We start from the raw sequence: 283,906 nt of genomic DNA, 5'->3' as shown, positions 1-283,906 counted from the left end.
AAATGCTTTACCACAACAGCCACAGCTTCAGACATGGAGATGAGCTGGAATTGATTTTAATGGACGGACCGCATGAGCTTTCCATCTAACTCAGTTGGTCCTATTGCGGTCACAGAGCTAATGACTTAAATTGACCAGCTGCAACTGTGTACGCAAGGAGGTGAGGAGGAAGGACACATTGAAGGACAGACTAATGTCAAAACAAGGAGTTAGCGCAGACACGGCTTTGATAACTGTCAGCGGGCACTCTGTCTTCTGAGAGGGAGAGCCAGTGTGAGATGGAGCCAAGGAGTTGCTGTCACCAGACATGCCAGCCGCCCGGCCTGAGGAAGATGGAGGAGGAGGGAGGAGAGAAAGACAGAGAGGGAAGGGGAGCGAGCAGAGGAGATAAGAATGAAACACTACAACAGCTGTCTCTCTGACTGTCTCCCTGACTGATGAGATTAGGGCAGCCATGTAATTGCCTCCAAAAGGTGACAATTATAAATGGAGTCACTCTATGGACGGAGCCAAAAAGACACTAAAACCTCATCATCAAAAATAATGGATTAAAACATATATCATCACTAATTCATGACATATTGGGAGGTATTACCCAAATGAACAATTATTGTCCTGGGATTCTATTTAATGTAACAAAACTGTTGCCTGCAGCGGTTCACTTAGGCTTTTCGATGAGCTGTCACAGTTGCATTATGTTTTATAAAGCATATACATAGCTATTGTTTCAAAATGCCCATTTTAAAACAAATACCAACATTGATCAATTAGTTAATCAATAGTAATTAAATAAATTGTTTTGCTTTAATGTTATACTGTGAGTACAAGATTCCTCAGAAGAAACTTAATATTTTCTGAAAGATGGGGTTATAAAATCTGAATAAAGCAGCTAAAAACACCAAGAAAAGTTGAGTCTGTTGTTACATTATTTCACTTTTCTGTTTAAATTAAGACTTTTCCATTGGAATGATGATTACAATTGCCATTCGTAGTTAAACACAGCTATGGTGTCAGACTTGGCATCTGTTCAGCGGCAGCCAGATGCAGAAGAGACAAAAGTTACTAATGTAACTTGGTTTCTATGAAGTTACCATTTTAAAATGCACGACTGAAACAGAGCATTGGATGTTTCTAAGAGCTTCTGATGCTTCAGATCAAGAGGCGTGTTCACAGGAAGGGTACACTGAAAGTGATAGACAGTGATGGCAAATCATATGCATGCCTAAACAGTATTTGTGTAAGTACAGGAGAGGTCCAAAAGGTTCCGCACCGTAGCTTTAAATACATACTGCTTTATATATAGTAAAGCAGATTTTCTCTATACGTAATAGACTCCGGCACAAAACTGATGCTTCTTTAATATTCTCATTGTATTCAATGAGGATTTGAATACTTCTGTGACATTTCAGGGAACATCCCTATCAAATTTAACCCTAACAATCGCTATCACATCACGTAGCTGATCACAGGCACAGGTGTCACTGCCAGGTGATACTTTGGCCAGACTCATTAAAACATGGACGACTCCTGCAGCCGTTGCCTGGTTACTCTGTGTTTTAGACGGAGAAACTGCAGGAGGACCGGCATGTTTAGACAGTCCAGGGGGATTTAATAGTAGTGAAATAACTCAAATTCTATGCAAAATGTTTTCAGTGGCTCTAAACTAAAGACAGGCATTTAGATCTACTGTACATGCTGGATCGTTCATCGCAAAAGAATTTCGACTGGTTTTCTTTGTTCTCTCTGTTTTCTTTGGTTCCAGAATCTTAAGATTCCTCTTCCCCACAAAAACTATTTTCAAAAGACTAGCTCCCCTTTCTTGACATCCTGCATAATGGTTAGTGACTGCCTGGCTCACCACACTCACTAGTCATTGTGTATACACACACCACTGTGTACCATGTATCTGAAGTGCCTGTCTCAATACAAATGTTTTAAGCACAAGAAAAGAAAAAAAAAAAACATGCTTTTTCACATTGTGGAAAAGGTTTTGAAAGAAGCAAGTCAGATAATATAAGTTATATTAGGTTATTAATGAAGACCATATTACATATTGTAGATGGGTTTTAAAGGAATCACTCAGTCTTGGTAGAGTTTGATAACTGTTGTAGATGGTAAATTAACAGCAGCCTTCCACAGGCTGGATCAAAAACATGTTTAAATGGTGTCACAGAGTGGCAGTGTTAGCGCTGAGGTGTTTGGGAATGCTAGGGATGAGTTCCATCTGTCTTTTTGTGGGTTTAATCTGAATGAAACTGACACTATGCATTCGCCAGCGAAATTTGAATAAATAGCCCCGACCAAACAAAACAGCTTCAAATAAAGCACTGGCGGACTCAGTTGACTGGATCTGTTTTAATGTTAAATGTTGATAATTCCCCTTGTGTACATTGTCCTCTGCAAGTACATCAATGGAAGCTGCGCTCCCAGATAAATACTGTAAATAACACTTTTGCAGTGACACTTTATTTAATTACTTATATATATATATATATATATATACAAATATATAATATTGCAAGGATATTATTAACCATTTCCAATGTTAATTAAGATCAATTACTCCTCCTGAATCATTTATACAAGTACGTAATATTTTTTATTGCAATTCAATATGGCACATTTAAGTTGAGAGACTTTTGACAGACCATAATCAGTAAGTTTCTTTCTCCGAAGACCTACGGCTACTGACCCGAGTACAATTAGATAGCATATTTTATACTGCAGATACTGTGTTAGTGACACCGGCACGAGCACTGTTCATGTTAAGAAGAAAAGTTTAAACTTTAAAACTAACGTCTAGCAGGATATTCACTTTCTGGGAGCATTACACATCAGGTAATCTATTGTTAATTTGATTTTATCTGCATTTATCCGTATTAATACTGAGCATTTAACTTTTACACTAATGAGTGTGTTAACAAATACTGTTGAGTATTTACTGTTGTATTAAAGTATTTATTACAGTATCTTTACTCAGTATGACACCAGTATGATACAGTAAACTTGAGTCATAATGGACAAGCTGGCTTAATCATCCCCGGACCAAACCTTTTTATACCCAGTTCATGCAAGTTTTGAGGTTTCAGGTGTTATTCAGTTAGTTATACAGATGGATGGATAATAAGAATTATATACTACATAATAAACCAAACCAATTATTCATACAGCGTTAAAATAGCTTACAGTGTTAAAATAGCTAAAATAGCTTATAGATCAATTTAAACCATTAAACATATATCAGTTATTACTATATATTACATATTGTCATCAGCTGTTTAGACACTAGAAAGTTGTAGGAGGAGTTTTAACAAGTAAAACAAAACAAACAAAAAAACCCAGTAATAATCTAAACTACCTACTTACTCTAAGCTACATTAACAGTGAGTTACAATAGATTAACTGTTAGGGTGTTCTAATGAGGGGTTCCCTTGTGTTTTATTAGGAGTTTCAGCCAGAGTTACTGCTCAGCGTGTTAATGTTCTGCAAATATGTACACATATTCTCTAATGTTTTATTGACTAAAGCTTACATGCTTAATGTATTTTCAAATTTGCCACACAGAAGATAATGCACTATGAACCAAGTGCCTGCACTGTTGAGAGACTTCTTTAGCTTTCTTAAGATTTCTGCAGTAACCTGATTTCTTAACCATGAAAACGAGAAACCCAGTTTGCTTAATTGGGGTTAGACTGGTGTCCCATTAGTGAGCTCTGTGTTTACTAGGGGTTGCACGACTTCAGATCTTTTAAAGTTGGCTATTAAGTGAAAGTGAAAGTCAAGGCGACGCCAACTAGTCGCTGATGACGCGACTGATAAAAACACAGTAGAAAATAACACTTTGCAACAGTGAAATCTATACTCTTAACCTGAATACATATGCTGAGAACGGACAGCTCATGCGCTACATACTGTGCACTGCAGATATGTATAGCCTGTATAAAAATAGGCTGCATCTCAGCACCATCAACAGCATTTAATAGTATTCCTCTGCACTTTGCTGCAACGAACCACTTAGCTCCTCACCTGTCTTCTCGGAAGCATCTATGCTGTTACTGTCACATGAAAAGTGGCTAGTCAACCTGATGCTAAAAGCGTCAGGGCGCAGCAGGGAAGTCAACAAACCGACTAGTCGACTGGTCTAGGGGTTGTATAGAAAGCTAGTCCGTTTGTTGACTTCACTACTGTGCCTTGTGTTTACATTCAGAGACAGACTAAAATAAGTCAAAATAAGATGTCTTACATAAGACACAAGTTATTTGTATAAAAGAGACAAGAAGAAAACCAGTCTTACAATCCTTATTTGCGATGTACACTATTTGATCATCAGAAGCTAGCAGGATTATACTGCAGGTGTGGTTCAAATACTGGGGCTTTGAAATAACAAGGAATACATAGGGCAACAAAGGTTTGCTTAAGCACAGAATCTCTTGTGTTTCTAACAGCAGTGTTGCACTGGTCGCTATAATTAGAGAAACAAATTTGTTTAATATTTCTGTTTACATAATAACTCTCTTTCCCCGACGGCTGATTATCACAGCAAGTGCATTTTCTTTCAATCTCACACACATACAATCACACACACATTCTCCTTCTTCAAAAACTCGATGATTGAATGGAAAATGTTGCAACAGCATATTACAGAATTATATATTCTATACAAATAAATGTCATTATCCACCCGGCACAGATTAGAACTTAATCTTAACTTAATCGGAATCAGTGATTTACATTTCAAGGTGAAATGTAAAATGTTTCTCTGTATGAAAGAAGAATGTCGGGAGCAGCTGAAATGAGAAAATGATCCATGTCACACAGTTCTAACAGCAGGGTAGAGTAGTACTGTGTGTTTGAAGGAACAAACCTTTTCAGTGAACAAACTGAACTGAATTACATCCCAAAACCATCCATTCATTTTCCAATGAGCTCCCAGTGAGTTGTGTGCAAACATGCAGAGATACTCTCGGTCACTTTCTGCAGTCCACCACTCGCATGGAGCAAACAGCTAGTGTAGCCGAACGTGGCCTAATTGGCCGGAATCGGCGTACAGTCACACTTATAAAACCACTGGAACACAAACACACATCTTGATGTTCCCAGTTGCTTTATTCATTCATTCATTCATTCATTTATTTCAAGAAGAATGAAGGGAATCAGATCTTTTCACTCCCAGAGAAAGCATGTTCCGAAATTTCTCCATTGAACATAACACACAGTGAACGTGAGCTGCGAGTGACAGTCAGGCCCTGCAAATTCAAGCTAATAACACTTAATACTAATAAAAAAAAAAACCAATATGCACGGAGGGAACTTTTAAATCAAGGTTTATAAATAGTTTGGCATGTAAGTTACAGTCCTTCCAGTACAAGATGCCCAAACTTAACGATTCAGTGAGCAAATCTTTTGAACAAATTGCTTTAGTAAACTCATTCCAGTGATTAAGTACACTGAAAATAATTGCTTAATGGTGGACAATTCTTAGTCTAAAAACCCTTCTTTCCAAGTATCTCCTGTGCGTCAGTTTATGAGCTGGGTTTCTTCCTGTTAAAAGGGTTTTTCCTTGCACCCGTGGCCTCGCTCGTGCTTGCTCTGGGGGTTTCGGGATGGGTTTTGTAAAGTGTCTTGAGACAATTTGTGTCGTTATTGACGCTATTTAAATAAAATTGAATTAAACCGAGTTGAGCCTCTGGCATACAGTTTACAGTGATAATAACAGATGGTTAACGCGCAATAGTAAGCTTTTTAAGATGGTACAACTCTATTCAGCGGACTGAAATGACAACTGTAACGTGTAGATTTTATCAGCCCTGGTTAGTTAATGAACTGATTGAGTGAGTTTAAAAGGCTGTCTAATGCGGACGTGTTATAAAGCACAGACCATGAAGACCGACCGTCTGATAGCCTCAGCTAAAAGATGCCATCCTGAGACAAGGAAATTAAAGATAAAAACATACTGCACAGTAGAGATATTAAGCACTAGTACTGGAATGAAAAATGTTAAAATCTGGCTTTCATTTGATTCAGAAACAATCCCTGTTGCTTGGCATGTTATATTTGGAAATACTAGGATAAATGTTATTGTGCTTGGTACTGTACTGTATCTTTTGTACTGTACTGTTTCATATAAAAAAGACTGTCTGGTGTTGTTAGACTGAAAACACAAATGCAATAAAGAGCAGGACAGAGCTACTAACATTAGCCTAAATTCTGATATAGTAGCATCCAGGTTGACAATTGACAAATGCAGTTCAGATGAGGGGTTTAGAAAACAAATTTGTAAGACAAAGCCTGTAATCTCACAGAAAAATATCAATCTTTTGCACATTGATAAGCTGCAATTAAATATAGCAGCCTGTGTGCAAATTTCCGCATAAGCCGGTTCCTTTCTGTGCATGCAAACACTGTGAATCCCTCTGCAGACAAGCTCAGCTCACAGGACAGCGCTGAAAGGTAGAGCCGTCCTTACAGGAAAGCTCTGTATCGAAACTGACATAAACCCAATGGAACCGAGCTCAAGTGGGTACCTCCCACCGACTGCCGAGCCTGGTTAGTCATGCATGCTATGGGAGTGGGGCAGAATGCAATCACCTTCTCTCTCTTTTTTTTTTTTTTTAATGAAGCTGTCAAGCCAATCACAAGTCAATGCCGGCCACAGCAGCTGAGTCTGTGTGAAGAGGCACTAAGGCGGCCCTCAAGCCCTGGAGGCCTGATCATCACGCTTATAAATTTAGAATGCATGATATTATGTATGTGGGGAGGACCAGTTCCGAGGAGGACAACGTATGTGTGTGAACATGGATGAATCTGAACACTTGTGAGTGGTTGGGGGAACTGACTGACTGACTGTTTCACGAGTGCCGTCTTTGTCCTTATGTATACATGCATACATGTATGCACACATGCCCATAATACTTACAGAAAGTCATTGATGACAGTGTAGTGATTGACAGGCTAAGGGGGATTCTAATGAAATCCTAGGAACTAGAGTAGAGTTGGTTAGACAGTGGAAATTAGACTGGAAACAAGAGAGGAAGGGCATGATATAAGTGAGATGCGCTGACATTACTGAACTGTATGCAGGAGCACAGCCATCCGTGATGGCGGATAGCTCTTAGCTCAATATAGCGTGGATCAGATTATGCTGCTATACATGAGATGCTATATGAGATCATGTCCAGAGGATGTATACGAGGATTAGATTAAGGGCTCTTGATAAGGTTTGGGTTCATCTGGTCGACACTATTACACTCGGCAAAAGAAAGACAGCTGCATTTAAAGCAACAGGAAAAATGAGGCAGCCTACATACATAATACAGACATTCAAAAGAGTTATGTTAAGTAGAAAGACAGAGGAAGAAAAAGACACAGGGTGGGTGCATGAATCATATTCCAAAGGTTAATTATCAATAAGTGAAACCACTGGTGTTTTATATGGTGATTAGATACAGCACAAAACCCATTTAACTTTAAGGTTACAATATTCTTGCTTCTGCGGAAAAGTTAATTTTGTGCCCTGATTAAATCTCAGTATGGGATAGGAGGTAACATAATTAAAGGTTGAGTCTAGAATGTTTTATCTGCAATATTCTATTGACTGCTTCTCGGGAGTGTTGGAAAGAAACCTGTGGGTTTTTCTGAATGAACCAGAACTGATATGAAACAAAGACAAGAGGTGGCTCATTATTTCCTGAGATGTTGCCAAAAAGACGGTTGGCTGGTTTCCACATTGGACATTGCAACAAATTGACTAATTGGTTTTAAAGGCAAGAACAGATTGTGAATTCCACTGCTTCTGCGTTATGAATCAAGTTTTTATTTCATGCCGTTTCCACGTGTCTCATTAGAATGATAGATATAGCCGTGTAGTCATTACGTCAGGTTGGAGATGTTAGTGTATGAGATCCTTGTATGCTTTTAGCCAACAAAAAGTCAACACGCATTTCCACAGGCGTACTTCTGTGGATAACAATACCAAGGCCATTTCCAACAGATCGCTGGCTGATCTGAATATCAAAGCATAGTGCTTTTCAAATGTATTCAGCACGTGTTGTTTCTCACTGTAGCTCTGGCCCTGCTGTACGAGCCTTCTGTCAGGACTCACACAGCCCCGTCGCAAAATTCAAGCAGATGCCGCCCATGGGGACCGGTATCAAAGACTTCAGTTTCTATTACCAGATTGCATGTTTGTGCCGTGCTTCCTGCCCTCTGAGCTGAGGATCAGCGTTTGACTGAGGAAAACACCGTTCTGTCGCAACGCGCTCTAATTGCAGAACCTAAAACAATAACAAATATTGTATAAATGCAAAACTTGTTTTTGATATGCGGTTTGATGTCAGTATCCCCCTCGAAGGGAACTGAGCAACCAGCTGAGGATTGGACACAATTACCCTGCAATATACAATGTAATTGTTTGCAAAAGAACAATTTCACAATAATGAGCATAGCGTTTTGTGAATATGTGTGTGAAATGCATTTGTTTGGACTGTTTGCCCTGTGGACTACTGTGTATGATATCAACATATGCCAAAAGTTGCTTGAATGCCCACTTCTGCAAAGTTGCATTTGTATAATATTTCAAAAAGACACTCTTCCAGCTGTATATAGCAAATTCAGTTCACTTGTCACAAAGAATGCTACTTAGCCTGTTAAAAATAACTGTTTAATAATAACCGTGGCTTAGACAAGCCTAGTCAAGTCCGAAAGTCTTTCAACTTGGGCAGGTAGTTGTCACTTTTTCATGTACTTTATTCTAAAATTCCAGATATTTCAGTATACATATAAATTTTGACCATTTTTTATCTGGGTCTTGTAATTTTTGTCTGTAGGGATGTATAGAACCTTGTGATGTCCCCAGTAGGCTTCTTGAGGCGCATCCTTGAAGCTCAGTGTGGTGGCTCTGCTTGTCGCCATCTTGGCAGCATGGCTTCTGACTCTGCCTTACTCCCACCAATAACTTTAAGCCTTAAGGGGAACTACTGTTTTTTACAACCTGGACCTTATTTCTGGCATAAAATAATATATTATAATATATTAATATATAATAATTTTGTGTAATTTGTAGTCAGTCGGGAGATATTTAGATCTGCGTATGTCCATATAGTGGGAGTGACTGGGGCACCGAAATGCAGCTTCTAAATAACGCATTATCTGTCTATTATCTATGATAACAGGTAACTATGGATACAATGGGGAATAGCACTAGTGTACGATAACAAAATATTGGTGTAATGAACAAGTTTCGCGGCAGATAATGCGTTATTTAGAGGCTGCGTTTCGGTGCCCCAGTCACTCCCACTATATGGATATACGCAGATCTAAATATCTCCCGACTGACTACAAATTACACAAAATTATGGGTGATATATGGGTGAGTAAACAATCGTATTTTATGCCAGAAATAGGGTCCAGGTTGTAAAAAACAGTAGTTCCCCTTTAATACTATTAAAAAAAAAAAAAGAACTATAAAAAACACTGCTGCCTGTTGACAGGGAGAAGTTACCTATATAAACCACAACTTTGTTTCTTTTTTTGTAGTTAACTAAATTGCATTTGGAGCTAGCTATCCATGCCTGCAGTGCATGACTACAGTTTTTGGCACTTGTTTCTTTGGCGGAGTTTGAGAATGCAATTCTAAACTGTGGAGCTACACCCCTTTAACAGACTATAAGGTCTGAGCAGCATTTTGCTACAATATAACATTAATCACCAAAGTATTAAATTTTGCTATTACCACACCGAAGCAGATTGCCTTGCAGTGAAACGCACTGCTTTTATCATTCATTATACACTTCATATGGTGGGTGCTGCACCACAATTCGAAGGAATGATCAGTCTTTACCCCCATAGAATTGTACAACATTATGATGCATGCCTGCTCGTCTCTTTCTCATCCAAAACTTTTTGGCCTTACTCAGCATAAAGTGTTCACTAGCTGCCAAAATGACTTCTACAGAACCTGCTCCCATGACTACCCTCCCTCTGTGGCTTTTCCCTCTTATTCACCTGATAACCGTTTGCAGCACTTGGAACTCTGCTGGCACACACACTTACACTACAGCTACACACTTTTTTTTCCTTTTTTTTTTTTAAGGGAACCTATTACACTCATTCCCAGCTCTGTATTTTTATTCTGGGACTCCACTAGAATAACTTTGCATGATTCACGGGTTCAAAAATATTCGTATTTATCTAATACCTGTTATGCAGCCCCTCAATTCACCCTGTGGGTAAGAATGGGCAACATTAGCTCTGGGTTCTTCAATGCCCCTCCTTCCTAAGCCCACAATCTTTTGATCTGAAGACACTGGGGGAGCCTCTGCAGTGCAACTTCCTCCTCAATGAGCAAACCGTAACCTATTAAATAATGATTTTGTGTTTTTCTCAGATTCCTACGTACAACATTACAGCAGGGCGTCTTTGTTTGGTAAATATTACACTGCTTTGCTGCTTAGTGTTTGACGTAACAGTGGTTAATTCAATGCTGGTATACATTACAAGTCCTGTGATACTACACAAGTAGACTGTTCTGCAAGAACATGTGCATGCATTTACCAAGAAGACCGAAATTTGATGTTGCAGGTGTGCTTTGCCAGGAGCAGATAAGCTGCCAAAGTACATAAAAAAATGTTAGAAGTGAAGCCTCAGATTTGGTCTTTACCCACATTCAGTCATCATGTGTAGCACTGACCACGTTTAAGATCAACATTAGACACAATCTCTATTAACACAATAAGGACGAGGGCCACATTTTTCTTGACGGTATTTTTCTGCAAAAAATTCTGTCAAATAATCAAATATATAATCAGATAATCACAGGTAAGAATGCACATCTCACAGCATCTTTTCATTATATGTAAGTTCTTTTCTTAAGCTATCTTTAATCAACAAAAGCGCCTCATTATCTCTAACTGACACCACCTGCTTTCTGTGCCGATCCCATGTGTTTTCCTCATTATATTTACATTTATAATATCTGACGATTTAGCAGCTTCTCCCAAGCACCCGCCACCGGAGCCCCTGCTCTGTGACGCCGGTAACGCAGGCACATTATTTGACAGTCACAAACCAGTGAGTCTCCCCCCGTTTCATTCCAGTGTGTGTATTCAATTTGGTTCACCCTGGGAGATGCATAAAAACACACGCTATCCGTCATCTCAGTGACTGAAACGCAAGCTGGAACCATAGCAAGGGATGTATTTGAGAACGGCTGTTGCAACTTACAATGTGTACAGCAACGTATACTTTTAGACCTACAGATACTCACGGTGCACCTGATCGGGTAAATGTAGATGAGATGGAGCTAAAGGGTATTTGGCACGAACGCTAACAAGCCAATTTGAATTCTGGAGCTAACCTTTTTACAGAGATAAAGGTGGCTTTCCTTCTTTAAAGTCGTACTAATATCTCACATGTGAGGACGGCCGCTGTATTAGATGTCACTGAAAGATGACTAATACCCTTGCTGATCTACCGTCACATGCCACAGAGAAGCATGTAGCTTTAATCAACTGCTGCATTTGTAGCTCTGACTATAAGTTCAGACATAACTGCTCTGCTGTTTTGCTGACAGTATTAGCTCAGCGCCTTTAAAATGTTATTACTATCTCATGGCGAACAGCAAAAATGAATTCCTACTTTGGAATTTTGACAGTGGCTCGTTTTCTTCATTAACCACTCCACAAGCTACGTTGCTGCATGTCAGCACTGTGATTACCAGGCTTCTCACGCACGTCATTCACCCTTCATATCTTACTCGGAATTACCGTGCTGATGGGACTAATGAAAGGAGGGCTGCGGCAGAGGCAGGTGAAAAAGAAAAAAAAAACAACAGACATGTTTTTATTTCTTGATGCCATTAACAATGACCTCCACCCATTTGGAGGTGACCGGGAGAGAACACGTACAGGAAGAGCTAGACTGAAGCCTCCTTCACATATTAAAAACCTATATTTCATCTGGTAGATTGATGTTGATGACCTTCAGTCGAGCAAAAAGCACAAACCAAACCCCAACCAGCTGGCTGACTTCTTTCTTTTTTCATTCATTCATTAATTCATTCATCTTCTGTAACCGCTTGTCCTGTGAAGGGTTGCGGGGGAGCTGGAGCCTATCCCAGCTGGCATCGGGGTACACCCTGGACAGGTTGCCAGTCTATCGCAGGGCTAACACAGAGAGATAGACAACCATTCACGCTCACATGCACACCTACTCTCAGTTTAGAATCACCAATGAACCTAACCAGCTTGTCTTTGGACGGTGGGAGGAAGCCGGAGTACCCAGAGAGAACCCACGCAGACACAGAGAGAACATGCAAACTCCACACAGAAAGGCCCCCAGTCAGCCCATGGATTCAAACCCAGAACCTTCTTCCTGTGAGGCATCAGTGCTAACCACCACCCCACTGTGTCGCCCCTTTTTTCATTCAAATCAATAGAAAAGTAATTTAAAATATATTTTGGGCGCATGTTGTTGCAATCAATTCCCTGCTCTGTCATTACATCTCCTCCATCTCCCTGAAACCCTTAAAGTTTTCCTCTCACACACCAACATAAATAAACATTTCCAATATATCTACAAGACCAGTGTTGTTTAATTTCGTTGAAAACAATCCATCCACCCGTCTCAAATTTAAGCTGCACTTCAGCTTCCTGACAGCTGTGAGCTTGATTCGTACCGGCAGCCATGTCATTGATTCCTTGGCAGAGGCAGAACTACTGCATCAATCTGGCCTGCAATATCATCACCTGAAACAAGACGCCGCCGCCTTTACTGTCTTCTCATCCATGTTCGCATGCGAGGCACGGCACACGCACACAGACAGACTTCCGTTTGCCAGTCATTCAGAGCAGTTTTGCACCTGAATTATTGATGGAACAGTTCAGTTGGAATGTTTCAGCTGTAGGTTATGTTGGCCTATCCATGACAGAGGCCATAGTGTTCCAAGGATTAATTCATATATGGAGTAGGAGCTGCAGCAAAAATATATTTCACCTCCTTGCTTGGTGGCTTGCCTACCTTTAACAGTGATCCGCCTGTTATACATTGTGCATGTGTTAAAACTTAAAATAAAATTATCACTTGAGCAGAGGATGCTTGTATAATATGTATAATATGTGAAGTATCAGATAAATTTTAGTATTGTTGAAGAGTTAAGTACACCCTTAACCTATGTTTAGCTAACTGGATATCTATGTCTATCTATCTATATCTGATTTCTTCCCACACACCAAATACAGGATAGGTTAGGTGAACCAACACTAAGTTTGGGTATGTTACAAAATGCATTGGTACCACCGACTACCAGTTCGTGTCAAATCAGTTCAGTACACAACAGCACTTCTGGGTGAGATAGTGTACGTTATAGAAAAAGGGAGATACTTAAATCACCCCTGCAGCTATTTTAAGTCCAGCACAGTCAAGGAAATGCAAAGTCAAAAAAGGTCGAAAGTAGTGTGGATACACTTTTCAATACTTGACACAGACAAACACAAAATATTTAAAAAGTGGAATAGAAGTGACTTAGTAGCGTAAAAGCCAAGTTCCCCACAACTGCCAAAGAAGAAACTGTGTGGCAATATCAGTAGCTGCAGCGATCAGGCACAACATTACGCCTACCTAATATTGTGTAGGTCTCCCTTCTGACTCCAGAACAATTCTGACTCATCCGAATATTGTTAGTGGGGGCCTTTGGGTCCTATGGGTTGAAGGGAGGGGCTGTTCCTAAACCGTTTTTGTGCGTGTGTCTGTGTCAGGCTGCATCCTGCTGGGGACGGCTACTGCCATCAAGGAGTGTCATTACTATGGGGTCGGGGTGTCTGGTCCGGTCTCTAGGTGGGTGGTACATGTCTAAGTAGCATCCACATGAATTCCAGGTCCAAAGGTTTCTCAGCAGAACATTGTACTGTCACAATATGGTCAATAATAATAATAATACATTTTATTTAAAAGCGCTTTTCAAGATACTCAAAGACACTTTACATAAAAAGGACATCAAATTAGCAAAACAATGTGAAATATAACATCAAAAACACAATAAACTGAGCTAAACAATGTTATTTACTTCTCCTGTCAGTGGTTTTAATGCTACAGCTGATCGGCATAAGTTGTTGTTAAAAAACTTTGATAGGTGTAACATATATATTGTTGAATCTGAGAAGTTTGGACTTCATTGGGTACTGGAATTCCAGGCACTGGCTCAAATATGAATAGTATTGAACCCTAGTTGACGCCAGTGGAAACGTTTGCCTTTTTGTATCGTTGGCTTTGCGATAGACTAGTGACCTGTACAAGCTTCACCCCACCTCTCACCCACTGCATACTGGGATTTTTAGATGGTCAATTAACTTTTTATTTGACTCACAATTACATGTGACACTTTTCATGTGTACAACAAATTATAACCCTTAGAAATCCTTCCAGGAGAGACCCCTGAAGATTTGGAGTTTTCATACAGTTTCCTGCTTGCCTGTTTGGTAATCAAGCTTTAACCTGCACAAATTAGTACAGAAAATGGACAAACCTGTGGTTCGTAAGCTTAAACAGTGTATTATTTTCTTTTTAAATGTACAGGAGCAAAATTTTAATCTCACAGACTGGTAAGTAACAGAGAAAGGTTCTGGCTATGGTTTTGATTATATCTGTGCCTTATAAGAGATTGTATAAGAAACCATATTTCCTTAGCTGCTGGACATGTGGAAAATATTTTCATTCCCAGAGACCTCATCTTAAGGTCACTAAGTGTAATTAATGGTGAAAATTGATACAGGAGGAGCTGTACATGTGGAATTAAATGTCATCCCTCGAATGAGAAAATTGGGAGGATTTGTCCAAGTGGCGCTCATTCTTCGATGCATGCTAAAGCGGGCAGAGAGAGATGTCTGTGTCCATGGAAATGGGAAGCGATCAAGTGGCTGTGGAGTAGTTTTGAAAAGGGACGCAACGGCGAGCTAAGAGAGGGAAAAACACAAGATGAAATGGAGGGCTGAATTGTGTGTCGACACCGTCTCCCTTTGAAATGATTCATTACAATTCTCTTAATTAGCAGCTACACTTGTAAAATGACCTCTGAATCCCGCCTCTGTCTGAACCTCCCACTGCCTAGCGACACGGGTCTATATACAGAGAGGGGAGCTCAGCAGGGAAGAGAAAGGGAGGATTAAATGGGGGGGTTGAGGGCAATGAGAGAGGACAGGATAGATTGGTTTAAAAAGAGAAGAGTGAGAACGGGCGATAACAAAGTGCGAGAGACGGGGGAACGAAGGAACACAGTAAACCAAATAAGATCAGCTAAGGCAGTGAGTCTAACAGTCCAATTATGTGTGGCACTCGGTGACAGGATGCATGAGTGTGCTGTTGCTTTGTTCATCAGAGATAAGGTCAAGAGACAAGCGAATGATGCAGAACAATGAGACTTTTTGAACAAAGACAAAGAGAAAAGTTCAAGTTGTTTTTCTGTCATTGGTGCGCCGAAAAAAGAAAAAAAAAACAACAAAACAAAACAAAACAAGCGACATTTTACTTGATTTATTCAGAGAAAATCAACCTCTCAGAATCTACGGCACATAATGAATCCAAGAAAGCATAGTCTGGGCTTTTGAGAGGAAAGCTCCCGATTGCTGTAAGTTAGCATGCTGGCCTATACGTTCACAAAGTCTCCAGATAAAGGAAGATCAGTGAATGATAAATGGTAGATGATTATTTATTGATTAGGTATCAAAGGAAAAGGTTGAGGCAGGAGATATCTTAAAACTGACCTCAAAAAGTACATTGAATAAATTGCTCCCACAGCTAGTCAGTCAGACGTTACCTACAGTATGTAGGTATTCAAGCTTTGGGCACCTAATACCACAGAATAAAGCTCAGTAATGGTTAGTATTCTAAGTTCGATGGCTTGTTATTCGTCATTAGAGACCCTTAACTAGATGGATCCCCACTGAATAAACTCAAACATAATGTAAAAAGCTATACCTTGTCCTCCATTAGTGTGGCATCACAGAAGGCTCTGATTGAATTTGATCGTGCGAGTCCAACCAAATCTGACGCCCGAGAATTAAAATCCTTTCGGGATTTGCTGCATGACTAACTACAGCGGTGGCTTTAAAAAAAAATCTCACACTGGCGAACTACTGAAGCCCCATCAATTATGTCTCCCTAATAAATTGATTTGTGTGTTTGCAGAACTCACTCTCGTGTCTTCAGAACGCGCGGCAGATAATAACTTCTCCGGTTAGGAGGCCGTCTTTCTCTGCGTCCATAATGGCTGACCTCTTTCCATCATGATATACCGTCTTTTGTGCAGTTCACAGAAAAGCACACGACGAAGCGAGCGTGCGAAGCGAACTCTATTATCAAATTACTGTCCTCGGCATTAATGAAGGATGAAGATTTGCAACACCCCCCGATGTGAACATGGAGTTTCAACACCATCTGCTATTTGTTCTATTCCACGTTACCATGCCTGCACTCCTTTGAAGAGGTCCTTTAAAAGGCATTCAAATATGATGCTAAATAGCTGTCACTGCCGGCATTCAGACACAACCTGAATATAAATGCGCAGTGCAGAGGAAAGAGGGGGAAACTGCAGCACGGCTGAGTCCGTGCTGGGATCAAGGACCCGCTGGTTGAGAGGACACCCTGCTAACCTGTGACTCCACAACACCTGAACCAGACTCTACAAGGACCTTTATGGTCTGCACCAAAGCTCTGATATCAAATACGTTAAAGTTAAGGTACGCAATAGAACACAAAAGGCTATGACTACTATGTAGACATTCAGTAGTTGGATAGAGACTTTATTTAAAATTCGGTTTCCATCAGTTGCGTTGGCCAGGAAGCTACGCAAACGACCATACCACAACGCTATGGGTGGACACAGTGATGGGGTGGGAGGAGACATATGCTCACACCTACATTAAGGGGTAAGCATATACAGTAAGGTGCTACTTATGAATGCAAAAAGTGGGCTTTATGGTGTAAATGTGGCCATTATATACATTTTTTAAAACAAAAATGGCATTGTTAAAGATAATGTCCAGTCATGGAACTGAAAGTACTCACATTGTCTTTTGCCGTATTATTTTGGAAACAAATATGGAAAGCAAGTTACTTATAGTAGTAGCCACCTCTAGTATCACTGAGTTCATTATTGTAGTGTAGCTTATCATCGTGTAAAGGTACATAAAAAGAAGTGTGTGTACAGGTTGTACATTTTGATAAGGCCTATGGTATTAAATAAACAAGGTGATTTGTACACAATATGGTTTCCAGAGACAATGAAGCTTGATAGAGGACTAGGCCGAGCGTGGCATTTGTAATTGGGACTAGCTGTCATTGTCACTGTGATTTATGATCTAATTAATGAACAATTAGGTGACATATTAGGGTGGTCTTCTTTGTTTTGCTCAGTTTTAGTTTGAAAGTTTTCCTAGCTTACGTGACAGTGGACGCCACACTCGTGAAAGAATGTGTAACTCAAAATAATTCACAGACTCTTCACATTCTTTGTTAACAGCAGCAATATAAATGTATTAGTTGTTTAAAACTTGATTTTTCTTGTTACAGTTTTCTTAAACGAGCAGGGAATTTAGAAGCCTGAATACAATGCCACTGCTGCTTGTAATAGGGACAACGGCATCCTATGCTTTCCACTCCGAGCCATGACGGCATGTTCTGGCCAACAAAACATGCCGTCAACTGATGGAGCAAAAGGAGTGGACAAGAGTAAAGGAACAAATACACAGGAGGAGACTCGCAGCAATGTGGTGACAAGAGACAATGGAATCAACAAAATTCAGGTGAAAAAAAAAAAACCTTGGGCGATACGAAGAGGTGTGAAATAGGCAGGTACCAAGTTAAACTACTTTCAACACAATTTTGACAAAGAGTGATGTGAGTGCTAAACATTTACCAGAAGAAAGAAAAAGCATCCAGCATAGTATATCCAAAAAGACCTTAAACAACTGGACTTGTAGAGTTTCCAAGTCAGCAATTGGATGACTGGTGAAACATCTACAGGAAACTCTACTCTAAGTCCGGTTGCCCTTGTTTCAGCTTGTTTGGATATCTTTGGCTCCAACTACCAAATACTGACATGCATGGAGCATTGGGTGAAATGAAATGGTGGTGTCGGTGATGGTATTTTTGTTTCAAATAAAAAGCAGTGATGGCAAGATTTGGTACTGTGTTGGGCGATCCATATCATACAACTTTCATATATGTGGACTAAAGGAAACTACCCGAGCAACCACTGCTTAAGCATAAGCTCGCTCTGTCCTTACAGGATATTTTTATGTTCCTCTTGTTTAACTCGGAAAAGCATTTGGGCTGGAAAAATATATAAGAAGATTACCTAGACAAGGGACTCTAATGTCCACTAGCAACCAACTGTCAAAGCCATGGATGAGAAGCAAAAAGCTTAGTATTGGGCATAAACGTTGGACTAGCTTTATTGGAGAGAGCTTCACAAATTGAAAGGGCGGAAGATGGACATCAGGCTTGCTTTTCTGCTGTTGAATCAGTAAGTACGTTTAGCTGGCATGCTATGTGATGCATTCTTGCATAAGCTTGATCTTTAGCTGTGTTAGTAAAGTTGACTCAAGCCAACAAATGCATGCATGCAACTATCCATGTATTTATGACAGTGGTGTAAAAAGTGAAGGGAAACCCTTGCATAAGATGTATTTAAAAGTATCTTTGCATTAATTTTAGCATCCTTTTCATGCCATTCATTTCGACTAACTCTACTAAAAGATATGTGAAGTTTTTTAATCCTTCTGGAAATACTTTGTGTCCCTGACAATGGGTATGTGGGTTAAAGTTAATTAAAACAAAACGTAACCTATGCCCTTGAAGTTTATCCATCGTGACCCCTTCAAAGCAACATAAAACCTTTGGTTTCTTTGAATCTTGGTAGGAAGGGCTGGAGCTGCATACTTCCTCTACGGGGCTTTCTCAGGCTCGACAAAAACAGCAGGAGATAATCAATAAGCTCTCCCACCACCTCCATGAAGATGAAGTTGGAGTACACCTTAGATCCAGCAGCCTCAATTTTTCTCATGAGGCTGAGCAAGGGGACTCATTAGACTAACAGACCTTTGTTAATTACGGCTACTACGACTGCTATATATAAGACTGGCTTTAATAAAAAATAATGTTGTGCTCTTTGCTAATGGCCAGATCAACTCAGGTTTGTTTACCAATCTGTCACCAAAGGACCAAATCCAATGGATTCCCCTAAGCCATATGCATACCACGTGTTTTCGAGCAAAGTCAGTTTCCACAGAGAATTCTGTCAAACTTTCATTCAGGCTTTGTTTAAAACTGTCTTATCTCCAAATTTTGGCTAGTGAGAAACTAATTAGTTCTAATTAGTGCCTTTCCCACAACTGATATAGACAAAATGCAGATACAATATAATTGGAAGATCAGTTCTGCTTCTGTAAAACAGGCATTTTTGTTAATCCTTCTGGCAACAGTAATGAGCGAGGTTTGACTGCCTCGCTGAGTTTTAAAACAACTGAACAACAAGGAACATATGCAGCTTATGACTTAGGGAGAAAGATTTCTTTCTTTTACATGTGGCACAGAAGCACTTCACCTGCAGAGATGAACCCTGGGTGGAAACAATATTAGTGTTCTCCGCACCGATTCATGCTATAGCTCTGCCATATCCAGCTTGCTACACTTCTAGGTGATTGTCAGTGTGGTGGAGAGATTAATCGGCGGTCACCTGCTGTGGGTTGTCAATTGAACGCCTCGGGAAGAGCCATATCAGCATAACACGAAGCCATTTTCAGACATGTGTCATATTCTTTGAACATAACCTGCCCTTGTCTTCTCATCTGAAAGGGGATCTCTGCATCTTTGCTTGCTGGGTGTAAAGATTAGAGTTAGTGTCAGGGAAAACTATGAAGCACACTAGCAACTTAGCACTGCGGGCCACAGGGGGTGGATGAGGAGTGTTTGAAAGGGAAACTATCAATACAGAATGAGACGCAGCAGGAGACAACTGCTACCCGCCGGCTATCGGCTCATTACGGGGGAAATAAAAGAACTCTTCAGAATGCATTTCAGTCCCTCTCATCTCGAGGGACCACAAAGGCAGGCACACCTGGAAAACACAACACTATAGCCACCTTCATTCGCCTTAAGTGTTTAAGATTAGAAGCAGTCTTGAGTGCTGTTATAGTGAATGCATCATCTTCGAAATATATTTTACTGAGCTTGCATTCGCTCCAGAGGATGCCCGAGGAAGTGCCAGTGGCATATCATCTATGCTCACTCAGTTCAATAAGAGTAAGAAGAGCCCAGGTTAGCAGAGTTCCTACTGAGCTCTGATACTTATGCAGTCATTTTGCATGTTACATTCACTGTCTGTTACACTGAAGTATAGTGCCCCGCAGTCTTTCAGAGAAGCCTGCTGGTAAATTAAACTGGATGTGATAAAAGGTAGTTTTAAAGAACAGATAATGCTGTTGCATGCAGATTCTATTTAATTAGTATTTTCCTCTTTGATGATCAAATTTCAATATTAAAGAAGTGCACAGTTTCAATAAAGAACTAAATGTATGCAAAAGTAATCCTGTAATCTTTGAACAAACCTCACCAGTTTTGTTTATACAGTCATCCTCCAACCAAGTCAAACCAGGGGCTTCTTGGTACACATTCCCACAAAACGCTCTACTTGAATATCATTTTTTGGCATTTAATTAAATTCAGCGTATGGTTTTGTCACACCACGCGCCTCTAATGAGAGTAACACTTCTCTAATTTCTCTCTTATCTTCTCTGCCCTAATTTTGTTGTTGAAGGATGTTCATGCTGTCCACTTGCACCACATGGATCAGATTCATACTCTGATATGCACAGAGCGATTTGAGAAGTTGCCATTTTCAATCAAGATCAAGATAGTTAGTTAGTTTAACTTGCTTTCAGAACTTCCATGCATCTAATAGTTTCTGTGTTAACTGGTGACTGACAGCCAAAGGGAAAGGCTTCTGCACGGGCTTGCTAACAAAAGAAAGTGTTCTATTAAGAAAGGGAGCCTTTAGGGAAGCACGCACAGAAACAGAGACCATGTAACTCAGCAAGTTGTGGGAATGATAGGTGGAGAAACTTTTGGCGATACGAAGAGGCTGGGTATCTCAACTTGGAGCGACACCAATGAGCCGGAGATGGTACAGTGATAAAGTTGACTGACATGTGACTCATGCACAGATTTCCCCAAACATAATATAAAAGAGGACTGTTTTTAACTGAATCATACAAAGCTGTTCTAGTGGAATCCCTAAATGGAAATTTGGAGGTTGGAAATGAGCATACAAGTTCCCCTTCAAGCAATAAATCCATGGTAATTAACTGAGAGACCATGTAAAACTGAGTTAATTCACAGTTCAGTGACTTTAATGATGCAACTTGTGACAAAACTTTCATGTTCAGTTGTTTCTGTTTCATCTTTTTCATGTCAAATTATTCAAAGAAACACTACAAATACATTATTGTTCAGTAGCCTAGGTACAAAACGGGTTCAACAATTGGATGAACAGAAGAGAAGAAGAATAAAATTGACCATGATGATGTAATGTTTAATGTCTGCTTGGCTATTCAAAATACAACATTTCTTTTAGGCTTTTTTGTTCAAAGAATGTGGAATAAAAAGACTTGAAAGACCCACAGCTCACACATCGAGCCTCTGGCTTTAATACCCGCATTCTTCTTGAAATGCAGATTCTTATTTTTTTATTTTATTTTTTTGCTTTTATGTTTAAAAGGACAAAAAAACTGTCCCAGTGTTACATCTATTCCGGTTTTTGATAGGCCACAACTCAGTGTTTGTTAGTTTTACTGCTTTTTTCAACCAACTCAATTCATTCATGATTTCAATCTCATATATATTGTCTCTTGTAAATGAGTAGCTAGAGCCAGGAGCCAGTTAGCTTAGCATTAAGACTGGAAACAGAGACTGCTGGTTACTCATCCCAGTCAGTCAGTCAGTCAGTCAGTCAGTTGACTTGTGTATATGGATGCAAATGTTTTCGTGACACCGACAATGACTCGTATTTCTTTTATTTATTTGTTTATTTATTTGATAGGGACAATGCTCATTAATCAACAGACAAGTTACTTGCTGTAAACAAGCCAGAGTTAGCTACAAGTGCTAGTTTCCATCTGTTGTCCCTAGCCAGATCTTAACAGGCACCCATGAAGGTGTAGCACTGGATGGTGGAGAAACTGGTAAACGTCCATCTTAGGATGGTGGTGATCACACAGATAAGCGTTTCACCCCTGGAGTCTTGAGTTTGATTCCGGTGTAGGACTGTTACTTTTTCATTTTGTTGTTTCACTTGTTGTTAGGGTTTTTTCTTCTGTCGCTCTTCATTCTCAAGTTCTGTCACATCTTGGTTCGGTTTAAGCAACAAAAACACTTGGTTAGGCTTAGGGAAAGATCATAGTTTGGCTCAAAATACGCTATTTCAAATATGTGAAGCGAGCACAAACATACCGACTGAAACACATTATTTTCTAAGTGGTGTGCTGTGTCACACACAAAAAAAGAAAATTTACGCTAAGGATGCAGTTTGCTTTAATTAAATTTCATGACTATTTCACTAACTCCCAGGAGACCGGCCTAAAATGGCATGAAGTGCTCCATGGAAGTATTCTTTCACATGAGATACAGTAAGTTATGTTGCAGCGCCCAAGTGAGTTGCGGAAGCAGCGAGAGATAAAATGTGATATCACATCAAGGTGATGCATATTTAATCCAAAGCAATATTGTATTATTAGCCTTCGAATGTATTATTTCCCCTGTGTTACCCCTGCAGCTTATTTCAGACTCATACAAGGTATGATATCACACTTTATAGTCGGACTGAAAAGTTCAAGAGTTTGTGATTACCTCGTGGAAGTGTATCCCGAAAATGCTGATTTGATATCTGTTATTAGAGTTTGTCAGAGGAGTTCCGCGGTGCCTCCATTTCATTGTCGTCGTTTTTTTTTTTTTTCAGTTTACTGCTGTTGGAAATTAGATAGAGGCTGCATCTCACATCCCATCTCGCCGTCTAATACAGAACCTTAGTGGGACTGTTGAGTTTTTCCTGGATGATGTGATGAATGCCGACACTTGGTTCAAATCAGGGAGCTGGTGGAGAGAGTCCTTATTGCACAACAGAGAAAGATGAAGAGAGAAAAGAGGGTAAGGCGGCACAAAGGAAAGGAAGAATAGAGAATGTGAGCGGGGGGAAAAAGCTTTAGTGGATGAGCAAGAGAGTGGGATATACACCAAAATAAATAAAAGGAGAAGAATAAGAAAGAATATAAATATAAAATATTTGAAAGAAGAAAATAATTATGGTGATACGGCTTAAGGACAAGGGTGAAGAGTGCCCTCTAATGGGTGATCCGTCATAAATAAACATTGTAATTACAATATGAAGGAGACACTGACGAATATTAGATAAGAACAGTTACAGATTAGCTCAGGGTTCATGCTCTGACCACCTTAAGATAATTCAACAATAACACATACATTATGTTGTCCATAAAGTTGGAATGAAATATTTTTTGCCTCTTCACATGAAATGATTGTGACAATGTGATTTGCTTAAACAGAAATGAAAGGAGGAATGTGTCTGAAAACTAAATCATTCCAACCTTATGGGCAACAGTGTATGTGTTTGCTAGCAGGACCTTCGGGGTGTGGTCGAGGAAAAGGTGAATAGATGGCGAAATGGCCGTGTTTTGAGGTCTGAGTTGGTGTAACCTTGGTGAATTCCCTGAAGAAAATGATTTGACCAAGACTGAACCAGCGCAAATGGGAGGCAAAAAAAAGAGATTGTTTTATGATTGCATGAGTGTGTGTATATGAGGGCAGCACGGGGAGAATGAGAATGGAAAAGTCAAACACATCCAGCTTCTTCTTTCGCCGCCTGAGAAGCACACCGCCACACAGACCTTTCACGATGCCTGTCATTTTCTTGCTTTGTTTTCAATTTTTTCCTCAGGAATCCTTCCTCCTCCCTGTGACTCAGACTGAAGGCTATGTCTTTATCTGCCCTTTCCCCACTTCACATAGCTATACTGAACACCATATTTGATCAGTGCCTCCACAGGAGGCTCCTTTGCCCTCTCCCACAGCTCCATCTCTCGCCCTGCTGGCTAAGCACAGAGTCCACATCAAGGAGACCTCATCATAACTGTCATAGCTTTCGCTCCCTCACACTGGCTTCCAAGGACTTGCCCCTACCTCAATCACTACCTTTCCCCACACACAATAAGCCCTAACTGCCATAATCAGAGGGTATCTTTCTGCTTGGGCCTCGTCTATCTTTTTTTTCTTTTGCTTCCATGTTCAGCCAGAGTACCTGGTGAGGTAAAACAGCACGAAGTATGACCGGCGCCTCCACGCTGCGTTTACGACAAGGACACAGCCCCCTGATGGTCCTGAAAACTTGCCGGACAACAACTGTCCGAGGAACAGGAGATAACAGGGCCTGATCAGCAGAAAATGGGACAGCGGCGACGTTTCACGCCTTTGAGTGAAACGCACCGAAGAAGAGCTTTCAGTCCTGCGTCCCACATGATCAAAGACACGCTTCAGATAGCAGGCTTTCATCCCAGCTACGTGATCACTGTGAAGAGAAAAAGCAATGAATTCCGATACCTGTAGCTAAATGTGTTTGATTTCCTTGGCGTGTTTGATATACACTGCTGGTAGCCATACTGAGTAAAGGGGGGGCATTTGTCCTTTACTGTAAGGCCATTTCGAGGTTTTGTGCAGGTAAAATGTGCTGGAAGAAAGAAGGCACTGCTGGAAATTGCACGTTGGGTCTTATGCAATATGTATTTTGACAAGGTTACTGTTCAGACATGCAAAATATAGGAAAGGAAATGGAAATTTCTACAAATACCCGCTGCACCTGATTTTTCATTGCAGTATTTTACCCAATGCACACACACAGAGACTATAGCCATTAAATAAAAAGACTTGGTTATAAACATATTGTGGTTTGGATTAAAGGCCTATCATCTCAAACAGTGTCACCAAGCCACTCCAGTCACAGTCAGTCCTAACTGACTGTGTGCATCTGGGTAAACCTCCAGTATACATTAGATTGTCAAGGGAATCAATTACATTGTGAGCCGCGTCTCACGCTGCATTTCTTTTTTTTTCAGATTGGATCCATGCAACCATTGAGTCATTAAACCCCCCAGACAGTAGCTCTGTGTGCCGCTGCCCCTTTCAATACTCTCCTGACACTAAATGTTTTATAGTCCAAACTATATCTGCGATCTGTCAGGCCTGCGCTCCTCCATCAGGAAAAAAACATCACAGTGTAAAACAGTGCGTGTTAACCCGGAGGGGTTATAACTGCGTTTATCATATACGTAAACAAACACATACTGTATTTTTTATTTATTTATTTTTTTGGTCTGAATCCCCCTGGCTAGGTCATATTGTATTAAAAACAGCATGATGTCGGTTGGGGATCTCACTCTGGGCTGCCTCCTCCGGTGCCCATGTCATGTCTGCTACTGCCTGAGACCACAATCCAATCAGACAGATGGAGGGCTGTTTGAAGAGCAGGGAGCTGCTGCCCTCCCCTCCACCCCCTTGCCAGTAAATACTGGCAGCGCTTGGATTTAATTACATTCACAGTATGGTAAACGGAATGGTGCCACAGGGCCCAGCATACACCTCTGGTCTGCAGTGAGTGACTTCTTTACAGAGTGGAGAAGACAAATGAAGAGTTATGAGTGAGAGGAAAATAACACTACTCTAGAACAAGATAGGAAGTGGGAATGCTAGAGATTGTGCTCAAGATAAAAAAATTAAAATAATGTGGAGTTAAGTCTGAGCTGTCCTTTGCAGACTTTGACTTGCACCTGTAATGCTTTTAATTAAGGGTCAATGTGCGACCCTGGAAGAAAAAGTTCCTGTGTTCCTTCTAAATAAGCCAAAATTGGAGTTCAGCATGGGCTATTTTGCACCGTTACTTTACGCTCCACTGGCAGCACACGCTCATCATGTGCTGTTAGTATACACTCTGGCCTTACCCCTATGCGACCCTGACTCTCGCTCGGCGAGCTCAGACCCAGACAAATTACTGTGTCTCCGAGCTGCTCTCACCTCTGCGCCAAACATTTCCTCTCATTTCTACTCCATTCCCTGAAGAGGTGTCTCTCTACTAATACCAGCACGCCGGCAGCTTTCCACCTGCGGGGTCATTGGACGGGTTCCCGTGAAGGTCACAGCTGTCAGATCATTACATGAGAGGATTGAACCGAGGCTTACATTGCTGCCAAAACAACCACTTCATCACCACTGGGGAAGATGCGAAGGTGGCACTTGAGCATCTCCTGCATCTATCCTGTAGGATGTTTGCGCTCTGGAGACGTTGGAAAATCAAGCATTGCCTCTCGCTGGCTCTGTGGTGGGGAGACATGGCTGCACCTCGCTCTTCATTAGGGTGGCCTCCTTGTGTGTTTTTGGCAGAGGGGAATTAGGGCTGTATCTGATTAGGAAGGGGGAAAGCAAAGCAGAGCCCTTGAAAGCCTAATTGATTAGACTGTCTTTTTTTATCCCTCTGCTTTCCCCTACACACACATCCGCTAAAATAAAGTGAGATGAATACAAATACCGGCAATGCAGGACCACACACCTGTAACCTCTGAGCCGCCAATTTAAACCTTATGCTCTGTTGCTAACAAGCCTGATTGCTGGAAAAGCTTCAACACCGGCTTTCAAAACTTTTGCCTTTTTGTCATAAAGCATTTACTGGGGGATGGGGGAAGGGGTTTAAACTCTGCTGAAATAACTTGGTAAAGAGAAACAGAACAATATGTTTTGGCATGGGAGCGCACAACATTGATTCGGAGCAGACAGGAAAGTTTAGAGCATCCTTCTTTCTACGGTACAGCTAGCTAAATTAGCTATGCTCACATGGCTGCACAAAACTGAGTGAGCCAGCGGCTTATCAGGACAAACAGACGACACATTTTTAATGAATAATTAAAGCCAGTGAAAACATTGGCGTGCATCTTCAGCAGTTCTGCTGATGTCATTGTACCCTCAGTGAAACTTGACACTTACACAACAACAGGTCCACTGATTGTATGTTTACTCCACAATCACTGTCCCTGGCCGGGTTACAATGCCAGAGCTGTGGCAACATGACCTAGGAGAATACTTATTGATGATTTTAACATATATTTACAGTCCATTAATAGAGTTGGCTTGAATGTTGCGTTCACGTCAGTTTCCCTTGCGGCTCAGTCTAACTTTCAACGCCAACAGCAATCTGTTGTCGTCTTGGAAATGAAAACAACACTATTGGGAAGTAAATACTAAACAAGTTCACAACTAATCAGACAAGGAGCAAATAAAGCTGTAAATTTCATCGTTATAGTTACTGTGCTATATAAAGTATTACCATAATAGGCCATAAGTTATTAATGGTTTATTTACAGCTGTCACAGATCTTGTGAAAAAAAGTGATTTAATTGCTATCAGTTTTAGAACATACAGTCAAAAGCATGCCTTAAAAAGGAATACACATTGTAAATGGGGCCTATAAATATGCCTGTTGTAAATGTAAATAAATGTAGCTATAGTAACCATTTCTGTAGTATATTGTGCCTTCAAAGGCCACAAAAAGACCAATGAAATATTGTTTATGTACTAAACGTAAATTAAAGACAGTTTCCAAACTTAATCTATATTTTTTATAGTTTTTACATATCTACAGTTATCAAGGACTTGAAGGCAATCCAATAGAAGAGATCTTTGATGAATTCTATTGCTATGAACTTATACATTTTCAGTTTTTGCTGACATTGTACTGCACTAACCTGACACACCAGATGGTTTGTTGCACAGAACCATCTGGGATGTCGTCCATGAAAAACGTTTGGAAAAGGGCATGCACTTTCAAAAAATACTTGGCAGATGACTGGATGAGCCATCTGTCCATCACGGGGCAGCACCGATCACCACGACAACACAACAATTCTCAGTCTGAGGTACTTTGAAAGCTAGCAGCCAGCCAGTGGAGCTAGCTATGTAGTTAGGGTGCTGGTTGATGGTTCTCACTATCATTGTAAGGAATATCTGAACATTAAGTAGCACTCTTAGGCGATGGTCATTGTCAACAATCACCAACGTCCAAGCTAAAAGATGAAGGCAATGCGGAAGTGCCAAAAACTGTTCCGCCGATGGCCACTAGATGCATATAGAGACGCTTTATTTATCCCGAGGGACATTCAGTGTCCAGTAGCTTCATCCCATAAAAAAACAGATATGTAATAATAATAATAATAATAATAATAAACTATATATATAATCACAGTCCAGTTGGTTCCTCACAGGGAGGCGTTGTATAGTCTGGCCTGAGGGTCAAACAAACTCCTCAACCTGTCTTTGGTGCAGGACACAGACAGCACTGAAGTAACAGTGACAGGCTGATATTGTTCATGATGGACTGGAGTTTGTTCAATGCCCTTGCCTCTGCAGTTTGTCTGGCCACAAGGTTCCCTTCTTCTCCCTTCACCTCCCTAGCAAACCACAGCCTAGACGAAGGCACTGGCAACGGAAGTCTGGCAGAACATGTCCAGCAGCTTCCAGCAGATATTAAATGATTTTAATCTCATAAGAAAATGGAATCTAAAGCTGAAACCTTTTAGCTGTGCTAAAAAAGATGTTAATTTTCCGATTTGTGACAACAGTGTAGGGGGAACTGTTATATTGAGGCTTAAAGTTATGAGTAACAGGTTGGTGCTACTGATAGAAAAATACTACTGATTGTGTCGTTGATTGTGTTCTATGCCAACCTTACCCTCATCTTTAGACTAGTTACACATAGATAGACTTGTATAACAATTACAACTAAATGTATAACCTATGCATATATAACCTTTATTTAACATCTTTATGTAACATCTTTCTCACCTGTTCGTCTGCCTTCACAAAGTCATTGCACTGACGGTGTTGTGAGCAGCAAGTAATGTTGGGACTGATAGTACTCACATTACCATGGAAACCAAATACCAAGATTATCTGTATAAAAACTGTATGTGTAGGGGAGAGAGCCAGAGGAGCTTCTCTCCAGAGAGAACCTGTAATTAGGCTCTCTATGAATTCCTGATTAAATAAACCTTTTTGACTTTTGACCAGAGTCTCTCCAAGTTCTTTTTCCATCAGCTACCTTGCTGCCTAGGCGTAACCTGCCCACCTCAGCTCCACTCACGGTCCACCTCGTTTTCCCATTACAGAATTCGCCAGGAGTTATGTGGAGTCAGACACTACCAAGATGGCAGTGTCTGGAGCCACCACACTGGTCTTCAAAGCGCTCTTCAAGAATTGTATTTGTGACGTCACAGAGGCTTCATTCATGTTTATATACAGTCAATAGCCATTTTACATGAAGCACATTTATACAGTATCTGCTGTGCAATGCTGTGCCTTCAATGATCAATGGAGAGTACAATTTTCACCTTTTTAACAATGTCACCATTAACACAAAATGTCTAAAATTCATAAAAGCAGAATTTGTAGTTCCTAATAAGTAGTAAAGTAGTAATAATGTAGTTCCCAGCGACCCTTCACATGACAAGCGGTTACAGAAGATGAATGAATGAATGAATATGAAAGTAAGCCTGTCTGTCCCTACCATGAATAAAAGCTAAATGCAGTAAACTGAGTAGGAAAATGTGAAAAGATTTTGTTTCCTATTTTTTTAAATTACATCTTTTATAAAAGCATTTTAAAAAGTAAATACCTGGCCCACTAAACGACAATAATTGGGGGCTACCAGCAGCAGACATAATACGGCATATCAATCATATGTTCCACTTTGTGATTATAGCATTTTCTTGTGTAATTACCGTCAACATTGTTTTTGTCTCTTGAATGGATGTCAAAAAACCTCCACAAAAGCTCACTAAAAACACATTATCAATAATTCACACTTACATTATTTTTTTTTTTATCCCCGTTGTTTGCACTCCAAGAAATCATTTCATTTCACCCTCTCTGGTTGGGTTTGTGTGCCCTCTCCCTGGCCTTTGGCTTCTCTCTGCTCTCTGAATGCCAATATTTCAGCATTGTTTTTCTAACGCAGAAAACATCCCACTGAGCAGAAGGTGACCATCCTTTGTGTCTTTGAATTGTGTGTGTATGTGTACGTGTTTTGCTCATGTTCTGGGGACATAAACCTGTAGGTTGCATTGTGGAGACCGGACTCCAATTTAGAGACAAAAAGGAAGCTCCAGTAATGTAAATCAGTAAATTTAAGGGTGAAGGCTTGGTTTAAGGTATGGTAAATGTTTTGTTATGGTTGGGGTTACGTTTGGTTTATACTTCTGCAATGGATCTGTGCAGCCATAGCCAATGCCATTGTAAGCATATCTACTTGTGTGCTGGTGTGTCGGTATCATACTGCTTTTAAGCCACTAAAGTGCGAGTCAGGTGTGTTAAGGTAGATGTTCAGTGTACTTCCTAGCTATAGTTGCTAATAAGTTGCTACACTGCTATAGCTAATGCTGTAGTTGGACAACAGTTTACTTTCACTGAAATTACTGCTACGCAGAAAAGACAGAAGACGTCTGAGTAGATGATGTGTGGACGTAGGAAAAATGTCTGTGCTTGCCTGGCCACCGAGAGAGAGAACAAGCACAGATATGGTTCTACTAGAGAAGGATCGTGTGCTATCTTTATTTCAGTCTGCGAAATGACTGGAGACACACAGATAAATAGCGATAAAGAAAAAATCTGCATAGCACTGAACGCAGGCTTAAAGCAGATTAACTGAAACGCCAGTGCCTTGTACTAGCATTTTCTTCTCCGCTGTCCTCCATATGCGACACTGCGTCAGTCTTACAATATAAATATCCATAAATGTAAAGCATTGTTGGAGCTTATACAATCAAGGACTCCCTTTCTGACTGCAGAAAGAGGCTTTGCCTGCATTTTTCCATTCAGAAGGAGGCAGCACTTCCGTTAAATTGTAAGAACAGTGATCCTCTTCCTCCTTGTCTCTAATTCTGCAGGATTCTCCAAAGAGGCCATGTCAGACCTGTTTGAAGGATAATCAATAACAGGTGAGGACCATGTATTATGATGCACAGCCTTCTGAATTTAAAAGATCAATTTTTCTGCAGCGCTGTGACAAGTACTAAAAAGACAGACTGTTCCATTTTCCAAAGGAGAACAGTTAAAAAAAAAAAAAAAAACATAAAGGAGAAAATCTTTAATGTTTAATAGAGATTGAAGATAAGTGACTGTGACTTATTTTATAATTCAAAAGATAACAGCTCACCGCCATTTATAATGCAGGTCACCACTCTGACATGCAAATCCTCATGTCAGTAGTCCGTCACACATACTTATTTTGTACTTTGAGTTTATGAATATTAAACTGAATCTCGGACTTACAAAAACAACCTCTTTCAACATTTAAAAAGTTTTCTGCTCATGGACTTTTTGTCTTTTACACGTGGGATGTGCTGCATAACATTTCAAAAAATTTAATCTCAATGCATCACTAATAAAACGTTTGATCGCGCAATAAATTGCATGTTTAGTTCCGGGGTCGCAAAGTGATCAAAATCCCTCGAAAGGTCGACTTCTGACGCTGTCTCCTTTTTAATTTGCAATATATATACAAAGCCCCCTGCAGCACATTTATCTGTGCATGGGCAGCTGATAGTGGGACAGTTTCATTACTCTTTACAGATGCCTCCCTTACTTCTCTTTAGCCAGTCAGCAAACACAGGGCTACAGCTAATCTTATCATCATTACATTATGTATTTGTGCAGCTGAGATTACCAACACATCCTCTATAGCTCCTAGAGGATATATCTCACTGAAGTAAACACTTCTTAAACACATACAGAATTCAGGGTGGCAAGAAAATGCCCATGCACAGACAAAACACAAGGCGATCAAAGCAGTTCAATGCAATATAAATGAGATATCTATTTACACAGAAAGGTTTGTGATACGGTATTTGGGGAATGTGGAGTTCAGACAGCTATCAGTCTAATACTTGTTTTGTAGGCATGCTGGGGCAAATGCTGCGCAAGAAAGACATTCGCATACTGCGCAGCATAGACCTGTAGCCATCAAATATTTCTGTGTGATAATGTACATCTGCCATTCAGGGAATGCACTGGAAAAAATCAATAAAACAATACAACAAAGCAAATCAAACCACTGCCCCTACCTTTACCTTGTATGTATGAATATCATGTCAGCGCCAAACATTTCATTTATGAATTCAATCTTTGTTGTTGCACTGATATCAAACGCTGATGTCTGCTCAGCAGCAAGCCCACCAAACTGAACTACAAAGTATGTGTCTGATTGCCTTCCAAACAACACTCAAGCCAAACGGCTAACTTGGAGGGTACTGCTCCAGACGTGAACGTTACAAAAACCATTCACAACTGTTCTAATTTACCAATGCTATGGCTGAGGTTTGATATTTGTAAGGCACAGAACAATTGGGTCCATATCCGTATGTTTGGATACTGACACAGTTTTTGTCATTTTAGCTGCTCACTAAAAACATATCCAAGCTACAGTTATATAATGAATGTGGACTTGAATATCAGTCAGTCTTAACTTGAGAGCTGCCATTGTAGCCATTTTAGGGGCTCATACGTAATTGGACAAATAAGCCTAATCATAAAAACAAGGTTCAGTTTTAATACTACGATTTTTTAAAGTACTTTGGAGGAAACCGATAGACATCACAAGAGAATGGGTTTCCTACCTTGTCATGCTTTGCCAGGCCTTTACTGCAGCTTTCCTTAGCTGTTGTTAGTTCTTGTATCTTTTAACCTCTATTTTTTTTTTTCTGTCTGTATCTAGCAGTGCCTTGAGCTAAATGGAAACTCTGCAAGTATTCTTTCACAAACAGAAGTATTGGACAAATCAGAATATTTTACCTGTTTATTGCCCTTGATGAAAAATAAGTGGATTATCAAAGTTATCATTATTCACCATGAGCAAGACACGAATTTGTACACCAAATGTCAAGGTGATCGTTTCAATAGCTTTGAGTATTCGAGACGTTTGACTTAAAACTGCAAATGTCAGTGGCATCCCGGCGCTGCCATTGTTATTTGGATAAAATGTATGGCAGTACTTAATATCTGCAAGACATAAAAAAAACAACCCATTCAGTAGCTTGAATGAGCCATAGTCGGTGTGCTGCATCCCCCTGACAATAGAAATGCCGCATTTAATTTAAAAACGATTGTGAACACGCTGTCATTGGCCCCAAATGATGAAAGGCCACTGAGAATGAAGTTATACTGTTGTGAAAGGTACCGACACTGAACCCACACTTAAGAACCACAGACAAAAAAAGGCTGACTGTGACTGCACCTCATCTTTGTCTGGGCCAAAAAGTTGAACTTGAACAGACCACAAAGAGTCTGAACTGAAGAAGTTACTTCAATGATTGGCAAAGCATCTCTAAGAAACCAGATAAAGACCAGATGCCTTTGCTTCAACTTTTTGGATACATCCCAAAGACTACAGCCAACAACCTGGTCTTTACTTTCTACACCTGTGTGAAAGGACAATAAACCAGAGCTGGCATTACTTGAGTCATGCTCATCTGTTGGTCTACTGTTTATTAAGCCTAGGCGATCATGTCCTTGTGAAAATATTTACAAATGTTCACATCAGATAAAAAAAAAAGTAAAGCAAAAAGAAGCCTTCTGTTAATTCAGCATGCTAAAAAGGTTAGAAAGCCACAGACAAAGGACCAACAAGTAGCCATGGTGCAGGACACACCAGAAAATACAGATGTCAAGACAAGCAAAGCAGGCTAGCATAGGCCTTTGGGTCCTATGGGTTGAGGGGAGGGTCCTCTTGTTCCAGTGCATCCCACAGATATTTGATCAGTTTGGGATGTAGTGAAGGCCAGGTCAACACCTTGTGCTGTTCTTCATTTTTTTTTAGTTGTTCCTAAACCTTTTTGGTGTGTGTGCCTGTGTCAGGCTGCATCCTGCTGGGGATGACTGCTGCATCAAGGAGTCTCATTGCTATGGGGTGGGGGTGCCTGGTCTGCTCTGGATGGGTGCTACATGTCTAAGTAAAGTCCACATGAATGCCATGTCCGAAAGTTTCTTAGCAGAACACTGAATTGTCAAATGAATGGCCAATGTTATTTACTTGTCCTGTCGGCGTTTTTAATGCTGTGGCTGATCAGTATATAAAAGCTGGAGCACACAGCTGCTATAGAAATGTATAAAATGAACATTCATACCTTTCACAGTTGAATGTGACCTGGAGTTCAGACGTGTATGGCAGTAAAGGTTGGCCTGGATGTATGGAAGTGGATTCTCTGCAAAGCCAATTTAATATCAAGATGTCTGCAACCAAAAGGACACCATATTGCTTGTATAGTCCAATGTGTTCCCTCAGCAGGATACATTTGCAAAGATGGCTCACTGTAACCTACTTTTACAGTGAAGGACAGATTTTCTCTGGCTCTGGGTGTTAATGTGATAATGCCTGAGTGTCTGTCAGTCATTCCCCTTGGACAGCAGCGGATGCTTTTTACAAGGCTGTATTATCCCCACCATAATGCATCTCCACAAAGGACTCACGCTGTCACTCTATAGGGGGAAAATTGCAGCCCCTCCACTCCTATGCAACAACTTTATTCAGCTGTCCATGCGGCGCCCTACCTGGTTTCTCAGACAATGGCTAGAGCAGATTCATTCCACTGAGCCAATTGAATGACACAGAGAGCACATTGTACTGCAGCAGGGTTGGTGCATAAATGATAGGAGCAATCTGCATAGCACGGATAATGCTCAGCTTATGTTTTTATCCAATAATACGAGGGTGGATACTGTACAAAAGTAGTAAAGTGCATTAAAGCCACGTCATCCTTGTTGGTTTGAACCATTGAAATAAGAAGGACTTGTCAACATAAGCTAGATCTGAAAATATTAACTAGAAAAAAATTAAATATGTTCTAACTTTATCTATTGCTTGAACTGAATATTTGCTTAATAAAATACATGATAATAGGTTTATAATAAGACGTTATTATGAGGCCTTTTACAAGCCCAGGATCGATGAAACTGCAAGTATGAGGTCCAGATCTTGAGTGGAGATAGATGTGGAGGACAGATGGGAGTATTCTAATGTAATTTCTGTATGTAATAGAGCAAAGGAACTGCTGTTTAAATTGCTGTATCACTTTCAAACATCACCTCAACTTAGGAGTAGGATGCACGTCGGCTTTGTGCATTAACTGTAGGAAAGAAGTTGGCAGTTTCATACATGCTATATGGACTTCTGTACATATCCAGGGTTTTGGGTGAAATTAATCTTGAAGGTGAACTGGGTTTTAAATTTAAAAAAATGGACCTAGATCCCCTCTGTTGTATATGCCCAACTCACAAATCAAAGGGACCCATAGCCAAAAGCTACTGCGTGCAATAACTTTTGCTGCATGTAAAACTGTATTACTAGAACGGATTTCAAATAAGGCACCAATAACCTCAGAATGGCATAAAGTAATATTTGACCTGCTAGCCATGAAATGCCTGACATACTGGGCCAGAAAAAACAAAAAAAAATGTATTTTTGATGAAATGGAACTGCATTCCAGATGGTGGGACCCAGAATATCCATCTTATTTTGGAAGACATTTCCTACACTACAGAAGGATGGCTCGGTGCTGAGGGGAGACCATGTTGTCATCCGGGGTCTGTTGATTGACCTACAGACCCCGGATGATGTCATCTCTGAGCGCCGCACGCACCCGCGACGGCCGGCTTGTTTACCTGTAATTTGCTACTGCTAGTTTTTTTGCAACATGGCTGAATATTTTTCCGACTCTGAGGTTGTGGACGAACCATAGCAGTTGCAAATTACAGGTAAATAAGCCGACCATCGCAGGTGACGACATCATCCAGGTCAGAAGACATCAGAAGCCTACAGACTCCGGATGATGATAACAGGTAACTCCGGACTCAACGGGGAAGAGCACTAGCGTACGAAAACAAACAAAACAAATGGGTGTTTCTGAACTTAAGGTGGATATGTTAATATCACTGAGCAAATGTGAAAGTGATAAAAAAATAAATAAAAAATGAACTTGGGATTTCATAAAATGACAGCAGATATGAGCAGGTATCAGCTTCCACCAATGCTATGATTCTATTCATAACCTGAAAAAAAATAAAATAATAATATTATCAAACAAAAAGCAGCTTACGTTGGTTTTCATTCCGTCACCGTTAGAAGCTAAAGACTGGCTTTGACAACCTTTTCATTTGCAACTTCAAAGACGCTGTACTGTATTTGCCAGAGTCGTTTATGGTTCCCGTGGATGTGAGCGTATAAGCCAAAGTATAAAAAGCTTTAAATTCAAGGCTCTTTTTTGTGTTTTTCAAAGTAATTATAGCTGGCATGAAAACGCGGGAGTTGCAAGCAAAGCTATTCTGCATGACAAATTTCACAGTGTATTCATATCCCATACTGTGCTTCATTATTGGCCTAGGGACACAAAGCAGGGAGCGGCGCAGTTATTATGACCGTAATTAGCCCGATACACACGCGGAGACAGAATCCGACTCCAATCAGGTCTCTTGCTCGTCCTGACTTAAAATTTTTCTGTCTTGTTTAAAGTTGTTCAAAGACAAACAATTCCAGGTGTCTTACAAGAAATAATGCATACATTGGGGTTATGAAAAAAAAAATAAAAAACTAGAGGAGGCAGGGCTGGGCATGGTGGGTAGGTTGGAGTGAGAGCACAGTAGCAGCACAGTTCGTCAAGGAGAGTGTGTTGCACTTAGGATCAACTAATATATGCAGACAGTAGCACCTTTTGGCAGAAAAGACTGGGGAATTTGCAGTTTAAGTCGGCTGTTTCGCTTAAAATATCCGCATGACTGACGTTTATCTTAATCTGCTCATACGTTCATGTAGCACATAATGCCTTAAGTTTCCTGTCCGACAGTGAATACTTGAGGAACCAGGAAGTACATGAACCTCTAAAGCCTTTAAGTATTCTTTATATATGGTTCGCTGGGAATCAATGTGCTTCAGTGTGTGTCGGTACTCGTTGGGTAAATGTAGCACAGTGACCGTGGTAGGTTTATATTAAGAACAGCTGACACACAGCATTATGACAGTGGACATTGACATGCTTCCTGTCTGTTACTGTACAGGTTGAGAACTGATCTGCTCTTAAAAAAAAGTTCTAATTATATGACAACCTGAAGTCTACAAAGCAAATAATATCAGCTGGTTCTGTTATTTCTGTCATGGTGAGTTCCTCTCTGTAGAAACTCTTATATACAGCTAATGTAAATCCTAGTATACTTCCTAGTTTACTTCCTATACTTCTACAGAGCCTTACCTATGGTTGTAATCTTTATGGGCGTCGTAATGCAATGCAACTTCCTGCTCATGCTGTAGTTAATTTCATTTGCCCACATTTCTCGTCATTTCACATTTCTTGTCGAAGCATGTTGCTAATAATAGTCTCACACGGTCCCCTACCAGAATGAGCCGGACAATTCTCCTTTGCAGCGGAGAAAGGTTTGGCTTGTTTTGATATATGAGGAGAAAAGAAAATCACTCTTGCTTGTTTGTACTTATTTAAACCAGTCACAATCATCCTGGGCAGCAGTATGCAGTGGATGCATCAGCAGTGACCTTGCAATACAATGTTGGGGGGGGAGGAATTTGTTTCGATGGAACATTAAAATTGACTTAAAAGACGTACAGCAGTAATTGGTGCCCTAAAGTTGAACCCTGTCTACTGTACATAGCCGGCACTGAGCTATCAGGACTCATTAAACCCACAGTGTTTTGCTAGCTGCACGGAGTTGCTGCAGTAGTTTACAAAACCTACATCGCAGAAGCTCAAGTAGAGTGGAACAGATCGGTGCATTGCTCGAGTCTGTCATTTAAAAATGCTGTAAACATATTCTCATGTCATTCCATACACTGATCAGGCATAACATTATGACCACATGCCTAAAATTGTGTAGGTCTCCAGTTGTGACTCATCAGAGAATGGACATGGGCCTTCTGAGGGTGTCCTGTGGTGTCCGGCAACATAATGTTGTTAGTGGGGGCCTTTGGGTCCTATAGGTTGAGGGGAGGGGCCTCTGTGGGTCAGGCTTGTTCCAGTGCATCCCACAGATACTTGATCAGTTTGGGATCTAGTGAATTTGGAGGCCAGGTCAACACCTTGTGCTGTTTTTCCAGTTTTGTGTTCCTAAACCATTTTTGTGTGTGTTTCTGTGTCATGGGGTGAGGATGTCTGGTCTGGTCTAGGTGGGTGGTACATGTTTAAGTAACATCCACATGAATGCCAGGTCCAAAAGTTTCCCAGCAGAACATTGAATTATAACAAGATGGTCAATGTTATTTACTTCTCCCGTCAGGGGTCATAATGTTATGCCTGATTGGTGTATATTAAAGCTGGTAACAGACAAGGTTGTTAGTGCTAACCATTACACCACCGTGTCACCCTAACCTTGACTCAGCAAAGTTGGTCATATTAAAACCTAGGTTTTGTTTTCCTTTCTCTCTTACATTTCCTACATATGGAACAGTGAAGGGGAGGAGACTGGAGCATGAGATACATTAATTACTGCTATGCTATTTCTGTCATAGTATTTATTTTCCTCTTTGGTTTTGTGACAGTGCCCACTCTCCATTAAGATGACATTTTAATCTCTATACGCATTAAGTGGGACCCTGCGCTGCTCTAACGTTGACTGGCAGGAAAATCTGACCAACTGCCAGACAGCCATATGGCACAAAAAGAGCTTTGAAAAGAAAACGCACGACCCACGTCAGCTTTCTTGCTTATGTTTCCTGCTCATCTCCGCGCACGCATGTCTTGAGTTTGCATCTTGGCTTGCTGAACAAGCTACCAAACATTCACCTGGGGGAAAAGTACACTGCGAACATCGTGTTGGAGGTCATAGCTAATTGACTAGTCAGCTGTGGCGCTGTGAGGAGTCTTAAAAACTTAATGACAAACTTGGACCTGGGTTAATTAGGAAACAAAATCAGCTCTTCCTAGTCTTTAATGGCACTGCTAACAAAATAGGGTCTGCCCTGAACTTCTGGATGGAACTTTTGCTGACTCAGCAGCGTGTCAAAAGTCAACCAGTCCGCTCAGTGGCGCCAAAAACAGGCACTTAGAAATACAGTTTGGAGTGAAAAACTATAAATAACAAACCTCAACATGATCTTGGACTGAAGGATAACATTTAATGAGTTTGTTTCATGCCTTACTGTTCAACGTATCACTCCACAGTGACCCCACGCCACATGTCATGAAACATATCTGGGCCTATGCATGTAAGCGAAGTGTAAAACAACCAGCTCGTTCACCTGGGACGCCTCTATTTCTCTGTGCAATAAAAACCTCTCCCTTGACTTTCTGAAAGTGACTTTCAGTGCCTAACCATGTAGGCCATGATAATGTTGGCCATTTTCATAGGTGGGTGGGTGGGGGGTGGGGGGTACTTGGCTTTTTCAATAAACCTCCGGTGATGTGTTTTGTAATGCATTGGTTATACTTCACAGTAAAAAACCCATTCTGTTCCTTTGCCAGCCAGTGCACTTCTGCCTAAATTGCCTTTTCTCCAACTGCCATTCGTTATGCTTTCCACTCGGCTGCGCAGATATCATTTATTTATTTTATGAAACAACAACCCCCGTCAAAACAAAACACCCTCACCCCCTGCGCACCTACGGACTGACAGCTGGATGGATGGGAGGCGGGGGTCGCACCGACGGACAGACAAACAGATGCACGGGGAAGTGGGCGGATGAGCGGACTGTCACCGGATTGGGGAGAATGATTTGAGGAATGCACAGCACCAGCGGCGAGACGTAAGAAATTAACAACCACTCAGTTGGCGTATTAGCCGAATACTTCAGAGAAAGCTGCGGAAGAGGGAAAAAATGGACTGAGAAAAAAAGTGGTCCCGAGTTAGTGATTCCCCATTATGTGAAACTCAATTTTCCCTCCTGCTTCTCTTTTATCTGGTGCCATTATGGAGACTGTGTTTGTCTGGTGGCAGGGAAATGGGTCTGCTTTGTTTAGACTAGTGTCAGCTATAATGAAAAAGCACCATCAACTCAGAATGGGGGCTCTGTGCAGTGTCTATCGCAACGCTCGGCAGATAATAACTATTGATTGCTATCCAGAGACAAGGGGGGGAAAAGAAGGAGTGGAAGAAAGAGAAAAGGCAGACAGACAGGGAGAGTGAGGATGGGGATTGGATGTCTATTTTTTTTTCCCACTCTTTCACCAATTATATCTAAGCGGTTAAATGAAATTGCTATTACAAAACAAGCACGCAATAAAATAACTTGAAATTCAGGGGAAAGAATCATTCATTCCCCTCTAACAGATAATCAACACATAATCATACCACATTTTTGTGCAATTTCAATACAAATTCTTGAGCAGGAACTAATCCAACTTCCATATATTCCTCCAGCCCTCCATTTGTCGGTGTTCCAACCTCTGCCCTGCATTTTAAGGGCTGTCAGACTCCTGCTGAGACGCGCACAGCTATCGTTAAAACTCTACTTAATATTTCATACTTGAGAGTAAAAAAGATCTGTAGTGTCTTCATCTCTGAATGCCTTTGACTTGGCAAATCCTTACAGCAACTTTGAGACCTACATAAAAGGCTCATTGTTGCAGATAAAGGTAACGGCCTCTCTCCTACGTCAGAGGTGGCGTTCTTGACACCGCAACCCGACGACCTGACCCTAGCCAGTAAAAGCACAATCCCTAGGTGGTAATTTTCCTGTAATGAATGTTTGAAGCCATTGATTTTCCATTCTAACAACCCTCCTTGCCTCCATATTGACCACAGTCGGTCTTGCATGCAGATATGAGGTGAAGGTGTGAGGCGTTAAACGGGTACGGCGATCGGATCCCTGAATTTGCAAGCGGTTCACGTCACTTCGAGATCCCACCTGTTTAAATCAACAGCAACTGTAATCAAGTCGTTTCGTGCAATGGCTCAGCTAACTGCACGCAGTAGGCTCCCCGTGATTGATTAACTGGGTTTATAGAAGTGACTTTCTCATCAGATTTTTCATTTTTCATTACACTGTTTTCTATTACAAAGAGTGTAGGTGCTTAACAACGCATTACCTCAAAACAATTTCAGTAAAACATTTATTCATTTCAATAAAGCTGTTTTGTTTGAGCCTGTTTGGTATGCATAAATATGTGGGCTCAGCCGCACTGGAGCTTTAGGTGCTTCCGAGCATGCATCTGCATATGCCGAATGCCATTTTGCTGGGGCCTTAAATCCTGACACCAAATCCTGCAGATTACGTTTAAAGCAGCGTGTGTGCTACCTGACATGTCCCTGAAATATACCGTGTTTTAGATTCAAACAAAATAGAAGGCAGAGGATTTAGCAATGCAACGGGAGATGATTTCCATAATCGGTTTCATTACTTTAACATAAAGGACACAAAAACATCTGCGGTGCATATTCAAAATTTACCCGTTCTATCATTACTTTAATGTTGTTTTCATATTTTTTTTGTAACAGTTAGCTGTGCTTTAAAGGGGAATTAGCGTTTTTGGACCTGGACCTTATTTCTGGCATAAAATACGATCATTTACTCACCCATATAACTTTGGTGTCATTTGGGGTCGTTTGGATGATATTTAGATCCGTGTATATCCATATAGTGGGAGTGACTGGGGCACCGAAACGCAGCCTCAAAATAACGCATTATCTGCCGCGAAAGACAGAGCGTATCATGACAAAATATTGGTGAAATTAATGAGTTTCGCAGCAGATAATGCGTTATTTAGAGGCAGCGTTTCGGTGCCCCATTCACTCCCACTATATGGATATATGCATATCTAAATATCATCTGAACGACTCCAAATGACACCAAAGGTATATGGGTGAGTAAACGATTGTATTAGAAATAAGGAAATAAGGTCCAGGTTGTAAAAAACAGTAATTCCCCTTTAATAGTTGTAGTCTTTAGTTTGTAGCATTTGCTCATATATATTGCTAGATACTAGGCTTAAAAAGTACACTCAGACACAGTGAGTCTCAAGGGGCTTGCCTAATCACTCCCGCTGATATGAATTCTGAAATTTTGCATGTGCTGGTTTCGACCCTTAAATCTGGCCCACAAGCCTTAAGTAATTTCTCACTCTTCAGAAGACATCTCAAACGTGTGGTCAGGTGCCTGGTTTGATGAATCACCATCGCGCCGGGCAGTGTTTTAGCTCTGATCACCATCTGCAACAGACAGGTTTGGCTAAATATCAACACCCTGGAAGAGAAAGATATAAACTCAACTTCCTGAGTTCTGACTGAGCTCAGTTTAAAGCCCATATTCCTCTAGCACGCATATAAGGTTTAACCATCACTACTTCGGCAAATGACCAAGGCGGGCATTTGATTAGAGACAGAAAATTCATCATAATGCTGCCACAACTGCTGAGGTATTGCCACAATAATCCCCAGGATCTCCATTTCTCTTGGTCAGGAATGATCATCCACCAGTTATGCAGATGCTCCTACACTGCCGGTCAATTTCTTTTCACTTAACTCCAGCCTGGAAAGAAAAAGGGCCTGACTGATGGCAGGAGTCAGGACCTCCTGGCTTGGTTCAGCAAACTGATACGGCCCATTTAGTGGGACTCTGGCGAGGACATTGTGCCTCTTGTCCAAATTATGCTTTTGCCACTAATCGCCCTTGTACTAGTCTCTAAAGCACTGTGTCATTTGTCTCCAATATCCCTCACCCTACACGAAGGGTTTGGCATGAAGGAACACTGCTGATTGGTGGGTTGTTTTATTGCCAGCAAGAAGTGGACCGAGCACAATCAGCATTACAACCGTTAAAATCACCAGATGTCTCTGAGTGTTCATTCTCATCTTTGAAAGAAAAAATCTAATCTGAAAACATTTCATCAAATGAACCCAATTGGAGTTACTAGGCTGAAAGAATCCGTTAAACCTGAGATGAAGAAATATGATCTAATATGGACATGTGGTGTTCTAAATAGAAAACCTTGAAAGGCATCAGTAAATTAAATCTTTACTGCCCGATTTCACACAGTTATCCCACCGTAGCGTTACCAGTAGCAACAGCTGGTCCCACTGGCTGAATCTCAGTCCCCTCCTGCCCAGGTGTCTGGCCCCAGGCCAAGGTCACACCAACAGGCCACCTGCCCTTCTGCTGGGCCACTACAAGTCGTCACAGGGTTCAGCAGGGGCAGAGCACTTGTTAAGGAGCCTTCTGTCAGAACCTGAAGCCTTCGAGGCACAAACATATCTGCCAGTGCTCTACTCTTGTTTAGTTTTCTTCTTATAAAAAGTGCTGAAACACAAAAGGGGGATGTTGGTGCAGAAAAGCTCAGCTGGTCGTTCGTGGCCATAACTTTTACAAAGTGTTTTTTCTTCTCTTCACCGTGATGGACTGTCTTTTCAGTTTATACAACGGAGTATATCTTGATGCAAAGCCAGCCAGCGCTCCTATTATTGAATATGGTGTCTAGGACTTGGTTCAAGGAAGCCAGGCTTTCTATCCAGACACAGGATGGGGGCACAGTAGAAGCAGAGCTACTTGGCAAGAAGAAAAAGTGTGAACAGAGAAGCTGCCACAGGATCAGAGCTCCCTGCAGCTCGCATGGTGCTCTTGGTCCTCGTATAGTATTTATTCCAATGCTGAAAAAATATCGGAGACCCGCAGTTACTTATGGGGCTTCAGGTTAATTGAATACAGTGCAAAGCCAAGTGTGAGGGCACACAGGGAATGTCAGCTGAATTTGTTAATCTTGTTGCCAGAGGCTTGTTGTGCAATTGTGGCACAATCACAAATGAGGTGTGATTAGGTGCGATACGTTATCGTTAGGTGTGGTATGAGCTGGTGAAAATCAACACTAATCAAATTGTACTTGCCCTTAAAAGCATGATACACTTGTACCGCGGCGTTTTGGCAAAGCTGATGTCATTCTGAGGAAGGTGTGGAAATTACATTAGCACACAAGTCCCTTAACTGGCTTGGGAAGAAGCAACACTGCTCGTTGTGTTTTTCTTTTCCTTAGTGATCCATAACTCTGTGTCGAAAAAGAAATTCAATTGATATTAAGCCAAGAGCCAAACAGAGCCTGTGGCAGTCCACGGAGAGAGGAGGGCATCCGCTCGATGAGGCCGCCTTCACAATTCGCACTCTGCATGTCTTGGTGCATACTGACAGCTCTATGTTGGATGACAGCACACCACATGTTTTCACCAAATCTGATATCATGCTGATTCAATCAGAGATGCTTGAAGACATCTCTAAATATGGAAGCACACACACAAGCACAGGCACAAGAGCTGTGTCTAGACGCTAACCCATTTCCTTCTCCTCTTTATTTCTATTATTAATTGTTTTTCATCTCCTCTCTTATTACGCACTTGTCTGACTAAGAGTGATACAAAAAAGAAGGGGGGAGGGTGTTTCAGAAAGGGTTTTCAGATCTGTTTATTAGTTTCTGTGTACTTACCCATCAAAAGTGCACGTTGAACTGCCGCACACTTTTACATCTTTCCCATTGCCTGTGGATCACGTGTGTAGAAATCATGCTGATTCAGCAATGTTCTGCAAGCAGAGGTAATTGAGAATAGCACTGCAGCAATAACCAGATGTGTACACTATCTAAATAAGCTACTGTGCACCGTGCCTTTCAAGGAAGCCTATTAGAGATAAACACTGGAGATTCGTATTTGTATCAGGGTTGTATACTTGGGAAGGTAAAGACAGCAAGAAAAGCATTCTGCAGTTATTGGACGACAAAGTTCAAAGCCGGCAAATGAACAACCAAACACAGGGTCTGGACATTTCAAGACTCAAGACAGACTAATGTCATTATGCGTTCACATGGCCAACTCCGATGGCCAATAGCTTCATAGTATGATTTTCCAGCCTCAAATGCACTTACAGAAAGATATATATGTAATACTGCAACAATAGCCAGATATGTACACGATAGATAGATAGATAGATAGATAGATAGATAGATAGATAGATAGATAGATAGAATAACACTCTCACTATTCCCGTTCTTCTCCCACACCAGCCATACAGGTGGATATGAAAAGGAAGAGAGATTGGATAATGCATGCCATTTTGATGAAAAACGGTGGGGTGCAAGCAACAGTGTTTAGCTGTCACACAGCATACCAGTAGGAGACAGGGTTAGAAAAGATAGAGGGGACGTGGGGGGGAGGAAGATTGCGTTCTCTTCAAAATGCCATGGAGGCAAAGGGGGATCTGGACAGCAGTGAAGATCCTACATGTAGCTACAGTATATTGTTGACACAAGGCTCTGCCGTCTAAAACATTTACTGAGACTGAATAAAATCAAATTATTAGGAAGAAATGAAAACACTTGTTAGGTTTGTTTAGTGTTTTCTCAATATGGTGCACTCTTTTGCTTTGCAGTTTGAATAACACACTGTATGACTGCCTTTGTAATGATACGATGAAAATCCGATACCAACGGACTTCCAGCTGACCCAGGCCAGTGGACGGACAGTGCCATGCTGTTTGGTCGTAAGAACATAATATAAACTGTTATTACATTTATGAGCACACAAAAACTCAATCTGGCATTGCTCTAGCGTCCAAAACAACCATTACACACACATTTCAGAATTAATGGGAGAATAGAAACCACACTTATAGGCAGTTTCAGCTTCTGCGTCAATTTGACGGCGAAGCTACAGCGACAGAGCAGACCCTGAGCAGACCCTGGCACCGTATTTGACGTGCACCTTCCCAGAAGTGTAACTAGGCCGCTAGAGCTTTGATTGGTCCACTTGGTAGTAGCGGGTTTCCGCTTTAGTTTCCGGCTGCTTCTCCATCGCCGCAATTTTCGAACTTTCGAGGAAAAGTCGACTGAGGAGGTTCAGAGGTACAAACATTTGTATGACTCGTTGAAATTTCAGCAAAGGTTTCAGTCACTGTTGTTGAAAGTGAAGCAGGAAGTAGAAACAAAAATGAACCTGACTGGCAAAAAACTTACAGCGCCAACTAGCGTTTGGGTGGTGTTTTTACAGAGCGAAGCAGACTGACGAGCACACAAGTAAAAATGGCTCTACGTCCCGCAGTACTCTAAATTAGCCTTTAGATTGAAAATTTAAAATAAACCAAAAACTAAGTGCTGTCCAGAAACACTTCGTTTGATTAAACTGACAGAATAAAATCCATGCTCAAACACATATTGAACAAAGTTTAAAAGCAGCCAACACAGCTGACTCAGCAGCGACTGTAGCGCCGGTCTTAGCTCAAGGTTAGCGCTAACAACTGAAAACACTGATCTGTCTTTCTGTGTTATCAGCAGAAGTTGGATGTTCTTTTCTGAATCTCATGTACGCTCATTCAGTCCTCCCGTTCAGCCCAGGGGGCTTTAAGGACTCTGGCCAGAAAGGCTACAGCGTATGGTACAAAAACTGTGAAGGCCAACACAGCTTGCAGTGCGCCGATTCATTTCTATGTCTCACACCTGTGGCTGGCAGGCTTTCAATCTGCCGTCTCAGAGAGCAGAGGAGGTAAAATAAAAAATCTGCAGTGCATTGCTCCCACAGGGATATGCCATAAGTAATTATTAAAGAGAGGAAAACTAGCCAGGAGTTAAGAAGAAAAGATTAAATGAGAGTCAAGTCTAAAGTGTTCTTAAGCCTGTTAAATAACTAACAGCCAAAAATGTGGGTGTAAGGTCTTCGAGAGAAACAGGAGGATGAAATGCATGCAGAAATGAATGCCTCCATCTTTTTTAACTCTGATGAAGGTATGAATCGATCAAGTTTTACGTGTTTTATATGATATGTTTTGCACTGTACATCACATATACACCAGTACCTGGTCCAGTAATGAAAAAAAAAAACTATTTTGCAGGTATTGTTAATGGTATTTTAGATTTTGCAAATATTTCACCCAATGACACGCTCTCAAATTTCTATGTCTCTCGCTTCCCTCGTATCATCGCTGGCTTCAGCTCTGGCCATCAAAAGTCAAAGCAAACAGAGCATTTTCAGAGCTTTCCAGAAGGATGGCATCCCTAGCTTTTTTTTTTTTTCTGAACAGGAATCCTATAAGTATTTGGAAACCAATTCCACAAGGACTTCGAAGTTGACAAAAAAGTAGGGGGAAAAAGAGAAAGCAGACGGCGAAAGATAAAATGAGAATTTGAAGAAGAATAAAAAAAGAGATTTAGCGCCGAACAACCAGAAACATATCTGGGGCAGTACTGCCGCACTTTTAGCACTTGATCGTCCCAGAGGGTGCTGAGTGCATTCAGCACACTCTTATCATCAAACAATGTCATGCCACGATGTGACAGGGTGGAGACCCATGTTGCTGCTTCCTGACAGGGCACATCAGTGGCTGCGGAGTCAAGCAGCATTCAAGCAGATGGACCATGAAGTCAGGCACACATGCAGCAGAGCTACACGCAGAATGAACAACATTTAGTGAGAGTGAACGTGTAGATTCGTCTTTTAGTGCAATCTTAGAGATCTAGACTGATTTACATGTCCTGTTTATATGTTGCTTCTAATCTGCACTGTTTGCCTTTTGCTTCTTTCCTCATCCCTGGCAAAGTGCTACGGATGCAAACTGAAACCTTGTACGGTGCATCAAATCTGCAGCATTTAGTGTATGTTTGAGTGGTACGCTATCCCTTTTAAATAGTAAATGGGAATTTTGCACTCGTCTTAAGCTTTAGCAGTTGGAAACTATTTATCTTGTGGGGAAAATCTAATAAAACCAAAATACTTCTGTAATTGGTGACAGACAAAAAGCTTTTCTTTTAGAGACCACTTTCTCTAGGCCTGGACGATATGGCAAAACAATTCAATTTTAGATTTTTAGATAGATCAGTGTCGTGGGCGAGCCAGTTTTTTTCAGTCTACATGAACTCAAAACAAGTCATGATTCAAAAGTGGTTTTCTTTATTAAATTATACAAGTTACTTCGATCAGCCATAACATTATAACCACTGACAGGAGAAGTAAAGAACACTGACCATTTTGTGACAATACAATGTTCTGCTGGGAAACTTTCGGACCTGGCATTCATGTGGACATGTACCACCCGCCTAGGCCAGACCAGGAACCCCCACCCCATAGCAATGACACCCCAGCAGGATGCAGCCTGACATGGACACACACAAAATAAAAACATTTTGGGAGCAACTCAAAAAACATGAAAAACAGCACAAGGTGTTGACCTGGCCTCCAAATTCACTAGATCCTAATCTGATCAAGTATCTGTGGGATGTTCCACAGAGGCCCCTCCCCTCAACCCATAGGACCCAAAGGCCCCCACTAACAACACTCTGTTGCCAGACACCACAGGACACCCTCAGAAGGCCCATGTCCATTCTCTGATGAGTCACAACTGTTTTGGAGGCACAAGGTAGACCTACACAATATTAGGAAGGTGGTCATAATGATATGCCTGATCAGTGTATGTGTGATCATCGGTATCAACAGAAAAAAAATGAAAATGCCCTGTCAATAAGCATATTTTAAAAATAAAAATATTCTGAAAATAAAGTTGCTAGATAATGAGAGGAGAAAAAAGTGATTTCGGCATTTTTCATATTGTTCATAACAAGAACTCAAATTAATCAAGAATATATCTTAACTCAGTATGTGTAGTGCGTTTTTTTTTTTTTACATATTTTTTAGCATTTCAACCAAAGCAAGTCCTGTTTAATAGCTCAGTTTCACATCAGGTCAGTGGCTTATTATGGCTCCCATATAGTCTGGAAGACAGCCAACTTTTCTTGACCAAGGCAGGGCTTTATGCAGTAATGGGAATAAGTGTAACAGACACTGAGTCATCAATGTCATCTGAGCTCTGTGTTTCCAAGAAAATGTCTCTGATTGGTTGTTGGACCAGAATTGTGTCTGGCTGCATCAGACTCAATCCCATATGCGATTTACAGTAATAAAAGTTATCTAAAGAGAAGCTTAAAAAGAAGCTACCTTCAGTCGGTCAACCTTCTGGGACTTGAAGTGCTCACTCATAACGATCCTTGTTAAAGTGGATTGTCAGCATCTTGCTAATTGTGCGGGAAAATGTTGTTTAATGAGTTCATCCACCTAATCAACCATCGTGGCAAACAATAAGAAAATCTGCGCTTGCATCGCTCCGCGCTACACCCTTAATCCTGAAACCACAGATAAATGAGTCACTGCAGAAAAGTCCAGGTCTGTTTAGGGAAATCAACGTGCCCTTTTAATTTGAGCATCTTCCATTACATTCCTCCTCATTTCCTTGTGAAACATATTTGAAGCACATTGATAAATTGATGCTCTGTATTGTCCCTTGTGCAGAAGCAAAGCTGCATAGCCTTGCAGTTTTCTTTCACTTGACGTTATTACGGAGATACTGTGTGAAGACCGAATCAGATGTAGACACTGACAGGGTTTATTATTAGTCCTTAAAAGCAGCAAAAACACAAGAGGCTTTTACTCTGAATAAAGCATGACCTTAGTGTTCTGCCTTTATTATTTCATAGACAGCCAACCTAGCACGGTAGAGCACAGTGTCAGCATACATTCGGCTTTTCCATTTCCACTCACTTTCTCATCATCTCAATTTCAGCCTCGGGAGGGTTATTTTGAGCAACGGCTAAGCCAAGAACAAATTCTGTCTCTTTGTTGCTGTTGACTTATTCAGTTATTCGACCATGTGGCAAATGGACGCGATCTCCGCAAATGGAAACCCTCAGCTCTGAATGATGAATTACCAAATGCTTGGTGGACATTTCTAGCTGCAAGGGTTCTTGGCCGTTCCTGACTCACCCACAGAATCGTATGGCTGCCGTCGAGATAAATCAGCGGGGCACGAACAAACAAAAAGGAGCTGATTTGACTGAATCTGACTTCGCTTTATATAATAAAAGTGTCAACGAAACCCCCAACTTGTTTGACCAAACTGTGATTTAGTGCAGGATGGAATCAGGGCCACGTTACAAACTGGTTAGCGAATTCTCTGACAAAATGTTGACTGTCCGGGATATTTATGGAGGAATAAAAATAAGGATGAATAAACCATGCCATTTCCGCTCACGTGCTGTGGATACTGTCAAATGAGTCTTTAATAATTCAGTGCATTTTAAATGCCTGAGCTAATGAGATTACGTTAGCTGTGTTTCATTGTGCGTTCCAGGACTACTGAGTCATCAACAGCTCTGCACCAAACATACTGTAGGGAATACTGATGCATATACTTCATAGATAAGAATACACACACATGGTCCACACCCCTCATACCCCTTAAGGCATGGCTCCTCTCGGGAGTAGGCAGTAATGTAGCTGTGCTGTTGCTTTCATTCTGCACGTGGACTATATGTTCTGAGGCTATCATGGAAGAAGGAGAGGAAATATGTCGAGGTAGATATTTAGTCAGATTTGTAAAACCATATGTAAACATATTGTGTGGAATTGTCCAAACCTGATTTCCCACAATCATACATCTATCTGGCATAACATTGTGCCTCCAAAACAGTTGTGACCCATCAGAGAATGGACATGGTCCTTCTGAGGGTGTCCTGTGGTGTCTGGCAACAGAATGTTGTTAGTGGGGGCCTTTGGGTCCTATGGGTTGGGGTGAAGGGCCTCTGTGGATCGTCTCACAGATACTAGATCAGTTTGGGATTTAGTGAATTTGTAGGCCAGGTCAACACCTTGTGCTGTCCTTCATGTTTTTTTGAGTTGTTCCTAAACTGTTTTTGTGTTTGTGTCTGTGTCAGGCTGCATCCTGCTGGGGATAGCTGGCTGTTGCCATCAAGGACTGTCATTGCTATGGGGTGGGGGTGTCTGGTCTGGTCTAGGTGGGTGCTACATGTCTAAGTAACATCCACATGAATGCCAGGTCCAAAAGTTTCCCAGCAGAACATTGTATTGTCACAAGATGGTCAATGTTATTTACTTCTCCTGTCAGTGGTTTTAATGTTGTGGCTGATCTGTGTAAATGGATGCCCTCAAAAACCTATTTGCACATAAACGTCTGTTATCTGACAAGACTCTGGTTGGGACCTCAGTCGGTACCGAAGTTCAGTACCTTGGTTATCTGGTAATGTGAGAGTTTACACATCCTCTTTTACAGCTCCTGGTAGAGTCATTGGGACGAGCCTAATTAATATCACACACTTTTGATATTTAGGATTTAAGATCTGTATTATTATGATGTCATTACTTTCACAACGGGCACTGAGAGGAAATAGTCTACAAGAACACGGAACAGCTGACGGTGCTGTCAAGCAGCTGTAAACATCCCACCCTTTGAGAATAAAGATTAGCGAGCACACTACCGTTGACAGATATCAAAACTAATATCTCACTTCACCTCTTGCTGTAGACACCCCAGGGTCTCCCAAACCATTCTCCCATCCACACCCATTTAACCTTCCACTTTGTTTTTGTGTGTGTGTTTTTTTTCCCCCCCTCACTGCAATGTATTATGAGCTTACAGCAAGTTGTTGTTATTCTTCTTTTGGTTTGATTGGCGGCACTTGCAAACCAGTTTGCAAGTGCATTACCGCCACCCAATGGACTGTGGATCAGCGGATTTACATTAAGTTGTTGTTACCACAGCCTCTGTATTGTCTGCATCTGCTTCACATCTATGAGGGTGGTGCATTCAATGCTCCCCGATTTGGCACGATAATCTAAAACATCTCCTGCAGTGTGTGCTGCGTTATTGTCTTGTGTCCTGTCGAGGATTTTACGACTCCTGTAGTCTGAGCCCAGATGAGAGCAAGGACGAGCGTGACTTCAACAAGTCACACTGGCAAACAGTCCTCCTCAACAGCACCAGAGCAGCAAACCTTCCACAAAGCCATTTGGCACGAGTGCAGCTATTCATAGCACCAACAATTTGATAACTATTTGGTTCATCCCAAATGCCAATTAAAAAACTCATTTCCACTCATCTAACACTGGAAAGGTGATGAATGTGAATTTAAATGCAGAGATCATATCTTAAAATGTTTGAAAAAAAAGCACCAAGCAGAATAATAACAAATAATAATAATAATAATAAAATAAAAAAAGAGAACACAACAAGCCGTAACAGGGAGATTACAATGCATAATTCAAATCATTATCTGAGAAGATTGCAAAATATTTGCACACTCTCATACTGTCACACAGCCTAAGAGAATATGATTGCATATTAGATTTGGTTTCTCATACTAGTTTTCCATTTCCTCTTTACCATATCATAGCCCGCTTACTCTAGAAGACTGTGTGCATGCATGATCTGAACTGTGCATCAGGTACACGCATTCCTGCTGCACATTCTTCTTTTTGAAATGCGGGAAATGACAAACGCATGGTTTTTGTGTGGGAGCATTTTGTTATGCATCTGGACCCCTGGGATGAGTTTGAGCAGGTTAGCGTGCAAAAGCACTTCCAAATACCCTCAATGTGTGCTCACTGTATGTGTGAGTGTTTTGTATGTGCCGTGACGAATGTGCCAAGATCCTCGGTGCTCTTGCCTCGAGGTTCCGTGGTGTAAACTGGCACTAGCACACAGGGCTATGCGGGGGCATCAACCTGCTTCACTGCCACCTACAGAGCCGGGCTGCAGTATTCCAACACGTCAGCCGGAGCAGTGAGTGGAACCAATGGCAGTGTGATTAGTCTGGCTGGGGGGTAAATGAAAACCATTATCGAGGCTTTTCTCTCTGCCGCATCCTAATGCAAAGCACAGGAGAGAGGTGATTTGAATTGCTAAAGCTGCACTGGCGATGCTCATTTGGCACTGGACAATCTCGATCGGAGGCTGTGCTTTTTGTGCGTGCTGATTTTGTTTTGTTTTGTCATGTGTCTTGAAATGAGCATCATTATCAACTGTGACACCCTCAATGGGCCGACGCTCTACAGGCTGGGTCCCGCAGTGCAGCTGACTTGTAATTTTTGCTAAAAAATGTGACTGAAAGAAGCCATTTCGATCCTTTACAGCAACGACAGAGGATGAATAGATTGAATGAAATGAATAAATCTAACACACTGTCACTCAACAGATATTAGAATGCAAAGACAATTTCGTATGTAATATATAATAAATCTTGAAGCACAGATAATTCATGCTGCCCACTGGCTGATTGTAGTGCATTGCAAGTAATCATTACATAAAAGAGACCAAGACCAAACTTCTGCTGCTGATTTTCTTTCCATAAAAGATTCTGCCAGTTAATAATGAGTCCCATATTTGAACTGTGTATTCTGTTCCCTTAATAAACAGGGATCAGACGCAACTGATCAATTAGGGATTTGAGAGTGCTTTTGAGTTTGCAACTTTAGTTCGTAATAAGCATTAAACCTGAAGGAAAACAGAAAGACAACAAAACACTCTAACAGTGAAGTATGACACCAAATCCACAAAAAAAAATTAAATAAATAAAATAATCAAAAATTAAGACTGGCATAACATTATGGCTACCTTCCTACTATTGTGTAGGTCTCCCTTGTGCCTCCAAAACAGTTGTGACTCATCAGAGAATGGACATGGGCCTTCTGAGGGTGTCCTGTGGTGTCTGGTAACAGAATCTTGTTAGTGGGGTCCTTTGGGTCCTATGGGTTGAGGGGAGGGGCCTCTGTGGATCCGGCGTGTTCCAGTGTGTCCCACAGATACTTGATCAGTTTGGGATCTAGTGAATTTGGAGGACAGGTCAACACCTTGTGATGTTCGGCATGTTTTTTTAGTTGATCCTAAAGCGGTTTTTTTTGTGTGTTTCTGTGTCAGGCTGCATCCTGCTGAGGATGGCTGCTGTCATCAAGGAGTGTCATTGCTATGGGGTGGGGGTGCCTGGTCTGGTCTAGGTGGGTGGTACATGTCTAAGTAAAATCCACATGAATGCCAGGTCCAAAAGTTTCCCAGCAGAACATTGAATTGTCACAAGATGGTCAGTGTTATTTACTGTAGTGTGATTTAGTTGAACGAATTTAATCTGAAGAAACAATGTGTTTATACCAGGGACCTCAGGGGTAGTAGCAATAGATTTATTTTAAACACAATGATCTGGTGGGATAAAAGTGCGTAAAATGTTCTACAAAAGAGGTTCTTGCGATCACTGTACCAAAAAAAAAAAAAAACTTTCAATAATTGCCATATTTTCAAAATCTTACAACTATCAAAAATAGGAAATTTCACAAGGCTGATATTCATCACTGTTTCAGCTATTCATTCATTCAAGAACACTCCTGCCACTCCCACTTCCTCACCTCCTCGCTCACCTCATTACCTCATCTGTTCATAAACCAGACACACAGGGACTCAATCGGACATGAGATGGACTTTGTACTAGAAAGCTAGCAGGATAAGGTCCATTTTATGTCTGGTCTTCCCTACATCCAGCTCCTCCTGGTGATGTCCATAAAATGTCAGGACTGCAACACGTGTGAGAAGAAGCTTTAGTATGCCTGCTTGTATTCTAATCTCAGCCTAGACCCTTTCCTGTTTGCTTGCACGGTACGGCATGTACCTTATATTGACTTGTACCAGGTCAACTTGAAAGATACTTTATATGCCTGCCTGTGTGTCGCATTAGCGAGTCTGAAAAAGCGGCACATGTGCACAACCGCCGTAGGTTTCGAATGACGGGGAACGTATTTGGACAAAGCTGTTCTGGAAAACATCACGTGTCCATTTACAGAATATTTTAGCTTATGTATTTGTGTGTATGTTCTTCTCGCTTAATGAACAATGAAGCGTCGTGTTCCACAGGAAGCAGCACCGTGAGAGAGTGACTAATCCTAAAGGCTTGTGCGACAGAACAAAAGCTTGTGCAAGCAAAAAGCCTCTCTTTTGCAAAACAAAATGATAAGCAAATGACTTGGACCCGTCGCAAAACAACAACAACAACAGCCGCAATGTGTCGCGAACAATGCAAAATGGCAGAGACACTGGAGATCCCTGCTTTCAGCTCATTTCAGTGGGCTTTCTGGTGCATGCCTACACCTGTTTGAAATGAGATCCTGCCCTCATTCTCTTTCAGCCTTTATTTTTATCTCCTCCAATTTCCCTTGTTTTTTTTTTTCAGTCTCAAAATTCCATGGCTGGGCATTCTCCCATGTTTAATTCATGACTGACATGCTTGTTTTACATACCACGTACCAACAGCCATGTTGTGCCGCCCTGAGGGGGTCTCAGCTATGCCAGCCTGTAATCTGCTTACACACGGAGCAACTAGCTCACAGCTCTCCTCTCCAATTACACTCAATTCATGGAATGGCCCCTCTCCCTGACACAAGGTTGGTTGTGATCATCATGTCCTTCAAAGAGGCATACGCAGAGAATTGCAACACGGCATACATGTTTATGTCTGACGGGAAGGTAATTGGTTGAGTGCTCAATGTTGGGGGACCGAGCAGATAAAAGCACCTCTCTGAATTTGACAGTTGCTCTACTCAATGCAAGGTCGGAGGGCCTGGGTAACATCAACACACTGCCTGACAATGGAGCTCGTTCGGCGATGGGCTGGGGACTGAAAGCTACGCGGCTAATAGCAATTCACCTAAGAGTGCTCACAATTCATTGTGCACAAACAAAATAATCATAAGCTGCGCGTGCCAAGACAAGCGCACTGGTTGGCCGTGCACTCGCGCACAAGCACACACCCTAGACAGTGCAGGTAAATGGGGTAGAATGTAGTGGGTAATGAGCGCTGATTGCTTGTGACGGGGCTGTAGTAAGGCTGATTTCCCAGCTGAGGAATGGGGGCTTTGTACACATCACAGGGCTGTCAGGAAAAGACAGAAAATGGGCCCATAGCTTCAGTGCTCTTCAGAAATAGACAACCAGAACCACTTCACCATTTAACTTTAGACAGCAGACACAGGCAGAGAGTGATGATGGGAGTATTTTAAATGTTGCGTGATGCAATTCTTGCCTATTTGCATGAAAATGAGCCCTGCGGTATTATACATTGTATGTGTGGAGAGAAACAAAACATGTTTATTATTAAAAGGCACATAAAATTAAGGGCTCACAAGCTCGTATATGCAAAATTTTGCATGAAATATGAAACGGCACTGCTAGGCAATGAATGGAGAAGCATTGTCAATGTGATTATTACAACAAACAGGATGTATTTGGAATTTAGATTCATCAAAACGGTCTTCAGTATGCTCTATTTCACGACAATGTGTGGTTATGTAGCGGCGCGGTGAACAATCTTCGATGATAAAGCTGAGAATAAAAGCAACATAAGAGCAGCGTTCACTCACTCTCACCAGTAACAGTCAGGCCCACATCAGGCTTCATGGTTCTGCTCGTCCAGATCACGTCTTCTTCAGCTCCACTGCAATCTTCTCTCCTGTTTCAATGTACATATGGGGTAATATCACCTCCGGGAAATATTTACAATTGACTGTTTTCAACATCTTTACAAGCACAGGCTTTTCCACCATGTAAAAGGCACAACATTTTTCTCAAAGTATAATACCAGCTTCAACGCTTGAAAACGACAAAGTTTACTGGTGTTTAGGGTGCTTTCACACCTATATTTTGTTCTGATGCAGTATTGTTAAAATGTTGCACTTACCTTGGTTATGTTCACTGATCAGGCATAACATTATGACCACCTGCCTAATATTGTGTAGCGCCTCCAAAACCGTTATGACTCATCAGAGAATGGACATGGGCCTTTTGAGGGTGTCCTGTGGTGTCTGGCAACAGAATGTTGTCAGTGGGGGCCTTTGGGTCCTATGGGTGGTAAATGTCGTAATATCCACACAAAAGCCAGGTCCAAAAGTTTCCCAGGAGATGAAGAGAAGATGGTCAATGTTATTTACTCAACCTGTCAGAGGTCATAATGTTATGCCTGATCGGTGTATATATGATGAGAAGCTGCTGCTAGACACCTCTGTCGGGTGTGCACTATTCCATAGATACCTCGTGTAAACTGCTGGTTATATCATTAGTATGGTATCATCACAACTACCCCCGGAGTCTTTAAGACACACTATACACAACCCAGATAGTGACTTAAAAGAAACTGTGACAGACTACATCTCTAACTGTGAGGCATTTGGGTGAAAACAGAGGAAGAAATAATCTTAACATAGTAATTTTGTAATATTTCATATTGTTCAAAAAAAAAAAACATGGAGCAAAATTCACAATGAAAAAGGTGAAAGGTCTCCATCTTTCACCACAAACGAAACTGGAGCAGACACCGTCTCTACAGAGAACTGGTCAGCGTTTAGATGACAACAAGAGGGCGCACAAATCTAGATTTTGCAATTAAGGCATTTTTCATAACACTGATTATGTTTTTACCCTCAAAAGCTGTTTAGGCACCACACATGTATGACTGCTCCAGAAATGTACTGTATGGACATTTTCCACACCTAAAAGTCTAAAAGTTAGTTTCTAAATGAGTGAAATTAGTGCGCCGTAAAGATGATTTCCTGGATTTCACTTTCACTGTGCACAAGTTACATTTATATTTTGTCAGGGTAATAACTCTTTGGTTTAGTGACCATATAAAGTTAATAGATTTTATTTGCACACATTGCATTACGCCCTGGATTGATATCACTTTTTCATTACGGGTTTTCCTTACTTGATGGCACATAGTCAATAATTAATTGATCTTGGTGTGTTTTATTCATAAGTCTTACAGAGGGGATCATTAAGGAGAGTTTTTGCAAGCCCTGACTTCCACTTAATGGAGGCAAATGATTCTCTTATATGAATATGTGATGAGAGCAGCAAGCCTGTTGTGGTTGAGCTGTCCATGTCTACACTGCCAGAAGATATGGGTTCAAGCAGAGTCCCAGGCTAATCCAATCAATGCGAGGCTGGGAATAAAACCAGTATTTCCTATAAATCCTTTCATGTAAAGAAATACATAAAACCTTTTAAAAAAAACATTGCAATTAAAGTGAACACAACACACAAAGAGAAATCAACTATCATCACAAGTGAGTGAATATATTGTGCCGTTTGTGTGTGTGTGTATGTATATATATATATATATATAAGTAAAGATATAGAAAGAGAAGCTGTTTCTGTTCTAAAACTCAAACACTCTATCAGTTAACTCTGTGGGACTCGAATTGTTAATTCATAATGATCCTTGCTAAAGTGGATTGTCAGCATCTTGCTAATTATGCGGGAAAATGTTGTTTAATGAGTTCATCCACCTAATCAACCATCATGGCAAACAATAAGAAAGTCTGCGCTTGCATCGTTGTTGTAATTAGAATTTCCTGTTTGTAAATCCTGAGCGCTACACCCGTAATCCTGAAATCACATATAATTGAGTCACAGCGGGGAAAAAATACATCTTCCAGGTCTGTGTGGGGAAATCAACGTGCCCTTGTAATTTAGGCGTCTTGTCTTACATTTCCTCCTCATTTCCTGGCAGATTTAGGCATTTCTGAAAACACTTTGATGAAGACCGTCCATGTTGTGAAACAGCAAGTCAGCATAGCCTTGTTGTTGTAGCATTACTTCTTTCATTTAAACAAAGTTACAGACTAATCGAGTCAATATATGTCAATAACAGTAAAGCAGTACCTCTGTTTGTTTTCAGGTTTTCTAATTACTTAGAGCAGAATGGATGGAATGGAAATAGTACAAGTGGAAATGTATCTGATGGTATATATTCCACCAAAATGCATACTGAATTGGACAGTAAGCAGCTAGCAAGCAACCTGAAAGTGGGCCAAATGACTCCAACCAGGAATGGATTGACCTAAAATAGGTCCAACTAGAAGAAAAACTGAATAAAAAACTAAATACATACATTGCAACCTAAATTTGACAAGTTCATTGATCACGTGTCTAATAAAAATCCCGTCCATGAGATTTAGTGGCAACTAGAACAAGGATTGCATCCAACTGAATACCCCTCGACTAGGTAGGAGAATCTATGGAGGTCACTAGAAAAAAGGCCTGCTCTAGAGAGAGTTTTTGTTAGTCCGTTTTGGGCCATGGTACAAACATGGATTCCGTGAAGGTAAAAACACAGTAATACTTATATTCAGGTGATTAAACTGATGGCAATACAGTTATGATTATTACATTCCATTTCTGCCAAGATCCCCTTAAATCCTGCACACTAGATCTTGAAGTGAACCTAATTTAGACTTTTTTAGATTTTAGATTTAAAATGCACACTGTGCTTGTAGGAGCACGACGGTGTAGTGAGCTAAATGTGCTACTGATAAAGTTTGAAGACAACAAACTGGACTTGAGAGTCGAGCAGAAACTTTAAACTGAAAACGGTGTTGATAATAAATCAGAAAGAGTTGTAACTCTATAAACAATGCATAAATAGAAGAAAATAAAACTGGAAAAAAAGAGTAACAGAAGTAAAAATACTTGTGTTGAGTGTTGTAATGGCAACATATTAGCCTCACACAAAACGAATGGTGAGTAGCTTGGTTAGCTGCAAACTGATCACAGGACGACTAAACAGGTAAGATAAAAAGATGCTTATTCATTTTCACTTGGTTACACATCTGACAAAATGCTGGATGTCACAAAGCCTCTGTTCACGTCTAGGGTTAGCAGTGTATCACACAAAATTTCGTGAGACTCTTTTTTTATTTGTAAGATCACGTGTTTTGTATCACTCCGTCTTTAAATTACCGTAATAACGTGGATATTGGATTTAGCGACAAATAGCTAGCTATTGCTAGCTAGCTCTTATAAAGTTAAGCTAGTTCACGTTATGTCTGGAGTATTCTGGGTTTTGACCAACTCTCTTTAAATAATTGTAAATCTCAATGGTCTAAATAATCAAGAGCACAAACACTGAGTTTTAAAAAGTGGTGATAATGTAAATTTTTATTAGTGAACAACATAAATAGCTTCTCATGCTACGTGAGTTGCCCGTGCCGTTTTCTCCGTCAGGTTAAATTCAGTACAGAGCAGGTGAACGACCAGTGTGTGTTGCCATAGTATTGACATTGTATGTGAACCCCTGGTTAGGAGTGACACAATCACAAGTAGACTGCTTTATGTACAAATATACACCGAGATCCAGTCTTTCAGACCACAGAAAGCGGTTGTCAAGACGGCGATATTCTTTTTTCAGTGTGAACGCGAATGTCTCCTGAGCCATACTGAAGGACCGCCATGGTTAATTAGCCATGCTTATGTGAGCAAATTAGTCACATGCAAGCCTCCATATTTTTCAGAGAGTGACTGGGGCCTTTATTTAACTTTACCCTATTTACTGGATATTTTTCCGGTTCACAGCCTCACAGCAGGCTGTTTGCAGCGGTGGATTTACTGATGTGCGTGTTTATCTGCATACAGAGCGCAGATCCATGATCTGCTCACAGACCGGAGACACAGTGCCACTAAAGGCGCCTCTGGAGACACATTCTAATGCCAGGTGTGAACTGATGGACTTGTTCTCAGATCACAGAGGATGCATGTTAATATCAGTTGTGTTCAGTGCCAGTAGGGGTTGCTATGAGCAGTTCAGGCACTGACACCGCTCATGGCCACAGTTGAATCTTGTACCAGATAACGGCAGCCTTGTTTGGTGTTGTTTGATATTATTTTGTGCAGATTATAGACAAAATGTTGTGAATAAAATTGCAGAAATTACATTAAGAGTGAGGCAGATTGTAAATGACATTATCAAACAATTTTAGATGCTTCAAAAAAAAAAAAGAGGACATGAAATGGTTAGAAAAATGGCCATTTGAAGGTTCCTGGCATTGTTTTTAGAGGAATTTGTAGCAGGCATGATGTGGCAGAAAGAAATGCAATTGTTTGTGACAGAGCCATCAGACAGGCTGAAGATGCGCATAATGTCAAGGACAGAGAGTCTCGCTCATGTCTCTTTAGATTGGCACAAAAGTCATCAACAGTATACTGTATCGTATGGCTTTTTCTCCAATTTGAGGTAGAACATCCTAGTTAGATTATTCCTGCAGTCTTAACCAGTCATGTATAATGAAGAATCTTTTATGTTCAAGTCCCAAAGCGAATCTATTTCTCCAATATAGCTGTTTTTCCTTTAAAACAATGCCTCGAACAAGTTTATTTCTGATCTTTAATTTCTATTTTATAGTATTACACATGCCTTTAATGAAAACAACTATACCTGTGGTTTCAACTAACCAAATGAGGAAATCCAGCTCATACTAATGTGTTATAATAATGCAGAAGCTCATGCAAATTATTGCATCAATTTTGTGAGTAAACATGGTGCTTCAAAGTTCCCTTTTTTCTTTCCTGGGGTGGCGTCTGTCTCGGGCTGATACACCAGAATGAGAACCACTTTCCCATGCAGTGTTTTGTTCCTGCTGTGAAGAGACTCCCATGTGCCCCCCTTTCCTGGCTCCCAGCTTGGATGCCTCGATGCTGCCGGATGAGGTGAAACCATCTGGTAATTGCGTGTTATGTGTGTGCTATGTGTGTGCTATGTGTGCACACGTAAGACCCTGCAAATGTGTAGGAGTATAGCGGAGCGAAAAAGAGTGAACATCCAACTTAACAACCTATTAAGACGACATAATGAAATATCAAAAAGACTGTCACAACATAACCAGTGGCACAATTTGAAATTTCACAGTACTTCTATGAATGAATATTCAAATGGGTCTTTCAAAAGCGTGTCCTCATTCAAATGAATTAAAATTGCAAAGTGCTCCACCAGAGGATATGGACACTGAGCATGCATGGACCATATTGAATGTAATATCCATTACAGGTCATGTTTAGCATCTGTTGATTAAATCTGAACGCTGGATCTCGGGGACTATAAACATTCACCTCTGAATACAGCTGTTGTTTAATTTGTTGTCGATGCCACTGGCGATCTATACACAATAATTCTGACAACATGATGAGAGATTTACATGTGGATTAAAAGAAGAAATGTGGCAAATCCTTCTTTACACCATCACTTATTTGTCGTGACTATTGAAAAACACATTTCATCTTACACTGAAAGACAAAAGACACACGTTGCAGCTACATGTGCCACACTATGAAATGTGCAGTTGATATTTCCATCCGAGGTACATTTGATGCGCACTGAGCAGATATAGAAGAAGCAGCTTATTTGCATGTATTTATACCTAAATGCTAACAAACGAAAACAATTAGGAGACCTGAGAAAGGCTACAGAAAAATGTCTACAATATTCCGTAAAATTTGATTATACTAACCAGGACTTACTTGACAGAAATGGCTCAACTCCCAAAGGACCCACCTGCCCAGTTGTGATTTCATTGTATTAGTGAGAATTTTGCCAAAACATGTCTCTTGGCACAGTAATTATAATGAATGACACAATATTTGGTTGATTAATGTGCCTGAAAGATTATTGTCAAGCATCCTACCTCTGATAGCCAAACACAAAGACTGGCATTGATTGAGTAGAGCTCCACTCCGAAATACAGTACAATGCTGGCTGTATAGCAATTAAAACCCAAGCCTGGTTAGGTGCAGTGTTCTGTAGAATATGACCCATCATTCAGTGAGTCCGTAGGTTGCATATCCACTCATGAAAAAACAAACAAACTTGGCAATCACTTCTTATTGTGAGCTATATCTCTGAAAAGCAAAATGAAGGAAACCTATTGGGAAGCCGCTGGTGCATAAGCGCGTTACCATGTGAGCCACCAGAGCAAAGATCTATAAAATTTGTCGCTGTAAAGCCTCCGGCGATTTTACGAATTATGGGAGCTTTAATTTTTGGTCTTAGCTCCCACTCCTTTGGTGTAAGGCTTCCCTTTGGGTATTTAGTCTACTTGGATTAGTCACTGGCAGGGCTATATAAGAGTTGAATCTGGTGTTTGGTATACATTATTATTATTATTGTACACAGCTAGTTAGACATTCAATACGCACACAAGAGCCGAAAAAATTGTTGCATGAGCCTTATCAATCGTCCTCAAGTAGGCGAAGGTAATGGATCCACAACAATAGCAATAAAAATGCCAAATATGAAACAATAAAGCAACAAACGGAAAAGAAGGTCAATACAAACAAGGACATACTTGCTCACCATACCATTGCTGTACACCATATATGAGAAGCCAACACTCTGTTACCTAAATAATATGCTTGTAGTTTTTTCCAAGCATCAGAAGCTGTACATTTTTCTGACTATTGAAGGTACTCTACAGCTGATATATTGTGCTCAGAATAAGTGGGTGGCTTCCATTTTACTCAGCCACACTGTGATCTCTATCTTTTTTTAAAGTGCATACCAGGAGTCAAACTGCCTTCTGGGATATGACTGGGGCAGACAAGAATGGCCCTGACCTTTGCCTCCATACGCCTCTCAAAAGTATCAGTGCTCTGCATTCATTAGGTGTAATTTTCCGTATGGCATCAACAGCAGGCCGACAGAACGTTGCAGGACTCTGACTACCTGGCCACCTTTTATATTTATTCTACTCCCTGGCTCAGTAGCTCCTTCTGACCTAGAATCGTCTGGTTGGTCTCTGACCTTGGCTCTGTGCCTATCCACAGTGTCTAATCACCCTGTAACCATGGATTGGCTTCACTCTCTCTCCATCTCCCGTTCTCCCCATTGATTTTGGTCATTTTATACCTGAACATAGTCATTAATCTGATTATGACTGTGTCTGGGTCCAGTTCATTAGTCTGGCCCAGCTGTAATACAGGCAGATGCCTGCTGGGCCATAAGGATTCATCACAGAACCATTGAGCCCTGAAGAACACACCACATAGGACAGCATGGCACATATATATATATATATATATATATATATATGATAGCTACAGCTGCTGCTCAAACAGCGACAACGACTGCTATACCATGCCGTCACCTCTCCCGGTGCTAACGAAAGTGGCAGCCTATCTAGTAGCTTCCTTTAGTTATTTGTTACTTGTTTTAATCAGATTTGTTTCAAACTTTCCTTTTATTATTATTATTTTTGACTCTTACACGCACTGTGTATTTTTGTGTCCACGGTTATGCAACTTTAATGGATAACAGCGTTGGTAGTATCACGTATAGTGGGATCAGCTGTTGGCACTACGAACAAACGCCAGCACCAGCCACCTACCTCACTTACCCGACGAGGTAAGACGACTGTATCGGGCTGTAGAGCCAGCACCAAGACGTTTCGCGTTTAGTGAAGAGATGGAGATACAAGGCCGGTGTTCCGTCAGTGGTTATGGGGAATGTGAACTCACTGGCCAACAAGACAGAACTGGCTGGACTAGTTGGCTGGAGACGCGGCTAACGCTTAGCATCCTCGATGCTAACATGGATTTACCGGGCTTCATCACAGTCAGAGTGGACAGAGACACCAAGGCAAGTGGGAAAAGAAAAGATGGGGGATCGGACTGTTTGTTAACACTTGGTGGTGTAACCCTGGGCATGTAACGGTGAAGACGATCATCTGCTGCCGTGATATTGAACTTTCAGCCGTGAGTCTCCGGCCATATTACATGCCCAGGGAGTTCGTGCCTTCAAGGCATTGGACTCTACACTGTCTGCTTTCGTCCAGTATGTGGATTGTCCAAACAGGGCAAATAGGACTATTGATCTTCTGTATGGAATTGTGAAGGATGCATACAAGGTTACACCTTTACCACTTCTGGGGAAATCAGACCACAATCTGATACTGCTCCAACCTCACTATAGGCCACTGGTTGCAAGGCAACCCACCACCAAACGCTCCTTCAGGAAATGGTCGCCTGAAGGACTGTTTCCAGTCCACGGATTGGGGAGTGCTGCAGGAGGCTGGCAGTATAGGACTCAGAGGGATGCAGGACTTAGAGATCACTGGATGCACCACTGACTACATCAATTTCTGTATGGATGTTGTTGCTCCAACCAGAATTGTGCGCTGCTTCAACAACAATAAGCCCTGGATCACCAGGGACATCAAGGTGCTTCTTAACCAGAAGAAGAGGGCTTTTAAGGACGGTGACCAGGAGGAGCTGAAGTGCGTACAGCAGGAACTCAAGGTCTGGCTGAAAGAAGTGTAGGCCATAAGACTATACAACGCCTCCCTGTGAGGAACCAAATGGACTGTGATCATATATATATAGTTTTATTATCATTATTATCTAGACAGACAGACAAACAAACACAAGAATAGAAATGAAGTTTTTGTGTTACATTTTGGATAAGACATAATGTTGAGTAATAGTCACAAAAGCTAGTTTATTGATTTATGTCCATGGAAACAAATATGCCTTTCAGATATTTTGGTTCATTTTTATACCTGTTTTGTATCTGTCATCTTTTCTTACTCTATTGGTTCAGTAAAAGTAACACAGACACTTAAAACCCACACTTTCAAATACATGGCTTAAAATGTGATGCCAATTGAAAGACTTTGCTTTCAATGCTGTACTCTGTCACAAAGGAGGGAAGACAATTTGTGACACCTGAATTACATTTTCTCACCATGGTGCACCATAGTTGTCATACACTATGACTGTATAAAGGATACTTGGACTCTATGGTGTCCACAATAGTCTTTTGTTTTGTATTGTACATGCACAGAGTTGAAGACATTCCACATTTTCAGTTGTACGTTTGCAGTTCATACCTGAATAGGTTGTGGCATTGGAATGGAAGCCTTTCAGAGACATTAGTCCTGCAACGTTGTTCTCCTGAGACAACAATCTTAGACTTTTTTCGAGATCAACCAAGACATGTATAGACAGGTTTATCCAGCTCACTCGATTCCTAGATTATCTATGAGAGGTGGTCATTTACTTAGCAGCAAAGTACTATTTACCCACGTTTGAAGGCATGCCATCTCTGAATCAAACATGAGATACATTCTCATAATTATCTGTATGAGTTTGACTATGTTCTTGCAGACATACTGTATTCCCTCCATGCCTTGTTCTTACACAGCAGGTAATAGAAAAGGTTGATAAATAAAATGATCCCCTGCCACAGATATTTCTGTAACCCTGCCAAGGAAATGGACTCATTGCTAGAATATTCCATCACTGTCTCCTTATCAGAAAGCATGTCAGCTGAGGTTAAGAGCTCCTCAAAATGTCCCTTGAATCCTCCAACAATAGCCTCTCCAAATGGGTTTAGTATCACAGGACAATGCCGGTAATATAATTCATTACATTTCCATGTCAGTAATTTTACTGAATAACCCAGACAGCATATGCAGTATTACTACTCCAGTAAATTACTGGGAGGTTAAATCACTCCTGAAAGATTTTATTACTTCTACATGGAGTATTTGCTGTTACAAATCATTTTAACATTGATACGGATGGTGCAGTTGTGAAACTTGTGACATTCCCTGTCTGAAATAAAACATGGCAGAACTCAAAAACAAGGGCACAGCACAATATGGTTACACTAGTGGTTTTATTCTTTTCAGCTTTGCAAGACCAAGTTGAAGTATTTCGAGAACACTTTGTACACCATCCCTGACAGACTAACTTTAGTGGAGAGAAGCAATAAACTCCATTACAAACAAACAAGAGCAACCATTTAAAGTGTCTGTTTCATTACAAAGGGCCAGATCCTGTGCAGCATGTTGGATAAAAATGGCTTAGCTCAGTAGCAGAGTTGCTGCAGAGAGGCTCTCCGCTGCTGGAGATGTAACGTTAACAGTGACACAGCAAAGCACTCTCCAATCCTACGTAGTCACGCAAAACCAGATTATTCTACGGGTCTGGAGAACAGTCTGGGGTATTATCATTGTGGGTCAGTTTCTGCCTCTTGTCACTTAAGAATTATGAGGGATGTGCTGTAAATCAAAGTTTGAACAGATGTTTGGGTGCAAAGTCGAGATGTCGCTGACCCATTCACCCATTTAGAAGGATGAGATCATTAAATCAAGCATCAATGTGTTCATCGGGAAAGGTGGGTCTGATTTAAATGCTGCCAGGTCGTTCGTAATTTCTTCCCCGGGATAGTATCAAAAATACATTTTTTATTATCCATAAGAATTTGCAAAGCAACTAAAGCTGTCACAAAGTGTAAACTGTTCTCTGATACGCAATGGAGTGAGGTGGAAAGTAGCCGTAACATAACCATGGATAGTAAATTTGAGTAAAACACATTGTTTGCTTATCCTGTGCGAATGCACCACATGAAACACAGACGTAGGGGCGGAATTTCTGATTCACATGACGTCCCTAGGTAAAACTAATCCTGTGTGAATAGGGTTTAAGAATATATTTTGTGATACAAATAGCTAAAACATACATACAGACATAGACAATTTGATAATCATGCTCTTGACCAGACGCCTGCCTACACTTTAGCCCTGGGGGAGCCCACTGGACCGATCATGAGTACAGACCGCTTATTTGATGTATGATGCTCTTGCAGAAATGTATTACACTAAAACAACAGAAGCTCAAGTGAAGTGGAATGGATCGTTCACTGGTCAAAACAGTGTTGCTGGGTCAAGCCACTGCCAGAATTAAAAAAAAAAAATGTGGCAAATGGACTCCTTGTCGGAAAATAAGAATGTAAGAATGTAACAGATAGACAGCAAAGATTATCCAAATTATATTATCGTATTATGATTTACATTTACATTAAAGCACAAAGGATTTAGAAAATGTTAATGTGCAGATGACAAAAGGGGAAAAGAGGGCTGCATGAAGTATGCCCCTAGTGCTAGGCTGTATGCCAAGAGTTAGGATAGGGAACTGCCCTCCCCAACTAAATGTAGTTAACTTAGATAAATTAGTTTCAAACTTAATCATTCCATTTTTTTTCCTGTTACATTCACTCACATGACAACCACTTAGTTACTTAACTGTCAGTTACATTTCATTTGAAGCTCAGTGGGCAGAGGACAGGCGTCAATGACTGTATACACAGTGCGCTGGAGTACCCCCTTCTTTTCATGATATCAAGAACTGCTTTTAATCGACAATCAATTCTGAATTTAATCGTGACACCGGGAATCAAACTACACTTGAATCATGAGGTTGCCTGTGATTTCATTAAAACCCTCTCATATTAGAGAAAATCATGCCCTGAAATAAACCTGTAACCCAGCTGCAGCATCATGATTATTGCAGGGACAATTAGTCAAATAGAACAAACAATTAGACAAAAATCATTATCATCAGGTAGCTATCCCTTTTCTTTCATTCTTCATAACCAGTACTAAATGTATGTGATTTATGAATTAATAAAACAGGACGTTAACAGGGCTGTTAACAACCCAAGGTATACATTTAAGGGTTCAATAAATCCCTGCCAGCCAGACCTCTGCAGCAAGTCTTTCTGCTGGTCTATTTCCCTTATTCCCCGTTCAACCCTGCCTCAACTATCCAATAAAGCTTTGTTCATCAAAATGTACAACACCTGTGTTTCAAATTACCATAAGATATTGTGGCCATGTTCTGTGAACATTTTTCCTCTCACAATGTTGCGAACATATAGGACGGAGGGGATGTGGGGCTCAAAAACCCTGAGCAGTAACAAGGATGTGCTTGCCTCGGGGGGAAGAGAAAATAGCTGACAGGACATGGAGGAGGGCGGAGTAGATGGAGGAGGAGGATAGATGAAGAGAATGGGAGATGATGAGAAGAATGGTGTTTGGACTTGTTGAAAAAATACCAAAGGGATAAAAGGCCATGGCTTGATCAGAGAGAGATGCTTCACTGGGCTGAGCTCCACAGAGGGAGGAACACTGGACCTGACTTGAATCCACACTCATACAGTCTTCAGAGGAACTGGGTAGTGTACATATGAAACATCACGGTTGTCTTTCTATTAGGGTTCCTCTGGGTTTTTATTTCTGCTGTGTTTAATGTCTCCTGTCTATACCACTTATTTACACTGTAATTTGTTGCACTGATGGAAAATCTTGTGTTAAATTAGAAGCTGGGCTTTTCTTTAAAGGCTTTCTCAGATTTATACATTTTTTTTCCCACATTTTTTTTCACAAATCCTTCATTTCCAAGTGTTATTTTAGTAACCCTTTCTGCAGTTCATGCACCTCAAGGTTGAGTTTAAAGATTCAACGTATTTTTCTGCAATTTCCTAAATAGCCGCTGGACTTACTCTGCACTTTGTATCCCAAATGGAGGTAGTCCATAAACTGGGCATCGTGTTCAAATGATGAGCCCATTTTGAATCAATAGAACGCTGCATCCGTACAACAGGGTTTTCATTTGACATTTTAAAAGGACGTGTTTGCCGGGTGGGCAATAGCATGCTGGCTATTGTTCCTTTGTGGTGCTCAGATTGTTTATCGACTAGGTGAGCATGCACCCGTAGCCTTTTTGCCGGTGTGCGAGTTTCTCTGGAGACAACTGCAAGCTCCTCTTCATCTGTGCATCAATACACAAGTTGCATCAGAAAAGTGAGGGTCAAGCAACTTTCGCCCCGCAATTCGAACACATACATGACGTGCACTCAGCCGACAGAGTAAACACGCGTACACACACACTTCTGGAAAAAGAAAAAAAACAGTCGGACCTCCAAGGTAGGAACAATCTTTTTCGGCTCGTGCAGTCAACCTGATGCAAGCACGGAGCAAGCCGCTGTAAGAACGCAGCGTCTAAACAAAAACATAGGGAGTTGTTGTGTCCAGAAACACAGAGTATCAGTGGTGATTGAGCCTGGCAATGAGGTGCTGCAGCATACCCGACATACATCTCACTCAGGTATCGTACTCTCTGGTTACCTCATCAGCAGCTATAGATGGGTGCTGTTAGATATACACAGAGGAAATGATTAAAAAAGATTCCAAACATGCACCCACTCAGATAATTACAAATTAGCCAGTATTTGCATAAATAAAGCACTGCATCGATTATTAAAACATACCTCCTGCCACGACTGTTCTTTATGCATCTCTTGTGAGTTGCGTACAATTTGCATTCAGGGCAGAGTTAGGCAACTTAAAATTAATGCTATTCATTTCCCAAGTCTAATCCCTAATATCGTGATTAAAATTCTCATGGCTTTGTATTCGCCTTATCAGACTTGCTCCACGTCGAGATAATGTGTGTCTGTATGAGTCCGTCGCCGCCGCGCCATTTGTAGCTTCCCTTCTGATATTTGACGGTTGACATTCAAACGCGGCCCTTTCTACCTGGTTGCAGCTGCTCGCTGTTATCTGTTTCGGCTGTGTCGAGCAAAAAGGTGCATAGGTTGGTGCGCCGCGGGCCAAGACGCAGCTTCAGAACGTAATGAGAGTTTGCCGGGGTGCCTCTGTGTCTGCTCCCTTTACAGGAGGGGAGAAAGCTACTTTTATTCTTTGTGTTAGGGCACGGAGGCCATGCCTTGGGCTAATATGATGTTGTTTGGATGTATGCAGATGACTAAACAATTTGAATACCAAAGGTTTCACATTTTCCCTGTTTTTCTTTTACCTTAATTGAAATGAAAAAAGCTGTTCCTTTAAGTCCCATTGGCTGATCATTAGGGCAGCAAAAAGGTAAGGAAGGGTTAGCTGAGATCGTGTGTGCGCGTCTTTGAAAGTTTTGATTGTTCTTATATGCTCGACTGCACAGGATTTTGAGGCAGGCAACCTTTCTGCACGAGCTCCAAGACTTCTTTCCCCTTATCTTTCTCACTCTCTGTCTCTCTGCCTGTTTAGCATTCTTCTTCTTTTTTTCTTTTTTTCCCCCTTTCCCTCGATGTACTAGCTGTGTGCCTCGGCTAAAGTGAAACAGTGTGGATGTGATTTCTATAGCTCTGTTGGAGACCAGCACCTCATCACAAACCGGTCTCGGCTGGTTGGGCGAGCGAATCAAATCTTGGACGGCGCGACCGAAACGATTTCAGTTTGAGACTGGAGACCTTGCCTCGCATTTCAGTCATCGGGCCACGTTCAGCGGGATGCATTCAATTCAGTTCACTTCATATGTTGGAATGGGGGGGGGTTTGAGGATGGCTTAGGTTATGCAACAAAAGCTCGAGATGGACGTGGAAATGTTTTGGAGCGGTATGCTTTCTGTTGAGAGCTTCTGGAAATGTCTTTGCCACATATCATCTGTGTGTGCAACTAACAAACCATGTGAGATGACGCATTCAAACCCAATAACCCTAGCCACAGTCCTAATGAATGCCAATGATACTCAATGTCACGCTGAATACTGACTGCAACAAATCCTACACCTGCACTTCAGTGACTCTTCTGATTATTCATTAAAACCTGCAAGAAGCACATGAATCACGTGGCCATTAAATTGTGGCTATAAATAAATGGAAATGGCTAAATAACCACTTATTACATATTATTTTTATGTCCAATTCTGTTTATGGTTATTTCAGGCAGAACGAGTCATTGTGTGGGTCTTATCAATAGATGGAGTCCACTGTGTTTGACCCGTACGCAATGTACAAAAAGCCTAGTGCATTTTAATTAGGGACTTCTTTCCTCTGAGTAGTTAAGTGGCAGTTAAGACCGCCTGCCTCTTGGCCTTCCTGTTTCTTTATCGACTCCAAGCTGTTGATTTCAAACCTGTAGAAAAAAAAAAGTACTCATAACAGTGCTTTAAGCTGCTATAATCAATGTTTTTATAGTACAGTGGATAAAATGACAATGTCCGCATGATAAAATCTTGCTAAAATGACAAACCCAGGGAAAATGATCACTTGCCGCTGCAGTTCTCTCAGGAATCAGCTTCTTTTAAATCGTTGTTTTGGTCGAGCGGACCCTGATATTCACGGTGTACATTCAAAAACAGCAGCTAGCAACTAGCTACTGATGCATTAATGAGCAAGAGCTAGAGCTTTTTCTCAGGGACTGGTCTACAAAAAAATAAAAAATAAAAAAAAATGCTAAAACGGGCACAGCATAAGACATTTCAAGAGAGCGTACGATAGATGTCGCTGTAAGATTTAGCATGCGTACTTGGTACTGATTAGAAGAATGTTCCTCAACGTTTTTCTTCCAGCGTTTCCCAGTTCAAAATGTTCGATGTGCAAATCTGGTCTTTTGTAAAAATAGTCAAATGTATCTGTGAGCACACACTTTTCCTGCAATCTCTCTTAAAGCAAATGTATTTATTTCTCACGTCAGTATGACTAACATTGCTTGGAAGGCAACAAAAGTACTCTCCTCCTAAATCCTGACAGAGCACGGGGGATGATATGTTGTGGTTTGAGGACTGGTCAGTTAGTTCAGCAGACTACAGCTTCTCCCTTTATGTGTCTATATTGACCTTTTGCTGATTGTGAATTAAGTGTCTGTGAGTGCTTCAGGTCTGTGCACTCTGAAGGTTATATGGACTAGCTAGCTCCCCGGGTCTGTTCACCGCTATACCAATAAACAAGCAAGTGCATCCTGTATCCTTCCATCTCTCTGAACATGGGATATCTTCACACCCGCATCTCCCTGGGAGATGGAGGGATGCTGAAAATGAAAAGAAAAACAATTAGTAGCGCTGATGGGCCTGTGTGAGGTAATGAAATTGCGTGTCTCATTGTAGCGTGTAATGGAGAGCAGTTTGAAGTTAATTGAGGGGAGATAGGACATCGGGCCACTGTCTGCTGGAGTATTGTAGTTGGGAACAGGGTTTATCAGTGAGAGAATCACTGAACCCAGAAAAAAAACAACAAAAAAAAAAACAATTCCTTATCAGACCTCATAAATGAGAATTACCTTGCTTTGCCAGATTAGATAGAAAGATCAATTGTTATCATAATTAAATTCATATTCTTTCTGTTCGTTTCTACACGGAATAACCTCACAGGAGATTTGAGCCGAACCTGTCCAAATGTAGTTACATTACTGTTTCATTGTTTCTCTCTCTCTCTCTCTCTCTCTCTGTATATATATATATATATATATATATATATATATATATATATATATATATATATATATATATATATATGAGCGCCGTTCTTTAAATGTAAAATTATGCACTTTCATCAGAAGAGGATCTGAGGTGTGGTTTTCGCGGTATGATCTGACTGGTAAACCTTAAGAAACAGCATTGCAGTCCTGTTTCTGACACTCGTGGGTTTTCAGGAGGAGATAAAGTGCCATCTGCTGGTGGAGCGACTGAATGATGATGAACTAGTAAGCATGCCCACACACGTGGCTCGAAGGCAATGAGCATAGAAACTGACAACCTTTGTTTTGTTCGAGTGGCTAAAAATGTCTTGACTCCCCAAAGCTGCCACAACAAACCAGAGTCAGAGCACAGAATTGAATAAATTTTTTAACAGCATGTTTTAATGCGGGCTCCTAAATAAGCACAGAAAATAAAATCCTTTCTCTGTGATTCTGTGTCAAGAAATTCTAAAACGTCTTATCATGCAAATAATGTTCTCTTTATCTCTTTGTGAGATAAATAACTGATTCAGCCTTGGAATTGCTCTATTTCCTTTAATGGTTGGGATATAGCTAAACTAATTCTAAACATTTTCATCACCTTGTACGCTCCTAACTTTGTGTGTTGAAACTGTTTACTTATATAAAACACGATGAATGAGAGGGAAAGCAATAAAAGCAGCGAGCTGGGCGGATGTGGTGTTCGGGGGTGGGGTGGGGGGGACGTTTCTCTCTCCTCTCCCGCAAAGTGTGTTGACGAAAGACAATTAAACGCAGCTTGCCTACAGTATTGATCATGTCTCCCTGATAGACAGAGCAGAACCACAGCACCTGTATTCATTAAACAACCTGTTTAGCAACCATGCGGCGGAAGGAGCAGTCAGGCTCTGTTTGTGAAACGAGGCGCCACAGTCCAAGAAACACCTGCAAGATTGCACGGAAACTTTTCAATAGAGCGTGACGGCAGGAAGGAACAGAGAGGAAGGGAAGGACAGCTCATGACCTTGTCTTGAGAAAAGAAAAAAAAAAGCAAAAGGAGAAGGGGGGAAAAAGAACACCAATGCACAGCGCTAAAACAAATACATAACCAAACACCAAAACATGTTAAATTGGGTGTCTTTATTGGAATAATAATTGGAATGAGCCAGAGGTTATTTGTTGCTTTATTGCTTTCTAAGCACTTGTTCGCTTTTGAGAGTTGAGGGTGAAATGTTAACAAGTTTGACTTGTCCCTGTGAAATTAGGAAATGCTTTGGCAAGTCAAATGATTCAATGAATATTAAAGAGACGCAGGATATTGAAGCCTAATTTGTTTTTGATAGACTTGTTTCACTTTGGAAGAATGATTGCTTAAACCTATACCTTACCTACTTTACATTCCATGGAAGAGGCTTTCGCTGCTTTCCTTCACCCTTCAGTGGTAACTCTTCTCATTCCTCTCATTCTAAAAACCTCATTGAAAATAGGTCATTTTCCAGTAGACAGACTATAAATGGCAGCTCCTGTAAAAATGTGACCATAAAGAGTCAGGGGATTTAAAATGCAATGTTATAGACCCACTTAAGCTGTTACGTATGTCCTCAACGTTCACATACCGATGTAATTTAGTACTATAATTATCAGCGAGGTTCACAGGCACTCAAACCCCTGCAGTTCTTTGAAGGCCGTGTTTTACGTTCTATAAACGTCGCGGGGAAGAAATTGTGCCGATTTTAAAAATGTCAAAATTGCCCACATGCACTTCAAAGCCACAAGAAAAATAATTGCTATTTATATTCCTTAGGCTGCAGAAATAGGTCAGCAATGGGAAGACATTCAATGTGTGTATGAGAGCCCTTTGTGTGGCACGTTTTCACACTGCTCCGTTTTCATGGCCTTGACCCTATACGAATCGCTGGACAGTAAAAGGAGGCAAGAGCACAATCCCAGTTGTCCTCATTTACTTCTCACATTTATGGAGTGAGTGTATAAATTAGAGCTCAACAGAGATACCAGAGCTAAAGCTCTGACATGAGGGAATGGCTCAGTGCCTGCCCCGTCTTGACCAGTATTATCTATCAACTGTGACCTTTACCTGGCGCCACACCTGAGGACGCCTCCAAGGACTGCAGACTGCGAAGACGCAAGCAGGTTGGGAGGAAGGCAGAGGACATTTTCATATGGCATTGAGCGACCTATCCGTAGATGAAATGCTGTACAGTGGATTGATTATTTTTTTTCCGGCTCAGGTGACCTTTGGGGCAGGTCTGGTATAAACTGAACAACTCCGACAGAAGGGTCAAAGAGGTGCTTGAAGTAGACGTGTGGGTGGATGACGAGTTTTCCAAGACTCAGGGACAAAGTTTTCCCAGGGACAAGCTAACCTAGAAATAGGTCCATAATAGGAGGGGTTAGCATTAAAAATGTATTGATTTCGTACATGTGTCATTCTACCAAACATATAAATAATCGCACTCTTTGAGAGAGACTTTGAGAGAGAACTCCGTGTACTTTCACACCATCTGGCCAATCACTGTGTGAACTGGGTGTGAAGGTTGTTGTTTTCTGAAATATTACAAAAACCGTTGAACGCAACCCCTCCCCCGTCTGACGGAGAAAAGCTGTAGGGAGCCCTCTTAGCTCCCATGTGCTTTTTTTCCCTTCATAGTTGTCTCAAAAGTAATCATTTTCAACGAGAGAATTTCCAAAATATGCAAGTGGAAAACCACCTGCGCGGCGTAGCAGACATGCATCGCACGTCAGCTCATCAAGGTCGGTCACATGAGACTTGCTTAGTCAATTCTTGTATTAGGCAGTCTTTAATGGTACACCGGCTCTCCTAAACAGAACACTCTGTAGTGATGCAGATCACGCCGTCTCCTTGAGATTTGTAAAAATTTGACACATGTGGCAATCGCCCCATTTGGCTTTTGCTTACCACGATGTTCTATTTTTGCATATGCCACGGTGGCGCCAACAAAGAGGAGATATAAATAGCAAACGTGGGCTTATTAACTGTTAGTCATGGATCAGGGCTTCTGCAGTGTACAGAGGGTCTCAGAAAAGCCCAGTGTGTTTCTTTGCACAAGGTCTTGGCCCCTCGTTGCTCCTTGTCACCGCTTCCTGTGGGTCGAGATTCATTATTAATGGCCCTTTTACCTTTTGGCTGAAGACATGCAGGAAGTATGAGTGCAAGTATAGGTTTATGGATTTTTAGGTAGGGGGTTGAGCCGCATTGTCATTACGTCCTATTTCATTTTTTAACCTAATAACCAGGTTATATTGATAGGTTGCCTCTGGGTGAGGCAGGAAGCTTTCCACACTGGCGACTGTCTTCGAAAACTGAAGCCTTTCATAAAAATTATTATTTATTTGCTTGATTGGGACAACTTGGGATGCAATTTACCGGATTGATGGTGTACCAAGAATGTGCAAGGCAATAAGTAACTCACCATGACGAAACATTAACTGAACGAAGTCAAGCATATTCATTGGCATAGCTGCGGGTGGTGCAGCCTAGAAGTGTAAATGTCACAAATATACAATTAGACACTGCGGAGCCGGTGGTTTGTTTCATGTTAAAATAGTCGTCCCACTCTGTGCGGACTTTGTGGGCCGCTATATAAATCACACACTTCCCGTCACTTTCATCACACACCTTGCACACCTGCAACACACTGAGATAAAACAGGGATTATGTGATAAGAAACCAGGCTGGTGTCTTTGAGGTAACTGTAGATTATCTCTGTAGTTAACATAGTTACGGTATTGACTTATCTTTGCCAACAAGCAGAAAACAGAGAATTCTTGTCTGAATGAAGTCGACAGCTAAGACTTTTTATGGTTCGGACATACAGTAGTGTTCTGTACTTTACAGATTCCTAACAAAGACCTTTTTTTGTTTGATTAGCATTAAAAAGCTCAAATATTTGTTTTGGACCTCCCTCTCTATTGACACATGCCGACAGGGCTTGAGGTATGTCACAATAGGTGACTCAGACAGGACCGCCCACACAATGTATCTTTCTTATCGCTTCTTTTCCACCTGGTTATACGGCGCCGTGCTATCTGGCTGACATATACAGTACCAAACTTACTGCAGACACTACCTGTAGCTTGTCTTTTTACAACAGGTCACAGTGTACACTTGCTTCAAGTGCTTTTTCTCGGAAAGTGGATTGCACAAGTTGACACTCTTGGCCCATGTTTTTGGCTCATCTTTGCAAAGTGTGACGGAACTGAATAGATCTTGTCATCCTTTTCCAGCATGTAGAAAATTTCAAAATTTCAGTTTTGATTGAACACGCCTTCTAATACGTATATATTCAGGGGCTCAGTGTCTGGATAGAGAAACCAAGCAAAGTTTTCGGCTACCGTGAAAAAGGAATGAGAAACGGGGCCCCAAGATAGCTACTCTGTGGCGTCTTTTGCGATGACAACCATAAACTATGAAGGTCTTACAGTGCATCAACAATACTCTCTCTCGTCCCAACTCTCTCGCTAGTTTGGACTGCCTATGTTCAGTATGTATGTTCAGTTTGGACACTTGTAAAAAGAACACGTATGCACATATTTGCTTGTCCCCCCCAGGGAACCTAGGAACGCCACTGTTTGTATTGCTAAAAGAATTTCTCCAAAAGGTGACCTATCGTAGCTTAGCTGCATTCAGAAATTAACCTCACAAATAACTGACTGAACACCAGGAATACAGCTCTTTTTACATCACAGTGAATCCCCTTTTCAACTTGTTGTTTGATGCTGGTAATTTGCAGAAAATGAAACACTATGTGTGAGTCAGATGTGTCTATCTATTCTTTTGTGCCCTGTATTTGAATGACAGCAGACTTTCTAAATGTTAAAAAATGTGAACTCATTAAGTACAGCTTTCACCGCCAATGACAAGTAAACATAAGAAGATGTTCGTTGTTTTTTTTTTTGTCAGTAAATGTAATAATTCATGTATATTGGAGTTCCCTTTTGTCTCAGTGACTTTTATGACCTACAGCAACACTAAACCCTGACCTCGCCTATCACTTTGTATTGAAACTCTGTAGATGCTGTCGTCACCGTTAGAACATTTTTATGACACAGCCCCAGTCCAACCCCCTTTATGTCTCACTGTGTGACAGTGTTCTTTCTCCTCCCACCGGTGAAGTTACCTGTTAAGGTGGGGAGGCAGGGGGATAAATGCCTAAAACCCTCTGCTCTGTTCTGAGGAGGGACAAGAAAGGGCCTATAGCTCAGTGCTGGCAGCTAAAAGGTCACGCACACTGTACTTCCAGAGAAAGGCTTCAAAAGACGTTTCTGCTCATCATTCATTCTTCAGCTCATCAAAGACAGAAAGAGTATTAGCGACGGCAGAGAAGCTGAGAGGCTGCCGTTAAGGGATCAGCCATGCTTGGAGGCACCCACACAGATTTGTTGGTCGCAGTGGCTTTACTCTTTCTGACTCAGGCAGGGACTCAGTGCAGGTGGGTTTTCAAGATAACTTTCAAACGTGAACTGTCTATTTGAACTGCTGTCACACTGCACATCTTAATTTCGTTAAGTGGAAAATCAATGACGCTTTGTTAAAATTTAGTTTTTTAGTCAGTCATTAAATCTGTGATCGCTGTTTTACTATTTCAGAGCTGAAAATGACCTTTCATTAGTTACTTTACCAGAGAGGAGAGCAGATTCTGGTATGTAGTACAGCAAACAATAACCTATAAACACTTTATAACTGATATAATTACTGATAACAAAGATCTAAATGAAAGATATATTGTACAAAATGCTGTATTTAACCCCTTTCTGTCCTACAGAATATGTTACACAATGTTTCTACGATGGAGACATGAATCCAGTTTGTGACTGGGCAAGGAGCCAAACAAGAACAGGTAGAGACGACTGTATTTACTGCACAATAGCAGATAGAAGTAGATTTGATCAATTAAATATAGTAATTAAATGGAGAGTTAGATGTTTTTCTTCTTCTTCAAAAAAATGTGATTACTGTTCTGAGTACTCTGGGAGATAACATGAACGAACTAACCTTTAATTTCGTCCCACCTTGGTGGAATGGATTTGGAACAGCGGTCCACAGTTCTGTTCTAATCTACAGTCAGGCTTTGATTGTAATCGTCAGCCGCTGCATTATCACTAATTAATCTGAAGCAGGCTAATAATCTTTTATAACCTGGTGTTCTCCCACAGGCAAACAGTCTGGAAGGCCGACAACTGAAGTCCAAATATAGCATAAAATACTCACACAAACAGCGTTTAGTGATAACTGCACCACAACACACTGATTTCAACAATAAAAGTGAATGAATTGTTTTCCAGTCCTGATTGAGTGATTTAAAGAGAACAGAGTAACCAGGTCACTGGCTGTGTACTTGGAACCGAGCTACAAATGAGCATAGACTCTGAAAGCATCTACTGCATGATGCTATCTTGTGGTCTTTTTCAGCTCCACAGAATGTTTTAGTGAATGTTTTGGAGAGCGATCCACTGGGGCTGGAGGGCGAGGCCTGCCTAGAGTTCTGGTTCTTGGCCCCTGCCGCAGCTAGCGGCTCAGAACTTCGTGTTCTTCTGAAAACCAGCGCAGGTCTAGTAGAAATCTGGACCTCTCCTGCCCTACCCAAAGACGCATGGAGACAAGTGTTCGTGCCACTGAATATCACTGAACCAGGCAGCCAGGTAAAATAGCACACTGTTATAAAACTATAGTTGGAAAAGATGTTTGCTTAAACGGATGAACTTCTGTCGTAACAGGTTGTATTCGAAGCAGCCCAAGCCCTGTCTGTAGATGAACAGATCACATTTAAGCAGATAGGTGTGAGAAGAGGCTCATGTGGTAAGTACTTAACAACTTACACTTCTTTGACTGTCTCATGGACCCTTGAATAAACAATTACACAAGTGACGGAACAGAGTTATCATTAATACAGCTGTGCTTTCCATACTATGGCAAGTCAAAATGTCTACTATGAAAAAGGTTTACTGTAACATTTGTCTAATTACTATTAATCAAAGGGCACCCTTCCTAAAAGATGTCAATTATTGATAATGAATCATAGAGTAACAACACTGAATGTAATTTATAAATGTTAATAATCGATTACTTCTGGCCAAATTGTGTTGTGCTTCTACTGATTATTTACTTGGTCACATCCCAACAGGACCCCAGTGTGATTCCAACACAGATTTGTGGACAGATGAGTCCACCCGCTGCCTCTGTTCTGTTGGCAAGCTCCTCTGCTTTCCCTCTCAGTGCCCTAAGGGCCAAATCTGTGGTCCTCAAAGAAATGGCTCCAGTGGGAGTTACACCTCTGGGATGTGCACTATACACAGTCACACAGACTGCAGCACTTTTGATGGAGTGTTGTTCCGCTTCATGGCCCCCTGCACCTATGTACTGGCTAAGACCTGCTCAACCGCCGGAGACCTGCCCATGTTCAGTGTGAAAGTGGTCAACGAGCAGAACGGCAACGCTTCTCTGCCGACTGTCGAGCAGATCATTGTGGACATGGGGAACACGCGGGTGTCCCTGCTGAAAAGGCAGACACAGCGGGCCGTGGTGAGTTACTTTAAACAGACAGAATAGGTTTAGAAAGCGCTGCAATGCCTAATGCTAATTCTACCAAGAGCAAACAAAAGTATATTTCTAGTGTATGTGAGGACAGTATGTATTTCTAATCTAGCAAAGGGAGACAGTGTTTTGCAGACCAAGCCATCCTCAAGCATTTAATTTACATCCTGTATCCGAAGCCATTTTTCCTTTAAATTACTTTCCTTAAACATTACTCACATTCCCTATTTTACATTACACTAAAGTAGTGTCTGTACAGTTTCATATTTGTGTACCTTGCCATTTTACTGTAAATGACCCATGTGTAAAGTACTGAACCAAGCAGTTCCCCTATCTGCAGCCCATTCTACTGATAAAGTGAGTTTATCATAAAGTGCGTAGTTTTGCGGCATAACGTCCTGGAAGTCGTAGAGGACTAATCTGCCTTATCAGCCCTCAAAGATAAATCTATCTTCAGAATGCCATTTCTTATGCAAACTGTCAGAAATGACGAATCCGTATTGCAGATGTAAGCCAGTAAAGTCTCAAACTAATGCCATTTTTCAGGTTAATGGCGTCTGGAGGAAGCTTCCACTCAGCCTCAACAGTGGCACCATTTACATCAAAAGCAACCCTGCTGCTGTTGTACTGGGAACACGTTTTGGTCTGTCTGTCTCGTATGATAAGGCGGGTGATGTCCACGTCAACCTGCCCTCCAAATACTATGATCAAGTCTGCGGCTTGTGCGGCAACTTTAACCACCTCAGAGAAGATGACTTCCGCAAGCCCGACGGCACAAATGCACACGATGCAACAGATTTAGCTGAGAGCTGGCAGGCCGGTGAAACGGCTTCGTCCTGTGAAACCATTCTAGTTCCTCATCGGTGTGACCCACAGGAGGAGGCTGGGTATGCCGGTGAGCTGTACTGTGGAGGCCTCCTCTCTAGCACTGGGCCCTTTGCTGACTGCTTATCAGTCCTAGGGGCGGAGAGCTATTTCAGAGGCTGTGTGGTGGGCATGTGTTCTACTCACGGTGACCCAGCAGTGCTATGTAAGGCATTAGATGCCTACGCTGATATCTGCAAAGAGGCAGGAGTTGAGGTGCCTGTGTGGAGGAACTCCACATTCTGCCGTAAGTTGTTTTATTGATATCTGCTTCCATTTTTTTTTATTCTTCCTCTTATTAAAATGGGGACAAGGGTGGCAAATAACAACAGTAACAATACAAGACCAGTTAAGGTCATACTCTTTCCTCTCTGCTCCCGCCCCCCAGCCCTTCAGTGCGGTGAGAACAGCCACTATAACTCATGTGCTGATGGCTGTCCCGAGGTGTGCTCCAATCTGGATATAGCTGGCTCCTGTGGAACCTGTGAGGAAAGATGCGAGTGTGACACTGGCTTCAAGCTCAGTGGGGGGAAGTGTGTCCCAGCAGAAGACTGTGGGTGTTGGCGTAAAGGAAAACACTATGAGGCAAGTGGTGAACACAAAACTATTTCTCCTTCACATATTCAATTTCACAGTACTACATGTAATTCACACAACTCCCTTTCCCTTGCAGAAAGGGGAGACAGTGGTGGAGGGAGATTGTGTGCGACAGTGCCAGTGCATGGGTAGTAATGCCATGCAGTGCACTGCGATACAATGTGCAGACCGTGAGGTTTGTAAGGTTAAGGATGGGGTCAAAGGCTGCTTCCCTTTCGAACCCGTCACCTGCCACGTGTATGGCGATCCACACTACATCACCTTCGACAACAACGCCTATGACTTTCAAGGGGGCTGCAGTTACACACTGACTACCACGTGTAGCAGAGAAAGCTCAGTCCATTTCACTGTAATTGGACACAACATGCATCCTCCCTTCCAGAACTTCACCAGGTCCAAGTTTGAAGCCGTGACTCTTCAGGTTGAGGATCTGTACCTGACCATGAATCAAAGCGGAGGGGTCTATGTAAGCATGCGATTCTCTCTTTCACGCACGCACGTGTCTGGTAATAGCATTCGAATGTGACAAAGTCCAAATGTGCTGGCTTGCAGGCGTCTTTACCGGATTTGGACACTCATTATTCTGTTTTATCTACTGTAGTTCCTTAATGACAATGGCTAATAATATCCATATCAGCACACGCATGTTTATAGGGATCAGTTATTAATCTGTGTCAAGTCTTTGAAGGAAGTCAACTGTTTGCCAGCTCTGGCTTACATGAATACACAAACTAACAGCCAGACCATTTGACTTTGCCCTCAATGGCAAGATGGTAGATAGCCAGTTGCACTAACTATACCAGTAAAATAAACATCACTCTTTAATTACAATGTACATAAGACATTCAAAACAATCTCTTTACAATCCTCTCTTTAGGTCCATAACAGTCACGTTCGACTCCCCTATAACACCAGTGGTACATATGGTTCAGTATGGGTCCACATGAAGGAGAATTATATTATCTTGGAGACAGGCTTTGGCCTCAGAATTGGTATAGATGGGGAGTACAGGATGTTCCTGCAGGTGGACGAGCGCTACAGATTTGAATTGTGTGGACTGTGTGGCACATACTCTGGACAACAGGATGATGACTTCGTAACACCAGACGGCAACAATGTTACTGAAGCCTTTGAGTTTGGCGACAGCTGGAAGGTGCCAGACAATAATGAGTGAGTTTTTTTAGAATCTTACAATAAGCCACAGCAGCAAAATGGATATAGCCTAGACTGAGGTCATAATCCACTACCCCCTGTTTCTTTATGTATCCTAGAATCTGGAAGCAACAATATGTCTTGATCTTTATTTCACTGTCTCAGGTGTGTCGCCCATCCAAATGATGCCAGACTCTGTGATAATGATGAGATGACTGAGGCCAAGAATCAGTGTTCCACGCTGTTCGGGGCGAGCTTCCAGAACTGCCATGAACACGTTCACCCAAGCATCTACCTCAGCAGTTGTGTGTCTGATTACTGTGCCACAAGTGGTGACCGACACACTCTGTGCGAATCTCTGAAGTCCTACGCACTAGCATGCCAGGTTGCAGGAGTGGAACTTCCTCATTGGCAGACTGGCACAGCCTGTGGTGAGTATTGAAGTCAGACATTATGATAACAGAAGAACTGTTTTAACTACCTGATGGATTAACGTTAAATTTTGTGATTCACCTGCGCTATATTTTGAATTATACTATTCTGTTCCATCTCTCTTACATATTGTGTTTTCTCATACCAACAATACCGTCCAAACTTTCTGCTTCAACTTTTTTTTCCTAATTATTACTGACCATTGCATGAAGACTATACAACAGACTAGGGCCATTGCTGAGCAAAATATAGTTTCTGTCAGTGATATCAGCAAAGAGACACAAATTGTCAGGTCCGTTTGGGTTATAAAAATGTGGAAGGAGGAGCCAAACACAAGATATTTGATAGGATGCCAAAAATGCTAAGGTGATGAACTCACTTCCTTTTTTTGTTTGGCTTTTTGTTTCAGCTGAGTTGACAACCACCTTAGCTCCTGGAACAACTCCAAGTCCTACCTCTCCAACTGCAGATCAGACTTGTAAGAGATTTCAGTATTGTGGAGGTTTATTTACCACTGGTTTGGATGATCAGTGGAATAATCCACTTGGTAGTTAATAATTCTAAAAACAAATATTATGTTTTAGCATGCTTGCCTACAGATTTACCAACGTTTATATATGAATACATTTGAAGAACCATGGTAAAATCTCCTACAGATTGGACAAAACAGTTCTTTTTCCTATTGTTAACTTGCTAATACACGTAGAGTACCTATCATTTCCATTGTGTTTTTATGTTCATCATAGTGTGTCCCATGAACTGCAACTTTGAAAACAATCTGTGCGGGTGGGAACAGCTCATACAGGACAGTTTTGATTGGACAAGACGTTCAGGACCCACACCATCAAATCTAACTGGGCCAAATCAGGACCACACCACTGGAGGTAAAGCCAATGTCAGACTACACTATCATCTCTCTTGCATTGCCATATGTCATGATTATTAATTTTATTTTTTTTTTAATGTTTCTCTAGCTGGTTTCTACATATACCTTGAGGGAAACAGTGTTACCCATGGAGACTCTGCCCGTTTGTTGAGCTCAGCGTGCCATTATGACGGCCCACTCTGCCTGAACTTCTGGTACCATATGTATGGTTCAGCAACAGCCATGGCTCTCAATATCTACCTGCTTAAAGACAATAAAGCCACCAAGCTCTGGTCCATGATGAACAACCAGGGACCAGAATGGCATCAGGGAAATGTTGATATCAGAGTCCACGGTCCATTCCAAGTAAGCTCAATGATACATGCACCTAAAAGATGCTGTCTCAATGTTTGAGAACTATATATATATTTTTTTTTTATCCTTCCCTTCAGATCATAGTGGAGGGAATTCGAGGCGCTAATGATCAATCAGATGTGGCCATAGATGATATTTCTATCCATTTTGGGACATGTACAGGTAACATTCACTGCTAACAAAAAGGTCAACCCCATATTATATATTAATGAAATATACACACAATGAAAGTTTACACTTGCAAATAAATTATGATAGACATTTATGATCTAACCTGATTTCTCCCTGTCTTTGAGCTAATTCTATATTCCCTTTGTTTAGGCATCTCCCCCGGCCTGGTTGATGGAACTGAGCTTCCTCCCACAACTGCAGACGTTCTCCCCTCGCACCCAGGTCAGTACACAGGAAGCTGTATTTTATGGGTCAGTTGTTTTTGCATTAGAAATGTTCAAGTGTGGTTACAAATTAACATTTACTGTATGTGCAGCCCGGTAAATACTGAACCTGCATTTTTGATGGTAACGAGCTCATTTTTAGGACGTTCTGTAACTTCTTCAATGCTTTGCTAATGTTATTTATTTATTGCAATTATTTCTCTTTAGTCTGCAATCTCGACTGCAGCTTTGACAGCAACCTTTGTAGCTGGAATCAGCTGGTCACAGATGCTTTTGACTGGACATGGCAAAGTGGCTCCACTCCCACCCTTATGACCGGCCCTTCTGCTGACCACACTGGTGGTAATAACCTTTTAACCATCCAATATCAGAAATAATGATAGATCATAATATTTATTGAAAATTCTGTTCATAGAAAGTGGGATTTAAAAAATGAACTTTCATCTTTTCTAGATGGCCACTACGTTTATATCGAGGCCAGCAGCGTGACGCACGGAGACACGGCTCGCCTCATCAGCTCCGAGTGTTCCGACTCCGGTCCTCAGTGTCTACAGTTCTGGTACCATATGTACGGCTCAGCAGATACAATGGGCCTCCATGTTTATCTTGTCCAGAACAGAGTGGCCGATGCTGTCTGGTGGAAGAGGAACAACCAAGGAGATATGTGGCACTTGGCTCAGGTGGACATCCAAACTACCGGAGATTTTCAGGTGACTCATCAGAAACTGCGCGCTGAGATGATGGCCTGCCTTCTGCGTAATGAGGAAAAACTATTACCATGTTCTGCAAACTTACTAATGAATTCCATTCCATCATTCAGATCATTATTGAGGGGCGCAGAGGATCCAATGATGAGTCAGATGTGGCCATAGATGACGTAAAGATGTATCGTGGTCCCTGCTCAGGTAAGCAGCAAGTACTGTGAGAAAATACTGTAGTAGGTCTGGAAATCAGTTTTTTTAATCCCAAGTTTATATGTTGAGTATTCCAATAAATAACGTTGTTGCACTATTGCAGATCTGAGTGGCGCAGTTACAACACAGCCTGCTAAACCTGATCTTAGTACCACAGCTCCCCCAAGTGTCCCTGTTGCAACCACTGCAGCGCCAGAGCCTTCCACTGCAGAATCAGTAACTGACTTAGTTAATACAGAAAAAGTTCCAGATAACGGGACAGCCCTACACCCAGGTATGGTAATAATTTCACAGAAGCACTTGTACGTTCCTCTCAAACTTTAATATCGGTTTACACATCCAATATTTGATTTCCAGGATTACTGTCTCTCTGATCTAATGATGTTTCCGGCTTCCTTTCCAGTGTGCCAGCTCCACTGTAGTTTTGAGCATGATTTATGCCAATGGAGTCAGCTGCTTACTGACGTTTTTGATTGGACGAGGCATAGCGGCTCCACTCCCACGATGATTACTGGCCCTTCATCAGATCACACCACAGGAGGTAGTTACATTCTGACGCAAGCAAAGTGAAACTGGATCAGTACCAACATTGTGTACCAGAGTTCAACATTCAGAAAAAAACGTATTTTCCAGTCTGACAACAGCAACGTTAGACTAAATTTCCTTATGTACTATATGTCCTTTTTTTTTTTTTTATGGAGAATGCATCAGTAGAGTTCATTTCTATGATATATCATACTTTTCAGCGTTAAAAACAAAATATACTCACATCAAATTCAAATATTACATAACTGATCTAATTTATGTCCTTATTCAGGTGGCCACTATCTTTACATCGAAGGCAACAGTGCAACACTTGGAGACACTGCTCGTCTAATCAGCACCGAGTGTTCTGACTCTGGACCTCAGTGTCTGCAGTTCTGGTACCACATGTATGGCTCAGCTGATACAATGGGCCTCCATGTATACTTGATCCAAGGCAGAAAGGCTGAAGCAGTATGGAGGAAAAGGAATGATCAAGGAAATATGTGGCACTTGGCACAGGTGGACTTGGAAACAACTCAACCATTCCAAGTGAGTTAGACATTTAAGAGGTTTCTTTCCTTGAATTTAGAGATGCACCGATTTATCGGCTGGTGACCGGAATCGGCCGATTTTCACGTGATCGGCCATGACCGGAGACCGGCCGGTCAGTCTGACATATGCCGATTTTTTGCCGGTCAAATGCACTCGGGCGCCGCATGATTTACATCGCGCAACATCAGCATCACACGCAGGCCAGCTGACAGTCTTGCCTGGGCCCGGGACGAGATAATCTTAGATGCCCCCCCGCGCTACACTCTGACCTTCTCTCTCTTCTCTCAACGGTAGCCTGACTCTGTCCCTCCGCTCCGAGACAGCGGGCCCCTCCCGCATCACTCTCTCTGTCACCTGACTGCAGCCGGATCTCTCTCCTCTCTGTCTCATCCTCTCTGACGGAGCTACCAAACGCAACTGTTTCTGTCAAAGATAACGTGTTAGGTTACGTTACAAGGCTGATAAACGTTGGCTGCGCTGTTTCTAACCTACGTTCACTTTACTAGTCCCAGCTTCACCGTCACCACCTTTTTTTAAATATTTGTTAAGAAAATCTTTAAGGCCTCTATTTTCTTCTCTTCTTCTCCTTTCTTTCCTTTTCTGAGCACCGGACTAGTGCTGACCGGACATTTTGAGCGTAGCCTACTGAACTTCAAATCAAACGGCAACATCAAATTTTGATCAGTGGCCAAACCATTTTTGTGTTGGGGGTGGGGGGGTTCTTGACCACTATTTCAAGGACAATTAGGAAGAAAACAAATAAAAAGCTTTTATGTAACTCAAATATTACATATTTTTTTCCACAAATAGGCCTATTTTATTTATTTTTTTCCCCCACACCAGGAGTAATTTATATAGTTCTATTTTTATAGTGATAGCGATTATCTGTTCAAAAAATGTTCTATTAAAGAAAAGATAATATTAATATTCTATTAAAGAAGAGAAAATAAATCTTTGTATGTGTTGTAAAGTGGTTAGAAAAAATGAAATCGGAATCGGCTAAAATCGGTATCGGCAGGTCAAACTCAATGAAAAATCGGAAATCGGAATCGGCCAGGAAAATTGTAATCGGTGCATCTCTACTTGAATTACAGTGTACTAGTGTAAGCCAATGTGACCTGATGGACCTATATGTTTTAATAGGTATAGTGTGGTGAAGTATTAACCTGTGCACTTCATATTAGATCATTTTTGAGGGGCGAAGAGGTTCCAATGATCAGTCTGATGTGGCCATAGATGACGTATCTCTTCATCGTGGGCACTGTGCAGGTAATCCTGTCCTACTGGCATTCTGTTTCGTCCAAACACCGTATATATGATAATTGATTTGACAGACTTGACTGTGCTATTTTGACAGATTTGGCAAAACCAACCATTACTGCTCCTACAACCTTGGATCCAATTGGAACAGAAAGTTCAGTGCGTCCCTCAATGACCAGCCCGACTGAACCTGAAACTACAGCAACATCAGAGAAACCAGATGCATCTACCGGAACATCCCAAACCACAGTAACACCACGACCTCCAATTACAACTGACCCAGCGACACCATCAGCAACTACGTTTACAACCCTCACCACAACAGAAGACCTGACTGCCAATGACACACAAACCACTACAGTACCAATAACAACTGTAATCCTGAGTACTTCAAGTTCTGATCTACCAACAGGACCACAAGTTACAATAACATCAAGACCAACAGCTACAACTGGGCCACGAACTACACCTGGACCAGGACCCCAAACTACTACTCAGCCAGAGACACCATCAGAAACTATGTTTACAACCCTCAACACAACAGCAGCCCCAACTGACCATGACACAGAAATCACTACAGAGCAAACAACAACCATCATTCAAAACACTTCAATTCCAGACCTACCAACGACAAAACCACAGGTTCCAATAACATCAATACCAACAGCTACAACTGGGCCACAAACTACAGCTGGACAAGTACTTCAAACTACAATTCCACCAGAGACACCATCAGCAACTAGGTTTACAACCCTCACAATAACAGATGACCTGACTGCCAATGTCACACAAACCACTACAAAACCAGCAACAACTGTAATCCCAAACACATCAAGTTCTGATCTACCAACAGGACCTCAAGTTCCAGTAACGTCAAAACCAATAGCTACAACTGGGCCCCAAAGTACTGCTAGACCAGAACCTCAAACTACAACTCAACCAGAGACAGAATTGATAACTACAATTCCAACCCTCACCACAACAGCAGCCCCAACTGACCATGACACAAAAACCACTACAGAACAAACAACTGCAATCCCAAACACGTCAAATTCTGATCTACCAACGGGACCGCAAGTTCCAATAACGTCAAAACCAACAGCTACAACTGGGCCACAAACTACAGCTGGACCAGAACTTCAAACTACAACTCAACCAGAGACACTATCAACAACTAGGTTTACAACCCTCACAACAACAATAGCCCCAACTGACAGTGACACACAAACCACTGCAAAACCAGCAACAACTGTAATCACAAACACATCAAGTTCTGATCTACCAACAGGACCACAAGTTCCAGTAACATCAAAACCAACAGCTACAAATGGACCACAAACTACAGCTGGACCAGAACCTCAAACTACACTTCAACCAGAGACAGATTTCACAACCACAATTAAAACGCTCACCACAACAGCAGCCCCAACTGACCATGACACACAAGTCACTACAGAACCAGCAACAACTGTGATCACAAACACTTCAATACCTGACCTACCAACAACAAGACCACAGCTCCCAATAACATCGGGATCAACAGCTACAATTGCCCCACAAACTACAGCTGGACCAGCACCTCCAACTACAACTCAATCAGAGACACCATCAGCAACTACAATAGCAGTCCTTACCACAACTGTAGCCCCAACTGACTGTGACACACAAACCACTACAGTACCAACAACAACTGTAATCCCAAACACGTCAAGTTCTGATCTACCAACGGGACCGCAAGTTCCAATAACGTCAAAACCAACAGCTACAACTGGGCCACAAACTACAGCTGGACCAGAACTTCAAACTACAACTCAACCAGAGACACTATCAACAACTAGGTTTACAACCCTCACAACAACAATAGCCCCAACTGACAGTGACACACAAACCACTGCAAAACCAGCAACAACTGTAATCACAAACACATCAAGTTCTGATCTACCAACAGGACCACAGGTTCCAATAACATCTAAACCAGCAGCTACAACTGGACCACAAACTACAGCTGGACCGGAACCTCAAACTACACTTCAACCAGAGACAGATTTCACAACTACAATTAAAACGCTCGCCACAACAGCAGCCCCAACTGACCATGACACACAAATCACTACAGAACCAGCAATAACTGTGATCACAAACACTTCAATTCCTGACATACCAACAACAAGACCACAGCTCCCAATAACATCAGGATCAACAGCTACAATTTCCCCACAAACTACAGCTGGACCAGCACCTCCAACTACAACTCAATCAGAGACATCATCAGCAACTACAATAGCAGTCCTTACCACAACCGTAGCCCCAACTGACTGTGACACACAAACCACTACAGTACCAACAACAACTGTAATCCCAAACACGTCAAGTTCTGATCTACCAACGGGACCGCAAGTTCCAATAACGTCAAAACCAGCAGCTACAACTGGACCACAAACTACAGTGAGTCCAGAATCTCAAACTACACTTCAACCAGAGACACATTTGACAACTGCAATTACAACGCCCACCACCACAGCAGCCCCAACTGACAATGACACACAAATCACTACAGAACCAGCAACAACTTTGATCACAAATACTTCAATTCCTGACCTACCAACAACAAGACCACAGCTCCCAATAACATCGGGATCAACAGCTACAATTGCCCCACAAACTACAGCTGGACCAGCACCTCCAACTACAACTCAATCAGAGACACCATCAGCAACTACAATAGCAGTCCTTACCACAACTGTAGCCCCAACTGAATGTGACACACAAACCACTACAGTACCAACAACAACTGTAACAGTTAAACCACTACCCCCAACCACAGCTTCACCAGATTCCCAAACGACCAGCAGAACACAACCTCCAGCCACAACTACACCAAAACTGCCAGTAACAACAACTATACAGCCACCAACCACAGTGAAACCCCATTCCACAACAACTTTACCACAACAAACAACCACAGTAAGAACCATGCCAGCTACATCTACAACACCATCTACGACAACAGCTAGAACACAACCAGCAACCACACCAGTACCAAGTAAGTAAAACTTTGTATTTTAGCATTCAGTATAAATTGGAACAAGGGCTTACTTTAATGCATACTTTAAACCTAGCAACTTTACATTGGCATGTAAAGCTAAGATACATAAACAAAAATTAACAATAACAAACACATTTACTATGTAGTATATAATACATGCATTGACGTTTTTTAATTTGTCCTTATAATGATGTCTGTACTCGTCTAATCATGTACCCGTGTCTCTCTTTAGCACCCTCTTGTCCAGAGAACAGTCACTACACCACTTGTATCTCTGCATGCAGTACAACCTGTACACACCTGAATGGCCCGCCACGCTGCAATGACAATGAGGGCTGTGTTCCAGGATGTGCGTGTAATGATGGCTTTGTGCGGAAAGGCAGGACCTGTGTGCCTGTGCGCCGGTGTGGTTGTGTGGACGGGAATGGCACCAGACACGATGTAAGTGACAGTTCATCATCGAACAGCCTAATTTTGTAATACTTATTCCTGTCCCTCTTTGTAAAAGAACAAAAACAATGGTACAACGACTATGCTTACACTCCTTTCTTTGTCAGTTCAATCACGTGTGGTACACCAATCACTGTAGTCAGAAATGTGAATGCGAGAAGGACGATGGCGTGGGGAAGATCGACTGTGATGACGAAGAGGAGTGTGATGGAAATTCCGTCTGCCTTCAAAATGAGAACGGCAGTTATTACTGCCAGTCCACAGGTGCTGTAAATGCCATAACCTAACTTTAATAATATAACGTATCTATACTGTTCCATCTTTCAATGATTTTAATTGCTCAACTTGTTGCTCCACAGGCTTTAGTGAGTGCACTATCAAGGGAGACCCCGAGTACAGAACATTTGATAAAATGAAGCATGACTTTGAGGGTGAACACTCATATGTGCTGGTCAGAACCAACAACTTGCCAAACAACATTCCACACGTCTACATTGAGGGCATCAATAAACGCACCGCAGGGGATGGTGGCGACGATCAGAGTGATAGTAGCAGTGAAGAAGATAACAGTCGCAGAGTCAGGGATGATGACGGTGACGATGAGGATGAAGATAATGAAGATGATGATGATTATGATGATGACGAACATGATGACGACAGTGAAGAGCATGAGAGGCACCACAGATTAAGAGAGCTTAAGATCAGAGTATACAATCACACTGTGGAGTTGAAGAGGAATCGTAGGCTGATCGTATGTATCAAGAGCATGTCCATGTTGTCCAATTGTACATATGAGAGGCACAATATCAATAATATGTATTAATTCTAGAGTCAGACATTACGAGTCTAAGCTATGTACTTTTAAGAAAGCCAACAGTAAATAATATAATGTTTGCAAAGAACACATTTAAGCAGTACCAAATTAACACAGGTTTGTGTCTTTTAGTTTAATCCCACACAAAACAAAGTTAATCCTAACAGAACAGCAGATCAGAAAACTGCATCTACTGCACTTAGTTTATAAACTGACTTTGTCTCACCCCATAGGTGAATGGAAGGAGAACTAATACTCCTGTCTCACCAACTGCTGGTCTAAAAATTAGGGAGCATTCCTCTCGCATCTACCTGAAGACTGACTTTGGCCTCTCTGTGGAGTTTGATGGACGCAGCTCAGCAGGTAGGGAATCGTCATCTTGTTAAATAATTCTAATAGAATTTGCAGTGGTCTTGAAGCTTGAAGGACTAATAAGAAATCCTCAAATTTAGCATTCCCTTTTATGTCTTTGAACAACTGATTGACACTGTTTACGTATCCTTCTACAGAGATCATTCTACCACGCATTTATAAAAGGAAGGTGGGTGGCCTGTGTGGAAACTTCGATGGTCACAGGTCAAATGACAAGACGAAGCCAGATGGTACCAGGGCACGGAGCACTCAAGAGTTCGGGGAGAGCTGGAGAGTGTGAACGTCAGATCGACGTACGGACGAGACGTGGCACTTAACCGTGGACTGAGGAGGCTTTGACCGCCAGTTGAAATCATTACCGTTTCCGTTTACATGAAAACTCCACAATCATAACGTCACTTTATTAAAAAACAATAGACAGAATGAATGCTAGCTTTGTTTTTTACTTTTAGACAACACTTCCGCTCAAACCACTGAATGTTTTTGCAGCACTTGAAAGCTCCCATGGCTATTTTTAAAATGTTACTCAACTCTTTCGAATGTCTACGATCTTTACTTATTGCAACACATCTATGTACTCTGAGACAATCTATTAAACTTTACTCTTTGTGTCACTGCAATGTCTACTATTTATTTAAAGTAAAATATTCTTACATCACACACTATATGATTTTACATGGTAATGTCCACGCTGAAACAGGATGACACCAGTGTTCATTCGAGTTGATTATCTGATACTTCTGTAATCAAATTAAATCGTGTAGTAAAAAAATATTATAAACAGTGCTTGCACTGTGACATAATGTGTATCTGACTATTGGTGGCATATTTATAGCTTTTCTCTTGTTAAACATTAAACCTGTATTTACATTTGTTTAACCTTGTGTTTCATCATTTCAGTCTCAGGTGTACCAGCCACTGACAGTCCTGTATTTTGAATAAGTAAAGAAGGAAGTGAGCCATTGATTTCCTGAAGAACTGAAAAAATTGGAACTCATACAGTACGAAAAAAATAATTATAATAACTCGCAACTGTAACATTATCTGTGAAGAACAGGTAATTGTTTTTCTGGCAGACAATAGGATTATTCTTGTCTGGAAAGTACGTGTGTATGTGTGTGTGTGTTTGAGTGAGTCTAATGCATTTAGGCATCAGTTACACTCGGCAGACACACACAGTCAGTCATGGGCCGGTTTGCATTGTGCCTCTTTCTTCTCTTCGGGTTTCAATGTCTCTATGATGGTGAGTTATCACATTAAATGTTTAACAATTTAATTAAGTGAAGTTATTTATTTACCACTTACCTTACAAAGGTACAACAAGTATCTTTGACCTGTCTGTTAAAAGCTAACGACTGTAAAAAGCTAGAAATTGGTTAAATAGTTGAAATTAATCATTATTCTCTATACTTTATAAAAATGTTAGTAACTAAGTGCTCATGAGTACCAGGGTGAGTGTCGAGGGCTTGGTCTCCAGTTTATGGGTCATAACAAAGTAAACAGCATCCACCAGTAATCATATCTTTAATAATATTATGTGTAGATATGTATGTGAGATATTAATGGTCAGTGATAATGGTATTGACTTCAATGGGAAGAAAGGACATATTTACATATATTTACTCAGATAAAGTACTAATGGTCACAAACACTGCCTGTAATTTTCTACCCTATGGCCAGTTGTGATGTTCTGTCAAACCTGGAAACTAACAGTTCTTGAGCTAGAGCAGGATAAATGAGATTGTTCTTGTTGTCTCTAACCTTACAATAGAGACTAAAGAACATAAATGTCCTTTTTTGTTGTACCAAATTGTGGCACTACCGTTTTTTTTACAACCTGGACCTTATTTCTGGCATATAATACGATCGTTTACTCACCCATATAACTTTGGTGTCATTTTTAGTCCTTCGGAAGATAATTAGTTCCAGCGGAGCGCCGCATATATCCATATAGTGGGAGTGATCAGGGCACCGAAACGCAGCCTCTAAATAACGCATTATCTGCCGCGAAACTTGTTCATTTCACCAATATTTTATTATCATACACTAGTGCTATTCTCCGTTGAGTCCAGGGTTACCTGTTATCATCACCCGGGGTCTGTAGATTGACCTACTAACCTCTGACCTGGATGATGTCATCTCTTGTTTACCTGTAATTTGCTACTGCTAGTTCTTTGCAACATGGCTGAATATTTTTCCAACTCTGAGGTTGTGGACGATGACTTTGTTTGTGATGGACATCCTTACCATTTTGAGCCAGAGTACACGGGTGAGGAGCTCGTTGAAAGGAGGATGCAGAGGCAGAGAAAGAAGCAGCTGGCCAAAGAACAACCAACCACTGCACGTCCGCAAATAGATAGTTGTAAAAAAACGGTAGTTCCCCTTTAAATCTAAGGCAAAGGCGCAATCTCAAATCTACCCCTTGGCCTTACCTCCGGTTTTAGATTACCCTAATCTGGATGGTGGCCCGTCAGAATGGAGCGGCAACAGGGGTTGAAATCTTCACCTAAGAAAAGGGATACCACTTAAGCAACACCGTGGTTAATAGGATGTTTATACATGGTTGAGCAAATACAACAGTCAGCTCATTCTCCACGACTACACTGCTTTCAGTGTAGTCCTGCCCATGGAACTTTCTGCCCTGCACTGATATCAGGTAATTGGGGATGTGAAATCTGTTGCCAGGTCATTTTTTGTTTTTTGTTTTTCTACTTTATACTACCTCAGTTTTCAAGGCATTCTGGGACTTGTCTGTTGCTACTCAATTTCCAGTCTCGATATTAAAACAGTCTACCTCAATTAACCCTTGAACCCCAAAAGAATGGGGGCACCACCCTCTACACCAGGGGTGCCCATTACGTAGATCGCGATCGACCGGTAGATCGCGAAGGTAGTGCGGGTAGATCGTGTGCCATTGAAAAAATGTTTTAGATGTTTGTCTAAAACATTTATCTGTTGCACCTCCAAAACAAACAGCAAGACAAACGTTCTTCTTTATTTATTTTTACTTTATATTTGCAACGTGCCCTCAGTCAGGCACACATCCACAGCCATGCATAACTTCAACATAGAGCTTTTAACACTGTGTGTGTGTATATATATATATAGATATATATAGATATATACATATATATATATATACATATATATATGGTTAGATCACTTTGACTCGGTCATTGTAAAAGTAGCTCGCAAGCCAAAAAGGTGTGGGCACCCCTGTTCTACACAGATGCATGCAAAACAGTTGGGAAAGGCCAAGAGAGGGAACTGGGACTGGGCCAAAGTTTTGTTTTTCCTGAATTCCAATGAACGCACTCATTGTTCCTTATCATTTTCTGTTTCAAACAGCTCAGAATACCCGTCCAACAGGTAATACCCACAGCACTTCCTCATACACTGTAATTCCTTTGTGTTTACATTGCTCAAGTGCAACAGATACTGCTTCCATTTCGACTCAACAATGTTTAACTACGCCTCTCTCACTTATACCAGCTGCATCCATTTCCACCACTCTCATTCATTTGTCATTAGTCATCTGCTTCATTAATGTTGTGCTGTGTGCTCCAGGCTGTGCAAGTCCACCAGTGCTGTGCTGCTCTGGACAAAACTCCACTTGTTTCAGGGATTGTTATTGTGACCAGTTCTGCGTGACAAACAACGACTGCTGCCCAGACTACTTGTCAACCTGCACACAATGTAAGTGAGCAAGGTTTCCACCAGAAAAGTTTTGAAACTTGGCAGCTGGGATGTCCTGAGACAGCCGTGGCTGGGCTGATTGGCCGGTGAGTCCCAGAGCATGAATGTCACTCTACTGCACATGAAGGTAAATAACGTTGATAGGTAAAGTAAATAACATTGATCATCTCGTGGTGATACAATGTTCTGCTGGGAAATTTGCATTCGTGTGGATGATACTTAGTAGGGATGCACGATAACTTTTTTTAAAACCCGATACAGATGACCGATAACTTTCCACTTCCAAAGGCCGATACCGATACCGATAACCGAAAACATACCTGAAGATGAGGAAGACTAATGAGCAAAAGCCACGCTGGCGTCCTCATACACCTTCAAAATCCCATCGAATCGATGGCTATGTTTCAAATGACTTTTCATGTTCGAGGTATTAAAGCTGGTGCTGATTTTTCCACCTCGTGGCACTTTCTTTAAACATTTATTACAAACAGCCAGAGAAATGTCATCCTCGGAAACTTAGAAAAAGTCCCACACCACCGCCGCCTCCACATTGTTTGTTTACAAATGTATGCATTCAAGTGGTGACGGAAGTTCCCTGTTCCCGGTTTGAAAGTCGTGACCGAGTTGACGAGTTGTTTTCCGACATTTTTTTCAGCCAGAATGTTGTTTTTCCGATTATACCGATGCCACTTGAACGCAGCATTCACTTCAGGCCGTTCAGGTCTCATGTGGGAGTTGGAGCGATTGATTAAAACAACCACTCACACCGCAGTACTGACAAAAATATATATTATATATTATCGGGGCCATTCGTTATGATATCGGACTTATCGGAATGACATCATTTCCAGATATCGGGCCGATAATTATCGGACCCATTTCCAAGTTGCCTTTTTTTTTCAAAATTTTTAGAAAAGATTATGTCCAAGCAGCTACTATCTATGCTTGAATTTTACAAAATATTTTAAATGTTTCAGTTTTAGGAAGCACCACAGCACAGAGACTTTTTTGCTTAAAGTCACAAATAACCTTTTAATGGCAGCTGACAATGGTATGAGCTCAGTCCTGGTACTCCTATTCCTGAGCGCTGCCTTTGATACGACAGATCATGGCATTCTTTTAAACAGGATGGAGTACTGGGTGGGAATATCAGGGACAGCCCTTGACTGGTTTTCCTCATATTCATAAGACAGGACGTTTTATCTTACAGTGAATAATTTTAAATCATCAGTGTGTAATATGAAATATGGTGTTCCGCAGGGGTCGGTTTTAGGACCAATTTTATTTTTTGTACATGCTTCCTTTGGGAGACATCATTCACAGGCATGGTGTCTTCTTTCACTTTTATGCAGACGATACCCAGATCTACCTGCCTTTTAACACATCAGACATGGGAACCCAGAGTTCATTACACAACTGCTTACATGACATCAAAAACAGGATGAACAACAACTTTAAATTAAATTAAATTCAGACAAAACAGAAATGATTATTACTGGACCTCAACAGCTGCCAAAGCAAGTTCTACCTTTGGCTGGTTCCCTCTGCAACAACATCAGTACTGTTGTGAAAAACCTCTGTGTCTGCTTTGATTTTGGAGCCTATCCCAGCTGTCATCGGGTGAGAAGAAAACCGAAGATAAAAAGCCTAATACTTATATTAGTATTACTTTGACAGTTTAGGTGTGGCAGTGAACAGTAACAAGTAGATCCACTTGGTTACTACAGTCTCTGTCACTGTACAAATACAATTAAAGTAAATATGTCTGCCTGCCAAATGTTTTTCTGGTGGGCAAGTAAAAGGAATGCTCTAGGTGTGATGCCTTGGAAGACAACAAAAGAAGTAGTAGTAGTTACACTATGAATCTCCAATGTAAAAAAATAAATAAATAAATAAAAACAAAAACAAAACACTGCACACACTTAATTAAGGAGCCAACATATTTATCATATTTACCATTCCTGAAAGTAAGTAGATATGCTTATCAGTAATGGGTTGAGTTTACCACCACAACACCCACAGGTCTGGTTGTACAAGTTGCAGAAACATTTATAACAGGAACGTGTCTAAATGACTTTCATGAGTATCATAAAATATCAACTGACATTGTCTAGCTTTTTTTCACAGTTTAATACCAAGTCGTCCAACCACAAACCCCCCCATATTTTGTTTAATGGTGTCACATCACTACCAGCAGATGGCAGCATACCCCCAGACTCACACCAATGATGAGACTCCAGGGGCCTCATGTACAAAGACTTGCGTGGATTTCCTAGTAAAACGTGGTGCACGCTCAGATCCAGAAGCACATTTCCTTCGTACATCCCAATTGAGCGCACACGTTGTACCCGACCCCTCCCTATCCACGCCCCCTTTTAAATATGCAAATTATATTTAAATTGACTCTGCACCTGAGATTCCCCTCTCTGCATGATCAGAAAATGAAAACATAAGAATGAGTAAGACGGGAAAAAATAAGAACTTCACAGAAAGCGAATTGGAGACATCACTGGAGTGGAGGTGCGCAAAAATGTACTCTTTGGCAGCTCCACAATGTGCGTTAATTGCATTTGCGCATCACATATGATCAGCACATTGATTGAATGAAAATGTTTCCTGTTGACATTTACAAATTCATCATGTGATGGCGCTTTTATAGCAATGTGTGTGCAGTCAATAGCTCCGATTACATTCGGAAAACCGGCTCTCGCTGCAAATTGCACTTTAATGTTGACCTGTTGTAGATACATTGTATGGGAATTTGATATACCTAGCTGACATGTGGATAATTGCGACCCATACGGCTGGCATGACTGTGCTCAGGGTCGACCGGCACAGTCCTGATCGGTCGGAGTAATTGTTTTCACATTTATGACAGTTTCCCAGCATCACTTCTAAGTGTTACCAAAGGATCAACAGCTGTAGAAGCCGGCGTACGCTGTTACGCCCCTCTGCTTCCTCCATTGGCTGTGCAAGTTTTTGGCTTGTGCTTAATCATCTTAACCAGCCACACCTGGGAAGACCAAATAAAGGGCCTTGTTGAAGAAGGCTCAGGGGATCACTTCAGCTGCTGAGGCTCGCTATGTCAGACCTGGTGTCTTTTTGTCTTTGTTTTAAATTAAATAAACCCTTATTTTTCTAACTCCGTCATTTGTCTCCACTTTATGTTGCGCCTCTCGAGCCTGGTCGTAACATAAATGGAGGCTCGTCCGGGGAGGTCACGTGACCGGCAAGCGCAATGGTCGGAAGACTCTAGAGCTCTCGTTCGGTATCCCCATTTTTACTGTTAATTTGATCTCTAAGTCCTCGGCGGTGTTATATTTGGTAGTGAGAGCCATATAAGATGTCAAGCCAACAGAAATTGTTTAACTCGCCGACCAAAATCCCCCCGGCTAAGCGTAAGCAACAGGATGCTAACAGCTCGGCAGCTACCGAGGTTAGCATGGAAGCGGCTATCTCATTAGCCCTAGCCAAACAGCGCGACCAGTTGGAAATGGTTGTCACTCGTGCTATTAACAAGGCAGTGGGGAGTGTGGACGACTCTGTCAAGAAACTTCAGAAAGACTTAGACGCTCATATGGATGTTGTTCGGGGCTTGGTGACTAAAGTTGAGAGGGTCCAAACAGATACGCGGACCATGAAACGCCAGATATTAGACAACACCACCGGCCTCGAGAAGTTTCAACAGAAGCTCGCGCTGTTAGAGGACCACAACCGGAGAAACAACGTTCGGATCACAGGAATCACTGCAGGTCGAGAGGGTGACAACGCAACCAGTTTTCTCCAAGAAATGCTTCCCAAGTGGATACCCTCGCTCGGTAACAGAGTTGTTGAGATAGAGAGAGCTCATCGTATTTACAGCCCGCATGTGAAGGGGAGCATCCCGCAAACCATGATACTGAAGCTGCTTCGGCACGGAGACCGCAACGCTATACTGAACGGTGCCCGGGAGATGTCCAAGACTGCCCCCATACAAGATGCTGGCAAGTCGCTGCGTTTCTATGCTGACTACAGTGCCCATACTAGTCAGCGGCGGAAATCATTTGTGGGTGTACAGAAGTATCTACGCGAGAAGGGCATCCCATCCTTCATGATCTATCCTGCCACTCTGAAGATCACCCTGGGCGGCGAACAACGCAGCTTTACTACTCCGGAGGAAGCAGAGGAGTTTCTACGAGGGTCTCGGCATGGGGTCTCGACAACGCGCGCGGCAGCCCATCAACACGGGGAAGTGATGGAGCAGGAGTGTTCCGGCACTTGAAGATAAGGCGAGGAGTTTTTCATGACCCGGATTTCACCGTAAGATCTGTCCTGGTTACAATGGACATCTATCTGTCCCATACTAATTGTGACATTGAGGGCTATTGGTCCCCTCCCAGGTTATACTACTAGTTACTGTTTCTAAGAGAGAATATGGACCCTGTCACTCAGTTATGCTCATGTTTCAGAGGGACAATTTCAGTTATTTTTCATGTAGCCTGGGTCTGTCAATAGTGGGCCTCACATTTTTGTTTCAACTGCTTATATTCCTGCCAGGTCAGTTATGTTTGTAAGTGGGATACAACCGAGTTTTGGAGTCTCAATGAGCTGCGTTATGCAGTGGTCAAGTTACACAGAAACACGGGTTTTGGGGTATGGGCATGGCAGCAATGGGGTGGGTGTGGGTCTCCTACTGGACCATATGCTTGGATACTTGGTTTACAGTAAGTTGTATAACTGGAATATAACTACAGTGATTTTTGATAATGGTTAAACTGACTATTCTGAGTCTAAATGTCCGGGGCTTAAATGTCAATATCAAGAGGGTTAAATGTCAGGAATTGATGCGTCGAGCAAATGCAGACATAGTACTAATTCAGGAATCCCACTTAAAACAAGGAGATGTCCAAAGGATGCAAAATAAACAATATATGGTGATATCCTCCTCCAGCAGTGGGTCTAGCTCAAAAGGAGTAATGATTATGTTTAAGAGGAATTTACCTGTGAAAATTGAAGGGACTAGTAACGATAAATGTGGGCGAGTAGCATATGTGTGCACATCAATTTACAATACGAAGGTTGCATTTGTATCGGTGTATGCACCAGCAGTCTTTGAAGATAATTTCTATCCTGACCTCACAGAGGAATTACTGAAACTCACAGAATATGAAATAGTTCTAGGAGGTGACATGAATGCGGTCTGTAACCTTGATTTAGACAGATCTACAAGCTCATTTACACACAGTCAGCAATCAGCCTCTACGGCTCTGAATACAATGATAAACAACTTGAACTTTTTTGATGTTTGGCGATTTCAAAACCCCGGTAGTCAAGATTACACTTGTTTCTCTGCATATCATAAAACATTTTCAAGGATTGATTATTTTCTACTGTCACGTAGTTTGAAGGATTGTGTAACACCTGTTAAATTTCTCCCAGCCACACTGGCTGATCACAACCCATTAGTTCTCAGTATTGATCTCAGTTTCAAATCCAAAAAATCTCAGAGATGGCGTTTCAACACCTCTCTTTTAAATGACACTGCATTTGTCTCTGAATTTAGAACTAAACTGTCCACATTTCTCCAAGACAATATGGGCTCCGTTGATGATGCTAGGTTAGTGTGGATGGCGACAAAGGGTTTTATCCGGGATTTTACAACGTCATACGCATCACATGTGAAAAAGCTTAGGAATCTTAAGATTAAGGAGTTGGAGGAGAAATGTTTATGCCTGGAGAGGGCTCTAAAGCAAAACTATTCTGACACAATTAATGACGAGTTACAGGTCGTTAGACAAGAGCTGAATGATTTATTACGCAAACGAGCGGAATTCATTATACATAGAACTAGGCAAAATTATTATTGCAACGGAAGTAAGCCCAGCAGGCTCTTGGCCCTAAAATTAAAACAGTGTGAATCAAAAGCGTCCATCGATTCAATACACCACCCTACTAAAGGCCTGGTTTCTAATCCAGCAGAGATAAATAACACCTTTCAGGCATATTACAAGGATTTATATACGTCGTCTGATAGCTTTGACCCAGAAGTGTGTAATAATTTTCTGGAAGGGTTGGATCTGCCCACCCTACAGGGAGAAGAGGCAGCAGACCTGGGCCGCCTGATAACTTTGCAGGAATTAAAAGTTGCACTGAGTAAAATGTTAAGAGGGAAATCTCCAGGCCCTGATGGGATTCCGCCTGAAGTGCTCTTGCATTTCTGGGACCTCCTCGGACCGGTTCTTCTGGACTCCATCCAGACTGCTTTAGAAAAAGGTGCCTTTCATGAACACACCAATGTAGCTTTAATCTCATTGTTACCAAAGAAGGGCAAGGACCCATTACAATGCTCTAACTACAGACCTGTATCTCTGATAAATTCGGATCTAAAAATTTACTCCAAATTGCTGGCACTACGCCTGGAGCGCTATATGGATAAACTAATTCACATCGACTAAACTGGGTTCATGAAGGGCCGTCTTGCTGCGGATAACATTAGGCGTTTAATGCATATAATAGAAGAATCTAAACAGCTTCAGGCACCGTGTGCTATTCTGTCACTTGATGCTGCCAAAGCTTTTGACAGGGTCGAGTGGCAGTATTTGTGGGCAGTACTGCGAAAATTTCAACTAGGTGAAGCTTTTATTAAGATGATACAAATTCTGTATGCAAACCCCTCGGCTATGGTCAACACAAACGGATTGAACTCCAGACCCTTTCCTATTTTCCGCGGTACGAGACAGGGCTGCGGCCTCTCCCCGAGCCTGTTCATTCTATCCCTCGAACCGTTTACGCAGCACCTTCGGCAAAATTCGGTCATGTCCCCTATCCAAATCAGACAGACTTCTCATACCCTGTCGGCCTTTGCGGACGACGTCCTTATTTATATGACAGACATAGAAAACTCTATTAACTCTTTATTAGTGGCTTTTGAGGATTTCAAACAGCAGTCAGGATTTATGATCAATTGGACAAAATCAGCTCTGATGTTGCTAAATGAAGCTGCTAAGAAAGTCAAAATATCAAGCCGGATTCCTATAGTAACTCAAATTACATACTTGGGTATACAGATACACCCCTCCATCCAGAAAATAGTGAAGAGCAACTATGAAAGAATTCTTAAGGAAGTTGAACGTGATCTTGCTAACTGGACCAGGCTACCTGCCTCATTGCAGACGCGTATATCTGTAGTTAAAATGAATATCTTGTCTCGTGTTAATTTCTTGAGTATGATGATTCCACTCTCTCCCTCTCCAGACTACTGGGTTAAAATTGATAAATTGTTACGTGGATATATTTGGAATAATGGCCATCCAAAACTTAAGCTTTCTGTTCTACAGAGACCCAAAGATCAGGGCGGGCTCGCCCTCCCAAATTTCAAAGTATACCACCAATCCTTCCAGCTACGTCCTGTCATGGCTTGGCTTGACGGTCGCTCATGTGTCTCATGGAAATCTTTAGAGAAAAACCTAGTTCACCCGAGGAGATTGGAGGACATTTTATTTTCTGGCATAAAAGATAAATACTGTAGGCTGCACTATGGCCCCATTATTGCCAACACAATAAAAAATTTTAGGATAGTTGAGAGAGAACTGAAGGGGAACTTAAAGTGGCACAGTGATGCCCCTCTGTGGCACAACGTGAATGTACAGATTGGAAATAAGCCACTGGACTTTAAACCATGGTCTTTGAAAGGTATTAATGTTGTCGGGGACCTGTATGATAGAAATGGTATGCTTAGCTATCAGGATTTGAAGGACCGCTTTGATCTGCAGGACTCTTCTTTTTTTTATTATTTACAAATAAGATCGGCACTTAAGGCACATGGTGTGCCACTGAGGGCTAAACTTCCCATACATCCTCTGATAAATTGGATAAATTCCCTTCCCTGCAGGGGCTTTGTTTCGAAAGTCTACTCCAAACTATCCGGACAGCAAGAGACTCTACTGATGATCAGAGCATGGCTGAGAGACTTTGGTCAGAAGGATGACGACATTTCCTGGAACAATGTATGGGAGAACATTTTTCAAGCTTCCAAAAATCCAAATCACCAACTCATTCACTTCAAAGTGTGTCACAGACTCTATTATACACCTGTCACTAGGTTTCGCATGAAACTGATACCAAGTCCAAGCTGTACCATGTGCCAACTTAACGCAATAGGATGTTATAAACACATGATGTGGGAATGTCCCTCTGTTCAGGCCTTTTGGGGCCGGGTGTCCAAAGTCTTGTCTGAATTACTAGGTACTACTATAACATGCAATCCAATCTTACTTCTCCTTAATGATGATTCTCAAATACATATAAGTGAGAAACAACGTAAACTATTGCTGAGCGGCCTCACAGCTGCTAAAAAAATCCTAGTGCAAAGATGGCTACCACCTCATGATCTTAGTACTAGGAAATGGTTGATTTATTTTCACGATATAGTGTTACTTGAGTTGTCTACGGCACGGATTAATAATGCTAAAGCCTCCACTTTGGAGATGTGGTTAGGTGCAGCTACACAGATAAAGGATAAACTTCTTGGGTTGTGAACAAGAGGGACACCACTTACTACAATGTATTGTTGACACTTGATGATGTTTGAATCGTCCAGGGGAGACCGGGGAGGGAGGGATGCTGCCAGGGGGGTGGGAGGTGGGAGGGGGGTATTATGTCTCAAAAAAAAAAAGAAAAAAATGTACGGATGTTGCTGTATTCGCTATGCTTCAATAAAAAAAAGTTCTTCACAAAAAAAAATGGAGGCTCGTCCGGGATTTATGTGCGACCATGCCCACTGTGCGAACATCAGCAAAAACAGGTGCTTTGTTTTGTGTGTGTGTGACCTTTAGTTTTGTAGGGAAGTTGGCCCAATTTTGGTGGCTACCATTGTGTTGTTACTAGCTGGGTGAAGGCAGTAACTTTGTGTGATGTGGTGCCACATTTGTTGTGGGTGCGACTTTTCCATGTGTTTGGTCACTTGGATTCATTGACTTCAATTTGTGTGTGTGACGATTAGGCTGTGGTGAGGACAGTTCACTGTGTTGTGATTACTTGTTGCTGACGTTCGTCCAAGGTTGTAACTTGGATTAAGTAATCATTTGGTTTGGCTGTTCTCTATGTGGTGTGGGTCACAACACTTTTTGTATCTGGTGTCAATGTTATGTGTAAAAGCATCAATTTTTGCACGTCTTGGGAGATGGGGCATGATCGCAGAGTAGGGTGACCAGATCCCAATTCGCCAGACGTGGGACAAAGACTACGTTTGTGTGGGACAATGTGGGACAATGTGAGATACCAATGCATCAAGGTAGTCTAAAAGAACTATGAGAAAAAATAAACATTTCTATTCTGCCCCTTTGCTTACGGCATTACTTTGCCATCTGATTGATTCAGTAGGACATAACAGCCTGCAAATAAAAACTTAACAAATATATTTTACAATATAAATATATATAAAAACTTGCTTAAATGCAAATTTCCCAAGTTCACAAGGTGAGCAACACGTTTTGTCTCGCATTGTCTGTGTCGTTTCACGTCGTATTCACCTCCGTGTGAAACGGAAAAATGACTCAAGCAAACTTTACCAGACTCGCCTTGCATTGGATAGATAGTTTCCCAGCCTTTATTATAGCTGCATTTCCTCTTCTCAGTCGTACGGGTTGTGCTTCCCTCCATGTCTCGCGCTGCATGCCGTTCTGATCTGATTTGCATTGTTTGTTGTTGGTGGGCGCGCCGTTAACCTGCGTCCGCGTCCCAGTTTGACATGATCAAACAGCCCGCCCGACCCCTGATGACAGCCCTCACTGCTTTCTCCAAACAGCTATTTGATAAATGCCAGATTGTAAAACATGCATTTCGAAACTGGAGTCTGACTGTCAATAACAATGCGGGACAACGTCTCAATTTGCGGGACGTGTGAAAAGTAATGAAAATGCGTGACTGTCCCGCACAAAGCGGGACATCTGGTCACCCTATCGCAGAGGGGCTTTATTCATTTTCAGGGCTCCTGGAGGATCCCTTTTGAGGGTGGAGGTGTTACGCCCCTCTGCTTCCTCCATTGGCTGTGCAAGTTTTTGGCTTGTGCTTAATCATCTTAACCAGCCACACCTGGGAAGACCAAATAAAGGGCCTTGTTGATGAAAGGCTCAGGGGATCACTTCAGCTGCTGAGGCTCGCTATGTCAGACCTGGTGTCTTTGTTTTAAATTAAATAAACCCTTATTTTTCTAACTCCGTCATTTGTCTCCACTTTATGTTGCGCCTCTCGAGCCTGGTCGTAACATACGCCAGCCATGGCGTTGGCGTGAGGCACATACAAGTTTGCGGACATTTCACTCTTGATACGTCTGAACTTTTCCGTGAACGAGTACGTATGGAACATTTTTGTGCGCACACACCCTTAATACTCAGTGGTGTATAAAGTACTTGAAAAACATAACTAAGTAAAAGCACAAATACCATAACTGAAAATGACTTTGGTAAAAGTTAAAGTCACTCACAAGAAAATCACTTGAGTAAAAGTCTTAAAGTAGCTCACATTAAATGTACTTAAGTATCAAAAGTATCTTGTGAAAAAATATACTCAAGTACCATAAGTACAAGTACAAGTAAAGTACAAAGTATTTTTATAGTACACATAAAAAGAAGCAAAACAACCAAAAATGGTTCTCCCCTTCTTCTCTTTATTTCACTTTCAGGTGAATGAAATAGATGGTATGATAAAACAAAAACAAAAAAACACTTGTAGAGTGAGTGAATCAAGTGTCTCGTGCCTCTCGGACACGCCCATTCCAATAATCCTTCGATGATTAATTATATTTCTATTTTAATTTGTAAGGAGTACCGAGGTGGCAAACGTCACAGTAACAGAGTAAAAGTATATTTTTTAACTTTTAAATGTAGAGTAGAGTAAAAGTAAAAGTCCTGATTAAAAAAAAAAATATTCAAGTAAAGCACAGCTCCTCAAAAAAAAAACTACTTAAGTAGTGTAACGAAGTACATCTACTTCGTTACCAGTGTTGGGAACGTTACTTTAAAAAAGTAATTAGTTATAGTTACTCACTACTTGTTCCAAAAAGTAACTGAGTTAGTAACTGAATTACTCCATAATAAAAGGAACTCGTTACCATGGAAAGTAACTATTTGCGTTACTGTTAAAAAAAAAAAGTTGCTATACGTCAAAGAATTTGGATTTTTTTGAGCAGTTTTCACAAGTCAGTTGAAATGAGTAGAACAGACAGGTGTTTGTACATAACTTTCGATATATATATATATTATAATTATATTTATATTATATTTATATATATAATATTTATATTTCGATAGGGTTTAGACGGCGAGCTATCATCTGTGGTGGAGGTATCGGTGTTTTTGGCCACTAGCTTTGTAGATGCGTGTGTCGTCGTGAGATGCTTCATTAAATTAGAGTTGCTTACAACGGATGTCGAGAAAGTCTTCGCTCCTGGACATAATGTACACATTACATGCACGTTCCTCCCTTTGACCACAATGAATTTTTTTATTTATTGAAGTAGTGCTTATATCTCCACCTTGAAAATGCCAACTTTTCATCGGATTGCTCCTGACTCGCCATCTCTGCTGCTTCATCGAATCTCTGTTTAGCTGTTGTGTGTGTGTGTGGCATGTGTGCTGGCATGCGTGTAAAAACGCTGGCTCTGATTGGCTACCATGAAACATGACTCTGCCTTAGCCAATCATAATCGCTTACCTCGTTATTAACCCACCTCCTCACTAGCGGTGAGCCAGGGGTGCGTTCGGATTACACAGTTTATTCAATCAATGCATAGTAACGCACCGCATTTAACGTCCAGTAACGTTAACGGCGTTGTAACGACGGGAAAAGTAATTAGTTAGATTACCCCGTTACTGAAAAAATTACGTCGTTACCTAACGCCGTTCTTTTAAACGGCGTTATTCCAAACACTGTTCGTTACTATACACCTCTGTTAATACTGCAGAAAGGGAGGCCCCAGGACTTGTGCCAGTTCAGACAAGGGCACAGTAATGTAGTTCAGTTTGTGCGGTAAAATGTATTTTACTTGTATTTCATTTTTTCTACAAGCGGAAACAATTCTTTAATGTTTATCTTAACCCACGAGGAGTTAATAACCATATTATTTTAGAAAAATGTAAAGGAAATATAAACATTAAAACAAACACACAAAACAATGAATCCTGGCATTGTCACCTTGGAATATGCCCGTGCCATCAGGGAAGAAAAAATCCATTGATGGAATAACCTGGTCATTCAGTATATTCAGGTAGTCAGCTGACCTCATTCTTTGGGCACATAATGTTGCTGAACCTAGACCTGAGCAACTGCAGCAACCCCAGATCATAGCACTGCCCCCACAGGCTTGTACAGTAGACACTAGACATGATGGGTGCATCACTTCATCTGCCTCTCTTCTTACCCTGATGCCCCCATCACTCTGGAGCAGGGTAAATCTGGGGTCATCAGACCACATGACCTTCTTCCATTGCTCCAGAGTCCAATCTTTATGCTCCCTATCAAATTGAAGCCTTTTCTCCCAGTTAGCCTCACTGATTAGTGGTTTTCTTAAGGCTACACAGCTGTTCAGTCTCAATCCCTTGAGTTCCCTTTCACATTGTACGTAGGGAAATGCTCTTACCTTCACTATTAAACAGAGCCCTGAGTTCTACTGCTGTTTTTCTTCGATTTGATTTCAACAAACCTTTAAGTGATCAGGATTTTTTTTTCCGACAACATTTCTTCATCGGAGACAATGGTTCCCCACTATCCTTCCAGTTTTTAATAATGCGTTGGACAGTTCTTAACCTGGTTTTAGTAGTTTCTGCAATCTCCTTACATGGTTTCTCTGCTTGATGCATACCAATGATTTGACCCTTCTCAAAGATCTTTTCCACGACCATGGGATGTGTCCTTTGACATGGTTGTTTAAGAAATGAGAAGCCACTCATTGCATCAGTTGGTGTTAAATAACTTGTTGCCAGTTGAAAGATAATCGCTCATGCAGTAATTATCCAATGGGAGGCTTGTACCTATTTGCTTAGTTAAATCAAGGTTTAATTTTTTTTTTTTTTTGGACAGATAGTGTACTTTTGGAAATTACACTGATTTCTTGCAATAAGGGACAAAGGACTTTGTACATCACGGATTATTATGTAGCACTAATGGTATTTATCCTTTTATCATCACTTCCTCACTATCAGCGTTTGACCAAATACATTTATTCTATCTGTGCATGGGTGCTACATCGTCACCCATTTATGACCACAATTCTACATCAAACAGTGAAAGTTTCACAAAACCATACGGTTGGGTAATCAGCGAGTGTCTTCTTTCTCACTGTTTGTATCCCTGACCTTTCTGCAGCAGAACTAGGAGAGCTTCACTTTGACAATGAGACACATCAAACCCGCCTGTCAAACGATCTCAGTAACTGGAGATCATTTGATGAACTGAAGCAAACCGTGAAAGCTGTTAAATAGCTAACAGTGTGTTTTCTAAAGCCAGTTTAGCAACAACTCTGCTCAGCGGTCATTCAAGCGTAGCAGCAACAGCATTCCTACGTGTTTTACCCATATTTTACCCATAACCCATTAGTGAATCAATGCGGAAATGAAAATCACACCACCGTTACATAACATGAAAGGTATTTGATGTACTTTGGCACTGAGATCACTCTCAGTTGGCTCTTGTTTAGCGGACTCTATAGTCATAGTCATGGCTTGGTTTCCACTGTATTTCGTGTTCCTTGTGGCTTTGTTACCTCTCTGCTGTGGTAAGTAAAATATCATTGCATTTAATACTGATTAGCTTCAGAACTCACTAGATTTCAAACCTCCACGTACAGCCATCTTTATTTGTCACTAGAAATGTCAACAGTCTGTCTAAGTCATCCATCAGGGCTAAAGTTATGCTCACCATTGGAAAATTACTCTATAACTTTCTCAATCAGATTAACAAATTACTCATCAGTTTTAATATTTGCTAGAGAAAAGAAATAAGTTAAGTAACAAATTAAGTCAAGAATTAAAGAGTAAAGGCTAAAATAACACCATTCACCATGGTAGATGACTATGATTGAGAGTTCAGTGCACATGTGGTCTCATTAACCATGTTTTTATCGAAAGGGGAAAAAACAGCCTTAAATTAGCTTTTTTTCATTTCCATTTTAATTTTTTTTTCATAGTTGAGGAAGTCCAAATGATTTTGCAGTTGTCACTAGACTTTGACTTTTTCAAACATATACTTTGATTGACATTGACACAAATCCAGTACTTTATCTGATTATGATGGTGATGATCCAAAGAACCATCGCATATTGTATAGTACAAAACCATAACTATGAAAGATTATCTTCACTTTTAAATTATTAACAAAATCAGATAAACTATTGACAGAAAGGTTACTCATGTCTCTATTACTGCATTACATGGGATTTAAATGATCTTTTTAGTGGGTGTTTGGTTTGATATCTTCTGTCAAGTCTGAAATCGGACAGTATAGATATGGCAGCCTAAATAAGTGGATCTACTTGGCTGGCTACATCCAGAGGGAAGACAGGCAACTGCTTGGGGCCCAAGGCCAGGGAGGCTGGTAAAATTTAAAACTTCAGCAGTGGCAATGTGCCAAATTTTCTATGACAGAAGGAGATCCCTAAGAAGCCAGTACCACAGGAAGCAGGGGTGATGGGAGTGCTGCAACACCCTCTGGGATGGTGTTGACAATGCACACACAGCTGAATACTTAAAATACAGTCAGCCAACAGTTTTTATCAAGGAGCATGGGTCGCGTTAACCGAAATTTTTTTTAAAACGGTGACGGAAAAATCTGAAGGCCATCTGTCATTTTGACAGATGAGTCGTATGAGTCGGTTAAGTTTCGTTTCTCTGCGTACTGTGCGTAAGTGAGTGAGTGTCTGAGTGCCTGAGTTTGCTAGTGGTCAAGTCGGGTAGCAAGTTTTGATTCTCTGCCGAGTGAAATGTAAGATGTTTGAATGGTGCAGTTTATTGATTATATATCAATCAAACGTGGTAGGACTCAACCGAGCCGGTTAAATAGACATCTAGATTCATGATTCTTGAGTCGTCTTTGATGGCCGGCCAAAGATTCGGCTCATATAACCGCGGTTATATGAGCCGAATCTTTTTTTTTACACCGCGACTGAATATTAATTGAAAATGAATAAAAATTACATCTTATTGAATGTCATTGTTATCATTTAACATGACGGGTAAAAATGGATTATGACGGAATTTTTATGACCCTGTCAGTCAAAATGATGGTCAACGAAAAAGTCTAGCGCAACCTCTGTCAAGGAGTGATGTTTTTCTGCTAAGGAAATGGAAAGCATAGTTCTCATATCTTGGTGTATTATTATATTAATAAATTGTAACTAATATCTGGAACAATCATTATCATTCCATCATAGGTTTGTAATGCAATGGAAACAGTCGTCACCACTCCATTGAAGACAACAAACCTACGAAATGGCGACAAGAGAGTTTTCCTACTCTGTTCAGCTCAAGAACTCACATATGAGCCAGAAAGCTTATGTTGCTAGAAAGAGTCAAAGGCAAAAACATTGGTAAAGTTAAAAACAATTACAACTGGACATTGACTTTAACAACAAGACCAACGAGCTATCCAGAGGAGCCACTGTCCCCAAAATAATATCAAGACTTTCATGAACTAATGATGATCAATGTGTACGCTCTGCTGAAGCCTGAAGTAGTAAGTGGAACAGGAAATGGGATGCGAGATGTGGGTGGCAGCTCATGTGTTAAAGTCACTGTCCTGTGGTTTTTAGAGGATAAGATGTGTTGTCATGGCTACTGGGTTTTAATTTCCCCATTTGACTTATTTCTAATGTTGAGCTGATGCCAATCCAGTAGATGTGGATATATTGCTACAGGTGTTAGCATGTTAACATGATGCAAAAAAAAAAAAAAAACGTGAAAGGAGGCTTTGACTGCATTCCTGTTGATATAGTTACCCACTTTAAAAACAGGCTGCCTATGTCACCCAGATCATTGTATGTGTGGACCGTGGAAACCGTACACTTCCACTGTTGTAGAATGTACAGTGTGGGAGCTGTAAATAATAATTTTATCCTCACATACATTTTCTTCCAGCACAGAACAACACAACTTCAGCTCCCAGAGCCTCTTCTACAACTGCCAACACAACAAGCAACAATACAACGTCTGCACCCCTGAATACGAGCGTCACTACCGTGACCCCACCCTCTTCAGCTACACCACCCAACATTACAACCAATAGCACTACACTGACAGTAGTTAACGGAAACACAACTTCAACATCAACAGTCAATGCCACTGCAGCCCCCGACACAGCAAACAGTACCTCTACAGAAGCCAGCACAGGAAACAGCAGTACTACATCCATACCAGCAACTACCAACACAACTACAACATCAAACACAACCTCTACAATTACAGGTTAGTTCTTCTGATTTTCTTGGCTGAATGTGTTGCTCAGGAGCTCATGAGAGTTTGTTTCAAAATTTACTGAAACAAACACATATGATTGGTTGATGACTGGGGTTAAGGTCTCGTCATTGGAGCACTGGAAAGAAACTCTGATGGCTGACTTTAATGTTTCATTTTTCTTAACAGCATGCTGACCAGTCTTACATCTGAATATTTCTCTGTATTTTATTGTATTGTATATGGTATATGCCATCATTTGAGTGTCCGAGTCCGAAAATATGTCGGATTTTATTGCTAAAAGAAGAGTTTTTGAGTCAAAGAGCAACTGGCCTATCTGTCATGATGCTAAACGAGTGACTTTTCCAGATACACATCCAGAATGTGGTGATTCTCTTGTATAAAAGCTTTATTCATTCATAAATACTTTCTGAATAATGTACTACAATGTCCATGAACCACCGTGAATGTTTTTCCATAAGCTTGTCCAACACTTAGGTCTTTGGTTGATGGTCAATAGAAAACCCTGTTAATTGCTATGAAGTCACCTCACAAAATAATTAACCAACACAGATGTTCTAAGTGTGCTATCTATGCTACAGGCTGTGCAGGTCCACCAGCACTATGTTGTCTGTTGGCTTCTGTCTTTTCTATTTTAATAGTTTTAATTGTCAATCAAAGTATATGTTTGAAACAGTCAAAATCCAGTGACAACGGCAAAATCATATGGACTTCCTCAACTATGCAAGTCCAGTGAGGCTGGTCAAATTTAAAACTTCAGCAGTGGCAATGTGCAAATTTTCTATGACAGTAGGAGATGTCCCTAAGAAGCTAGTACCACAGGAAGCAGGGGTGATGGGGGTGCTGTAACACCCTCTGGGATGGTGTTAACATTGCACACAGTTGGATACTTAAATTATAGTGCCAACAGTTTTTATCAAGGAGTGATGTTTTTCTACTAAGGTAATGGAAAGCATAGTTCTCATATCTTGGTGTTTCAGTTACAGTAACAAGTCGAATGGAATGTAGCACAACATGATGTTTACCAGTGAAATGAACGACAAGATAATCAACTGACTGGAATCACGTTTTTTTTGGTTTGTTTCTATTTCCTTTTTGGCTGTCCCTTATGTCCCTATTGTCCCTATTATACGAACAGTTATAATCTAACAATGTGCCTATCCGCAATAATTTCTTCACATGCCAACTGGATGACCTCAGTGAACCTTCTGGTGTACATGCTGAAAAATCTGTATTTTACTTTGTGGATTAGACAGTATTGGGAAATGTGCGCTAATTATTTGCTGGGCTTTCCTGAACTGTTAAACAACTGGAACTTCACGTTGTCTGTAACAAAGATAGACAACTGACTGCAGATTCTGTAACTTTACTACCAAGGGATCTAACAGCTGCATTTTCTACATCAACAGCTCTCAATGTCAACGTACAGTATGTAACCAACTCATGTTTATCCATACATGAGATTTCTGTGCGATTATTAATTAATAAATACTATTTTGTTCCTTCCTATATCACACATACTGACTGGAACGTATCTGCACTGTAAACAATTACGGTACCAAGGCTGGAACAGTTGCTTGCATAAAGTCTACAGAGTCTTCATAGTGGACAACTCCAAAGGCATTATCCCACTCATACCATGGTCACGTGCCAAAGAAAAAAAAAATAATGCTTTTAATTAATTAATTAATTAATGTTTTCATGTAATTTGCCATAACAATAATGTTTAACACAAGACACAACTCAGTATACCCGGTATACCTGAGGGTGTAACTAATATCTGGAACAATCATTGTCATTCCATTATAGGCTTGTAATGCAATGGAAACAGTCGTCACCACTTCAGTGAACACAACAAACCTACGAAATGGCGACAAGAGAGCTTCCATACTCTGCTCAGCTCAAGAACTCACATATTAGCCAGAAAGCTTATGTTGCTAGAAAGAGTCAAAGCCAAAAACATTGCATACAGTTAACAAAAATTACAAGCGGACACTGACTTTAACAACACCAACTAGCTATTCAGAGGAGCCACTGTCCCCAAAATAATATCCAGACTTTCATGAACTAATGATAGTCAATGTGTACGCTCTGCTGACGCCTGTAGTATTAGTGGAACTGGAAATGGGATGCGAGATGTGGGTGGCAGCTTGTGTGTTAAAGTCACTGTCCTGTGGTTTTTAGAGGATAAGATGTGTTGTCATGGCTACTGCGTTTTTATTTCACCACTTGACTTATTTCTAATGTTGAGCTGATGCCAATCCAGTAGATGTGGATATATTGCTACAGGTGTTAGCATGTTAACATGATGCAAAAAAAAAAAAACGTAAAAAGGAGGCTTTGACTGCATTCCTGTTGATATAGTTACCCACTTTAAAAACAGGTTGCCTATGTCACCCAGATCATTGTATGCTCCAGGTGTAAGCATGCAAAGAGTTGTAGCAAGTACACTGTGGCAGCCATAAATAATGTTTTTATCCTCACCCACCTTTTCTTCCAGCACAGAACAACACAACTTCAGCTCCCACAGCCTCTGCTACAACTGCCAACACAACGAGCAACAATACAACGTCTGCACCCCTGAATACGAGCGTCACTGCTGTGACCCCACCCTCTTCAGCTACACCACTCAACATAACAACCAATAGCACTACATCAACAGCAGTTAACGGAAACACAACTTCAACATCAACAGTCAATGCCACTGCAGCCCCCGACACAGCAAACAGCACCTCTACAGAAGCCAGCACAGGAAACAGCAGTACTACATCCACACCAGCAACTACCAACACAACTACAACATCAAACACAACCTCTACAATTACAGGTTAGTTCTTCTGATTTTCTTGGCTGAATGTGTTGCTCAGGAGCTCATGAGAGTTTGTTTCAAAATTTACTGAAACAAACACATATGATTGGTTGACAGGAATCAGGTTTTTTTAGTTTGTTTTCTATTTCCTTTTGGGCTGTCCCTTATGTTCCTATTATACGAACAATTATAATCTAACAATGTGCCTATCCGAAATAATGTCTTCACATGCCAACTGGATGACCTCAGTGAACCTTCTGGTATACATGCTGAAAAATCTGTATTTTACTTTGTGGACATCAGAGTATTTTGAAATGTGAGCTAATTATTTGCTGGGCTTTCCTGAACTGTTAAACAACTGGAACTTCACGTTGTCTGTAACAAAGATAGACAACTGACCGCAGATTCTGTAACTTTCCTACCAAGGGATCCAACCGCTGCATTTTCTACATCAACAGCTCTCAATGTCAACGTACAGTATGTAACCAACTCATGTTTATCCATACATGAGATTTCTGAGTGATTATTAATTCATGAATTGTAACTAATATCTGGAACAAGCATTATCATTTGTTTGTAATGCAATGGAAACAGTCGTCACCACTCCAGTGAACACAACAAACCTACGAAATGGCGACAAGAGCATTTTCCTACTCTGCTCAGCTCAAGAACTCACATATGACCCAGAAAGATTATGTTGCTAGAAAGAGTCAAAGGCAAAAACATTGGTAAAGTTAAAAACAATTACTACTGGACATTGACTTTAACAACAAGACCAACTAGCTATCCAGAGGAGTCACTGTCCCCAAAATAATATCAAGACTTTCATGAACTAATGATGATCAATGTGTACGCTATGCTGAAGCCTGAAGTAGTAAGTGGAACAGGAAATGGGATGCGAGATGTGGGTGGCAGCTTGTGTGTTAAAGTCACTGTCCTGTGGTTTTTAGAGGATAAGATGTGTGGTCATGGCTACTGTGTTTTTATTTCCCCATTTGACTTATTTCTAATGTTGAGCTGATGCCAATCCAGTAGATGTGGATATATTGCTACAGGTGTTAGCATGTTAACATGATGCAAAAAAACGTGAAAGGCGGCTTTGACTGCATTCCTGTTGATATAGTTACCCACTTTAAATACAGGCTGCCTATGTCACCCAGATCATTGTATGTGTGGACCGTGGAAACCGTACACTTTCACTGTTGTAGAATGTACAGTGTGGGAGCTGTAAATAATGATTTTATCCTCACCTACATTTTCTTCCAGCACAGAACAACACAACTTCAGCTCCCACAGCCTCTTCTACTGCAACGGCCAACACAACGAGCAACAATACCACGTCTGCACCCCTGAATACGAGCGTCACTGCTGTGACCCCACCCTCTTCAGCTACACCACTCAACATTACAACCAGTAGCACTACACTGACAGTAGTTAACGGAAACACAACTTCAACATCAACAGTCAATGCCACTGCAGCCCCCGACACAGCAAACAGCACCTCTACAGAAGCCAGCACAGGAAACAGCAGTACTACATCCACACCAGCAACTACCAACACAACTACAACATCAAACACAACCTCTACAAATACAGGTTAGTTGTTATGATTTTCTTGACTAAATGTGTTGCTCAGGAGCTCATTAGAGTTTGTTTCAAAATTTACTGAAATAAACACATATGATTGGTTGATGACTGGGGTTAAGATCTCGTCATTGGAGCACTGGAAACTCTGATGGCTGACTTTAATGTTTCATTTTTCTTAACAGCATGCTGACCAGTCTTACATCTGAATATTTTTCTGTATTTTATTGTATTGTATATGTATATGCCATCATTTGAGTATCCCGAGTCCGAAAATATGTCGGATTTTATTGCTAAAAGAAGAGTCTTTGAGTCAAAGAGCAACTGGCCTGTCTGTCATGATGCTAAACTAGTAACTTTTCCAGATACACATCCAGAATGTGGTGATTCTCTTGTATAAAAGCTTTATTCATTCATAAATTCTTTCTGAATAATGTACTACAATGTCCATGAGCCACCGTGAATGTTTTTCCATAAGCTTGTCCAACACTTAGGTCTTTGGTTGATGGTCAATAGAAAACCCTGTTAATTGCTATGAAGTCACCTCACAAAATAATTAACCAACACAGATGTTCTAAGTGTGCTATCTATGCTACAGGCTGTGCAGGTCCACCAGCACTATGTTGTCTGTTGGCTTCTGTCTTTTCTATTTTAATAGTTTTAATTGTCAATCAAAGTATATGTTTGAAACAGTCAAAATCCAGTGACAACGGCAAAATCATATGGACTTCCTCAACTATGCAAGTCCAGTGAGGCTGGTCAAATTTAAAACTTCAGCAGTGGCAATGTGCAAATTTTCTATGACAGTAGGAGATGTCCCTAAGAAACCAGATGGGGGTGCTGCAACACCCTCTGGGATGGTGTTAACATTGCACACAGTTGGATACTTAAATTATAGTGCCAACAGTTTTTATCAAGGAGTGATGTTTTTCTACTAAGGTAATGGAAAGCATAGTTCTCATATCTTGGTGTTTCAGTTACAGTAACAAGTCGAATGGAATGTAGCACAACATGATGTTTACCAGTAAAATGAACGACAAGATAATCAACTGACAGGAATCAGGTTTTTTTAATTGGTTTTCTATTTCCTTTTTGGCTGTCCCTTATGTCCCCATTGTCCCTATTATACGAACAATTATCTACATTATCTAACAATGTGCCTATCCGCAATAATGTCTTTACATGCTTAGTGGATGGTCTCAGTGAACCTTCTGGAATACATGCTGAAAAATCTGTATTTTACTTTGTGGACTACAGAGTATTGTGAAATGTGCGCTAATTATTTGCTGGGCTTTCCTGAACTGTTTAACAACTGGAACTTCACGTTGTCTGTAACAAAGATAGACAACTGACCTCAGATTCTGTAACTTTCCTACCAAGGGATCTAACACCTGCATTTTCTATGTCAACGGCTCTCAATGTCAACGTACAGTATGTAACCAACTCATGTTTACCCAAACATGAGATTTCTGTGTGATTATTAATTAATGAATTGGGTGTTGTTCCTTCCTATATTCACACATACTGACTGGACCGTATCTGCACTGTAAACAATTACAGTGCCAAGGGTGGAACAGGTGCTTGCACAAAGTCTACAGAGTCTTCATAGTGGACAATTCCAAAGGCACTGTCCCACTTATACCATGGTGACGTGCCAAAGAAAAAAAATAATGCTATTAATTAATTAATTAATTAATGTTTTCATGTAATTTGCCATAACAATTATGTATAGCACAAGACACAACTCAGTATACCCGGTATACCTGAGGGTGTAACTAATATCTGGAACAATCATTATCATTCCATTATAGGCTTGTAATGCAATGGAAACAGTCGTCACCACTCCAGTGAACACAACAAACCTACAAAATGGCGACAAGAGAGCTTTCATATTCTGCTCAGCTCAAGAACTCACATATGACCCAGAAAGATTATGTTGCTAGAAAGAGTCAAAGCCAAAAACATTGCATACAATTAACAAACAATTACAACTGGACATTGACTTTAACAACAAGACCAACTAGCTATCCAGAGGAGCCACTGTCCCCAAAATAATATCCAGACTTTCATGAACAAATGATAGTCAATGTGTACGCTCTGCTGAAGCCTGAAGTAGTAAGTGGAACAGGAAATGGGACGCGAGATGTGGGTGGCAGCTTGTGTGTTAAAGTCACTGTCCTGTGGTTTTTAGAGGATACGATGTGTTGTCATGGCTACTGCGTTTTTATTTCACCATTTGATTTATTTCTAATGTTGAGCTGATGCCAATCCAGTAGATGTGGATATATTGCTACAGGTGTTAGCATGTTAACATGATGCAAAAAAAACACGAAAGGAGGCTTTGACTGCATTCCTGTTGATATAGTTACCCACTTTAAAAACAGGCTGCCTCTGTAGGAAATGAATGGACACCATGCAGCCAATCAGAATTGAGGATTCACCCAGATCATTGTATGTGTGGACTGCAGAAACCGTATACTTTCGCTGTTGTAGAAAGTACACTGTGGCACCCATAAATAATATTTTTATCCTCACCCATCTTTTCTTCCAGCACAGAACAACACAACTTCAGCTCCAACAGCCTCTTCTACTGCAACGGCCAACACAGCGAGCAACAATACAACGTCTGCACCCCTGAATACGAGCACCACTGCTGTGACCCCACCCTCTTCAGCTACACCACTCAACATTACAACCAGTAGCACTACACTGACAGTAGTTAACAGAAACACAACTTCAACATCAACAGTCAATACCACTGCAGCCCCTGACACAGCAAACAGCACCTCTACAGAAGCCAGCACAGGAAACAGCAGTACTACATCCACACCAGCAACTACCAACACAACTATAACATCAAACACAACCTCTACAAATACAGGTTAGTTGTTATGATTTTCTTGGCTAAATGTGTTGCTCAGGAGCTCATTAGAGTTTGTTTCAAAATTTACTGAAACAAACACAAATGATTGGTTGATGACCGGGGTTAAGGTCTCGTCATTGGAGCACTGGAAACTCTGATGGCTGACTTTAATGTTCAATTTTTCTTAACAGCATGCTGAGCTCTTAATTAATGTTTTCATGTAATTTGCCGTAAAAATCATGTTTAGCACAAGACAAAACTCAGTATACCTGGTATACCTGGGTGTAACTAATATCTGGAACAATCATTATCATTCCATCATAGGCTTGTAATGCAATGGAAACATTCGTCACCACTCCAGTGAACACAACAAACCTACCAAATGGCAACCAACTAGCTATCCAGAGGAGTCACTGTCCCCACAATAATATCCAGACTTTCATGAACTAATGATCGTCAGTGTATACGCTCTGCTGAAGCCTGAAGTAGAAAGTTGAACAGGAAATGGTACGCGAGATATTGGTGGCAGCTTGTGTGTTAAAGTCACTGTCCTGTGGTTTTTAGGATAAGATGTGTTGTCGTGGCTACTGTGTTTTTATTTCACCACTTGACTTATTTCTAATGTTGAGCTGATGCCAATCCAGCAGATGTGGATATATTGCTACAGGTGTTAGCATGTTAACATGATGCAAAAAAATGTGAAAGGAGGCTTTGACTGCATTCCTGTTGATATAGTTACCCACTTTAAATACAGGCTGCCTCTGTAAGAAATGAATGGACACCATGCAGCCAAGCAGAATCGAGCATTCACCCAGATCATTGTATGTGTGGACCGTGGAAACCGTACACTTTCACTGTTGTAGAATGTACAGTGTGGGAGCTGTAAATAATAATTTTATCCTCACCTACATTTTCTTCCAGCACAGAACAACACAACTTCAGCTCCCACAGCCTCTGCTACAACTGCCAACACAACGAGCAACAATACAACGTCTGCACCCCTGAATACGAGCGTCACTGCTGTGACCCCACCCTCTTCAGCTACACCACTCAACATTACAACCAATAGCACTACACCAACAGCAGTTAACAGAAACACAACTTCAACATCAACAGTCAATGTCACTGCAGCCCCTGACACAGCAAACAGCACCTCTACAGAAGCCAGCACAGGAAACAGCAGTACTACATCCACACCAGCAACTACCACCACAACTACAACATCAACCACAACCACAACCTCTACAACAACCGGTTAGTTCTTATGATTTTCTAGGCCAAATGTGTTGCTCAGGATCTCTTTAGAGTTTGTTTCAAAATGTACTGAAACAAACACATATGATTGGTTGATGATGAGGGTTAGGGTCTCGTCATTGGAGCACTAGAAACTCTGATGGCTGTCTTTGAAGTCAAAAGTCAGCTTCATTTTCAAATCTGACAGGTGCAGCACATACACAGGACTGAAATGTCTTTCCTCAAAGGCCTGTGGTGCAACAACTTGAACTTCAAATTAATGCATCGAGCAGAGGGGGTAGAGGGGCTAGAGCAGGTAGAGAGTTGAGATGGTGGATGAAGTTGTTCTTGAGTCTGCTGGTCCTGGCTCAAAGATTCTGCACTCTCCTCCCTGATGGCAACAGATTGAGGAAGTTGTGTGATGGGTGGGTGGGATCACCTGCAATGCAGAGGGCTTTGAGGGAGAGACGGGTATCGTAGATGTCCCGGAGGAGAGGGAGAGAGGGACCTATTATCTTCTCAGCTGCTCTCACCATGCACTGGAGGGTCTTACGGCAGGACGAGGTCCAGGCGCCATACCACATAGTGATGCAGCTGGTTAGGATGCTATCAATAGTGCCAATATGCACATGATGGGGGCCGGTGCTCTGGCTTTCCTCAGTTTGCGAAGGAAGTAGAGGCGCTGTTGAGCCTTCTTTGCCAGTGATGCTGTGTTGGTAGTCCAGGAGAGGTCCTCTGTGACGTGCACACCCAGGAACTTGGTGCTGCTCACCCTTTCCACAGCAGCATGCTGGGTCAGGTGTTCTCCTGAAGTCCACGACAATCCCTTTTGTCTTCTCCACATTCAGAGAGATTGTACCACATAGGCGGCTCACCTCATTCCTGTAGTGGGTCTCATCTCCATTGCTGATGAGACCCACCACAGTCATTTTGTCCGCAAACTTGATGAATAGGTTGGAGCTATCTGTCAATGTGCAGTTATGGGTCAGTAGAGTGAAGGGGGGGGGGGACTCAGCACACATCCCTGGAGGGCCTCTGAGTTCAGGGTGATGGTGCTGGATGTGTTGGTGCCAACCCGTACTTTCTTTTTTTTTTTTTTTTTTTTAAACGATTAACATAATTGTGATGCAGTTTTAATTTGTGTTTTGTTTTTTGCTTTTCTTAACAGCAGGCTGGTCAGTCTTGGATCTGAATGTTTCTTTCTATTTCATTTTATTGTGTATGGTACATGCCGTCAGTTGAGTATCCTGTGTCAAGAAGGGTAGCGAGGTAAAGAGGTTAGGACCCAGATGCAGGACTCAGAGCTGACAAAAACCAAAAGCACTGCAGACGAGGCAGGATATCCAAAAAACAAAACACCAAAACACTATGAAAACTTGAACAAGACATGAAAAAACTATGACCTAAAAGACATGAACGAGGCATAGAAACAGTATGACACAACAAGGAACAAAGGGGAAGGCAGGGCTATATATACACACTATACACACGGGGAACACAGGGGTGACGAGACACAGGTGAAACAAGTCAAGACATAACACAAGATGAAAGCAATGACCTAATCAAAAGGAAAAACACAGGGAATAACACATAACAGGAAATCAAGAACTTAACAAAATAAAACAGGAAACAGAAAACAGAAAAACTATACACTACTAAACCATGACTGTAAAAAAACAAGAACTTAACAAACTACAATAAACAGAAAGCCAAGAAATTAATCAAACCATTACAGAAAAACATGACATCCTGAGTCTGAAAATATGTCGGACTTTCTTGCTAAAAGAAGAGTTTACAGAATGTGCGTTTTGTCTCGTACAAAAGCTTCATTCATTCATAAATACTTTCTGAATAATATACTACAATGTCCATGAGCCACCATTAATGTTCTTCCATAAGCTTGTCCTACACTTACGTCCTTGGTTGATGGTCAATAGGAAACCCTGTCAATTGCTATAAAGTCAGTTCACTAAATAATTAACCAACAAAGATGTTCTAAGTGTGCTATCTATGCTACAGGCTGTGCAGGTCCACCAGCACTCTGTTGTCCTGGACGGAACGATAGCTGTTCCAGGGGATGTTTCTGTGACGAGATATGCGTGTCTCTTGGAGACTGCTGTCCGGACTATATTTCAACTTGCGGATGTAAGTGAATGTCAACACACGAATATATTTAATTCTTGGCAGAACTACGTGTACTGAGAAAAATATTACCATAACTTCTTCATCCACAGTCAATTCCACAGCAGCACCCAATACAACACAAATGAATGCCACAACCCCTGCATCCAACATGTCTTCTACTACAGCACCAGGTCAAACAAGCAACAATACAACAACACCAACAGATAACAGCACAGTTACATCAGGTAACAGTACAGGTTGGTCATTGTCCGAACTGAAGCAAATGCAAAGTTTGAACTGCTGTAAATGCAGTACTACTCCTCAGTAATGTTTAAATTGTTCACGTTTTTTGTTAAGGCTGCAAAACATATAATTATTTGCGCATTTCTTACATTCTTTCAGCCCAAACAGTCATTGTACATCTGAAGGTTTCAGTTTTAGCCACTCAAGATGAACACAGAAGAGCGATTTCACAGTTTTTAACTGATGTAAGTCCAAACAACCTTTGAATATGTACCATGTTAAAATGTTGAAATGCCTCGCTCACAGTTGGTAATAAATGTCTGTCTTCTCTTTCACAGTTCCTCCAGCTTAACTGTGATGGCTGCACTGTTGCGATCAAAAGCATAAAGCCAACATGACAAAACACCTATGAATACCTGTGAAAACAGACTCAAACTCACACACTAAATGAATCATTTGTTGGATCTCAATAATCTCATGACTGATCTATTAATACAAAAATATGTCTGCTTTAATTACAGTTGTGCAATAATTTACATCTCCTTGTTTATTTGCTTGTTGATTGGTGACTATTTCATGTGACTATTTCATGTGACTATTTAATGCTCTGTTTAATATGATTTTCCCCTAAAAATATTAATATTAAATAAAAGACTTTGAATCCAATATGAAGAGGTGTGTCTTATTTGTCCAGTGTAGTAGTACAAGTAGTAGTACACACAAATATATTTAATTCTTGGCATCTACATCTACAAAATATTACCATAACTTATTTTATATTTTGATATCCATGTTGATGATTCTACTAATTCCTATGCTACTGAATTCCTAACAATCGCATCTTCCTTTAATTTAGATCAGCATGCGTGTGGTCAGAGACGTAAGAACGGGCACACCCTGGACCTAGCGTTTTCTCTGGGTGTGAGAACCACTATCACAGACTTGACAGATTTAACCTTATCTGACCACAGATGTATAGTTTTTAACTGCGATCTACTAGCCATCAGCACCGTCTCATACTGCAGTTATAGTTCTCGCTTCCTTAATGACCAAAGCATTCCTCAATTCAGCACTCTCTCTGACAACCTTTACCTCCATTTTTCCGATCACTCCAACACAAATGACCTAACTAATCAGTTCAACTCTGTCTGCCTGCTCTAAACTCTGTTGCACCACTGAAGGTTAGATCCATGTCATCAGTCAAAAGGCAGCCCTGGATAACCAACCAAATCCGCAGTCACAAAAGGGAATACAGAAAACAGCGGAGGTGGAAGAAATCTGGTCTGGTTGTTCATTTTAATCTCATGAAGGGCGTATACTTGCAATTCAATAAACTGGAAAGGAAGAAGAGAATAATTTTATCGTATTTTACTGATAAAGTGAATGGTATACGAAGGTCTATCGTTCCACGCTCTACATACCCAGAGATCACACATCTCCAGCTTCACACTTTTAATCTTTTTTAATCTTTAATCACTTTTTTACCCCATCACTATTACTGAACTTTTAGAAATGGTATCACATATGAAAGTGACATTCAACCCTCTATATGTCATACCTCCATGTCTAAGGTCATGAATTCTGTTTGGTGTCATTTTTCTAACAGTTCTCTGTCTACTGGCTGTGTCCCTGATTATTTTAGAACTGCATGTGTGAACCCATTGCTAAAAAAAACAGGAGTGGATCCACAGGAACTTCAAAACTACAGACCCATTTCCAAGCTGCCTTTTATTTCAAAATTTTTAGAAAAGATTATGTCCAAGCAGCCACTACCTGTGCTTGAATCTAACAAAATATTTTAAATTGTGTTCACTTCGCTTCGTTCAGTGCTTCTCTATGCTCTCAGTGCTTTCTTCCGGCAACAGACAGTTCAGTTTCCCCAAGATGGCGCCCGCCTGGATATGCGAGCCAGACATGAACGGTACTGTGTTCCTTTTTTAATAAACTGCCTGTATACTTGCAAAGTTCTCAATGCTTCGGTTTACATGTAGAGACCCTAGTTATGCTACCGTGTAAGTGTGGTGATATTGTGAGCCTTGTTAGTGGTATAGAAATAGCGATTTCTTTTTATGTGTAAGTGTGCCCCGAAGGCTAGCATTATACGCTAATTAGCGGTTTGTAAGAAAACTGGTCACATTTGACTAACAAAACAAATGCATGAAAACAAATACCAGAGAACGGTCGAACTCGGTACACATGTGTTATTAACCCCAGGTTCATTTTGTGCCGGAGTTCTCCTTTAATGTTTTTCCATAAGCTTGTCCTACACTTACGTCCTTGGTTGATGGTCAATAGGAAACCCTGTCTATTGCTATAAAGTCACCTCACAAAATAATTAACCAACACAGAGGGTCTAAGTGTGCCATCTATGCTACAGGCTGTGCAGGTTGTACCATCGCATCTTCCTTTAATTTAGATCAGCATGCGCGTGGTCAGACACATAGCATTTTCTCTGGGTATGAAAACCACTATCACAGACTTGATTGATTTAACCATATCTGACCACAGATGTATAGTTTTCAACTGCGATCTACCAGCCATCAGCACCGTCTCACACTGCAGTTACAGTTTAGGGGGGGGGGGTTATCCCAGCTGTCATCGGGCGGGTGACAAGATAACCAAAGATAATAAGCCTAATAATAGTTTAGGTGTGGCAGTAACAAGCAGATCCACTTGGCTACTATAGTCACTGCACAATAACAATTAAAGTAATTATTTCTGCCTGCCAAATGTTTTTCTGGTTGGCAAGTAAAAGGAATGCTCTAGGTGTGACGCCTTAGAAGACAACTAAAGAAGTAGTCATAGTTACACTGTAAAAAAAAAAAAAAAAAAACACTGCACACACTTAATTACAGAAACAACATATTTATCATATTTATCATATTTATCATTCCTGAAAGTAAGTACATGTGCTTATCAGTAATGGGTTGAGTTTACCACCACAACACCCACAGGTCTGGTTGTACAAGTTGCAGAAACACTTATAAAAGAAACGGGTCTAAATGACTTTCACGAGTATCGTAAAATATTAACATTGTATAATATTAACATTGTCACCCCCCCCCTCCCCCCCCCCCCCCCCCACACACACACACACATATTTTGTTTAATGGTGTCACATCACCACCAGCAGATGGTAGCATACCCCCAAACTCACACCAATGATGAGGCCCCAGGACTTGTGCCAGTTCAGACAAGGGCACAGTAATGTAGTTCAGTTTGTGAGGTAATGTATTTTATTTTTCTACAGGCGCAAACAATTCTTTGACATTTATCTTAACCCACGAGGAGTTAAAATAACTATATTATTTTAGCAAATGGTAATTAAATATAAACATTAAAACAAACACACAGAACAATGAATCCTGGCATTGTCATCTTGGAATATGCCCGTGCCATCAGGGAAGAAAAAATCCACTGATAGAATAACCTGGTCATTCAGTATATTCAGGTAGTCAGCTGACCTCATTCTTTGGGCAACATAATGTTGCTGAACCTAGACCTGAGCAACTGCAGCAACCCCAGATCATAGCACTGCCCCCACAGGCTTGTACAGTAGACACTAGCATGATGGGTGCATCACTTCATCTGCCTCTCTTCTTACCCTGATGCCCCCATCACTCTGGAACAGGGTAAATCTGGACTCATCAGACCACATGACCTTCTTCCATTGCTCCAGAGTCCAATCTTTATGCTCCCTAGCAAATTGAAGCCTATTTTCCAGTTAGCCTCACTGATTAGTGGTCTTCTTAAGGATATACAGCTGTTCAGTCCCAATCCCTTGAGTTCCCTTCACATTGTACGTGTGGAAATGTTCTTACTTTCACTATAAAACATAGCCCTGAGTTCTACTGCTGTTTTTCTTCAATTTGATTTCACCAAACGTTTAAATGATCAGGATTTATTTTCGCCAACATTTCTTCCTGGAAGACGATGGTCCCCCACTATCCTTCCAGTTTTTAATAACGCATTGGATAGTTCTTAACCTGGTTTTACTAGTTTCCGCAACCTCCTTAGATGTTTTCTCTGCTTGATGCATGCCAATGATTTGACCCTTCTCAAACAGACTAACATCTTTTCCACAACCACGGGATATGTCTTTCAGTATGGTTGTTTAAGAAATGAGAAGCTACTCATTGCATCAGTTGGGGTTAAATAACTTGTTGCCAGCTGAAAGATAATCGCCCATGTAGTAATTATCCTTGTACCTATTTGCTTAGTTAAATCAAAGATTAAATAAATTTTTTTTGGACAGATAGTGTACTTTTGGAAATTACACTGATTTCTTGCAATAATGGACAAAGGACTTTGCACATTGCGGATTATTATGTAGCACTAATGGTATTTATCCTTTTATCATCACTTCCTCACTATCAGCGTTTGACCAAATACATTTATTTATCTGTTAGGTACACCTCAATATTATTGCAATTAATGTTTCTATTTCTTATTTTAACCATGCTATTACAGCTTGAGGAAAAAAAACCTCAGTGTTTCATGTTTCCTATCACAACCACAAATGTTTTAACCACCTTTAAAAACGAATATGAAGACAGAGGGATGGACAAAAGTGTTCCTGACAGGTACGGAAATGTTCATACAACAGTCACCGATCACCCACAACATAAAGACCACCTGACTAATATTGTGTAGACTGACTTTTAGCCGCCAAAAAACCCCTGACCTGTAGAGGCATGGACTGCACAATATCACTGATGGTGTGTAGTATCTGGCACTAAGACATTAACAACAGATCCTTTAAGACCTGTAGGCCTGCAGACTCGTTTGTCCAGCGCATGCCACGGGCGCTCAATTGGACTGAGATCTGGCTTCTCCTTCACCTCTGCACCGTTGAGTTTAAAGTGAAGGAAATGTAACGGCTTAACAAGCCTATTTGAACATAATAACTAGGAGTAGGCTCTAACCGTAGTTCCTATTATGACAGCACTCAGCGCAACTCAGCAGTACTTCACTTCACTGACAAATATAGAATGCTCAACATCCGCAATCTCTTCAATAACAGCACGCAACAACAAGAACCAACAGTGCTACATCGTCACCCGTTTAAGACCACAATGATACGTCATACAGTGAAAGTTTCACAAAACCATATGGTTGGGTAATCAGCGGGTGTCTTCAGACAAACTGTCTGTACCCCTGACCTTTCTGCAGCAGAACTGTGAGAGCTTCACTTTGACAATGAGACACATCAAACCCGCCTGTGAAATGATCTCAGTAACTAGAGATCATTTGATGAACTGAAGCAAACCGTGAAAGCTGTTAAATAGCTAACTGTGTGTTTTCGAAATCCAGTTTAGAAACAGCTCTGCTCAGTTGTCATTCAAGTATAGCAGCAACCGCATTCCTACATGTCTCCAGTCTGTAACCCATATTTTACTCTTAGCCCATTAGTGAATCAACACGGAAATGAAAATCATTCCACCCTTACAAGACATGAAAGGTATCTGATGTACTTGAGATTGCTCTCAGTTGGCTCTTGTTTAGCGGACTCTATAGTCATAGTCATGGCTTGGTTTCCACTGTATTTCGCGCTCCTTGTGGCTTTGCTACCTCTCTGCTCTGGTAAGTAAAATATCATTGCATTTACACTGGTTAGCTTCAGAACTCACTAGATTTCAGTGGTACTGCTACCGAGTACAAACCTTCACGTACAGCCATCTTTATTTGTCACTAGAAATGTCAACAGTCTGTCTGAGTCATCCATCAGGGCTAAAGTCATGCTCACCAATGGAAAATTACTCTATGACTTAATCAATCGGATTAACAAATTACTCATCAGTTTTAATATTTGCTAGAGAAAAGAAATAAGATAAGATAAGATAAGATAAGATAAGACTTTATTCATCCCCGTGGGGAAATTAGGGTGTTACAGCGGCAGGAAACAACAGTGCAAGATGCAGAAGATACAAATTATGTCAGGAATTAATGTAAAGGCTATAATAACACCATTCACCATGGTAGATGACTATGATAGAGGGTTCAGTGCACATGTGGTCTCATTAACTATGTTTCTATCCCAACTGTCAAGCTAATTTGAAGAAAACAAAAGAGACATATGAAATGTCACAAAAAATAATTAATCAGGTGGGTGTTTTCATGTCCCATGAAATCAGTTGACGTTTTATCGAAACGTAGTTTGGAAGTCCATATGATTTTGCAGTCGTCACTAGATTCTGACTTTTTCAAACATATACTTTGATTGACATTGACACAAATCCAGTGCTTTATCTGATTATGATGGTGATGATCCAAAGAACCGTCACATATTGTATAGTACAAAACCATAACTATGAAAGATTACCATCATTTTTACATTAGTAACAAAATCAAATAAACTATTGACAGAAAGGTTACTCATGTCTCTTTTACTGCATTACACAGGATTTAAATGATCTTTTTAGTGGGTGTTTGGTCTGATATCTTCTGTCAAGTCTGAAATCAGACAATATAGATAGGGCAGCCTAAGTAAGTGGCTCTACTTGGCTGGCTACATCCAGAGGCAAGACAGGCAAGTCGTTGGGGCCCAAAGCCAGGGAGGCTGGTAAAATTTAAAACTTCAGCAGTGGCAATGTGCCAAATATTCTATGACAGTAGGAGACGTCCCTAAGAAGCCAGTACCACAGGAAGCCGGGGTGATGTGGGTGCTGCAACACCCTCTGGGATGGTGTTAACATTGTACACAGTTGGATACCTAGATTATGGTGCCAACATTTTTTATCAAGGAGTGATGTTTTTCTACCAAGGTAATGGAAAGCATAGTTCTCATATGTTTTTTTTTTGGTTTGCTTCCTCTTTCTTTTTTTTTAAGCTGTTCCTTATCGGTACGAACAATTATAATCTAACAATGTGCCTATCTGCAGTAATGTCTTTACGTGCCAAGTGGATGGCCTCAGTGAACCTTCTAGTATACATGCCAAAAAAAATGTATTTTACTTTGTGGACTACAGAGTATTGTGAAATGTGCGCTAATTATTTGCTGGGCTTTCCTGAACTGTTAAACAACTGGAACTTCATGTTGTCTGTAACAAAGATAGACAACTGACCTCAGATTCTGTAACTTTCCTACCAAGGGATCTAACAGCTGCATTTTCTACGTCAACGGCTCTCATTTGTCAACGTACAGTATGTAACCAACTCATGTTTATCCATACATGAGATTTCTGTGTGATTATTAATTAATAATTGGGTGTTGTTCCTTCCTATATTCACACATACTGACTGGAACGTATCTGCACTGTAAACAATTACAGTACCAAAGCTGGAACAGTCTTCATAGTGGACAACTCCAAAGGCATTATCCCACTTATACCACGATCACGTGCCAAAGAAAAAAATAATGCTTTTAATTAAAGGGGAACTACTGTTTTTTTTACAACCTCGACTTTATTTTTTAGCATAAAATACGATCGTTTACTCACCCATATAACTTTTGTGTCATTTGCACTCGTTCAGGAGATCAGCGTACATCCATATAGCGGGAGCGCCAATGTTTTGTTATGATACACTAGTGCTATTCCCCATTGGCTCCGGAGTTACGTGTTATCATCAGATAACATCAGAAGGTGTCTTCTGACCTGGATGATGTCACCTCTGCTACGGTTCGTCCACGACCTCAGAATCGGAAAACTATTCAGCCATGTTGCAAAAAACTAGCAGTAGCAAATTACAGGAAAACAAGCCGACCATCGCAGGTGCGCACAGCGCTCAGAGATGACATCATCCAGGTCAGAAGACGTCATCCGGAATCTGTAGGTCAATCTACAGACCCCAGATGATGATAACAGGTAACCCCAGACTCAACAGGGAATAGCACTAATGCAGGGGTGCCCACACTTTTTTGGCTCGCAAGCTACTTTTAAAATGACCATATATATATATATATATATACCCGCTGAACTGAGGGTGCCCCAGTCACTCCCACTATATGCCTGTACACTGACCTAATTATCTCCTGAACGAGTGCAAATGACACAAAACTTATATGGATGAGTAAACGATGGTATTTTATGCTAGAAATAAGGTCCAGGTTGTAAAAAACAATAGTTCCCCTTGACCTGAGGGTGTTACTAATATCTGGAACAACCATTCCATCATAGGCTTGTAATGTAATGGAAACACTCGTCACCACTCCGGTGAACACAACATTCCTACGAAATGGCGAAATGCGTTTTTATTTCCCCATTTGACTTATTTCTAATGCTGAGCTGATGCCAATCCAGTAGATGTGGATATATTTCTACAGGTGTTAGCATGTTAACACGATGCAAAAAAAATTGTAAAAGGAGGCTGCCTGTTAAATACAGGCTGCCTATGTAAAAAATGAATGGACACCATGCAGCCAATCAGAATCGAGGATTCACCCAGACCATTGTATGTGTGGACCATGGAAACCGTACACTTTCGCTGTCGTAGAAAGTACACTGTGGCAGCCATAAATAATGTTTTTATCCTCACCCACCTTTTCTTCCAGCACAGAACAACACAGCTTTAGCTCCCACAGTCTCTGCTACTGCAACGACCGACACAACAAGCAACAATACGTCTGCACCCCTGAATACGAGCACCACTGCTGTGACCCCACCCTCTTCAGCTACACCACTCAACATTACAACCAATAGCATTACACCGACAGCAGTTACCAGAAACACAACTTCAACATCAACAGTCAATGCCACTGCAGCCCCTGACACAGCAAACAGCACCTCTACAGAAGCCAGCACAGGAAACAGCAGTACTACATCCACACCAGCAACTACCAACACAACTACAACATCAACCTCTACAAATACAGGTTAGTTGTTATGATTTTCTTGGCTAAATGTGTTGCTCAGGAGCTCATTAGAGTTTGTTTCAAAATTTACTGAAACAAACACATATGAGTGGTTGATGATTGAGGTTAGGGTCTCATCATTGGAGCACTGGAAACTCTGATGGCCGACTTGAATGATTAACATAACTGTGATGCATTTTTATTGCTAAAAGAAGAGCACATACTGACTGGAACGTATCTGCACTGTAAACAATTACAGTACCAAGGCTGGAACAGTTGCTTGCACAAAGTCTACAGACTCTTCATGGTGGACAACTCCAAAGGCATTATCCCACTTATACCATGGTCACATGCCAAAGAAAAAAATAATGCAATAATTAATTAATGTTTTCATGTCATTTTCCATAACAATTATGTATAGCACAAGACACAACTCAGTATACCCAGTATACCTGAGGGTGTAACTAATATCTGGAACAATCATTATCATTCCATCATAGGTCTGTAATGCAATGGAAACAGTCGTCACCACTCCAGTGAACACAACAAACCTACGACATGGCGACGAGAGAGTTTTCCTTCTCTGCTCAGCTCAAGAACTCACCTATGAGTCAGAAAGCTTACGTTGCCAGAAAGAGTCAAAGCCAAAAACATTGCATACAGTTAACAAACAATTACAACTGGACATTGACTTTAACAACAAGACCAACTAGCTATCCAGAGGAGCCACTGTCCCCAAAATAATATCAAGAGTTTCATAACTAATGATAGTCAATGTATACGCTCTGCTGAAGCCTGAAGTAGTAAGTGGAACAGGAAATGGGATGCGAAATGTTGGTGGCAGCTCGTGTGTTAAAGTCACTGTCCTGTGGTTTTTAGAGGATAAGATGTGTTGTCATGGCTACTGCATTTTTATTTCCTCCATTTGACTTATTTCTAATGTTGAGCTGATGCCAATCCAGTAGATGTGGACCATGGAAACCATACACTTCCACTGTTGTAGAAAGTCCACTGTGGCAGCCATAAATAATGTTTTTGTCCTCTCCCACCTTTTCTTCCAGCACAAAACAACACAACTTCAGCTCCCACAGCCTCTGCTACAACTGCCAACACAACGAGCAACATTACAACGTCTGCACCCCTGAGTACGAGCGTCACTGTCGTGACCCCACGCTCTTCAGCTACACCACTCAACATTACAACCAATAGCACTACCCCGACAGTAGTTAACGGAAACGCAACTTCAACATCAACAGTCAATGCCACTGCAGCCCCTGACACAGCAAACAGCACCTCTACAGAAGCCAGCACAGGAAACAGCAGTACTACATCCACACCAGCAACTACCAACACAACTACAACATCAAACATAACCTCTACAAATACAGGTTAGTTCTTATGATTTTCTTGGGTAAATGTGTTGCTCAGGAGCTCATTAGAGTTTGCTTCAAAATTTGCGGAAGCAAACACATATGATTGGTTGATGATTAGGGTTAGGGTCTCGTCATTGGAGCACTGGAAACTCTGATGGCTGACTTTAATGTTTAATTTTTCTTAACAGCCTAGGTGACCAGTCTTACATCTGAATATTTCTCTGTATTTTATTGTCTTGTATATGTATATGCCATCATTTGAGTATCCTGAGTCTGAAAATATGTCGGATTTTATTGCTAAAAGAAGAGTTTTTGAGCCAAAGAGCTACTGACCTGCCTGCGGTGATGCTAAACTAGTGACTTTTCCAGATACACATACAGAATGTGCGTTTTCTCTTGTACAAAAGCTTTATTCATTCATAAATAATTTCTGAATAATATACTACAGTGTCCATGAGCCACTGTTAATGTTTTTTCTATAAGCTTGTCCTACACTTACGTCCTTGGTTGATGGTCAATAGGAAACCCTGTCAATTGCTATAAAGTCACCTCACAAAATAATTAAGCAACGAAGATGTTCTAAGTGTGCTATCTATGCTACAGGTTGTGCAGGTCCACCAGCACTGTGTTGTCCTGGACAGGACAATAGCTGTTCCAGGGGATGTTTCTGTGACGAGATATGCGTGTCTCTTGGAGACTGCTGTCCAGACTATAATTCAACTTGCGGATGTAAGTGAATGTCAACACACAAATATATTTAATTCTTGGCAGAACTACATGTACTGAGAAAAATATTACCATAACTTCTTCATCCACAGTCAATTCCACAGCAGCACCCAATACAACACAAATGAATGCCACAACCCCTGCATCCAACATGTCTTCTACTACAGCACCAGGTCAAACAAGCAACAATACAACAACACCAACAGATAACAGCACAATTACATCAGGTAACAGTACAGGTTGGTCATTGTCCAAACTGAAGCAAATGCAAATGAACTGCTGTAAATGCAGTACTACTCCTCAGTAATGTTTAAATTGTTCACGTTTTTTGTTAAGGTTGCAAAACATATAATTATTTGCGCATCTCTTACGTTCTTTCAGCCCAAACAGTCATAGTACACCTGGAGGCTTCGGTTTTAGCCACTCAAGATGAACACAGAAGAGCGATTTCACAGTTTTTATCTGATGTAAGTCCAAACAACCTTTGAATATGTACCATGTTAAAATGTTGAAATGCCTTGCTCACAGTTGGTAATAAATGTCTGTCTTCTCTTTCACAGTTCCTCCAGCTTAACTGTGATGGCTGCAATGTTGCGATCAAAAGCATAAAGCTAACATGACAAAACACCTATGAATACCTGTGAAAACAGACTCAAACTCACACTAAATGAATCATTTGTTGGATCTCAATAATCTCATGATTGATCTATTAATACAAAAATATGTCTGCTTTAATTACAGTTGTGCAACAATTTACATCTCCTTGCTTATTTGCTTGTTGATTGGTGACTATTTCATGTGACTATTTAATGCTCTGTGATGAAATGAATATGATTTTCCCCTAAAAATATTAATATTAAATAAAATACTTTGAATCCAATATGAAGAGGTGTGTCTTATTTGTCCAGTGTAGTAGTACAAGTTTGGAATCAGTAAGGAAAGTAATAATAAATATGATTTTTTTATTTATTTTTTTCCTCCAGTAGAGTTTGGATAAGTTTTTAGACGGTGGATCAGGTGACGTGGAAGCCAAGCTATAAAAATGCAGTTATCTTTTTTTCAAATTTAAGTTAATATAAATGAATGTATAAAACGTGTAAGAGTAGACTACATTTTGTAGCACACAACAAAAACAATATGCAGACCTGCAACACAACCTTCACAGAGACCTTCACAACACTTCCAGATATGCAAAAAAAAGAAAAAGAAAAAAAGAAAAACTTGTTGGCTAATTATTCACAGACCTTTAGTGAACCGTGTCTGTGACAGCAGCAGACAAACGAGGCACAGCACAGAATATGACCATCATCAACTATATAACAGCTTCAGACTCCAAAGAAGGTGGCTCACCAAGTTTATTTCATAATACAACTCGCCAGAAAGAAACCAGACCGCAAAAAAAGAGACAACGGTGAATAGAGGATGCATTGACTCACCTGTTTGCAGCGGTCATCCGTCATCTTGCCCCCATCGTTGACAAAATTAATCGTGTCATCTTTCCAGCGATAACTACCATCAAGTCGCATGTTAGATGACCAGGAAAGAGTCGACGCTGTCAAAACTTTAGTTCAAAATTACTTGGTATAGGCTACTGTGGGGTTGAATCTTTCTTCTTCCTTTGTCGTACTGTCGGACAACCAACCAATGTTAAATGTGCATGCTGCCACCTACTGCACGGAAGTGTATGACATTATGACCTTGTAAAAAAGGTTAATGGTGGGTGTCTGTCAGTCATGATACATAAAACAGCACACTTTGTTAGCTAATACTGTGCTAACTAACAGGTGTATCACTATGGTTGTTAACACTATGCTAGCAAACAGATAAAGAGGTTTATTCTTCCACCTTAACACCATATGTGCTCAATATAATAAATGGCAGCTTAGCAAACGAGATTGTTCCTGCGAGTTTTAAACATGCTGTGGTGACACCGCTGATTAAAAAGCCTGGCTTAGACTCATTTGTACTTTCAAATTTTAGCATAATCTCCAAACTCCATTTCCTCTCTAAGATTCTGGTGAAAATTGTTTATTGCCAGTTGAAGTCTTTCTTGGATGAACACGACATCTCGAGATGTTCCAGTCTGGGTTTAAAACCCATCACAGTACTGAGTCAGCACTGTTGAGAGTTTTTAATGATGTTCTTTTAGTCACACTGGTCAGTGTGTTGTTTTGGTCCTGTTGGACCTGTCAGTATAGTGCCGCAAGGCTCTATATTTGGCCCACTTCTGTTTTCCCTCTACTTGCATCTTCTTGGATCAATTCTCCAGAAAAAAATAGCATTGCATTTCATTTTTACGCTGACGACTGTCAAATTTATGTGCCCCTTAATTAAATAGATGATTACTCTGCAAACCAAATGCTAGAGTGCTTTTCAGAAATCAAGGCATGGCTGGCCATAAATTTTTCACAATTAAACGATAAAAAGACTGAGGTCATCCTGTTTGGACCTAGTGATGCCTCCAAGGTACATGCTGATCTGGGGCCTTTAAATCAACATTTGACACAGACAGCAACTAACCTTGGTGTAAGACTTGACAGCGATCTCAAATTTGATGCACAGGTTAAATCAGTGATTAAGTGCAGTTATTTTCAATCGAGACAACTGTCCAAAGTGAAACCATTTCTTTCTCTGCATCACTTTGAGATTTTAAGCTTAACACATTTTTTCTCTTTGGCTTTTAACTCAATTTGAGATGTTGGTTCTTATTGTTTTTATTGTTTGATTGTTTTATGATTTTATTCTTGTTTCTAATTCGTCTATGTGTTTTATATATTCACATGTCTGTGAACAGCACTTTGGCCAACTGTGTTGTTTTTAAAGTGCTTTATAAATAAAGACTGATTGATTGATTGATTGATTGATTGATTGATTGATTGATATCACATAGTTGTTAACACTATGCTAGCTAACAACTTGGTCACTGTGGTAGCTTACACCATGCTAATTAATAGCTTTATCACTGTGATAGCTAACACTTTGCAAGTTAACAACTTTTCCACCCTGGTTGCGAACACTATTAAGTTTTATCACTATGGTAGTTAACACTCTGCTGTCTAATAGCTTTATCACTATGCTAGCTAACAGTATGCTAGTTAACACTATGTCAACCAATAACTATCACTATGCTAGTTAACAGCTTTATCATTATGGTAGTTAATGCTGTGACAACTAATAGCTTTATCGCTATGCTAACTAGCACTGTGCTAGTTAACTAATATATCACTGTTGTAGTTAACACTATGCTAACTAATATCTTTATCTCTGTGGTAGTTAACACTATCTATTAGCTTTATCACTATGCTAGCTAACACTATGCTAACCAATAGTTATCACTATGCTAGGTGCTTTATTACCTTGGCTAGCTAGCACTGTGCTAGTTAACATATATATCACTGTTGTATATAACGCTATCTGACGCTATCTAACTTTCTCACTAGTGTTGCTAACACTATGCAGCTTTATCATTATGGTAGTTTATGTTGTGTGTTTACATGGACACTTAATAAAATGATGTGTTTACACCTCCAAAACATGAATCTGTATATAATTACCTTTGACATAATGGAATCTGCTGGAAATATAGCTTTTCACAAAACTGACTACAATTTATTCTAATAGAAGAAGAGCACCAAGCTCGAGCCATGTTTTCAATGGCAGTGCCAACATTCAGTACGGTTTCATTCACTTCGTATTGCAATACCAAGAAACTCATCCCAAGGGATTAGTAACACCTCCCCTCTACATCTGACTGAAAATTTCCTCTGATCAGGCCAATCTGTTCTGACTGAGATAGTTACATGAGGCATTTTATTGTCATTGTGCTATTATTGTGGAATACTAGTGGTCATCTAAGCTTCTGTTACTGCAGTAATAGAACAATCTAAATAAAACCAAAGATCTAATGTGATAAGCACCAATTCTTGTACACTCACAAAGGTGTTAAATGCATTTGGCAAGAGGGCTGTTCCAAGCAAGCTTGAAGAACTTCCACTACAGTTGTGCAAAATGTGTATATTCTGTGGATTTAGATTGTCTCGTTGTCTTCTCTCCCTTCATGTAAGCTCATACAGGCTTGTTGATGTTGAGACACCTCCTTGATGTTATTGAAAGATGGACAAAAACATTTAAACCCATTTTTATTACTGTTGCACCTCTGTTTTCCGTGTTGCGCAATACAATTCTCTATTTAATATCCCATCTTTACCAACAGATGGCAGCATATCCCCAGATTCCCCACCAATGTCCAGGATCCAGTACCTTCACAAGTTCAGATCAAGATGCAGTAATGAGGTAACAAATTTTATTGTAACTTATTTTTATTTTAGAAGTTTAATCTAATGATGAAGTAGCTGTAAATATTCTAATGTGCATAACACAGTGACAGTATCAGTGACAAAAACAAAACTGTTATCAATATTCTCATGCCTGGACTACTTCTGTGTTTATATCCCTGGTGCAGACCTTTCTCCAATAGAGCTGTGAAGGCTCTTGCCATTTGGCTACAGCTACTGTGAGTGTGAGCATAACTGTATTTTGAGCTTGGATATGACAAAATGACTTAAACCAAGATATTAAGCACTGTCTGGTGAGAGTTAAAGAGCCTGTTGTGGTAGACTTGCTCGAAACATGAAGGCTGTGTTTGGGTAGGTAGGGTGCACACGTGGTGACCCCAGCACTTCATGGGAGGAGGATGAGACAAAAATTCAATTATGAGGGCCGAAGAGGAAACAGGTCCTCGTGGCCTCAGGGACCGGCATATCCTCTAGGAGCGGAGAGTTCAAATTAGACCAGCATTGTCAGTCCAGACCCACCTCTGACCTCAAAAATTTAATTGCTCAAAGACACACTCTGCAGCAATGCCTCTTTCGTTTTCTTTGATACATGTTTGTTTGTCCGTCCATCTGCCCGTGTACCAGTTCGGCTGCTAATCTGAGGCGTCCTCCCCGTCCGCGCTAAGGTAGCGATTGCGGTGTGTGGTGCAAATCAGAAGCGCGTGTTCTCTTCAAGATCCTCTCCGCAATCCCGCTGCGCAATTGGAGTTAATTCTACAGAGTGAGTCTCGGGTTCACGTTTCGCCACATCTTTGTAAACTTAGATCATGTGGGGTCACCCAGAGGTTGGAGCGGCCCTGTAGCCGTGCGTCGAGTCTCCAAAGATCAGTTACAATGTAATGGCAAAGGAATGTTGCTCGGTCTTGGCTATTGCAAGAAGGTTTGGCTCTAATTAGAACCAATTTGAGAGTGGGATCTTATTCAGAAACGCTCAAAACATGGGCATATATATGGCTACTGTTGACAATAGATAATCAGTTTATTGCTCATCTGAAATTACAGTGTTTCTTATCTTATCCAAAATATTCAAAGTTTAATATAAAAGCTTGCAGTGATTTTCTTACGCAGTAAAATTATGTATTATTGTTCTTAAATGGGTTAATACACACACACACAGTGTCTGTTGCCGTCCACACCACCAATCTGTTGAGGTTTCCCTGGCTCCCTGTGGTGTGTGTGTGCATGTCGAAGGCCCCGGTGTTATTGATCCTGATTGGGCCTCACAGGAGGAGATTCCGGCCTGCCATTGACCCACACTTCTCCATGTTTCCACCCTTCTCTCAGATCATCAGAGGCAGCTGTCTCCTCCTGCCTGCCTGCCGACCGGCCTGCTTGCGTGAGATTTCTGATTGTCAGATGGAATGGGGTAAAAAGGCTGGGGGAAAGAAAAAAAAAACTTGCTACAGGTTTTCTCAAAATCACTAGCAGGTCTTGCCTGAGTAGCCTGCACTGACGTTTTTTTCTGGCTTGGTGACTGTCAAAACATCCCCCCATATGCATCCATACCCCCTCCTCCCCCTCCTCCTTAGAAAGCCTGTGGCTCACAGGCTGCTCTCCTCTTCAAAGTAAAACTTCTCTGCCATGTGGCCCGCGTTGAATGTTTGTGTTGACGTCTGCCCGGTGCTTATGAACTCCTCGTAAGGATCCTTTTTCTCCTCGTCGCTGCTTGTGAAGCACTTAAAGAGCGTCATGGCGAGGAAGGAGTAGAAAACCATCACAAACAGGATGTAGAAGTAAGCATTGTCGTAAGTCTCCCTGGATTTGGAGATGGCAGACGCTGTGCTGGTGCCGGACAGGGGGCTCGCTGTGGTGCTGGGAATGGTCCTGTGGACTTGGTGCCCGCTGGCGTTGCTATCTGTGTCTTCAAGAATCTGCTGGCAACTGGCGAGAAAAGAAAGCAGGAGGGTTCGGTTCATGCTCTCCATATCAAAATCAGCAGCGAGGAATCGTGCAGTCAAAATAAAAAATAAAAAACATAAGAAAACGCAGGTGGAGCAGAGAGACAGGCAACTGGAAAAAGGACAACAAACTGCAAAAGTCAGAAGCAGGCGGTCACCGCTTTAGGAAAGGCATGCTGTGAGCCACCCGCCCACTCTTCAAGAGACTTGATAAGGTGGTATTTCAGAGATAAAGCCCACTTCTTTCCTGTCATGTTGCAGCCAAAATATCAAAAAAAGCTATACCCATCTTTTGAGGTCAATTTGTGCAAACATTTTGATCATAAATGAAAATGGATGAGCCTAAGATTGCTTTTTTCCCAGTGTATTCTGCCCCAAAGCTTCCCTTTTAACTCTTTTTTTTTTTTTTTCCTATCCAAAACTTTTTTTCCAGCCCATCCTTTTGTACTCCTTCCTTCACTTTCAATTTGGGGGTTGGAAGCGGCAGAGACACTTGGATTGTTGTCAGCTCCGGTCAAGTAGTCTACTCATTTCAAAGAGTGTTGGGGTCAGAGGTTAAGTTGTCTCCAGTGTGTTGCTGCTTGACTGACACTCCGCTCCAAAGCAACCCTTTGGCTTTTTCAGTCGCTGTGTCTTACAAGTTGAGCACTTGTTAAAAAAAAAAAAAAAAAAAAGGAAAAAAGAAAAGTTTGTCAAGAGGAAGGAAAATAGTGAAATGTGATCTTGCCTTGATCTTATCGCGCAGGACACACAAACTGAGCACAAACAAACACGCTAAAACACAAATGAAAAGAATTATTAAATCCATGTCAAAACACAAAAACAAGCGTGTTTTCTCGCCGGTGCATACATGCTCATTTTAATCATGAATGACATGAGCAGCTGCCTACCTGATCCTTAAATCTCCACAAGAGACAGAGGGGGAAAAAAAGCGGAATGATAAAAATGCACTGGCGATATGTGTAACCTTTTGAGGGGTCTAGCAACGGGGTGAACAGTGTTTTCGTTTCAGTTTGGCCGTCTGAACCCTGCGCAGCCATGTCGGTGAGTGATGTCCCGGTGTGTCTGCGTGCTGCTGTGCTTATATAATTTACAGCAGCTCTGCTTTAGTCATTAAGGAGTGTGAAGGAGCCACCAGGGAGCAGGAATTTGTCCAAAGGAGTGTTTATGAAAGGGGATATATTTATGATTTAGTGCTGCAACAGTGTGTGTGAGGTGCACACAGCAGCCAGCGAGTAGAAAGAAAGAAAGAAAGAAAGAAAGAAACAAACAAAGAAAGAAAGAAAGAAAGAAAAAGGCGAAAAAGAAAAGAAAGAAAAAAAAATAGAGGAAGAGAAAATGAAAAATAAAATACTAATTGAAAAAGAAGAAAGAAAGAATGAAGGTAAAGCTAGAATAGAAAGGATAACAAAAGTAAGGGAAAGAAAGAGAAGAAAAACATAAGAATGAAAGAGGGAAAAAGAAGGAAGAGAAAATTAAGAAAAAGGAGAGAAAAATTAAAGAAAGACAGAAAGTAAAAGAATTGCAGAAGAAAAATGAAAGAAATAAGACATTAAGAAAAACGTACTAAAGACAATAAAAGGGAAGGAAAACAAAAAGAAAGAGAAAGTATAAAGAAATTAAAAGAAAACGAAAAGCAAGAAAAAAATAAGAAAGAAAAAGGAAATATAATAAAATAAAATAAATCAGATTTACCCAAAAATAAAAAGGAGGCCAGCCAGATTTTGTTTCCCATTTTCCTTCTCCTTTCCTGGTTTTCTGCCCAAATATTCTCTCTAAAAGTTTTCTCCGCACTGCACGGAATAAAATCATGAGATAAATGCAGAACCCCTCTTTATACATTATTATGCTGTACTATTTTCCATGTGCAGGTAGCCCTGTACCAAGGACACCAATTCAGAGTCACAACTTTGTGAGTTTTCATGTAGTTTATTATAAATAGTAAATAGTGCTATATTATACACAAACCATCTTACAACAAACTCATTTCACGCTGCTGTAAATGAAAAATATGCAAAGGGGAAAAAAAACGTGAATAATGAACACTGCGTAAGACTTAAACGTTGAGGAGCGCCTCATACAGGACGTACAGAAAAGACTGGAACGACACTAAATAAATAAGACATAGAACTGGTATTTGCAAGTTCCAGGTGAAAACTAATTAAACACATGCAAAAAAAACAAACAAAATAAAAGACCAAAAACAAAACAGTAGAAAAATTAACTGTCAAACTGAATAATGTATTCACTGGCAGAGAATTCTTTTGGCTTAATGACATCGTGACTACGTCTGCTATCGCTCATTTCCCCTGATTGATCGATGCATACAACCCAACATTAACGACATGGAAAAGACAGAGAGAGAGAGAGTCTGAGGGTATAGCCAGGGCCGTTTGATCCGTGTTCGTTTACATTACATGAGGTATGAATGTATTGCACTTTCTTTGGGTTGCAGCGGATTCACCGTGACTCCACGTGGCTTCAGTTCATGCCTTCTTGCTGGGCGCTCCCGTTGTAGTCACGTAACTTCTGCCTCCGATGTCTTACACAAGAATCACATCGACTTACAGTTAACACATTATTATCAAGACACTGTGATGAAGAAACTCTTAGAAGACACATTATCACCATCCAGGCTCCAGCCATGAAAATATGCCCCTCCCCTATCGAGCCACAGAAGCACCAGGGGCTTACAAAGTCCGCCTTGCATCTCTGCCACTTATTACAAAAATCAAATAGAAGGTCTTGAATGTATTTACTCCCCATTTCCCCGCTCCCCCTTCCTTTCCTCTTGAAGCATGGAACCGCGCTCGGGTCTTGGAGCGTGACGCACAAGCAGAGCCAGCGCCAGGTAACAGGAGAGTCTGCGCCTTTGGTCCTAATTATTCCAGTCAGCCCCCTTCATCGCCGTCGTTACACCTCCGAGTGGTTCCCTTCCATGCTGATAGGAGAACACCTCAACCTCTTCACCTTCCCCTTCCCCTGTCTTGCTGTCCTCGGGGCTGGGGAAGTTTCAAAGGCAGCGGGTGGTGGTGTTCTCCGAAGATGAATGTCAGAGTGGCCGGGCAAGCCTCTTGTTCGGGCCGTGTTTGGGGGGCTTCATATAATGAAAGGCACCTGAGGGGGACAGAGGAAGACAGAAAGAGGGTTAGAGCTTCTCATTCACTTGTAACTGTAAATCTTCTGCACGAGGAGTTGAATGAGAGGTGCGACGCTGACAGGAAGGAGCGGGGACGACAGAAGGAGGTGTTTAAGAGGAGCAGGTGAGAATGGAAACTGGGGTCCGAGGTTAAATAATAAAACCTAATAAACAGAGAGCTTTGGGAATATCTACGGACAGTCTTTGAACTTAGCATGGTTGGTGAAACTTCCCTGAGACCGAGCCTTAGCCTGGATCTCTGGCACTGCTCCACCGATCAATAACAACTCTAAATCTGACCTCCAGTGGGACACATGGTTCTAATCCTGGCCTGCCAAGGGCCATAATCTCCCCCTGTTAAAGAGCCCCTTACCCTGCTCTTGTACACATGAGCACGGCCGCGCTCACATACGCGCACACACACACTTCACCAAACCCCCAAAAGCTACATGCGAGTCTCTCCCAGGACCGGCTAAATTAATGACATCAAGATGTTGCCACTGATGGGCCAGTCAACATGTGGTAGTGTACCTCAGATCAGCCCCAACAGCGCACCGCTCCGAACCCGCGCGCTCCCCTCCCTCCTGTCAAACACGCTTTGGGAAGTGGCTCCTTTCATTTGGGCGGCTATCTTTGTTACACCGGGGTCATTACATGGCTAGGTGAGTTACACCGATGGGCAAGCTCATCACACGGGGTCATGAAGGGACAGCGGGTGAAAATGCGCGCGTTGGGATAAGCATGCGGCCGCGCGGGCAGGCCAGTGATGGTAATGTTAACTGAGGTGACCTGGCCACTGGCGCTGCCTAACATAAATGTAAGGGTGATTTGAGAAGTGCACTCATCAGAGGGGCCGGTGCAATTATCATGGCTTGCGAGTTAGGAAATCTAAACTGAATCTTGGAGCGAGATCGGGAGTTATAGGAGGATACAACCTCTCTTAAAACACCAGTTTGGAAGTCAGGGCGAATCAGCGGGACGAGACCGTTTAGGTTGAAAATATGTACCTTGCTCTGACTGTACTGTCCGTACTGGTAGGAGGGGTGGTGGTCCACGGCGTAGGCTGGGGAGGCGTAGGAGGGCGGGCAGTAAGACTGGGTGCTGGGCAGCGTGGGCATACTGGTCAGGCCTGGCAGAGCCTCAAGGCGCTGGGAGCCATGACAGCTAGCAGCCATGCCGCCGGTGGGCTCCAGGCCTCCGGTCAGCGGGGAGAGGGCAAAGTCGCTCTGGGACTGATGGGGAACGCCGCCTGGATTCAACAGGCCCATCACCTGAAGGGAGACACAGGGGAAAACAGGTTGATTAGATGAAATGAATTTATCTTAAGAGATCCACCGGTTAGATTTCTTTACATAAATCTGTGGTTCTAGCTGCCACAGATGACTGTGTAATATTCCACTCCACTCAGGTGGGCCAAAGTGTAAACCAGCTCTTTGTTCACTGTCAGAAATACATTATTACTGGCTTCCCTCGCACATGTGGTTCTCTTTACTCGCCTTGACCGGCTGGGAAACTGACAGTGGTTAAAGAGTTCAATCCTTCAGCCACTGTTAGAGTTATCATGTCAAATTTATGGAAGGCAGTGGTTTTTGTTGTTTTTTTCTTTCGTATTCTCCCATTTAGCTTTTTGTTGCAAATAGAACAAAATAGATGCTGGACAATTTATTAAAAAATAAAAATAAATCATGCGTTTTAAGAACAATGTAAGCAAATATCTGTGTGCACTGATGGGTTACGTCTCTGTTTTATCGTCTCACTTTCTTTTGATGCCCTAAACCACCGTGTCCCTGTGAGGCCATGGGTAAAGGGGGCCAAAGGGTACGTGGGAACGGAGAGCGAGGGGCTGGGTGTGTTTGTGTATGGGATGTCTGGGAGCCACGACGTGTGGTGCCGCGTATGTAACAGTAGGTGTGTGTGCGTGCATGTGCAGTCCAGCGTTTTTTGCTCTGATGTCAGGGGCGTAAGGGTATCGGTGATACATTGTGAACAGCTGCACAAAGGTTTGCGTGAGAAGGGAAGTCATGAAAATGTCTAAAAAAAAAAATGGAGAGAAAGAGACAGTTACAGTCCACGGAGGAGAAAATAAAGCTAAAGCCGAGAACTAGACTAAACCCCCTCTAACGAGTGAAGAGGTGAAGAATAAGTAACGCCGAGCGGTTTAAAAACAAGGGCTTTCCCATCTGACAGCCAGCTGGCACACACACACACACACATAAGCACACATACAGAGGTGACCTGAGGTGCCTTTAATGTATGTAATTTACAGCTGGGTCTGTCAGAGGGATCTGACCTCACACATCATGTGGCCTACCACCAAACCATTATAACTCTCACTGCAGAGAAGCTGTGTCTGCGCCAGTGTGGAATACAAAAGTCTCTTGCACACAAATTATTTGGATAATTTTAGAATTAAATATCAAATATTTGTTTTTATTTATGCAGTTGCAAAAAAAAATTCGAGCGAATATTAAAAAAAAAAGTCTGTCACTATGAAATAAAACAAACTGTAAACATTACTCGTGTTTACATGTGTGTGCAAATCTTAGCTCGCAAGTGTCGGGCCTGCGTCTGATCTACGCGCTCATGCACTTTCTGTCTGCCACTGAAACAGCAGCAGTTCCCGATGGTGTATCTGTTTTGAGGTTGTTCCGGGGATTAGGTCTCAGGGGGGTGCAAATCCTGGCCGCTTGCTTCCTTGGTGAGAAAGGATTGCTTTGGTATGCACCAGATCAGCAGCGAGACGCCAGAGACGGGGAAACCAACAGCCTGACTGCTGCTCCCACTGCAGAGCTGACTGCTCGGGCTAGAATATCGCCTATCTAAAGTAAACGTTATCCGTATCAAAACTCCACGGTGCTCTAATTTGAATTAAATGAATCTCCCGATGGATACGGAGTCGTAGGTAGAGTAGCTTTTATAGACAAATTTTAAGTTCAGATAACCAGATAATTCCTGGAAGGGCCTAATACAAAACTGAGCGAGCTGTTTGACAAAACTGACGCTGTAAAGTTTTCTAAGTGCAAAGAGGTCTTCGCGTATTAGCTATCAATGTCATAGAATTTAATCAATTCTCATTTCCTCTCCCTTATTAAGTTAAAATCAGGAAATTAATTCTATCCTCATCTGAAATAGAGAAAAGTGTATCGCAATATACATTCAAACAGCTGCAATGAATACATAAATTAAAACAAATTAGCCAACAAAGTGAGTCATTTGCATAAATTACACACTTTGTTACGAGGGGATAGATTACTTCATTCCAATCAATTAAGACACTGGAACATTCCATGATTGCAATTCCAGACTGAGAAAACATTCGAGGCACGCCGTCCGATTTGCAAGATGAGATGTCTGTTCTGTACAGAGCGGCCCACTGAGGTTAATGTTGAAACCCTCCACGAGGCCGCAGCACCTTTGGCCTCTTTATTGGAGGTAAAGTCCCTTGGTGACCCTGTGGGTGTGTGAACTCACACCACAACCATGTGCTCAGTCACAGGAAGGCGGCTGCTAGCATGCTCGCAAACCAGTTATGCTTCAACAAACTAATTATCTGAAGTACAAATTAGGAGTTAGCACATTTGGCTAAGACACTCGAGGTCTGCCACGTGCAATTTGTCCCTGTTTCTCCATACTTTTATCTGTCCAGTATAAAAACTAAATGTTTTAAAAGTATATGTGGATTGTTATTGAGTAGGAAAACAACTAATTCTCGTCTATAACTAGAGCTCATATATCAAAGCACTCAATTATAGCTTCAGCCACAGTGGTGCCACCAACCACTTGCACCCTGGCAGCCACAACAAAGCTCTTCTTTTTCTCAATATATACATCCTCAGGCATTCACATAGTAACAAACCTGCCCGAGGCAGTTTTTTATCTGTGCCTGACAGGAGTCTGAGATATTCTCTCATGGGAATTAGTACCCAGCATGCATTGCATGTGGGCCGGCCACCCTTTGTGGCGGTTAAAAGCTCGTTTTACGCCTGTTAGTCCATCTTCTGGGCTGGTAGGGAGCCACTGATGGACACTGATGACTGTGTAATCGTCCATAATTGTCTTTTCAGTTTTGATTTGTGTCATCATCCGACATCCATACATCCCTCCTCAGGTCTGGTCCTTTCTGCCCCTCCAAAGACTGACGTTTGCCACATTTGAAATTCATCAAACTATCCATCAGAATAAACAAAAATGAAAAGCTACCGTGTTCTTTAGCCTAACAAGGTTTCATCACTGTCACCGCGCTGACACCTCCTGGGTCACACTGTGTGTGTTTGTGTGTCTCATTATCCAACCATACGGTGCATCTCAAGAACTACTAGCCTCTTTCCTGGCATGATGCATGTGTTTGTTTGTTTTTTTTTTGAGACAAATTGGATGTGGGGATAAGTTCATTCAAGCACACATTATGTTTCTACGTGTATTTCAATAATGTGTGCATAGACTGACCTGTGGTGAGAGGCTGTTGCTGATGGTGGGGTTGACGGCATTGGTGTGTCCTGCCGGGGACACAAAGCTGTCCGAGTATCCTGAGAAGCCGTGTCGTCCAGAGGACAGGCAGTATGCAGAGCCTCCATCCTGGGAACCTGACGAGCTGAGCCCACTCTGGTGCACGGAGGTGGGAGGCAGAGGCTGCGGTCGGTGGACTGTACTGTGCTGTTCAGAAGCTGCTGAGAATAAAACATTAAACTTTGAAACCCATGCTTCTTAAATCATGAAAAAACATTTACTGGTGTTATTAAGATTAATTTCATGTCATCAAATTTGCAAAAATCGTCACTCAGTCCCAACATTTTCAAGCATAATGTGCATTTGGGTGTGTGCAGGTGTGCCCACCTTGAGCTATGGAAGTGGGAGGGTAGGGGCTGTCAGACAGCTGATAGGACTGCAGGCCTGGCATTGCCGAAGGAGGGAAACCACCGGGGATGAGGTGGTTAAACGCCATCAGTTGATTGGCTCCTGCTTGCTTCCTCCACCTGGCTCTTCTGTTGCTGAACCACACCTGAAACAAGAACAAGTGTTAGAAGCATTTACTTCACTCACACAGTGCTTGTATGGTTTTCTATATCTGCGAGCGTGCTTGGTGCCATGTCAAAGGATTTGTGTGTGAGAGCCCTCTCTGTCCTTTTACAAGCAGCTGAACTGATAGAGATCTTAACATCTGGAGAGTTCAGTGAAACCACAGACATTACATCTTTGTGTGCTACTGCAAGTCACTAGGTTCAGATATTGCCCGAGGGTTGTTATGGCTGTTGAAGTCTATATTAGCAAACTATCTAAATCAAGAATCTATACTTGGATCTTGACACGGCCGTTTTTTTTTTTCTTTTGCAGAAACATTTGACAAAAATAGGAAGACGTCTTTACACAGTGGGAGCAGTGTATCTGTGTCCGTCTGTGCGGAGAAGGGTCGGGCGTGGGGTCAAGGGTTGTTGGAGGAAACACATGCCTAATGGCTGTAAGGAATGTGTGGCAACATCCCAGGGCAATTTAACACCCACATGACACATATTCATGACTGACTGACACATTGCTGTGCTGTGCTGTCAAGACTCGGCCTGTGAGCGTGTGTGTGCGCGTTTCTAACCTGAACTCGAGCCTCGGTCAGTTTGGCCCGCTGAGCCAGCTCCTCTCGCGTATAGATGTCGGGGTAGTGCGTGCGTTCGAAGGCCCGCTCCAGCTCCTCAAGTTGCTCCGCCGTGAAAGTAGTCCGACTGCGGCGCTGCTTCCTCTTCAAAGGCAGGCCTGGCTCGGAGTCCACGTCGGAGCCCTCGTCGGAGTGACTGGCTGGCATTGCAAAACAAACAGACTGTTAGTCCGGCGATCGGAGGAGTCAGGCTAACTCAGAGTGAAACTTTGTAGTAAATACTAAGCCGGTACACAATAGCAAGAGCCGAGACAATAGATTATACTGAGTGCAACACATGGTGCGCTCAGAGCCATTTTAGATTGTGTCCTCCTGCTCCCTTAAACTCCTCAGCGGTTCCTGAGGGGATCAAAAGCCAGAGGCTGCTTGAACATGGATTAGAGAGGACTAGATCCCTCTGGGGCATCTATTCCCTGGGACACTGTGTCTCTCCCGGTCTTAGCCATGCTGTGTGCTGTGCCGATAGGGTCCCATAGTAAGGGGCAGGCAGCCCTTTGCAGGTGCTTCTTAATCTGTTTGTTCAGTTGAGGGCAGGAGAGAGCGAGCGAGTAACTGGGAGACAGCTATTGGGATCTAATTCAGCAGAAGAAGGGAATCAATGAAGACTTGAGACTAGAGACAGAGGACTATTTCTGCATTTTGGGGGAGGTTACCCATCTATTAAACAATGATTAGGCTCCACAAACTAGCGTGACAGCCTGCCTTTGTCCACCATTACATGTGTGCAATCCCCCCCCCATCTCTTTCTCAGTCACTCACTCACTCTCACAAACATGCATCTGCTACGTCTGGGCTACAGGCTTTCACTCTCTGAATGTAGTCTATGACAATGTGTCAAAACACAGACGGACACAAGCCAGGGAGAGTTAGAATCCATTCGCTAATGCACCCCAGAGGGACCTCTTAAACCTCATGAGGAGGGTTCACTGCACCTTTTCGACACTCGGTAAGCACCTACGCTGAGAGGGGAGAAATGAGGAACTCAAAAGCAAAAGAGAGACAGGTGTAAGCAGCAGACGAGCTTCAGCAGAGGGCTGAGGCCGTTTCCCCCGGACTGCTCATTCTCATTCTGGCCTCCAGATTTAAAGCTTTAATTAAAAAGTGCCAAGTCAGACATGGAAGGGGTGGGGGGGCGGGGGTGCTCGGGGATCTCCCCTTGCCTCTGGAGCCTCTGGAGCCAAGCAGGAAATGTTTGCGCCGGTTGCCAGTGTGTGTCTGACCAGGCATTACACACGGATTTGGCCTCTGGGAACGCTGCTGCGTTAAGGACCGCCGGCGCACAAGATTCTGATGCTGAGAAGAGCTCTTTATTACATTTGAACCAGGGGCGCCACGCTGGCAAATACGCTCACTGAGGATTGGCTGGGAGCTCCGGTGTTCCTGGAAAATCCACAGTGGGTTTGGGATGTGGTTTGTTTAGGTGAGGATGTGGCCTCGGGGAAATTGGAGGCATTAGGCATAAAGAGAAAGCCATGAAAATAAAACTCTACATAAAAAATAAATAAATAAATGCATCAACATTGCTTGGATTTTTAAGCACGACTTCCATTAATCAGCTTTTTGACACAAAATAAGAATACTAGAAGAAGAAGAAGCTGCAGGCAAAGTTGTATGCAACGTCACTACTACTTTAATGACAAATGAACAGAGAAAGAAAGAGAAAAGAGAATGAATGAAGGCAAAGAAGATTCTTGAGGGAGGGAAGCTCATAAAACTCCTCGGAAGAGAAAGCTCCCCATTGGCACTGTAACTCATGTTAACTACAGGGCTGGGGGTGGATCTCTCCTCCAGTCCCCCCTTTATTTCTGTCTTTCCCTCTCTTTTTCCCCTCCCTGTTTTTATTATTAGTAACTACAGAGAAAACACTCCGTCACAGACTCTCCCTTAATGGCAAATGACAGTGTTGCTTTTGTCATCCTCTGGCTCGCTCTTTCTCTTTTTCTCTCTTCCTCTCTCGCTCGCTGTCTCTTTTTTTTTTGGGGAAGTGATGTGGCCAAGCCTTTGTATCTTAGCGGGGAAAAGCCTGTGGCAGGGCTCTATTGGACCGATTACCACGCTCCATCTGTAGGAGCCATCAGGGACGCCCGGGCCCGCATTCAGGGGCCTGTCACCTGCCCAGCAGGGGAGTGGGGGGGCTGAAGGGTAAGATGGGGGTCTGTAGAGCCAGGGGCTGAGTGGGGGAATGAAGAGTGGGAGGGAGAAGTGGGGGCACAAAGGGGTCCAGAGAAGGGCCACTGGGGGCTGCGGAGGGGCACAGCAGGGGAGCACCCCTTCATCCCCTCCCTCCATGGCCTGAGGGGCACAAAGCTGGGGGATGGGGGGTTGAAGGGTTGACATGGAGAGGAGATGGGAGGCTGAAGGCACCTGAAGAAGATGCTGGGGACAAATGGGGGATGCTGTTCATTCTTAAACTGAAGACTTATCTCGTCCATCTCATCCATTCACCCCACTTCTCTCTCTCTCTCTCCGTGCATCTTTGACATTTCCAAACAAGCCTCTTACGACGCCGTGGATCAATTTTAAGGCACGCTGCTGCAGAAGCAGGCGTGTTCCCACACATTCACTGCAACAAACGACAGTGGAGGATACTAAACACACAAAGGGAAGGACTCGACCTCCTCACTTAAACACCCAAATCAAATTTTACGCTGCAGCTAAAGCACTGGGGAGCTGAAAATAGTCCATCGTCGCTCACAGTTTGGCCGTGGCTCTGACAAGAATCTTAACAGAAAGATAGATTATTATCCCTCAAACGGAAATTGAGGCTCCTGAAGAATTATCCACCAAAAAAAAGCCGTTTCAAGTAAGATGTCGGATATTACACTAATAACAAGCTAGTTTAGATAGCAGAACAGATAGGATGGTGCTTAGCGCCGTTTAGAGCGTTCAACAAGTGAATCCAACAGGTTCCTTGCTCCTGCTTGGAGACTCATAAATAACATTAAACAAGTGCATTTACAGATGTGCATGCAGACACATAATACACACTCCCTGACATCAGCACGGAAAGGAAACTGCTACACATTCAGTACCCGAGGTAAACTGAACCATTTATTGATCGAGAGAGGAAACTGACAGGCAGGGAAGATAAACTCCAGAGGGTCACAGATGTGAACCAGGGGAACGTCCAGTTGCATTAGCTTCACCTGCAGCAGGAGTTTCTCTAACGGGCCAAAAAACAAGAGAGGAGTCCAACTGAAAGAATAAAGGCTGCTCTTGTTTATTGCATAGGCTACCTCCCTCCACCAGGACTCTTCTTGCCAAGCATTCACCTCGCTCCCATCGCTTCATGTGACATTAATATGAAGAGACACGCACAGGCGCACACAACCAGGTCTGCACTCACACGTGCATAGAAATTCTTACTTAAAAATTAAAAGTGGCGGCAAGTGTGACAGAGAGTGCGAGTGCGAGAGAACTGAAGTAGATATCAGGGTAATCAAGAGAAGAGAGAAGGAATGAAGTGACGTGAAGGGCCACAGAGAGAAAGAGAAAGCGAAGCCTAGCATATGGGGCAGTTTATAACCTCATCTTGGTAGGGGCTGGCTAGCCCTTCCTCCAGGGGCTGTTAATAGAGAAGGTAATTGAGCTGGTGACATGTGTTCGCAACACAAAACAAAGGGCAGAAGAGACAAATGAACTAGCTATTTGCCCAGGCAAGTAGATCTGGCCCTTTCAGGCCACGGAGCATAGTGTGAGCGGGCCACTGAATAAAATAGTGGCATGCCACATAGAGCCAGAGCGAGCAGATGCACTGGAGGGAAAGAATAGTTAACTGACAGCTTATGGGCTCAGCTGGGGTTAACAGTTAAGGGAGAAATGGGAGTGAGTGGGCTGCTCACTTGACTTGCTAAAGAGCCCCCAGGAACCCGCAGCTGCCTGGGAAAGAGGGGGGGCAGATAGAGGGGAAAAAGAGACGGAGATGATGATGTGATGGACGGAGTGAATGAGCGCAGGAGGTTGGCACTTAACGGACAAAGAAATAGCCGGCGATATGAAGCTGAAAGATGTATCTCTGTCTTATATTGGTGCGGTGACAAAAAAAAGGGCCACAAATGGCCCTGCGTGGCTATTATTTGCGCCCAGTGTGCGGTGGTTATTATTTAGTTCCACTGTGGAGCGGTTAGGTGACAGTTTCACGGTGGCATGTCCACCCTCGGGGCAGGCACAAAGCGGCTGCACAGAACCCATGCAGGGCCGCAGCAACAGGCCAGTCTGCCGCACGTTCCAGGCAAACAGAGACCAACCAGCAGAGACCCACATCAGCCCTGCCTCGTTTAGGAGAGACAGACAGCCACACCAAGCCGCCACACTGGACGCCTGCGCACTGCAAAATGAATCAACACTGATTCCTTGTTGGGACGTCGTGTTAACAGTTGCTCAGTTGACATCTTCTCCCAAACATTATGGTAACCCCCTTTTCCTGGGGCCTGATAGTTTTAACAGTCAAGTGACCCTAGGTTAGCCCCTGACCTTTTCACAGCGACTGCACAGCGCTGCAGTGAAAACGGCCTCAGCTCTGACCCTGCAACCAAACTTCACAGACTCTCAGCAGAGAGCGAACGCATCGCCACATTCCACAATTTCTTTTCTGACCCTATAAACACTCATTAATGCTGCTTTTTTTGTTGCTTTTAGGATTTCCCAATTTTTTTGCTTTGGTTTTTGTTTTTGGGAAAAAACATGCTGCATCTAAATGTTTCATAAGTCTTATACGTTAAATGAATTTCTGTATTTTCTTTTTAAAAAAAGTAGATTTTTTTTTGTTCTGAGAGGAAAAAAGACATTAATCAAAACAGCAACAGAGTTGTGCTGGCGCGTCCATAATGTGCAATGTGCTGGACGAAACAGCTCCACAAAAACTGAGGCTAAACAAAGTTAAGTGATTGACAACGCTGTCTGGCTTTACTCAATTAACTATCCCATTGTGCTCCTCTTTGCAGAGTCCCCTCGCCCCCGACCCCTTTCTCTTCGCGCTCCTTTATCCTCCCCATCACAGAGTTTTGCTCGGCTAATACTTCCAAGGAAATAGAGAGCTCTTTTTCTGCCGGGGCTCCTCTCCTTGACCTTCTATTGCGCGCTGCTTCTCTTTCAGTCACTTCACAGTGTCTTTGGGGTTAGTGGGGAGAATGTGGAGAGTACATCAGCGCAGAGGGGCCGGCTCAGGGCAGGACCCCGGCCCATTACTTCAAAGTTGGCCCGCATTCATTAATTGTCCTTTGAATTAATATTGGAGGATCACAATGTGGGTGCCAACGGAGAAAGAGGCTTTAATGAAGCATAGAGTCTGCATTCAGTTGCAGATCAGCCGGTGTGGATTTTTTCTTTCTTTTTCGGAGAAAGAGAGAGTCTTGAGAATCATGCCGACACAGACTGTGAAAGTATCTGTCTATATATCTATCTGTCCATCTATCTGTCTTGTGAACTTTTCCCAGCAGTCCAAGGAATAAACAAGCATTATGGGCAGCATTAACACAGGAAAACGGAGTGAGGCCCACATATAAATTTCTCCATTATCCAGCCCCGAGAGGAAAATGGAAATGCGGCTGTAGCAGACATTCCTCTGGTTGCATTGAGGCCTCCTGTCTCCTCTAAAGCTCCGGTCACAAGTTCTACAAAAATCAACATCTATGCCTCCGTTTACGGTTACGCTGATCAGATGACTTTGCTCCCTGCGTGTGAGAGAAACGTATCTGTTTGTATATTGTTACACGTCACGTGAGAATAACAGTTTTGAAATAATGTAAATTGGATTAGATGGCTTGGATGCGGCGGCTACACTGTCGTAGTTGCAAAAATGAACTCCTTATACACACACATTTTGACTGCTTTAAATTTTTTTGGTAAACTCAAATATGATCTTTCAGCTCTCCCCGCTCTCTTCCCTCATTCTCAACCCATGCCAAAATCACAGGGAGCCAGTAACCCAGTTTATTTACACAAACAAAGTCCTACTCAGCTCCTTTGACAAAAGCTGCTAAATCTTTCATGTTTTGTCAGCACTTGATTCCTCCTGTCCCTCTGGCTATTTGCCTGCCTCCGGACAATAGAGGCAGGAGAATGGCAGCAGATTGTTGGAATGCACCTCAATGAAACCAATTATTACATGTTGACTGCGTTCACCATGGCAGATTTGAAAGAACTGGGCTCATTCATTTTGGCACCGCGGGATTCCCTTTAAAGAAAAGTTATCCCTTTGACTGTTTGTATTTCTGAGCTTTCTTTTTCTTCCACTTCTCTCTGCCTTTCACCCCCACTGCCATAAATGGATCCCGCAAGAGTGGCTACTCCTCTTTCATGACTTTGGTTACTTTAATTAGTTAAATGAGGCTAAAAGCTAACAGTAATAAACAGAGGAAAGGATGCTATCAATTAATTCAGTCCTACTCAGGCCGAGGAAAATTATGGGGGCTGTGAGATAATTTAATTTTTAAATTAAAACAATAAGTTGAATATATTCTTACCTTGTTGACAATAATGCTGCTCAGCCGTGCATGTTGTTTAAACTCATTACAACGGAGTAAATTCTAACTAAAACAGCAGTTAAAGAAAATGTAAACAACTAACCATCGGATTCCTCTCCAGCAAATACAACTCTTCCCACAACGTTCAAGCCACTTACTTATGCCATGCAGACATGGGCCTGCCCAGTATACTTTATCCCACAAACCTTAGCAGTGCCTTTTCCCAGACAAATAAATCTAAATGAGCCAGCTTTGATCTTAGCACTTAAGGAAAGCCAACAATAGTGGTAGAGGAGAAAGGGGCAGAGAGCAACAGGCCCTCTCCCCGCCACAACAATAGCCTCTGCAAACACCTACTTAATCAATATTTGGCCAGAAGACACTCTCTCAGTCCCCAAACCACCCTTTTCACATTCTAATGAAGTGCTATAAAAGAGAAAAACAACAACTACTTCCACAAAGAGACACAAGAAAGATATAGTGCTGTTCTGTATATCAATGGGGAAAAGTGCTTTGGAGCTGTTTGCATGAAGGATGTCACCTATTTGATGCAAAGTAGATAATGTTATTTGTTTTTTCAAAAAAAAAAAAAAAAAAATGAATAAAAAATGCCAGAGCAGTCTAAATGCATTGATTAAATTTATAAAATAATCTTATTCACGTTCAAATAATAAATTACAGTCCTGAAAGTTTAGCTTAGTGAATGAAAAAATGTAAGAAGATGACCAATAAAAGAAATCAGATTAAAGGAATGAAATTAAAAAATGATGCATCCTAATTTACTATTCCTCTCATTTAAAATCAGAATCATCTGCTCTGCGCTAAAGCCTCTATTTGTCTCGTCAGAAATGAGTTTTTTCGAGTTTAAGAACTCCGCTGCATGATCAATATGTGTCTGGCCTGGCAGAGGGAGAGGGAAGTGCCCACAGACACTGCATTAAATGTGCGCGCCCTGGGGGGAAAGGAAAGGGGCGGACTTTGTCTGAGATGAAAGTGGGGAGAAATAAAGGGTTTGGATTTAATCTAGTGAAGAGAAGGGTTTCCCTTGCGCTCACTGGCTGAAGGCGTCATGCTCGCTGCGCAAAGACAAAAAAGCTGCGATGAAAGGTCCGTGCGCAAAAGTAACGGAACCGTTCAATTCTGCTGTGGCCTGGCTTGAGTTTAACACTTTTCGAGCAACAAGCATAAGCCGTTTACCAGAAGCCAAATGCGTAAACTTAATATTTATATTACCTTTATCTGCAAACAGACCAACATGCAGAAGTTAAACAATGAATACACGGAATCAAAGCGCGTCTTTACACGACGGGACAAAACAAAACCACTGTTTCTCGAGGTCTGGTCATCAATAATTAACTATAGGCTGCATTATGTCTCCAACAGCAACCTTTCCTTTTGCGGCAACACTCTCCAGACTCCAACAGGTCGTAAATCAACAGGTGTTTTGCCCGAAGCCTCAGCTTTTCTTTCTGTCTTCATTTTCTACATGACAAACTGTAAACAGCGAGGAGAGCCCTCAAACTGGCACTTTTTTGGAGCAGTCTATAAACCAGGTCGCACTGGGCCTATTGGTGTCCCTGAATAATTCATCGCTCATTGCGGGTTCATAATGTCTTCTCCCGGCCTTTTGTCAGCGCATTTTTTCCTTCCTTTCTTTTCCCCCATTTTGAAAGGCCCTGGCATCTTTTTGTACACCACTGAGCCGCTCACTGGAGTTTGGCTTTTGTGCGCGTCAAACTGAGGTGTGGGGCTCAATAGACTCTCCATGCTTTGTCCCCTGAAGTTCATCCTCAAGTGTCCGATTAAGTGTTAAAAAAAAGTTTCTCAGGCTTGGAAATTAGACAAATGTTTGGTTTAAAAAAAGGTATTTGCATATTTGTTAACTCTAGATATTTTAGGTGAAGGCGCATGCGTAAAAACGTGAAATTTTAAACTTTATGGTGAATTTCATTAGCCAGTTTTACTCCTCAACTAATAATAATAATAATAATATCTGTCCATATATTGACGACGAAAACCAACCAATCCAAAAGTCAAGACATCCGCAACCGAGAAACAAAACAACTAAAGCCATCCACTCCACAGCCAGCCCTCTCTTCCTCTCTTCACTTTCCAGCGTTTCAGACACAGTAAATATAAACACAGCTAGGTCACATCATAAAAGCTGGACTTACATCTGTCTCCCAGAATGCCATCGATGCTGTGTTTTGTCCGTGGTTCGTTTTCCTCCATCGCCCTCTTCACCACCTCATCCTCCTCCTCCTCGTCCTCATCCTCGCCAACTCCGCCGAATTTGGAGCGCATGACGCGACTGATGGCGCTCACTGAGACAAAACAGGAAATAAATTATTATTAAATAAAATTATTTAAGATATTAAACATGTGCTTAATGGAGATAATTAAGAAGAGTTAATAAAATACCTTAAAAGACATTAAGAAGCTTATTTGAGCTACTTTGTGTTGTACAATAGTTTTTTGTATTAGCCAATTATTTTTGCATCCTTCCTGGTAGTTTGAAAATTTCAGACTCACCTGAAGGGACGGTGTTCCTGTCGCAGATCCCGTCTTTCAGTAGTTTGTCTCTGATTTCCCAGCTGAACATGCCCGGGTTTTCTCTCTTGTACTCTTCGATTTTCTTGTCCACCTCTGGACAGGCGGTTTGCTTTGGTGAGAAGAGGAAGAAGTCGTTTTTTTTTAAAGATTTTAAATAGGCTATAATTTGCTAAATTAAAGATCTAAGAAACACATAATTCAGATTGTTATATTGCTTTTAGAGAAACCAGTATATTTCAGTTTTACATGAGCTTTTTCACAAAGGTCCCGTTTGTCTGAACGACTTTGAGTCAACTGTTTGGTTTTTATTAGCCACAGAAAATTCACCTCAGCTTTTTAACACTCATTTTAAGTCATGTTTTAAAGTTTTATATAATAAAAAATATTAGATTTTTTTTTCATGAACCTCAATCTATTCTGAGATGAATGTGGCCCTCAGCACATTTCACTAAAACGCCATCTCTCACCTTGGGCTTGCTGCCTCCGATGGCCCCCGGTCTGATGGAGCCGGTCTCCTGGTACCGGCACAGGATTTTGGAGACGCAGCCGTGGGACACCCGCAGCTGCCGCGAGATGACGCACGGCCGGATACCGTGATGTGCCATCTCCACGATTTTATGACGGATGTGGTTGGGAAGAGGTCTGCCGTTTATGAAGACGCCGCCGAGCTGGTTGACCCGGCCCTGTCCCAGCGGAGTGGAGACTGGAGGCGAAGGGGTTTAGTTTAGTGAGTGGAACTATTGTTTGCCATGTCAAAATAGTGTGTTTTCCAGTGTTGAGCTGCAACTCATAATAAGACATATTTAATGGAAGCAGATAAAACCCTTACAGTGCATTTTAAATTAAAAAATTAAAGACTTTACTAGCAAGTTATGTAAATAAATCTATCATTTTGCAGTTCGTATTCAGCTTGAAAGAAATAGAAACCTGAAACCAGTAAAAATAGTAAAAGTCTAAACAATAAAATGACATAAATATTTCTGTGTATAAGACCATATAATTAGTTAGTTATATAAACACAGATATATATTACAGTTTTATAACTGTGCGTCACTGTTTTGTTTCATTCAAAATTTAAAATGCACAACATCAAGCGCGGTTTTTACTCATTTAAACGTGTTTTTGCATGTTTGAGATTTTCAGAAATCAACTTTGCTGATGTTTGTTTCAAACTTTTCTTCAGATTGCGAGCAGCAACTAGTGGCAGACCCTTACCTTCCAGAGAGTATCCTCCCCTTGGGTAGTTCTGGTGAGGGCTTGGTCTCATCATTCTCGGTAAACCTCCTGCGAGCGCTGTCATGATTCCTGACTGCGTGTCAGGTAACGCTGAGAATAAATCTGCCACCGCTCGTCGCTTTTAATCCCTTTTGTTTGCAAGTTTACTTCGCTCTCTCTCTCTCTTTCTCTCTCTACCGTCTCGACGCAGTCTCCTTCTGCTCGAGCAACAGGTTGCCTCGACAGGAGAATCCCTCGTAAAGAGTTGCTGGGCGCTATGTGCTGAGTTTAAATCAAAGTACAGGTTTCTGACAGTCCTGCGGGGATTGAGAAGATGCTCTGAGAGGATGGATGGAAGTCAAACATTTTATCTGCGCTCGCTGTCCCCTCTGACTCCGCGGTGCGGGCGCTGATTGGTCAAAGACCCGGACGTTCGGGGGCAGGAGGAGCTCTGTGATTGGACAGCAGGAGACCTCCTCTGTTTGGATTGACCTCACGAGGTCAGCTTGTCATGTCACAAGCTTCTGTGCATTTCTCACAAAGAGCACAAGTTTTGATAAACACGATCACATTATAATACACTGTACAGCCATGAAGCTGGAATAAAATATTTTTTACCTCTTCTCGTGAAATGATTGTGACAATGGGATTTGGATGAATAGGATTAAAAAGTGGAATGAGTCTGAAAAGAAAATTATTCCAACTTTATGGGCAACAGTGTAATATAAATAATAATATGAATGCTCTTCATTAGGAAGACTATGATAACCGGTACACTGATTGGCAGACAGTGAACCAAAAACTACAATTAAATTTATTTTTTTTTAAAACTAGGAGCATTTAAATAATGTTGAAAAAAATGTTTATCAAATGTTGTAATTTTTGATTAAAAAATACTCAAAACTATAATAACAATAATAATAGTGATAATTAATGAATGAATGAATAGATATGTCTGATCTTAGGGGACAAAACTGATACTTCACAGGTTCAAACTCACACAAACATACACACACACACCCACACACACAGGCAACTTAATTTCTCGATTGTTTTTTAAAAAATATATATATTTTTTTTAATAACATTACATTTTAAGGGTATTAATATTTATTTAGAAGCTGATAGATTTGTTACATATCTTTTATTGGACAAATACAATTATTATTTAATAGTAAATAAACATTATTATTTAATAAATAATAACGATTATTATTATTATTAGTAGTAGTAGTAGTAGTAGTAGTATTGTTATTATTAGAGTTTTTACTATTGAAATGTGCACTATATACAGCAGTAAAAGTAGATCACTGCAGGGGTCAGTTCCCAGTGGAGTCCCCATGCTGTGACAGTATTCAGTAACGCACTGTAAAAATATTTGGAAGTATTGAACAAATCGCAATTTGTATTTTTTTTTTCCTTTTTGTAATTAATTTATACTAGATTTATATCAAAATGCAATACAAACTAAAAACGAAGCAAGTAGCGATATATTATTATTATTATTATTTAAAATAAATCTATAAAAATGTGCAGATGGAAACATTGAGCGCAACGAAAGGAGAGACGCCTCAGACAACAGAGGTCAGCAGACAGATATGGCGTGTGGAGTTCGGGATCTATTTTATTTTTCCACGAGTTCCAGCGCATCCCACGCAGAAAGCTCTGCACGCTCATCTAGTAGTTGCACTAATTCAAGAATAGGTGCCTGCGCGGCCCCGTGGCCGAGCCACACGGCAGTGTAACACATCCGTGCAAATGCTCGATTATGGACACACAGAACCACATGAGGGATCACTTGACTTTTCTGCAGCTCGTAGAGTTGTGATAATTCTAATAATTAGGCGTGTTTAATAGACCGGTACATTTTTTCCCCCCTTTCCCTCAGGAACACGCATGTCCTTTTCTTTTCGAGGCCGTCACAGCTCCGCATTCAGCTATGACTGCTTGATGGTGACCTCTACAACATCATCAGAACTGACATTCTGGTGGGTGATTCACTGACAGCGATCAATACTTGTGGAACCCCACTGTCTATGATCCAGAAAAGACTATTGTCACAACATGACGGGCTAAATGAATGGTGCCTTCTGCGTGAAAAGAAAATATGAATAAGCAAAGCCAGCTGTTTTTGGTGCTGCTACTGGTGAGACAAATTGTTTGCTAGGAAGTTTAAAAAAAAAACAACTGATGCAGCCCTGAGATGATAACATGATATTTTTTTAATCCCCGTTTCATTATAAAACATCCCAACTTCATATTGTTTTTTTCTGTCCCCTCCATTGCAGTATCTCACAGCATGTGGCTCAATATAGTTTCACTCCCTCTATAAGACCTTGTGTGGAGAAAAAAAAAAATGATGCAGTGGACACAGAACATGTGGAAACATTATATGTCCATAAAAGCAGGAATGAGGTGGGGGATAGAAAGTTATTATACCAAAGTTTGACTATCATGAAAAGGATATTGGATATACCGTGTCAAATCAATTAAGAGGGGTAAGCTGAGTCAGAAATGTGCAGTGGTGGTGGCGGTGGGCAGAACGCGTCAAAAATAAAGAACAAAATGGCCCCGGAAAGAAATAGCATGTTGGATTTTATAGGCGTGTACGCAGAGAATAAGACAGGGGCTTTTGAGGGTATTTTTCTGAATTATACACATTAACGGAACACAGTCGTTTGCTATGTCTGAAGATAAAGTCAGCCCAATAAGCCATAGGGAGTTTTGATCAAGCGATAAGGGCCTATATATACTGCATAGTTAGATGATTAATATTCTCTCTACAACACTGCCCGTTATTCATGACTACCACAATATCAGATAAAATCTAGATCATCAAAAACTAATCAAAACGTCAAACCGTCACTGCCTGAGCATGAGCTGTAAGGAGCAAATCTCAATTCATACCCTGAAAAAGAATAGAGGGAACAAATAAAGCTAACCTTGACTGACAAATAGAGTGATAGCTGCCTTGATAAGTTGAATTATTCATTGGCTTTAAATAGGGCTTTGAGCGTCTTAAAACAACAGTCACCTGTAAAACAGCATGTGTTTAACTTTTTATTGTCCCTCAGAGAATCCTGCAGCTGTCCTATAAGGTAATGCTAGTGATGCAATTGAGTCTCCTGGTCAGGCTTCTTTTTCTTTTTTTGTTTCACAATTATCCTGGCTTTGGAAACAATGCACCACCCCGTCTCTTGGTCACATTGTGTGGACAGTTTCTAAATTAGGCGATAGTTTTAAATAATGTGAACACTTTCGCGATTAATTCAAATATAGTCGACATGTTTTCCCTTTATCAGAAAACAGTGCATTTTCAATTATTTACGTCTTAAACCTAAGTGCAGCACATTCCACGCACTTCTATGTTAGCACTGGAAAGAGCTTAGTAGCAACAGGGGAAACTCAAACTGCATCAGATTTTGTTTTCATTCGTGTTACATAATCAGTTATGTTTGAGGTTCTGTCAGCTTTAACCTGCAGCAGTTCTGTGACGACAGTCTAAAAAGAACTCCGCATCACAAAGACTATAGAGCGGACATTGTTTTAAAGGTAGGAACGGATTAGAAGAATGGCCGAGTCACGGACTAGATAAACATCTCAGAAACGCTGCAGCTTGAGGATAAGGAAATCCACTCTGTGATTAGTAGCCCTGGGATGTGAGTGGTACAAGGCGCTGCCAAAAGAGGCAGTGTTTTTCTGATGTGTTTGATCTTATCAAATATATGTGACCCACAACACTTCAGTGGGACCTCAAACTGGGTTGCAGTTATCATGACAAAGACCTATATGGTGAACCCAGGTGAGGCAGGACAAACAAAAAGAGAAACAAGGCATCTGTTAAGAACACAGCCTCTGGGCATGCAGGGTTACTTTAATAGATCCGCAAATACAGACCAGAACCACAGAGTTAATAGTTGATGGTCCCATGATGAACCTGCAGTGTCACCTCCAGTAAGATTCTTATCTGCCCCACATTACAGCGTGCCGTTACTTCAATGTGTGCGTGCGCGTGAGGGAGGAAAGTCATGTTATCTGGCGTTGTCACAACACCCTGAAGTGGATTTCCTGCTTCCACATGAGAACTCGATGCATTGTGAGTGTAGATCTGAGAGATAGATCCATCTTAGTGTGATATTAGGCTAAAATAAAAACATCAGGGCTTAATGACGAGCAAGTTTGCAGCAGATGATGTGGGACAGTCTGCAACATGTTTCGGTTTTGAAAATCAAACAATATGTGTCTAGTCCTGTTTGCTAATATTTACATACTGTATTTTCAGGGATCAAATATTTTGCATTCATTTCATTTTTGGCATGTAAGTATAACCTGCCTGCACAACTATGGCCATCTATATAAGACTTAAATGGGAGAGGTTTTGTAATACCACCCCATAAGTCTCTATGCGCCCATTAGCAAGCCACAGAAAGATTTAAAAAGCACACTAAAAATATACACGTCAGTCAATAAAAATGAAACAGTCAAAACTTTAAGAGAGTAACTGCTGTTATTTATTTATTTATTTAAAAAAAAAACATAATATAATCAATATAACATGTTCTAAACATCCTGGATTTGATGCAGCAGAAAAGAAATACAACAATGACACATCCAGTTACAGCACCTTCTTCTTCGCTAAATGTACTTTGCCCAGCAACTTCCAAAAAATAAACATAAATAAATAAATAAATAAAAAGGCAGCATGGACTGATCCTAGTACAGGTACCTCAAATGTGGAGAGTGTTAAACATGAGTTATTTTACTCAACTAAACTCTTTACTTTTCCTGACTGTCACATATCAGCTTAGTATAATTTTAGATTTTCAAATATATTGTTAGTAAATATAACTCATTGCAATTACGGCACTGTTAAAATGTCATTAAGTGCATGTAACTGCATGGAGCTGTAATTCAGTGCCACTACACCACCCAGCTCTGCATACCATCGCAAACGTGCATGCATATGTTGTACCACAAGAGGGCGCATGGTAGCTCAATGTATGGACACTGACATGCAGTTCATTCTCTATGTGGGACATCCACACTATTTTTCTTTTTGCGAGCATGTTTATCTAATTTCTTTTCAATGCATCTTTATGCCGTCTAATATCGAGAATATATAGTGTTAGTACGGCTCTGGAAAATCGTGCAATTGTGTCATCAAGCAGAATCAATCGCCTGCACGTCGTGCCGTCTGTGTAGAAGAGAGAGAAGAGAGACGTTTAAATCCTCAGCAGTCAATCAAAAAGAAGAGGGTGTCTGATTGGGAACAGGGTTTCGCATGCTTTTGCACGTTTGACAGCCCCACAGGATCGATTTACTTGCAGGGGATTTGTTTCATTTCAAATCATTTCTGCTTTCACAAACACATTTTAAAGCACATCCATCGATGTCGCATGGTGTCCTTCATGCTTATGGAGGAAGACATGACGGATTTGTGTTTAACAGTGTCATACAGGTGTATCTGAGCCTTCTGTACCTATTTTTTTAAAACAAAAATCCACATAAAAAACAAAATACACAAAGACATCTAAAACCCACGTGCAAACTGGATGAAGAATTAAGTTATAAATAAGTTACTTAGTTAACGTTTCCAACTTTTTGTCCTGCAGCTAAATATTTATTTTCTAAAGTTGAACATGGACCTCAGAAGGATAACATTAAAAAAAAGGTTTAGTCTTTTTTCTCTCCGAGCTGAGATGCAGCTGAAGGTGTCACAATTCGGCGCTGTCCACGGCCTGTGGTGCTGAAATTCAGAGGGACATCCAGAGTGCCCTTTACTGTCACCGCAGGCGCTAAATTCTAATTATACGCCTAAATAGGCCGATTAAATCCACCTTATACACATGACCCGCGCTTGTGACAAATCGACCAGGTGACAGACACCAAATTGGAAAATCAATTTGAACAAGTCTATGCACTGGATTTTTTTTTGTTTTTTTTCTCTCTCTCTCGCTAAACGGTTAGTTCTGGTATGATCGTGATGGAGCCTCGTCTGCTCCACGGGATGCGCTCCAGGTGGTTACGCGTCTGGTCTGTGAACCGGATGGAGCCAAGTGTGCTACCGGGACTGACTCACACCGGGAAATGCAGAGCGAGAACTCATGTTTCTCCTCGGGATGTGTTGTTGTGCATGACATTTGGTGACATTTTGATCATCACGGACGGTGCGGTCAGATAGATTTGTTTTTATACAGTGTAATAAGACCGAACATGGCGGAGGCGGTCAGTACAGGGGGTGGCCCCGATGAGCCTGGCGTGACCGACTCGTTTCCCGGCGACGAGTACGAGTGCAAAATATGCTACAACTACTTCGACTTGGACCGACGTCTTCCCAAACTGCTGAGCTGCTGCCACACCTTCTGCCAGGAGTGCCTCGAAACCTTGCACCTCCGGGAGGGCGGAGGGTGGAGAATCGGCTGCCCCGTGTGTCGACACCGGACTCCGGTGCCGGAATACCGCGTCCATAACCTCCCGGACAACACCGCGCTGACTGAAGCGCTGCCGGTGAAAGCGCAACACGTGAACGCGTCGGAAGAACGGACGGGTCCGTGCGTCTCTTCTTCCGCGACCTCACAAGAGACAGGCGGCAGCTGCGACACTTGCAAGCACGTTGCGTTCACGCTCTGCGTGTGCGCCATCTTCTCCTTCCTCTCCACGGTGGTGCTCTTATTTCTGGGCCTCATCTTTGTGCATAACGGCATGGCGTCGCCGGTCGTCCTGTGTTTGCTTGTTGCCAGCGTCCTCGCCTTGTTCTCCATCATCCTGACGTGGTTAACGTGTTTGCTGAAGTATCGGACAGAACCCGAGGCGAGCAACCTCAGCTCCCTCACATCTTATAGCCTATAATGTATTCCTGGGGTACATAAATTAAATTTAGCCTCAGTAGCAATTTAAAAGTGAATGTTGTTTATTTATTTACCCGGAAGACAACAACTGTGATCAGTTGTGCACAAACATAGCAGAATATTTCTGTCACAGTTTACTGGGACACTTTCATACAGTATTATCAGAAACACTTTCTGCTTTCCCTACTATGACAAGCAGTGCTAGACTGTACTTAAGTACATTTGCCAGGTACTAGTTTTACTTGACTTTACGTGCCAAAGTATTTTCATTTTGTGCTACTTTCTACTTCATAAGAAATGTTCTACTACTCAGAGATGGACAGAGTACACACCTCCACCACTTGAGTAAAAGTACAGATACTCCTTGTCAAATATTACTCCAATACAAGTAAAAGTAGCTTAGTCAAAATATTACTTAAGTAAAATACTAAAGTATTTGCTTAAAAAAATACTTAAGTAAAAGTATTTAAAAAGTATCTCAGGAAATACAGGAAAGGAAAGTAGCTTTATTGTCATTCTCTCTCTCTCTCTCTCTCTCTCTCTCTCTCTCTCTACATACCGCGACGTGCTTTTTCAGGTTGGAAGACGAGTTCTTGTAGGACGTGATATAATTAGTTCGCGGTAAGCACAACAAACATTTAAACTGAAACGAATCAGTTTTTGTGGCAAAAATCTCAAACATGGGTTTGAGATAAGGCCACGGGTGCTCGGTGGGAGTTTCTCCAGTTTCTTCCTGCATTGTATGGATTGTATGGCATGATGTAGTACAGGTACGGCAATACGACTAAGACGAACCATATGCGAATCAGCAGAAACTGTTTATTTTCTCAGTATTTTGAAAAAAATAAAATAAAAAAAATAATCAGCTGACGTAAGCTCAAAAGTAGTGAGTAACGAGAGCATCAACAGAAATGTAGTGGAGTAAAAAGTACAATATTTGTCCTTCAAATGTAGTGGAGTGAAAGTAAAAGTATCCCCCAAAAATAATACTCAAGTAAAGTACAGATACTCAAAAACTGTACTTAAGTACAGTACTCAAGTAAATTTACTTCATTACTGTCCACCACTGCTACTACTTCACTCCATTAACCTGACAGCTGTTAACAGACGGCTGATTTAATGATACAGTGTGTGATACAGTGAATATAAAGAGTCTATACATCCCTGTGACGTGACTTTACGTTACCAAAAAAAAAAAAAAAAAAAAAAACAGAAAACAAAGACCAATCATATTCATAAAAATAAAAACTATGCAATGCCACTGAAAACCTACGTGACATTTGACAGAAATAAGCCAGTACGTACGCGCCTTGATTTGGGAACATTTTCCCCACTATTGCAAAAATGTTCCAGCTGTCCAGGTGCGAGGACATCACCTGTACGGGTAGGCACACATATTTTCCTCAAACACATATGGGATTTAGGGCTAAACTCTGGCTGAACTATTCTAAAACACTGAACATTTATCGCTGAAGCTGTTCTTTTGTTGATTTGAATGTGTGCTCTGTGTCACCGTCATGCTGAAAGATGAAAGTTCTCTTAATTTCTCTGGTATTTGGAGCTATTACTTCAAGCCGCCTCAGTTCCACCTGAAGAAAATCAGCCCCAAACCATGATGCTGTGACCACCACGGCACACCATGGATATTGTGTTCTTCTACTGATGTGCTGTGTTGCTTATGTGCCCGATTTTGGGCAAAAAAAGTCATATCTTGATCTAATCAGACGAGGATACATGTTCCCACGTCGTTCCAGGACACTGGATATGAGTTTTTGCACATTTTAGCAAGCCTTGAATGTGTTTTCCATCAAAAAAAAAGTCTTACAACCCTGCCAGACGAAGACCAGAGAGATAGTTGTCACATGCCGGGACCAACCAGTACAAGATGTACTTAATCTTGCCATCGGCCTCTTGACAGCCTCCCTGATCAATTTTCTCTTCGTCTTCTCACCACTTTCAGAAAGATATACTGTTCTTGATGTTATTGCTGAGCCATATGTTCTCCACTTGTTGATGACTGTCTTCTCTGAGTTCCATGTTAATATTTTTTGTAACCCTCACCCGAGCGATACCTTCTGTATTCTGAGCTCTTTGTGGTCTTATTTATTCATGGCTCATGTAGTAGCATACAAACAAGAATAAATTTGAAAAATCTGAAAAAACAATACGCGTGCACACGTATTAGGTTTTTCTACTTTTTTAAAATAATTTTTTTTCTGAAATGTGTCACATTGGTTATCAGCTGCAGTGCAAAGGCTGATAAATAAAGGGACAAAAGTTCTGATTTGATTTCTTTGTGTGTGATTTTTTTTTATACCCCACAACCTACTGTTGTGTGGAGGCTTTTGTTTAATCACTGTATAAAACAGCTTCTGGTTTAAATAAAAAAAATCAGTTGTTATCACTTAAAGTGAGCTGGTATAAAATCAGTTCGACCTCAGTCAACTACAATATTTAAATGTCGTTTTTATGTCAATGCATCAGTGAAGATCCATATAAAAAACAAAAAAACAAACAAAAACAGAAACTGACAGACTATTATTAACACTTTACTGATTTACACATCTTTAAACATTACAATTTGACATGTAGGGCTTGTATTCTTTATTTTTTAAATGTGGTTTTGTTCATTTTTCTGAAGTAGAAGTTTTGTGTATTTCTTCCACAAACGACAGAATAAGAATCACAGCTCAGTTTATTATACCCAGTCTTCTATAAGACATGGAGGCCTTTAAACGATAGCATAGCAGGCAGCAGTATGACAATATGTGTAAAAGCTCTTTTTCAGAACGTCTCCAGAACCGAATAAACTACTTGGATATGTGGCGAAACAATGGACCAACAAGTCCTTTGCCTGTGTTTTAGCTTCGTCTTTGGCAAAATGTCAAACTGCTGGCATGTGACTGATTTATCATCATTTGCTGTGCTAGCATAATTCCTAACAACATGGCTTATTGTGCTGGTGTAGGAACCTGTTTACCTCATAACTACCTCTATGTGATTACACTGACTCCCCGCGGTGGAGCGGGCCAGCAGGGGATCCCGTGTCAGTGACCCCGAGGGGACTTGAGCACTTCACAAGATGAGAGAAATAACTTTGGGGTAGGGGGCCCAAATGAGTAGTGTTGTAAAGTAACGAGACAATGGAAGTGCAGATGACCTCCTCGGGGTTTTCACTCATCTGACGGCCTTAAGTTTGCTTTACCGAGTCATATAAAACAGCAAGAATACATAAACTCCACAACGACTTGGTTAAAGCTCAGATCACTTTAAAGTTGTTAGGGGAGTGTTGAATACAAATAGAATTTTGTGGATTTGCTTGAAAATCTAATTAAGCCACACACCTTTGTATCGCATTATAATAAGAATAATAACACAATCGGGTTGTAAATACACTGGGTAATTAGGTCAGTAATGATCAACAAGATGTCTCCATTTGGTTTGGATATGAGCTGAATCTCAGCAACACAGCAGGCATTTATATCCACTTAGTGTTGTTTTAAGAGGCGACACTGGTCTTAGGAGTTAAAATCTGTCTCTTTCAGGTTCCCTCAAAGGGACTCCTTCATTTGGTCATCCAGTCAGTGAGTAATGCCACTTAAATGCCACCATGAAACAAAAGCTTGAGAAAAAAAAAAAAAAAAGAGTAGGGGGTGGCAGGCTTCCACTGGGAGCCATAGGCAACACTGTGTCTGAGGCAGAGGGCTTCGTTTCATGGGGACTGCAGGGCTTAAAGTTAAAGATTACTTTGAAATCTGCATCCCCTACCATCAAACTCTCCCACTATATCCCCACCCTCCTTCCTTCCCTCCTCCCTGCAGCCATCAATCCCCGAAAAATAAAAAGCTGTCGCCACAGAGAAGGGGATGAGTTTAGAGCAGATCCTCTTTGATGACAGAGAAGGATCCTTTTGTTCCCTAATCCCCCACAAAAAAAAAAAAAAACCTCCCCCCAACCCCTATAAGTCCAACTGGACGTCAGGGGGCTTCATAATCAGCCAGGGGTTCAAAAGTTATTCGTTTTCCTGTTTTAATTAAAAATCAAATCAGCAATATCACAGATCTGTCATCAGTTTCTATCTTTGGCGTTGTCAGACTTTTTTTTTTTTAAAGTGGCAAAACAGAAATACAAACACATAATTTAGGAAAGCCTGAGTCACATGACCCGGCGTTGTCACCCCCAGAGAGCAGCCATTAGCCACTGTGCACAGTGTCAAAAGAGAAGGGGTCGCAGAGTAACAGACAGTTGCAGGATACATTTCCTCGCTTCCTGCGTTTGGCTTTAAGTGAGTGCAAAGTGTGTCTTTGTGTCATTATCAGATTGGACACACGGATTTCACAGAGGAGATGAAAGTGTTCCCTTTACTTGTAACATCTGCCCTCTGATGGTTTGTGTCCCGTCGTGACCTCAAAGACATAGCCCGAGGAGAGCGATTATCACCCCTCTGTACGCACTTTGGCCCGTCATGTGACCACGTGCTTGTGCGGATGTGTGTGTACGCGTTGGACAGGGCGTGATTTTGTGTGTTTTTTTGCGTGCACATATGCGTCAGTATATGCATGTATAGACATATGGCCTAAAAGGCATGCAAACACTCCAGAGACCGCTGAGGAGGGATCAATGTGTCGAGCACAGCTTACCTAGAGTTCATCGTGTTGCTGTTGGGATGTCAGAGAGGACTTGTCCTTTGTTTGTCCGCCGTTTCTGTCTCGCACACAATCACCGCTGGATCTTCTCTCTGTCAAGTTGAAACAAACAGCATGAAAGAGGGCAGTGTACAGCCATCATGACAGAAATCCACAGTGCCTCCCTCTGCTGTATAAAAGCGAGAATGCAGGGAAGCAAAAGATTTGCATTTTCAAATGTGAATCCATCTGCTGCTTCATTTGTTATTGCTCCTATATTCATGTTTGTCAGTCTTTTCTATTTTTCACGTCTCTTTCCAGCCTCACACATAAACCTGTTTAACAAATCACAGCAAGAGCACACTGATAGTTTAACACAGCAACCGTCAAGTTATTATTTTTGAGGTAGCAGCTTGTTTTTCCCCTATGACCTGATCAAGACATTGTTGCAGACAGCGCCGTCAGATAATCCACTACAAGGAATTAAATCTATGTTTTCTGTAAAGATATTTTTAGCAATAGTGGACATGGAACCGTTCTGGATGGCTTCACTTATCAATTGTTTATTATATATATTTTAAATATGATTGGAGCTCATTAGTAGAATAATAAAATCCATTCAAAGTCAAGTCCACTAGATGGTGCTATTGAGTTGTTTTTCCAGGGCAGGTCAGCAGAGGTGACAATTAAACAGAGGTTCACACATGTTCTAATTGAGCTGAGTCGGACTGGACTGTAATACAAACAGTTCAGTTTGTCAGGTGCATGCAGTATTTATGACAGTGGTGGGATTTTTTGGTGTGTCTTCTTGACAATGCCATTTTACAGCTATAAATCCGTTGACGTGAGACAAAGAGAATGAGAATGTTATCAGATATCAACAATATCTCATTGTGACTTAATGTCAGTAATGATATTGTATTAGTGGATTCCCCACCGCTTCTCCACATGGATCACCCTCTTCTCCCTCATCATCATATCCTGGATCGCAATTGATAGAACATGCATAGAATTAGATCTGTTCATGTTTGGACTGACACACTGAAACATTTGTCCTTATTATAGCAGTTTACCAAAACTCATTTCTGTTACAGTTGTATAATGCACCAACACCACTCAGTTTAACATATAAAATGTCTGGAGCTGTTCCCCAGCGCTGGATTTGGAAGCCAATGCAAGCAGACCAGAGGCCGAGGCTTGGAAAACAAAACGAATCCACATTACTAGGTGCCAAATCAACACTTTGATACAGTCTGAGAACAAAAAGAACGCACCTGTGAGCTCCTGAGGGCAACAGAAGACAACAAAAGAAAAACCTCATTGAAACATCCAGCCAAGTCAACCACGGATAGAAGACAAGAGCAAATACAGAGGGTTTACCACAAGGGGCAAACGTCTTTAAATAACAACTTCCTCAGATTTCAACACATACGACTCCAATTTAAGTCTGCATTTTAAGCCTGTATAAATTATATAAAGGACATTAGTATGTTTTGGTAAACAGCTAAAATAACAAAATTGTGTTCGTGTCCAAACTTATATGGACCTTACTGTATGTGGATCAGAAAAGACAAGAGGGGACTTGTTGAAGGAATGGGCCGGAGCCAAAAATAGTGGTGAGAGGGTTAAGGGAAACTTCCACTGCCTCCAAACTTCACCAGAAAATGATCCAAGTGACAACAGTGCAGAAACTTATTCTGTCCTACTAATCACTCACTATTGCTCAAAATTAAGATACCACAAGTTAGTTTTGTGATGATAAACTGTGTTAAAAAGAGTGAGTGGATTAGTCCTCTTCATTAATGACAGTGTTCACTGATTCCAATAAAATAATATAATGTATTACTGAGTAAAGATGGATGGATGTATCAGCACCAGCAGCTACTGAAAGTTTATTTAACAGCCATATAAAACTTAATTTTATTACATTTGAAACTACCACAAGGCCATAATATGACTCATAAAGTCATAAACACCTATCAGGCAAACCATTTTGACCATGGTCATATTCACTGGTGAAGTGAATAACACTGATTATGCGGTTATCATGGCACCTGTCAGTGGTGGGATATATTAGGCAAAGTGAACACTTTGTCCAAAAAGTTGATGTGTTATAAGAAAAACTGACAAGCGAAATGATGTGAGCAACTCTGACCAGGGCCAAATTGTGATGGTTAGACAACAGGGTCAGAGCATCTCCAGAACTGTTGCTCTTGTGGGGTGTTCAGGGTCTGCAGTGGTTACTACCTAAAAAAAAAAAAAAAATAAATCATCAGGGGCCCAAAGGAGTGAAAGCGGTGAATTGGCGACGGGGTCATGGACATCCAAGACTGGTCCGAACAAACAGATGTGTTACTGTAGATCAAACTGCTGAAAAAGTTAAAAACACACAGTGCAACACAGTTTGTTTTGTTTGAGGCTGCGTGGATGCAGACCAGTCAGGGTGCCAAAACTGACCCCTGTCCACTGCCGACAGTACCTACAATGGACAGAACTGGACCACAGAGCAATGGAAGAAGGACTGGTGTTTTCTTTTACATCATATGGACGGCTGAGTGCCTATAATCTGGGGAACATATGGCACCAGGATGCAAGGGATACCCTCTTTTTGTTAATTTGGGGGGGGGGATGATGCTTGGTCTGCAACAATGTTCAGGTGGTGTTACTTATCGCCACATAGCATACACTGCCTGGCCAAAAAAAAAAGTCACCACCTGGATTTAACTAAGCAAATAGGTACGAGCCTCCTATTGGATAATTACTGCATGGGCGATTATCTTTCAGCTGGCAACAAGTTATTTAACCCTAACTGATGCAATGAGTGACTTCTCATTTCTTAAACAACCGCAATGTCTAAAGACACATCCTGTGGTCGTTGAAAAGATGTTAGTCTGTTTGAGAAGGGTCAAATCATTGGCATGCATCAAACAGAGAAAACATCTAAGGAGATTGTAGAAACTACTAAAATTGGGTTATGAACTGTCCAACGCATTATTAAAAACTGGAAGGATAGTGGAGAACCATCGTCTTTAAGTAAGAAATGTGGTCTGAAAAAAATCCTGATATCATGATTGGCGATCACTTACACGTTTAGTGAAATCAGATCGAAGAAAAACAACAGTAGAACTCAGGACTCTGTTTAACAGTGAAAGTAAGAGCATTTCCACAGATGAAGTGATGCACCCATCATGCCGAGTGTCTACTGTACAAGCCTCTGGGGGCAGTGCTATGATCTGGGGTTGCTGCAGTTGCTCAGGTCTAGGTTCAGCAACATTATGTGCCCAAAGAATGAGGTCAGCTGACTACCTGAATATACTGAATGACCAGGTTATTCCATCAGTGTATTTTTTCTTCCCTGATGGTACGGGCATATTCCAAGATGACAATGCCAGGATTCATGGGGCTCAAATTGTGAAAGAGTGATTCAGGGAGCATGAGGATGGATTGGCCACCACAGAGTCTAGACCTGGAAATAAATCTTGTGACATTGCAGAAGCTTATCAAAACAATGCCACAGCTAACGTGCACTGTGATCAAAGCTAAAGGCGAAATATTAGAGTGTGACCATTTTTTTTTTTTTAGGCCAGGCAGTGTAAATGCCAGGATTCAAGCTTCTAAGAAGAACTTCACATTGTGATGAGATCATCGGGGTTATTTGATCCACAGGTTGGCAGTTTTAATGTTGTGGCTGATCAGTGTTTAAATAAAGCTAATAGCCTTGAGGTCTAAAAAAACACAATTAGTAAAAATTAAGTAAATATTTTTTCAAGGAGGCACAGTGTATCTTAATAACCGACATGAACAATACTGAATGTCTCAGTTAAAACTAGGATTACATTGGATACTGTGTAGCTTGCTGGATCCAAGGTGTCCCCTGAAATAATATTTTATGTAGGCTGTTTTGTTTCTTTGGGGGGTTAAGCAAATGAGTAACATTGTCTTTTTTTCCCATTAATCATCTGCTAATGCCTTGTCATTTTTGATAAACCACTTATTTTACAAACACTCTGTTCATATAAACTGATCAAAATGGTGAATGCCAATAAAGTTTGCTGCAATGCAAACTTCTGTGGTTCACTGCTAGCTCAAACAGAAAAGTTCAGACCGATTTTGTAATCAAAACATGCCTCTAATAGCCGCCATGTTTCACAAAACAGACCAAATGTACCCTGTTAAACACAACTGTGTTACAATTCATCGCTTTATACACATTTAGGTTGCTCACAACATTGTCTCCTCCACACACCTGGACGCCCTCCGTCGCTCCTCCTTGTAAAAGTAGCCAGTTAATACTTATTGGCCCTGAACTAAAACACAAAACAAACACCTATTCGACGAAGCCAGGTGAGTCGTACGTTTCCCGCGTTCAAACCTCGTGTCGAAGGCAGGAGGGGCAAATGGCGGGCCCGTTCAAATGAGCCCCTTACCCGCTTGCAGTAGACAGCCACAGTGAACGTTGTCGGTGCGGACAGATGTGACCGCTAGTAACCTCGCTGACGTCCCGGTTGTCCCAAGCACGCGCCACCTCCAGCGCTCCAATCGCAGCGGAGAAGCGCAGCGACGTCACTCGACAGCTTCCGGGCTGGTCTCAGTGGCCCGGTGATGCTCAGGTTTTAATTTTTATATGCGTTTTCTGACAGATATACAGCCGCGAGTCACAACCACTCATGCCGTGTTAACAGACCGAGCCAGTATCCCGCCAGAGCTTTGGTTACAAGGATAAAATACACTCGACCCCGTCCCGCAGCGGCTCATGCGTAGCGGTTGAGAGAAAAGAGGTGAGAATGTGTTGCCGTGCTGTGAACGCTTTGCAGATGTTGATGAGAGGGGGGCGATTGTTAGCGACCGGTTTGCTCCACGCAGGCTCTTTCTCCTTTACCGCGCCACACGCCGCTGTACAACACGACGTGTGCGCGCGCCGTCTTCCAATTCTCAAATTAATTTATAACCGTAAAATGGTTTTTACCGCATCTGCGCGCGGGCTAACAGCAGCTGCAGCGGCTAGCAGAAGCTAAATGCTAGGCATCTGTGATTTGCTAGCTGCTCGTGTGTCTCTGAGCTGCCCGCGAGCTGCTAATCTTGGTGCTAGCCTTTCGCCGTTTCAGACGTACACACTGTGCAGTGGAAGCATGCCACGATGTGATCTGATTTAAACATAAACTATCTGATTAGTAGTTAGAGCGTGATAGCAGCGCATATCTAAATTGTTATCTCGTTATCGTGTTGTGATTATGTTGATGGCGATACCTTTTGAGATAAGGTCACTTAAAATCAGTAATGCGACTCTTATCTTGCATCTACCGCTTCACAGAAGACGGTGAATAAGAAACATTCAATCAAGTAAGTTAGAGGCAAATATTTAACGTAGTAAAGATTAGAAGATGAATAAGGATAATAACGAGATGGTCACCAGATTGAAATCTTGGAAGAGGAAGTTGTATCTTCCCACTATTCCCATATCCTGGTGTCAGTGTCATTAGGTAGCTGAAACATTAACATGTGGAGGGTGTGTCTTCTTCATTCAAAGTGAAGTGCACAAAGACTGAACCTGTATTACAAGTACCAAAAGCAAACTGAGTGAGACATTTTATGACAGCTCCTGTGAATTCACGGTTTATATATATATATATATATATATACTCGGCAAACAAGGTGGAATTTCATCATATGGTTTTGGTGAGTTTCTGCTTAACAGGTGGGACAAGTTCACCCTTCACTGTTTTGTTAGACTAATAATTGTTTGACTGCAAAGGTGGTTCAGTGTTGGACTTGGGTGTTAGCTGGCAGATTTTTTAATTTACAGAGGGTAGAGGAATTTAGATTTTCACCAGCGCTTTTAAATATGTACTTAAATGATAGGTAGGGGCAGAAGAGTCAGTATGGTTAGGTTTTCTTAAGCTCTGATATCATGTGACATTCACTGAAGTGCCCAGAAGAGGAAGTTGTAAGAATTCATAGTGAAAGTGCTGTCGGCCTCTGCAGTGCAGTGTTGCACCGGCCATCGTGTCATGGCCCTAAAGTCCCGGGAGTGTGGCGCAGTGCAGATGACCAGCAATCGGTAGCCTTGTTGGCTCTCACGCTAACTGAGGAGTCACGGTCTTAACTGAAGGTCTTTCTCACCGTCTCTTTCTTGCAGCTTGTGTTTGCTAACAACCAGGATCGGCCCACCTCAGTGTTAGATTCTTCTCAGTGCTGTTACTTTTGCCGGCCAGGACATGTTAACCTCCGGCGTGACCTCCGGGCCTCTCCTTTGCGAGCTGAGGAATAAATCACTGCCGCATCTTCCATCATGGCCTGTCTCAGTGGCTAAAGGGCCACGCTGTAAATTGCCCTCTGGCTTGAAGCACGCACTGCAAATAGCTGAGTCTGTTGGAGTAGAGTCAAAGGCTTTTGTGGCATTGCCAAACAACCTAGAGCAGCAACGAGTAAAGCACATGGTAAAAATCTGTTGAAAACTGTCTGGTGGTGTAAGTACAGAGTACACTGAATAATTCCAGAAAATTAGAGAGGCAGAGGTGAGTGAGGTGGTGTCCTCTGACTTAAACACCGCCTCGGCTCGACTCGGCAGTCTACAAATTAACAGTGGTCTTTTCCAGCAGTACCAAAACCAGTTTGGCGTATATTATCTGCATTTTTAAAGTAATGCTGAATCCGACAACGTTCTCATCTTCAGGTTATCTGACGGTTATTATTTCTTTATTTTAAAATGATAAATGGATGGATGCGAATTATTTTGGTCGACAAATAACCAAAATGTGTTGTCAAATGAATCAGTGGAAAGCAGCGAATCTTCACGGAAAATTCTTTGTTTACTAATCAGTTAATTAACAAAGCGAATGAGCTCCGCTGTTAAAGCTTGATTAGGTGTCATAGCATCATGCCACCTCTGTAAGGTCGTCCTCCGTGCAGCAGGGTCAGATGGTCTTGTGAGAGAAAAAAATGCTGACTGAGAAGCAGCCTAAGAATAGGCAGAGATGGTTTTCATGCATGCTAGGATTAATTTACGTGGAGGCAGTTACTCACATTTGCTGCTGCTAGGTCTTTTGTAATGTGCTGATGCATGTTTATTCTACACTACACCTCTAAAACGTTGTCTCTGTCTTTCAGGTCTTGTTGACTTCCAGCACAAATCCATCATCCGCAACCTTCAGCCTCAGCAGCAGATCATACTACTTCTGAGATAGCAGAAACGCAGCGTGTCGTGGCCCTTCGGGTTTAAGCCAACTCTAGCCCCAACTTCATCCTCCAAGATGAAGTTGAAAGAGGACATGAACCCCCTGCTGCTGCAGGTTTTCCGCTCCGTGGTCTGGGTCTACTCCGTCATCACCTTCATCCCCTGGTACTTCTTCTCCGGAGCTGGTAGCAATTTGGAACGAGCCCGTCGGATCAAGGCGCGCTCGGTTAGTGGACACCCAGCAGGGCCTTACAGAGCCATCAACAGCCAAGCAAAGCTGGCAGCATGGCAGCACAACGGAGTGGACACCCTGGACAAGATGTTTGAATATGCTGCAAGGAGTTTTCCACACAGAGATTGTCTGGGCACCCGGGAAGTGCTTAGCGAGGAGGACGAGCTCCAGCCAAACGGCAAGGTCTTCAAGAAGGTGAGAGACGTGAACCTGCTATTCTTGTATCTTGTTTCGTTAGTCTTTTAAATGTTTGGTTTGTTGTGGAGCAAAGTTTGCAGTCAAGTGAGTGGGAGGCTTCTTTCATCACATTGAAGTTCCTGAACCTGTCGGATTACTGGAAGTTTGATTGTGTGCAAGACTGTGCTCTGCCACTGAACACAGTGTGAAGAATGTGGGTGGAGGAGCAGCAGTGTCACTGGTCCATTGTCTCGCAGATAAATTGCCACTTGCATACCCACAAAGGTCCTGTAGATGGCACTAACTGACTGCATGTGAATGATGATGTTGTCTGAAAAGTACACTATTCAACTGTTTAAGTATGCACAGTATTATTAACATCTTACATGGGCTTTTTTTATTGTTTCTTGTAATGCAAAGCAGTGCACATAGTTATAATCCCTCCATTCATATTCTACTAATACCATTCCTTAAAAGATGCTTTAAAGCTGCCCTAGCCTGCACATTACATTCACCATTATCAGTTTTCATTTTGCCCTGGATCCTGAACCTTGCATAAACCTCTGCACATTGCACGTAGGTGATCCTTGGAAACTATAACTGGCTTACGTACGAAGAAGCCTATGAGGCGGCGAAGTGCTTCGGCAGCGGTCTGGCAGCTCTCAATCAGAAGCCTCTGTGTAACATCGCCGTCTTCTGTGAGACCAGAGCGGAGTGGGTTGTGGCAGCACAGGCCTGCTTCATGTACAATTTCCCACGTGAGTGACACATGTATATTCACACATTCTTCAGCCTAATGCAAAACACCGGAGATGACTGGCCTGACTAAACTATTATTGAACTGTACAGTTGTGACCCTGTACGCAACCCTGGGACCCATGGCCATTGCTCACGGCCTGAACGAGACAGAAGTCACGCACATCATCACAAGCAAAGACCTGCTTCAGAGCCGTCTCAAGGTACCTGCATAGTAGCATCGTCTGTTTCTGTATGTAGTTAAAGAAAGTCGCCAAATGACTACATTAGAGCTCTTTTAGAAGCTCAGTTCGGTTAGTTTAATTACTTTATCTTTCATTCGCTCTCCTCCTTCCCGCTACCTTCATCCAACTTCACTTCCCAGGCCATTCTGTGTGACGTGCCTAGGCTGCAGTACATCATTTTGGTGGACAGTAAACCCACAAGCTGGCCAGACCTCCCCAGGGGCATCATGGTCTACAACATGGACGCCGTGAAGGAGATGGGATCCAAGCCTGACAATAGTGAGTATTTGCGCAGCGTGATTAAAAAGGTTTCTAATTTTGTCCGGGAAATAGAAGTACACTGATGGAGGCTTAAACAAAGCCAACACCCTGGTGTAATTACAGTGATGTGCTGTTCAGAGCTGGCAACAGTTTAAATCGTCATTTTCTAAACGCCCAGCGCGTTAATGAGGGTGGCGGGGCACGAAATGTTTAGGTGCTGTTAAATCGCTTCAACCGTGTTTATAGTTTTCTTCTTATTTAATTGGGGAAAATAAACATTGTTTTTCTAAAATGGTCTCTTGGTCTCCTTAAATAAAGCATTAATAGGTACGTGAAATATTTACTCATCTAAAATAATTGTAGCTATGATTCATTCCACATACAAAATATAAATCATATAGAAGATTGCAATAATTTAAACTACTAGATCAATTAAAATAAGCCTAATCTAGTCTAGTCTAGCCTAATATTTAAGTGCAGTAAATAATGTATTCTTCAAACCCACAGAAAGCTAGAGCCCTTGGATGTGGCCTTTTTCTTGTATGGAGGGAGAGAGGAAACATTTCTTCATACTCACTTAGCATTATTAGAGCTAATAATGTGATCCATTTCTACTCTAACCATCAGTGCTCTGCTCTTCTGCCACCGCAGTCTCGGTAGAACGCAGACAGCCAGAGCCCTCGGACATCGCCGTTATCATGTACACCAGCGGCTCCACAGGCATCCCCAAGGGTGTCATGATCTCCCATGGCAACATCATCGCTGGCATCACAGGCATGGCTGAGCGAATCCCTAACCTCAAGTACGTCGATATCAGATCCGCTGCTGTTTCTCTGACACGTTCTCTCTCTCATTTTTTGTTGTGTTCTGGTACTCAGAGACTTTAAAACACGCCTCTCATTCATTTTCCGTATATGTAATGATTCTCCAACGACTGGACATGTGCCATCGAGCTAATTTTTCTTTTGTATCTCATGAGATTAATTATTATTTCTGTGCTGGCAGTGAGAATGACACCTATATTGGCTACCTGCCATTGGCCCATGTTTTAGAGCTCAGCGCAGAGCTGGTGTGCATCTCTCATGGCTGTCGCATCGGCTACTCCTCACCTCAGACTCTAGCCGACCAGGTCAGTGTTGTATGTCTCTCTCTTAACAAAACATTGAAAGACAAAGTGGAATTCTTGGCGTCCAACTTGACTCATATGCGATTTTCTATTTAAGCTTTCACTTTTAAAGTTCTCCATTGCACACGTCTGTGTTGTCCACTGAGAAATGACAAATTTCCGTGTTATATTTTTACAGTCCACCAAAATAAAGAAGGGCAGTAAAGGGGATACCAGTGTGCTGAAACCTACTCTCATGGCTGCTGTACCTGTAAGTCTTTATAGATTTGCACCAACACATAAGTCCAATTCTAAAGATCCAATGTGTCGGATTTTGGGGGATTTATTGGTAGAAACAGTCTATAGTTAGTTTTCATTTGTGTATAATTTTGTTGTCTGAAGATATAGTTTTCCATAGCATTGATGCACACACAGCAAACTACGCTATTCATTGTGTTTAGCATGTTTTTGCACAGTATCCTACTGCGTCTCAGATGATGTGGGCCACATGTTATTTGCATATAGATAGGGTTGCAAAGGGGTGGAAAATTTCCGGTAAATTTCCAGAAACTTTCTATGGGAAGTTAAACTGGGGAATTTTGGAAATATTCCAAATTAGAAACTTTCCATGGGAATTATGGGAATTGTTGGGAATTTATGGGAATTAACTGGAAATTGGGGGTAATTTAAACAAACTGTATCATATCCAAACATAAATGTAAATATTTTTTGTCATAAGCAGACATCCATGCAAAATAATACAAAAACATGACATTTCAAAAATAGCTTTCATTTAGCACCTAACTTACCAGATAGTTAGCTACTGTATTAATACATTTTTATTTAATATTTGCAAGTTAAACATTAATAACGTTATAGATCAAATATATTTACCCCATGATATTATCAAAACTTACTTGACTTTATATAGTCCGCGGGCTCAAATGTGTGGCTTCAATAGTCTTGTGCTTTGAGCTCAAAAGTGTGGCCTCCAGGCTTCATGTAGGGGGCGTGGCCTCAATAGCCCTGCAGTAAGCAGTGTGCTGTGTGCATGTGATTGAGGAGTGTACTTGCATTAAATCTGGTTGTTTTAGCCAAGACTATGCTACAATATATTCCCCCCAACTATGTTTAAGTTCCCTGTTAAGGGCCAACCTTCAATTTAGTAAATTTCTTATTTATTCCTTTTTATTCCCATTAATTCCCATATATTCCCGTTAATTCCCATGGAAAGTTTCCAACTTTGAAAATTCCCGGAATTTTGCAACCCTACATGTAGACAACAGAACTGTGATCAGATCACAGTTGTTACTTGATATGCATGTGGAAGATGCATTTTAAAATTCATTTTATCAGTGAATCCTGTTCACATTTCCTTTAAAAGTGATTTGGCCTCGTTGATTGACATTAGCAGTGATTATTTATCAAACTACACTCAGGCCGTGTAAAATGTCAGCCAACGTTCTGAGCAGAGAGCAGCCTTCAAATGTCAGAAGTGTTAACCGAGTGTTTTCCTGGCTGGCGTGTGTAGGAGATCATGGATCGAATCTACAAGAATGTAATGACCAAAGTGGAGGAGATGAGCAAGTTCCAGAAGACGCTCTTTGTCCTGGCCTACAACTACAAGATGGAGCAGATCTCCAAGGGCTACAGTACACCTCTCTGTGACAGGTAGTACACATTACGAATACACAATAGACTGTAGGTGACCTTCAGGAAAGCCCCTCTGGTTGATATTTACTTCCTCTGTTATACAAACATTAACCTCTGTTCCTACATGGCTAATGATAAACCAGCAAAAATTCTCTCGTGTGAACCATTGAGTAATATTGACTCTGATACTGTGTATGCACAGAACATTCTGCAGTATGAGTCAGTATCCGGACGCTGTGTTGATATATTGCTAACTTGATAAAGATGTTTTTCCTCCACCTCTTACTCATCGTCAACATGTTGAATATTCTTGTTCCACTCCTTCCCCACAGCCTGGTGTTCAAACGGGTGCGTTCGCTCTTGGGGGGGAACACCCGAGTGCTTCTTTCTGGCGGCGCTCCACTCTCAGCAGCCACTCAGCGGTTCATGAACATCTGCCTGTGCTGCCCAGTGGGGCAGGGATACGGCCTGACGGAGACTTGCGGAGCTGGCACCATCAGTGAGGGTAAGAGGGGAGGGTGTCAGGAAATGTGAAAGAGCGGGTTGTCTTTGTTTAAAAAAAAAAAAAAAAAAAGGGGGGGTGGGGACAATTACATTATTTGTTTTGGCACATACATTTAGCTGTGTCTTTTGCTGGTATTTTCAGTCTGGGACTACAGCACAGGACGGGTCGGTGCGCCACTGGTTTGCTCTGAGATCACACTGAAGGACTGGGAAGAAGGTGAGTGGAATGGCAGCAAATCGGTTCATAAGCCCCGTCCACATAGAAAGCAACTTGCTCCTCACTAAGGAGCAGTTGGTCACTAGTGAACGTTACAAGCTCTGGTTGCCAAGGTAACCCTCTTGTATATTTCCCACATGAGTGACGACACCGTTCGGGTTCACCGGACACTCCAAGCCCATTCTCAGCAAGGTCAAACCAAAGGCATGGACAGTGTTTCCTTTGACTAAACATCTGGGAAATCATGATTGTGTCATATGTCTATCAACCGTGTCAGTTGCTCCCATTGGTTGTCGCCACAACTGTGCCACCTCAACGTTAAGATTAGCGTGTCGCCAAAGGTTGTTTCCGCCTATTATCGCTACTACCCGTGTGTGTGTGTGTCCCTTTAGAGAAGCTGTACATTCATATTGTCCTGCTAAACAACAACACCTTCTGTGCTCCTCCAGGTGGTTACTACAGCACAGACAAGCCCAACCCGCGGGGAGAAATTGTGATCGGTGGCCCCAATGTCACGATGGGTTACTACAAAAGCGAAGGCAAGAACCACGAGGACTTCTTTGTGGACAAGAACGGCCAGAGGTGGTTCTGCACCGGAGACATTGGAGAGTTCCACCCTGACGGATGCCTAAAGATCATCGGTAAGAAATCAAAAAAAAAAAAACACTAGTGCGCATGATTCACGTGTTAATCTGTCAGGGTTTGTAACGCGTATTCTCCTCTCGCAGATCGAAAGAAAGACCTGGTGAAGCTGCAGGCAGGTGAATACGTCTCTCTAGGAAAGGTGGAGGCCGTTCTGAAGAACTGCCCCTTCATAGACAATATCTGTGCCTATGCCAACAGGTAGAGCCCTGCACACACTTCCTCTAAATCTGTTTAATCATTTGAGAAGTACTGACAAAAATATTTGAAGCCATTTTTGTCTCCTCTTCTGTTTGTTTCCCGTCTAAAAGTCTGAAACGAAGCTTGTTTTGTTTTTCTAGTGACCAGTCCTATGTGATTAGCTTTGTGGTGCCTAACCACAAGCAGCTAATGGCGCTAGCGGAGCAGATGCAAGTGAGGGGAACATGGGAAGAGATCTGCAACAACCCCCAGATGGAGAAGGAAGTTCTCCGCATCATTACGGAGGCTGCCATCTCAGGTAAAGCCTTATTATTACTTGAGAAAAGCATTTTGAACCAAGCTGAAGTCTGGACAGCTGATAGAAGTTTAGTGTGATGTTATCCAATGCCTTGTGCCAGACTTGACGCTAAACTGTATCTGTCATTCTGACTTGTGATTCTTCTCTCCTCCGACCAGCAAAACTGGAGCGATTTGAGATCCCTAAGAAGATCCGGCTGAGCGCTGAGCCCTGGACGCCAGAGACTGGCTTGGTCACCGACGCATTCAAACTGAAACGCAAGGAACTTAAAACACACTACCAAGAAGACATCGAGAGGATGTACGGCGGGAAATAACTCCCTGATTCCACTCCAGACAACACAGAAACACAGAAACTTGCACACATACCCAAGGAACTCAAAACACCACTACCAGGACTGTATCCAGAGGAAATATAGTTCAGATCCAGATAACACACACACACACACACACACACATGCATTCTTACAAAAACACCACACGCCTCCTCCTCGGCTTCCCTGCAACCAGCTTCGATCAAAGCAGGGGGGAAATTCCCGGCTTAACGCCTTTCTTTCAAGAGGCAGAAAGGTCCCTCACAGACCGACTGAGCCAGACAGGCGCGCACGGTGCGATTCACTAACCGCTCCTCTTTGATGGATTTAGCCCTTTGAGTTGCTATGACTGCACATGAAGTCGGACCTTTGCATGACTCGAAGTGAAACAAACGTCAGGCTAGACTTGTATCTAAATCCATGTCAGCGAGCCGCGCCCGTTGCTTCTCCTCCACCTCCTGCTCCTCCCACCCCCCCCTCCCCCGCTCTCCGGAGCCTATTCCACCAGTGCAGCTCGGTCGTAGTGCAGACACCTGACAGGGACGTAGGTTAGCGTGAGCCAAACCGAGGGATCCCTCCTGGGCTCTGAGTAACATTCAGGTTTTGGAATCTTTGCAGGGATCTCAATTATCTTGAATGCTTTTATTATTATTATTATTATTATTATTATTATTATTTTTTAATCCGTGTTACGATGTTCATGTTTGTTCTTTTTATTTTAGCTTTGGAACCCATTTGAGGAGTATTGTTCTACGTGAGGAATAGGTGTTACGAAGCCATGAGAGATTGAGCATTAAGATGTTTTTAGATGAACTTTTCTTACTTCTTTTATTTTATGGTGATATTATCCAGAGAGGGGTTTATTTCAGTTTTTTTCATTTTTTAAATGTTCATTTTGTTTATGGTAAATGTTCTTTAATGAGCTGTGTTTACAAGCTTTTCTAAAGGTTTTTTTTCCCTCTTGTCTGTTTTCCAAAGTTCTCACATTTGAGTGTTTACAGACTTAACTAGTACAAGCAATTCAGTCTTGAGTCCTTTTTGCTCCCTTGCAGCGAGGTCAAATAACAGTGGTTGGGAAAAAAAAAGAAAAAGAAGCATCATTGGGACCTTTTGGGGTCATTTTGTTGGTACATCGACATACATTTTCCTGCAGTCATAATCCAGGCACCATGTGGATGTCTCCAAGGGAACTTAGCTTACTGTGTAGAGAGATAGTTACATTAGTTAGCCTGTCATTGATTGCTGTCCCTGTTACTTTTTAGTGCAACTGTACCTGTTCTCCCTTTTTGCCATAGGTCTAGTTACTCATTTTTTTAAAAGCGTCTAAATATGAAATACAAAATGAATGTGCAATATTTATACAAGGAAAATTTTAAACTAGAGTATGTAAGAAGGACAAACGCGCACAGACGGCGGCCCCTCCACGGCGTATTAATGTCTAGTCTTCGGTGCATAGCGGAAGGCCTGTAGGAAGATCGTAGGAGTAAACATGGTAGACAGACACTGACGTAGTAAGTCTAGATGTAGCCCATTTTGAACGTGCTGTGCTGAAACTGTAATGTTCCTTCTTAAGACTGTAAAGTGGAGTTGTAATATTTGGCATTGTAGAAACTGCATGAGGAAAAGTGCAACTGTACCAAAGCACCTGTCGCACTCTATTCGAACAACTGAAGATATACTTTATGGGCACACTCCATGTTTAACCGGGGTGCAGGTTACATTTCTGTATGATTATATTTGTGCAATGTATATAAAAGTGACTACAGTACTATAGGATTCTGTCACCTGCCGTTATTTGAACTCGTAGGTTTTCAGGTTGGTGGTGATCATCTCCTCTTGTTACAGTATTTTCTCCCCTTTTTTTGGTTTATGGACGTAAGATTGAACAGTGTTTGGTCGGTAGTCCTTTTTTTTTTTTTTTCCTTAAGGCCGACATCTTTTCTTTCTGTTTTGCGAACCCTGCTTCGCTCGAACTGAACACACATTAATAAAGGTACTGTCAGGACATCTCCACTCATCTATCTTAACTCAGAGGGGTTGTTTTTAAGCTTGTGAAAGTTTGACCACACTATTGCGACAAGGCTGGAACCCATTCCTCCTTTCTGTTTTTTTTTTTTTTTCCCTTTAAGTAAGGACTCTATCCTGACATTTCAGTGAAAAGTCAGTAGCTTACTCAGCTGCTCGCTGCTTTTTCTCTGCCTGGCTAGAGGCGGCTAGTTGCCTTCTTACACACACACACACACACACACACACACAAACACACACCCGTATTGTCTTCAGGGCTGTAAGGAATGTGAAGCACTCCCTGCATTTTGTTGAAAGCACACGTCATGTCCTACTAACAACTTTTATCTGGGCTAATGTCAAAGCAAAGACGACAGGTGGTGCAAAGATAAGACTCCACCACTCCTGTTGCTTTCACTTGGTTGAGAGGCTTGAAGTTGATTACAAATAATAACTGTACAGGTGTAAAGCCTTCTGTTCATTTATTAATAATCTTAGTTTTTGATTATTCTTGGGGGGGGGGGTCTCCTCCTCCTCGTTTCGTGCGATCAAGTGGCCCTGCAAGCTGAGCTACTGCAAGTGTCTCCTTCCTTATTTATTTGTGATTTGGCCTTGAAGATTATGTAATGAAATAAACAAGTTTGTGTTGTAAGTCCTGCCGATCTTTGTGTGTGTGTTTTGTTTTTTTTAAAGTTTTTTTTCCTTAGATGTTTGTGCTGAACACCTGGAGATAACCATCTGTGTGGCTGACGATCAGCGGCTTGATTGGAATCATCCTGAAACCGGAGTTTCTATGGCAACGGAGGCCAGTGCGTCTGCGTCTGAGTGAATGTGCTCCGTGAAAGGCCGCGCGGTGCGTCGACGCAGGCGGAACACGCAGTCCTGGGAGCCAACCTTCAGTCGGAGCGAGTAAACAAAGATTTTTTTTTTTTCCTCCTCTCTCTTTTCTTTTTCAGACGCTCAGATGTTGAATCACAGACGCGTGAAATGATTTATTGAAGGGAGAAGAAGCTGCTGCTTGCATACACATATGCCACAGGCTGCTGTGAGATCAGACCATCAAGCTGGCGTGATTATTTTATGGATCGGCTTACGGGTCGGTTTATAAAATGTTGGGAAACATGCTGAAAATGTGCATTTCAGTTTCTAAGAGCGCAACCATACACATTTGATTTCAGCCAGTTCTCCAAAACCCAATGATAAACCTTGAGATTCAGTACAGGAGCAAACCACTGGAGTAATTATTATTATTAAATTTTTTTTAGCTTGAATTATAATCATCTTCTCAATTAATTGGCTTTGTCTCAGCTCTCTTCATCAGTAAATAACACGAGGCAGCCACTAATTTCATTTCCACTTGGACTCATTTGATTTGCTCAGTGTTAATATGACTGGATGTTTGAGGCTATAAAAGGTTTGATTAGTCAATTACGAGCTGAACAGTAAATACAAATGAGCCCCAATAAGATTAATGCAAGCGAGACCGTGAAGATGTGATAGCATTCTGCAACATAATACATGTACGGAGCCATAATAAACCTTTTCGAAACGAAATCGAATAAGTGAGGCTTAAAGGTGGACCCGAGGACTGATTCTGCATTTCATTTAAAATGAAATCGTAGCCGTGCGGAGAGCCGAGCTATCCTTGCAACCCCTCCTCTCCTCTCTATCCCCTCCATCCAGCCCTAAGGGACGGGTGAGTGAGTGAGTCAGACGCATAATGCTCCTTTCATTAGCCCACTGTTTCTGACGCACACACTCAACACACAAGAGCGGCTCTACCAACAAAGACAACAACAACAACAGCAGTACCAGGCGGCAGCATGAATATCTGAAGGACATCCTCCATATAGCACAAATGTGGTATATGTGTGTGTGTTCGTCTTCTCTTTGCTCTCTGATACTTTATTCCAACTTGTTTTTTTCTTTCTCCTCCCCCTCTCTCTCTCTCTCTCTCTCTCTCTCTCACTCTCCCACTTCCTGTCTGCTTATGACTCATAAGTGCGCAAAACTTTTTATCTGTGCTTTATGGGCACACTCCAGTGTGAGCCAACAAGCCATATTGGAGTTTACCCAAGGATGAGCGGAGCTGAACCTTAGCTGCCTCATAACTCCGGGGAGGTGGGTGGTATCTGGAAGAAAATAAAAATAATTACATCTGAGGTTGAAAGACGGAGGTATAGCCAGTGGCAGATATGGGAGATTTTAAGGGTGGAGGGCAGTTTGTGTATGTGTGTGTGTGTGTGTGTGTGTGTGTGTGTGTGTGTGTGGGTCCACATCTGAAAATACAAGTGTACTTACCGTCTATAGATAAATGGATTCATTTCTCATTTCCTCATCTCTTCCCTCTGTGGCTTACATTTGACATTCTCTGTCTCTCCTGATCTCTCCTTCGAACCGTCTTCTTCTTTTCCATTGCTCTTCACAGCTTCATTCCTGACACTTGATCGGTTTTGTTCGTGCTGCAGGCCAGTCCGAACGCAATGACCTACAGTGGCCTGGTTAGAGAAGATGCGAAGGGTTCGAGGAGATCCTAGGTTCTGAGGGGACCCCATGCAAAGCCGTAGGTACATGTGCCATCCCCCGGGTCCAGACTCGTCAAATCTGCCATAGGGTGGATAGAAGGGAGTGTGGTGGAGTATTGTTGATGTCCAGTGGGGTCAAAACTTATTCATCTGGGGGTCCCAAAACAATTGCTGGGGTAGCCTGTCTTGTTGGTGGGTGGCATGCATTGAATTTATTCAATGGCAGTCTACAAATTACAACAAAGATAAGACCCACAGTTATTCTCATGCTTTCTTTACTGACGCAATTTGACTTTTGTTGCTTCAGTAAATGTCTTCCACTGTCTGTTTTGCAGGGCCCAGTGTAGTTTTGGACAGACATAACTACTACTATAATGCAATAATCGAATCAAACACTCTGCCAAAGTCACTTTAAGTAGAAAACTAAAGTTCTTTGTCACTTTATAACTGATTTTCTCTCCTCTATCTGCACTTGCAGGGATTGAAATCAGATGCTGCTGCACCGCCTGCCCCTCTGCGGGACTACCCCCGGGTGAAGCAAGGACCGGGACTGTCACTGTCCCAGTGTCACTGCAAGATAGGCTGGATAAGAGAGGAAAGCTTAGAAAATGGTGAGCTACCGTTCCATTTTTGTGTGTAAAATGTTTCCTAAAAATGAACATTTTGATGCATGTTTTGCATCAGCATCCATCTACGTCCCCTCCAACCCTTGGGAACTTGTTAGCAGGTCTATCACTCGTTATATATGGGCAGCGGTCCATCATTATAAACTCATACTGTGTGATACAAGAACATTAGTTTAAAATAAAGTGAAAATTCAAGGACACCGTATATGTTTAACGCATTAATAATAATTTCTGTTTTACCCTGTATGCACTACAACAACTGTGATGTTGTTAAAGAGGAAAAAAATAGTTTCATCTGACTTTGAAGCTACTTTTGGGTCAATTAAGAAAAGTGCTGGCAACATTTCCAACTTCCTAATTGGAAAGTTAGTGACTGTGATGCTCTGCTTTCTGGTTGACTGACTGACCATATTGCGCACACTCCTGCTGATTTTGTTTTTCTGTGGTTGCGATGTGTCAAAATGACCTTTGGCTTCGCTCTTGGTAAGTCTGGCCGCATCATGCCGGGCGTTGGCCCCGACTCAGCCCGGCTGGGTCGCCGTGATGCGAGCGAGGGGCCAAAGCAGAGGTGTGAAAACGTGTGCGGTCTGGTAATGAGCCTGAGCCGAGGAGCGATGGAGAGAGAGAGAGATAGTAGAGGGTGGGGGCGAGGATGGGGAGGCAGAGGGAGAGGCAACTGATACGTCTGGGCGATGACTCACCGATGCCGGGTATTTATAGCATCAGGAGGAGGGAGGGAGGGAGGAGGTGGGGGAGCGGGCTGTTTGGGGGGCGGCCAGGACCAGCATCATCGCACCGTGGCGCCGACAGGGAGTGGTGGAAGAAGAGACCACAGAGATAAAGAAGCACCGGTGAAGGAACAAAGAAAGAGAAAGAGAGGAGTGGTGGGAGGGACATGGCAAAGGAGGATGCTGAAAAATAGAGGAGGAGAGAGGAAGAAAGGAGGGAGGGGTGGGGGGGTGGAGGAATGAGACTGAACCGGAGAGATGAGAGGGCGGACGGAAATAGATGTCTCATTTAAAATTCTCACATTAAAAATACAATGTTGTTGTGCTTGCTGCACAGAAGGAGCAACATGAGGCGCAGAGAACAGGACATAATGGACTTTGGACAGAATAGCAAGCGTGTGTTTAAGCTGGTATTTGATCAACATCCATACACATTTGCAGACACATTTTCAAAAGCACACCACGCACGCAGACACGGGGGCTCTGCAGGAGGAGGTGGCACACTTTAATGACTGGAAGATCCAAGACAAAACTGCATGCACATCTATCAGAGAGGCCAAAAGTCAATTTTGGAGCTTTGCATTCATTTATTTATGATCATTTGTGTATATTTTTGCTGCGGATGTGTGCATTTATGATGTAGATTAACTGGAGTGACTGGTTTTAAATACCTTAGTTTTGAGAGTGACTTTTGTTTCTGATTTCACTGTCGGCACTTCTTCATCAAAACACACATCCTGCCCCGGCCTCCGCTGACGTCAGCCAGTGCGTCACGCCGCACCCCATTACCATAGACACTCACATAATCTGTGCACGTGCGCTCGTGCACGCGCTTGCACAGAGAGAGGAGAGGAGAGGAGACACACACACACACACACACACACATTTGTCGGTCGAGAAGAGATGATTCAGAACACCGTGTTGAACACTGACAGTCATTAATAGCTGTGAGCAGGGCAAAAGAGCAGGGAGAGAAAATTATAATTATAATAAAAAGTGAAAAGAGCAAAACTGAGGTTGACAAGATGCTGGAAGGTAGAAAAGAAGTTCAGCAGCGACAAAACACAGCGCGGCAAATTGCTGAACGGTTGCTGCTATAATGAAAGAGAGTGCAGGTTTGCAATGTGGAGGCAGCCAAGTACTGTAGATGCGACTAAAATAGTGACTGTCAGAATGAGAAACTGAGCTCACGAATTAAAAGTATGGTTTACCCCGGTGGACGGGGGGTTAAAGTGTCAATTATGACCCGCAGCAACCTCAGACTGCATGGAGCTGCCAAGTAGAAGTTGTTATCAAACCAGAAGTTTTAAATTATTGATTTTTGTTAGGGAATTTATTGTAGAAAGAAAATTTAAATGAGATGATTTCCTACACAGCCATCCATCTATACACGATCTATAACCATTTATCCTGTGGGAGGGTCAACGAGGGCTGGATCCTATCCCAGCTGACAGCTGACAGCAGGGTTTCTAACTCAGAAAGGCAAACAACCATTCACGCCCACACGCATACCATGCCAGTTTGGAATCACCAACCATCCTAACACACATGTCTTCGGAGCGTGGGATGCTCCAGAGAAAACCCACGCAGGCACACGGAGAACATGCAGACTCCTCAAAGGAAGGCCCCAGCTGTGAGGTGACAGCGCTAACCACTCTGCCGCTGTGTCGCCCTCCTACGAAGGCAGCCACATAAAACATTAAAAGTCCCGACAGTGAAATCAAAAGTGCAGCTGCTCAACAAACTCTATAAGGCTATAAGACTTTAACAAAACTGGTTGTCACTGGTTGAGCACGTGGATGGGAAATTATCAGTTCACGTTTATTCTTGGCCCCAATAAGCATGACTGGCTGTGAGGAAACATGCACGAACCAGGACATCAATATTTTAGTATATTAACGGAGATGGTCGAGCCATGTCATGAGACCGATTTCAACTGCACTTAAACAACAGAAGAAGGAGTGAGAGTAGAATTAAAACCAATGACAAGAGAAGTAAATAACACTGACCATCTTGTGACAATACGATGCTCTGCTTTGAAACGTTTGGTCCTGGCATTCACTTGAATGATGTTACTTAGACATGTGCCACCCACCTAAACCAGACCAGACACCCCCATCCCATAGTAATGGCACTCCTTGATGGCAGCAACCATCCGCAGCAGGATGCAGCCTGACACAGACACCGACACACAAAAACATTGTGTTGCCAGAAAAGGGACAAATTTACACAATATTAGGAAGGTGGTCATAATGTTATGCCTGTTGGGTTTAGACTAAATGCCAGAAAATTAACAAATTATAGTATGTTGTTATGTTATTATTGGCGTCTGAGTACATCATGCTAGATTTGGAACTAGTACATGCTACAAAACTATGCTACATGTTATTGCAGTATTAACACTTAGTTTTATCCTGAAACAGAAGCATGTATTTAAGATATAAAGGAATAGTTTTAAATTTTAGGAAATAGGCTTTCGTGTCATGTGTTATCAATTGAAACCACATACTCTCACATGTTAATGCTAAAAGCCTAAAGGCTAACTGGAGCTAGCAGGGCATTAGCTTAGCTTGTAGCATAAAAACTGAAAACCAGAGGTAACAGCTAGCCACGCCCAGCTAATCGCGCTGGAACTTTAAAAATAACAGTTCACCATTTTACTAGGGTTATGTTTGGGCTATTCTTGTTAGAGAGAAGATTGCCAAAAACTCCAGGAAGCCTCTACAGTTGGTTGGCCAAGAAATAGTCTGGCGCAAAACCTGTGAAATGACAACTACGCTTCTGTTTTTGTACCGACTAAACAAACAAGACATAGCTGGTTAGTTTGTGAGCTTTAGAGGAGCTGGATTATTTAATTTTTTTCCATCTTTGGACAGACCCAACTTCTTTCTGGTTTGTGTGATAAGCTAAGCTAACTAGGAAAATGAGAGGGGCATCAGTGCTCCAAGAAAACCAACGAGCATATTTCCTAAACTATTCCTTTAATGGAAGAAATCAAAAGATGACCATGAGTAGAGGAGGAACGGACACTTGTCTGTTGAAGGTAGTCTCATTAATCCAGAGATATCTGGTCAACTCCCACTGGTCTCCAGCTGCATTCCTGTGGCATTACGTGGACATTATGTGCCCTTTTCTAAAAGGCTAAGCCTGCGTAACTCTCCACCTTCTTTCATTTCATGCTCTCCTTCAATTTTCCTCTCCCCTCCTTACGCTGCTCAGACAGCAGACTCCTCTCCTCATTTCTGCTCCTCTGTCCTAATGGCTCAGACAACATATATGTGGCTCTAATCACCACCATCTCTGTTCCTCAAACCACCTTCCCCCTGAAGACAAGGACAGTAATTGGCACAAAGGGAGGGATGAGCCGGATGGGTACAACAGAGCTAAAAAAAAAAAATGATAAAAAAGTAATGAATGCAAGCCGCTAGGAAATGGGTAGGTTAAGAAACGAAGCGGCTAATGAAGGAGACAAGGATGCCAACCTGTGAGGGGAGAGGAAGGTGGAAGCAGATGAAAGGCTGCGAGGCAGCGTCACCATGGAGACGTTGGTTGAAAAGAAGGTGAGCCATGACAACGGGCGTGCCATTCTGCTGGCTCTTATGATGTGGTGATGAGGGCTAGAGAGGTGAGGAGGAGAAAAACAAAAAAAGAGGGGGAACACGACTCTTTCTTTTAAACGCCCATCATCTTTTTTCTTTTCTTTTTTTACCCGAGCATATGCAACACCATCAGATCTGAATGGCTGCTGGAGAAGAAAATCCAAGGTTGTAACGATGAAGTGTTTATTACTCTCTGACCCGAGCTCTCGGCTGAGTCACAAGTCCTTGAGTCGCTTTCAGAGCATAAAGGCAAGAATTTGAACACGCGCGTCTTGAGATGCAGCTTTGCGAGGCCGTGTGTATGGGTTTGCAGTTGGCTGGGTGAGCGTGCACGCGAATGGCATTGTGACGCACGCAGGCCATTGTTGAGCTGATATTATTCTCCCCCACACAGCTCTGATTGACGTGTGGGCAAACAGCAGCCGCAGAATCCCTCTCGACTCCTGCAGGGTTAGATACAGGAGGAGGAGAAGAGACACGCTGTAGACAGAGTCAGATACAGTGTCGTCAGCTGATCAAGGACAAGAGATTAGACAAATGAGATGAAGTACAGGGAGAAAGGGGGTAAAATTTAACCAAACATACAAATTTGACCCACTACATTCGTATTTTAGCATCCAGCTAAGACAGTGCAACCAGAATACAGTCATATTTTTAATACTCAAGAAATCTTCATCCAGTTCTACAGCATAACATAAAAATCATCAAATCTGACTTCAAGATTACAAGATTTACTTCCATTACTCATAGTATTTATATAAACTGGAGATAAAAATGAGTTTGGTGAGCAGCTTTGTGGCAGCGTGACAAACATTCATCTGTACATAAATACGTGAATTAGCGCCTTAAAAAAGCTCAGTATGTTGTAGTCATACATCTGATTGTTGTCATGCCAAAAAAGAGCTGCTTGTGGAATGAAGTCTGCCTGTCCAATTTATATCTTAGCTGGGAAAAGAAGTGCAGGAGTTTTTCTTTTTGGCCCAATATGCTCTTTGACTAAAAGCCCAATATGACAGCTTTTATAATCAGAAGTGAAGGAAGCCAGACGTTACGTTTCCTGCTAAAATGTAAACTCAGAAGGCAATTTTTAGCACTGTGTTCTCCCCCTTTTTGACTGTAGGTTGCTCCTAAGAAGTCTTCTATATTTTTAATGATCAATCAATGACATATATTTAATAAAATAAAGTTGCAGTCAAAATTATTCAATCCTCACTACGAATTAGGTTTACCGGCAACATGTACAAACTAGCAGCTGTTTGCAATAAACAAGTCAAGAACAATTTAAATAGTTCAGCACAACTAATATTACGAGTGGTTTCAACAAAAAAATGCCACTTTTCATGACTACTGCAGACTCAAGATTATCCAACCCCCTGAATAGAATTCCTCATAAGAGCACAATCAGGTGTGGTCTCAAGCGCACCTCGATGCAACCAGTCAAGGGCTACATTAGTTGCATCAAGTGTGCTTGAGGTGGAACACCTCAAATACCCGGACTGCTGATGGTGACATTTGATTGCATATTAGAATCAGGTCAGGTCAGAGAAGAGATCATCGCCTTGCACACACAAGGAAAAGGATGCAAAAAGCTAGCAAAGACGTTGAACGTTCCCAGAGATACAGTTTAAAATGAAAGGATCAGTGGCTTCGCTACCTGGACGTTTCAGAAAAAGGAAGCTATCAGGTGGTCAAAAACCCCTGACTGACTGCAAAATACCAGCAGCAAGACTTGGTGCAGCAGACACTGAGGTTTCTGTCTCCAGAGTAAGGCCCATGCTAAACGCTGACGTACACCACTACTCACCCAAAAGCACAAGAAAACTCGGCTCCAGTTTACCCCAGACTATATAAATAAGCCAAAGAGGTTTTGGGATTCTGTTCTGTGGAGCAATGGAAAAAAACTGGAACATTTTGGGGAGGAAGAATGAAGCATACGGTGAAAAGAACACCCTGCTTATGGTGAAGCATGGCGGTGGCTCAGTGATGCTCTGGGGCTGCTTTGCTTCCTCTGGCACTGGAAACCTGCAGCGTGTGGAGGGCAAGATCGACTCAGTCAAGTATCAGGAGATCCCTGGGGACAAAAATGCCATGCCATCTGTAAGGAAGCTGAAGCTTCGGTGTCACTGGACCTTCCAACAGGACAACGATCCCAAGCATACCTCAGAGTCCACCACAGCTTGGTTTCAGAACAAGCACTGGAAGATAGTTGAGTGGCCATCACAATTGCTCGACTTGAACCCCATTTAAATTCTCTGGTGTGATTTGAAAAAGGTGGCTGCAAACCCGAGAATATTAGTGAACTGGAAGCCTTCGCCCGTGAGGAATGGGCTACAATTCCCCAGGAGCACTGCACGTTTGCAGCAGGTCATAACAGAAAAAGGGTGGTTACTAACTACTAAAGATGCTTGTCATGAAGGGGTTGAATAATTTTGAGACTGCAGGAGTTATTAAAAGTGGCATTTTGTGTTACTGTGCATACTGTGATTGGTTCTTTTTTGCCTTTCAGGGTTTATGGCAGAGAAATGGAAAGCACTTCAACATTCACGAACGAGGTGCAAATTTATAAATGGAGATCAGTTTCAGCTCTCACTCCCACGCCTTGGCCTTATCATTCAAGGCTGGAGCGGATCTTGCAGGAAGACACAGCAGCTGAAGAAATCACAAACATGCATGAAACCAGAGGGTCAGCTCCAGTCGATGGAGGCCACGTCCTCCTGAGTGCTCCAGAGACGGGGCTGTAGGATTTGACTTGGAACCCGGTGTTCCTGCTTCCACGTCCAGTTAAGGTGACCACGCTTATTAAGATGTCTGAGCAGTGCATCACCACTTCTCACGCAGTTTTGAGCGTGTGAGCAGCTTAGAGTATTTGACTGCATAATGCACGATGGCAGATCAAATCACTGGGTTTTAATATAAAAAAAATCATTTAAAAGACAGAGACTGAGTCTGTCAGTGGAAACAGTTCAGCTTTGACGAACACTTCCCCCCGAGGAAATCATAGCTGTACTTCTTCTAAGCAACACACAGTGCAACAGTGTTGGAAAACAAGATTCCCTAATTAAAGCAATTTTAAAATGTCATGCAACTTAGATTATTACTTGCAGAGGAAAGGGAGCTGTGTGCCACGGTGTAACCTAGAAACAGAGAGGGCGATCCATCTCATCAGTGCTTTGCCAAAAAAACTGCTTTTGAATTGTTTAGTAAAAAGGTCAATACTATAGATAGAGTGAGAAGGAGAGTAAGAGAGAGGAGAGAGCAAGTAATGGGAAAGCCAATAAGAGCGTGAGAGTGGCACTCCTAAGGACTCCTAATTTAATTACTATAATTTTCCCTTTTCCCTGCTGTAGATCTCATTGAGAGAAAAGGAGAAGCAGACAAAGACAGACAGAAAGGGGACGCAATAGCACCAATCATTTCTTTTGTTTTCTGCATCTGAAGAGACCGGTCTGTACGCAACGACGCACACAGACAGCACACCGCAAGCCCCGGGGAGGAATTACAGATTCAGTCAGTGAATCTTTCACCAGCAGGAGCCTGCTGGGATCTGAGTTTAGAAACCTCTGATCCATCACTCTGAATCGTCATCGCACCCAGGGGGTGGGGTGTTGGCATGACTTACACAACAACAGATAGACAGACAGGAGTGCACACATATGTATGTCTGTATCTAAAGAGCCCCTCTAGGTATTTAACAGCACCACCAAGTCTGTTTTCTGACCGACACGGGCAGAGGTAGGTTTGAAGAAATATGCATTCAGTTTGTTGTCCATAATCACCCACGCGTGTTGCACAAGACATTTGACAAGTTATTTTTAGCTGTGATAAAAACATATCATCCCAAACCCTATCCAGAGGGCTGCTGAGCTGGGGAGACGTCCCCCCCCCCCCCCTGAACATATGCGTCACAGCTGTCACAAGACATCTACATCAGTCACTGCCATGCCCGATGACTGAATGCACGTAGATTTGTGAGCGTATTCATTTATCATCAACATTAATAAGTGACAACGACCGTGTTCTATTATCAGTTTCCGAACGGCCTTGCAGAAGAATGTAACCTTTTTAAGGATCAATGCCACCGTGGGCTGTCTGTTGTGGCCTGTGGAGCCGCTGCTGTCCCTCGGGGTGAAGGCTGTTCCTGAATGGAGAGATGTGATGTCAGAGGAGTGATGCTGAGGGATTATACAAGACCGTGCAAGCAACACCACGCCTCTCTCCACCTCTCTCTCTCGCTGCCAGTCTCTCGATTCTATTTTCCCTTTCTCTCCTTTTTTTTTTTTTTTTTTTTTTGCGCACAGACAAGTTGATAGGAACTTAAACAAGCCATGCTGCGCACACACATCAGCAGCAGCATCATTGAGGGACACGGTGGAGTCTTTAAAAGTCAGGAGGCTTTCTACAGCTGACGCCACTTTCAAGTTAAAAAAATAATAATAATAATAATAACACATTAAATCACCTCCAGCGTCGTCGCAATCTCTTTTGAGATGACGACACGCTGCGCGCAGCCCCAACCGAGGAATGAAGTGGAAAGGATTAAGTGGGGGCCCTTTTTGTCTTTCACCGCTTAAATGGATGTGAAAATATCGAAACGCGGGACAAATGAGGAGCACGCTGAACGCAATTAGATGCGCAGTGGATACAAGCAAGGAGCGCAGGGGCTGATTGGAAGAGCACTTACGTGCGTATGCGGGCTGTCAGAGGACACTGAGCGCATAGTTTAGAACCACTTTAGAAGCTCCAAAAGGAGGCGTGGGGGTCTCACTGGACCACCAGGGAGGATACAAGCATCCACCAATGTATCTGAGTGGCAGAGAGACGCTTACAAGGACTTAGGGGAACATTTAAAAAACATTAAAGCCTTAACTAAATTGACATTTTATTTTGAAGGGGTACCTAAATTTATATCTGAATCTTTTCACTTTCTGGCCTACACTGATCTACGTCTGTGAGGTCTATGAGGATGCCACTTTTGGGTGATAACCGCAGACGTTCGCTGGAAGATATACAGCGACAAAAAAAAGTGTTTAGTAAGGCTTTTGGGCTCACCATAAACTTCTCTGCGCCACTCATCCGTGACCTTTTACAGGCAGCTCGCTCGCTGTGGCCCGTTTTTTATCTTGTCAACCTGCGGAATGCCCGAGCATTGGCCTCCAGCCGACAGGAGGGTGTTTATCTCCATCTCTGTCAGAGAAGGGAGAGGAGGAGGAGAAAGAGGGAAAGAGAGAGAGAGAGAGAGAGAGAAAGAGGACTGCTGAACTGCGACAGCAATTCCGCGGTGGTTTGAGCCTGTGAGTCATCGCTAGAGGGTTTAACTCTTCAAATGCCACGGTGAGAGTGGAAGTGATGGCAAAACAGTATTTTGTTTTAATGATTTATTGAGCATTTAATGATCTTTTAATAGATAGCGAATCACTGGGGAAACAGTCGCCCTTTTGTTTGGCACATCTTGGCACAGTCTCCTAAAACTGGAGACTAAGATGTTTTCAACATGTGAAGTTGAAAAGGAACACTTTCCATCTGAATTAAGCTCTCCTTTTTTTTTTTTTTTATAAATAAATAAATCTGTAGGTTGATTATCCACACCTTCCCCGCGGGTCCTGCACACATTTAATGCTCTTACCAGCCTGTGCCGTGCAACAGACTGCACGGAGAGCTATTTTTAAACCCAGCTCACTCTTTAGCATGCCATATCATAAACCTGAATCATTTATATGGATTTTTTAGGACCGGCTATTGCGTGCGTGGTGTGATGACGCGCCGGTCAGGTGTTGCCTCATATAACGAGGGGAGCTGTCCAAGTGCTGAAAACAGAAGAGAACTGCACCGCTCCCGAGGAGATGCCATACACCTTTACTGCTGTCTGAGCTTTGTTGCCAAAGGTAAAACTAATATTTTATGGTTATATTCACAATGTTTTAGCTCAGATTAATATCTAAACGCATCAGATGCGTTTGTTTTTACGGTCGCTTTTCGCCACACTTTTGGTTAGAACGGACGAAAACGCTTCCCCCGCAATCGGTGGTCATAGAGAGTCGTTGTTATAGTGAAACCATTGGGAAGAGATTGGTATTTTATTTATTTATTTCATTTTTAATTAAGGTTTATGTTTTCAAGAGGAAATCGGATGCTGAGGTTGCCCCTAACGACGCGGGGAGTGACTCATCCAGTGATGCAAACGTATCTCCTCACGCCCAGCATCATATCATTCAATTTGAGGAGCGTAAATCCCTGATAGGCAAACAGATCCTGGATCAAAACACGCTCGTTCGTGTTGCTTTCGAATAAGCTTAACCGGCTGAAGCGTAAACATCTACGATCTTGTTTGTCATCACTAACAGTTTGTGCTTTGTTGTCTTCCAGGTAATAGACTGCCTACAATGCTGCATTTCCACCACAAGTTGCCCGCGGGGGGAGCCGTGGTCCTGCTCGCCTTCCTCCTTCATGGATGCGCCGTGCAGGCTGCGTCTGTCCCCCGCCACTACAGGCTCCGTGGCGGGGAGAGTGAGGGGCAGCCGGCTGCCTACCCACCCAGCTCCGACATGATGAAAGCTCTGGAGTACATCGAGAACCTGAAGCAGCGAAACGGGGGGCGACCCGAACCCGCGGATTACGACGAGGTGGACAAGTTCAGGGTCCTGCTTCAGCTCGCTTCCCAGCAGGACGAGGTTCCCGGGGACCGTCAGCCCGCTCCCGGCATGCAGAGGCAGGACATTACCGCTGAGCAGCTGATGAAAGCCCTGCTCAAGTCTCTGCAGGATCAGGCCGGCAAAGAAGCGAAGGTCAGTCCCGTATCGGCGTCCAGGAACGACCGCCGCACGCACAGGCACCGCACCAAAGACACTGAAATCCCCGAGAGCGCACCGGCAGACTACGGTAACTTCCCCAGACCCCACAAGAAATACCCACTGATGTTCGAGGACGAGGAGAATACGGACGCCTCTAAGCGAGCCACAGAGGACCTGGACGAGCAGTACACGCCACAGAGCCTTGCCAATTTGAGGTCCATCTTTGAAGAGCTCGAGAGGATGCCCACGGTCGTTGGCCAGAAGAGAGACGTGTTCGGAGACGACGATGATGAAGAGGAGGACGGGCTCAGCCTGAGGAACCAGGCTTACGAGGATGTGGCCGGAGGGGAGGAGTGGGTCCCCGTGGAGGAGAGGGAAGAGACGGAGGAGATGGTCAACGGGAGCCACGAAGAAATGGACAGGGCGCTCGGTGAACAGGAGGAATCCGAGAGGGAGGAGATGCAGCGCAGGGCCAACCAGAACCAGGAGGATGCTGATGATGACACTAAGCTGGTCGATTACTACCTGCTGAAGGTCCTGGAGATGAGCGACCAGAGGCAGAAGAGAGACAAGACCGGTGAGCAGAGAAAGAGACTGATCCGCCCCTCCATCGTGGACCCTCGGACGGTGAAGGAGCTGCTGGAGCTCTCCCTGAAGCTCCACGTCCCTCCGCAGGACCTTATCGATATGCTGCTCACAGAGGAGCTCAGAAAGCTCCACCGCGACCCCCAAACCGCAGCGCGCTACCCCACCGGCCAAACCCCCAAGATCAGGTACTACAGCCGCAGACTGCCCCTAAAGCCCAAGCCCGCCCCCGAGGACATGGACAGAGAGGATTTTTTAGACATCATCGGGGTGGAGACTATCAGTAACGAGTACCCCGTGGTGCAGAGACCACTGAAGACCTCTTCATCTTCAGACAGAATCCAAGCGGCGTCCAACCCCGCTCCAAATCCAGGTCCGGTGAAGATCCCCGCTCCATCCGGACGCAGGGAGAACCTGTTCTTATCCGAGCTCAACAAAATGCCCCTGAAACGCCAGGCCAACGGCCCCGCCGCCGCCGCCGCCGACGAAGACGACGACGACGACGACGGCGGAGACGTTGAAGACGAGGTGACGACCTACCTGGCGGCCAAAATCCTCACAGAGTACCCCAACACCATCACCAAGCGGGACACCCAGGCGCAGCTGAAGGGACAGTTCCCGTACGAGCTGTACGAGCGCGCCATGAAGGACTACCTGGAGCAAGCGGACGCGGAAAAGAGGCCCGTGGCCAAGAGGGAAACCGAGGTGGCCGCGGAGGAGAAAGTGACGCCCACGGAGATGCAGGGGAAGGACGAGATACCGGCCAAGACCTCGGCTCCACAGACCGAAGAGGAGGTGAAGGAGCACCGCGAGAAGACGGTCACCGGGATGTAGCCTGATCCCCCTGCGAGACGCACGAAATTCTGAATATAGTATTTATACTGTCTCAAAAATAAAGTTTGGTGGACGTGATCTAGTTTACAAATTTCTATTATATGATGCTAATGTCACCCTAAAGAAAAAGGACTATAGCAATCAAATATAATTAAAATCTATCTATCTATATAAATATATATATATATATATCAGTCCCTACTTGCTGCAAGAACATCATAGAAATATCACACCACAGGACATTAAAGGTGCAAAAGATGTATCCTCAAAACATTATGATTGGATTTGAAGCCTGTTGCCAGTGTCAAATTGCCAGTCCTCCTGATCAATAGACTCATCAAACTCCAGTCAAATCAGAGATATTAAAAGTTTTGTGATGTTGTTTCCAGTTTGTTTACATTAATGGTGTCTGTAAACAGCATTAAAGCAGCCTTATATTTTCAACTATAACCGACCCGAGTAATGGCTTATTTTTCATCTACGTCAAAACTATTGAATTCCATATGTGAATATACATGTAAATGATCAAGTGTAACGCTGACCGGGCCTTTGAGGAACACAAGCGTACAGTGTAACGTGGGGGGACATCACGGTGGCAGCGTGTTGTTGTGACTCGTGATATATTCAGGGTTGGTGGATTTAATGTTTAATTATTATGGATGTTTATTTCCGAGTCTTACTATCAGACCGTCGCCTGCCTTCCAATCCTTTCATACTGCAAAGCTCTGTATTGTTGGCCTACCAGTGGTTGTGCTATGTATGCTCATTTTTAAACCATTTTGTACATGTTCAACGATTGTGTGATCGATCACAGATGAATAAAGCATCAGCTGGATTATTTTTCTTCTTGCTGAGTTGTGTTGCCTTATTAAAGCCGCAGAGGTGCGCCGTAGCCAGGCGGAGGGAGCAGGGGGAATAAAATAACACAGGGCGAGCTAGCCTTCTGTTTAACAAACACACACACACACTCAACAAGGGCTGGGGAATTTCCTTGCAACCTAATGAATCATGCAAAACACACATTCACGATAAAAAGAATTACTCAAAGCAGGCCTCGTATCAAAATAAACATTTTAATCATAAATTACACATTTAAAAAACAAACTGACTCACACCCACACTAGCAACCTCTGAAAGAATGATATTCCCACACATGTAATATGTTATTCAGATTAAAAAACAGTCTCATTTCAAAAATTGGATATGTGCTAGTAAGAAACATTGTACCTCTGAGTGATGCTAGAACTCTATTTCTTGAGATCACTTGACTGCAAACCCAGCCAAGTGATTCACAATGATCCAGTATTTTTTTAGCACATGATTTAAATTCAAATGCAACAAGTTAATAAATCTAAAATCACTCCATTGTTATGATTTTCATACCCCCCTCATCCGCTACATTTAATTTATTAAAGGCAATCAGTTTAAACACAAGCCACCCCCTGCCCCCCGCCCCCCGGCTTCACTTGAAAGCAAATGAAGGTACAGTACGCGCAGTCATGCTTCGAGCAAGAACGTGAGCAAATGTTCCGTGCGCCATATTTCCTCTTTTGAAAATGTTCTGCAGAACCGAAATGTTCGAAACTCCCTTGAATTATCACACCTGGCTCCTGTATTCATCCCCGCTGTCAGTCCTTTTGTTTTGTGTTAAAATGCAGGTTTGCTCATATACTCCTCCATAGTCTGGGGAAAAAAAGGCACAACGAGGAAAGAAAATCAGCTTCAAGTGTTTCAAACAAGCAAAAAGGAGCATTATTACACATATATATATATAATATACACAGGCACACATCGACACATCACCTGCTACTCTAAAGTGCTGAGCACACCAACACGCGGCAAGTCACTAACACAAGCACAACATCTAACCTGTCTGTCCATATTCAAGGTCATCCAAACAGCTCCACCTCACACCACTCACTGCTGTCATCCTGAAGCGATAATGGGCAAAATGAATGCGAGGCTACGCTGCGCGGCTCCAGATTTTAAAAAAGTGTTAGTCAAGCCCTGCTCAGAAAGCACACCGCCGTACCACCCAGAGCCACGAGCCTACAGGGAGAGCGGGAAGCCAAACACTACACACGTTCCAGGAAAAGTCTGTCTCTCACTCGCAATAACGCTGGCCGAGAGAGAGAGAGAGAGAGAGAGAGAGCGAGAGAGAGATGCACGAGTAAAAAGGGGGGGTGAGAAACACAGCAGCACAAACACAAATCTACTTTTTTTCTAGAGGGAGCAGCAGCTAATGTGCAAACACAGCTACGAGAAAGACAAAGGGGACAACAGGGACTCAGCAGCACCGCAGTTAATTTAACTCACTACATGACTAGTTACCACTCCCATGTCAGAGCATCACACAGCCTTTAGTGTTGTGGTTTAGAAAAATATTACAAGAATCTGGAGCTTTCAAAATACCCCACAGCCATGATTTGAAAAAAAAAAAACAACAACTCTACACTAAAACATGTCACTATTGCTTTACTGAGCCATGCAACAGCTGTTACACGCTCACGCAGCAGATGTGTTTTCTGGTGCGAGCAGGCGTCAGTTAATCTCACCTCCTGCAGCATGTCCGAGGCTTCGATGCAGCGGTTGACGGTCTGCTTGGAGGTTTCCTGTATCTCGCCTCCCATGAGGAACTCGTCCAGGATAAAATAGGCCTTCTCAAAGTTAAAGATTATGTCCAGCTCACACACCTGGGAGGAGGTCAGTGTCAAATCAGAGAGTCCACGGTGCAGAACACATGGCGATCAAATGAAATGAAATGAAATGAAATGCAACGCGCCGTTTGATGACCGTCGTTAGTCGGACGGTAATGGGCTCCCGACAGGCGGCCGTTCAATTTTAACACTACACCTGAGACTAAAATTTGCGCAACGAGTGTAAGAGAGTGAAATACATTGCCAAAGTATTTGTCCAGCAGCTCCACGTAGCGATGAATGACCTCCAGCGCTAGCAGCTCGTTCTCCTGGTTATCCACGGCCAAGCAGAAATACAAGCTGGCATACCTGAGGAGAAGGGGATCAGAGAGGGGGTCAATGATATGCAACTGACTTAAAGGTACAGTTCTTCTTCTGGCCTGTGGGGTTAGGGTTATACATCTGAACTGTTTTGATGTGAGTTGCTCAGTTCTGGAGCTTTGGGTTGTAGAGATTTCACTTGAATATGATGGAACAAGAAGTGCCTAAGCTTATTTCAAAAAAGATTTAAACAACATCCTGTTGGCTGAGGTGTAACGCTACCTAGCTCTGTGGTGCCAGTTGAGCCCACCGCTATTAACTTATCTATGTAAGCTACCATTCCAAGCTGAGTTCCAAGAAAAGACTGAAGCAGTGAAATGGTTAGCGAATGTAGTGAGGCGTGCGTAAAATAGTTCCTAGGTACGCAGCTTTTCTTAAATGCAGGGTCACGGTTTCTCGAAGGAGATCTAGTTCCATTGTATTTAAGAGACCTGGATGGACAGCACTTAAAATATATAAATTGAAAAATACATAAATTTTGCTGTCCCTTTAACTTTTAATATATAATAGAAATGATTTGACAAATTCAAACATTTAAACAATCGGATCAAGCATTTTCATGTTTTTAGGCACTGATATTCTCCTTCTGAACTGATTATTAAACATTTAAATTGCCCCCCTTTATCAGTCTGATTAGATTATACAGCAACATGTGACACTATAATTCTCATTATTACACTCTCTGTGGAACACCAGTGTCCACGAAAACACATAATCTGAACACAATAACTAATCCAAGCCGACTCACCTCTTATAAATAATCTTGAGGTCTTTCCAGTGCAGGAAGTTGCAGGAGCGCGGTTGCCGTGCCAACACCATGGTGGTCATGTCCCTGATGATCTTCTTCTTCTCGCGCTCGGTCATGGGCGTGAACCACTTCTGGAGGCGCAGCTTCCCCTGGCGACTGAAGAGCAGCAGGAAGCGCATCTAACAACACAACGCAAGGTCAGCGGGGAGGTCACGAACCCGATGCACGCAGGTCCACACAAAGCCATTCTGAAGGACATATTAACCAACAGCTGCTAACACACACAAAGGGTCACAAGGGTGGAACTGCTGCCGGTGCGTTCATTAACGAGTAACTTCACAGAACAACCGCCGCCCTAAAGGGTGGTGGAAGAAATGTGAAGGTCATTTAACAACTGAGGAAGAAGTTCCTTTCCGTTTCCGTTTCAGTTTTCAAGACTGGTAAGGCATTTTGGATGTTTAGGGAAAAGGTTTCCAGCAGGTTTGGCTTCAAATCAATACAGACATTAATTCTTCCCCCACATCTTTTGGTTTCCTTTAAGTTTCCTCTCAGTGTAAATGTTATGTTTCTAGTCTTTCCATAGCAGAATAAATAGCATAAGAAAATTGAAGGTGTCAAACAGTTTAGTGATATCGGGCTTTAACTATTATTTTATAGCAACCACAATGGAAGAAAGTGTTTCTTTGTTTAGGAGAACAAAGTCTGTGTATTATATTTTATCCTTCTGAGCCTCTTCCGCACAGTTCCAGTGCCAGTATTCAAATTCTAAAAAAGACCTCATCTGATATCGTGAAATACATTTGAGTAGGTAACATAGATAACATGCACAGACCAGCCACAATATTAAAACCACTGACAGGTGAAGTAAATAACATGGTTGTGACAATACAATGTTCTGCTGGGAAACTTTCAGACCTGGCATTCATTCATGTGGATGTCACTTAGACACGTACCACCTAGATCAGACCAGACACCCTCGAGAAAGCAGCCATCCCCAGCTGGATGCAGCCTGACACAGGCACGCACACAAGAACGGTTTAGGAACAACTAAAAAAAAAAAACATCAAAAAAACAGCACAAGGTGTTGACCTGACCTCCAAATTCACTAGATCCCAAACTGATGAAGTATCTGTGGCATGCTCTGGAACAAGCCTGATCCACAGAGGCCCCTCCTCTCAACCCATAGGACCTAAAGGCCCCCCACTGACAACATTGTGTTTCCAGACACCACAGGACACCCTCAGAAGGCCCATGTCCATTCTCTGATGAGTCACAACTGCTTTGGAGGCACAAGGGACACCTACAGGTGGTCATAATGTTATGCCTGATCGATGTATGTGCCGAGTGCAGCATTAAATTTGCATCCCATGATTTTAAAGAAGAATTGAACAGCGTAGTTATATATATTTTTTTCTACTTTTCAGCTATTTAAGTTGAAGATTGATGTCAGCTGTTCTCCAATACAATGAGGACGTACCAGTTTTTCCACTGTGGGGAAATGAACTGAAGAGAACAATACACCTGGAGTAATATTATCCGAATTACTTCAGTAATACAAATAACTACTCCACCAGTAGCAATAGGCCTAAAACCAGTCCCTGTACTGGTATATCCAGGTGCGAGTAGGCTACCCTGTAAGTATCCACAGTCAAATCAATATGGAAACCATTTGACTACCCACAGGGCAGGACCCGACGGTGACGAGTGACGAAACCTGTTTTACTGAAGAGACCAGTTGAGGAAGCGTACACCTCACTTCCGACAGTCCCACAAAAAGAAGGATTAAATCACTAAAAACTAGCAATAAAAAACAAAAAAAACTCTTGTTCGGGCGTCTGACAAAAAAACAAATGTGATCAAATGTAAAAGGGAGCTGCGTCGAAGAGCACTTTCTGGTTTTGTCTACCTGTCAGCGACAACAGGTGCAGCAGGTGAACGGCCGCGGTAGGCTGATCTCACCGCTGCGCTCACGCGTTCAAAAACAAGCCACGCAACACTTACCATTTTTTTGACGCTGCGCCAAGAGGTAGCCTACAAATCAACCGAACGATGAGGAGCAAATGCGCACGTTAACCCTCACAAAGGGTCAAATGGTCCGGCCGAAAGCATATCTGATCCTCCGACAAGTGCGGCAGCAACTGGGAAAGTTGGTTAACCCCGCCCTCCTGGCCGCCGCCGGAGGAGCGCACGCATCACCGGAGCTCAAAGCCATCTGGATTGGTTGAGGTAGATTCGTCCACCCAGAAAGAGGCACACCTCCACCTTTAAAGGCTGGCCACGTGACCGCAGGAAAGGAAGCGCGTTAATGAATGAATGAGCTGGTGAAATGTGAACTTCTGACTGTCAGGGTTGGTTTTGAGCGAGTGCTGTTCCCACACTGGGTCGGTAGAGAGCAGCAAGCGCTCCCCCCCCCCCCTGTCATCCAGCCTCATGTGATACTGATCTGTCACAGTGGTTGGCAGGGACTGGCAGACTAGTGCCTCTTCTGGGATTGTTGTTCACTTGACAGCATGTCTCTGTACCGAAATGCCATCTGGTTTTTGAATGGGATCCACCACTACACAAGGTCAGTACAATATCACTTGATCTGTGAATGTGGAGTCAGGTTGATGCTGTCAGAGGATGCTTGGGGGGGACATCACTCAGTGTGTATAACTTTTTGACTGTCTAACTATATGATATATGGTTTATAACATACATTTCATGTCATTTATTTAAGCCTGCAGGCTGCTTAACAAGTATGAATAGCCTGATCACTGTGTGGCACGTCGCCGCACAAACTGGCCTTTATGTACAATTACAATAGTTCTATTGACAGCTCATGTGTCTTGAGGATGACATCCACATCACCTGACTCCACTGGGGCTAAACTGTGGTGAACACGATTGTCAATCTTTTGGCTTTTCAAGGCACAGATTAAGCATATTTTCCTGCTTTAGGAAGGGATATGAGGCGGCGTCTAAAGACTTTGAGCCCCAGGACCTGGACGTATCCGTTGTGGGAAGGTCTTTCATGATCACTGGAGCCAACAGTGGAATTGGCAGAGCAACGGCAATGGCTATAGCCAAGAAAGGTACACCCCGGGGGGCTGCATTTCTCTTGTCACACACTTTGCGTAGCTGTAAAATAAAGGCTGAGGTTTTGCTTCCAGGTGGGACGGTCCACATGGTGTGTAGGAACAAAGACAAAGCAGAGGAGGCCAGGGCGGACATCATCAATGAGTCCGGGAACACGGTGAGTGAGGTTAGCTTTGAAACGTGCCTGACAGTGAATTACACAGTGAAATTACTAAAGAGAATTATTTCAGGAGGTGTACGTCCACGTTGTGGACATGTCCCAGACACGTAAAGTCTGGGAGTTTGCAGAGGCCTTCAAGAAGCAGTATCCGTCCCTCAACGTGCTGGTTCGTACCGTCATCTTAATTCTTTGTTCTGGCTTTGCTTTCAGATCCTAAATAGTTTGTTTTTTTTAAATGCCGTGGCAGATAAACAATGCAGGCTGCATGGTGCACAAGAGAGAGCTGAACGCTGAGAAGCTGGAGAAGAACTTTGCCACCAACACTATGGGTGAGACCTGATTCTAATGGTCAGAGTGTCATACAGTAACTCTATTATCCTGTAGAGCAGGGGTGTCAAACATACGGCCCGAGGGCCAAAACCGGCCCGCCAGATGGTCCAATCTGGCCTGCGGGATGAATTTTGTGAAGTGCAAAAATTACTTTGAAGATATTAACTGCAACTGTCATTCCTAGGGTTTACACCGTTTTAGTAAGAGCTGTGGACACAACACAACACTAAGACCTTGAACTAAACAGAAATTGCACTTCTTATTCTTAAGAAATGTCCGGTTGCTCATTACATGTTTTGTAATAGTACAGTTGATTAAATGTAAACATTTTCATAACGTACTTGTTCTTCTTTGCACTAAAACAAAGGGAAACGTTTGGATTGTCATTATTCATAGGTTAATACGCTATTGTGTTACCGGTCCGGCCCCATTGAGATCAAATTGCGCTGTATGTGGCCCCTGAACTACAATGAGTTTGACGCCCCTGCCATAGAGGGATCTTGGAGGTATTAGGCCTCGGTCAGTCCGTCTCAGGGCTAACACAGAGAGACAAACAACCATTCACACTTGCTTGCACATTAACAGTTAATGTGGAATCTAACTAATGTCTCTGGGCTGTGGGAATAAGTCGGAAAAACGTGCAAACTCCACACAGAAAGGCTCCAGACAGGTTTGAACCCAGAGGTCCCGTGAGGCGCCAGCGCAAACCGCTGCCCCACCGTGACACCCGGAAAGCGTCATGCTGCAAACGGTTTGAAATCTGTGACTTTCTCCCTGTCTCTTCAGGGGTGTACATCCTCACCCAGGCCCTCATACCGCTCATACAGAAGAGCCGGGACCCAAGAGTGGTAAGATTAGACATACAGAGTCTTCTCCTGCATCATGTGGACAGCATAATGCCACTTTTGTCCGCGCTGTAGTGGCTGTTGTCTGAGCACACAGCTGTGCTTCTCTTCTCTCTGTTAGATCACCGTGTCCTCGGGAGGCATGCTGGTTCAGAAACTCAGAGTTGATGACCTGCAGTCAGAGAAGGGCTTCTTTGATGGGCTGATGGTGTACGCGCAGAACAAGGTAGGGTATGTGATCGAGATAAGGAGGCGAGCCTTTTAAAATGTATCCGTGGATCAGCCAGTGTTGTAGCCCCATGTGTAGCACAGGATTCTGTTTTAATGATAATATTGATATTATTGATAAAGAATGCATTCAAAGACATGAAGAAAAAAAAAGATGGAGGATTGAATGGAGAGATAACAATGTGTTATTTCCTTACAGAGACAGCAGGTGGTGCTGACACAGCAGTGGGCCAAAGCAAACCCAGTGATTCACTTCTCTGTCATGCATCCCGGCTGGGTGGATACACCAGGTACTGTGTCATTAGATTAGAAGTGCCAGCAAATACATCGATCAGGCATAACATTATGACCACTACTCCTAATATTGTATAGGTCTCCCTTGTGCCTCCAAAACAGTTGTTATTCATCAGAGAATGGACATGGGCCTTCTGAGGGTGTCCTGTGGTGTCTGGAAACAGGATGCTGTTAGTGGGGACCTTTGGATCCTATGGGTTGAGGGGAGGGGCCTCTGTAGATCAGGCTTGTTCCAGAGTCTCCCACAGATACTTGATCAGTTTGGGATCTAGTGAATTTGGAGGCCAGGTCAACACCTTGTGCTGTTTTTCATGTTTTCCTGTAAGTGGTTTTAATGTTGTGGGTGATCTGCATATTCATGTGTGCTGTCAAACACACCAAACTAATCAAAACAGATTAGAGAATCTGACAGGCTGATGGTTTTATTCCCTCCGTTTCCAGCCGTTTCCACATCGATGCCTCATTTCCACCAGATGATGGGGGACAGGCTGCGCAGCGTAGAGCAGGGAGCCGACACCGTGGTGTGGTTGGCCTTGTCCAGAGCTGCTGCCCGAACACGCAGCGGGCAGTTCTTTCAAGGTGAGCAGCTTGAAACGTTACAAAATTATTGGGACCGTCACTTGTCCTGACAGATATTTCGCATTGCAGACCGTAGGCCCGTTCCTGCCCACCTCCCTTTGGCCTGGACTCGAAGTTCTACTGTGGAGATTCAGAGTTTCATGACTCAGCTGGAGGCTCTGGCCAGAGAGGTTCAGTCCCAACCTGATCCAGATCTTAACAGCCCCGTGGGTCCTTCGAGGCCTCAGTTTGTCTAGATCCCGTCTGTTACGTCACACATCATTGACGCATTTAAGTGTTATATGAGCAACTACTGGAAAACATGACCCTTTATCACATCTAGTCTTATGCACATCCCAACTTTGGATTATTTTACAGACCTTTGTATGTTTAGGTCATTACGTACGGTCAGATGATTTGACTTATGGTGTCAACTGGACTGTTTGTTCTGAAAAAGTCATGAACTACTGATTAAAGAGCAAGAAACTGATTTGAGGTGACCATGTATTTTGATTTCTGACCTGTGGTTTATGTTGGTAAACTGCGTCAGCGTTTGCAGGAGAAATGGTAGCAGATCTAATTTGTGTCTGCCGATATTGTGAAAAAGATTTCTACTGCATGAACCCAGCTGCACAATCTCGCATGTCATATTTAAACAGTCATTTTAACACATTTATACCTTGCCTAATAGATGTAATATGAAAAATCACCGTCATCATCTCCAATTAAAATACCGTGATCCTGCTAAAAGCCCATCTGGGTTGGAAATATATTTTAAGTTGTTAACAACACCAGCTGACAGTGGTGTGTCCATTGGGGGAAAAAATAAAAAACATACCAACATTCATTATTTTTAAAGCAGGAGATCAGATGACTGCAGGAGATGAATCATTGCATTTCTATGACAAACTAGAGCACCGACACTCGTTTTTTTTTATTTTTGTAACAATCCACATTTGCTGTTTTTAATAATTTTATTATTTTTTATACAGTATTGAAACAAAAAATAATAATAATGTGGTGCGTTCACATTTTTCCCAAGGGATTCTTCGCAAGTCTGATCTCTACAAGGGTAAAACAGTGAAAAGCTTGAAGCTGGATCCATCCATGTTAAAACTCACAAGGAATAGGAAGACTGGGCCCGATTTAAAAATCACCGAGAAGATTTTGGTGGGCTTTTTTTTTTTCTCCCAAGCGAACATTTTATTCCCCGCTTACGTGTGTTTACTGTGTGTTTTTGTCAGGGACGATGATTTAGGTTCCCAGCGTTTGACTTTAAAAGAAACTTCCAGTCCATGCGTAACAACAGTCCAAAGAAAACAAACAATTCCCACCTCTCCAGTCTCTTCCTCCTCTCATCCACAGTTCATATTCTATGCAACGTAGGTGTACACTTTACGATCTTCTGGCGTCCTCGCCAAGTATTCTCTTTCTATTAGTCCTTCTATACGCTTTTTGATTACCACAGGACTGGGAAGAAAACGTGCCCGGAGCTGCTGAGTCACCTGAAGACACAGAGGAGTCAGAAATATAAGAAACCAGCCTTTTTAACATTAAAGACTGCAACATTATAGAAGGAAGACAAAAAAAATACATTTGACACTGTGCAGTCTATAAGTAGAGAAGATGAAAAACAACTGGATTTAATAAAAAAATTTATTTGGATTCTTGGAGCAAATTCTTACCTCTGCTACCAAGACGTTATGCTGCATCTTCTTCCTCGATTTCATGATTCGGACGATGGCCGCCTCAATCTCATGCTTCCTGTCATCGTCCACTTTCTGTCGAGTCTCTTTCCTTTCAGGGTCTGATTCCCCTTGTTTAGCAGCAACTGGTGAAGTCAGACACGTGTACAAGATGAGTTTAGATTATGTCACAAAATACTTTTGAACAGCTGACACTATTTATTCGTGTTAATCGTGCGAGATAAACGGGTATCAAGGACTGCACAAGATATTTAGTGACTGTACTAAATGTCTTTCATAAAATGGCTGGATGACTAAGCATGACAACAAAGCAACTTCTGTGTTTCAGATTTCTAGAAATGAAGCCGTCTAACCAAAAACATTTGGTCAGGATGTTAGTGATGGACAGAAGCTGGCAGAGGGAAGGTGAGCCATAAGTTTATCATAGTGGATCATAGACAAGCATGACTCACCTGTCTGTATTTTGACTCTGTGCAGTTTGGAAGTAAACTGATCATTGACTGTAAACACGTGGCCGTTCTCTATCTCCTTGGACTTTGGCTCCTTGGTAAGAACCCGCTGTGTGGGTTTCCCACAGGCCAAAGACTGCAACGCTCGCACCAACTCTCTCTCTGGGATATCTGTCTCCTGCTGAATCTCCTACACAGCGGGATAAAATGAGGGATTATGTTGTTAAAAGCAGGGTAGATAACAATATTCTAAAACTCAGTCGAGCAAGTTGTCCAATGTGTTAGAAAAAACAGGCAGGAGAGAGTTCCCACCTCAAAAGTGCACTTTTCTCTGTTGTTGAAGAGCATGAGGATGGTCATCTGGAAGGTGGAGACCTGGAGTATGTGCTTGCGAGTGTTCGACCCCGTCACCTGTGCACCGCCCACACCCACCTCCGAACCATCCTCCTGCAGATGTAGACGAAGGGAAAGGGGGAACTCCTAAATTACAATACTCTTTAAGAGAACAAACTGTTTTCCAATTTCAAAACTTAACGCTGCATTTTTTTCCTCCTTTATTTAAAAGCTACCTTTTTAACAGCTCCGTAGAAAGTTGCGTTGAGGTCTGCCCCGCCCATGTGGTGTTGCAGTGTGAGCTGTCTACCACTGTGCTTAGCAAGGTAAAACCTGGGAAATAAAACAGAACAAAAAAATCGTTAGAAACCACACAAAATGACACAGCGGTTCTCTTTATATAGCATAACAGTTGAGAAAATTTACCGTCTGAATACTTCAAAGGCGTGTCTAGGAGCAGGGGGGATGGTGCATTTGGGTGTTGCAGACTGTGTGGGCCAGTAACCGGTAGTGAGGACCCTTACTGTAAGGTCCACACCACTTAAAGATGCCTGAAAGAGAGGTATGGTGGTTTTTAGGCAGCCCTTTCATACTGCATTTTCAAAGACAACTGAGCAGCAGTGACAGCGACAATCTGATGAACTAAATACTAAAGATTAGAATAAAGGTTTTGCTTACTGATGTGGTTTGTATGTGCTGCCTGAACTCATCCATGGTAGTGTTGGAGATGCTCATGTCCCTGAACATCCCTTCCAGTTTTGAGGTGAACTGACAGCCACATTCTGTCTGCAAAGGAGAAAGACAAAATGGGTCACAAGGAGTTAGTCAGTGCAATATGAGATGGATAACTTGAGGAAAACTCTCAGAGATATGCATAAATCTGTATCCCAAAGTTTTTTTTATTCCTTTACCTTGAGTTTTGAGATCATGTTCTTTTCTGAGTCGTCTGAGACGCTCTTGTTGCTGAGCAGCCGGCGGCCCAGATGCTGTTTGTAGTACCGTTCAAACACATCCTTCTCCTGCATGAACCTGAACAGTACCATGGCCTTATCAAGTATAGACTCCACCTCCTGTTCTGTTAACTGATCAAATAAGACAGTAGGGAAAAAGTTGAGAATGTAAAGTTCAAGTTACAGCTTGTAAAAAAATAAATAAATTGAAAACGTGTTACAGCTCAGCTTAAGCAATGCTTTCTAGGAAGGCACATACCCCTTTGACTCCCTTCTTGAGCTTATCATCAATAAAGAGCGATAGGTACTCTGGCGAGCGGGAGTTGAGGTTGAGGAAATACTCAAAGTCTCCTGCTATGGTTTGTTTGAAGAGTCTGTCGTTGTTGAAGGACTCGAGGAGGAAACGATCAAACCGCGTCTTCAGGTCTAGCAGACCCTGTTGAGGACAAAGTTGCCATGAGCGGATATAAACTGGCACCATCCATTTACAAGAATTTAAATCTCGTGTTCAGACACACTGTTCAACCAGCATACCTGGATATAGTCGACAGGGTTCTTGCCCTCTCCCTCTTCTGACACCAGAGCCTTGCCTTGCTCCCTCAAGTAGGAGCTCATACACTCGCACATTGTTTTCAGGCCATTTGGCACACGGCTGAACAGCTTGTACATGCATGCCAGGTCTGCGAGTAAGACATGTTACAAAAAACAGTGAGAAACAAAAAAAAAAAAAAAAAAAAAATCAAACAGAGAATAAGCACAAATGAGGTAATGCTTTTACCTTCTGTCTTGCCGTTCTTGAGCATATGGACCAGGCCGGAGTTCTCCATCTCCACAATGGTCTTCATGTGTTTTGAAATGAGCTCCCTTTCCACTACCTTGACAATGGGCTCCTCTGTAGACTTGTCCAGGCAGTGCATGACCCGCTCAATCTCTTCATTGATTCGGGCCTCTACCTTCTTTATGTAGACACTGGCACTGTTTTCTGCTAGGAATTTTTGGCTCTCCATCTGAAAAGGGGCAGAGAGCGTGTTGATTTATTATAAAGACTTTCAGTAGTTGTAAAATAACAAGAGTAAAACTCATCCAGCACAGACTCACCTGGAAGAATTCAGCTGACATATCTAAGAAAGGGCTCTCGAAGTCCTCCTCATAGACAGACCTGCCGTCCAGGCCGAGGATCATCAGCATCTGGCAGGCATTCCTGATGGCTCCCCTGCAATGAATTTTGGATAAATAAAAGTTTAAGGTCGATATTGAGGAAACTTGATAAAGGTCACCATATTTCCTAATTTATCTAGGGGTGAAATGACGCATTGATATCATCGATTACGTAAATATGTCCATTTAGAAGGAACACGTTGATGCTTTGCAACTTTTACATTCATGCCCAATTTGGACAATGAGACTGTATCAAAAAAAAGGCGGGAATCGAACGCCAAAATGCGAGACAGCAGTGCACGTATCTGGATTAGTGTGTTTAGTCTGATTCTTGGTTGATGATCGGTGCCTTGGCGTCATTGTTGTGTTGTTCCCTGGATGGTATGAGCTCTCCAGTGTAATTGCAAGTTATGAATAGTTTTGTGTGCATATAGATGTATAAAATTAAACGACTAGCTTTAAATTAATGTTACGTCTAAATGGGTGTGAACGACTTTTTGCAGTTAAATTAGGCAGCTGCATTTCCAGTTACAATCTGCACACTTTGCTGAACACTGTCACTGATAATTAATGGTTGAATCATAATCAGAACTTTATAAATGATGAAAGGTTAAGTAAACGCAAAAGTTTGAAATGGTTCATTTATTCAAGTTAAAATATGTAATTTTGAGAAACTTAATTCAAATGACTGACTGACCACTCAGAAAATAACTGAAACCATAATCAATTATAATAATAATAATAACAGATTAATCAATTCAAAAAAATAAATTATAATCTCCCTAAATCCAAACAAAATCCTGGGGTAATCCTACAGTCAACTACAACTCCTGTGTACCTGTCTACGACCTCTCCCTTCCGCTCCCGTGCGATCATGTCCAGTAACGTTTGTCGTAGGTGGTCTCGAATGCAGCCATAGCGCACCACCTGGTCCCTGAATATGATGAGGCCGAGGTTGTACACATTCTCCACATTGTTTTGCTGAACGTACACCCTGTCCTAAAAGGCATGAGAATGGGGGAAAAACATTACTTTATGTATAGGAAAAAAAGTACTGGAGCATGATCACAAATGCATGATGACAGAATGAGTCTGGTAAATATATATGTAAAAGTATAGTACCTGTGTATTCGAACAGTGAGATACATCAAGTATTCATTTTTTTATGCTGATACACACTGTTAGGATATGTCACCAAAGCTTTCAATAAACACTTGCACTCTTGCACTCCCACAGACAGGTTGTCGAGCTTATGTAATGGCATTAGAAAATAAAAATAACTGAGTGGTCGATGTGTGTGGTGAGGTATTAGTTCATCAGTGAGGTTTGGCTTCCTTCTGTTTTTTTTTTGTTTTTTTTCCCCTAATTAGAGCACTAAATAAGTAAAGCCTGCTAAAGATACATCACAACAATAACAATATATGAACTACCCATACTGTACTAATAAGAATAAATACTAGTGCATGAAAAGGTAGTGGTTCCAGCAAGATAAGCAGGGACACAGAAACTTGCTGCATCTGCCTGGCTCTCCTCTAGAGGTCAGCAGGATAACAACAACAACAGCTGCCTGCTCTCCCTGCACAGACATCCGGATAAGGTGAGCCTGCAGAAAGGCAACTGCACGGGGCAAAGCAGGACAGGAAAGAGGAGAGAGTACAACAAAAGAACCCCAGGAGAGCTCTGTAGTCTCTGTAGCGAGTGTGCCATTGTTTAGCCGATACTTGTGCTTATCTCAGGAGCTCAATCACACAATCCCCACACATACCATTTGGCTGGCAAGGTTAAATCAACTCGTCCTGCCAGTTTTCCGACAAACAAATACAACAACAAAGCCTCATTGTTGAGTCCAAATTAAAAAGAACCTTACAGTTAAAGTCCAACAGAGGATATAGGTGAAGGCTGGCCAGGGTTGAACACAAAAGGCCATTTCTTAAACAGCACAAAATTATTAATGTTGTGAAACAAAATGCGCCCATGGAACAGCAGAGTTCATGCACCAACTATGAATGAATAAATGAATGAATGAATAAATAAATAAATACTTAAGTAATTAATAAAATTGTACAGTAATTATTTTTGCAGTGACTGAACTACAATAGCACGCCTACCATGTACATGAGGATGTCTCTGATCATAACCATGGCGGTTTGATGGTCATTCCAGGCCTGGTTCAGTGTTTGCAGAAAGTTATTATTTAGGGAGTTTAGAACATCTTCTCGTACCTGAAATTATAAAAAAAACAAAAACAAACATCAAGTGACATCAATTTATCTCTGGTGGGCCGAATCAACATCAAGTCTAAGCATAAACCAATATTCTGCAGGTTATTTTCTAAAGAGTTGTATTAAAAAGGAAAAGATTCTTTACTTTGTTGATGAGGTGTTCAGTGACAACCTCCCTCAGGCCTGTGTAGAGCTTCTCCCCGTGCTTGTGGAGCACCATGGTGTAGGCATTCCTGTACAGCTCCTCAAAGCTCAGTCCACTGTTGTTCTTCCTCTGAATCTCCTGGATGGCATTTTTTAGAAGGTCCCAGATGTTGTTGACATATTTCTCATCCATTGTCATCTGGGAGAGATAGAAGGATGAAAGTGTGATGAAAGTAAGCCTAGCACAGGTCAAATATAAAGAACACTCACTAATAAGTAATGGCAGTTTTGTAAAATTATATCTACACAGATTTCAAAATATTTTTTTCTCATTTTCATACCTTGCAAGGTGAACAGTGAAGACATAACTTTTTGATTGCACAGGTATTTAATAAACATTAGCACTAAATTTAGTTTAAAAGCCACATTTTGGTGAATTTGAATTCTCTGTGAAAGATTGCAAAGTATGAGTTATTCAATATGTTGTCAGATAAAGTTGCAAGTGCATAGTAACAATCTGATCAGGCATCTGGATGTAGCAGCACATCAGCTCTTAGCTCTGGTTAACACAAAGTTATGATCAAGTCATCACTTAGTGCATACATCAGTGATACATCAGTGGCCATGTTTATAGTTGGACAATATTTTTTCAATGTGACTGAAAACATTCTGATTTACAAGTTAACCCGGATGTATGGACGTACATGACCCAAAACATTAGATTTTTTTTTTTTTATTTTGCTTGCTGAGGAGAGTTGAATCTAAAGAAGTTCTCCTTTTCCAGTTTTTGTTTGACAACACTTCACTAATTTAATAAAGATAATGAAGGACTGGAATAAAGATGACAAAGACGAACCCACGATTCAACTGTGCTGATCAATTTTCGTGTTGTATTGTTTCAACAGCTCGTTGTTTCGCTAACACCACGTTTCTGTCTATTTCACTCGTCATGTCCCCTGATCCGAAGGTTATCCCACATGGAAGAAACGTACAAAAATGTTTTTTCTTCCAACCAAACAATCAGATCAAGTACTTAAAGGGTTATCTCTTAATATTTTGCCATTTAATAATAGATTATGGATTTATATAACCCATTTCAATCATAAAGATCCTTTCGATTGGGCCAGTATGTTTTGATGAATTCTTTTTCTGATTAGACTATTATTATGAGTATTATTGGACTACTACTGTCAATGTAATTGCAGAAATTGATACTGAACAAACAGGGCCATAATAAACCAAACACAGAGCAAGGACAAAGTCATATACAGCTACACGTGATATCTTAATGCAGACTGAATGAAAACACTTTCAAAACCAAAGTACTGCTTGTCAAACAGGTAGTAAAAACACACGGGCAGCAAATGCAAGGCGTTTAAATGTGTTTTAATCCACAATGAATGACTAAGCATGTAATTACACTAAATCAAGGGTACAATGTGTGTTAACATGTCTCACAATCAAGAAAGACGTGCAGAATGGAGAGAAGCAGCCGTGAAGTGCATTTAAGTTCCTCATCCTGTTTCTGACTGCAAATGAACTGTCCAGCACCCTCCATTTTAATTTGTGACAAGAGTGTAGACTGATACTATTATTTTTATCAAACAGTTTAGCCTTAGAAGAAGTAGGATATCTGCCATTCTACATAAACAACTTATCTCATTAAGGAAAAGCACGCTGTATCATTTAATTGATTTAACTCAATCAGAAACCCGATCTGAAGTAATCATATTTTCATATTTTCTCCCATGCAGAAAAGAAAGGATAGACATATCTGTCATTATGTTTACACGCACACTACAGTTCACAATATGATGAATAACATATTCTATTTGGATACTCTGAATTAGTCGGATTTCTTAATGTAACATATTCCAGCATGTGGAATATGTTGATATTCACCTACTTTTACGAGCTTATTCAAGACATGTAGGCAGAACAGACAGAATACAGGTCTCAGTTGTAGTTCTTATAGACGTTTGACAGATTGAGTCTTGCTTGCTTCCTGTTGGCTCTCTGTTGTCAGTATCAGCATGTAATGCTGCATTAGAGCTGTTTATGGTTGGAACTGCACCTACTTTGAATATTATGAAATACTTTGATAACATTAACTTTTCTGATATGTGCAAATATAGCAAAGCCAACCTTTTCCAGAAGGATGCTGAAGCAATGAAAAGGGCGGCTGTGTTTGCGTTGTGGAACAAGTCCACCGCAAATAGAGAATGTTATCATTGACTGCTTAGTATGAATATTTTCTTTTTAATAATAAGGGTGAATGTTTAAAGTAGTCAGTTATGACTTCAGGGTATCAGGCAGGTGTGACCAAATAGTTTCTGTCAATGTCATTGTAAATGTCAGTGTTTCCGCTACCACTTACATTACAATCACATGGCCTACTAACAGAGCTTTTGCCCCCATGTTACTTAACATAAAAACAGTGATCAGTTCAACGTAGAACAATTTAAATTAGGGAAAGAGAGCTCTGTTATCCAATCGGTAATTCATAGAACCTGTATCAGGGGAGAAAACATTGAACAGGTGCATCCAGGTACATTTTCAGATCACAGGCTCTATCGGAAGTATAAGAGCTGTAATAAGCTCCAATTATATTAATCAAATTTTATATTATCTTCTTAACTACTCAGGGTTAAACTGAGGACAAATGGGCTGGTATTGCAAATGGCCAGAAGCTCAACATCTGAGTAAAGCAATCCTTGTTTTAACTCACCCATCTGCTTTCTGACTCACTCTCCCAGACACCCACTCATAAACCTAGATATTCAACTGACGAAATTATATTAGTATTTCCTTTAATGTTTCACACACAGGAAGGGTGCTAGAAGGACTTTGCAGACTGCACATAACGCAGCTTGACAAGTGTGCTCATGACAGAGCTTCATTGAGTTTGGGGATATGTTATTCAGCCTAATGTTCAGTCAATGTGGTTGAAATGACTGTGTGACAGTGATAGTAGCGTAATTTAAATCAGTAGACAGGTCAACTGTACGTACTCAAGTTACTTAGGACTTGTTTACTTTAGCATCGCCCTGGGATGAAGTTGCGCTAGCTCTCAAGCTAACTCTGGGTGATAATGTGCTCATTACTATCCACCAGAGTCTGAACCAAATTCGTGGTGCATTACACTAACAGACCGAAGTGCTTGCCGATACCATAGTGTAGTGATACCTGCTGACCCGGCAGCAACTTAGCAAACGTTAACTCAACATTAAGAGGCCTGCTAACTAGCTAGCTACTATTTGCTACTGTCTCCCTGAAGAAGTTTCCTTGAATGCTAGCTTTAGCTCGCGACGAACGACGATGGCATTTTCTTAGCTAAGAAACAGATAACGTTAAATAAAATGAGCGAATAACACAGATAACGTGCTTCGGCTAATTTGTTCAAGTAAGCGCAGTTTTCAATTTACTGACGTTTCTTTCTCCGTTGAGAAGCTAGTTAGCAGGCAGCTGCTAGCATAAAGACCTGTCATCCTCGGCACTCGAGTCTCATAGTTAGCGTCTCGGCGCTTACAGAGCCGGTAAATACTTACAGGAAAGGCTCGTATCCTCATCTTGGTGTCCTTCTTGGTGCCGCCTTTGAGGTTGGACATGATTAGTTAGAACGACTTTCGTGTCTAAAGTTGACTTGAAGACTACATGAAAGGCAGGTGCTGGTTTGCTTTCTGCGCCAGGAAAGCGACAGGGAAACTCGGCGACCTCCCCCTTTGGGAATTAGGTCGGTCTGTGTGTCTGTTATGTTGTTGTCAATCGCTCTGCTGCTCTGTGGTTGTCGGCTAATGTTAGCTTGTATGCAGTGATGGCGGACGGCTGTTCTCCACTGCGCAACCCCGGAATCTCGCGAGAGTAGCACAGGCGCTACACTGACAGGTGCATTCCACAGGTTGACGTTAACGGTTGGCACTTCCCTCATTCCAAAGCGGTTACGTCGGCCATTATTATATTAATATTTCGGCCAAAACATGGTACTTAAGAGCATTTTAGCAGTTTAAAGTCAAAGTAACTAATTGAACTGAGACTACATTTACATGAAGGCATCACAGACAGAAAAATACTTTATTCGGGAATAATAAAATATAATTTATCACTGTTTTCAGGCACCCACCATATCAACAGCAAGAAGCTAAGCTAGCTAGTATGTTCAGTTAGACCGTAGCCTACTAATTTTCAGCTTTGCTGTTTGTTTCCAGTCCTCCTTTCATTCTTTGCGTTTCCCATCTGCATGTTGACGACTGACCACCGGCTGGAAGACAGAATATCTCCTCACTGTCATGACCACGCTCTCTGAAGAAGAGAAGACATTGGACAACAAAAGGGTGAGTACACTGATTTAACTGGAAAAGAGTTTTAAAGACTTTAAAGGACAAGTCTATTTAGCTATGGGAGTATTTATCCAAAAAACAATCAGTGTATTGACCATATATAAATAATTAACTCTCCACTGACTATATTTCAAGATTAATTTAGCAGTTTTCTTATGCTTGGAGCCATAAAAGGGCTTAACAGTAGTCTAGTATGCAACTGAAGCGAGTACACCCGTCTACAATATCACTTAAAATTATTTCTAAGATGACAAACTATTTCCACTAAAGGGCCAAAGCAGAACTGCTGCATATATCTGTGATCACTGATGCACAAGTTAAGTAAAGTTGTGAGCACTGAAACAGAAATGGGTACACTTTTGATGAATAAGGTTAAAAAATGTCCCTGGAACGTCCACATGGAAATGTATACGTTTGACATGGACCTCCTGGCCAACAAAAAAATGACAGTGTATGCAGAGTCCTGAAATGCTGACGTGGGACTGTCATGATACGGAGCTGCATGAGGGCAAAAGCGCTTGTGGAGATGACACCATGAGCGTCTGTGAATATACCGAAATACTGGCTGACAGGATGACTCCCGGTCTCCAGAGGACTGTTCCACCATGATAACAATCCAAAGCACACTGCCAGAATCACACAAGAGTTTCTAAAGAAGAAAAAATGTCAAAACTATGACATGTCAGAGCATGTCGTCTAACTCGAATTCACCTAACTTGGGGGTACAACACTGGCTCTATGCAGATGAAAAAAAAGGTCTCTCAAGAAAGGCAGAACATGTCTCCAAAAATGTGTGTAACATGGATTTTCTCTGTGCTGAGAAGTGTGTCACCAAAAATTTAATTACATTAAAGCAAATTTCCTACTGTTTAACCTAGAAGTGAAACGATTTTGAATCGACTGACATCAAGTAACTTTATAAACGCAGTTGTGTTCTCATCTCTGTGTATGAGCCTACCTCTGCACTCTGCTATGATGGCGGGAACTGTTGCGTTCTTTCGGAGATTAGTTCTAGCTCTCCGCCGCAGGCCCATGTTCTCCAGCTCCAGCTTTCTGATTTCCGATCGCATCGCACTGATCACCTGGATAATCCTCTGTTCGCTGTCCATGGTGCTGACCGCAAACACTTCCACCTGATCTGAAACTTTTTGAGAGGCATCCAACCCAACTATAAATTCACATTGTATTGCCACACATATGCTTACCATTCAGAGTTGATTTCAAAGCTTACCTCAACAAAGACACAAGTATCTAGTCTTTCATCAGTCAGACGGTGGGGTCACATGATGGGACGAGTTTTGTTTTCTTCTCAGTGATCTGATGCCTACCACTTTCTTTCCTCCTGTTAAATATTCATCTACTCTGTCAACGTAAAGCAACAATTGGGACTTGGGAGAGGCATGGCTTGTGGCCTAACTGTCTGTCAAAATGATAGGTTGAACTAGTTCTTCTTTAAACCACTTCTCAACAAGATTAAAATCTATATAGACGATTGTTTTATCAATTATTTTAGACAACTGTTTATTTTTTATCTAAACCTTCTTTTCAAAATTGTACCCTAAATGTGTAAACTCTATGGTGTGAGACAGTAATATTTACCAAAACTGACAGCTCTGTTCTCTCACTGATAGCCTGTTTATCAGGGGTTTCTCTCTTGTCAGCGGAGTCTCAGAAATCTAAAAGCTGCACACACACACACACACAGAGTTAACCATGACTCAGTTAAAATATGTGTAATCAATAACCAGATTACTGGTCAATGTTTTTATGTGTAAGTATACATTTTAGTATGTGAGCCTTTTCAATATGAATGCGTCATATGTGCAGTGTTTCGAGGAGAAAATCAGTGTGTGTTTTGTGCTCCTCTGCTGCTCTCTAGTGTCCAGGAGTCCTAGCAGCATGCGGGAGAATATTTTATCACAAGGTCTTTGGTTGAAATTGTCAAGTCTGTCATTTTCGGCACTGTAAGAACAGTACCAGAAAACATGAACACTGTAAGAGTAACTCTCTGTGGAAATGTGCAGTTTACTGCTACAACACATCATAATATTTAAAAGATATCCCAGTGTTAAGTGTAATTATAGATTCAGCCAGACACAATTTGAAAGTTCAGTCTGTCTGAAAAAACATCTTCAGTTTATCTGCTGTTTTCTTATATGGTTTTTGCCACTGTGATCTCCTTGTTGATTTGGTCTATCGCTTGGTGAAACTGCAAATAGATTTCCGTTACACACATTTGACAGCCGAGCGTATCATAATATCAAGTTGCCTGTTTACTTCTGTCGTGTTCTGACACCACATTACATACTCTAAGTTCCTCCCATTCCACAGTGTGGTGTGTAAGCTGTTTGTCCCCTGATAACAGCCATCTCTGCTACTGACAGATAAACTCCACATGCTGCTCTAGAGATGCTGACAGCCTGCACAACACAAGTGCATTGTGATTGTGGAACTAACGACTCAGCTGAGTGAAATATGTCTGTGTAAAGTTGTTCCAAATAGACAGTGATGTGACTCTTGTTGGGCACAAACAAATAAACCATCAACCACATAATCCACAGGATTAATCATAGTAAATGAATTAAACTAACGTTTACGGTCATATTGAAGACATCCAGCAGGTGGCGTGTGCTGTAATGTGAGTTTAACAAAATTAGGCCTAATGTAGTCAAGCTTCACTATGTGCAAGCACATGACATCTTCCACCGGCAGGGTAAGCCCAGAGGACGACAGTATAAAGTGGTGCATTCGAAAGAGGAGGTAATTGATTTCTTGCAGGTGATTACAGAGGCAGAATTTAATACACTGCTTTTGATTTCAGCTCTTTTCATCGCCGCTACTTTGCTTTGCAAACATGACACCAGAGAAATGCGGCTCCCTTCAGAATCCCACACTCATCATTTTAGCCAAGCTGCTGTTGACCTGGCGCCAACACTACAAAACAGGACAAGTAATTTAATTTGCCACCGCCGCCGACCTTGAAGCGGGGAATGTAGGCTAACAGAATCCCAATAGGGAGGCTTGAAGAAAATGTCGTGGGAGCTGAGAGAAGGGTCAGACTGTTCTGCTTGTAGCATCAACCACATTTTCCTCACCTCTAAAGGAATACATTTGTCCTTCAGGTTTGCATGCAGTGATTGAAGAATGTCTTGTTTTAAAGATATTAGGGTACTAGTCCTGAGTACCCTTTAATTTAGGTTAACCAGCAGTTTCAGTCAAACCTTATGAGCAAAAACACCAATGCTGAGCTTTATATTTTCATAGTTTCTGTGGCATAAAATCTGAAAAATGGCAAGTATGCAGTGTTGTTCTGAAGCCAGAGAGTAAGCACCATCATAGCAACAGATAACATATCTGGATGAGGCCAGTATTAAAGGGGAACTACTGTTTTTTGAAACCTGGACCTTATTTCTGGCATAAAATACGATCGTTTACTCACCAATATAACTTTTGTGTAATTTCTATTCGTTCGAGAGATATTTAGATATGCGTATGTCCATGTAGTGAGAGTGACTGGGGCACCAAAACGCAGCCTCTAAATAACGCATTATCCGCCGCGAAACTCGTTCATTTCACCAATATTTTGTTATCGTACACTAGTGCTATTCCCTGTTGAGTCCGGAGTTACCTGTTATCATCATCCGGGGTCTGTAGATTGACCTGCAGACCCTGGGTGATGTCTTCTGACCTGGATGATGTCATCTCTGAGCGCCATGCGCACCCGCGACGGTCGGCTTGTTTACCTGTAATTTGCTACTGCTACTTTTTAGCAACATGGCTGAATATTTTTCCAATTCTGAGGTTGTGGATGAACCATAGCAGTAGTTATCCAGGTCATCCAGGTCAGAAGACATCATCCGGGGTCTGTAGGTCAATCTACAGACCCCGGAGGATGACAACAGGTAACTCGAAGGGGAATAGCACTAGCGTACAATAACAAAATATTGGTAAAATGAACGAGTTTCACAGCAGATAATGCCTTATTTAGAGGTTGCGTTATTACTATATGGATATACGCAAATCTAAAATCTCCCTAACGACTACAATTTACACAAAAGTTATATGAGTGAGGAAACAATTGTATTTTATGCCAGACATAAGGTCCAGGTTGTAAAAAAGTAGTTCCCCTTTAAGGTAATTTAAGTCAGGATGTGCGTCTATGTAATGTTTAAATATCACCAACAGGGAAAAGGTCATGACTCACTGGATACGTTACAGTGAAATCTAGAAAGTGCTATTTCCCCATCAAAGAGAGGCGCTACATAAAACAAATAGCATAGGAGAGGCGAGAGGACTGTAGGGCACATCTGCTTTTATTATGTGATACATGCCAAGTCTTACGGTACTTCTGTCAGTCATGTTTACATATCTCAGGAAATATGTGATGTGTGAAGTGATATGTTGATGCAGTTCTCACTGATCAGATCACATACCTCAAAAGGTTTGTTTCGCGAGACCTCGCACTAAGTTAAAAAACGAGTCAGTAACTGATCCTTCTGAAACTGCTTGGTCATTATGTGTCTTTTCAGCCATTTTGTCGCCGTGACTTGACACCACAGTGACAATGATGATCTGGCGTTAAGAGGTTAGACGAACTTTAACACAAGTGTTCTGTTACTTTATAACACGTCAGTAATGTCTTGTGGGCAGACACATTCCCAATCCCATCTCTCATCACCCAGAAGGAACAAATGCCCTAATGTTCTCTTTGAGCTTCGTGGTGTGATGTGATGTGATGTGATTGTAATTGCAGTCGTAACTTGTTGCCCCATCGAGGTGACATCTTAAATCACCCTGGTGAAAATATCTTGGATCAGAATCCAATATTGGTCGTAAAATCTAAATATAAGGCCAGAGAGACTAAGTGGTTTCACAGAGCGCTGCTGTAGCTGGCTAACAAATACACGCACACGGTAACAAGGCTTGAAAGTGGAGTGCGTACTGCCTACAAGAGACCTTCTTCTGTTGAGATTATCAGTTTAATATGTGTGAAATGTTGCAGTTACTTTGAATAAGGTATGTGAGAGGAGCTTTTAAATCCAATGCTATGTGTCCTTGCTTCCAGCATGCCAGTGCTTCAAATAGGGACCTGAAGGTTTTCCAGCCATTCGCACAGTCTTTTAATGACATAGCTCATAGCCACAGTCCCATTCAACAGCCTTCATTATGACTCACTAATCATAGGCTACATTTGTTTTTCTTTTCCTCTCTATTCTATCTCTCCAGCTCGTTCTTTCTGAAAACTTTTAGGCCTCTGCCTCTATCCCCTTCTGTTTGTCCTCATGTGAGCCAGACGAATCCAGTACCGAGCAAGAGTCGCTACTGGAGAAAGTGTTTGTTGACTTTTCGGCACAGACTGGTGCTCTGTAGGGGAGCAGTCTGTTATTTATGGCCCAGGGCCCCATGTGATTGGCTGAGGAGAGATATAATTATGTCTGGTGCTTAGCTTAGCTAGTTTTAGATTTACAATAGGTGCCATGTTGAGTTCATCGGTTGCTAGGTTACTAAGTGTCTTGTACTGTATAAAACACTTTTTGACATGGGCTGTGTCTGGTGGTCGAACACTTTTCCCTGCACTTACCCTCAGCCCACTGATGCACTGTTACTCAACACTGGGCAGTGTAATGATTCATTACTGATGTTAGATGTTCCCCAATATTGTCAGGGATTTGTGTGTGTTTAAGCATAGGTTCCCATTTTTTGCACAGGACGATTACTTATTGTGGAAACTCATATTGAACTGGATGGGTAAAGGACAGTTTCAGATTTTTTATATGGATTCCTGTTTATTTAAATGTTAATATCATGAAATTATTCTTTAGTTTATTGATATAGCATGAATGTCAGCTCTTATAACCTAAAGGCTGCAGTGTGCTTTAGTTATGGCGGAATTAAATAGAAGGAAGCATACAGAAAGCAGTGATTCTCAACTTGTCTGGCTTCGCGACCCACCATCACCCCTTAATGACAAGGTGCCCCCCAAATCAAAGAAAATTTTCAGCTTCTCAAATGTATTGAATGAAAAGATTGTGCAGTTTGAACCTGAGATAGTAGAATAGAATATCACAGTATGAAAACACGCAAAAGAAAATGTAGAGATGAACCAAAACAACCAACAAGTGGCGATGCTCAAGAGGGAACTATTCCCTTTTACGCTTAATTAGCTGCATTTTAATTAAAACCAAGACTCTTCTCTTCAGTAACTTCAGCCTTAAGCATTAATCATAAGGCTGACATGACAATCAATCGGCTGGTGTTTTCATGCAAAATACATGACATAAAAAAGTGCAACTACTGAGAAATATAATTTTTTATTTTTTTTAAAAAATCAAATTTTGTAGCTTTAGCTGAGAATCCTCATTTACTGAATCTATGACAACCAACACTGCACTATCGAAAAAATTCAGTTTCTTCAGTAGCAGTTTTTATCCACAAACACGAAATAAATTAAACAAAAAGTGCAATTCAAAAGGATTCAAGTATACAAATTAACTTTTCTTCTGTAAGTACTGAAAAACATTGCGCTTTTAAGAATATTAAAAAATTAAGCACTCACTTCCTCAATCTAAGAAAATCCATATCTCGTATAATCTGCGTCATACCCGCATTTCGCCATGCTAAATTAGCATAATGTAAACAAGCATTGCAGATCTTCTTCTATGGTGTGAAATGGCGGGTGTCACCTGCCACCTACTAGCACCCTTTCTTTTTCTTAACACCCTTTTTGAAAACAGGCCTGCGACCCACTTTTCACCAGTTGAGAATAACTGTTTTAAAGCACCAACACTCCATCATCAAAATAGTATTTCTGTATGCATAGACTATAAATTTGTATTGAAACTTGCCTTTATAGGTATAACTTACCCCAAATAAGTAGTTCACTTTGGCATTATACAAGGCTAACTGTTACTATCTGCTCTTATTTTGTATAAGTCAAACAAATGAAACAGCTGAGGAGTTGTACTCTTTAGTCAGATTGTATGTAGGTATGTAGGACGGATGTATGTTTATCTTGTTCCTCCTGCTGCTCTCTCTCTTTTCTGTCAATAGCTGGATGGCGTAAAGCAGAAGGGTCCCCCTATATGAGCTGGGTTCTGCTCAAGGAGTTTTTCCTTGCCACTGTTGCCTTAGTGCTTGCTCTAAGGCTTTCAGGCAAGGTGCTGTCAAGCATCTTCAGGCAATTTGTGTTGTTATTGACACTGTATAACTAAAGGACTTGAACTGAACTGAATCAATTTATTGGTTGACTGTTATCAGAATGTAATGACGAGACAAATTAAATACAAGTCAGTTTCCCGTTTTACTTGATGTCAGCTCCGTGGCATATCTGAGTTGCTTATCTGTTGCAGTGATGACAGTATCTGGTCTGTTCCTTCACGTAAACAATGTTAGATGGTAAAATGATTTCTAATATCTGCAGGGACTTCCAGTGAACTGTTTGTGGTGAGAATGCTGAAATCAGATATGGCGGCGGCATGGTAAACAAGTCTCAACAATTCACTGAATAACTGGAAAAGAGGCTGATTTACAGTCACTATCTAACTGAGAAGCTGAAATAACGAGTATTAAATATTTTAATGCAATGAAGAGAGGTTAATTGAATTCTCCATGGCACTAAATGCATGCAGAATTCTCTTTATAAAAACTGTTAGCAATGGATATTGCAACTGCCTTGCAGGAGATCCTCATTATGCAGGGTGGTCGGACAGGGACCCTCAATAGACTAATGGGATTATGTCAGTTTGAATCGAGCTTCGCTGGGGTTACTGCACACGCTATTTGTCCCTGTACAGTAGGTGGTGGGAGCTGAAGATACTTTAACACACCAGCATCCATAATCCTATTGTATATTCCAAACCATGGCTTATGTGATCACTCTCTTCAGTAGTATGTGTGTAGACATATCACTAGTAGAAAACACTGGGATGTGTAGGGAGTTGAGGCTCAGTGAGTAATCCTCATCTAATCCATTTATTTTGAATACATACGCTGCCACGGTTAATAAACAGTGACGTGCCTATCATTTTCACGAGGGCACACAGTTGCAGCGCTGCTTCCCACCCCCCGTCTCATTTTACTCCTAACTGTGGTCAGCTTGTAAGAAGACACACACATTAATTTGAAACTGAATGACTCTCTCTTCTTTTTTTTTTTTCTCCCTCTTTCTCTGTCACATGAAAATCAGCCAAATCACGATGGAGAAAAAATACACTTCTAGACCGACTGCATCTAGTTTCATTGCAGGCTGGGGATATTAAAGGCACCGTGTAACAGGTCCTGGCTGAATGGATAGAGTAAGTAAAGACTATCTGATTAGTCTTTTCACCTAATTACTGGTGGGATTTTATTGCAAGCTGTTGTGATACTGGACAGTAAACCAAGCTGTCTACGAATCCACAAACGTGGTGTAAAGATAAGATGGTTATAAAAGTGTCCAGACTGGCTGGTTAGGTGTACTCACAGTGTGATTAATTATGTAATGCTAAATTATGACTTTTAGACCTAGACAATAATTAGATTGGCACATCTGTACAACACATTATGACTGTCGCCCCTCTCTCTCTTCAGCTCCTTAGTGTAGTTAGGAATGCAGCAGTGCCACTTGCAGTCCGCAGTGTCCAGGGAGCCCTAAAAAGGGAAGGAGTCTCACTCTGATTCCTGGCAGCTCATAGAGCTGTGGAGGCTAAATTAGGCCTGGTTTCATTGACTTCCAATCCCTCGAGTCAGAGCCTAGAGGAGGGGAGGCTAGCTCCATGGTGCTCAGGGCCACGGATGCTTCCTCGGAGCTTCTCTTGACACAGCCTGGGTAAGTGTGAGATGGAGAGATGATAAATATATAATGTTTAAGGAGGAGAACAGTCTGAGTAAACGTAACGGAAACATCAATTAGTGGTTTTGTGTGCTTGGAATCACGTCACTAAATCCTTATTGATTGATTTACGGTAAAATATAGTACAGTGAATAATCAGTGTGTTCATTATGCGTGTTAATTTTAACACATTATTCTGCTATATTACCTTATGGAAGTGTTGCACACCTGTTATATTAGTTATAAGCAGTTAGGCTAAAGTAGATTATTTATGGGGATTTTGAGGACTTGAGGCCTGAAGAGGTAAAAGCATCCGTTATTTTTTCATGCAAAAATAATAAGTAAATTAACCTAATTGAATCTTTTTCATTCCTGTGATATTTTTGTAACCCCATATACTGGAGTTCTTGATCCTCCACATGATCCCGACCCCACAGAAGAGACACATGTCATATAAGCTTTATCTACAAGTGAAACATCTGTAGACTCTCAGCTTTACCTTCAGCTAGTTGTTGACTGGTTTTAGCATAACCTCAAGGCAGCACACCACTTCCTGAATGAATCAGGCTCAAAAGTCTGCAAACTAGGTTCAACTATTAATTAAATTAAATTGTGCATTTGTGTTCAATTTCAATATGATAATCATTTAATTTTTATTTTATGCATAAGAAAAAAGGAGCCAGAACCGTCTCTTGACGGTCAAATTTCTCATGGCAGCACACTATATACTACTCTTCTCATAAATGTTCCCTTGCATTATTAACTTCAAGTATGTTGTGCAATAGCAATATTATCACATCATAAAACAGCATGCAGAGAATGTGGCCTTGAATTTGAAAAGTTCAGGTACACTAGGAAGAGACAAAGGCAGCAAACTATTTGGAACTTATTTGCATATGCCATGACTGAGTTATTCTTACTCTTATTACTTTTAGAATGAAAATATAGGTCCAAACACACTTTACTGTTGTATACATCATTCTGCCTGGTCAGTAGTGTCGTTTTGCTGATAAAATGCTCGTTGTCTGCCTCCCACACTCCTCTGCTCTTTCCCCGTCGCTGTGCTGTCCTGTGTGATTGACCACGTCTCTTTCTCTGTGCTGGCAGTCAGAGACAGGTGCTGAGTGCTGCTGAGTGTTGCTGTGTGTGTGGGCCCCAGAGGCCTGGTTCGACATTCCACTGATAGTTTGATAGACACAGTCCTTCAGGGAGGAATAGGCGGGGGGGGCAAATGCTCGTACCAACCTCACGGAAGAAGAATTGAAGTGAAGTGAAGTCCAGTGATGTACCTGCTTTGTGTGTGTGGGTGGTAATTGCAAATCCCCTTTCTTTTTAAGTCGCTCAACGACAGCATTTACAACTCCCCGCTTCCCGATTTACCAAGCTGTCTCACTGCTTATCTGTCAGGCAGCAAACTACTCTAATGTCACAGGCACTTCCTCTTTGGACGCACTCACGGACACACATGCACACATGTCTGTGTGCGCATACAGCGTGCATTATGCACCAAGTGTGTGCACACAGTTGTGCAAATGGAGGAAAAGAGGAAGTTATAAAAAAGGAGATGCAGAGAGAGGCGGGGAAAATAACAAGGCGACCATATTTGGCATAAGTAGATAATGCAAGCAGAAGATGCAAATGAGATATGGAGTGGTTGTCATGGAGACATGATGTTGCGCAGTGATGGTTCGCTGTGAACCTGACCACATTTGTGGTATGGCCGTTGCCAAGCAGAAGGTGCTATTATGAGAGTGTGAGAGCGCAGAGTAAGAGAAGTAGAGGAAGAGAGAAATGAAGATGTTAGTCCATCCCACAATGCATTGCATCAGTGTGACCTGTGTTGAAGTGGCTTCATCTGTCCCAGTGGCGCGTCAGCGATAGACAGACACACAGGTAAGCTCACTGTCTGTACGACCTATCTGTAGGATTAATGTCTGTAGGTCGCTTAAAATTACTCCATGTGCATTTATTGCTTTAATGTTCCTTATTTGTTTTGTTGTTGTATCTAACGCGCTGTAACTCAAGCCCGGTGTGCTTACTTTCACTTGTGTTTTACAAAAAAGGACATCCCCTATGCTAAAGCTAACATGTGTGGTATTTTACTGTTTGCGCAAATGTGACTCAATTTCCCCTCCAGTGTGAAGTTTATATGACAGTTTAAATGTAAGGAGGGTTCATGTAACATATGCAGCCGTATATCTGCAAGCTACATTTAGACATAAAAACCGATGAAAGCTGAAATGAAAGGCCTCTTTGTGAAGGGTGTTTCCATTGGTTTTCATTTTTATCTCCAAGATAAGCTTGAATAGTGCATACAAGCACACGTATGCACACAGCTGTGTCAGATGGGGACAAGAGCTATTTCCTCTCTCTGTATTTCAAACTTGACAGCTTGGATTGCACCTGCTTCCCCCCACTGTGTCAAAATGGAAAGAAGTTAAGAGAAAGCCACAAAGTATGCTTTGAAGCACTGAAAAGTAACTGCACGTTTGCTCAAGAAGAAGAGTGTTCGTTTTCCAGTTAAGCTGTTTTGAGTGTAGCAATGACCTCAAAGCAGTATTTTGCTTTGTCATTCTGCAGCACATAATTCAAACTAAAGTGAAATGGCTAATGCTGAATACAGATCCCTGTGGTTTGCCTTCCTCCAAGACTTCATACTGTTGCAGTTGTTGCTGTGATGGTGTGTAATGTGAGTGTAATGTGTATTTGGGGACTTAGTGATAGATGAGCCGTCAGAGTTTGGCACTCGAAAGCTCAGGGACATTTCCTCAGAGGAGTGAGAGTTCACATAGGCCAGCCAGTGTCATTTACAGAGAGCTGCGAAATAGCAGAGCGTTGAGATGATAGGGAAGCTTAAGGTGGAAAGTTGTGTTCATCAGGGAGGAGGGAGGGAAAATAAAATGTGAACAGTTTGGACTTACGGAATTGACAGAGACAGAGGGGTTACATATGATAGATTGCGTTACATTCGGATTCACAGTATTGGTCCAGAAGTTTGGTGGAAGTGCCAGAGTTCTCTTCCCTACTCTTTCACTCTCTCCTTCTTCACTTTTACAAATGTGGATGACTTGCCACAGACAGATAATAAAAAAAGAAGAATCAAAATTTATGTGAATCACTTCCCATGACGCTTGATGGTGTCATTTACGTTATTTTCTCAGACTCGGCACAGGTCCCTCCAGACCCACAAATATAATACAACGTTTTTTACTGACTGAGTAGTACTCCTCATGACCAGTTCACTGATCTCGGTGTGTTAAAATGGTGGAATTCCCCTTTATGTGCACCACATTCACACACGCCTCTTCCTGTTTTCGGTTGGTTACCATTAGTGTGTGTGTGTGTGAGTGTGAGTTTGCTCAACCTCAGTATGTTTATTCCTGTTGCTCTTTGCTCATCCTTTAACAGCTCTGCAGCCTCACTGATCTATTAGAAAGAACAACAATCACACCATCGTCCTATGTGTGAGATACAAGGAAGTTGTTTTAACAAGGAAGTTGAAACAGTTGATTTTGTAGATAAAGAAATATGAAAAAATAGAAGTAGGCCCCAGTTATATATCAGGACAAATTATTTCAAAATGAAAAAGTATTACTTGTTGAACTGAATGACTGAATGCCTGAATGATGGAAGAGAGGAACATGATTCTGTGAGGTTATGACAAATCAACAAGTGGTTATGGAGCCTTCAAGGGGGAGTTTAGAGGGAAAAATGATGTAGTCAAATGTGAAAGAAAGTGATGAAAACATAGATACGTTTTGTAGAAAGCATAAAGAAAAATCATGACTGGGAATTTAGTAAAAGGGCAGAAGAGTAAAAGAAAGATGCAGAGGCAGAAAGGAACAGAAGCACTGGCATAGACTCAGCTGCAGTAGAAGAGGGGAAATTCCACGTCAGTGTCTGAGTTTCACAGAGAGCCAAAGATCTTTGGAGGCGCTGCTAATATGTCTCCTGTTGAGCCAGAACGACATCCGTCAACCATGTTTCTTTGTTATATGTCAATGAAAGCTGCATTTGCCTTCAAACAGATTGCTCTGCTGATCTAAAAAACATCCTGTACGTGTTCTCTGTTTCCATGGTTGGAAACAGTTCCTTCCATCGCTAATGAATGATGGCTAGAAATAGATCATGGCATCATTGCCGTTGTACCCAATAACACCACTGTGTATCAGAATTTCATTGAGTCTTTTGACACGTTTCTTTTGTCTGAGGTATGCAGCATTTTGCTCTCTGGGAGCACAGACTCATTGCACCAGGAAATGGGCTAGGTAAAGGGTTAGCACTGCTGCCGAGGCTCAACCGCAGATTGTCACCTAGGGTTTAAGGGGCTGAAGTGTAAATTAGAGATGACTTATCACCAGCGTTGTGTTAAACGGAGCCGTGCAGCAGTAGAAACTGGTCCAGAGAGATAGGAAAGGAGTGGAACAGAGAGATAGCTGAGGCGTGACTGTTTTGCATCGGAAAAGCACTATTTTTGCAGTGTTTTACATTGTATGTATGAGCAAACACACCAAAGAAAGAATGTGATCTCACATCTCCCTATGAATACGGAAATGTGTGTGATCTTCCTTTTCTCAGTATTCAGTATTTATATAAAATTTACTTTTCCGTATTTCAAATGGGAGCATTAGAAATGTAATTTCTCTTTGATCACAAATCGCTCACAAAACTTGGCTTCAGTACACAGAGCGAAATCTGTAAAGACTCCTGCAGATGCCAAGGCCACTGTCTTCATAGCTACCGGATATTACAGCATCAGGTCCAAATCAAATTCTTGGAGGATCCTTTAGTCTCTCTGGCTTTCCCCTGGATGCAAGGGTTGTGGCAGCAGAAGCTTTGTGTCAACAACAATACAGGAGAGCTGGTAGCTGCAGCTGCCTCAGTGTTTTCTCTCAGTTTGCCCTTTTATAATTTGTTGCCGTCTTGCAAACAACAGTCTAGTCTGTATTTGTTTTAGCAGCAGTAATTTCCAGAGTATATACATGTGATATGTTACTCTGGATGTATGACCACTTATTAAGGTAGTACACAGTTTGATTTAGTGCAGTTTAGTGTGTAATTTATAATGTGGGAAAGAGCTAGTGTGAGGCAGAGCTGAGGGTTGCATGCCACAGCAGAAAACGGTATGAGAGAAAGAGGGGGGATCCGTACAGAGGCCAGACCTAATCTGTCGCAAACTCCCAGTAAGCCTTTCCATAGCAATTTCTTCCACACCCCTTAATCTATTCCTGTATTTTTCCAACTGCCATTTTCTCCTTATTCATCCTTAACTCAATAAGTCCCTTGTTTCTGTCTCACTCTTTCCTTTTTTAACATAACAAGGCTTTCACTTTTGATGCCTTTCCTGAGTGTGCATGGTCTTTCCTTTCTTGTATGTTTATCTTGTTACTAATGTCCTTTTTTCTTGCCATGTTTTCCCACTCTTTGCTTCCTGCCTATTTCCTCTCTCCTTCCTCAGCCTCTCTGGATAGGCAAGGGCAGTGCTGCTGTAACTGAGCCAGCACTTCCTGGTGTTGTTTTAGGGGGGGGGGTGTGGCCAGATTTTGAGGAAGAGTGGGAGGGAGAGGGAACTGCAGGATCGGTGTGCCCAGTGCAGTCAGGGCTCCCTCCTACTCTTCTTCCTCCTCGTCCTCCTCCTCCACAGCTGTTGCTACTGCCGCCCAGCGAGCACCACTTTCCTGCAGCAGACAGCCGATCCAGAGGCTGGGGAGTCAGTAAAGACACAGCCCAGCCTGTCTTAGCACAGCTCTGCACAACCCAGCTCAGCTACTTGAAGAGGCAGGGGAGGGGAGACACTAGCGCCAACGCTGCAACGCGCACACACACACACAATCACACAGGCAAACACTCCTCCTCTCTCTCTTGCTTTCCCTATCTCTCTCTCTCTCTCTCTCTCTCTCTCTCACTCTGGTGCTCGGCTCCGCACAGCTCCTTTACTCATTCGCTGCTGATTCTCTCGCTCACTCGCTTGCCTCTCTTCTGCCAGTCGCTCTGCCTTGCTGTGTTCTGCTGCCTGCCTGCCTGAGAATGGTCCAGCCGGTGCCTGGGGGTCTGCTGTCGCGGCCTGTCTGAATACACGCACAAGCATACAGAGCCAATCGAGACGCGGAAGCACACACACACACACAAACTGGAGAGCAATGTGAGAGGTAAGAGCTTGGTTCATAACCCTCCTCCCTGTCTCATTGGTTTATCTAGATCTTTCCTCCCGTGTCTGCTGCTGTCTTTACTTTCCAAAGTAAGCGCCTGTGCAATGGAGCATAGGTAGAGATATGGGAATTGTTTGCCTTAGTGTCTGCTGTGTGTTTGTTCAGTGTGTGGGCCATAGGGCTAACTTCTGTTTGTTACGGCTTCTTTTATAGATATGGGCACACTCACATTCACACACAAACACACAGCGAGACACATTCTTGGCTGGAAGCAGACAGTCACACAATAGCTTCTTCCTGAGGGTAGCGCTAGTTAGCAAGAAAATTTGCTGGTGTGTGTTTGGAGGGCCACAATTGTTCCGGGAAGCAGTGGAGAGGATCAATAGATCGCCCACTCAGCTTTCATTCCGTCCGTCTGACTCAACATCGGACATGTTGGGAGTTATCCTGCGGGGCTTGGTTAACCAGGGAAGATGGTCAAATTTCTCAGTTACGTCTCCCTTCTCTTGCTGCGTCAGCCTAAAGGGGGGGGGGGGAGAAGCATGGTTTTGCATGTGTATGTGTGCCTTTCTAGCATGTGCGAGTGGTGCAAGGCAAACTCCTGCTCCACTTGTATGTAAATTATGTGTGACATGTGAAGCTGCTGCTACCTTATATGGTGAGCAGTATTTCAGTACAGTAGAATCTTGCCAAGCATTCCCGGGTCGCGGGAGGAGAGAGTGTGTGAGAGGGTGACTCTGTCTGTGGGGGTGTGTGCGTTAGTGTGTGTGTGTGTCTGAGTAAGTAAGTGTTTGCATGCGTTTGACAGAGGGGGAGTAACTAAGAGGAAGAAAGTTGAAGAGAGAAGGAAAGTAGAGAGAGATAGAGGGAGAAGGAAAGCCAGTAAATGGAGGAATTTTACTTGTTGAAGTTTATACAGGAGTAAAAGTAAGTCGTCTCATACTATTAAGGCTATTAGATAATGTTTTTCTTACTTTACGGGTTAAACTTATCTGTGTAGATTATGCCAAATGGACCGAAAGTGTTTTCATTTGTATAATAACATCTGTCGGACCCAAATACGGTAACTTAAGTTATTTTTACAAGCCTTTCTTCTTCCATATAAGTGAAACTGTATAACAGCTGTTAACGATTCAGTTAAAAATGAGAACGGGGTGGATCTTCGGAGATTTAAACTCTAGCCTCGACTCCAGCGTCTCCTCTCTTTGTCCCTCACCTCACCATCTCTGCCTTCCTCTCCCTCGCCTCTCTGGGTTTCCTCTTGGTGGTGTGTCCGTGGTTGGAGCAATGATGAGGAATGTTGTTGTTGTGACTTAGAGGGATCCATGGTGGCTCAGACAGTAGCACACACACCCAAGTATGTGCACACATGCAGTCAGGCGCAACGCGGACAGATGTGTGGCAGATTGCATTGTGGAGACTCTGTAAAATCTCCATGGTAGTCAGGGCTGCAGGTAGGCTGTCAGCTTCTATCTAGCAGAAGCTTGAAGAACAGGCTGTTGTTATCAGTGTGATTACAGCGGACGAATGTCAAAGATGACATTGCTCTCTTTTTGTGTAAGTATGAGGTCTGGTGTAAATTGCTCTGCTTTTACATTATGTGTGTTGCCTGTGACATAGAATCTGCCCTCCAGACAGGATTATAAGCATGGTTGAATCTGCACTGACAGGTTAAGCCTTTATTACATTGGGCCTTCTCTGTATGTTCCTCTGGTGTTGTGACCACATTTCAACCCTTCTGAGAAACAGTTTGACACAGATTTGGCCGAGCAAGACACCTCCTACCAGAGTTCTAGGTTAAGTTTATATGAATTGACTTTAAAAACTGTGCCGGATGCACAGTTCCTTATTACAACAATAATGAACGAGTCTTTGACATGACACGATACGTATCTGTTTCTGTCCTTTCTGTTCAACATTTATTCATTTTCAGGCTGTCCACCTTTATCTGAACTACACAACTGTGCTAATATGCAGGGCAGGCATCATGTCAAAGCTGCTTGTTCGGGGAGTCAGTAATAAGTGTCTAGTTATTTCTTCGTTGTTCTGTCCAGAGGTACACGTGTCAAGCTTGTCTTTGCTTTTCTTCATCCCAACTATATTAGCTCCTGCTCACAGCCCTGACGTCTTAAACCTCTCAGTTTTTAAAGGAGCGACAGACAGCTGTAACATTCAAAACGCTGCAGCTCCACTGTCTCATTCTCTCACTCGCAGTCTTTTGCTAGCATCTTGCTATCTAGCCTTCGTTTCTGTCTCTGTGACTGAACCGAGTGTTTGTGTATCAGTTTGTCTCCGTGTAGTAGAAGCGAGCCCCAACAAAAGTCAGTGAATGCAGGTATGAAAAATGCAATATCATCGGCTGCCTCCCTTGATAAAGAGTGACTAAATAAAAATTATAGATAACTAGAACAGAAGCTAAAGCTGGTCACTGGTTGTATGCTGTATGTTTGCATGTAATATGCAGATAGGCACTGTGTACACCTTCCTGCATGCACCTGGTCATGGAGTGTGTGGTTACATGCCCTGGTGGAGAAAAATGTCTTCCGTACGTACAGTATGTGAATGAATAATATGTCAATTAGATGCAAAGCTGTCTTGAAAAGAAATGAGTGACTTACAGTTTGTGCTACGTGTGGGCTTTTTTAGATTTGAAAAAGGGGAAATAAAACTATGTAAATAGTGTATTAATAAAGTTAGTCCACCATGTTATGCCAGAAGAGTTCAGGGCAGTATGACCTGGATTTTACACTTCTCCAAACCCTACTGGAGGGATTAACACCATTCCTCTAAGAGATATTCCCCCATCTAATATGCCTCTCCTTCAGATATTCAGTTAGAGGTCTCATGACACATTATTCTAACACTCATCAATTGTTCATTTGTTATCTTAGCTCCTTTAGGCTATTCATGATTTTTGGTAATTTCTCCCATCCATATAGGTAGAAATCCCCCTTTGCCTCAACACAGTGACATAGACCTAATAAATGTGAGCCAAAGAGCCACTCATTAAACCATAAGGACAGCTATTATCCTCACTCACTGTCCGCTGATTTCACCACATCCTTACACACACGCGTACATAAAGACGCAGTGTTGCACACAGTCAGATATTCACAACGGCCTAAGAATACTTAGCGTTAGGACAGACAGAGGTTTGTGTGTTTGCACAGGTTTGTGTTTGTGTGTGCTGTCAGTCTGAGCATAGCTCCGTCCATGTATGCTCAACAAGAGAATTCTTTGTCGCCAGAGGTTTGCTCCGAGGGGAATCAATGGGCATTGTTTGTCTTGTGTTCCTAGCCCAAGACTCACTTTCAGAATGATTTTTGTCAATCTGATGACGAACGGCTCAGTAACACTAATAGTGGAGAGGAGATGATCGTTCGATGGCAACAAGGAAGACGAAAACAAAAATAAGTATGATCATATTTTTGCAGAGCTTTGTGGAGAATGGCATGTGAACTATTTTTGATCAGTAACGTCAGTTCAAAAAAAAATTCTGCTCAAATATGATATTAACAGTGTCATCATGATTTCATTTTATGTTAAACAAATTGTACAAAAATCTCACTGAGTGCAATCTCTCAGTCCCATCCCATAATGTATATAGTGTGTATAGAAGAGATGTATGGATAGAGCTGCGGCACTCAGTCTCTCTTATGTGTGTACTGATGCGGAAAAAAATCAAGAGACAGCGAAAAGAACATACACACGTGTCCAGATAAGCACTTGTGTGCAACACTAAGGTCAGTGAGGGCAGTATTGACATGCTATATTCTGAGCACATGGAGCAGCAGCGGCAGCAGCGAGGCCAGAGGTGTTGCATTTCCTCCAGCACTGTCTACTGGGTTGACCTGTATCAGCACACTGTCACCCTGACTCCACCTCTGTCAAAATGCTGAAACCACTCCCTTAACTGAACAGCAGAATAGCAAAAGAATCGAACGCCTCTTCCTCTGCAGTCAAAGCTCAAAATAGCAGCTCGGGCTAGAAGGTATGGTTTGTTTCGTTAGCTAGCCAGAAGCAGGTGGTTCAATATGCTACAGCTACGAGCGTTGTTTCATGACCCATAGTGTCTGTCAAGCTGCGCTAATCTAGGCTAGTAATGTGGCACTCAGTCATTTTTCAAAAAGTCTTATCATAACTGTGAACCACACCCTCGTTCTTGTTCTCCTGGTCTATGGCAGTTCTCACAATGAGATCGTCAGCACCAGCCCAGATTAGCATGTTTCTTTGATTCCTTCAACTTTTCAGTCAGTTGAGGCATGTTTTCATAACACAACAGAAAACCTCATAATGTGTGTGCACCATTCATCAAAATCCAACAGGCACATCAGTGGCAGGATTTATGCGTAATAGTGGCTTCGGTGTAGGGTGGATTTTGACAGGGGCCTTTGTTTCGCTGAGAACAGATTTGTTTTGTGGCTCATTACCAAGAGAAAGCAAAAGACGCGCGGACTTGTAATTCATGTCAGAAACCGTTTGTGCTGTTAAGGCATATGCTGGTGTCACATGACCATGAGCTGTTGGTGATGTGCTGATATGGAAGAGATACTTCCTCTTCTTGCAGCCCCATTTCTACCACGTGTCCTGAAAGCGTGGTAAGGAAGCACACACTGTCTCTCGCTTGCGCTCTCTCTCGCCATCTTGCCTTCCTCCACTGTGGTTGACCTTGCACCAGCTTGCAAGACCTTGGAGTCTGAGGGAGTGCTGCTGAGGATGCTTTAAGAGAACGTAGGCCAGACAGTCACACTGAGGGCACAAAGAGACATAGATGCTGAGAGTTGAGGTGGTTGAAAGAATAGGAAGATCCAAGAAGTGAAAGGTCCACCTCTCAAAATGGTATAAATCGTGCGTGACGAGCAGAGAAGAACATAATATTAAACAGTAATTTGTTTGAAATGGATGCTCGGGAGACGAAGAGCACTAACAGTTAAAGTGAAATTAGAGAGAGGGAGTGGCATACAAGCAAGAACAACCATAGAGATGAAGAAATCGATAGGAGAAGGATGCCCATGCCCAGACATGATGGATCGTAATGAGCTCTCATCACTCTGGCACATCTTACACCAAACTGCATTGTTTCTAACTCACAGATATGTGCTCGTCTGATTCTAATAGAAACCGTACAAAATGATTAGTCAGGCAAACAGAACTCGGGGGACGTTAGCTTTTCATGCATCAAGTCATCACATTCTCTGATTGGACTGAAGACAGTTCCTGGCACCTTAAGTTATACAAAAAAATATTGAAATAGATGTCTCTATTTCACCTCATTGTCCAGCAGCGCTCACTTGAACTCTGCAAACTATATTTGCGTAATAAAAGCTGTGTTGCCATCAGCCCCGTCATTTTAGCAATAAATAAATGCAACATCGACTTTATATGATATTAAAAACAGGGTCGTAGGACACGTAGGATTACCCATAAAGATTAGCCTTCGCTGACATGACATTTTCACAGCAGTGAAGATGACGTGAGGAATGATTTCATCTAAATAGAGTTCATGGGAAGGGAAACATGCCTTTAGTCGTATAAACAAAAAAAGAAACAGCATGGTGTATGTTGGAAGAGTTTCATTCCAACACAGGACATTTACTCCAATCGCTCTTAGTCAAAAAATGTTTTTTTGGCAGGAAAGGGCTATTAAACTGACAAGAAACATCACTGCCTCTCTTTAAAAAAATAGTGCCATTTAATAAAAAGTTTGAATCTGTTATTTGAAAATATTTAGCAATGAGGCGTATTGGTAAGTTAATTTCATTTTAATCTGTACAGTGTGATATGGAAGGTCATTTTTGTGTTTGTGCTTGTGCCTGTGTATGTGTACAGTAGGGCAGGGCGTTTATGATCATGCTTGCACTCCAAAGGTCATTTCTAGCGGTAATGCTACTTTTGCTATCACACGGGTCATCCAAGGTGAAAGTAAGCAGTTTTCTCCGTCACACTCTCTTTCACCCTCAACATACTGTATATTCATGTTGCTGGGTCATCATGACTTGGCCGGCGCTGCTGCAGGGCTCTGATATAGTGTGTTGCAGTGCTGTGAGGCTAGCAGTGGTTCGTAGCACTGCTGAAGGTGCACTTGGTTTTCTGGGAAAAGCGATTTCTCCTCACAGGGTGTGGTGACTGACTCTGCATGTGCGATAAGAGCAGAATGGCCCCCTGGGCGCCCAATCGTGCAAGTGCCCCCAGCAAAAACCGCACAATGGGATCACCAAAAATAGAACCCATTGACAACATTACAATATCTGTAGGAAAATTTGTGAATTGTGAAATAATAAACACGATACTATCATAGCAGGCAAGTTGACATCTGTGAGAGATGGTTGTGATGTAGCTGATATTTTATATTTAGAAATAGTTTATTGCGTATTATGTTATCTGGAACCCCTCATTTATTGCTGTTTCACAAATAAATTTATCGTCTGTTTATGAGAAAACAGGCGGTCATGGAAAGAGTGATCAGAGTGATTAGTTCAGAATGTGTCTCGTTGTCTTTCTCCAGCAGCGGGCAGGTCAGCCTCCTGTTTGCTCCTCCCACTGCTCTCACCTGGCGTTCGGCCCAGAATGTTGCTGCAACCCTGCTAGCTCTCATTGGTCCCAACTCTCACAAGGCTTCGCAAGAAAGGAAATGACTAACCTCTTCTCCCTCTTGCCCTGCCTCAACTTCCCCCTTGCTTTCACTCTTCCTTTCTTTCACCTCTAAACACATTTTTCTAATGGCCGACTTTGCTTGACTGGACTGTAAGTGATACAGAACTTGATCTGATTTCCCTGCGTCGACCAGAAGAGGTGGAAAGTTGTGAATGGCTGCTTTGTGCATTTCTGCGTGTGTCTGTGTGTGGCGTGATGACCGTGTGTGTGTGTGTGTGTTCACTATGTGTGTTTAGAGCACAGGGCGGGTGAAAGTTTTATTTGTTTTAGCTGTCACCCCTGCATTTCTGACATTTTTGCACATTCTTCATTCCCACAGCTGCATAGACTAGCAGTGGTTTGACTTTAGAACACGTTGCAGACGAGAAACGAAAGATAAACGAGAGAGAAAATAAACATGATAGCTTTTTTTGATGTGTATCACGAGACTGATCTTTCTGTCTTTCTCTCCCTTTTATCTCTCTCTCCCCCCTTAGAGGAAGTGCCTTCCCTGATGTCTGCTGCAGCTTTGACCTGCTTCTACAGCTGAAGCTCCACCCTCCCCCCCGCCTCGCTCGCTTGCTGCCACAGTAACTCGAGTACAAGGACAGCAACCACACTCTCCTTGCAGCCTACGCTCCGGCCCAGACGTCCATCCGCTACCACCACCAGCCACTCCACGCAGCCGGGCTCCAGCCTCAGCTCTTCTCACCAGACGGCCCTGCTGCCAACCGCTCTCCACCAGCTGATCAGCCTTACCACATCAGCCCAACACACCAACAGGCCCACACAGCATCTCACCCACCTTGCCTTTCACCCTCGCCTTTGACCCTATAAGCCTCCACTCAGTCCTCAGTGTCCTTAGCCTCCCTGTTGCAGACTACACCCAGACTTTCACCTGTGTTGCCTGCTTCACTGCACCTAAACGGAGGGCTCACACTTTGGTCTGTTTCTTTGCTACCTTAACTCGGGAATGTTGTGGATGAGACCGTTCAGAAAGCAATAAGCAGTCAGAGAGAAAAGGCAATTTAATTGTTAAGCTAAGTAGTGTCCTGGATATAATCGCTTTGTCAGCTTTTGTTTGATCTGTAAAATGATCTATTAACATCCGCAGCAAAACGTTGTCCTGCAACATTTCACTTTGGAAAAGGAGCTCTCTCAATCAATAGGAACTTTTATTTTTGAATGCTTCATTTCAACTTCACGGACAAGTATCAGTAACTGCACCAAGAAACAAACAAAAAAACTAAAAAAGACCTTAAAGTTGTGGATTAAAACACTAGAGGTACTTTATTCACGCTTGAACAGATCTCTCCTCGGGAAATACTTTTTGCCAGCGTGTTGCCATGGCGATGAACATGGCACATATGCGCGACACAAAGTGGCTGACACTGGAAGTTTGTAGGGAGTTCCAGAGGGGCACGTGCTCGCGCTCCGACCAGGAGTGCAAGTTCGCTCATCCGGCCAAGAGCTGCCAGGTGGACAATGGACGGGTCATCGCTTGCTTCGACTCTCTTAAGGTAAGAAAGGAGAAGTGGTTCTGAGCAGGAGGTCTGGAGGCCAGACAGGGAGATAGGCCACAAATAAGAGACTGAGTACATTCAGTCTGACAGCCAGCTGAAGAGAATATATGGAGTTGGAAACTGGAAATAGCATGCTAGAGTGCACCATCTGGCCACAGCATGTGCTCTCCTTAGTCCCACCTATTTCTGGTCAGGTGATTAGAACATGTGATCAAGGGCACAAAAGGGGGAGTAAAGCTTTTTTGATCCAGGAAGTGAGGCTGGGGCAATTTAGGACAAGCTGAAGTGTTCTGACTAGTGTTTACTGCACTCAGTATGAATAGATGTTATTTAAGAGTCAGCTGTATTTCCGACTAATTACACTGAACGTAAACACAGTTGCATGGATTTACTACAGCAGTACAGGCCGTCTGGAAGTGATAATGCTGCCGTGTGCCAAACTTTGAAGAGAGAAATGCACACGAATAAGCTGTCACATGTGCAAACTTCTGTGCGTGCCCTCAGCGCAACACGTCTCAACAGTTAGAAAAGTGAGGCGATAGCGTCATCATGTAGCTCTCACTCACTCAAACCACTTCCTCTGCGGAGGCCTAAGGCCAGCTAGAGGGGGGTTGTGTGTGTGTGTCTATATGTGCGTCTGTGTTTTGGAGCCGATTTGGGGCACTGCATGCAGTAATTTTCCATTTTTAGGCAGCAGCAACACCTATTTTTCCTTCTCATTCTTTCTCTTTCACAATCGCCTCTTTTTATCGGAGCACACGATCTCTAGGGATGGGCGGACCTCAACCCAAGTTTCCAGCATTGACACACACACACACACACACACACACACACAAAGGTTGGGCTGTGTGTGTTTTTACTTCTGTTTGTATTTTGCCCCTGCAGACATTAGTGACTCGTGGTTACTGACTGTGTGTGAGCAGAGCAGGGTTAAGATGAGGACAGTGTAAGCCAACTCGGAGAACAGCATTTACAGCCAGATGTGGACAGAGGAACATTGTCAGGCACAACCTGAATTCTTCCCAAGTTTCCTTTCAATGTGCTAACGCCTGTGTGTCTGTGCACATGTGAGCGTCAAAAATGACCATCTAAATTAAATAAGAACTCTTATAAATTACATCTCGAGTCCAATTCTTATAAATTTGGCCACCATTCCCTCTGTACTCTAGAAATCTCCCTATTTAACTGAAAAGTCTGGGAACAGATGCAACTTTACTGACAGAGCACCACCACCAAACCACTGATTCATTTCCCCATGTGGCTGTTCCAAGATCTCAGAAATTAATAGAGGGAGTGAAACATTTTAATAACCAATATAAATGGTGGCCAGTACAAAAATAGTACCCATGTTGTAAGAAACTGGAATCTTTCTGCAGTAATATAACTGCCATAAAAAAATAATAATAATAACACACTGTTCTCCTAAATGCATCAATACTATACGCCGCACTGTTACCTCGTGTCGACTTTCACTGACAGAGCAGCGGAGCTTTTATCTACAGACGCGTGAACATGTGTTTAAATTGTCATTCACAATGAGGTAAAGGTCACCACTAAAAAGATGTAGCTGGCAGATACATAGTGGCTTTTTGAAGGACCCAGGGGGGCTATTTTAGTAGTTTGGACTCATTTTCCACTAGGACTTGTGTGTTAATGGAGATGGGTGATCCTTTTTTTAACTGCTCGCCCCATTTTTTTTCCACTGGTAATGAAAAACAGAGCAGGTCTCTAAAACCCACAGTGGAAACAGCAGGGGAGCGCAAAAGAGTACAGAGGAAATCAGACGGCTATATGAAAGGATAAACTAAATGAACCTCGTTTAACGTATATATATATATATATAAAGACACAGATACACCACAATGCTAAGGCTTTCCTGTTACATAGACCCGCAAACACATTCACGGAATAATCACTTGTCCTACTTCACTTGACTGAGTGGTTGAAATAGGACAAATTCTCCGATGGGTTACGTGAAGCCGTATCGCTCCTTATTACTCGTCTACCTACACACACTGAGTTGCACCCAATTGGACACATGTGCACACACACACACTGCCCATGAGAGAGGATCGACCTTCTTCTTGAGAAGTATATAATTAGAACAGGTCTCACATGATCACCAGTGCATAGCTGAGCAGGTCACACCCAAACCCAGTCATTTCCCCAACAGCCAGTCTCTCGCTCTATCTCTCTCTGTCTCTCTTTTTGGCCTCCTTTTTTTGCACTTTGGCATACACACACACACACACAGAAAACACACATATGCGCATACACTCACAATCCCATATTTTAACACGAAAAACAAAAACACGTGTGCATTGAACCACAAATGTGGAGTCAATGCAGAGAGGGATTTAGAGCAGGGAATATATTTGTACCAAAAATAGCAAGAGGAACTGTATCTCAGTTTTTCATGGGAAGATGTTCACGACACTAATCAGATGTACCCTCAAGCAAGACAATCAATCAAATCATTTAGGCCACTGAATTAAAACTAACTTGCGGTTGTGTGTGAATGTTTCCATGCACGAACAGTATACGTGCATGTGTGGGTGTTCGCTGGCCTTAGACTTGGACTTAACCCCAGTGTGCAGTCCCTTTTTCTGTTGCCTGTCTATCTGGTTGGTGCAGCACAGACAGCTCAGCTATGTTGAAGCAGGGTAAATATTTGGAGAAGGATAATGGTAGCCTGGACTCCCTGATTTAAAGTCAGCTTTGTAACTTTGTCCGTTAATGATTAACTGCCGAGCAGATAGGGTAGGTGTGATACGCTGATTTGGGAGCTGTATAAACGACACGTTTACATCTAAAGCTAATACGGGCCGCAGATTAACTGATGAGACGAGTGCAAAAAGTGTGATGCAGTAGACGGTTTTTAAACGTACTTGAAAACACACACGGTAGTCAAGGAAGTGGAGTAACCTGCTTTTGACCTTCAGTAGCTGCAATCACTTGAGTTCTGTACTTGCTACATTAAAGCATTCCTAATATGACTGGAGTATAATAGCTCAGAGATGCCTCAGTAGTTTATACTTGAATGAGTGTGAAATAACGTGGGCTACTCTTCCCAGTAAATGAACTTGTTGTTGCTTGTTTTCAGTTTTGTCAGTAGCTCCTTCTACTTGAGTTCCCGCTCACTCTGGTTTTTGCCTCATTTACTTCAGACCACACCCATCCCCGTACAGAATGATTCACATTAGGCCCTGGTAACCCCCCCCCCCCCCCCCCGGACATATACACACACATACACACATATTTACCACATAAACCCATATGGCACGAGTAAGAGGTGTAGGGAAATCCACTCTACTGTCTTTACCCCCAGCACTGCCTTCCTGTCACAAAAGAATAAGCAATAAACCACAAGGAACCGTTTAAACATACACACTTTTGCGCGGCATAAACTTTAGTGCTTTGTCTACCTGCCAACTTGACACACCCACTGTCATCACGTCGGAGTTCTGAGGAAAAAAAAAAAGACCAAATATGAGTGCATACCTGAGTATTATAGCGGTTTATTTGTGTTACTGAGCCCGCTTTTTTTTTCTGAAAGAGCAGAAGGTGAATAAACACCCTTTAATTACAGCCTAGACAACATGTATGTGGACAGTGACAGATGTTCTCTTCTCCAGACTCTGTGCTACAGCAAGATAAACGTAAAATAAAATGGATGGAAATGGATTCTACATTAAAATGCCATTCATCAGCCTTTATTTGAGAAGTGTAAAAAGAACTGTGTAACAGAAGTTGCCACGTAGATTCAGGCGAATTTGTTTGTCGGTAGCAGTATTTAAGAGGTGAACAGTGAAGTGAATAAAATAATAATGAAGCTCAAAAAGCACAAAATCTATCGGAGAGGTATCGAAGTTAATTGGTCTGCCAGACTGGGTATGAGATTAAAAAAAAAAAAAAAGCAGAGGCAAACAGGAAAACTAGAAAATGGAAATCAAGCTGGTGGACACAGAGCATACTACATAATTTGCATGGTGGAAAAAAAAAAACAGCATCGCTGCACGGTGAGTCAAGAAGGTTCAGTGGGATGTAGGTATTCATGTTTACTTTTCAATTTCCAAGAGAAGATTCAGAATTAGCCCCCATGAACAACTGGAAGGCAGGGTTGCAAAATCTAGCAAAACAAAAAACGAGTGAAGTCCAAGAGACAGGCTGATTAAATGAAGCTGTTTCAAAAAGTTGACGCAGAAAGAGGAAAGTGTTGTGACTAAAGGAATAGCTCATGACCCAAAGCACCACCATCACCTGATCTCAGTCCACATGCTGAATCCAAAACAAACAAAAGCTGAAGATGGCGGCAGCGAAGGGCCGGAGGAGCATCGCCGTGGATGATGCAGAGACTTCAAGAAGGCTGAAAAGGATTTTCCACAAAATATTAAAAATCTGTGAATGTGTCCAGTGACTTTTTAACTGCTAAACTTTGGCAACAGTGTGTTAAACAGGGCCACACAGTTCTTTCACATTTTATGTAAACGTAGTCAAAACTTGAGTCTTTTAATATAGTGTCCATTGTTCTATTTATGAAAATGATGAAGCACAGAACCTGATGAACAAAACCATGTGTGTCTGTCCAAAGACTTAAAGCCTGGACTGTATCTCTGTGTCTCTATCAGTCTGTCTGTCTCCTCATTCTGGTGGCCATGTTTTGACAGCATGCTTATATTCAGTGGGTAGATGCCACGGTCAAATAAAACTCATAAACTGAATGATGGCCGGCCAGACTGACACGTCGGGTAAATATTAGCCACGTTGCTAGCCGACGGTGTTTTTACGATTTCAAACAAATTATGCAGCTGTTCCCCGTGCAGTAAAATCAACACTTTGAGAACTTTTTGTGTGCGAGAATATGATTGTAGGTTCAGGAGGCTAATGCGTATTTGACGCCCCTGTCACACACTGTTGTAGCAGACGCAGCGTATGTGGGCACGTGCAGGCAGCAGCCGTCGTGTCTTTGGCCTGCGTTGAACAGGAAAAAAAAACTAGAGCAGCGGTTTGATTTGTGTTTAGTTTTTAATTTTCTTGGCACTGTTGTGCTAGTTTAAACTTGTTTTAAAAATGCATTTGGGTCTGGCAGGACACGTATTAACACACAATAAAAATGGCTGTGAGAGGAGCTGATCTGCCGTGTTGAGTTATCCACACAGTTTGACATAAACAGATCTGACCTCCTGCGTGGATGTTGTCTAAACAGATACGCATGACCAGCCAGAGATGAGCACGTGGAATCCGGTCATAGACTGGTGATACATGGCTTGCTTTACTGACCTCCCACAAGAAAATAAAACGCTGGGAAAAGGAAGAAATAGGACATGCGTGCTCAGTGTGATAAGGCAAGTGAGACGAATGTGTTTTCAGGATGAAGATTTCATCATAACTGTCATGAGCAAAGTGTGATCTCAGTGACGCTGTGCTAATCTGCAATCAGAGTACTGCTGTAATTCAGACAACGCTTCATGGATCCGTTTGGACTTCTCTTCAACTGGACTCTTCACACTAATTGGATTTTTAATAGGTTTGTCCACAATAAATATTTCTCACCTTTAAATTTATTCAAAGGGTGGGTTCAGTCATCCGTAAGACCCAGCTTTTATTAATGACCATAGTGTTTGGTTGTGCTCTCTGTGCCTGATTGAAATGCGCACTAGATAAGGGGTTTTTATTTTAGTTAAGTAGTTCTTCTAGATGTCTTTCTCCTGGTGTTGATGGGTCTATTCTTGCGTCTTTCTCACTTTCTTGCTGGAGGGATTTGTGTTCGGACCACACTAATCCTGCCCTACACACACACACACACACACACTACGGCACACAGAACCGTGCTTTGCTTCATGGCCCGTGCATCCTTGTCACATCAGTGTGGCTGCGCGTCTCGTCTGTGAGCTTATGTGACGGCAGATCGGCGACAACAGTCTTTTCTTCTCAGTGTCAGCCGTCCCTGTCCCTCCGTCACACTGGGCCCATTTATAACACCCCCCGATACAATGATTACTTCTCTCGACGCTCTTTCTGTCGCTCTCTTTAACGGACGGACATACCAGGAAACCCCACATAGCCAGAGGGTTTGTTTGCTCCACGGGTAAATATTGGTATGTCAGAAGCCCAGATTTGTGTGCTCAGTCTAAATTTAACATTAGCCACGTACATTTCTAACAGGTGTTGTTGATAGAATTCGGGTATGACTTATTTTAATACAGGTGTTCATTAAAAATGTTTTCATTTCCAAGCAGTTATTCGAGAAGCTCCACTTCATATGTTAAAATTTAAAGCTAGAAAACAGTAGCCTGGAAGCTGAGTTACCCCGCTCACAAGAGTGGCTTCTAAGTTTATTACGCTATTGCGTTTGTTGTAAAATATATTTACATTAAAATAGCTTTAAGGGATGAACAGTTAACAACGATTAAGGCATTTGTCGAGAAGCAAACGTCACGTAAGTCATTGCTCTGATTGTGGTTGTAAGAAAGTCCAATATATTCTTCATCTCATGTGCAGTAAAATGGAACCAGACACTAACACTTGTTGAGCACGCACTTGGTTCACGTGGTCGTGAACGTTCACCGTCACTGCTAATCACAGCGGTAAAAGAGTTGCGTTTCCTGGATCACAGGCAAGCATCGTTTTTCTGCGAATCCTTTTTACATTCTCAGTCCAGCGTGAGAATGACAAACTCTGACATTAGTATTAAAAACTGCTGCACAAAGAGATTCTAAATGAAAGTGCATTTAATATCTACTGAAGAAAATTGCTGACCATAAAGAATGCCTAATGCTGGATTATGAAAGTTGAAATTAAACGGGAGATTAAGGTGGAAAAGATCTCAGTGTACCCTCAGTCTAATTTGACTTTTTCTTCTTGGCTTTGTCTTCACTCACCTCACATGCAAACCATCCAGTCACGCAGCCCAGCCATTATCCTCCCATTAGACAGGTGAGACAGGAGCTTGGGGGCACATCCACTCACTTAGACTCGACTCTTTTAGCACCTTTTCACTCTGCCAATCCCTCCCCACTCCCTCTCGCCAGCGGTTAGGTCCTTCAGTCAAGTTTACCCAGCCCCTTTTCTCTGTCCTGAGTTGATAGCTGAATGACGAGATGCCTGCTCAGGCAAAAAAAAAAAAAAAAAAGAGGGAGAGAGAATCATTGATAGCTGTCCATTTGTTTTACTCTCACTCAGCAGTTCTTTCTGTCTTGTTTTCCAGTAAGTGCATTCCACACAGCGTCTGGGCCTGTCAGACCCGTGACAGTGGTCTTAATTATTTTCTCCTTGTCTCTAATTCAGCGTTCGTTCTTCTTATTGCTGTGCACGGAACAAGGAAAAGCAGGTTCAGGTATTTGGTGAATCCCACGTGAAGAAGAGAAAAGGCTTGTGCCATTATCTCGGCATCTCTTAACTATTTTATTATCTTGAGAAAACATGGTTTGTTTTTTCATTTTCCTGTCATCTCAAGAAAACGAAAGGTGGATTCCTTTAAGGCAATGAGATGATTCATGACAAGAAATTACTTGTTTTCTCAAAATCACGTGATTCTTATGAAGAACTCAAAAATGGCTGCCTGGTTAATTTCATCATAGCTGATTTCAGCCTTCGAGGTGACTGGGAGGATTCATGACTGAACCTTTAAAACCCTGTAGTTCTCTCACCTGTGAAGCTGCAGCCAGGCTAGTCTTCACCTTTAGTGATGAGCGCTGGTCTTCTTAAATATTTATGTTATAGTTTGTCTTCAGGGCTTTCTGTCTTAAAGCCTTCATGGCTTTGCAACACATGGTTACTCTTCCTAAACCTAGTCCAGCGGTTTTGGGCACCAAAACACTCACATGGCTCACAAAACCCGGTCACCTGTCAACCCATTCAGCCACCACATTCAGACTTTGTTGGTCTTCATGCCACCAAATGGAAACTCACGTTGTTATCTCAAAAATAAACTTGTGATCTGAAAATACAGCTTAAAAAAATAAAAAAGCAACCACGGCCCCTTCTCATCTTCCTTAGAATTTGGAGGTTAATATTGTTATCCTTTTGTTTGTTTCATTACCTTCAGCTGGACCTGTGGAAAGTGAAACATGTCAGCGGTGAACACATCCTCACAAATGATGTTCTCTTTATTTTGTCTGGTCAGGATCCATCATGTGGCCTTGTGTTTTGACCCGAAACAGTGGCCCATCCAGAGGTCCAGTTACAATTTTTATTTTAAAAAGTGTCAGTGCGTGACATGTGCTCTCTATTACTAGAGGTGTGCTGGAGGTGCAATATGAGACAAAATCGTTTCTTAAAATGCCATGAGAAAGAAAGAAAGCAAAAGCATCCTGCTTGTGCTGGTGCCAAGCCTGAGAGATGATTGTACGCAGAAACAGGATTAGGCCAGTTGACAGTAGGATTAGAGCTGTGGATAGGATTACAGTCCATGAGAGCAGATTAGCATAATACATACCAGATTAAATCTGTTAGTCCTGCGAACTAAATTAATCGTCTGCTCCGTGGTTATTACTTGGCCACGGACGGAAGATACTTTTTCTGCGTCTTGTCTATGATCCAGGTGTCACAGAACTGAGGAGGAAGTGAGCCTTGTGCAGATGGCGGCGCGAGAGATGAGGGTTAGAGAGGGAGAACAGAAAGCCGGGATCAAAGAGGGGTGTATAAAAGAGATGGGGAGCAGTGATACGCTTCGAAACTTTTGAAGTTTTAACATGCGTCGCAAAGCTGCCACTCCGAAATAGCAGAAACAATGATGTGGTTCACATAGATGAGATGAAAAGGCTGAAATATGGGAAAGACATTGTTCTCTCTGAGTGACTTTGTTACCGCTCCCTTACATGATCACTTTCACTTTTTTCTCTTATCTGTCTGTGGACAGGTATTATGGTGTAAAAATCGACATGGATGCTCTTTAAGGGGAAATGTTAACTCAGAAAATGTAATGATTATTGTCACATGACGCTGGATTATTCATCTTTCCAGTTTTTAACAGGCTGATTGAGATGAATGGAATGCTTTGATCATTAACCCGTGAAACCAGACATTGAAAAAGTCATTTCAGAAAAAAACAGTGCAGTTTTTGACACCTCACTGCTGTCTGGACCTCATGATTTCTGCGCAGTGACTCTTCTTTCTCACTCCCACTGGGAAGCTCAGCTCAGAGACGATTAAATGGACGTTCCCATCCCGCCTCTCGTACTCACACTGTGAGCACTGGATGGCGTTCATAAAGCGCCGCCGTTCAAATCAATACCTGCGCGACTGCTCCGTTATTACCTAAAAATGAATTGTGAGAAACCAACAGCGTTGTCCCCTACAGGAGGAGGGGCAGCGCAAAACCAAACGGGGGACTGCGGGAGAAAAACTGGTGCAAATAAAGTTTGCAAAAAGAGATCGCAATAGAGAGTGATGGTTGTGGGGGGGGGGGGCTGAGAGGAAAAAAACAGAGAGGTCTAAGTTTGGATTCAGCGCTCCTGTGTACGTGACATATGACCTGAGGCATTTCTGAGAACCAACACCCTCTCAAGTGTGAATAACTCATTGCTCTGCATGTCAGTTTGTTTGTGTCTGGATGAATAGTTTGGTTTGTGCCGACAAGTGTGCATGTTTAGGTTTGAACCTCACCCTCATTTTTCTCTGTATTATTTCCTAAAACCTTGACGACCAGCTCTCAGGTGTTTCCCGCAAACATTTTCTATTTATCCGTCTAACCTTATCGCGCTCTGTGTGGTCTGCGTCCTAACGCCACCGTGTAATCCTCCTCTCTCTCTGCTGTTGTTTGGTGATGGTGGTAATGCGTCACCCGGGGGCATATTGTAACTATTATCATAGATTAACACTCCCTCCCTCCTCCCTATCTCCACAAGCCCCACTGGCCACATCAAGTCCCTGACCACTGAGCTGCGCAACATGGATCACCGTGCACCCCTGGTCCCAGCAGGGGGGGTATAGACATAATCATGAGCGCATGAGTGTGTGCTCACGACCTGATAGCGAAGAGACATCCCTGCACCACATAAGCCTCCAGTGTTTTCTCCATCCTCTTCAAAACTGTCTCTGCTAATTTAAAGCTGAATTAAGTGACTAAAAACAAAAAGAAAATCAATTGTACTCTACTCTAAATGGGTATTGATCGTGAATTGCCGATTACCATTTGCTAGCTTAATGCTTCCAGTTGTGCTGAAAACAAGATGACGCTATCACATCTGAATGTTTCTGTCTGGCTGCCTCTCACCACTAATTTGCATGCTACTTTACCGACTGTCGGGGAATCCCGTGCATGCGACATGATCTGCACGCGAGATACGAGTGTATTGACCTTGGCTGATGCGTTTCATATTTTATGCAATATTCGATTGAACAGTAGACAAAGGGACCAACCGCTGGGCCCGGTTCTTTGAGTCTCCGCTGCTCTCCGGCAGAACAAAGCTTCTTTCACAGTGTGTGTGTGAGGAGAAAAGGCTTTCATCTCTGTGTATGACAGAAGTCGGTGGAACGCCGGGCAGAGAACAGTGTAGCTTTACACCACAGCCCAACACAACTGAAGCTCACACCATAACATCACACCACAACACTGGAGCAACAGAGATAAGAGGCGCTGTGACTTTGGTGTTTTTAAAAAGATATTGGAAACGCAGGGCTCGGTCCAAGTTTAATCTGGATCTGAAGGAGCCATATTTGGAATGGCATGTTTTGCTGCTGAGGATTTGTTAATCCACCTTATGTTATTTTTTAAAGTAGCATCAGATAGATCACCTTAATCTGGATACAAACTTTACAAGATGGGGTTTAATTGTTGTTTTTTCTTTTTTTAAGACACAGAAAACTGCATATTTTCCATTTATTTTTAACAGTAAGACCCCTCATCTCACTCACAACAAATACAAATACAAATACAATGTACAAAAATACAAAGAAACACATATATGTTATCACATCACTACCCAGACTGTTGTGTTTGGGATGCAGCATCGTCTGTCATTGTGTATATATATATATATATATATATAAAGATATATATATATATATACAGTTATAATCAAATATATACCGTTTTAAAATTATTAGCTGTTCTTGAAGTCCTCCCTGAATCCTCCCTTCATCTGGGATAAGGATAAATCTTGATTTTTAGATCACAGGTATCTGAATCCTTACTTAAAATTTGATCCACATCAAAACCAAGACTCGTTTTTATTACCTCAATCAAATTTCTGAATCTTTTTTTTATTCTTTTGAACCACCAGCTTTTTTTTTTTTTGTAATTTTGAGGGTCACACAATAGAAAAAGGGATTAGACATACATATTTAATATGCTGAACTACTACAGTTTTATTTCTTCGGGCTGCTTTAAATATTTCAGATAAAAGAAAGAATCAGGACCCTACCGTGTTGATATGTGCGAAACGTGAAAGTGCACAGTAGACATAGTGTGGCTATTTTAAGGTTTAAATCATTTGTTTTGAGTTGACCATTAAAACTAGACGCTGCTTCTCTGTGTTTAGTTTTGATTGTCTGAACAGTAACAATCCGAGAGTTTTGTAACACAGCAGCTGACTCTTTTGGCCCTAAATCACATAGATGAACAAAACAAAGCTTAATCATGTTGGTTTATTAGATATATTTGAACGTGGCTCCACCTTTTTTCTCACCTTTTCTTCTCTCTCACTCTCCCTTTCTCTCACACTCACATGTGACTCCAAACATCTTGCTGCTTGCTTCATCTCGTCTCCTCAAAAGGATGGGATGCGGCCCCGCCCTGCATTCTTTACACATTGGTTCATTGTTTGTTTAAATCCCACACAGTCACAAAAGCAGGGTGTGTGTCTACGGGGCGAGAGACAGAGAGCTACAAGGGAGAGAGTGAGAGCAGTCAGGGTGGGACGTGTTATTACAACTTATCATCAAACAGCCTGCCCAGTAGCCAATGGGATTATTGTTCCCAGTCTGTCCTAGATTTTGGCAAGTCCGATCTCACCAAGAAAATCGCAGACTCCCACTATTAATATAAAAATATGGCCTGGATTGAACTTTAAGGCGGCAAAAAGAGTTCAGTAGAGTATCTGGAGCTTGTTCAGAAACCAATACAGCAATATAATATCTTATACTTAAGTGAAAAGATGAGTTATATTGTCCTCAATCATCCACAGTATTAAAAGTCATTTCAGTAGGTCTCCATTGCACGTCTTTAAATCATTTCAATATAATGACACACTGTAATTCTCTTCATTTTGAAATCCCTCAATAGAGTCAACAGACCCTGTCAGCAGAGAGAAATGTTAAAGCTAACATCTCCATCATGCTGGTTGTACTGCATTAACGCAACAGACATTAAAAAAAAATGACGTGTATGGAAGTCATCTAGCCTTTAACCAGTCGTGACCGCAGGGTCGGTCGTGGCTGTAGTATTTCTCAATCTGCCCGCGATCAGGCAGATTCCAGGGATGGCTGTGTTGTTAGAGCAGGAGAGTCTGGTTGCTCTGTTGCCGTGGACACCATCTGAAGCTGCTCCTCAAGGCCGCTGATGTCACCATGACAGACGCAGACGTGATGCGAGGGCCGACGTCTTCCTGTCTTCTCTCTGTCTCTCTCTCTCCCCCCCTCTCTCCCCCTCTATGTCCATTTCTCTCCCTCCTCCCAGCGTGCGACGACTCCCACTAATCACTCCTTTCTGCAACTTCTAAAATTTCCCTGACGCAGCCTCGCTCTCCCTACAGACGGCTCTCACTCTGCCTCTTGCTCTCTTTATGCAACCTGGCATTTCCTCTTCTGGCACCTGCTTTTTTAAAAAAAAAATAAAAAATGGCTGCCGGTATAGGTCAGTCTTTTTTTTTTTTTTGTAACTGATTTGGTCGGAGGCTAATTTAGTTATGTGAAACCAAAGCCACGTTTCTTAACACACACACACACGCACTTACATTTACACACCTGCACTCGCAAATCCGGCAGTTCATGTTTGGGGTCGTGTGGGGTGAGTGCAACATGATCTTTTTTATGTCTTTACCACCAGCCCCCCTGCTGCACGTAACACACACACACACACTCTCCCTCCCCTCTCTGGATGTTGTTGTCTCGCTCCGGATGAGTGCTATTAGTACCTGCTTTTCAACACACGCGCACCTCAGCGTCGTTAGTGTCAGAATCCTTCTGAATGCAGGCTCAGCTAAAGTGCATGTGGTCAGTGAACAATCTGGCCGTCGACCAACCATAAATCCCTGTAAACCTTTGAAGGCCCGACAGTGGCCCTTCTGTCTACCCTATGACCGCTATCGCTAGTTTGGGCCTCCCAGAAATGAAAATCACCGCTGGAAATGGAGCACAGAGAAGCTCCTTGTCCATTTTCTGTTATTTAGAGACGATAACAGGGACAGAGAAAAGATTCAACATGGCTGTAATCCACTCATCCTTTATCGCTGTCAAGATGCAACACAATCTGCGGTAATTTTAAAAGATCCGATGAGAACTCGAGACTGCAACCTCAGACATGTGGACAAAACAAAATATTTTAAAAAGGCCCCCTGCTATTTAAGCGTCCTCCCCTCCCCCCCAGGACCCTATCTCCCCCTCTTTCCACCGCACCTGTCTGGTGCTCCAGTGTCAGTGAAAGTGAAGGAGGTGGAGGAGGGCTGTGAAGTCACGGCGTGTAACGAGATGAATCCCAGTGGGGCGGGCTCTGTCAGCGAGAGAAAAGCTGCCACAGTCTGATCAGCCGTGCCACATGGCTGAAAGTAGCTACGCATCTTTCCTAAACCGTGGACGCATTTGTGTGTGCGTTCTGGTGTTTGTATCCGCCACCTGTTACGCGACCCCGGCGTGCGTTCATTAACGTGTTCGCATTCTTGCTTGCATGGGCATGTGTGTGTCAGACTTCTTCCGGGACCACTGCTCTCCAGTCTGAAGGTATAATTGGATGCTCGCAACAGGCAGCAGAAAGGGATCCCTGTCTTAGATAATTATTCAGAGGCTTTGAAGTGTGACCTCCAGATGACTGCTCATACAATATAGACGGATCATTTGAGTGGACTGTATTTTTAGCATCAGTTAGACATGTAGCTAAGCTGGGCGTCTGGAGAGAAGCACTGCAGTATAACACATGACCTCCTGCGGGGCAAGTGCACGCACACACACACGGCCCAGCTGGGACTGACACAAAAAGCAAACTGTTAACAATTAACAATAGGCTCGGCGCAGACGTAATGTCAATTTAAGTGTCTGACATTGACCTAACCATAAACGTGATAGTGACCTTTCGCTGGGAATATAATGCCTGTTGTCTCACACTATCCGTTGTATGCGTTGTAATGTTTCAGGTAATAAAAGTTGAGAAACATTTGTTTTTTTCCACATTCACATAGTCTTGAAAGCTTTGAGCTAAATGCTATTGTTAGCATTCTCCAGAGTGATGCTGCTGATGTTTACAGGATAAAATATTCACCATCTTCTTTTGAATTGTTAACATGCTAGCATTTGCTAATTAGCAGTGAATAATTACAACCCAGACTTGACAGGCATGTCAGTAGTTTTGCAGGTATCTGGTTATAATTTAACAACTTAAATTTAGGTGTGATTATGGTGAAAGAAGATGTAGAGGGTCTCCATCCATTTTCCAGAGGGACACATGATAGTACTAAATTTTATAGCAGTTTGTGAAAAGGTTTAAGAGACATTACTAAATACAAAAAAATCTAACCAAGATACTCCAACAAGAACTGGTTGTTTCATTACATACTTGTCCATAAATTGTATTTCCATTGTGAACAACTGCAAGTCATTGTAAACTCTGGTGTTAAACGTTCTCTGTACCTCTCTCAGGGCCGTTGTTCCAGGGAGAACTGCAAGTACTTGCACCCTCCTCCGCATCTAAAGACCCAGCTGGAGATCAATGGCAGGAACAATCTGATCCAGCAGAAGAATATGGCCATGCTGGCCCAGCAGATGCAGCTCGCCAATGCCATGATGCCCGGCACACAGCTACCACCTATGGTGAGAGGACACACACGTATGAACACACCACAGCTACTGCCCACGGTGAGACCTCATATCTGTAAAAAGCTCACACATATACAGCTCCTTCATTGTCTGCGTGGCTCTTTCGCTCTTTCACTCTTTCAAATCCGCTGTCTGTCCGTCTCTCTCTTATTCCACATGGAAAACTCTCAGTTTGTGGTTTGTGCAAACATTTTTATGCACCGTCCTTTAATTTCTCTGCCTTTGTTTTATCCTTCTCCAGCCCATGTTCTCGATGACACCAGGCCTGGCCACCAACGCCAGCGCAGCCGCAGCCGCTGCAGCTGCAGCCTTTAATCCATACTTAAGCCCTATGTCACCAAGCCTGATGCCTCCAGAGATCATGCCCAGCACCCAGGTCCTCATGACCTCCAGCCCCGCCGTCAGCCAAGTCCCCAACGCTGCTGCAGCTGCAGCCCAGAAGCTTCTGAGAACGGACAGACTTGAGGTAGGAGACAGACTAACAAATACAACCTGCTTTAAAAGAGAAAGTATAATGTAGAGTAGAATCTTCAGCTTTACTTCATAGTGTGTTTCTTTGTTAGTTGGAGGGGGGAGGGGGGGTGTCAACCAAGGTGAATGGGACGCTTGTTAAAAAGTAGTTTAATATGAATAGGAATCTTAAACTGAACGGTATGCAAAGTAGAACCTGATGAAAATAAATACAAAGATTCAAACTGCGTCATCAGTTCAAGAATATTTTAAGATCTGTTTTGTAAGGAGTTAGGGTTATAAACCCTTACCTCAACCAGTTTAAGTTTTTATACAGAACACTTCACTTCACTGAATATTTGCTGAATATTTATTTTGGTGGAGAAAGCAGTAACGATTTCCGCAGCGCTAGTGATAACAAGAGCAAAGGAGTTCTTTCTAGTCGAGAACTGTAACCAGACTCCAACCAAACATACCTCCACCAAAATTAGATTTTCTTGTTGCTACGCTGGAAGTATTTGCAATGTCTCATTATCAGTTTCCGTATCCGCATTCTCGAGCAGAAAATGTGTGCAGTTGTGCATACGTGTAGCAGAATGGGTTTGCTCTGAATCACACGAGGCAACGCAAAATGTGCAGGATGACGTTAGCCTTTATTGTGTGGAAGGAGCGCACATTTATAAAGAAGGTGCTGCCCTCTGGTGTCTCACATGTAGATTTTATTAGGGACGCTCCACATTTCAAAGCTGATTGTACAGACAAAATGTTTCTTTGCGTTAGAGTGCAAATGTTTCGACAAAGACTGCACCTTCCTTGACGTGTTACAAAAAACTGGCAGTTCTGTTTAAAGAGGAAGTACGTTAAATACATCTTTCCTGTGTTTCCCTTTGAGTCGTACGCAAAGCATGAATGGTTGTGCCAGATTTGCAGATCAACCCTGTTCGTTCTCCTCTCTCCTGCTTCCAGGTGTGTCGGGAGTATCAGAGGGGCAACTGCTCCCGGGGGGAGAACGACTGTCGCTTCGCCCACCCCGCGGACAGCACTATGATCGACACCAACGACAACACCGTCACCGTATGCATGGACTACATCAAGGGTCGGTGCTCCCGGGAAAAGTGCAAGTACTTCCACCCGCCGGCCCATCTGCAGGCCAAAATTAAGGCCACGCAGCACCAGGTGAACCAGGCCACAGCCGCCGCAGCCATGGTGAGTAGTCCAAACCAGCGTCGTCACACTCATTCACGCCCACGCAACAGGCTGCGGAGGGAGCAATTCGGTTTTAAAGTTATATTAGGGGGGAATATGTTCTGTGTCTCATACTCACATTCATCTTTGAACTTCTGTCACCTTCCTGGTTGGTATTACGTAGCATTTTTCAGTTCTGCTTTTTGCCAGGTGAAAATGTAAAGGTCTGCATGTCGGCATGGGTAAAATCTGGTCAGCACCAAATGACATGAAGAAGGATCGGACAATAGCACACTATAATAACCCTCATTATTCACCTTTTTCTTCCTAATGTGACAAAGTGATTGTCTCGTTCCGTATTCGTCTCATCCTAGACAGGCAGAAAGTGCAGTTCCTCTGTCTCCCCCTCTCTCTCTCTCTTTATCTGTCTGTCTGTCTCTGATGGCCAGGCCTTATTTGTGACTCCATTGTTTCTGTGCTTCCTATCTGTAACTTCTCTTCCTCTTGACATTAAAAAAGGATTCATTGTGCTTTCAGTCCTGTCTTACAGTAACGGCACCTGTGAATAACAGTACAGCCACACTTGTCTGTTGATCAGAGTTTTTTCTACATGCTCCTATTGGGAAACAAAGGGCTCGGGGTGAATCATTGTAATGTGAACCTGACTACGATGTGCACAGTGACACTCGTGAATTGTGCTTCGGTGTACTTTTCTGTCCACTTACTGAGACTCACTTAAAGTAAAGGTTGAACAACTCTCTCATGGCTTTATTCATCCATGTTTGTGTGACAGTAACTAATGTAGACCGGTAGCTTTCACTTATTATTGATGATCATTTAACTGTCGAGCTGTAGAGCTAGTGTCCACACTGTGCATGCCTTAGTCCTGTTATCCCCTTGTATACTGCATTCCAATGATTTGTTTTTTTATTTGTTTTTGTTTTTTCTCACCTATACCCAAACTGCACTGCTGCCCCCATGATGCACCTCTGCTTGCTGGTTTATGTTAATGCGCTTGAACCCCATTGGCCCATTGCCATCATGTGCTCGCTGCCTGCTAATTAAGACTCAGTCGGCTGTCAAATCACTGAAGCGACCCCTCGACGCAACCTTTGACCTGGTACTATGACCTTTCACCTTTTAGCTTGGCATGTGGCTTTGTTGTAGAGCAGTGTTTTAACCAAAGATACCTAGCTATTTTTGTTGTCTCAGTGCAATGTCTGTTTTTTCCTCCTGTTGATCTGTCATTATTGCCCGGGATGAAATGATTGTGGCTTTTTTTTTTTGGGGGGGGGGGGGTGTACGTTGCATCCCAGCGCTTAACGACTTTGCTCGCCGAGAAATCAGTTCAACTGCGGGATTTGTGAAAAGGAGCCACAATCAATTCATCACCGGTAGCCTATTTAACAAAAGCCAGTGAAGGCTAGGGAAGTAGAGCTTCTATAATGGTGGCATGGCTTCAGTCTTACGTCTTAAGTCAGTGGTCAGTGTTGTGGAGCGGCTCAATCAAATGTGTGCATGTCTGTGTCCTTAGTGCATGTCAGACGGGATAAGGGTGGGGCTAGGAGGAAAATGTCTTTAAACGGAGTGATCCCACCATAACAGATAACTACAGTTCAAATGATAGTTCACTCCATCATCCAATCTTGTCACAGATGTCCAGACCTCAAGAATGGCCTCATGCCAAAGATTCAATCCGCACACAAATGTATTATCAGTGTCAACTAATCGATTTCCGACTCATGTCCCTTGGCTTTAGACCATTTTTGACCGTTGTCTGAGAGTGAACCATCACTTAAACATGGCTTACACAGTTTATCATGGAGCTAGCAGTGCAGCCTCCCTCTCTCTGTGCTTCTTACCTGTTCCACCTCTTGTTAGCAGCCTTATTGTTTTGGTAGTTAATGCTTGCTTATGTTGCATTTAGTCAGCCCTAGGACTACAAAGTTAACAATCCAATGTAATGAATATATGAATGCTCGTTAGCTAGTAGCTCCAGTAGGCACCATGCTCCTGCTTGTGTAGTATTTGTGTCAGACTGCTGCTTGCTTGCTACTGATGATATGATGATATTGTTATTGTTGTACACACAAGGATGTTATGAGCCTGTTCCTCTGACGTCCTCTAACGTATGTACCTTTTTTTGTTTTCTTTCCCGTTTTTTGCCTCTTTCCAACACACCCTCTCTATATCTCTCTCTGTTCCACGCACCTCTCTCTCTCTATCTCTCTCTCTCTCTCACTCTCTCTTTCTATCTCTTGCTTTTATTTTCTCTCTCACTGACCTCCCTCCTTCTGGATGGGCAGGGCATCGCCCCTAGTGTCATGGCTCCAATGCCAAAGCGGGCTGCCCTGGAGAAGGCCAACGGGGCCTCTGCCATGTTTAACACCGGCATGCTCCAGTACCAACAGGCCCTGGCCAGCATGCAGTTTCAGCAGCAGGCTGCTTTCCTCCCATCAGGTATGGCTCCCAAAGCGACCACCACGAGTGCTCTTACCGCCCAGTGGATGCCCAGATCACTCTAACCTGGCTCCTGCTTGGCTGGGGTTGGGCACAGTGGTAGACTGCAGTACAGAGCAGTTTGGTTGTGGACTGTTTATCAACTTTTGTCGTTTTTTACTTAAGACAAAGGAAAATTACTAATGTAGGCAACTTTAGACTTCAGTCTAGGCCAGCAAGGGTTACGCATTTCAGAGTAGTTTAAAAGCTAAGATTGCTTCAAAAAAGTGTGCTTTATGCTTTGTATGGCGTTGCATGGCCACTATGTATTGGGTTAGAATCTGCCTACTAATTGCCCTAAAATAACTCCACATAGCTACCTGCATCTTCTAGTAGCCTGAGCGCCACGAGGCAAGAGATGCCAGCTGGTTGGATTATACTGTCCACGACATGATCACTCATATTTCAGTGATATACGTTCAGCGGGGCTTTGGCTTGGGCCGTTATGAATGAGGCTGGGAGGGTTGATTATTGGCGTCTTGTGTGGTAACACACAGCAGGCTGAAGAATTCTGGCTTCTGCACACATCTGCTCTCCGCCTCACTTGTGTCTAGAGCTTATGTATATAACATTTAATACTCAATAGTTACATAACCCTGCTGTCACTCTTGGTGTGTATTACACATTCATATGCATCACTCATAAGTTTAGATACAAACTCTCTTATGCCTTAGGACGAGTTCACCACTTCGCCTTTTCCAATCACTGATATCTGTGTCCAAGAGATATTAACCTTTTTTTCCCACGTTATCTCTCCCTTCACTCTAACGAACCTTGTGATGGGCTGTTTTGATTTCTCTACCCTATCCAATCCACTTCCTGTTGCACTGCATGATGGGCAGGCTCAATATTGTGCATGACACCTGCGGCCAGCGTTGGTAGGTTCCAGCTTTCCTTCTTCAGTTGTTTGTAACCTCATGTCTGTGGGTCGCGGATAATCAAAATCAAACTTTGTATTGAAATTTACAGTAGTGTTGTATTAATGTAATGTTGGAGAACTGAGAGTCAGTGTTTTAGTTGTGTAAAGATACGTTTTGTGTCATTTAAATGTTGTTTAATACCTCTATGACAGCTATTATTGATCATATTATCAGCTTAACTGACATTTATTTTGCTGATCTCTTTGTGTACACCTAGTCTATATTACTAGACCACTCTGGATCTCGTGCTTGTTCTAAACTTGGCTTTTGGCTGATCTAACCTGAAATCTGTTAAAACCCTTGAAAAACATTTAAACATCAGAGGGAGTTCAATTGTAACGTTCCCCATTAACTCCTCTGCCATCAATTTTAAGACTCAAGATTTAACTTTTTAAAAGTTAGCTCTCTTCTGGTGGTTACCAAGACAGTGCAGCACTAGTCGTTCGATTCCTATTGAAATCTCAAATAAGGAAGTAAGTCAGCTTCACTGCGTCACATCAACTTCTCAAAACACAACGTCCTTATCAGCGTTGGCAGAGGGACGAAGGGGAAGCGGTTAAGTGGAGTCCCTCTCTGACTACTCCCCCCTCTATCTCCTTCTCCTTCCCTCATTTGCCTGGTGTGTGTGTGTGTGTGTGTGGCTACACTCGTCCTGTGTATTTTTGCTTACATGATTTTCCCTCCAAAAAAGTTCCCATGATGCACGGTGGTAGTCCAGCCACTGTGTCTGCAGCCACCACATCTGCCACAAGCGTTCCCTTCGCAACTGCCTCCGCCAATCAGGTTTGCACCTCTACCGCCTCAGCCTCCCTCTCTCTCTCTCTCTCTCTCTCTCTCTCTCTCTCTCTCTCTCTCTCTCTCTGTCTCTCTATATGTCTATCTATCCATCTATCTATCCATCTACCTATCTGTCTCTGTCTGTCAGTGCACATGGACAATCTGGGGATGCTTGTGTCTTATAACCAGGGGTGGGTTGGGTACTCCCTCTTGTTGCCCTACACAACAGTCCAACATGCAGTCTTGTGTTCACATATCACACTGTGACAAATACTACCACATTCACACCCATTTGAACTACATACCTTTCTTAGACTACCTATCTGTCTTTCTAGAGAATCATACTGTATTGCATTAAATGTGTGTCCTCATTGTAACCTCGATTTTTGTCCTTTCCCATCTTGAGGACTCTTCCTTATCAAAGTTGACTACCAACGAATACATGCAATTGGTATGTATGAGGTAGTTATGTATATATATTTTTTTATTTTACATTTTTAGAGCCATTTGCACAGCTTGTGCAACAAGTCGCTATCTGTGCCCTTTGGTGCTTGGCTTTTTTTCTCCTTTTTTGCTGCTGCTTCGAGCAAAGCAAAGTGTTAAAAAGCTGAACATACTCATTATGAAAGTAAGACGAGTTTTAAGAAGATTTGTACCGTTTCGATTACAGTTCTGTGACAGGCGCTTTGTTAGCAGCACAACTTTAGGGAAGACTGGCATCAGTCATCATGTTGCTATTCCTCATTAATGTTCTGCATTTTATTGAGGCGTGCAGGTCAACAACATGGAGGACTTAGATTTGCATGGGGGGAGCCACCTTACTGACAGTTTCCCTCCCGCCACCCTCACCTGTCCCTTCCTGTCAATCCTCCTCTTCCCCTCCCTGCTACCCAGAAGTGTTGATTCTGTCTTATGTATGAGGCGTCTCAATCAATTATTTTATTTATTTATTTATTTTTTTGCCACTGCTGTAGCCAAATTGCTTTTTTTCTATCTTGTCGTCTTTGTCCCTTTTCCAGCGATGGACTCGACTTAATGTGAGAAGATGTGGTTGAAAAGTGTTGATCTCTGTGCTTTTGTCGGCCAGCTGTGTCCGCTTTACGGGTTCGGGGTGCTTCATTCGATCCCTGTCTGTTTTCTGTCCCGCAGATTCCAATAATATCTGCAGATCATCTGAGTAGTCACAAGTACTTGACTCAAATGTAGTTCCTCTCAAGAACAGTGAGTTCCTTTTTTCTTTTAACTTTGTCAGAGTCATGTTAGCTGCAATTCAGGATTTTGTTTTGTTTTTGCATGCACACAGACCACTAAATGTATATCTCCCTTGTGTGTCTCTCAGTATCAAACGTTTTTTAAAGTGAAACCCATCATCTCTTCCAGATCAAATGAATGTGTGCTGGCACCGTCCAAGCCAAAAGAGTTCAGCCTTTATGTACATAACCTTCAGAATGTCAAGCAATGAGACGAGGAGGGTCTGCCATCTCTTAGCCGGTCCACAACGATGGTCTCATCACCTGTAAACATCAAGGGTACAAACACACGATCTGTGCCATCTTACCCACATATCAATATCAAGAAGAATCTGCTGTCAAATTCAACGTCCAGCCGAGAAAAGACGACAAACTGGCGCCGGGGTCAGAGTTTCACACGATACCTCTGTGTCTGATTGAGTCGCTCAGTTTGTTCTAATTATTCTCATCACTGCATGCATGGAAGGTCAAGAGCGTTGTTACTTGAGACAACATCAAGTGCTGGTACGTTAACAGACCAAGATCTTTTGTTCCTTTTTTTTTTTTTATTATTATTATTTGTTCCGCTTTATTTTTTAATTGATAGCCATATCTCAGCGTTTACAAGTGAAATGCAACCATGCACCTTGAATTTGAATTGAGATCCGAAAGGCACAATGATTTTAACAGGAATTTTATCCAGCCAAAAGAATTAGGCGTGTACAGTATTGTGTTTTTACGGCTACTAGTGAAACTAGATGTTGAAATGAGGGTCTTGGACATATGAATGTTCTGGGTAAGCCAACATACCTGTGTACCTTGAAAGCACAGCCAGGCTAGCTTTTCTCACCTTGTCGTGTGCCATCAAGGCCATACAGCTAAAACCAGAGTGTTATCTCAGCAGTGTTATTTGTTTACCGAAGGTAAAAGTTTTGTATGGCTCTTTTTGTATTATTGTGTTATTTTCTTTGTGAGTTGGTGTTTTTTTTTTCTTTTCGTTTTGTTGTTTTGTTTTTTTTCAAATTAATCAGTTTTAGAAGTGTGGGGTTTTCACCAAATTAATTTTTTTCAGTTTGAAATCAAAAGTGGAGGGTGTTTTCTAAAGTTCATACCTCTTTTCATAGACTAGTGTTTTTTTGTTTTTTTTTTGTTTGTTGGGATTAAGTTGTTGATCAAGTCCATTGACTCTAAAGCCTGGAGAAGTAGAGGGTGTAGCTTCAATCGACATCGTGTTACCTTGTTCCCCCTCTTTTAAAGAGGTGCAGCTCGAAAACTGTGTCTCCAATAAGCACTGTTGAGCCATGTGTTGACGGGAATTTTAAACAACAGACCCAAAGGTCTATATTAGGTCATTTAAACCGCATGTGCACTTGAATAATTATACGTCAGTTCTTATTCTCACCGGCCATCCTAAGAGAACTTTCATTTTTGAGGAGACACGGCGCATTGCGTTTGTGTTTCACGCAGAACATGGAGGTTTTCATCCGAAACCAAAGCACAGTTTTTTCCTCTCTATCTCACAGTGGGTTACAGAGACATCTCTCAAGAGGCTTAAACAATTAAGGAAACATGTTCATTGTCTTTCATTCACCTGTCCGATTTACGATCCATTTTTTTTTTTTCACAGAAGTGTTTATTGTGTCTTTACCGATTGTACCGATTGTACCTAACAAAGCCTTAGATTACAATTAATGGGTCTGTGCCCAATCAAATGTACTTTCAATCACCATGCAGGTAAAGAACACCAATGATGTTTTATAGTTCTAATTCACATCGCTTGTGATCTTTTATTTCTCTCTTTCTCTGTGTAAAAATAACAAGTACTCTCTTAAATTTCATTGAACTTATGTGTTATGAACTACTTAAGGATTTGAATCTATTTGAGGTATGTAGTTTTAGATTTTTCTTTTTGTTTTTTGTTTTTTTGCCTTACTATATATTACTTGACAACATTGATATAGCCGTTGTAGACGTTGAGGTAGTATGACATTCATAACTTTTTCAAACCATATAAATGATAATGTGTTAAATGTTCACTTCATTCATATAGCTAGATGTCTTTTTTTTTTCAGTTGATGTTACATTGTCTTTTTATTTTGATACAAGGAACGAGATCAGTTCATTCAGCATCTCTGAGTAGATGGGGGGAAAAAAGAGAAAAAGAGTTTTAACCAACTTAAATTTTCCTTGTGACACATCGACATTATGTTTGAAAATACTATATTGTACTTATTATCCATGTTTTAGAGTAAAAATTCTTTTCTACTGTATCCATTTCAAAGAGATAATATGTACTTATGTTTGAATATTTCTTAAGTTTGCCCTGAATGTCAGGCCAAAACGAGCAGTGAGATTGACGGGTGTTTTTTGGACAGTCGGTGGGAAGAGTGAGATTAGGAGAGAGCAAAGACTTTTCCGCTCTGGAGGAGTCGGAAATGCTGCAGATGATGAGTTCTAACCTAAGGGACGAAGGTTGACTTTTTGCACTTCTGTATATAGTCAAATGAACAGAGAAAAAAATGTGTATCATATTGAGATATTATTTTGAATAAAAAAAGATCTATAATTATAAGGAATTTTGTTAGATTAATTTAAATTCTGAAATTAGAAGACCAGCTAAAAAAAAAAATTGCTTGCAAAGAAAGGGCACTAGTTTCTTGGCCAATGCATTCAGAGAAAGCTATGCGCTTTTTGTCTTATTTTTTAAGTGGCTAGAATCGCCAGGGAATGTTGTAGGGGAGTATCCCCGCGTCACGCTAACGCCGCCCCTCTCTCACGGGGCGACATATCCGGTAATGTCCGTATATCATTTGTTGGACTGCTCCCATGGTACAGTTGATACATAAATCTCAAAAATCTGCTTTCTATTATAGTTTGATTTGACTGCATGTAAAAGTACAACCATGTAAACGAAACACACTGCATAGATATGTAAGGAAAGACAACACCATCAGACTACAGAACACATAGTATTTGTTTTTAAATGATACGCGCGGTAGATAACATCCACAGCGGGGAGAAATTTAAGCACTCTCGTGTGATTAAATATTTTTCCAGAATGATAAAATCTTAGCACTCATCCACCCCAGACACGCTCTCGCAGCCATGTGCTGGCAGTCGACGCTGACTCACGAGCAGTTTGTCCCTGCTACCATCATAGCTGTGCACTCAGCAGGTGAAGGCTCAGCACACCAAATGCGTATTTTGGCAAAATTTAGAAATGAATGTAACAGTCGCCGTCAACGTGTTTCTGACTCCAGGCTGCTTTGTATAGTCGCTACAGAACCAAAGCACCGTTCTCTCCCAGCCAGACGCTCACTGTTCTGGCTGGAACCAAGGTCTCTCTTCCCTGCTGGGCGCACATGTACGCTTTGACTGCTTTTTACCTGTAAATGCACCCACCAGTTATGTGTTTGCTAACAGTTGCCACACAATAATGTACTCTTCTGTCTTCTGATTTGTTTATGCAAATTTTACCGTTGCCATAATTGACTCTTGCTGTATGGATGACAAAAAATCTGAATAAAACAATATATGATTTGCTCATGCTGCCGTTGTGTGGTCACTGCCTCTGCGTGTGGGCCTTCGGTTGTCGGCGTGCAAGCGTTTACTTCTGATTATATTTTGACCCAGTTCGTGCATTAAAGGGAAACTCCGGGATAATACGGAGGCTGTTGTTCCTGAACTCGTGAGCAGCTGCCTTCACCTCGAGGGTTCAGCGCCATGACGGCATTATTTCTGGAGCAGCTCCATGGAGAATGATATATGCTGTACATATGACACATGTGGAAGGTTACATTGATTGTGCTCAGGGCAACTTTCCCTGAGATTGTGTGCATTATCTGGGTCAGAGCTGCTGTTGAACGAAGCCTGTGTAACGTCACAAAACGCTTTTGTGTCTTTTATTTGAGACAGAACGGGTTTAAGTTTAAAAGTCAGTGCTCTATCAATGAGTTGTTGTTTTGTCCAGTCCATAATTCAGAGGTTGAGCGTGCTGAATCCACCAATGAAAACACAGCTAACGGAGTTAATATCCAATTTGTCATGAAATCAGACAATCATCCGTCTACGACCTCCGTCATTCAGCTGATGTGGTTCCTAAGTAGAGCATGTTCTCAGATCAAATCTATGTTTAACTCTTTCATCTCTGGAGGCGTGTGTGCTCGGGACCAGACTACGACATGTTGCGAGGTTGCACATTTGAAATGAAAAGGCCGCCTGCCTATACTTTGACTGAAATAGATGTAGCATCCTTAGCTAAAGTGCTTGAGACAATAACTACAGAATATTTAGCTCACAGCAAATGTTTGGCCTCTGTAATGAGAACCCAGGCTTACGTCTGTGAAGGTTCTCAGTCATCCAGGTCGTGGTATATCCGCAAAAACACACTAAAGCACGGACACCTGGACCTGTAGGGTTTGTTGAAGACGTCGAGACTGGTAGGGAGTTGGCTTTAAAACTGAAGAACCTGCTTGGATGAGTGGCAAAACGTCTTAACAGAAACCCTACAAGCCCAGTTGCCCTTGTTTCAGCTTTGTTTTCTTATTAATGGGTTTGAATGGGACTTGTTTTTTGAATCTGACACTACAAAAACAACAAAAATCCATTAAGATCAATATTGATTGTAATAATCCCCCCAAGAAAAATGCACTTTGTGTTCAGATTACTGAATACATTTCAATTTTTGTGAGTTTTTTTAAGACAAATCTGCGATGCCATCACAAACACTGACATAGAAAGGGTTAAACTTCTGAAATTAATCAAACATTTGGTATTTATGATTAGGACTGAACTCGATTAAAAAATATATGTAGAAAAAGTGGAAGAAAATATTAACATTATGTTATTTTTATGGCATGTTTTTAGGAGGATACTTTTGTCCCTTAATGATAACAATGTAACAATATACAGTAGGTCACACAGTCTAAAAACAGAGTGAAGAACATGACATACAGTCATCATCTGTAAACACTTGTCCTGTGAAGAGTCTCAGGGTCTGCTGGAGACTATCCCAGCTATCATCAAGCCAGAGGCGGGGTACACCCTGGACAGGTTCTCCAGTCTATCGCAGGGCTAACACAGAGAGACAGACAACCATTCACACTCACATGCACAGATAAAGCCAATTTAGAATCACCAATTAACCTAACAAGCACGTCTTTGGACGGTGGGAGGAAGCCGGAGTACCCGGAGAGAACCCACACAGACACAGGGAGAACATGCAAACTCCACACAGAAAGGCCCAGTCGGCCCATGAAGAACCTGACGTCTATTATTAAATTAAAAACGTGTAATGAAGTGTACTGTCCACTTCATGGCAGACCTGTCACAGCAGTAAAAGCACCGGTGGGATTACCCAAGTTGCCCAGGAAATCATGACAGTGAACCAGTGAACTCCCCTAAGTGACTAATACACCTGTGCATTCCCTGCTAACACAACATGTACGCCTCACGAACCCATGTGTACGCTGACGTGTCCAGAAATGGCGGCGGTGGATGGTGAATTAACAGGTTCTTTTGCATTCCCTCGCCTCTAAAATGGTGTAGCGGCCATGTTTTCACAGCTCACAGCTGATGTTACCACTTGAAGTGTTTACCATGTCAATGGGAAAACTTCACATTAAAAAAGCCTCACAGAAAGTCCCCCTTGTAGTATTTATGACCTCGTAATTGGAAATTTCCAAAAAGTCCAAGTTCCCATGACGTGTTTGCTGACGTTTTTTCATGAATGGTATTTTATAGTGTTTTCATAGAGTTTTCTTTGTAATTGTATGTAATATCCGAAGACTAAGTTGACATTCCCACTGGCGTCATGTTTCCATCATGTCTTTCCATTTCCTACTTTAAGCCACCCCGTTATTATCTCTCTAAACTGTTTTCTAAATGTCAGCGGTTTCTTAGGAGCGGCGTTCTTATTGCTGATGTTGCCCCTCGAACGTCGAGGATTTTGTGTACATGACTTCCCATGTCGCAACCGCGGGCTCACGAGTTCCATTTGAGGGCAGAAACAGTAGCGAAAGTGCATTTGGTATCAGTGATGGCGCAGTTAAGTGTCCCAGCGAGCCAAAACGGTTGTTCTCTTTAAATGAGGTTGTGCTCAAGAGAGAAATCCATGGGAACCGTCAATAAATGTCACGAGCATGAGGCTGCCGTTTGAATGCACCATGCACCTCGGTAGCAGGTGAAGTCTCTTTTTTTCCACTTGTCATGCCGTAAAATATAAAGATCCACATTTATTCGTGATCAAAAATATAAAACACACAAGACCTAACCTGAACTGGGAGCTTGTGAGCAAGTGGTTAGAGACTCGGGACTGCAGGATCACTGCTTCACCTGTGGGAGATGTGCCATTGAGCAAGGTACCTGACCCACAACGGGCTCCCTGCAGCACAGGTGCAGGTCTCCCCACTACTCCAAATGTGCCCCCTCATGTGCGCATATGTAAATGCAGCGACAACATTTCCGCTTTGACATCGTATAAGGGATACAGCTTTATTTATTTGAACATTTTCTGTAAAAAAAAGACCCAGATTTGATCATAATCGCATCGATTTAAACCTCAAAATCCAAAGAATAAACTGCATTTGTTGGGTTATCATTGCGCAAGCGTGGCTGTTGTGTTGCCATGTGGGTAAATAATCTGATATCTGAGCGCTGAACACATGTTGTTGTGTAATCCTTCCCATGTGGTGCAGATAATCTGACATATGTAAATTGATTATCGATTTAATGACCCCATTAGCTCGCACGTATAATCATAATTGCAGGGCGAGCGGTTGGCTGAGGGGCCTCGTGTCGGGAACGGTGACCGTGACTATGTATGTGAGGGCGGAGGTCACGCAGGAACGGGGCACGGACGCGCCCGCGCGCACGCCCGCTGCGCCGCGCTGCGCTCCGCCGCGCTCGGTCATCTGACGGCGCGGCTCCTTTAAGAAAACGGAACTGAGCCTCGGCTCTTGACGCGCTGAGGATGTGGGCAGGAAACGCCATGCAACAGCAGAGGAGCGATCACGCTTCCCAGCAGCGTTGCACAATACAGCGCCACCAAAATGTGCTTTAATGTGCCCCGCTGATGTCCAGGAGCGGTCACTCTCCTCGGATCTGCGCTCCGCGGCCCTTACGCAGCAGGCTAGGAGGATTTGCCGGCGTGGGATTTGACTCCTATCCGAGCGAGAGGGCTCCCTTTCCAGCCTGCTCGGTTTGAAAACATCGGGGCTGGTCAGCGGGTGGGAAAGAGAGAGAGAGAGGAGGCTTCGTCGCGGAAAAAAAAAAGGAGGTGTCTCCCTTTTTTTCTTCCCCCCCTCCACCCCAGCCATGAGGGAGTACAAAGTGGTTGTTTTGGGGTCGGGTGGAGTCGGCAAATCCGCGCTGACGGTCCAGTTCGTGACGGGCTCCTTCATCGAGAAGTACGACCCCACGATAGAGGATTTCTACAGGAAGGAGATCGAGGTGGACTCGTCCCCGTCGGTGCTGGAGATCCTGGACACGGCGGGGACCGAGCAGTTCGCCTCCATGCGAGACCTGTACATCAAGAACGGCCAGGGCTTTATTTTGGTCTACAGCCTGGTGAACCAGCAGAGCTTCCAGGACATCAAGCCGATGAGAGACCAGATCATCCGGGTGAAGAGGTACGAGAGGGTGCCCATGATCCTGGTGGGGAACAAGGTGGACCTGGAGGGGGAGAGAGAGGTGTCTTCCGGGGAAGGCAAGGCGCTGGCCCAAGAGTGGAGCTGCCCCTTCATGGAAACTTCAGCCAAAAATAAAGGATCGGTCGACGAACTGTTTGCAGAGATCGTGAGACAGATGAACTACTCGACTGTACCCAGCGGCGGCGACCAGTGCTGCTCATGCGTCCTGCTCTAAACAAACAAACAAAACAAACGTACAGAAAACTGCGCATCCGGGCTGACTTTTGAGCTTCTGAGTTGTCCTGCAAGCTTTCTCGTTTTTTTTTTTTGTTTTTTGTTTCTTCTTTTTAAAAAGTATTCTCTGTCCTCCTCACACTGTTGTCTTATTGTTGCACACAAACAGAAAAATCGAACGACGACAACAATCGATTATGTATTATAGTCTGGAAAAGTGTTTACATGACAAAGTACTTGAATGTTTTGGGATTTTTTTATATAGCTTTGTATATGACACTTCTCTGGAAATGTGCCTCAGTGGGAATGTCTTATTGTGAAACCTAAGAGACACTTCTGGTTATATTTGGTGTTTCTTTTTAGTTCTTCTTTCTCCTTGTTGAGTTGTACTGTTATGTCTTCTGGGCCGGGTCCTTTCTGTCTTGGAGATTACCTGCTGTGGTGGTGGTGGTGGTGAGGATGTCAAATCCTGAGGCAGAGATAGTCACCTCTTAAAGGGCCTATTTACAAAAAAAAAAAGAAAAAAGGCAGTCACCACCTGAGCCTTGCACAGGTAACTCATTTTACCCCTCCCAAGTGTGATCCGAGAGGTGCAGACCCGCCCACTAGGATACTGTATTTTTGAAGCTGTGGACTGTGGTGGAGTTGTGTTATGCCAACCATATTTCAGTTTCTCCTCCCCACCCCCTCCTCCCTCTCCAGTGGATTTATCATGGAACTTGCGCTGAGCTGACGGTGTCCCTCCTCAGTGTGCACAAGCGAGGACCTTAGTGCATTGCTGTCGCTGCATGGGGGAGAACGCCACGACCCCATGTCAAGTGCCTTCCTAAGAAAATCTCCTGTGACTGTGCCAACTGATGAGCCCTACTTCCTCTGCAGTGCGTCTTGATGGCAATCAAAACTTCTTTTTTTTTTTTTTCTTCTGCAGATTTCCGTTCGCACTCTTCTTTTGTTTGGTGTCAAAAGCGAGAAGCGCCTCTTCCTATTTCAGTGTTAGGGAGCTTTGTAATAGACCTGCTGTTTCAGGGTCAGATTCAGGCCGTTTCTCCAGGTACTAGGCCAGCAACAACAACAACTGATTACCTACTGGGATTTATTTTTATTTTATTTTATTTTTGGTTCAGTGAATGGCAAGCCATGTCTGTGTGTTTTATCTAGAATTTTTCTTTTCTTTTTCTAAAATGTGACGTCTTCTTTTTTTTTTTTTGTTGACTTAACCATAATTGTAATTCTCCCTTTGGAACAAATCTTCTACCATCTACCTGTCAGTTTGAAAGACTTGTAATACAAAAAAAAAAAAAAAAAGCGCATTTTACGTAACATCTGCCGGCCTTGTGTCTGTCTATACATTTGAACTCAGGGGTCTTTTAAGGTTGACTGTCAGTGGTGACATTATTAGTGAGTTAATCAGTCAGGTACTAAATCTTATCTTCACGAAGGTTATAGTATTTAGCATTTGTTTAAAATAACTGAGAGACATGATAATTTAACTGTGCTTTCATTTTGGAGGCGGTACTTCGTAGTAATATTGAATTGTGTTTTACCAGCGTAAGTTTCTATCATTTTGCTAAACCCAATGCATTCGTTTTCACAAGTGTACCTAATGAAGTGGCAGGTGACTTTGCAGTCATATATGAAGCAAAAACTCCCGGCGGACATCATTACAAACGGTATATCTTTGGGTTTTTGGGTCCGTTGGACACACAACACGAGACATTCACAGAGGATGTTACTATGTAGGCATGGTGTGGCAATAGATGTCTAGACGCCATGTTTGACATGCCGGTAATTAGCCTTAATAGGCGATCCCGGCCATCGTGGATTTAAAATAAAACGTCTCAGTCCACTTGTTTGGCTAGTGTGTAGGGTTTCCAGTAAGTGTGTTTGGTTGGGTAGAGCTGTTTCCGCTCTTCCTGCTGGATGTTTTCTAAGCTGCAAAGTGGAGAACAGAGAGGGCTTTCTGTGTGGGCAGCCAAGTTCAATCAGCCACACATACTGTAGGCTGGCATTTTGTAAATCGCTCCTCAGAGCTGTTGCCTCAAGTGTCCCTCTAACCGCAGAGACTCAAGGTCCGGGCGACCAAATGCAGGCTCAGGGAAATGCATGCACTATTGAGGTCCTATGTAAAGAAAGAAACCTCTTCTAGCGATGCCCAAGTTGTTTTCATCACAGCTGCTGCTCTCACTGCGTGGCTGTCTAAGCTACTAAAGCGTTTAGCAGCACTGACGCTACATGTTAATGATGGCTGGTGAATACACCAACCTCATTTTTTTCTGACTTCTATCTAAAAATTACATTTAAATAGACTTATACTGAAGTTTGTCATGTGGTTCAGCCTGAAGCACACACACAGCACAAGGTGAACACAGTAATACCGACTGTTCTTCATAAAAAAAAAAAAAATCCCCAACGATCTTACAATCTTTTCATCAGGTTTCTGAGGTTTCCTTTTCACTTTTTAATCTAAAAATGTCAACACAAAAACAAGATGTGTGCTCACTTTGTTAACTCGGTGGCTGGATGAAAAACAGCCGGACTCCAGTACTGCCTTACAGTGGTACGCAAATGAACAAAATACTTTTTTCCTCAGGTATTTAAGTCTTTATTCTTCTACTTATACTCTATTAAAATATTTGTTTAACAGCTTGAGGAACTACTTTTCAGATCAAGACATTTCTCATAAAAACACCATCAGCTTATGAAATACACACACAATGCATTCTTAAATATTAGTTCTCAACTCTTTTGGCCCGTGTGCACAATGTGGTGACATTATACAACATTCAACCTGTGCAGAATGGCTTTAATACTGCATTGATCAGCTCACAACCCACTACATTCATCTTGTGAACAATTAAAAGAAAACCTTGCTCCCAGTTTGGGCCTTATGGTGCAGCCAGCGGATATTCAGATAATGGACTTCCTGTTCAGCGGTCTGGTCACTGCTGACCGTCCAATCAGCAACTTGAGATTCAAGAATGGAGACCTGACACTCTACTCTTCAGCTTGACAAACACAACATGTTCACTTGTTTTGCTGACAACATATGATATATATAATGTTGTGTACTACTACTACCACAGTCTTATCCAATGCCTACAGATGCCAATGTCTGGAGCCTCAGCTGTCATCGGGCGAGAGGCGTGGTACACCCTGGACTGGTCACCAGTCTATCGCAGGGCTAACACAGAGAGACAGACAACCATTCACACTCACGCACACCTACGGCCAGTTCAGAATCACCAGTGAACCTAACCAGCATGTCTTTGGACAGTGGGAGGAAGCTGGAGTACCCAGAGAGAACCCACGTAGACGCAGGGAGAACATGCAAACTCCACACAGAAAGGCCCAGTCGGCCCATGAATTCAAACCAGGGACCTTCTTACTGTGAGGCATCAGTGCTAACCACCACACCACTGTCTGCACATTCATAAATGAATATTTGTTTACATCCTGGGGCCTTTCCGTGTTGAGTCCACACAGAAGGAAATGCTTCTTTGGTTAATTGGTGATCCAGATTAGCATAACAGGTGTAACATTATGACCACCTCTCTAATATTGTGTAGGTCTCCCTTGTGCCTCCAAACCAGTTCTGACTCATCAGAGAATGGACATGGGCCTTCTGAGGGTGTCCTATGGTGTCTGGCAACAGAATGTAGTTAGTGGAGGTCTTTGGGTCCTATGGGTTAAGCAGAGGGGCCTCTGTGGATCAAGCTTGTTCCAGTGCATCCCACAGATACTTGATCAGTTTGGGATCTAGTGAATTTGGAGGCCAGGTCAACACCTTGTGCTGTTTTTTCATGTTTTATTTAGTTGTTCCTAAACAGTTTTTGTGCGTGTGTCTATGTCAGGCTGCATCCTACTGGGGATGGCTCCTGCCATCAAGGAGTATCATTGCTATGGGGTGGGGGTGCCTGGTCTGGTCTAGGTGGGAGGTACATGTCTAAGTAACATCCACATTAATACCAGATCCCAATGTCTCTTCCGTCAGTGGTTTTACTGTTGTGGCTGATTCCACTTTTTACAATGATGCAAGACTTCACAAGACAGTTATTAAACAAAAACAGGTGGTAGTGGTGTTACATAACCTGTGGCGGTGGTGGTAGGAGTGTTAAAATAATATTTCTTTCTATTTGCACATTTTTCACACTTGTGGGGCTTCACTCATGCGACTCAGAGGGTTAATCATGCGGTGGAGTTTCCCAAAATCCGTTCATACACGACATGCGCACGAACGTCTAAAATCCCTGTATTTCTAAATCCAGAGATAAGCATTTGTGTGAAGAAGGAAGCTGTAACAGACACTTGACTCAGATGGAAACACTTAAGCCTCGTTCTGTAAAAGTAAATGCAGCTTTCCAACTATGCTGGTGCATCCCAGAGCTGGGTGTTTGCCTAAAACCTGACACCGTCTTTCTGCAGTATTACACAAACATGTTGTTCACCCTGAATTTCACAAGTTGAAAACACATGAAAGCTAAAAGAAATTTTCCATTCGGCTCATCCTCTGCAGCCCAAAACCTTTCCAGTTTAAAGCCTGTAACCTGTGGCATTTCACTGCATTCAGATTTACCACTATTACTGATGCGCTGACCGTTTTTTCATTTTTTTTTTCAGAGGAAAGGAAGGGTGGATGATAGGGCACTTCCTGTGTCAACTTCACCTCAGATCTATGAAATGTTGCAACAGACAAGTTCCTCTGACAAGCGTGTTGAAATAAATACTTTGCATTGTCACAGCCTGTCCTCGCTCGGGTGCTCACGGCAACACAGGCTCGAGCTCAGTTTTGTGCGGAAGCAAGTTTTCTTTTTCAACCTGGGCCAACACGTCAAAGTTAGAAGAGAATGAGGGAGAGTGAAAGGGTGAGGAGTTAATGAATATCACTTGTGTGACTGCGGCCTTCATGTGATCTGATTAGAGCAAAGAAGCCAGCAGCATCATATGACACTCATTTACATCTGTTGCCGTGGCGGGTTTGATGAGGCAGAGAAAAAAAAAAACTGTAACACTTCACTAACAGTACCATCATCTAAACCACTTTCCAACCACTGCACACAGGCCTTCCTGGAAACCCCTTCTCTACTAACACTTACACGGAAGATCACTGAAGCTTTTATGCCTGCGCTGCTTTTCAACCACCAAATCACATGAACTGAAATCAGTGTGACAGCTGACAACACGCACATTCAGTCTGACCCCAACAGTGACAAAGACTTTGCTGTTTGAGGAAATGCGGAAGCAGCGAAGTCTTTTTTGTTTTGTTTTTTAATGTTCATGTCCTACTTTGCAGGAATTCAGATCGCAGGCTGTTCAGTGGTTTCGCTGTTCGCTGAACATGACTTGCAGCAACACAGCAAACGTTCGAAAGGTCAAACCTCATTTAAACATCGTCACTGACAAATCGAAAGGAGAAGAAGTATGATTGTGGAAAGTACTTGCTGACGCTACGCTTGACTGATGTTTTCCATGTGTCTTTCTGCTGAATATAAAGCTAACTCTAGCAGATAGTTAGCCTAACTTAGCATCAATACAGGGCACAGAAAGAAAGTTTTCTGTACATGAACAGAAACGCAGGAATGACAACTTGTGGTTTTTACCCATGATCGTTTACTGTAGATCATCATCATCAGAAATTTTATTTAATAGGATAAACCCCTTGAGAGGAATCCTCTCGTTTTCGCCTCTATGGTGTCAGCAATAAGATTCCTGAGAGCATTTTTTAAGTGTGGGTGGGTCTGGTCATTGGTATCTTGACAGGGCCTGACACCTCCTAACTCCAAGCTAATTCAAAAACGGACAAAGAGGTGCAGCACGAGTAGGACTGAGGTGAGAGGGCAGACTCCTAGCAACCTGCAACAGCACCAGCCCAGCTTTAATTATGCATAACTGTGAGCCTTGACATACTTTAAACACAAAATCACCCCTGTGGCGTTGTTATGAATGGAGGAATTCACCATGGAGAGTTTTAGAGAGAACAGTTTCTTGTACGAACCTGTTACCTAAACTTGTAAACCTGTTTACTTTAAAGTTGTGCATTTTAACATTAGAGTCATCAACCTTTTTAAATAGTGTCGTAAAGTGACGAACATATCCTCCCTACATTTACGTGCCAGATTAGGTGAGGACTTTAGCTACGCTAGTGTTGTTTGTCCATGGGTGGATCAACAGTGGAAATATTATAATAAGTGAAAATTTCTGTGGGAATTTGTGGTGCTCAGAGGATGCACCTTAATGACTTCACATTTCCTTTAGTGGCACCAACACCTCAAGGTTTTCAGCATGTTACAAATTCATGACAATAAATGTTGTTATACACTGATCAGGCGGTACATGTCTAAGTAACATCCACATTAATACCAGGTCCAAAAGGTTCCCAGCAGAACACTGAATTGTCACAAGATGGTCAATGTCATGTACTTCTCCTGTCAGTGGTCATAATGTTGTGGCTGGTCGGTGTATGGTATTCTTTGAGAAATATCTCACATTTCAAAAGGTCAGAATCTGTATTTGTCCTTTATTTCTGTTTTGTAACACATTACAAGCTAATTAGCTATAGATATACATTCACTTGCTAAACAGCTAAAACAAACTAATGAACGTGACAGACAATGAGCATGAGCAAATGTATTAAAGAGCGACAAAGTTTATCGTCACAGACCCCTTGGCATGGCTTTAAACATGTTTTATTATTATTATTATTTTTGTAAAATGATGTAGGTATTATTTAAATCTTATTTCTAACCTACACTTGTGGATACATGTGGATTTGACTACACTTGAGCCTATAATGGGTTGACGGTTGATCATATATGAAACACACATACATTTACTGTAATGACTCCGCATCTCTGTGTCAACAGATTGTTCTTCACAGACGGAACAACAAATGGCCGACGAAGCTGCTGTGGTTGTTGCTATTATCAAATATCCAGGTGTCTTTTATGAGCGTCACATACACCTGATCTCCGACTTCAAGCTGCAGAGTCATACCACTGGTTGCGGTTTCATAGCGACTTCCAGCGATATGGTTGAACACAATAACTATCCGCTCTCCGTTCTTCATCAGCCGCAGCGTCATCGGTTTAGAAGACAGACTATGGCCAGTAAGGCTGAAATAATAGACTCCTTTGACAGGAGCAGTGAAAGTACCTGCAGGTGATAATTACAGATTTAAGTACTGTATTTGTTACACTTTATATCTGATCCACAGCTAAATCCAGTATTTATTTACCACATTAACATATATACACTATATGTATTATATGGCAAGTTCACCTGTTGCAGGGTTGTATGCGCCTGTGTTGACGAAGACATTCTTGTAGGTCAGCGTGATATCAGTGTTGAACGGTCCATAATTTCCACCA

General features: G+C 42.1%; 11 protein-coding genes and 1 long non-coding RNA gene across 40 annotated transcripts; 8 read left to right on the top strand and 4 right to left on the bottom strand.

Moving 5' to 3' along the window:
* Positions 1-80,125: 80,125 nt before the first annotated feature.
* Positions 80,126-93,763, top strand: LOC311489888 (zonadhesin; the record flags this gene model as incomplete). Its single annotated transcript, XM_084547198.1, is given in 22 exon segments — positions 80,126-80,308; positions 80,867-81,431; positions 81,573-81,769; positions 81,858-82,303; positions 82,670-82,951; positions 83,099-83,364; positions 84,112-84,249; positions 84,340-84,454; positions 84,646-84,767; positions 84,927-84,998; positions 85,454-85,710; positions 85,821-85,905; positions 86,018-86,130; positions 86,239-86,458; positions 86,732-86,988; positions 88,176-88,260; positions 91,524-91,769; positions 91,772-92,011; positions 92,107-92,545; positions 92,663-92,678; positions 92,795-92,924; positions 93,071-93,763. Coding segments are annotated over 22 exon segments (4,617 nt in total). The 3' UTR covers positions 93,214-93,763.
* A 35,488-nt stretch (positions 93,764-129,251) lies between these two features.
* Positions 129,252-135,691, top strand: LOC311490034 (uncharacterized protein). 3 transcript variants are annotated; one of them, XM_084547372.1, is made up of 8 exons: positions 129,252-129,510; positions 132,419-132,739; positions 133,780-133,863; positions 133,975-134,106; positions 134,695-134,820; positions 134,910-135,056; positions 135,199-135,284; positions 135,378-135,691. In XM_084547372.1, the coding sequence occupies exons 1-8, from the start codon at positions 129,297-129,299 to the stop codon at positions 135,435-135,437; spliced, it is 1,170 nt and encodes a 389-aa protein (XP_084403498.1). In that variant the 5' UTR covers positions 129,252-129,296; the 3' UTR covers positions 135,438-135,691. The 3 variants fall into 3 exon arrangements, with proteins under 3 accessions (XP_084403498.1, XP_084403497.1, XP_084403496.1); XM_084547371.1 differs by having other exon boundaries at positions 133,780-134,106; positions 134,910-135,044; XM_084547370.1 differs by having other exon boundaries at positions 133,780-134,106.
* An 8,296-nt stretch (positions 135,692-143,987) lies between these two features.
* On the bottom strand, positions 143,988-160,754 carry pax3a (paired box 3a). Of its 2 annotated transcripts, XM_084546651.1 has the most exons (9): positions 160,065-160,754; positions 159,317-159,552; positions 158,829-158,958; positions 158,471-158,620; positions 149,773-149,972; positions 149,022-149,187; positions 148,635-148,855; positions 145,196-145,459; positions 143,988-144,166 (listed from the first exon to the last, which is right to left on the bottom strand). In XM_084546651.1, exons 1-9 carry the CDS (start codon positions 160,147-160,149, stop codon positions 144,149-144,151), a joined length of 1,470 nt encoding a protein of 489 aa, XP_084402777.1. In that variant the 5' UTR covers positions 160,150-160,754; the 3' UTR covers positions 143,988-144,148. The 2 variants fall into 2 exon arrangements, with proteins under 2 accessions (XP_084402777.1, XP_084402776.1); XM_084546650.1 differs by lacking the exons at positions 143,988-144,166; positions 158,829-158,958; positions 159,317-159,552; positions 160,065-160,754 and having other exon boundaries at positions 144,859-145,459; positions 148,635-148,852; positions 158,471-158,618.
* Positions 160,755-164,609: 3,855 nt separating this feature from the next.
* LOC311490011 lies at positions 164,610-176,006 on the bottom strand. The gene is made up of 3 exons (XR_014699138.1): positions 175,784-176,006; positions 171,553-171,650; positions 164,610-165,258 (listed from the first exon to the last, which is right to left on the bottom strand). It is a non-coding gene; the product is annotated as an uncharacterized lncRNA (long non-coding RNA).
* On the top strand, positions 166,165-167,176 carry LOC311489949 (RING finger protein 228-like). Its single transcript, XM_084547264.1, has one exon. The coding sequence runs from the start codon at positions 166,278-166,280 to the stop codon at positions 166,911-166,913; it is 636 nt and encodes a 211-aa protein (XP_084403390.1). The 5' UTR covers positions 166,165-166,277; the 3' UTR covers positions 166,914-167,176.
* Positions 176,007-176,116: 110 nt separating the features above from the next.
* acsl3b (acyl-CoA synthetase long chain family member 3b) lies at positions 176,117-187,922 on the top strand. Its single transcript, XM_084546885.1, has 15 exons — positions 176,117-176,315; positions 178,645-179,138; positions 179,701-179,878; positions 179,970-180,079; positions 180,241-180,379; positions 181,013-181,163; positions 181,367-181,490; positions 181,666-181,737; positions 182,998-183,137; positions 183,452-183,624; positions 183,766-183,840; positions 184,290-184,481; positions 184,569-184,683; positions 184,824-184,981; positions 185,140-187,922. Exons 2-15 carry the CDS (start codon positions 178,788-178,790, stop codon positions 185,295-185,297), a joined length of 2,136 nt encoding a protein of 711 aa, XP_084403011.1. The 5' UTR covers positions 176,117-176,315; positions 178,645-178,787; the 3' UTR covers positions 185,298-187,922.
* Positions 187,923-201,156: 13,234 nt separating this feature from the next.
* scg2b (secretogranin II b) lies at positions 201,157-203,034 on the top strand (the record flags this gene model as incomplete). Its single annotated transcript, XM_084547343.1, has 1 exon — positions 201,157-203,034. The coding sequence occupies one exon, from the start codon at positions 201,157-201,159 to the stop codon at positions 202,981-202,983; it is 1,827 nt and encodes a 608-aa protein (XP_084403469.1). The 3' UTR covers positions 202,984-203,034.
* A 1,003-nt stretch (positions 203,035-204,037) lies between these two features.
* Positions 204,038-208,952, bottom strand: ap1s3b (adaptor related protein complex 1 subunit sigma 3b). 3 transcript variants are annotated; one of them, XM_084546043.1, is made up of 6 exons: positions 208,750-208,917; positions 206,749-206,927; positions 205,880-205,988; positions 205,539-205,676; positions 204,853-204,914; positions 204,038-204,666 (listed from the first exon to the last, which is right to left on the bottom strand). In XM_084546043.1, exons 1-5 carry the CDS (start codon positions 208,750-208,752, stop codon positions 204,873-204,875), a joined length of 471 nt encoding a protein of 156 aa, XP_084402169.1. In that variant the 5' UTR covers positions 208,753-208,917; the 3' UTR covers positions 204,038-204,666; positions 204,853-204,872. The 3 variants fall into 3 exon arrangements, with proteins under 3 accessions (XP_084402169.1, XP_084402170.1, XP_084402168.1); XM_084546044.1 differs by lacking the exon at positions 204,853-204,914 and having other exon boundaries at positions 208,750-208,904; XM_084546042.1 differs by lacking the exons at positions 204,038-204,666; positions 204,853-204,914; positions 205,539-205,676 and having other exon boundaries at positions 205,684-205,988; positions 208,750-208,952.
* A 176-nt stretch (positions 208,953-209,128) lies between these two features.
* dhrs12lb (dehydrogenase/reductase (SDR family) member 12-like b) lies at positions 209,129-213,037 on the top strand. Of its 2 annotated transcripts, XM_084546040.1 has the most exons (10): positions 209,244-209,314; positions 209,688-209,821; positions 209,900-209,982; positions 210,056-210,151; positions 210,233-210,314; positions 211,102-211,163; positions 211,282-211,386; positions 211,588-211,678; positions 212,124-212,261; positions 212,331-213,037. In XM_084546040.1, exons 1-10 carry the CDS (start codon positions 209,259-209,261, stop codon positions 212,495-212,497), a joined length of 1,014 nt encoding a protein of 337 aa, XP_084402166.1. In that variant the 5' UTR covers positions 209,244-209,258; the 3' UTR covers positions 212,498-213,037. The 2 variants fall into 2 exon arrangements, with proteins under 2 accessions (XP_084402167.1, XP_084402166.1); XM_084546041.1 differs by having other exon boundaries at positions 209,129-209,314; positions 209,688-209,982.
* Positions 213,038-213,150: 113 nt separating this feature from the next.
* On the bottom strand, positions 213,151-222,888 carry LOC311489100 (cullin-3-like). The gene is made up of 16 exons (XM_084546018.1): positions 222,751-222,888; positions 219,204-219,401; positions 218,945-219,058; positions 217,675-217,835; positions 216,777-216,891; positions 216,457-216,685; positions 216,213-216,358; positions 215,938-216,114; positions 215,640-215,810; positions 215,407-215,514; positions 215,155-215,279; positions 214,965-215,061; positions 214,708-214,842; positions 214,399-214,585; positions 213,926-214,071; positions 213,151-213,745 (listed from the first exon to the last, which is right to left on the bottom strand). Exons 1-16 carry the CDS (start codon positions 222,808-222,810, stop codon positions 213,614-213,616), a joined length of 2,301 nt encoding a protein of 766 aa, XP_084402144.1. The 5' UTR covers positions 222,811-222,888; the 3' UTR covers positions 213,151-213,613.
* A 507-nt stretch (positions 222,889-223,395) lies between these two features.
* On the top strand, positions 223,396-272,224 carry mbnl1 (muscleblind-like splicing regulator 1). Of its 23 annotated transcripts, XM_084546034.1 has the most exons (14): positions 223,396-223,533; positions 231,725-231,833; positions 232,108-232,345; positions 245,628-246,650; positions 261,444-261,659; positions 261,862-262,086; positions 263,037-263,276; positions 264,322-264,375; positions 265,562-265,715; positions 266,597-266,632; positions 267,366-267,457; positions 267,858-267,902; positions 268,601-268,672; positions 268,832-272,224. In XM_084546034.1, the coding sequence occupies exons 4-13, from the start codon at positions 246,477-246,479 to the stop codon at positions 268,655-268,657; spliced, it is 1,293 nt and encodes a 430-aa protein (XP_084402160.1). In that variant the 5' UTR covers positions 223,396-223,533; positions 231,725-231,833; positions 232,108-232,345; positions 245,628-246,476; the 3' UTR covers positions 268,658-268,672; positions 268,832-272,224. The 23 variants fall into 23 exon arrangements, 21 of the variants coding, with proteins under 21 accessions (XP_084402160.1, XP_084402163.1, XP_084402155.1 ...); XM_084546037.1 differs by lacking the exons at positions 231,725-231,833; positions 232,108-232,345 and having other exon boundaries at positions 223,513-223,533; XM_084546029.1 differs by lacking the exons at positions 223,396-223,533; positions 231,725-231,833; positions 232,108-232,345 and adding an exon at positions 233,935-234,241.
* A 3,426-nt stretch (positions 272,225-275,650) lies between these two features.
* Positions 275,651-278,777, top strand: LOC311489840 (ras-related protein Rap-2a-like). Its single transcript, XM_084547141.1, has one exon. It carries the CDS (start codon positions 275,995-275,997, stop codon positions 276,541-276,543), a length of 549 nt encoding a protein of 182 aa, XP_084403267.1. The 5' UTR covers positions 275,651-275,994; the 3' UTR covers positions 276,544-278,777.
* The last annotated feature ends 5,129 nt before the right edge of the window (positions 278,778-283,906 follow it).

The sequence above is a fragment of the Chelon labrosus genome, assembly GCF_963514085.1.
Source record: "Chelon labrosus genome assembly, chromosome: 6".
Classification (NCBI taxonomy): Eukaryota; Metazoa; Chordata; class Actinopteri; order Mugiliformes; family Mugilidae; genus Chelon; species Chelon labrosus.
Note: the sequence above shows the minus strand (reverse complement) of the source record. Positions and strands in the feature narration are given on the sequence as shown.

Coding starts and splice junctions, on each gene's coding strand:
- LOC311490034 (XM_084547370.1), top strand. CDS start 129,297: ATGTCTCCAGTCTGTAACCCATATTTTACTCTTAGCCCATTAGTGAAT. Junction 134,107..134,694: donor CATAACCTCTACAAATACAG/GTTAGTTCTTAT, acceptor TCTATGCTACAG/GTTGTGCAGGTCCACCAGCA. Junction 135,285..135,377: donor TTTCACAGTTTTTATCTGAT/GTAAGTCCAAAC, acceptor TCTCTTTCACAG/TTCCTCCAGCTTAACTGTGA.
- pax3a (XM_084546651.1), bottom strand. CDS start 160,149: ATGACAGCGCTCGCAGGAGGTTTACCGAGAATGATGAGACCAAGCCCT. Junction 158,621..158,828: donor CAGGAACACCGTCCCTTCAG/GTGAGTCTGAAA, acceptor GTTTTGTCTCAG/TGAGCGCCATCAGTCGCGTC. Junction 149,188..149,772: donor TGACCGAGGCTCGAGTTCAG/GTTAGAAACGCG, acceptor TTCTTGTTTCAG/GTGTGGTTCAGCAACAGAAG.
- LOC311489949 (XM_084547264.1), top strand. CDS start 166,278: ATGGCGGAGGCGGTCAGTACAGGGGGTGGCCCCGATGAGCCTGGCGTG.
- acsl3b (XM_084546885.1), top strand. CDS start 178,788: ATGAAGTTGAAAGAGGACATGAACCCCCTGCTGCTGCAGGTTTTCCGC. Junction 179,139..179,700: donor ACGGCAAGGTCTTCAAGAAG/GTGAGAGACGTG, acceptor CATTGCACGTAG/GTGATCCTTGGAAACTATAA. Junction 180,380..181,012: donor GGGATCCAAGCCTGACAATA/GTGAGTATTTGC, acceptor CTGCCACCGCAG/TCTCGGTAGAACGCAGACAG.
- ap1s3b (XM_084546042.1), bottom strand. Junction 205,989..206,748: donor CTCAAGATTATTTATAAGAG/GTGAGTCGGCTT, acceptor CCTTCTCCTCAG/GTATGCCAGCTTGTATTTCT.
- dhrs12lb (XM_084546041.1), top strand. CDS start 209,259: ATGTCTCTGTACCGAAATGCCATCTGGTTTTTGAATGGGATCCACCAC. Junction 209,983..210,055: donor TCAATGAGTCCGGGAACACG/GTGAGTGAGGTT, acceptor GAATTATTTCAG/GAGGTGTACGTCCACGTTGT. Junction 210,152..210,232: donor ATCCGTCCCTCAACGTGCTG/GTTCGTACCGTC, acceptor ATGCCGTGGCAG/ATAAACAATGCAGGCTGCAT.
- LOC311489100 (XM_084546018.1), bottom strand. CDS start 222,810: ATGTCCAACCTCAAAGGCGGCACCAAGAAGGACACCAAGATGAGGATA. Junction 216,115..216,212: donor ACCCTGTCGACTATATCCAG/GTATGCTGGTTG, acceptor TGTCCTCAACAG/GGTCTGCTAGACCTGAAGAC. Junction 215,280..215,406: donor AGCACATACAAACCACATCA/GTAAGCAAAACC, acceptor CCTCTCTTTCAG/GCATCTTTAAGTGGTGTGGA.
- mbnl1 (XM_084546034.1), top strand. CDS start 246,477: ATGGCGATGAACATGGCACATATGCGCGACACAAAGTGGCTGACACTG. Junction 246,651..261,443: donor CTTGCTTCGACTCTCTTAAG/GTAAGAAAGGAG, acceptor TACCTCTCTCAG/GGCCGTTGTTCCAGGGAGAA. Junction 261,660..261,861: donor CACCACAGCTACTGCCCACG/GTGAGACCTCAT, acceptor ATCCTTCTCCAG/CCCATGTTCTCGATGACACC.
- LOC311489840 (XM_084547141.1), top strand. CDS start 275,995: ATGAGGGAGTACAAAGTGGTTGTTTTGGGGTCGGGTGGAGTCGGCAAA.